The sequence below is a fragment of the Dunckerocampus dactyliophorus genome, chromosome 3 (genome assembly GCF_027744805.1).
Source record: "Dunckerocampus dactyliophorus isolate RoL2022-P2 chromosome 3, RoL_Ddac_1.1, whole genome shotgun sequence".
NCBI lineage: Eukaryota > Metazoa > Chordata > Actinopteri > Syngnathiformes > Syngnathidae > Dunckerocampus > Dunckerocampus dactyliophorus.
Window position 1 is genome coordinate 4,277,910 of NC_072821.1, and position 270,086 is coordinate 4,547,995.

General features: G+C 41.0%; 2 protein-coding genes and 4 long non-coding RNA genes across 9 annotated transcripts; 3 read left to right on the forward strand and 3 right to left on the reverse strand.

Annotated features, from left to right (window-relative positions):
• Positions 1-13,125: 13,125 nt before the first annotated feature.
• LOC129178821 (uncharacterized) lies at positions 13,126-15,097 on the reverse strand. Its single transcript, XR_008569853.1, has 3 exons — positions 15,018-15,097; positions 14,704-14,810; positions 13,126-13,850 (listed from the first exon to the last, which is right to left on the reverse strand). It is a non-coding gene; the product is annotated as an uncharacterized LOC129178821 (long non-coding RNA).
• A 16,529-nt stretch (positions 15,098-31,626) lies between these two features.
• On the reverse strand, positions 31,627-33,697 carry LOC129178820 (uncharacterized). Its single transcript, XR_008569852.1, has 2 exons — positions 32,490-33,697; positions 31,627-31,761 (listed from the first exon to the last, which is right to left on the reverse strand). It is a non-coding gene; the product is annotated as an uncharacterized LOC129178820 (long non-coding RNA).
• On the forward strand, positions 33,605-36,331 carry irx5a (iroquois homeobox 5a). The gene is made up of 3 exons (XM_054771408.1): positions 33,605-34,291; positions 34,751-35,171; positions 35,466-36,331. The coding sequence occupies exons 1-3, from the start codon at positions 33,968-33,970 to the stop codon at positions 36,152-36,154; spliced, it is 1,434 nt and encodes a 477-aa protein (XP_054627383.1). The 5' UTR covers positions 33,605-33,967; the 3' UTR covers positions 36,155-36,331.
• Positions 36,332-60,374: 24,043 nt separating this feature from the next.
• On the reverse strand, positions 60,375-177,431 carry LOC129178819 (uncharacterized). 2 transcript variants are annotated; one of them, XR_008569851.1, is made up of 6 exons: positions 177,291-177,431; positions 176,408-176,482; positions 176,037-176,135; positions 172,084-172,214; positions 108,697-108,757; positions 60,375-60,759 (listed from the first exon to the last, which is right to left on the reverse strand). It is a non-coding gene; the product is annotated as an uncharacterized LOC129178819 (long non-coding RNA). The 2 variants fall into 2 exon arrangements; XR_008569850.1 differs by having other exon boundaries at positions 176,408-176,527; positions 177,291-177,413.
• Positions 177,432-179,953: 2,522 nt separating this feature from the next.
• Positions 179,954-185,998, forward strand: LOC129178635 (uncharacterized). Its single transcript, XR_008569820.1, has 3 exons — positions 179,954-180,101; positions 181,126-181,290; positions 183,630-185,998. It is a non-coding gene; the product is annotated as an uncharacterized LOC129178635 (long non-coding RNA).
• A 5,755-nt stretch (positions 185,999-191,753) lies between these two features.
• On the forward strand, positions 191,754-198,402 carry irx6a (iroquois homeobox 6a). Of its 3 annotated transcripts, none has more exons than XM_054770907.1 (7): positions 191,754-191,958; positions 192,610-192,915; positions 193,466-193,575; positions 193,824-194,119; positions 196,242-196,889; positions 196,964-197,077; positions 197,868-198,402. In XM_054770907.1, exons 1-6 carry the CDS (start codon positions 191,893-191,895, stop codon positions 197,071-197,073), a joined length of 1,536 nt encoding a protein of 511 aa, XP_054626882.1. In that variant the 5' UTR covers positions 191,754-191,892; the 3' UTR covers positions 197,074-197,077; positions 197,868-198,402. The 3 variants fall into 3 exon arrangements, with proteins under 3 accessions (XP_054626882.1, XP_054626884.1, XP_054626883.1); XM_054770908.1 differs by having other exon boundaries at positions 191,878-191,958; positions 192,660-192,915; XM_054770909.1 differs by lacking the exon at positions 192,610-192,915 and having other exon boundaries at positions 191,757-191,958.
• The last annotated feature ends 71,684 nt before the right edge of the window (positions 198,403-270,086 follow it).

Genomic DNA, 270,086 nt, shown 5'->3' on the forward strand with positions numbered 1-270,086 from the left:
GCAGCTGTGTCTACAGATGTAGATTACCACCACCAGTGTGTGACCGAGGAGTGAATGAATAATGGGTTCACTTCATTTCCAAAAGCTAAGGCACTTTACAATGGGAGCATTAAACATTAGGAGCAAGTTTGAAGAGATGGGTTTTAGATTCGTCTTAAAGGTGGACAGGTCAGTGCAGTTCGACGCGGGTGCAGAGAGGGAGTTGCAGAGGGAGGGGGCAGCGAAACTAAAGGCTCTGTTGCCCCAGGTCATTGAGGGTGGGGACATATAAGCTATGCAACCATTTATCACACAATAATAGCGCTGAATAATTAAATATTTTTAGGTTTTACAATGTTTTTGCCACTCCTAAGTAGCTGTGCATGGGTGTAGAATCCCGCTGGCCACCCACCAGTTGTGCCTTGTGCTCTAATATGAATGAAGTCTTCCTAACTTGACGCTTTTAAGAAGGCTCTTTTCCACTGAACCTGACATCCATCATGACCTCGACTTCATCAAATAGCTTTGAGATGACCTCTCAGGTGCAACATGTCTGACCTCTCAAATGGAGAAGAAGTTCAACAGACTCCATCTTACAGAAAGTCTTCCTGAGGACCAACAATGTATTGATAGAGAGGATTCCCTGAGCTAATGGTCATAATGAACTGATCAGAGTGAGCATCCTTCCCAGCTGCAGACGATGTTTACAAAGGGATGTAGGGAAGAGATGCCATGTTTGCCTTGCAATCGCATCTAAGCTGGAATGTGGGTGAGGAGGGAGGCGGGTGGGCGGAAGGCCTCGCCGTGTGGGACGCTAGCTGGAAGCGCTGACGGGGTGCTACTGCTATTTCAAAGTGGCACTCGTGCAAAAACCCTTTCCGATAAATGTAACCCCAGCTGAGCACAGAGAGGGAGCCCCGAAATAACACCGAGCCAGAGCGGGTTATGTTAGATATTCATGCATTGATTCTGCAGGCAAAAATAGACAGTGTACATAGTTTGATGGCGTTCACACTCTCATGTGTTCTTATAGACACATGCACGCTAGCTGGCCTCCTGGTAAATACAAACAGCTTCTAAGCTAACATCCTGCAGACTTTAGACTTCTTTCATGCATGCGTGTCCAACTTGCAGCCCAGTACACTAATGTGCTTTGTCAGCTAGAAGACAAAGCTAAGACGTGGATGTTTTGTTCCGACAGCTTGGCATGTGTTTACCTTCATCCGATTGGTTTTAGCATCTTTAATGTACAAAATGTATCAAAATGGCGTCTCTCTCACTCCTTTTATGTACAGTGCATTTCTCCAAATGTTGATCTTTTTAAAGCAACCATACTGAGGTCACGAGCTTCAAAACGGTGCCATGGCAACCCTGGACCACTTAACTTAATTACTTATTAGCGACACACTGAAAATGGCTACGCAACCCACTTTTGGGTCACAACCCACCAGTTGAGAATCACAATGGTTTTAAGTCATTTTAACTGTCCTATTAGAATTAGGATGATTTTGATTTTGAGAGATATTCATGTTTTTGTTTTGCTTGTATTTTTAAGAGCACAGCTAATGACGATCCCGGCTCATTTGTGACTTTTCCCACCTGAAGTGTGGAAGAGCAATACCGCAATGTATTTTGTGACACTGAGGGGCTATCCACACCGAAAGGTTTTCGGGTCAAAACGGCAAAGTATTTTATCGTTTCAGCCTCTCATCCACACGGGAACGGCGTTCTGGGTGACCTGAAACTGTATTTTTTTGGAAACGGCTTCCAGAGTGGGAAAATCTGAAAACACTGGCTTGTCGTCGCCGTGTATGCAGCCAATACAAAAACGATGACGTCACCCACCCACCACCGCCTCGTCGCCGTCACGTGACCGGAAGTCAGCTTTGACAACACATCAACATGATATCTGAATATTTCGACGGACATGACTCACCGCAGTCCACATTCTCCATCATGACTCGCGGAAGTAATTCCACTTCTCGTAAGTCTTGAAAAAGGCAAGACGACGGACTTATGCGCATACGTTCTTTCTTCCTCTACGGTTTAGTTTGGTCATGTGTTTGAAGTTGGCGTAACAGACTTACCTGTTTTAAATGATCCATTTTGAAGGTCTTCATTTGATTAACTATTAGTGGTAAGCATCGGTCTTCTGTTACACACGTCATTTTCGGTTTAGTATGAAAATAGGCTATTTATAACCTAAACAAAGACATTCTTTTTAAAAGTGTATGCTCAGCAGCAGCCGAGGCCGCCTCCCATGTAGTCAGAATGGTACAATCTTCAGCACATGACATTTTTATGCTTCGACGGACGGAGAGATTGGGAGTCGAATCAGACCCCTCCGAGTCGAATTGTTCAATAGCTGACCATTCGAAAACACCCCCACTACATTCAGTTCTTATCGCTAGCTTGTCGTCACTTTAGCCAGCGTGTAGCGAGAAGCAGAATAGACGTGGTTATCGCTTTCATGAGTCACAGTGAGGTTTATCTCTGGCTCTTTGGTTATCATCACATGTCAAACGTCGAGATTTTTGGCATCATTAGCATGCATTTTTCCTTAAAACCGCTGGTGCTTTCAACTGTAGAGGTTCCACTACTGCTGTGCACTGCAAATGTTCCTGTTGACTGGATTTATCCTCGTATCACGTATGATGCTGCTTGGTTGTTTTTTTTGGTACATTCCGTGTTTCCGAAGGACGTTACAGAGCTCATTTAATCCTACGCTCTCTCCGTATCACAGAACCGTATCACCACAAATGCATCATGCTGAACTGTACCGACTGTTTGAAATGATTGTTTACTCTCTTCTCCAGCGGCAATGGAAGATCAGCTCCCATTTCTCACAATCGACATTCATCAAGAGGTTATGGACTTAGAGGTCCTGACAGTATGCGTCATGAAACAGAGCCTTCTAGTAATTGAGATCAGTATCGGGTTTAAACGCTTGTTAAATCCACCCCCCCAAAAAGTCAATCTGGTGACTGTCGGCTCCACGTGAATAAAGGAAATATAAGTCCTTTGTAGCTCACTCCTGCGCCGCATCAAGCCAATCAACGAGTCTGCTCCACGTGAAGATCAAACTAATATTGACTGCTAGGGAGAAAAACACCTGAAAGGTTTCAAAAAGACTCAATTTACAGGGGCAGGGATGTGTGACTTGTATATCAGCCTCCAAAGCTGCCACTTTAATCCTATTTGCATTCATATGAATAAAGTTGGATCCTGGGAGTTCTTTTTGCTTTAGATTTAGACTTTGTAGGACAGTGTGGAGGCTTCTTGAGCAGGTAATGGACTCTCATGCAAACACTGACAGAGAAGGAAGGAGAATTAAATAGTTCTCGTGGCTCCCCTGGTAGACAGAGAGACAGAGAGGGAGAGCCACGGGCTTTCGCTTCCACGCCGACTGATTTGTGAATCTCTTCTCCTTAAACAGCTCTGCGCCTCTGTGCACACGTTTTGGGAGGGAGAGGAGAGGCGCTTCCATCCATTTGCACATTAATAAACCTCCAGAAACATTTATTCAATGTTGGGGGAGAGAATCGACGGTATTTACACGATGAAGCGTCCCCAGGCAGGACGCGCCAGGGCCACAAGAGGGTGGAGGGCGTGATAATGACATCATCTCTGTCCAATTACTGCTACTGCCAATAACACTGGTGATGATGGACAGGAACACAACATTACCCCTGCTTGCATTATTCGCACAACCTAAGGCGCTTCAATTAGACCCTTGTTTGCGAGGATTACCTCAGTCAAAGCAGGTTGTTGTTTTTTTTAAGACTGGAGCTGTCCTATCGAGTCTTGAGCATGAACCGATGAAGTCTGCTCGGATGAGAGGCGAAACCCAAACAGTTCAATTGCAATCGATTCAGTGGCCCTGGATGAATGATAAGATTCATGTTTCGTATTTCCGCATACAGTACAGTAATATCACAAGAACGTAGAGCCAGGCCACTGGTCTACCGCCATTGTTTTAGGCACCGTGCTTTAAAGTTACTATGCAAAAGGCACTTTTTAATGCTTTCCCACAGCAGGGGTGTCCAAAGTGTGGCCACCCGTGGCACATTGTAGCAATAAAATTAAACCAAAAAATAACCCAGCAAAAAGGGGAAAAATAGAGGAAAATGTAAAGAGAAGAAGCTGAAATGTTGACACGAACAAAACTCTTGTCTTTAAACATATACTGTATAAAGATTTAGTTTAGCCTTTACACATAATTCTAAAAATACATAAACATATCAGAGTGCCCCCCCCCGCATCCTTTCATTTTCAGTACGCCGTTTCTGAGCACCAAACGTGAGAAAAATCGGTCATCACCCTCACTTGTTTGCTCCACTTTTGTGAGAAGAGGCACTTTTGGCGATGTCATGAAGGAAAAGCCTCCTTCCTCATGGACATGATACTGCTTTCTGAGCCTTCCCCAGCGAGCTGAGCCCACCCTGAGCACATGCCCACCACTCTGTAACAAAAAAAAGGTCTTGCTACACATACTAACAAAAATAAGTGTGCATCCGTCAGCTACAGATGAGCTGTAAGTTTGATCTTTTCTTCCTTCAGTGAATAGGCTAACCTCGCATGACGTTCCCGTTAAAATGTGAGTGTAATGTTAGCACTGCAGCTCAATATGCCAGTGTTGCTAAAGCTCGTGTCCTTAGGGTTACGTTGTTGTATCTGATAGTAATGACGTGTTAACTCACTTAAGTGACATGCATCTCCAACGTACGTCTTTGCATGACACCTTTTCTATAACAGTTACGACCAAAGTGTGGTTAATATCTTTTTTTAAATTTCTATGACGGCTAATGTTCAAATTCTGTTGATCATTTCACAAATGAAGTTGTGCAACATTGATCACCATTGCAATACGCCTTTTGTTGCTCCTAATAAAATAAAAACATGTTTAAAGAAATAAAGAGAGAAGGGGTACAGTATGGAACTAGGCAGGGGAAACAGTACGCTGAAAATGTACAATGTAAACATCAACTTAAAGACAACCGAGAAAGACGGAACACAAATGCGCCCCGAAATAAAAACATATCCTGCAGTAAGCTAGTTATGTTACGTTGTTTAGGCTGTAGTTATCTGAATACTTGTTAGTTACGTTAACATACCACCTATTCACATTACGTTAACAGACGCCTATTTAGCCTGTTCTACATTTTGTTGTTATTACAATAACTTGCCTTTCAAGACAAAAGGTCTGTTCTTGGTCTCCGATTTTATAAAAAAAAAAATTCCCCCAAAACATGCGACTTATATTCCAGTGCGACTTATATCCTGTATGTTGTTTTTCTTCTTCGTTGTGCATTTTTGGCTGGTGCGACTTATATTCCGGAAAATACGTTACATTTGTATTTCAGTATCTTTTGACTAATAATAGACCATGGTCTACCACGAATCAGCGCTCATTTATTAATTTCTGAAAAAACGTGATATAGCAATCATCGAAATGCGATATTGTGAGGGACGACTGTACAGACAACCTGCTGACTCAATACGAAATAGTAATGCCAAAACATTACAAAGGAAATGCCAAACGTTCACAAACAACGCTCATTTGATGAGCCGTTAAAACACGAATCGTTTTCATACCACAGACTATTTTTTTCGGTGACAATATTTAAATATGAGGACTCCCAGCACTAAAAAAACGGGTTTATGCTGTATGTCATTTCCCAGGACTGATCTTCATTCTCTGACGTGATACACACTATTTGCCTTTATCAATATTAATGTCAGGCTAAGAAGGAAGCCACGCTTGCGCAATCTGGAAATATAATGGCCCCAACCTTATCAATTCACAGCACAGGCCGGCTAAACTGTCAGAAAAATCTCAAGTCACACTTAACCGCGCCCAATACCTACTATTAAGATGGCTCGACATAACAGGACGCCTGCCAATAATTGTACATAAAGATATGGAGCAGCCACAGTCCCGCCCATGAATATTTCATGAATTCCGACACAAAGAGCATGCTAAAAGGATCAAAGAGGAGAAACGGGAAGCGCCGAGTCCATGCGAACGCCCCAAACAATGTGCGGTATAGGTCGCATGCAAAAGAGAGCGAGGTCACGGCAAAATTGTCCATCAGTCAGACAAGCAGAACTGATTTGGATGCTAAATAATGGTTTAGATATTCAAAAATTCCATATATATGCGAAAGGCTTCAGTGCACCGAGGAGCCGGCTCATCGTTGGAGCCACGCTCCCTCATGCGAGGGCCACGCGCACACACACACACACACACACACACACAGCACAAGTACATGTGGAAACACACTTTTACACTTGTGTTAATCACACCCTCAAATACAAGAGGCACCTATTAGTCAAAATATTAGGTACATATATCAGGGCAAACACTACGTGCTTTGGTTGACTTCTGAGTTGTTCTAATTTCAAAACAGTAACAAATAATTACAAAAGCTTCTTGAACCGTACAGGAAAAGTACTCCCGGTAGTTTAACTTTCTTCGCTGTCATGCAAGTATGAAGACAAGGTAACAGCTGCATCGTAAAACTCAAATTTGAAAAAACTTCTCTCCCTTCGATATCAAAATATTATTGCTGATAAAACATCCAAATCCTATCTAGGTTCTATTTATACTGTAGTTATCACACTTTACCTCTTTATCACTAGTATTATTAAAAAAAAAAAACACACAAAATCCATAAAGACGTCTGACTTTAGAGGTTCCAATGTAGACCTTGTTTTAGATGGCTACGATCTTAGTAACATTTCATCCAAAACACCAAAAGGCAGCTCGAGAAAAACAGGACGTGTGGCACCAAGTATCAGTTTGCATGTCCTCGTGTCACACAATAGCTACGGCTTAACGGAGCCATTAACTATTTACAAGACAGTATAATAATAATCATTTTAAACAAAGCGGCATAGAAAATATATATAGAAATGTGGTATAAAACCATTTTATCCATAGAGATAGCTCAAAACATATAAAATAGCTCATAAGAGTTCAATGTTTTGGCAGTGCAATGCTATAGCTATTATTCTAAGAACTTAAGTGTTTTGGTTATCCAGAAAACCATGGAAGTTGCTAGATATCAGCTCTTATATTAAACTCTTATGAGCTATATTTGTTATTATATTTGTCCAAACAAATGTACCTTTAGTTGTACCAGGCATTAAAATGGATCAATAAACTGAAGAAACAAGGCTGGTATATTATTTTCCATGAACATGTGAGTGTGTGTGCGTGCACACACACATATATTTTTTTCAAATCTTTCAAATTTTATTAGCCTACTGTTTTTTGAACGACATTGAAGCTTTGTGGGAAAAAAAATTCTAACTAATAAATGCTAGTTGTCTTAAAAATGTAAGACAACACTTCTTTTTTAGGCCCAAGCTGTAAAGGAGATGTGAAGTACTCTTACAGACTAAATTCAAACATGATGCAAATACACCTGTGACACACACACACACACACGCGCACACTATAACAGAGCAAAAGCACTGCATTTAGAGTTGATTTAACAACTGTTGTGGTTGTAGTTTGCAGTGGTGGCAAGTGAAATAGGCTCATACATGCTTGCCTGCACTCAAATTCACAAACTCAGCTACGCTATCATACTCCAGCATAAAACCTCTTTCATGTGCAATGTTTCTAACCAAAAAGCAAGGTTTAATATTACTATGCTTTGTATCATTCATGTTCCCCAACAACGCAATCATTGACTTTTTGTGAAAAAGGGGGAAAAAATGGTGGCATGCTTCTATTGTGACCCTGTTCATTCAAATAGTCATCTTGTCATGATAGTCATATGCCACCTGCCACTGACGCTAAATGTCAAACATCTCTTATTGAGGGAGCATCCTTTTTTCCCGTTTCCTAGACCACTCAGATGGAAATGGTGCATGTGACAAAACAGCAGTTATTAACATAATAAAGGAATTTGACGTACAAAAAAAAAAAGTGAACATCTGCTAGGTTGGAGAGAGAGTAATGGGAAGCATCTTTCTTTGAATCCAATTGATGGATCTGATGGCGCTTCACAAGACAGTCATTCACATGGTGGTGTCTCAGGAGAGGCCAATAATAGGAACGACACGGGATTCATTTCAACACTCCCGACTCCATCGACGAGGGATGCTCTGTGGGTTCAAAAAGACGTCCTTTTAAACAAATTTGTTTTTCTTCATTCAACCATGGAAGTTTGGAATATTCAAGTGAATATCACCTCCATCCTGAGGTGAGCCAAAGTAAAGACTGACCTCGACAAGTCTAGCTTAAAGATTATTCACTGTTTTTTTTTTTTTTACATTTCCTATCTAAAATAGTGAAGATGAACTTATTATAGGATCTGAATATGTGGGCTACCAATCCTGTTGCACAGCACAATAGAAAACATGCTACAATTCCACCCCTTTTCGCTGCAATGGGAGTACACCAAAAAAGGAAAGTGAAGAAGTGAGTATTTGATTGGAGCTGCAGACATTACACTACCTGTAAGGGTCCACCATCTTGATGGCGCACAAAGCAGCGCAAATTGACGACGTATTCCTGGTTGTATTGCATGAAATGCTTCACTTTTAAGTTATAGTGCGCCACAGTACACACCAGCGACACGGTGTGCTGGTAGTGTCGCATTGTCCTAAGGATTGGTCGAGTCAGTGAATGCCAGACGTGGGAGCAAGTCAGTGTTTTGCAAGTATCAAGTCTTTAATCCCAAATTTCAGAGAAAAGTCTCAAGAAAAGGCATTGCAAGTCCAAGGCAAGTCTCAAATCAATACAAGACAGGTCAGGTCAAGCCCAAAGTCATAGGCTTGACTTTTGATGATATGATACTGTCAAGTCCAGCCCAAAATCATCAAAATTATGACTCGAGTCCACACGTCTGGTGAGTGCGGTCCTTTTATGCTGCCAAAAGAGACACTAACATTTTGGAAACTTCAGCACCTCAAAAAACTTCGGTAACAGTACGTATGAAACCTACCTGCTTCAGCTAGCCCCATGTTCCGCCCTGAGCTCAAACCAAGGTCCACTGGATGAGCGTCGCAAGCACTAGCCATTGCGCTAAGATCTCAGACTGTCAACTCGACGTCCAGCGCGACTTTGAAGGTGTCAGGGAGTGAGGTTTACCATCACACCACCACACAGCCATTACATGCATTATACATTTGAAGCTGTATGTAGAATTCTTTGTAAATGAGATAAAACCAAAATCAATCAGATAAAAAACAACAACAACAAACAACTGGGTGCACAATCGTTGAAGATGTACAATGTATTATCATTCCATCCATCTGCTACCGCTTGTCCTGGTCAGCGAGCTGAAGCCCATCGCAGCCGACTTGGGACTACACCCCGGACTGCCCGAGTCAATCCTGTAAAAAGAATGGTTCAAATGCATCATGAAGAGCCCAAAAAATAACACAGTCAGTCCCCTGATGATTGTTTGTAACAACTGTATCTCTTTGGACACCTTGTTGATCAGTCTTGAATCATGTGATAAAAATCCAGTTGAATCCCCATCAGCAACTCAAGACAGAAACTCTTCTGAATCCTGTTCAAACATTTACCACTAATTCCCATATTTGTGTCTTTTTAAATCCGTCCTGCAAGTTCATTTCTCAGAAAGCCAGCAGGTCCGTGTGATGGCAAACCTTTGAGGACCAAAGCACAGATGTCGAGGGCCAACGTCCTCTGCTTGACGAGGACGACATCACTTGCGAATGTATAATTCCGCTCTGACCACTGTCATCTGTCTCTTTCAAGCACCACTCCCCCATGACTGGTCATGTTTAATTCGGGTCCCACTACACTTCTTTGCAATGCAGCACTTCACGCAGGCCTGATGGCTTATGACACGGGAGGCAAATCAAAGTGAATAACAGACGCGGCGGGAAAAACGCGGCGATGATCTGGACATCGTGTGATGGGCGGAGTCCTCGCGATCTGACCTCCAAGACAATGGTTTAATAATAAATAACGAGAGTGTCTGAATTAAAGACGGAGCTCTACATATTTAATGTAAATGTATTTTTGCATTCCATTAAAAATGAATGACTCCTCAGTGCGCTAAGACCGTCTGCCAGACCGGGCTTGGCGGAGGAGAGCCAGGAGACTTGAGAGTGCAACATGTCCAAAAACACTCTTAAGACAGGTGATTAAGTTGCAAAGAGGAGTTTTAAATCACTCCATCCAGTGCCGATGTGAGCAACTTTACTGATGGGAAATGCAATCGCTGACCTGAATGAGTGTGGGGCTAACGTAAGAGGCTATCACATTAACCTGACAGGGGGCTCCCCTTAATGGGGTCCATGGCTTAAAGCGATATATCAATTCCCCTTGGTGTGGACAACTTCAAAGATAGGGGCTCATTCCGTCCGCTTGTGTTGCCCACCCACTCATCAATCTCTGGCTGCTGTGGGCATCATCACCTCCATCCTGAGACAAGCTGGGATAAAGCTTGGCCGTGACTGACCTCCACCAGTCTGGGAAACTTACCTAAAGGACACCTAAAGGAGATCCTCCACCATTGTTTTGTTTTGTTTTGTTTGTTTTTACATATAACAAATACAATTTTGAAAACATACAGTACTTGTCCGAGAATCTGAAATCAAAGATGTGTGGGCATGTCAACCTGCTATACCCCAATACAGTAGAGACACGAATAATGGGCTACAATTCCACCTATTGCAGGTAAAATGGGAGTACACCAAGAACAAGGAAAGAAACAAAGGTGAAGAAGTTCAAATGTAAAAATTAGGTAGGTCAAAATGGTTGACGGCTTGTAAAATATATAAATAAAAATAACCTGTAGACTTACTGTGCTACCTGAACCATTTATATTCAAAACAAGATTATAGTAGTAATATTACTTTAAGTATTTAAAGTGTTTTTCTAAGGATTCAAAGAGGAGAAACCTTCTCTCTTGCAGAGCAGCTGCTATCTTGCTGCCACACAAAGTAGTGCAACCTGATGATGTATCCTGGTTGTGCTGCACTATTACATTACAAGAGATGCACTGCTAATTTGGTTATGTTGGGAAACAAATGTTTCACTGTTGTGTTATAGTGCACGCAGGAAAATGTCACTAATCCTCACATTTAAGCTGAAGGACTCTGAAAAAGAGGGAATAAACAAATGTGGAGTTGGTTCATATTCTCTTAAAGCACACAACGGATGTCTGGATGCACTGCTAGGTCGTTGAAAGTCTTGGCATTCAGTGAAAAACCGCCATGAATCAATCCTGGGGCCCATCCTATTTGTTCTGTACCTAATCCCACTTAGCACAATTTTTAGAAAGCATGGCATCTCCTATCACTTTTATGCAGATGACTGCCAGATCTATTTACCAATTACAAGAAATGACCATGCCCCCCTGACTCCCCTTCTTGAGTGCTTTAGTGACGTCAAGGTCTGGTTGGCTCAAAATTTTTTAAAGCTCAATGAGGGGAAGACAGAAGTTATCATTATTAATAATAATGACCCCCACTTGGACTTGGGTCCCATGAAAAACCATGTCAGTCCCACAGCCACCAGCCTTGGCGTCATCATTGATAGTGATTTTAAACTTAACAAACAAATCAATGCCGTTGTAAAATCTTGTTTTTATCATCTTCGGCTTTTATCCAAAGTCAAATCATTTTTATCATTACAACATTTCGAACAAGCCATGCACGCTTTTATCTCGTCACGTCTGGACTACTGTAACGCCCTTTACTCTGGAATAAGCCATAAATGACTCTCTCGCTTCCAGTTAGTCCAGAACTCTGCAGCACGGCTTTTAACAGCAACCAAAAAGAGGGAGCATATTACCCCAATTTTAGCTTCCCTGCACTGGTTGCCTGTGCGTTTTAGAATTGATTTTAAGATTTTATTGTTTGTTTTTAAGGCTTTGAATGGGCTGGCCCCTCAGTACATCTCGGACCTCATCCAAATTTACACTCCAGCGCGCACTTTGAGGTCCGAAGGCCAGCTCCAACGGGTGGTGCCTAAGACCAGACTTAAGACCAGGGGAGACCGGGCCTTTTCTGTTGTCGGCCCAAAGCTGTGGAACACTCTCCCCCTCATGTAAAAACGGCCCCCACAATTGAAAGCTTTAAGTCTCGTCTTAAAACCCACTTTTAATCTCTGGCTTTTAACTCGGCGTGAGTCGTGTGGTCCTCGGTGTCTTTTATTATTTTTTTAAGTTTTTATTGGTTCTATTTATTTTAGTTTTTTAAATTAAATTTACTTATTTATTTTTTACCTACTTCTTGGACTTTTGGCTTTTATTGCTTTGATTTCTTGTTTTAAATATTTTATTGTAGTACGTTTCTTTGTTTCTATTTGATCTTTTAGTTTTTATTGTCGTAATTTTTACTTATTATTTACATTTACATTCCTTTATTTACTTATTATTTATGGTTTTGCTAGTCTGTGCAGCACTTTGGAAACAGTGTTTATAAAATGTGCTATATAAATAAAGTGGATTGGATTGGATTGGATGAAAAATCTGTAAATTGGGTAACTGGACTAATTCTTACCTTGAATATTTGTAATAAAAAACAAAAACATGTAAAAATAAATAAATAAATGAACCTATCTTGTGACATGCTCTGATTATTTTCCTTTTTTTTTTTTTTAAACTTTTACAGACCAAGAGTCCAACATCTTGCCAGTCTGCAATGCATTAAGACTGTCACCTTGATGATGTACTACTTTTTGTAGGAAGTGGTGTGTCCCTTCAATGAGGAACGTCAAACAGGGCAGCGTGTGTGGGTGGGGTCAATGTTTGTTTTCATGACTATTATTAACTCATTAGGCTTTTGTGTTGTTGGGGTTTTTCACGTACTACACTGTTGTTAACCACAACAATGACAAGGATTCTATTTTGTTCCATTCTATTCTACAAAGGTTGATTCTTTGCTTTCATCTTTGTGAGTTTGCTAAATCAGATGGATTTGATACGGAGGGAGTACATGTTTTGATAAGATTGGTTTCTCCAATCAAACATTTCACTAGGTAAGATCGAAATGTTTCGGTAAATGCAAAGTGATAGCAATTGCAAGCCTGCTGCTGATAAGGTTCAAAAATCGACAAGTAACCCCATCAAATTGGTTTCAACATGTTAGGTCAATCAAACAAAAAATGTGGCTCACTTTTAGTATCACAGAAAGATTGCTATTCTAATCACGGCTGACAAACAAGTCCTTACCCGTGTTCCCTAATGTCAGCGTAATTACCTCTGTCACAGTAAAAGTGTAATTTAGCATCAGCCTTCGCAGCCTTTTACCTCAACTGACAGCCGCCGTGATAAAGATTGGGTAAAAGCGCGACGGCGGAGCACCTTCCGTTTCACCGCCACCTTTTGCAGATGGATTTTTTTTTTCTTCTTTCTCTCTCCAACAACAGAGACGCCAGTGAGTGCCTTTCTTTTCGCTAAACTCTTCAGTTCTCAGAAATCATATCAAAAAGAGCCTCTCGCAGAGTGCAAGCCCTCCAGGGTTCTGATGTCACATTCGCTGTAACACCTCGGCGATGACTGACATACGCTTCACAAAAAAAGCACATACCCTTTTCTGTTCTGACTTCTTTTTTTTTACGCTAACTTGTTTTGTCAAAAACAATTCCCGGAGAAATTAAACGACACATTACTCAAGTCAAAGCTGAAACCCAGATCTGCCACAACAAACCTAATACAGTTTGAGATGTTGCTGCGTTTGCAGTGTCCTCAGAGTCCATGCGCCGCTCTTGTGGTGCCCCGCTCTGGTTTTCGGGAAGTTTAAGGACGGGAGTCAGTAATGGAGATGTGAAGAAAAGAGTACAAGCGGTGTCTTTAACTGAGGCTTTGAAGGATGGATGCATAAACAGTGCAGGTGATGGCGACTTGACAACAAGGAGAGTGAGGTGTTTAACCCTAAAAAAAAAAAAAAAAAGTCCTTAAAAACATGCAACAAAATTTACAACAAACAGTTGCAATTGAGGTTGTCAGGCCAAAAACAGTTTCCCAAAAATATTCTATCTTTACTTTTTTCCACTTTCTTTTGTTTGTAACCCTTTAAAGAGCAGCATGTTTTCATAACTCCCCCAGTTTGAGTATTTCCTTTTGTTTGAAGTATTCCAGCCTGAACTATAGATATCGGGTTTTAATGATATCACATATATTTGTCCACATAAAACATTCCAAACATCAGAAGTAACACATAGGTCATTCATTTCAGTAGCAAGGCACCCTTGCAGAAAACGGTTAAAAAAGGTGACACATTTTGCTGCGTGCTTTGAATAGGAAACATGGCAGCGTCCAATGGACAAATACAAAAATATATATTTGAAACTCAGTAGTTCAACTTGAAATCTTAACATAAGATGATTGCACTTGTTTGTGTCGGTTTTTGTGTAGCGTTGCCATTTTAGGCTAATTGAAGGAAGAGAAATAACATAAAATAATTGAAAAACTATTTACAAATAAATCCATAGAGATATTCATTCAACAGCCAAGACAAGCTTGAAAACATAAATACTGACTGGCACGATTTCACCATGAGAGTTTACTGAATTAGACTAAACCGAAAGAAAGGTGTCCTCTCCACATAAGAGGCACAATTTAGATATTTTTTGTGGGCGAAGGAAAGACGAAAAAAGCCCCCCAAAAAGAGTCCGTCCTACGGCAAGGGCTTAGGTTTTCGCGGCAGCGGAAACAGGCGAGATGTGTGAATACAGATCAGGAGAGATGTGAGGGAATTTTACAGCAGGTATTGTCTGTCACTCACCCCGTCTGTGTCTGTGATCACTGACTCCTTGGCGGCTGTTTCATCTTATGCACACACACACTCATCCCCCCAGTTCCAAGAAGGTAGACCTGGCACTGGGGTGTGCCCTTGACAAAAAAAAAGTGACAGGTGCACCAATAGGAAATGTTAAACAAAAAAAAAAAAAAAATCAAAAGGTCGTCTGTGCTATTATCCATCATCTGCTTATGTCTGACTCCATGGAACTTCCCGCCATATAGCTTCCACTTCAAATGCAATTTAAGCCATGAAATAACACTTTTTTCATGACAAGGAGCTGAAGTGTTTTACCCTACATTGCTCTTTCTTTCCTGGATGCTTCTGTTCTGCATAGCCCGGAGCTTTAGAACGCACACCTCGACAACGATGACGCCTGCAGAGAACATAAACAGAATTTACAGCAAAAACGCAAAAAAAAATGTTGTCATCACACATGCAGAGGCTTGAATGGATTGTTCAGTCTTCATTTATTGCAACATGGGGATTCAATGGGAAATCACGTGAAAAATGTTGCCATGTTTCACATTTACAAAGTGACATCGCCCAACATGCAAATTACAGCATATTTATTCCTTTCTGCTCGTGATTTGTTGACAAAGTAGTCAACTATCAACTATCTACACAGCCTTTTACAAAACCATTGTTTGGTAACATTACTTTGAAATGGCAAGACCGTAAGACCAAACCTTGCTGTAAATTCTGAAGCCCTCTCGAGTAACAAAGTGAAAAAGATGAACCGCTAGCCCGTCACAGTCAATCTTCCCATCGTTTGCTTTTACATCTGGGTGTCAATGTTGATTCCTTGCATCGGGAAGGGAGAACACCCATAAACGCGACCCTCAATCAGCTAAGTGTAGCGGGCAGCTGTTGCTGGCGGATGTAGTGTGTCACTGATTCTGTAAATAGAGCTTCACTCATGTGCCTGGGACACATTGAGGCCATATGAGCTTGGACAACATCTGGCGTCAATGTTGTAAGAAGAATCTTATTTTGAAAAGATTGACAACCTTTCTGAATGTAAGGACATCAATTGAGACTAATAGCAGTCATTGTTAAAGTTCCAGGAAGGACTCTTCAAAACAATAGTTTAGTCTTTCAGGGTGGAGGAGATTTAACAACAACAGCAACAACATCATTCCTGTTTTTTTTTTTAAAGGCGATGAATAATCTTCTGACACCATATTTGCTGGACTGGTTGGCAACTATGGAGCAACACAGTCTGCGGTTGCCCGCAAAGACTTCTGGGAGGCAACAAGGCTGACGTGACAGGGCGGAAGCTTGACTTTTTTTTTTTTTGACAATTACACTTCAGAAAGGATGCCGTGATTTTATGAGTGTGTCTTCAAGAAGTGCCATTGTAAACTTTCTTCTACTTGAATACATCAAAAATGAATGAGCTAGTATAATAATGTGATAAATAGGAGAAAAAATAGTCAAGTTTCAAATTTAGTCCGATTTCTTGTCACCGTAACTACTTGATTTGACAATCCTAATAAATAAAATGAAATAGACATAACAAAGTTTGATAACGGGTGAGTAATGACGACAAACTCATAAAAAGGAAGAGTAAGTAATAAGTGTGGTAGTGATCAGACATGGCATTGACAAATGAAATAGAACAGAACACAGGTGGATAACGGGTGAGTACTGGCAATGTAAGAGTTATAAGTGACAAGAAGGAAGAGTTAGTGGTGTTTAGACATAGCATTGCATGTACAAAGTGTATCAAGACTCTTCTTCCTTGTACTTTGCAAACATCAACTGCTTGTATTGTTTCTTGAAATCGCTCATCTTAATGCATTGTTTGAGTTCCTTGCTCAATCCAGTCCATAATTTGATTCCACATCAAGAGATGCTGAATGTTTCACGTATAAATGTTTTAAGTTTGATAAAACTTACAGCTCCCATGTTTGTAACTGACTGACAGAGAGCAGGCAAAGCTCTGGGCTTTATTTTAAGATGTGTTGCGAAGCTTTGGGCGACTACTCTCAAAAGTGGAGCAAACAAGTGACAGAGATGATACTGTAGATTGAGGTCAAATTCGGTGCCCGTCAACCGACTCTAGGGAAACATATTACTGTTAGAACATCGCTGAAAAGTCTTTTTTGCATCATCGGGGACCTTTAATGCTCTGTGCAGGAAAGGGCAGAGCAGTCTGCACTTCCTCAGAAGGCTGGCGTCCTTCAACGTATGCAAGAAGCTGCTGCAGATCTTCTACCAGACTGTGGCAGCTAGTGTCCTCCTGTATGCAGTAGTGTGCTGGGAGAGCAGCCTCAAGAAGAAGGACGCCACACGCCTGGACAAAATGGTGAGGAAGACAGGCTCTGTCATTGGCACTGAGCTGGACAGCCTGACATCTGTGGCAGAGGAAAGGACGCCGAGGAGGCTCCTTTCCATTATGGACGACCAACAGCATCCAATGCACTGGACCTATTCATTTATTTATAATATACATAAATGCATTATTATTATTTATTATGTATTATTGAAATTGAAGTGATCTGTTACGTATTTATTTATTCTTATTCTATTTCCTTAACTTTCCTATTTTGCTTTCTTTGTTGTTTTTTTAAGCGATCACATTTCTCTTGGAGATAAAGTATCTATCTATCTATCTATCTATCTATCTATCTATCTATCTATCTATCTATCTATCTATCTATCTGTCTATCTATCTAATGACCGAACACATGCGTTAGTGTTGCTGGCTTCACACAATAGCCTCTGGTGTACTTCCTTATTAGAGTGACACAAAGACAACAATAAGTTCTGCAAGTCACACTTGCTCGCTGAAATGCGGTTACAAGCTATTATCACAACAATATGACGAGGTGTCTCAATCAAAAACACATCATCGCCATGCTTGACTGTTGGAAAGACAAATGATCTTTGTACTGACTTGAGTTGCCAGCTTTTTAGACAATAATGGCTTTGTTGTCATATTCAGCGGATACCAAATTTATACTGCTTTACACGGACTACACTTTGTTAGTATTGTTCCTTGAGAAGATATACGGTCATACATACGGCCATGCTTGCTGAAATGAGAGGGGTGTACTTTTAATTTTGTGAGATTATGTAGCTTCAATTGTTATCTTCACAATCCAGCAGGTTTGTCCTGCTCAAATAATCCATCAGATGACATACTAATCGCATACGCACAAGTCAGCTGTTCCATGTGTTGACTGCTTGTAGTTACAGTATATCGTCGTCATGCCGTTTGGAGTCAGACCTGATTGGTTTATTCTTCGCTTTCTCGTCACTGTCGAACAACACCAGGGATTATGATTATGTCTGCATCTGGGGTTCAACCTGAACCACAACATAGCCGAAACCAAGCCAGCACTCAACTAAAATAGATTGAACTACACCATACTGGAGGATTGGTCCAAATGTCTGCATTTTTGTCTTGCAGGGACAATTTACCGTCCCCTAATCCTTCCCCTTTCAGTGACCAATCCAAGGTATCCATTTCAGGTATGTTACCCTGCTGAAAAGTTCATTCAAGCTCCTGAAATCAGAGCTTTTAATGACTTCCAAGTTGGTTCGACACTCTTCACAGTGAATTTTAACACACATCCACTGCTGAAAAAAAAACAAAAAACACTGTGTCCAAATCCCTGCCCCTGCACAAAGATCAGGGTCTTACAAAGTTAGGACAACCCCATATTACATCTCATTAGTGGGTAACCTGACGCACGCTGACAAAGCTAGCAGCTGACCATGTCCAGTCTAGTGTGGATTACTCAAAATGGTGCTCTCAGATCGTTTTTACACTTGTGGTACTCTGGTCAAGACCAAAGATTAAAAAAAAAAAGATACATGATGCGTGCTTTGGTGCAGTTTGCTTATTTTTGTCAAGGGACCAAACGTTGTGCAGTAAAGAATATATGCACAAAGTAAGGACTTTGATATGTCACTTTCATGACCTATACATAACTCAAATATTCCAAACTAAAATCCTGTCTGCTGGGTTAAATATGTAGGTTATTTTTATATTTAGTGATGTTTACCAGCTTAGGGTTCTTATAAAATGTACTTTTAATGAGACCATTGAATGTCTCTCTCTCTCTCTCTCTCTCACACACACACACACACACACACACGCACACGCACACACACACACGCACACACACACACACACGCACACACACACACACACACACACAGGGAGGAAGCAGAGCAGAGAAACAAGCACTTTTACATTTGTCATTTCTGCATGCTTTTGTTGTCATTCAAATGTGACTCCAAAGGTGCTGTAATTTCTGGGAAAGGCGTGCCAGAACAAATGAGCTTCTAACAAAAAGCCTAAGTCTTGTTTTGTTGATTGAAAATGATTACTGGTATATATGCAGTCATTTCCAGACCAAGGAAGTCATTTAACTTCTGCGTGACAGAAAGACTAGTCCGTCGGGTGACAATCTCACCTCAATGACACCTATTTTTGTCTTATATAACGGTCATGTATACTTGCTTGTTGCTGTCATTTTATCACTGGTCCAAGTAGTTTTTACATTTGAGCTCAAATGAATCAAACCGCACCACAGTTCACTGGCAGGTGGGGTCCCATCTCTGATGAGGTCTCGGCCTGCTTGTTTGCCGCATCATGTTCATACTTGACCACAGACACCACATTAGCAGAGCAAACAAACCAGAGTTCTCTTCAAGGGTACCGAACATTGACAAGTGTGAACACCGAGCGATCGGTCTGCTTGGAAGTCGACTTTGGTGCGGTGGTGTCATAAAAGCTGCCCATCCAAGTCTTTACTTTATTATTCCGTCCAAGGAGAAAAATACCAGTGTAAACACAAGCGAACCTCACCAAAGTACACACCAAGTATGTTTTTTTCATCTCTTTGGTCCGGACCACGGTGCAGAACCATGACTGTTGCGCAACCCAAGCCATCAAATCGTTACGCAGCGTTAAGACTTTCATGGAGTCATCACAGGCAATTAAAGTTAGAATAAACAAAAGGTCCTTTTCCCCCTCCGGTCCTTTTCTGTTGGACGTCAACTGGCATACGCATTCCTCTCTAATTTTCACACTTGCCTTCTTTTTTTGTCTCGCACTTTTGCTTTCTCTTTACATCCCTTTGACACTTAAAGGGAGGAAATTCCCTTTTGGCTCCCGTGGCGGTGGCAGGCGTGGACGAAGGCCTTCAGCCTAATTAGAAAACTAAATACTCAGAGTAATGCCTGCCCCTATGGGGAATACAAATGCCATATCTCTTACACAAGTGTGTGTGTGTGTGTGTGTGTGTGTGTGTGTGTTTGAGACGTGGAAGGACCCCCAGATGCCGCTGGGGGTGTCTCGACGGTTCCTTGTCTTGCACAGCTGTCCACACACACATACACAGACTACTGCACTTTTAAGACAAGCTCATAGTTAAAACAGAAATTTGTGTCCTAAGTGTTGCAACACCGCTAATGCTAAATATTTAATTCCCGTGGGTGCTAATTATGGAGTACTGGCAACACAGATTCGCCCCCCCCGCCCCATTTTTTTTCTCCACTCCTCATAACAACTGTAAAAGCAATTTAAGCATTTTTTCAATTAATTAAACACACAGTCTTCCAGTAACCTCTTGTCATTTTGCCCTCAAGGACCGTAGCTAATTTGTGTCGAGTGGAAAGGAGTGTGCGTGGAAGCTGTTTTCATCTCTGCAAAACGCTCCAACAAAGGAATTAAAAAGGCAAGACACGTCATTTTCATAAGGGTTTAGACAGATCACACTCTGCCCCGTGGTATTGTATGTGTACTCTGTTTCACGCTATGAAGCCACATATCAGATGACTGGAACCACCAGCGAGATGCTCCCATTATGCTATCAAAGCTCTGCCAGATAGTCTGGCCGTGAGAGCTAATCCCTGATGTATTTTTAGTCACAACTGACTGATGAAGTGAAATTACTATATCAGTGATAATAATATAAAAATGGGGGTCTCTCTGAAAAGCCTTTACAAGATGGCGCGGCAAGCAAGCGAGCTCTTTAAGGCCGCCGCCAATCTAAATGAACTTGTACGACAGCGGCGACGAGTGCCACAATACGCCAGAGATGACTAGGGGTGAAACAGAGATAAGAATATATTATGCGTTTAGAATATAATATGCTGAAATGATCATTTTTTTTCTATAAATGTCCATTGTGCTGGGATATGAAAACAGGTCCTCCATTCATTTCTACATAAGTCAATCAGCTGGAGGAACAAGGAGGCAAATCTAATCGCAGTTTTAGTCATTATAAGTATGGGCACTTTCTCAAGGGCAAAAATGGACTTCCACTTGGAGATGTTCCACAGTCTAGCAGCGCCTGTTATCCTTTGTGTTTGGGTGCATTTTTGACTTCAAGACCTCCTTCAAATTCACTTACACATTTGACCTTAATAACAAAAAAAATGTCCCAAACAGTGCGAGTCAATTTTTCTAAACTACTTCAACCTGAATAAATAAAAAAATAAACACATAAATAAATATTAACTAAATTTTGGGGGGTTATACCCTCCACAGTTTATCGACCAAAAAAAAAAAAATCCCATAAAATACATTTGAAGAAATATTCAATATTCATACTTCTTCTTCTTCTTATTATTATTATTATCAATGATTGGCAGCGACAGAGATTTTCATCAATTGTCATTTTTTTCAACAGTGTGAGATTTAAAAACAAAAGAATCATACTAGAGGTCCTCAGGGCAAAGACAGAAAAAATGACATATACAGTATATTAGGGATGTCAAAGTTAATGCGTTAATAACGATGATAATGCATTAACAGAAATTTCCTTTAACGGCACTATTTTTTTAGTGCTAAATAACGTGCGCACGTCCTGTTTGACCCTCGGCCCACAACATAGTTTGATGAAACGCAGCGGTGTGGCAGTTGATGTGGAGCCACAAGCAGGAATGAATACTGAGTAGAAATGGACAAAGAAAAGGGTATTTTAATGGTAAGTTTAGCTTGAAAGCCCTGGCAGATGGCTCTCTCGACAAGATCAAAGTTATTTGTATTTAGTGTGGCCGTGAGTTGAGTTGTCACGGAGAACATCGACTCTCAAATGCCAGAGAGAAGTGAGAAGGTACTGGAGCGCTGCGGTTATTTTTTTATTGTCATTTATACAGCGATACCTTGCCATGCGAGTGTCCCAACTAACGAGTGTTTTGTAGATGCGAGCTGTCTCTCGGCTGATTTTTTTGCTTTGACCTGCGAGCTTGGGTTACAAGCTGCTAGTTACCGGCAGGCATAGCCAAGGACTGGGGGGCTTGTGTCAATGTGACAAAGGCGGAAGTGAGTGAGTGCACACACACCGCCCAATGAGATGGCAGTAAACGCTCACAGGGGAATTTACTAGCATTATTATTATTTATTAGTGACTTCTTAGCGTTTGTGCTTGAACTGCTGTTTGTCAAAGATGACAGAATAAAATGTTGAATGTCCTGTCACAATTATATTACGTGAGATTATTTTTCTTTGGAAGCCCAAATCTTAACTTAAAGGACTGCATTAGTTTATGTTATGCTGTAAGTGTGGAATCCAAAACAGCATTTTCAATGGCACATTTTTGGACACATGGAACAACTGTGTCACTTTTTGTGTAGCAATGCATTTTAGGTTAATGTAAGGGATGAAACAGAGATGACAATTTTAAAATGTCCTTTGGTGATTGTCACCGATATACGCTCAACGCTGCACAAAAAAGCCTGAATGGTACAAAATGTACCCAGGATTTGTAAAGGGTTAAGGAGGCACACCCATCCTTCTTAGGGATCCCTGTCATTGAGATCACAAGCAGGCTGTGAAATCCAACTAATAGTCATTACGGGAACGCTTGCGGTCCCGCAGCCTACCTGCCTGCCTGCCGGCTTGCCAAAGCGTATCCGCTCACATATTTGCATCGCGTCATCTTTAAGGGCAGACAGACGACGGATCACGCCACAGCCTGACAGCCGCATGGCTAATAAGAGTAAATAGGAGGGAGTATTGGGACTAGTGTGTCCTGCATTTGGCTAAAGATTAAAGAAGTTATTATACAACAACAGCATGACCCTGTGACACAAAAAGAGCGAGGAGAATATTATTGTTCCTCCTGATGTAAAATTAATGAGCACATGGTTTGTACTGTGTGTGTGTGTGTGTGTGTGTGTAAGCAGTCAATAAGGCTATTTCTGATCTCTGGATAGCTTGGGTTTCAAAGCGCCTTCAAAATGGACTCCCACAAAGCCGGAAGCACCACCAACCTCAGTCCACTTCCCCTCTCTTTTTCTTTCATTGTGCTCCTCCTCCACTCTCTAAGGGTCCAAATCAGCTCATGTTTGTCAACGCTGTTTTACACAGGAACAATTCCACGTGTATCGTTCAAAGTCTGGTGACATCCCTCACTTCTTCGGGTGCAAGGATGTAAACAAGGAAAAGGCAGGTTAATAGACAAAACATACACCCAAATGTACGACAAGGCTCAATATAAGACGACATCTCTTTTTTAAAACCCATTTAGGATTATGAATCAACCAAAACTGAATAAGGTCTCAAAGTGCACTTTTCAAATATTTGCATGTTTACGGTCCCCAAATGCTGTTCACATTGAAGTAGTTTATCACATTCTAGTTAAAAACTAGTGAAAGACCACTAAATACTGTCAGGGATCTCAGCTTGCCCACTTCCTAGAGGAGGGGAGGGCAATGGGTGACGGGAGGTGGGGGGTGGGGGTGATATCCTCCCCTTCCACATGTAGCGTGGTGAGGAAAGACGAGGAAGCGCGGGGTCAGGGCTCCCGGTGCTAAGCTGTGAAAAGGCAAAACGTTTGGCGGAGTAATTACACGCCGCACTGCTCTGGGAGTGATTAGTAATAGTTGTGTGTTCAGAGTGTTTGGAGCTCGCAGCCTTTATGGGGCCACGCTTGCCTTCCCTTCACATAATGTCTATTTGCATCGGGGGGGGGGGAGAGTTGCACGTGTCAACATAAATAGTGGAGTGCACTCACTTGTGTATCACTGATGTTTGACTGAAATTCCAACACCATATGTGTATCTCCAACTCACAAAACACGTCTCTGATCGTTCTCGAAACCACACTACCTCATTGTCACGAGACGGCCGCGAGATGCATCCATGGACACTCTGAAAATCCCAGTAATGTCTTACTTATGCAGGTACAGTATGTGTGGTCTCTGACACATACCTATCTATGTGTGGATATTCTTATCACTCACTAACATAACTCTGCGGAAGTACAATTTGATGCATTTCAGTATGCTCGGAAATTTCAAAAAAATACATCGACACTAAGAACGTGAATTCAACTTAAATTACTTGGTGTCTTTGAAAGCAACACTTCATGGCTCACGACGCGGTGAAAGTGTGATACAAATGCCGTGCTACTATTAAAGAGACTAGTGTTAGGCAAATAGATTTTAGCCTGAGTTCAAATTTTCAGTTCATTTGGAGCTGTTAATACATAAAAAGATATATGTAATTGTGTCCTGTCATTCATCTGTTCAATCATGTATCTTTTTGTTCATAAAATACAGTAAAAATGGGAATATTTCACACACAGTTGCAAATGGAGATTAATCATGATTAATTTGAAAACTGTAATTTGATTAAAATTTGTAATCATTGGACAGCCCTATAATAAATACATTTAATACAATTAATATTTCTCAAATATGTATTTTTTAAGAACTAACACCCCAATACAATTCAACTGCAATTCATTTTCTGCCCAGTGTCCAATGCATGGGGACCCCTGAGCTTAATTGACTAAAACGTTCTCTACACATCCTACGCCTGCACCGTCTGACTTTGTAAGCAAGCCTGTGTGCGGTCAGCTGACAACATGACTCGTTGATAGACACTAAGAAATGGTTTGATGTAATAGTTTCTCTGTCTTTGCATAGGTGCATACATGCTAAACGGCCAAACAGATGTCTATTTGATGATGCAAATTGACACAGACAGAACTTTTTTTCTTTCTTCAGCTCAGGCCCCTTTGAAGATGCTGCCAATACTTACATAGGCCAATGACTTCAAGGGGAGGTGATACAACGCCTTATCGTCTGGTATTATGTGGTGTTTTGGATATTTTGGTGGCAAAACGTACAGGCAGGGAAACACTATTTGGGCAGAGGTGTTACAAAGTGTGGCCTGCTGCATATTATATTTCCAGTCATGATGTCTGCCATATTTCCTGTTATTTGGACGACTGCAGCAGGTTTTTTCCACCAGGATACACATGCTCGCAAGAAGAAGGTTTCAAGTAGAAAGGCAAATTAATTGTCGGAATAATTAATAGTCAAGAATAATAATAAGACACAAACGTTCCATTTGTCAGCTACAACACAAACCTGAGATGTAGGCTTGTTTTTGTTCAAATGCACTCCACTGCTGAACATATCTTGATCCATGTTTAATTTAACACATTAAAATGTGGCCCCAAGCCCTTCCATTTGTTTGTATGCGGCCCTCAGTGGAAATGGTTTGAACGCCCCTTTCAACACACTGTACCGTGTCCACACTACTTTTAAGATACTCAACTACACTTGCACTTAGCCCAAGAGAAATACAATTGACACAATGCAATCTTTATAAATGAAAATGCAGCATTTGGAATGCGTCCCGGTGAGATTATCAGTTAACTACAAAGACAATTAAACCGGCTTGGTTTATTCCCCCTTGTGCAATGTTCTAAAAGTCGACTATAGAACACTCCCTACTCAATGCTAATAACAATCTATCATGGAGACAATTCCAAAATGGAACACCTGGCCTCCCTCTGCTATTTTGTGCACGCAAGCGCTTTGCATGCAAAATACAAAGCAGACGAGTACTTGCGAGAGAAAAAGTAAATGTTGGCATTGTTGTTGCCACAGATGATACATGACACATCCAATAGAAGACTGCTGATGTTTTAGAGTATTAGCGGCATGGGAAAGGAAACTCGATACGTCAGCAGCGGGAGGCCGAGGAGGATGAGAACGGGCACGTGCGGAATGCAAAAGGGGGGGTCATCTAAATTTCCAATGCTGCATGGGGATGTTTATGAAACATGGCTGCTGGGAGTGAAAAAAGGTAAGAGGATAGGCCATCAAAGTGTGTCCTGGCAAAAACAAAGATGACAACAATGCTGCAGTGGTATGCATCTTAGAACTACTACACCTACGCCTGCTTCTCATTGGATTACAGTGGAAAAAACAAACTACAGTGGCGTCGTTCCAATGGGAAATCAAGCATCATTGAAGGGAAAAATATGCCTCTAAACAAAGACCACAAGAGATGTGTTTTGCTTTGTCTTTTTTTTTTTTTTTTACAACTTTTATTCCCAAAAGAGCAGCTTCAATAAGGGATGTTAACCTTTTAAGCGCCAAAGTCTCAAAATTGCGACAAGCAACATTGCTGAATTTAACAAGCCATCTCAGCAAATACGGTGCCTCATGTAGTTAATACTTTACACCAGGAGATGGCGGACATCTGTAACGTTAATTTGAGCAACATATTTGTGGGCGTGGTTTTACGCAAAGAGTAGGAGTTCATAGACTTTCAACTACTGTGTACTTGTGGCAGCGAGTCCGCCCGTCACAGTCCACAAGCAGCATATGCTTTCGCCGATGCTCTGCTTGACCATGTTTGGGGTGGCAGGAGGGGACGTGGCGGGTTGTCAAAACACTGCTAATGGTGAGGGGGATAGCGGAAATGTAAAAAAACCCCAAAAAAACGTGGGAATAGCGCCATACCAGGTAGTATCCATGGGAGAGTCCTCGGCAAAAAATGCACTGCTTATAGATAGATGACACCTGAGAATACCTTGTACAATGACCCGGATAAATGATCATATTCACAGGCATAATAAATAGACACATACTTCATCTATGTAATAATTGCTGTATATAATAGCGATTGAGGCAGGAGTGGTGTTCAAGATATCGCTGTAAGTGACGATGATGATGGCTGGGTTTGGCTTGAGAGATGAGGAAGAGTATCACAAGTGGATCCGACATTTTGATGAGCTGGTATCCTGGAGACAAATATATTGACAAAAAAAACAAAACAACTCTGGCGCCTAAAGGGTTAAGAGAAAAAGAATGCACACAGTGAGTTCCCGTTCAGTGCAAAGTAAGCTTCAAAATAAGAGCATGGCAGTATTAACCCCGGAAAAAAGTCACAAGTAAGCCATTTTCGGTTTTGGTCATGTTGATAAGGCCGCAAGGTGGCCTAGTGGTGAGCATGCTTGCCTCACTGTCATGAGATTCTCGCCGGGTACTCCGGCTTCTTCCCACATTCTAAAAATATGCATGCTAGGTTAACTGGAAAGTCTTAATTGTCCATAGGTGTCAATGTGAGTGCGAAGAGCTACTATACCCCACCTTTCACCTGAAAACAGCGAGCATAGGCTGCGGCATACCTGCGACCCTCGTGAGCACAAGTGGTACACAAAATGGATGGATGGGTTATGTTAACAACCGCTTATGTCGACATCCGAGGGCCGTCAACGTAAACACATTCCACTGTATAAAATGCGGTACAGTACCTGCGCGTAAGGATCTCACAAATGCCAGGATCGGAGCATGTGAAGTTCAACACTCACTTCTCTTGTGTGTAAAGTAATTGTCACTGAATTATATATACTATTTTATACGACATCATATATCTAATTATCTGTATGCCCTGTGTTGCTGGGTTCTGTGTGAATGACACGTGCATATGAATACCTGCAGGATCTACTGTTGTGGCTCTAATGCGTCAATTTTGCGGGATTTCTCTGTGCAAGTTGCTAGTTTGTTTTCCCATTTACTTCTTTTTCCACTTGTGTGACGCTTGAGAATCTAATATTCACTCGTGTCAAGCTGAAGTTAATACAGAGCATTTGAAATTGACATTAACTTAGTTTTACGCTTACAAAGGGTGACATTGTGCCACAGGAACAAATAGTTTCTATTGACTTTGTTTCCTATGGAGAAAACTGCTTCAAAAGTCAAACAAACAGTCAGTTGGCAACCTGAAACAAATGTGTTCAACGTTAGAGGTTCCACTGTAAAACCTGTAGACCCAAGGTCCTAAATAGACGTACTCTGGACCATTTTTGCATTTTTATAGTGACATACTTTAGCATGTCTGGGTCTCCAGGGTTAAATTTTGGTATTAAACTGTTAAAACATAACTCCAGAGCATTGTAGTAACACATTTTCCCCAACTAGACCTCTTTATAACTTGTAATTGAGGACTCTTGCCCTTAATATCACTCCACACCGGTGTACGATTGGACTTGTGTTGCAAAAATGGCCACTAGGAAAGGAGTCAAGTCCAAAAAGGTCAAAAAACAGAAGAGAGGCACCACAGCTAAAGGGTGAAGGGTTTTGGTGACTTGAGCATGAGGTGTCGTGTCAGGCGGCTGTGATGTCAGCGTATCGTTTACAAGCAAGCCTCGCATGTCCGCCCTCTTCTTAAAGGCAACAAGAGATCAGTGTCTGCATTACAAGCCTATTAAAAGCTACTTTTAATTAGGTGCTCTTGTGGGATCGCTTCTTGCGTGAACTTCCTTCTCATGGCATGTGGCACAATCACGTTTTATTCCAATTAAAGGCCATGTTGACAGATTAAGGCTGCTTCGGGTTTGTGCTCCAATAACACATTTAGGGGAGGATGATGATGACGAACACAGTGAGGAAGAGTGAGAAGGAGCGGAGCCCTCCGTGAACCCTGAGGGATTAATGTGTTTACATTACCTGGGCTGTGATCTATCACCAACCTCGTCAACTCCTATTATGCGCCACATACATATGCATGCCAGCAACAGAGCCGGCAGGCCTTTCCGACACTCGCTCCTGTTATTCCATTTGGATTAAAAAAAAATAAAAAAAATCTGCGGGGCGGAGGTTTTTAGCATCCCCGGTAGTCGTTTTTGATTTGTACCTTGTATTGCTTTTACCTGCATGCTTCACAAATGTTCAGAGAGATTTAGATGACTACCACATGGACGGTGAGGTAGTCCAGGCCTGCAAGTGGTTAAGCAAGCAACGAATGACAACATGCTGCATAGAAGTCAAGGCAAAGCACAGTGCTAACCTTACTGAATTTCCCACAAGTTGCAGTTGGGGAAAAATATTCATCGAACGTCGCACAAAAACATCAGCAAGTCTTACGCTCACAGAGCACCCACGTGACAGGAAAAACATGTCACTTAGGTGATGATAACCATAGAACAGGAAATAGAAATACAACATCAGAGAGAACCAGTCCAGGGTGTACCCCGCCTGTCGGCCAAAGTCAGCTGGGATAGGCTCCAGCATGCCCCTGCGACCCTAATGAGGAAGAAGCGGTATAGAAAATGGATGGATGGATGGACATCAGAGAGTGATGTACACATCTGTCCGGCGGTTCAGTACAATATGGCAAAAGTCAACAATAATAGAACAGCAGCACATGGAGTGCAAATTCAGCTCTTGTTAGTGTCTATGTGATGAGGCACATTCACTTACCCTCCCTCATCGTCAAAGATAATAGGGCTGCTACTAAGGCTTATTTTAACGACAGATTAATCGGTCGATTAATCGATGAATAGGATTTTTTTTTAAAACACATTTTTAATTCCCACCTCTTTATTCAGAAATGAAAGATTTGAACTGATAGTGCAAATAAGTGCACAAACACCAGGTTGCCGCTTTCAGTTAAAATGTGAAATAAAAAACCTAAAGGTTAGCTTCAGTAAAACAATAAATGTAAACAAAAATACAAACACGTTCATTTTCTTTGGCGATTAATCTGAAGCTAGTCGTTTCAATTAATGGAGTAATCGGTCAGTGCATAGACGGACCAAATTAATATGCAGCAAACACCTACAGTTAGTGGCTAGGTCCGCAACATATCAGAAAAGTGGCAAAAATGCCAAACACGGTTTTCCAAAGCCAAAGCTGATATGTGTGTATATCTCGTTTTGGCTAAAACACAAAGATAAGTAGATCTGTTTTCATGGATGCCCAAGGAAATTTAAAAATATTCACTTTTAAGAGGTTGAAATCAGAGGATATTTACATATTTTAATTAAAAAACGATTAAACGAACACCAAAATAGTTGTTGATTAATTGGGTAATCGATTAGCTATCGATTAATTGTTAAAGCTCTAAAAGTTAAACATCATTGTACTTTTTTTTTTACACTTGTATGAGAGTTAAGAATGTTAACACATAGCATGAAGTCACAATCCACTCTCCGTACTTCAAGTGCACGCTACACTCCTGCAAAGGGTTAGCAAACAAACTGTTTATCAATTATTTTACTTATTTCTACACGCGCATGACAGTTAATGTTAAAATCCTCAAAGAAGGAAATTGATTTGCCTTCAACAATCCCCACATTCGCACTTTCCTATACACAATGCTTTCACCAACAGGTGACTAATTGTATTTTTTAGTTTTATTTAGTATTATTATACAGCGGTTAAGTTATTTTTAGACTTGTGTGACGGTTCAAAATGTTAAAAACAAAAACAGGAACTCAACTCGCCTTCAGCCAACCACTCCCCACCTTTGGCGTATGCTACGCTTTCGCCAAGTGTATTACAAATGGAGCTCCAATCAACATTGAATCTTAAAAAAAGCGGTTAACTCCCTTACACTTGTACGAGCGTTAAGAATGTTAAAAGTACCGCATTAAGTCTGCTCGCCTTCACCTCCCCTCACTTATTTGCACAGTATGTTACATGTCTGTCACACATCAAAGGGTGAGTACTACGTTATTTTAGTCCTATTATACGGAGGTTAACACTTGTATGAGTTCAAATGTGGGGGGGAGGATCGTTATCTCTCCTTGGCAAACCATTCTCCACATTTTTAGCATAAACTGTGCTTCTGCCAAGGTTATGTAACTGTAAATGCAGGTTTATTTAACATTAGACAGCGGTTAACTTCTATTTACACTTCCTTACATGGCCGTTGATGTTAAAAAGCAAAACGCACAAAGTGGACAATGTTCAACGCCTTCCCACGCACACCTTTGCCAACATTTTGAATTTGGTTTCATTCAGTTAGGTCAACTTGTTATTACACTTATGACTGTTGAAAACATAAAAAAAAAAATTTAAAAACATAAGCATGAAACCAAACTCACGTTTCCTCACGTGTCATCAAAGGTTGAGTTATCCTATTTAGTACTATTATACAGTGACTATTAGCTCATTTTTACACCTTTATGACAACCAAGTATGTCGGAGTAGTTAAAGGTTTTCTGATAGCAGCAGTTTGACTCTGGAACTGATTATTTGTAAAGGGAAAAATTGCGTTCTTCGACACTGGGATGAGCAGTGTGTGAGGCATCATGCATGGACGCTGACTGCAGCAGGGTTCCTGAGAGCTCATATCCACACTCTGGCGTCATTATAAGCAATCAATATTCATTTAGTCAGGCAGCCCATTGACTCCTCGCTGAAATAATATTACAGGTTATTTGTCATGTCATGAAGCAAGGAGAATTATCTCTTTTATCACTTGTTTGGAAAAAGTGGATATTGAGTAAGTCTGGGTAACTGTAAAGTATTATTTATTTTTTTTGTGAGGAAAAAAAAATCAATAGGTGCTTCCTGTGATCCATCTCAAGCAAATCAATCATGATTTGTGCAGCAGCGTGAGCAGGAGGATGGCGGTGGCAGCGAGGCGCTGAAACAGAGAGGCCGCAATCTTTAGCCGATACCCCTCATTTTTGGAAGCGCTTCTCATAATGGGGTCATCATTTCATCACTTAGTGCATCCAGCAGCCTGCCATTCAGCCTGGGACCATGATGAGGGGGCGGTACCAGCAGCTCAATGCACTAGGCTCTCCCGCCATACATCTTCATCATCATCATCATCATCATTTGGGTCAATAAAAGAAAAGGAGATTAGAAAATAACACTGCATCAAAAGTGAGACGTATACAGTGTATGAGAGGGGTATGCAGGCTTTATTGATTGAAGGCATTTTAAATCACATGAATTAGGACATTGGGATAGTCATACATATTTAATATTGTTAAATTGTGCTTATTAACGCGTGCAGGGTGATTTCCTCAGCTTGGATCTGAATGCAATAAAAAAAGAAAAGATTAATACAAAAATAAATAAAAAAAATACAAAAATTACAGCATTAATTTTAAAAAATACACTTTGCATTTTGGTATTTTTATTATTATTCACCTCCAGTATATTACACTGGAATTTAATCTAGCTCACATGCTTAATCAACTGACAACATGCATTTAAATTAGGAGGGGGGAAAACAAAATCAACTATAAAAAATAATTACAATAAGAATGCAAAGTCAAAAAATCTAAAATAAAGCATGCAAGGTCAAAAATAAATGGCATCCATTATTTCTGCAATATTGGATCCCCCTCCTTAAAGCATTTTTTTTTTTTTTTTTACGGGGGAGTGAAAACTGTTTTGAATTTCAATTGGCTTCCAAGTGGCAAAAGCCCTCAGCTAATACATCAAAGAAAAATTGGTGTCAACTAATCGGTTTAGGACACAGATTTAGAATGGTGTAAAAAAAAAAAAATCCCATGAATACTGGAAATATTTTTTTAGGCTTGAGAAAAGAGGGCTGGAGGGGAAGAAAAAAGAAAATGCCGTTGCAATTAACATGGCAATGATGTCATTATAGCCATAATAATAGTCATAATAATTCTGTATATCCAATTTAGATTACACCAAAGCTCCCTTTAGGCTTTTTAAAGCGACTTATATGAAATAAACAATACAGCTAAAAGCTGCTCAACTATTTATGATAATAAAAATATATATACTCACCTGTGTGCTTGTCAGAGATGGATGCGGTTGCCATAACGACGACACCATCAAGAACTCCCATCATTTAAGTGGTTCTGAATGCGTGTGATCTGGATGCAATTGTTTTTGCTTGGAAAATGAAAAGAAGAAGAAGTTCCAGGGATGAGCGGTCTAAGTGGACTGGGTCTCATCGGTATCATCATCACGATGGTACCGCTGTCATCTGGTTATTAGGAGGCGGTACCGTGGGCTCGCTTTGTTTATCCAGCCCTCCTCCTCCTCCTCCTATCTGCTTTTTTTTCTTTTTTTTTAAGGCTGCTCCCACTCTTCCAGCGTCATCAGTCTTTTTTTTCCCCCTCCTCTCTCTCTCGCTCAGTGGAGTTTTTTCCCCTTTCCAAAGCTTTAGCAGCGCCTACAGCGATCCCTTTCGGCTTAAGTGAGACTTGAACTCGACTGACTGCAGAGTCAAATGCACAGTGGAACCAGATACAAAATGTTAATGTTTTTAAAATAGAATATTTTGCACGAGTTTGGTGATGGAGGGGGGAGAAAATGTGAAATGTGAAATTTAACCAGGCTTTAAAAATAGGCTACACATATATAAATATTGTTAAACGTAAAGATGAGTCGTAGACTGTTACAAATACCGTGCATTTTTAAATGCAATGCACGATACTTGGAAAATTCACACCCAAAAAAACGCGCATTTTCATTTTACACATGCAAGCAAAGCAAATAAGATGTTACAAACACTGCATATGTTCAATGTCCAAATGACACGCACCAAATTCACACAAATACACACTCACAGACACACAAAAGAAATGTTACAGGAAAATAAATCCTTGCTATCCATATTGCAGGCAGACATCCATATCAAGTCACATTAAGTGTCAACTAATAATAACGATAGCAGAATAGGAAAAAAAGTTATTTGCGTGTAGATCCCGGTCCAAAATGAGGCTGACGACAGTTGTTACACAGGGACAATAGGAAGTGAAGATAATTAAATATATAAAAGAGAAAAGAAGAATGTTAGTTAACGCGAGACATGCGTGGAGGGGGGTGAGAAAGAGAGCGAGGGAGAGAGAGAGAGCTTTGAGTGAGTGCTCCTCCACTTTGCAGTGACTTCACCCCGAGAGGAGGAGGAGCATGCTGTGCAGCGGGGTAGGCTCCTCAATTTCCAACTTAGCATCTTGGCATTGAGGACATTTTCCCATGCAGGCAGAGCCCCCCCTCCCCTGTAGTCTGACTGCATGCTCACCAAAAAATAGTCATGAGAGTGGACGAGCAACTTTCATAGAAGGAAAGCAACAAAGTGGACTGATAAGAAGAAAGAGTTCTTTTTTGGCTGTTTTTTACCGTAAGGAGCAAGAAAAGGGAGGTGGGGGAAAGGGGCCAGAAGGTCCTCACACACACAGCTGTCTCTATGCGCCCCTGAGGTCCTAAAAAAGTAAGAAAAAGGAAAAGTGGAGGGGGCAAAGTGAGCTGCAGCAGCTATGGCGTATCCTCAGGGCTACTTGTACCAGCCGTCAGCCTCCCTGGCCCTCTACTCGTGTCCCGCAGCCTACGGCACCAGCGTCATATCGGGACCCAGGACCGAGGAGCTCGGCAGGTCCTCCTCCGGGTCCGCGTTCGCGCCCTATGCCGGATCCGCCACCACCGCCGCCGCCGCTAACACCGCCGCTGCTGCCGCGTCCGCAGCTGCAGCAGCAGCCGCCGCCGCCGCCTTCAGCGGAGGCTCGCCAGGGTACAACTCGCACCACTTACCGTACGGCGCGGACGCGGCGGCGGCTGCTGCGGCCACCTTCACCTCGTACGTGGTGAGTACACTACCAAACACTTTTACACTACAAAATCATCGGTCTGTTATTAGGGCCTAAAACGAAGCTGGGGGAAAGTTGTGTTAAGTTCGTTATTATTTATTATATATTTTTTTGCTATAATAATTGTCTTAAATAATTCCCTCTGCAGCTTCGCACTAAAATGATTATTCTATTCTATTTTTCGTTGCTTTTTCTTTCTATTTTTTTGCATTTGCAAAGCTTGGCATGCATGCGGGCCTGCTTATGCTTTACTACAAAGGCTGCATGATCCCTGCAGAATAGGCTGACACGCCGTGTTAGTTAGAGAAAGGCCCGCAGGGCATAATGCCAGCTGCATATTTCAACCTTTAAATTGAAAAAAATATATGAAAATGAAAAATAAGATGCATCAAACTAATTCCAAACGAATGCACCAATATTATCATGATTTTAACTCCAATGTCTTACGGCACACAGAGTTCCCCCTATGACCACACGACAGGCATGGCAGGCTCCATAGGCTACCACCCTTACGCAGCGCCCCTGGGCACCTACCCGTACGGTGACCCGGCCTACCGCAAGAACGCCACCCGGGACGCCACGGCCACCCTGAAGGCCTGGCTCAACGAGCACCGCAAGAACCCGTACCCCACCAAGGGCGAGAAGATCATGCTCGCCATCATCACGAAGATGACCCTCACCCAGGTGTCTACCTGGTTCGCCAACGCCCGCAGGAGACTCAAGAAGGAGAACAAGATGACGTGGACGCCCCGGAACCGCAGCGAGGACGAGGAGGAGGACGAGAACATCGACCTGGAGAAGAATGACGATGATGAGCCTCCTCATAGTAATAATAACAAACAAGACAAGACTCAAGATTCATCAGATACTGAAGCAGGTTGGTGGAGGAGGGTCATCAATTTTTCATCCCAGTCGTTTCCACTCAGGGTGCAAAATTGATTGCTGCTTAATGGTGGTGTATTATTTATCATGGGACAATCGCTTGAAATAATAATCACCTTCAACTTGCATGAAAATGCTGCTGGTGCAAAGTGTTTGGCACTCTATCTTCAATGGAGGGTGGAAAAGGCTGCAAAAAATAAAGACAAATTTTATTAATAAATCTGAATTATTTCAAGTAATAAAGTGCAATCGTTTCAATATTGCATCTGCTCTTTCTCCGTATGTCCAGATGCCAAAATGCTGCACCCGGTGGACTGTGACAGGTTCAAAGAGGACACCATACACGGCAAGGACGTGGACCCCCTCCTGAGCGACTCGGAGTCCAAAGACCAGGAGGAGCGGACTACCACATCCGAGTTGTTATTGGATTCTGCCGGTAAGGCCACCACGTCGTCCCCCTCGGCGGCGGGGGTCGTGGTAGTGGTGGGGAGCCGCGGACCCCAGGACAAGCCGTCGGACTTGAGCCTGCACGCCCCCACCTCCGTCATCCACTCGCCGCCTTCTGCGCCCAAACCCAAACTGTGGTCCTTAGCGGAGATCGCCACCTCCTCGGACCGGTGTAGAAGCAGCAGTGGCGAGGCACAGCGAGGAGGAGGCGGGGAGCAGCAGCAGCCTTGCTCCGCCGTCATGGGCCCCGCTGCGGTGTCTCCTCCGCGGTCCTCTCCGCAGTGCGGCGTCCTTTCCCGGCCTCTGTACTACACGTCGCCCTTCTATCCGGGCTACACGAACTATCACGGGGGCACTTTTGGACACCTCCACGGCAGCCCGGTCACCACAGGCTCCCCCAGCACGGCGCACTTCAATGGATTAAACCAGACTGTATTAAATAGAGCAGAGGCTTTGGTGAGGGACAAAGTGAGGGTAGATCTTTGTAAAGACTCCCCTTACGAACTGAAGAAAGGTATGTCAAACATTTAACAACTCCAACTGTGGACTATTTTAATTTATTTCTTTTTTTGGGAAGGTTGCAAAACATTACTGAACATTATCACACCCTAATGGAAATGTTGAGTTTCTCAAATGGTGTAACAAGGATGATGGTCTTATAATGGCTGCAGCCGCCGGAAGTGATTTGTATTAAAAGACTAACATGTATATTTAATGTAGCATTTTTGTATTTAAGAAAGAAAAATGGACGACACACTATCTTTGAAGTAAATTATGGAGAATATAATTATATTTGTGCAGCAGTTATTTTTTTGGTGGGGTGGGAGTGGGGGGAGAGCAGGAAAATTAGTAATTGTGCATGCATGGTGAGGATGGGGGGAAGAAATCCAACATTTACAGAGTGATGAAGGAAAAGTGCGCACGGGGGCACCCAAAAAATAGGACGTAATAATAATTCAAATAGCACCAGCAGCAAGGCGCAGCCATTTAAGCCAATTACCTGCCGTGTTTTACGCACAGCAATCAGATGAACTGCAGTAATGAGCTCCATTTTATGCCAAATTTAGACCTCATTACTATTTCTTCTTCTCCACGCAAGGAAGGCGTGGTAAAAGCTGTTAAAATAAGAGATTCGACCATGCATTCAGCAGCAGCCCCCACCCCATATTCATGGTGTCTGTTTTAATGGCGCGTTGGATGTATACACACACACACACACACACACACACACACAGACAGACACACACACGTGCACAAGGGAAGAGGGTGGTTGTCACGCCATGTGGTTGTCGTGCAAACTCTTCCAACTTCCGCAGGTAGGTGTCACACTTGCGCCTAATTTCACACAAAAAGTGTGTGGGGGGGGCGGGGGGTGGGGGAGAAAGTGGTTCTGGTGGTGCTGCAAAAAGAGAGGGGGGGGGGCACATGGAGAGTGATTATTACATTTATTAATATCAGATGAATAATGACAGCGCTTTGACTATACAGCATTACAACATAATACAACATCACACTCTGGTGAACAAGAAAAAAATCTCAAATGATGAACAGAAGTGTCTTCGTAATTTACAAAGACATTTGCTTTATACAAAAAAATAATAACATCTTTACTTTTGATTACAAATACTCTTAAAAATGTGCAGGCCACAAAGCCTTGACAACGAGGCCTTGAGAGTAAACGTAGTTGAAATGATAATATTCGTTCGTTTTATTGCCTTTGTGAGTTTTACTTTGCGTATTATTGTTATTATGATTATTAGTATGATTATTATGCACTTTATTTTTCCCTTTTGCTTTTTTATTATAATAATCCCCCCTCTGTTGTGGTCATGTGACTGCACAGACTGGCACATATCATTCGGCTAAATAGCATAATTATGTGTGTGTATGTGCGCGCGCGCGTGTGTGTGTGTGTGTTCTACTGCTGGTTCCCCTCGGGGTTGAACTGCTCCATGTGTCAAGTCCCCCATGAACGCCACCGTCTTTCTTTTTTGTTGTGCGTATTTATTATTATTATTATTACTTGAAACAAGAAAAGCTGCTGCTGTTGTTTTCCGACGACAAATAGTGATCCGCAGGGGGGGTTATCTTCTTTTCACGCCCTTTTCTGAGGTGCAAATCATCCATGAGAAGCAGAAGGAGGGAGGGAGGCATTTATATGTCAAATGGGGTTTTTCATGTATTGTGTTTACAGCCGAGTACATTCATCAGACAAACACAAGTGACATATTAAGAAGGGATTCTGATGCTACATTAATAATAAAAATAATAATTATAATTTCAATTATTATTATTTTTATTATTAGCAGTAATAGTATTATTAGTGAATAATGTGTATTCATTGTTAGCCTCGCGACAAAGTGAGAATACCAAGTAGGCGCTCTAAAGTCTTCCCCAGTGAGGGGGGGGGGTTAAAATAATCCCCGAAGCACGCAGAAGAAGTAAGAGGAATCGAGAGAGACAAGAAAAGGGGAGGCTGAAGATAGTATTCAAACGTTTGTTTTTGAATTAATGGTACTTTTTATTGATTCAAATATATTTCCAGTTTACCAACAAAAAATAACCATTCCTCGATGCAATTGCTTCAGTTAAAAGGGGAAAACAGTCCTTTGTGCAGCAAAATATGAATACAAAATCATTTAACAACTAAAAGTGGAACAATGAGCGCTCAGTGTGGCCCCATGTAACCTCATTATTTTATTCTTATTAGCTTTTAAAATACTTGTGTGCAGCTTTAAAAGAATATTGACTTAATCACAAAAATATGCGGTACTAAGCAGTAATAAGCATTTTTTAAAAATGAAATACATATTTAAAAATGACAAAACATGCCAATGTCATGTGATTATTAACTCTTTACAGTGCACTGTAGTACATAGACTTTATTTATACCTTTTGCAACTTTTTTTTTTTTTACATGTTGACTATTTATAGTAATGATGTGTCAGTATGATACAATTTTATTTCACTGTATTTGAATTCAAAAGTTCAATATTATGATGGTCTTTCTAAATGTGGAAATGACATGGTTCTACTGCTTTAGTGACGCTCCCGAGACCATTTTGCCTCATATTTATGTAACCAAAAAGGGTTCCTCGGCCTATAAAAAGGAGCTAAACTGGAGTGTTACGACAGTGACGGACAATCAGACAATTATAAGGTGATTTAGGTCAAAAACACCTGTGGACACTTGTGCTGTATGCGACATCAAGGTGGACGAGAACCTGTTGTTTGCTCACCCTCAGGTCCAAGTGTAACAAGATGAAGAGTCAAGTGAGAAAATGCATAAATACCACTTCAACAATTCAATGTTTCTTTCTTTAAGGTGGATTAAGGACAATATTTTAAGTGTGTGCTGTGTGTGGGTGTTCATTTAAAATAATCCCACTCTTAATATCAATAAATTACCCCTGTTAAACACACACACACATTTAGAAAGGAGAAGGGGTAGAAAAAAAACAAACATGTCAAGGTAGCACGCAGCCATGTTAAGTGGGGGTTATAAAAGGGTCTCCGACACACTGTAAAGCCACCTCAGATAAGGTGGCGGGGAGTGATTTAGCACTTTATTTTTTTCCTCGCGCACTTCACCGACTGTTTTTCTTATTTCTCCCGAGAGCTCCTCTGGGAGAGATTACACGTGTAATTTTCAGCAGTGAGATGTTTTAAGTGACCTCCCCCTACATAAATAAAACATTTCTATGAAGAAGAAGGGGGTGAAAAACATTAACGAAGAGTGATGAACTATGAGGAGGCCAACCAAGGGGGGTTGAGGTTGTGAAAACTGAGGGATTCAGTTGCAGTGGGCGGTAATAGAAGCTGCTGTTTAGCAATGTGAGGATTATTACCTTTTTCTGCAAACATTTTAAGAGTTTCAGCCTGCGTGTTGCTGCTCGTTGGCCGGTCTGTTCTGACAGCGGAGTGGGCCGAGGACCCCTGACCCGTGCACTGCTAACGGGACTGTGTTCAGTGGCCGTGTAAGGGGTTCACTGGCACCCACACTGGGGCGTCTCTGCCCTGCCCCGAAGGAGGAGTAGCGCGCACACTGCAATAGAGGACAATGCCAATACCCTGAGGTATCAATTTTGGAAGCCGAGAATATGTGCCTTCATTCAAGTAAGGATTAGCAGCTGCTATGCAAGTGTAAAAAGAAGTTAACACGTTAATAGCGCACTGCACCTTTAACTTTGATGCGAGTGCAGTGGCAAGTCTCATTATATACTGTAATGACTGGACTGAACACAAAAGAGGTCCCTAAAATCCACTTGTACATTTAACCCTATAATGATCAAAAATGTCAGCTTCACAAAAACTTCTAGAAAATATGAGTCCCCTCCCACTGAAGACGGCTTCTGCCTGAAATCAGTCCATCTTCTATGCCGCTTTCTCCTCAATAGGGTCGCGGTGGCTAGAACCTATCCCAGCTGACTTTGGGCGAGAGGCGGGGTACACTCTGTACTGGTTGCCAGCCAATCGCAGGGCACATATAGACAAACAACACCCACATTCAAACAAACTCACATTCATACCTATGGACAATTTAAAGTCGCCAGTGAATGTTTTTGGAATGTGGGAGGAAACCGGAGTACCCAGAGAAAACCCACGCACGAGGAGAACATGCAAACTCCACACAGAGACGCCCAAGCGGAGATTCGAACCCGGAGATTCAAACCCACATCTTCCCAATCTCCTGACTGTGAGGCCAACATGCTAACCACTCGGCCAGCGTGCGGCCTGCAATATCCATATTCATTATATTTTGGTGATTAGATTTGGTGATTTTAACCCAGTTTTTTTAAAAAAAGATCTATACTTTGGCTTTGTATTTTTTTTTTTTTCTGCACATGTGCCATTCCAAACATCAGTTGTGACAGACGTTTCAGTCCCAAAGCTCACATGCAATTTTGCAGCATGCTTTGAATGGGGAAAAATTAACGCCATCTGGTGGACAAATATAAAAATTCAAAATTGAAAGCCAGAAGTTCATATTGAAATGTTACTATAAAGGATTGCACTAGTTTACGTGAAGATAAATTTGGAATGAAAAACGTCATTTACGTTGGCTTTCAATGGGACATTTTCTGTCACAAGGAATGAAGATTGGTTTTTCAGTAGCTTTGTCATTTAAAGCTAATTTAAAGAATTTATAAATGTTTTAAAAATGAATGTCCTCTGGCAAATTTCACATAAATTCAATCAACACAGCCAAGATTTAGCTTTAAAAAAATGTATGGTACAAAATGTCCTGAAGATCTCTTAAAGATTCAAATACTTCTCCATGAATTATACGTTGTTGTACTGTTGTACTGAGCAGCCACACAATGGAGGTCACAATGGGGTTCATTTCCTGTTCTATGGTCGTCATCACATTTTTCCACTTCTTGCAATATCCGATACCCTTTTTCGAGTTTTTGCAGGATTCATCAAATCAAATGTAATTGATTGCGTAATTAAAATATAAGACCTACATCACAACATAAAAATGTACACAAGAATCTGAAATTGACTTGCAAAGTAAATCACATCAAACTGAAATCAAGTAGGTTATGTATATTTTCAACCATGGAAGGACTGGAACTCACAAACTGTTTTGCAGAATTTATATTCCCCCATTATTATTCTCCTGGAGTGACAAAAAGCACTCACTAATAAGGCCAAAGCAGATGGGCTGCACTGTAAGGGCCGATAGAAGTTACTTATTGGGCTCGTACTGTCATAAATTACATTTTCGCAGCAGGAGCCTTTTACGTTGCACGTGAATGAAAAACATTTAAATCCTGTTTATTTTCTATTTTAAATACAAAGCCAAAGAAAAAGAAAAAAAAAAAAACACTTGAGGATTTAACGCTTTACATGTTTGCAAGGCTGAAATCTCCCGAGATTGAATGTCCGCTCTTGTGACGTCTTGCACGACAATGACTCAGGATGTTCTTGCCACCTTAGAATGTGTATTTTTCTAGAGCTGCAACAACTAATGTGTTAATCATTTACCCAATTAATAAACAACTATTTTGGTAATCGATTTTTGATTTAAATATGTAAATATCCTCTGATTTAAGCCTCTTAAATGTGAATATTTTTTATTTTTTTTAGTCATCCATGAAAGCAGTCCTATCATCTGTGTGTTTTAGCCAAATCAAGATATTCACACATATCGGCTTTGACTTTGGAAAACAGTGGTGAGCATTTTTGTCTCTTTTCTGATATGTTGTGGACCAAACCACTCACTGTAGGTGTTTGCTTCATATTGATTTGGTCCATCTATGGCCTAACCGATTAGTGTTAGCATGTTGGCATAGTCAGGAGATCCGGGTTGGCATCTCTGTTGGAACACCTCTCTGTGTGAAGTTTGCATGTTCTCCCCGTGCGTACGTGGGTTTTCTGCAGGTATGCCTCCCACATTCCAATTGGAGACTCTAAATTGTCTATGGGTGTGAACCATCCCCCGGACAGGCCTCAGTTTACCCGTGTCCCTAACGACAACAAGCGGCATAGAAATGGATGGATGGATATCACAGCATGTAATAGCAATCAATTGATAGAATGCAAATACGCCTCCTAGAGGTTGTATAACAGTATAGTCATGTTACAAGCCCAATTGGTCTTTCTGCATCATGACTTAATTGCAGCATCAGTACTTATCAGTCTATTTTTTTTTTTAATTAAAACAGGGAAAAGTCAAAATATTCTGATTCAGATTTTCCCAATCCATTGTGAGATGATTATAAATAAACGTTTTTGATTTTTCCTGATTCACGCAATATATTCTGTGTGATTTTCTCGCAAACATTAATGGGGCCATACAAACGAGACCACTAAAATGACAATATTAAGGCTGGGTTGATGGAGATTGATGAACTGTTTTCTTTCAGCCACTTCAGAGGGGGTCCGGGGAGAGAAGAGGCGGGGCCGGCACACTGTTTATTTACATTTGCCCTTTTCAAACGATCCCCTTCTTCTCAACATCTGCTCCACATTAGCGCACAGATATCAGTCCTAATGACCACTGCAATAATGCTTGGGCTACACACACACACGCAAGGTGTAAGATTGTACCTCACCTGGGACGCTCTATATATCGCTCTCTTGCTACCTCGCACTAAAACATGGACCTTCTGTCTGCTTCTTTTCCTTAGTTTGGGGCAGTGTGAAGGATGCAAATGATCACTTACATAACTGGATCAGCTCCCCAGATGGAGATAAACGTCGTTTCTTGAAAACCTCAGGTTCTCCAAAGTTACTTTGAGCCCCACTCTTGACCAGGGTGTGTGTGAACGTTAATGAGGAGGGGCGAGGAGTCAGACCTCTAAGGAAAGTCAGGCCCCTCACTCCCACACAATGAGGGACGGAGGGAGGCCCCTTAAGTGTAATGATGTCCCAATAGCAATTTAGCAAAGTGCTTACTTACTTGCTTGTGATGTCACTCACATGCTGGTCAATCAAAAAGCACCACAACACCTTCTCTGGTTTGTGTTGTGTTGGAGCAGCTGTTGCCGTTCATTAGGGGAAATATATTTATAGTGGGACCTCAAAAGTCAACCCTTAACAGCCGTAAGGTCGTGGAAAATACGACTATGCATCCAAAAACTCTTACACTGAAGTATGTGATGAACTACACAAGAGTGTGTTTTTTTTTATTTATTTAGTGCGACACCCCCACAGAAGTGTACCAGCGATGGCAAAGAGAAAGAGTGTGATAATAAACCTGGAAACGTACTTAAAAAAAAAACAGCAAAACAAACACATGTTGAGACGCATCACGTAATGACAGAAGTGGCGTGATACGTCTCTGTCCTGGCTGCTCAGTACAACATAGCTCATGTTATTTGAAAGTTACACGGCTGCATGGAGTCAGCCATGGTATGTTTGACAGGATAGAGTGAAAACAAGTTTTCCCATTCCGTGTGAAAGTGGTAAGTTTTTGGCTTCTGACTTTGTCTTCCTTCCCCACTCTGTTTGAAAAAAGCTTTCTTAAGCTTAAGTAAATTGGAGAGGCTAACCAGTTAGCTCAGTAGCTTGCTATCCTAGCGCAGGCCGTTTCTTATGTCGCTGCAGTGATCATGTAGCCTGCGCATTGTGGTGTAAACAAAGAATAGAGTGTAAGGTGACTATAGGGGTGATATTTCATTTGTAGAGGGTTCTAATAATGTTTAAAACCGTATTTAGAATTTAATAAATAGGCTTTATGTGCTCTAACAATGAAAATATTCCATGTATGAACATTGAATCCTACTTCACAGAAACTCACTTATCAGGGTCGGGTCTGGAACCAATTAACAGCGATAAACGAGAGACGACTGTAATGGAAAAAAAGCAGAGCTTCTGTCATACCGTCCACATTCCACTTTCGCAGGTAGCATCAGAGGTGGGTGGGACGGCGCACTGTTGAAAGCAATAGTCGCTGTCTGACAAAATATGTCATGCATCAACCATACGCTGGCACTGACATCGCCGGACAACTAATTACCCAATTGCAGGGTTGCGCGACCCCTGACTGTGCACATACAGTCATGGAAAAAAATGATTAGACGACCCTTGTTTCTTCAGTTTCTTGTTCATTTCAATGCCTGATATAACTAAAGGTACCTTTGTTTGGACAAATATAACCATGACAAACAAAAAATGCTCATAAGAGTTACATTTTTTGGCAGTACAATGCTATTCCTGGAAGAACTTAAGTGATTTTGGTTATTTCCAAGAAAACCATGGAAGTTGCTAGATATCAGCTCATATATTTAACCCTTATGAGCTATATTTGTTAGCATCGTTGTATTTGTCCAAACAAATGTACCTTTAGTTGTACCAGGCATTAAAATGGATCAACAAACTGAATAAACAAGGATGGTCCAATCATTTTTTCCATGACTGTCATTGCACAAACAAACAACCCACTTGAATAGGTTCTGTCTAAAAGGCAAAGGTGGATAAATGACGGATTTATCTGACTTCTGTGGGATCTCTGTGTAAAAGAAGCTTGTGGAGGTCGACCAGCGTCCCTAAACGGATTGTACCGGTTCCACTGTGAATAACGGCCAAATCTAAATGAGCTGCATTTAAGTTTCCCTCAGATGAATTACTAAAGAAAATATAAGTGTGGTCGCTCCACACGCTGTACGCAACCTTCAAAAAAATATTTAAAAAAAATCAAGCAATGGCTGCAAGCCAGTGGGACTGTGTTGGCTGCTGCACCCTGATTAACGGTGTGGTTTACAGCCAACTCCAATAGGTAATCTCATCAGAGAGAGGCTTTAAACAGATAAAGACCACCCCTAACTGCCGCCCCCCCACCACCGAGCGCATCCCTTTCCCGGATGAGTCCTCCGGTCCAACACGCACGAGGAGCCCAGAGCAGGCTTACGGCATGGGCCGCACCGCAAAAGGAGGCCTCAAATCATCTCTTGACCTCATTTTCAATAAAAGGAGTGGTTTCTGGTCTGATGGATCATTTGTTGGTCTAGCATGGAATGGCCATCTGGATGGAAGGATATGATCACTGTAGTAGGTATGCATCACCTGCCAGCTAAGGTCCTCTGGAGGCTGCTATGCATCTCACATAAGCTGATATTGTTCAAAGCGTATGAGCTCTAGAAAGAAATGAAAAACTATATTTGCTCCTCATTAACAGTAAAAGCGCCAAAACCGAACACCTTCCAGCCCACGATGCCGGCTGACTTCTGAGTGTTCTAATTCAAAAATCGCTTTTCCCACAGGATTTATGCAAGGATAGTTATTAGCTGTCATTTGAGTATTATAAGTCAAGTTAAACAGTGTAGAATACAACAAAAATAAAGTACAACTAATCACCCTTTCAAGATGCTTGACAAACAATTAATAGCCTTGTGGTGTTTTATACTGCAGCTGATATCATTCCTATGGTGCAGTTCTATGGTAATCACTACACTTTTACTCTTTGCCATCAATGGTACCCTCTTGTGGTGAGTTTTGTTTGACTTTTGAAACTTTTTTTGGGGTCTTTGACTTTGGAGTTTTACTATTGTAAAGGAGTTTATTTACTTACTTAACTGTGGAGAGCCCCAGGCATCTATTAGGGGTAAGGCGTCCAATAGCAGGAGGTCCTCGTTGCACGTAAGCATTTCATAATCATTTAAAAAAAAATCATTTTTCACAAAATAGATACTGAGCTTTAATTAAAACACAGATAGCGTAAGAGAACCTTGACAGTCAGGACAGAAGCAGAGTGGGCGCAAAAATCTGGAGGCATGGAGCTCCCCGAAACATAAATATGCAGATAGAATCTAAAAACACCTGCTAATCAGCGGAAAAGATCTCCAATATGTAAGGCAACATCATTTTTAATATCACACAGACAATGTGTTTCCAACATCTGAGTTGCAGACGCCACGTTCATTCATCAACGCCAGGGGTGTCCAAACTATTTCCACTAACGGCTGCATACGAAAAAATCAAAAGATGCGGGGGCCGCTTTTACATTTTTTTGGCTGTTTTTTGTTTTACAAATACTAACGTTCTACTTTTATTTTTGTCCTCATACTAATATGACTTATTCTCATAACATTTTGACTTTATTATCATGACATTATAGCATTTACCCAACCAAATTTTCCTAAAATTTCTAATTAATTCTTTTTTTTTCTTATATTATAACTTATATTACAACTTTTTTTTTAAATTACTGCTTTTTTCCCCAGTTTTGGTGTTGTTTTTTAGATTTTATTGTTTAATCGTATTTTTAGAATGTGCCGAGGGCCAATAAAAAAGCAGTCGCGGGCCATAAATGGCCCCGGGCCGCACTTTGGACACCCCTGATCTACGCGGCTAGTTTATGTGGTTCGGTACGTGCTGCTGTTTTGGTTAGCGACATTTTGGTATTGCTAATGGTAAATTTAATTACCTGTCTATTCGTTTCAAGTGTCAAAGTGTTTTAAGTGGATTATGTGAGGCCTGGTGTCTGTTCACAACTTTAAGACAATATCCCCTCGCATAGGAGGACATAACAGAAGCTCATGGCGTTTTCGAAAGCTTTATAACTCAGGCCTCTTTGTTGCGGGAGCAGGAAGAATCCTAAACAAATCTATGAAAAAGTAAAAAAAAAAAAGAGAAAAAAAGGCCTTGTCCTCTTTTCTTTTTGTTTAGGTGGCTCATATTGTGTTCACAGTAGCTGCACTTTACGTATAGAAAGATGTGATTTATTAGCTTGTCAAGGGAAGCATTGTTGAAGGCAGCAATCAAAAAGCACTTACCTAGCTCCTTCTAAAGTGACTGCTTTTTCACCGGCTAATTTGTGTAACTCCCATGGAGAGGCTGGCAAAGAGTTTGATGAGGCATATAATGATGATTAATGAATTTATTGCCTTGCTGCTCATCAAACAGTTGTAGTATATACTATTTCTTTTTTTGGCGTTGTTAATGCCGGGCAATAGAGGGGCAGACATGAGATAATGTTGCTCCTTCTTGCTTCCTCCCCCTGCGGCTGTTAACCTGACTGACCTGATGGGCATGAGAAAGCGGTGGTGCGGCTCTTTGGGCAAAGTGGGAGCATAAAGGACAGTTTAATAGAAGGTTAAGACTGGAAATGTGAGTAAAGCGGCTGCGAGGGACGCACGCTCTCAACTTTCAAATCACTTTTTTGTGGAGTGGAAAAGCCAGGGAGGGGGTAACGAGATCCCTGCACACCGTGCCGCCCACCCAACAACTCTCAACATGTACATGGACACAGACACTTCATTACAAATGCATCTCATGAAAACGCATTAAGTACTGTTTTGGCAATCAGAAGCCTATAAAAAGCAACTGAGTCACTGTTTATAATTACGTGTATATACGCTAGACGCCCAGTGGCACCTACAAATTGAAACGCCCCGGCTAGTAGGCGTAGGTAATACGTGGTCCAGACAGTTTTTAGTTATCCGAGCGGGGGCGGTGCCGCAGAATTTAATGGCGCCATTGATTGACGATGAAAAACTGTCGTCTTAACTGTTTGTTTATACGCTGACAGCATTTTAAGAGGCTAAATGTGAAACATTGGAAAACAAGTCTCAATGTAGCAAGTTACCGTTTCCATCAAAAAGAAAAACACTTGTAACAAGAATGTCTATCGACAACTACTGCCTGTACGTGCGTATTACAGTGATTTCAGTCATGTTTTTGTTTGTTTGAACATTGTTTTTAACTATGCCCACTTTGTACGTAAAACTTTTTTAACAACTTAAAAAAAAGTTTCACATTTTTAATTAGTTTGTTATAAAATGGACCTATTTTTTTGACACAAAATAACCCTACATGGGGGCATTAAAAACCTGAGAAAAACAAGCAAGCCAAATAAAGGTCCCTTTTTGAGAAATGAAAGTAAATATTGACCAAACTGTACCCCAGTGTTTAACTTCGGAGGGTCGGTTATAGTAGGTGAGGGGTTTATATACTCAGCTACATAGAGTAGATATACAGTATACTATATATACAGTCAAACCGCAATGTAGCGAGGGACTACAGTATTAGCGCAACTGTGCCCGCTTTCACACAGCGGCACGGCATTCCACAAAGTCAGCACCAGTGTGACTTTTAAAATACTTGTTGGACAACTGCTTTCAACACAAAAGGCCATTGTCCATCCTCTGTTGTGGCTGGTATTCTGCCTCCTGAGGGGGAAAATTGTCAGGTCGACTTTGTCTCCTGCGTACAGTGTCAGTGATAATTAATATATATAACAGTAAAATGCAAAAACAGTAAGAAACTAGTGGGTTTTACAGGTTGTGTGAAAGGGGCTTGGGATTTCTTGGCTGTAAAGCACTGTTTGTGTGTCCATGTGCATAAAAGGCCAAAAAGTGCGACAAAATTCTAAAGGGTTTAATGAGTCAACAAAAACCCCCCAAAAAGTGTGGGGAAACAAAACATGCTCAGTTATATTTCTATCCTACCCTCATCACAAATGTTGATTAACGAGCGCCACGGCGGGTGTGTATGTGGGCTTGTGAGGCGGTCACTATAAGGCCAAAAGCGCTTTTGCATATTTGCTAAACAAGCCCCGCCTTTCCTCTCACTCATTTTATGCAGCTTGCTCCCATAACTCATGGGTCATGCATGCCTCCGCTCCACATTATATAGGAAGGCTGTTTACACTTGATTGCATCCCGTGCTTCTCTCTCTCGCCTGCTCTGTGCTGAAATGTGCTTGATTAAGTCCTCGCTTGTTCACCAGAGCAGCTAAACTAAAGAACGCATTGTTGCAACTACACCCCCCACCCACCCAATCCACCAGCTCCCTTACCCATCACTAGCACATACACACCCTCCCCAACCCCCAACATCGCACGGCACCCCCTTTGAGATCAACTCCCTTTCTTCATTCACTGATTCATTAGGATGCTCCCTTAAATACATCAAAGAGCTGCGGCGCTCACACAATAAACCAATAAAAGCAATTATAAGCCCATATCTTCCAGGCACTGTTGATCTCTGGGGTGTTAACATTAGATAATGAAAGAGTTTGATGACGTGTTTTTTTTCCTTCTGAAAAAGCAGCCTGGTTCTTTTGCAGATGCCAGAACAGCACAGTTTGAAAATAACATGGCCATATATCTTAAGCCACGAGTCAAAATTAGAAGCTATAGGAAGTACTGTACAGAGGAGGGGCACATGGCGTGGTGCTTTAAATGCTGCCCGTTAAACGTTCTTTAAATATTCATCGGCCTCTAAAGGGTTCTGTTTGATGGAGAGGATGCAAGGGGTTTAGGTAGCAGCCATGTTGGCTCAAAATGCACTATTAAAAAGGAAATAAAAAGATACTCACTCAGCGCTGTCATTCTTTTCCCTCAAAATTGAGCGTCGGCAACTCAATCGCGGGATTCAGCATATGCAGATGAGGCCGATCAATGTTTCATGCTTCATCCTAAAAGAGACAAAAGATGAAATGTGAACAAAATCAACTTTCTAAGTGGGTGTTTTGTCTGCAAAACAAGCTCCATGGAAACAGCAAAAAGCCTCCCATTAAGGAATGTGCCTGTACATCAGCCATGTCATCTCGGTGTCGTCAACTTTTCTGCTCTTATTGGAAACACATTGAACCCGGAGGTCGGTCAGCAGGTTCACTTGCATATATCACCAAATAAGTTATAATCACACTGTCGCCAGCGGGAGGCCTGGAATTTTAACGACTGGTGACGGATGGATTGAATACGTATAGGGCAGACCTTGTTTGGAAGCATTTGCAAAGCTGTGTCATTAGTTTGTTTTTGTTTTTTTATATATATATCGACAGGGTTGAAAGGATGCTTAAAGTGCTTTTTTTTCTCGCTCTCGCTGTTTCTCGCTGTTTTTTAAAGTGTAATTTTGCACCTTTTTCATTTTTTTTTCATTTTTTTACAACGTATGAACGCGCATTGTGTTCTGTGTCTTTGTGGTGTATTAGAGCGATTTATCGGTGCTCGTTCTGCACCCAAAAGGCTGAGGAATCCAACCATCGCACAAAAAGTCGGACTTCTGGACACGCTAAGAGAAGGTAGAAGTTGCGGCTGTGGGCCGCCATTACAGAATACTGTAAATACATTTTCGGTTCAAGAAGGACGAGTGGGAGGAGGATAATAGGACAATAGGAGCAATATGTTTTAACAAGAATACAAAAACGCTATAGCCGAACAGTGCCAGTACGAAGAAGCAAGGTCAGAGAAGTGAAATACACGTGAGTCATGTTAATGTTTGTCTGAGGAAAGTGTTAAAAATGTAAAGTGCAAATAAATAAATAAATAAACAATAAAACTAAAATTGGAATGTGAGGGGTTTTACAGCCTAAAACATATATAATAATTGTAAAAAATTAAGTTGGCTATTTTGCTAATTTCACTTATTGCAGGCTATTTTGTGAACCTAAACTGTATTTTTTTTATATAATGCCCACTCATTGCATGGAAGTCGTTTGCTTGAACATTCGAGCAGTTGGAGTAAGCCTGTTCAGATTTCCAAAAGACGAGTCAGATTCTTTGTTTTTGTGTTCGGCACATTTCGAGGACAGTTGTTTTAATACAGTGCCCTAGGATAAAGGAAAGTTTGGTACTGAATGTGTATTGCTGGAGGGTGCGTCTACTATCAGCTGTCTCAACTACCTTTCCTCAACCCAGACCGGGGGAAACACAAGCAAAGAAAAAGTCCAAAACCCAGAAGATGTTTGACCATGGAAAAGTGTGACAAAGTGTCAGGAAGTAAAAAAATTTTTTTCCGACAACATATATTCTACAAATCTTAGAATAATATGGGTTTCCTTGCCAAATTTCAAGGCTAGCACAACAGGGACCGCTGCTCACTCGTCTTGTGTCTTGCAGTCTCTACATAGATCCGTCAAGTGTCAATCACTGCCAGTCAAACAGCATACCTGTTGTGGCCGATTTGTTAATGTGTGTTCAATCAGATGCTCAATGAGCGGCAAGTAGACACACTTCTGGCTTCCGAAAATGAAACCGAAGCGCCAGCCAAAGGTACATGATTAAAAACTAATGTATACATGTAGCCTATGTAGTAACAATATACAATGTATTCATAACTACTCGTCACAACGCATTATCAGTGAATGTTGTTATTGTTTCTTGGCTTTGCTGTGCGTCCACGGTTGTATTTTGATGGGTCTGACTGCCGGAAAGTGTCCTCGGCATGACGTCACAGCCAAGATGGCGGCGGTTCAGAAAAGTCGCTGGCAGGGGGCATTTGATAAGCACGACTTATTTTCACTTGTATTTTATAGTTGTTTATTGGCGCATGACAGCAGTTTGACAAATTATTAAGTGACTACTTTCATTTTGTTATTGCTCTTTTCAAACATGTTTTGGCGTCAAGAGCTCTTTAAGGTTTTTATCACAATGACAATTACTTTTTTATTAATTGCTATTTATACTAAAAACAAACAACATAGCCTCTACTATTTAAAAAACCATGAGCGTACTTGACATAGTTCCTCAAATACTGGCTTACTCGACAGCAGGAAGTACCTGGTGTAAAGTCAACAGTAAGCCATTTACCATATTTTCTGGACTATAAATCGCACCAGCCAAAAATGCACAATGAAAAGGAAAAAAAAACATATACTGTATAAGTCAGACTGGACTATAAGTCACATTTGTGGGGGGAAATTCATTTCAGAAAATCAGAGACTAAGAACAGACATTTCATCTTGAAAGGCAAGTTATAGTAATAAGAATAAAATGGAGAACAGGCTAAACAGGCGTCCGTTAACGTAACGTGAATAGGGGGCATGTTAACAGTTATTCAGATAACTAGATACCTACTTTACTTGCAGCTTGTAATCTGCAGAATATGATTTTGTTTTTGTTGGCGTTTGTGTTCCGTCTTTCTCAATTGTCTTTATAAGTTGATGTTTACATTGTAAAATTGTCAGTGGTACAGGAGTGATAGTAGAAGCAGAAACTGTCACACAAGCCTAGAGCGCCTCCTCGTGGTTGTCTGTGAAAAAAACGTAAGTTGCAGGACCAGTCAAACCATGAAAAAAATGCAACATAATCTGGAAAATACGGTATTTTGCATAGGCCCCTACTGTATACAGTATGTGTAAATGCTTGCGTTTGGGTGGCCATTAATGGAGGGCCGTTATTTCAGTATTACAACGAGAAGAGAATGTCTCATCTCACTGCCTCATTAACTGTGTTTGTTCTCTTACGTCTTCGTTCCAGAAACTAATTGTTCCCCTGTTAAATTTCCACGTCTTAGACAGACGAAACCCTGCCTCGACGGTAGCGAACATTTAGCCGATATAACCTCCAAACTGCTCAAAAGTCCTCATTTGTATCGTCAGACTAGAAAAAGGAGTCCTTGACCTGTTCGACTGACTCTCTCAAATGTGCCGACTTCATTAGCGGGTCACCACTCGGCGCTTGCACTGTCATTAGTAAATACATGAGTATTGACACACACATATATATTAAAAAAAAAAAAACGTATGCACATTATGTCATCGACTGAAGCTCTTATCTACAAGAGTACATGGACCGTCAGTTGATGTGGGGTCACACCACCAATTACAACTGTTTCACCCCAAGCAGTCAATACCAAGTAAAACACGGATTCATGATCAAAACTGCATGGGTTAAAAAAAAAGGCAAAAAAAGATATATGGATTGGCGCAATATGCGTAGTTAGACAGTCCCAGTTTGTGTGCATAATTGCTTTAATGTGAGCTATTAAGCCTAAGTGGGTATGATTTTACTGTCTGCCCTACATTCAGTAACATCCCCCGCCATGATCAATACTTATGATTTGTAAGTCACCACTCATCGATAGCACGGCGTGATGGTTTAAGCGTTTGACCTTGGCGGGGAAGACATTCTTGAGAATATTAAAAGGGCACACCGAGGATGGAGGACAAAGAGGAAAGTGTGCAAAAATAGATGCTCCTGTGGGGTTTGTCCCACTGGAATATAAAAGGCTTCAACCACTGACAACATAGTGCCTCACCTTGTACAAAAGTGACATTCACACATGCTACAAATTAGACACTAAGCCTGACTGACACAAACAAGATACCTTTGGTTGGCAACACGAGGTTAAGCGAAGCAATCTGGGCCTGTAATCGTGGAAAAGTTTGAGGGACTTTTGTGTTTTGGCAACAGACGAGCACGACATACGATCTCAGCCGCGGAAAGAAAGAATGGATGAATGAGCAACAGTGTATTAAGGAGAGAGAGAGAGAGAGAGAGGACAGATCTGTTTTTGAGTGGTGTCGTGTCATGTTTTTACCCAGGCAGATTAATTAATGGGCTCACCGCCAAATACAGTACAACTCAAGTAAAACATAAAACGAAAATGGAGGATGATACATGACACAAAAAATGTGTTTTATAACCATGCTAGTACATGTTTTGTCCACTATCACTGTAAATGTAGGCTAATGTGCTCTCATCTGTGGACATGAACTTATTAAGATGCACTATGAAGAGGTAAATTGCATCATTACGGTACAGAATCATTCATATAGCATCATTACGGTACAGAATCATTCATATACTGTACAAACAGCTTGATTGTGTGGAATTATTGGTTGGTTTTTTTTATTATCTAACATTTATACTGGCAAGTGGCAGTATGTTTCAGCTGAGACAAAGTTTACGTTCGACAAGTTTGCTGCCTAAATGGGCAGACGACAGACGACAAGGTAAAAGTTGGACCATTTCAAATTAAATAAAACATTTCAGGTTGGCATCGCAATACCTTAACAGGTATTTTTTCTGCAGATAATGATATTGATATTGATAACATGCACCACACATCACTAAGCTCGCCAGCTCAGTATGACCGTGGTGTGGAATCATTTCCACGTTTTACCTTTGGATTGTAAATATGCAATTTGCAATGAAAGAGCTGGTTATGCGAGGGTGGGCAAGGCTTCCATGAATAGTCCTAATCTATTAGGTTTCCTTCATGCTGCGTTCATGAGTGATGTGCTGAATGAGCCCAGTTTATACGTTACTCATTGTATTTTTGTATTACTTACTTCGTCTGTGTAGGCTCTCAGTCGTACAGGAGTTGTCCATCGAGGAAAAGGCTTCTTGAGACGTCATCTGTACTTCTGTGTAGAAGGTGTCGGACGTTTCGCTCCTCATCCGAAGAGCTTCGTCAGCAAATGTATTACTCTTTTGAAGTGCGGGGTAAGTCACTGGAGATGCACTACACTGCTGATGGGGATGTCATACAACTTCAAGACAAAAAATCCCAACTACCCCTTTAAAGTCCGAAAACGACATGCAAAACTTGTCATGCAAAAGTTTTCACAAAAAACGTTGAGGATTTTCTCAAGAGCACGGATCCTTCAAACATCCACCACGGTTTGACACATTTCCAAAGCGTGAGAAACCTTTTCTAACTTTCTACACCACTAAACAAGTAATAAAAGTATGTATGATTCGTGCAGGTATCAGATCAATACCGACATTGGACAATTTTCAGGGCTGCAATATCGGTATTGTATCGGAAGTGAAAGAGTTCAATCGGGACACCCCTAATAAATGTGGCACTTTTTCTATAACTTACATTGCATACTGCAGCAGGAGGGAAAAAACAAAAATGATGTACAAAGAAAAACCGACCAATCAAAGCCCTGCGGTCTGCGTCGCTGTTGATGGAAGGTTCGAACTTTTTGGAAGTGCACGTCAAGCTCTGCTGCAGTGTTTGCAGGGGGAGGAGCGTAACAGTGTACAACAGTGCCGTGACGGTGGAGAAGAATTCAAACTTTACTAGGATCCACAGTTTTATGCAACCGATTTGCCTCCCGTAGCGTACTTTAGAAATAAATTGTTCCCAACATATTGGGTGAGCTCCAAAATTATACAAACTCAGATGTGTTTGTCACTTTATTTCAAATCCTGGCTAGGTGCACTTGTGTCCACAGACTATTTAGTCTCATTGTGTTTCCACTCTTTAACTGCCTCGACATGAACATGTTATCACCACAAACGCTGACACTTTGTTTGCTCTTTTTAATTGTGACTGGATGTACGGCCTCACCTGCAAACGGGGAAATGAGTATTTCTCTGGCACGCTATCACGGCTGCTTCAACCACAAGGCACAACACAAGAAACACTCACGTTAGCTTCCTTCACGGTCACGTTCGGGCTGCTGCATGTGTTATGTGCCAGACTGTAATTCTATGATGGCTTGTTTGGTAATTAGAGTAAATATGAGTAATTAGGACTATGACTAATCTGTTTTTTAGCATGCTAGTTCTGTACATCGCATTTTGATTTTTCCCGTTTTTCCTGCCACTGATCCAACACCAAGCACACAAAGAAAAACCTCCTGCTCTTCAGGCCTTTTTCAGCACACTGTGAACAAAGCAGTGGTGTGCCAAGGATTACACTGTAAAATATGCATGTCCCAATGAAATATGCATATAGCCGTGTGTCATCAATGACACGCTTTCTACAAAGGCAAGACCGCATACACAGGAACGCGTGTTTCTGTTTCTAGTCCCTTGACTTTAATGGCTGTAGACATACCAAACGACTCATCGGGGGAGAATAATTAAGCCTGGCACGGGCGTGTTTGGTTTGTATGGTAACACACTGAAGCATTTGTTTGCTTTATTTTAAACGGCGAATAACAGAGCATGCCGCAAAAGGGGCTCAGCACGCCAAGTGCCATTGTTTTAGTATTAAACGCCCCAAATATCTTCAGGAAATAAGACTGTTTTGTTGTGGATATGGGGGCCCTAATCTACTCAGTCATGGTGGTTTGAAGAGGGAATGTTTTCAAGTTTTAACAGGGTTGGTTCCAGCGTTAGCGCTGCCACCCGAGATCGAACTGTTGGGAGAGGGGTTTCGCTTTTCCTCTTATGTGGGTGTATTGGCATAACGTCCAACATCACTGCGGCATAACCTGGAATTCGCCCCACATTTCTGGCAAAATAAATATGTTACTGTGACCAGTCAACATTATGTCCCATACTTAATTAACCAGAGTCTCTCATAGCATGGTGCACGGTCTACAAAAGCAACATAACCGTAGGGGTCTCTGGCATTTAAAGTTGTGGCAAATAAATTTGGACCGCCACAAACAGATTTGGCACAAACTGTTGGCGCTGGCTCATAAACACATTATAATGGGACCGTCCGTATATGTAGCTTGTTGTTACAACTCTTACAGTAGATGGGGTGTGCATCGTAACTCTGCTTCTTAACACACCTCATCCACACCTGAGTTGCCAGAGGCGTAGCAGGATGGATCGGTGCTGCCAACTTAGAGACTTTGTCGCTATATTTTGCAAGAAATCAGAACCCTCTAGATACTCTTTTGAAAAGCAACTAGAATTTTTTTTCTGGTTGTATTGTCTTATCTGACATGAAAGCATGCATTGGTCTTACTAAAAGCACTCACTGGCGGCTCCGGCTTGTTTGTGTCATTTAAAAAAAAAAAGACAAAAAGAAGCGACAGAAGAAAGTTCATTTATATTTCTAAACGTACTTGTGCTTTTCATGTTTTGTTTTGTTTTTTTACACACATTATCCTTCTCTCCTACAGCGGTCATTACAATGACATGCGCATGCATCAGGGCCAATTATGCAAATTATACGATGGTGTCATCAAATCCCCACCTCCTACCACCAAAAATAGATAGCGGTCCTGTGGGAAACACTGTTGTGTAAACCTACCCTAAGAAGAGTATTGTATCATGTCTGTGCAAACACTGTCCTGTACGCAAAGATTTATCCCCCCCCCAAACTTATTTCAGCCTAAGGCAACAGCGCCAGTAGAGCATCTCCCCGTGACTCCCACAATCAGCACAAAGGCATAACAGTTTGACAAAAGTGAAGTACAAGACGGTTCAAGCAGATGGAAGCTGTGTGCTGGTTCCTTCTCGCCGCCTCAGCTTCAGGTCTCAGGTGTCAGCTTCTCGACAGGTATGAGTTACCATAATGGGGGGCAGTTAAGAGGGGCCCTTGTCCGGGGCCTCCTGTCTGGGCAGACCGACTCGGCAGTCAAGAGAGGTGCCTGGACGATTTAGTGTCGTCTCGTTAGGCTGCACAATGGAAAGAGCCGCAAGGCCTGCTGCTGGTAATTGAACTTGGATCTTTTCTGCTCCACCATTTTCAGACCTGTTTGGGTTTTGTTTGTAAAAGGCGGCAAACATACCAAAACTGTTAGCTTTACAGCACAGACAGCAGTGCACTTCATAGGCTATTTCCCACCACAAGTGGCTGTGTGTCCTGTACAGATGTCCCCAAACCGCGATCAAACCCCATACCACTTATCCCACCCCAGTTTTGTCCTGTTATAAATACAGCACCCTGCTGCTGAATGGATTTTTCCCCTTCAAAGTTGTCATTAAAAATATGGACCTTTTTTTTTTTTTTTTTTTGAAGAGCCAAGTAAAAAAACAGAGCAACCACAGCATTTATACAGAGTGACCACAACACAGAGGCCAATGGTGGCTAGTGCTCACACTTACAACATCTTGCTATTAAGGCAGCAAACACACACACAGACACGATACACCCACGCTGCACGGTCATACAAGCGTATAAACATTTAAGCACATCCACATGTACTCATGAGGAGTAACAAATGGAGAAAACAACAGACCACAGACAGACATAATCCATTACTCTTGTTTATTGACTGTGCCTGTTTTAAAGGACAGTCCGTATATCTTATCCGTCCCCCCCTGCCACAGACAGACAATGATGACATGTCCCTTTAAACAGCCCCTTCAACTGCATGGACATCCAGTATGACTCAATGATAATTACAGTATTGAGCGTTTTAAAGAGAGCCATAATTAGGATAATCTAAGCCTTCATTCTCGGGGAGTTTATGTCCTCCTCCACCTTTCTTTGGTTCTCTCCATCTTTCTTCCTTACTGACAGCTGCGTTTCCCGGGAAGCACTTTTTTCCCCACCCCTCCCTTCAGACTATAATCTATTGCCGTCCTCCCGGTGCTTACATGTAGCTACATGGTGAGTCAGTGCTGTAATTCCATCATTAACTGGATGATGTGAGCACTGTCTCTAAAGTGCCAGCTTTGGCGTGACCCCGGGGCGAGCTCGTGGCTGTGACTGATGCCAGCCTACCCACCACGCGTCATCCCGGCAAATAATGTAATGAGCTTTGGTCCGGCTCGCTTAGACCTCCGTTGGCTTAGGGGGTCCTGCGGCCATTACGTGTACAGAAACACATTTTACAGCTTTGGGAAAAAAAGGAGTTGTGGTCTGAAGTTTCCACAGCTTCAAATTAGCAATTATGTTGGCAAATTTATAAAGCAAGGCAGATCAAGTTGATCCAAATGATGCCTAACAAGATTACAGTGGAAACTAAAGGTTGAACCCGAGGTTGAATGTGTTTCGGGATGCTAGGTTTGATTGTATTTTCAAATAAATGTTTCCCATAGAAAATAAGGGATAATTATCAGCATAAAGCCATACATACGGTATAAGAGTAAAAATAAGTGAAACGCTACTGTATACAGTCGCCCCTCGCTACATCACGGTTCCAACAAAGCTCCCTCGCGCTATCGGCGTTATTAAAAAATGGATTAACTAAATGATCACTGTTTCATGGTTGACTATGGCCTGCTATTACTTGAAAAAATATTGGAATGTACAGTAAGTCACATGTAGTATTCTGGTCATTACTAGGCGTCAGTAATGTTACACTGACGAGACATTACCTGCATTAAGTCAGCCATGGATGAAGAGTCCAACATGACGTAGTGGAAAAAAAGTTCTCTCATTCCATGTGGAAGGCTTTTTTTCCCCTGGAAATACTGGTCCAAATCCAAATTGTACAACTTTTGAGACATTAACTGTACCTGAAAATAAATATATAAATTGTACGTGCTTGCTCACACACAGTTGTGACAAAAGGTTTTGACACCATTCACATTCTCCATTACAGCGAGAACGCAGTCACCGCACCGGCTGCCAGACAGACGCCTCTAAATCAAACGTGAAATTACAGTAAAACACGGCTTGCGAGACAGCCAACCTCATTCAACCTCCAAAAATTTGATAAAACAACTCTCGGGTGAGTCCTCACCTGTACTTTTCTCGAAACACAAAGCCACACAATTACGTTACAACATAAATCTTCCTTTTAAAAAGATCCTGCGGGCATTCAGACATTTTCTTGTTTATTGGAGGTGTCTGACTATGTTTTGGTTTTCAACTTCTTATAACTGAAAACGACTTGGTGAGTGTATTTAAACATAGTGGTGCATGTTTTGACGCATACGGTGCTGTAACAGCCCCATTTATACACTATAATAGAGAATATAGTATAGTGTGCTAATTGTAGTATAGAAGACTTCAGGGAAGGCGCGGCAGCTTGAGAAATATGAAGAAAAATGTGCTTCAAAGCTGCAAATCTATCTAATCTATCAGTTCCTCCGGTAAGTGAGTAAACATAGTAAACAGTCTGGGCTGAATCAGTTTTTTTCGGGGGGGGGGGCCCAGTACTATATTACTATGTTACTATAGTACAATATGTTGTCTCATTCACAGACGACACTTTGACTTAACAGAATACATACAATGTCAGAGTGGATTACTAGCCAGCTAGAATATTTGTCCTTAGAGAAAAAAAAAACACAACCGCTTTCTTCACATAGCAATGGAGCACACGCACAGTCCTTCCTGCTCTCTCAAGAGCAAAACACAAGAAAACATGTTTTAAAAGGCCGTAAACAAGCCTCACTTTTTTTCATGTAATAAGTGTAAAAATTGTCTGTTGTTAAAACGCTCTATGTTGGCCAAGTTCTTTTCCCAAAATGACACTTTTAAGTGACCTGAAACTACAATTTGAGATAGAACAAAAGAGAGAAAAACATGTGTTTACAAGTATCCCAAGCGTATGAGGACATGACACCACAAAGCATTTGGGACGGGATGTGGTTTAAATGACTCTATTTGACTTGTTTTGCGCTCGTTTAGTCTGATTTACGGCGGACGTATTTGTGGCTGTTGTCAACGTCGAGTTGTGTTTGGGTTGGAAATGCGGTGGGGAGACATCCCAGTGGGAGTGCAACACAGGTAATAATTATTAGGTAGTTCCATTTACTTAAATGTCTATAAAACAAACATCGCTGTGTGACCCACTGCACAAGGTCATGTTGATAGTAAAACAATACAGAGAACAAAAAAAAAATCCACAACACGTGAGATGGCACGTGGTGAGGCTTTGGATAAAGGTAAAAATACAGGATTTTATTTTCACCGTTTCTGTCCACAAAAAGCTTGGTAACTATCAACCGATAACACTGTACTCTAGCGGCATTCTAGTAATAGATGGTCGTTGCAGCGTTGCTTAAACATGCTCACTTGATTCAGTTCACAAGTGGGCTTCAAGCAGCCCGTGACAAATCTCCACCTGTGTGAAGCCTCGGTGGTGTTGTACAAGTGGGAGCTCGCCCTGATCATCCCACAGCCTTCTATCACCGTCACACACCACCCGAGGCCCTCCCCTCAACCAGCAACTGACTGACTGACTGATAGGAGAAGCTCACTGACGTTAAAGAATCAGTGATTGATCACTGAGGCTCACCTGAGCACCTAAGGCCATCCCCGATGTGGGTGAATGTTCTCCTGGCGAGTCCACCTGAGTCCCTGGGGCGGATTCTCCATCGCTAGGTACCTGTGCAGTTGGTCACCTGTGCTGTAACAATCCATCACCTAAAACATACAGTGAACCCCGGGTTCATTTAGTGATAAATAATTCAGACTTTAACACGATCATAAAAACCAGGAGAGTGAGGAAAAAAGTGGGAGCTGTTATTGTAGCATGAGAAGTAAAATCAAGATCAAGCTAAATAAAAAGCAAAACACATTGCTTTGATTGAAAAGAATTGTCTTTTAGACTATGACACGAGTCGACCATTACTCAATCATGCAAATAGCAGGGGTTTAACCGTAGATGTATTCCGAATCTTATTTAGTGGAACCTCTATTCCCGTATGCCCCGGTTCTCGGTTTCTGTTTCGGACTAAATTTTTAGCCTCCCCCCAAAAATAGTCTCAGTTTTCGTACATGTACACTGTCTCGGTTATCATACGGCCAAACTGTGTGGCGAGTATCATTCCACGGAATAAAGTGCCCAAACAAAGCATCCCCACACAGAATGGATAGTATATACCTGTAGTCCCAACTCCTTTAGAGATTCCGGACAGGGAATCCTTTATTGTGTGTGTGTGAGGGGGTGGTCTATTTGTTGATTGAACGATTAACAACACCATATGTCTCCTTTCTTCCTCCTAATAAGCACTGTGCAACCCCGACTGATGATGTGCTCAAACGCACCGCGTATTTCTGAGCGTTACAGTCTGTGTGTTTTCTTTTATTGAGTATGGCTGCAAAATAACCCTCCATGACGCCAAAGACATTTGGAGGTGCCAGAAGTTTGATGGTGAGAAACACTATTGAAATCGCCGTGTTCACCAAGTCTTCAATGAAGTAAAAGCGATTACATTTTTCGTGTAGATGTACTTTTCCTCGCTTTCTGCATGTAAAAATACAATTATTCTCTATAAAATATGTTTTTTTGTTTGTATTTCCGGGCGTCTAGAATGGCATTAATTGCAAGTACACTATTTCCAAAGGAAAAAAAAAATTGCTTCAGTTTTCGTCAGACCTTTTGGACGGAATTAATGATGAAAACCAGGGTTCCACTGCATTTTTATTTGGGAATTGTATTTATTGGAAAATTACCTGTTGTCAGTTTCCAGTGATTATGTTTCATTTTAAAAGTCGTTGCAGCTGTTTACACAAAAGCTAAGCAGTTTTATGTTTTGCATTTTGTTCCTCCACTGTGCACAAAATTAACCGACCTTAAAACTGAAGTACGTATCGATCCTTCATTGTGGTGTACCATTACACCCAAAGAACAACATATTGTAAAAACAGATGCAACAGGTCCGGGGAGGGGGGGTCAGTGTCATGGAAGCATGACAGGTAAGATGATTACATATAAATCTTGTCAAGAAAAGAACAATTAGTGGGGAATTAATCATTCCTCTGGTTGTGCTGTTGCTTTATTTTAGCAGCATAATGAACACCGTTGGAGGAACACGCACATAAAGCTGTAGATTCTTGGAAGAAGAAGACAGACAAACCCCCATCTGGCTCATAGCTATGTCTGGATTGCCTTCTGCGCCGAGATAGGAGTCAACATGTTTAGCGACATCAAAAGAAAAAACCTGATACCTTAAGTATAAGAAGATTAACACTTGCAGTGATCTCAAGCTTAAGGCTTCCACACCAGGACTTTCAAACAGACGCTGCCAGAAGGGACAATTACTGATGAATTGGCACTAGCGTCTCATAGTTATTTAACAAAATATGGCACACTGTATAAGCTCTCGTCCTTAAGACTTCCTTTTAAGTCTGGCCCCGGTATCACAGGGCTAACAGATTGGGCGGTGTGGGGGCGGGGAATCGTGAGGAGCGCGACAGCAGGGAAATCTGCGGGAACGCTGGAAGAGAGAGGTGGAAGAAGGAAAAAAAGAAAGCAAACAAGGAGGAAAGAAAAACAAAAGGAGAGACAAATACAGAAAGCCAATGCTATCACTGAGTGGAGATGTTTCACAACTTGGGGCCTGCGTGTCATATCTCAGGGTGGATATTTGTGGTGTGTCTAAGCTCGCTGGTATGCCTGTGGGTTTTTTTCTTCCCTTTCTGTTTTTTGCACCGTCTACCTCTGTGGACTCCATGTGACAACTTCAGGAATGTGATATTGTGCAAAACTCTTGAAAAATGCCTGACAAGCTGACAGCTGCTTCCAAGAATATGCACACGCCCACAAAAACAGAAAAAAAGACAAAAAAACAGTTTTAATGGCAGAATTTAAAAGGCATATTACCGCTATTTAGAGTTACTTTGGTGTCAGGTAGAGTGATACGCACCTGTAACAGATGTCGCTCGGTTAATTCTTGGCGCGCTCGCCACGGGACTTCTCCGGGGTTTAGGCGGCGCTGGAGTCTTTACACATATATCACTCCCTATTAATCCAAAGTACATGCCGCATGCTTGTACCTACAACAGTTTTGTACAGCCAACCTAATCTGCCTGTCAGCGCCAAAGCTGGAGAGGAGAAGCCGCATGGGGGACTCATGGACAAAGATGTCTCCCATCCCTCCTGGAAACTCTGCTGACAAAAATCCATGCTTCCTAAACTCCACAATCTGAGTGCAACCCGGGTGAGAGCCTTTCATAAACCCAAAATGAACTTTTACTTTCAAGTTTTCAGTCAAACAAACCCACACTCGTCATAGTAACATGTAATTGTATTGGAGAAATAACCCATTTTAATCCCATCCATCCATCTTCTATGTCGCTTATCCTCACTAGGGTCGCGGGTATGCTGGAGCCTATCCCAGCTGACTTCGGGCGAGACACCCTCGACTGGTCGCCAGTCAATCGCAGGGCACATATAGACAATCAACCATTCACTCAAACATTCATACCTATGGACAATTTAGAGTTGCCAATTAACCTAACATGTTTTTAACCTAGCATGTTTTGGGAATGTGGGAGGAAACCGGAGTACCCGGAGAAAATGTTACTGAAACCATCGCCTGCAGATGTTAAACGATAGTGACTTTTACTCAGGTACAGATTAAAAATGGCCTAAACACTTCATGGGAACAGTTTAGAAATCCAAACAAATTGTAGAGAAATGGATTGTGTTCAACATTAGGCGGGTTGGGGTTGAGGCTGAGGTTGAGGTTAGGGTTAGGGCAGGTACAAACAGATCAGTTGACTTCTAATAAATTTGACCAAAACACAAAAGTCAAAGAATTTCTGAAAGGAAGGTACGTTGAACACAAACACGTACTTAGAACATACAGTATGTAGAACAAGTCGAAGTCTTAATTGCGGTTGGTCATTGAGTTTCGAGTATTCCAATTCTCCCAGGATCGCTCAATTTTTTTCATTTTGATTCCTAGTTTTGATGCTTAATCCACCGACCGGACGGAATAGCCGCAAACACCAACGAAAGAAGATCCAGCTAAAAAAGTTTAGCTTTAAAAAAAAATTCAAAGAAGCATTGTCTGCCCTACAACATTTGCAACACAATGATATCATGCAAAAGATGCACAAAACAAGATGATTAAACACCTCCAGATTCATGGTGTAGAAATAACGGAGTGCTCTGTCTTTGACAAGGTACATCGGACTTCCTCTAAGCACTCAAAAAATGAATGACGTCTGTCCCGTGTCAATGTAACCGAGGGTTTCAGGATGCCCGCTGATGTCGTGGAAGTTCGGTGTACATTGAGGATGGGAACTATGGATACAGATTGCGTCTCTTTTAGCAAAAGTCAAGAGACCTTCTCAGCCCACACATCACACTTTGCACGACATCTTGTTTACTTGTGCTAAGAAAATAAGGGTGTCATAAAAATAATTTACACCAACATTGAGGCAGCAAAGTATACTCCAGTCATCCCTCGCTACATTGCGGTTCGAACATCGCTCCCTCACTATCAAAAACCTCTGGTCAGCACCCTCATTTAAACCACGCAAACTTGTATGACCCATCTCTTAAAAGCACCTCAAGCGACAACTATTAGGAACTGGAATCAAAACGAGGAATCAGATCAGAACTGCGATCGTTCAAAATCAAACAATGCCCAACCCTATTCATAATTAATTTTTTTTACAGTTTTAATACGTTTTGATAGCCTGCGTTAGGTTTACATTTCAGCTGTTAGTGGTTAAAAATATCTATAGAGTAGGGGTGTCACCAGATCTCGCAAGATCAAAACGTCGCAATATTTCTTGTTTAAAACTGTGAATGATAATACACAAAATATGGAAGTGTCAGTGCGCCAGGCAGGATTGGAAACGCAAGTGCTTTACACGTCTCGTCTCGTGAGTGTATCGTGACACACCTTATACGACCCTTGTATTTCAGCAAGCTTTTTTCAACGAGCAGTATATCATCAGGGAACAATCCTACAGAAATGAAAGTTAAATATACTTTAGCGTAGTCAGTGTACAGCTTGTATAGCAAGTTTGATTTCTATAGTGTTGTCCCTTTGAAGATATTCTGTAATAAAATGGTTGCTGAAATGCTGTACCTGTAGCTAAATAAAATAGTGTTAGGATGGTCTATAGAATGATCATTCCAAGGGAAATCAGACTTCAGTCTGTCGAAGGTCATCAGCTGTAATAGACATGAACAAAAGTCAAAGCCTACTCGTGTCATACTCCCACGCCGTATTTTAAAGAAAGCTGTGAGTGATCAGATGCAGAACTCAGAGACACGGCAAAGATAACAGGTGACAAGACAAGCGGCGCCACTTCCTCGTTGGATCAAGAGGCCGCCATGGGATACTGTGACAGACGTCGGCTTTTGACATCTCCGGGGGTAGATTGGAGGGGAGGCGTTGTGAAAACCGAATGATTTGGCGTTGTTTGGGAGAAATTCCCTCCAGTCGCCTCGCTCTCTCTCTCATTCACTAACCCTCACCGGAGAGGCTTTGACGGATAGACGGCGAAGACGTGACCTGAAAGGCGCCGCCGTTTGATCATCTTTGTACCGCTTTCATTCTGTCACAGTGATCTATGCAAAAATCACTTAATATTAGAGAAGATTTCAGCATTATTAGAGTGAAAATAAGATGGCGGTTGTCGATGCATTATACATCAATAACGGTGACAAAATCTATTTTGTAAGTAAACTGACGGGCCCCGAGAAGAAAGGGAAATTGTGATGAGTTTCAAAAGGGGCCCGACAAAGATTTTGGCACGCGTGTTACATAGAGAGGGAATTCTTAAGTTGATCCTCAATTGTCAGGGAAAAGAAAGAATTGTCTTCCAATGGTGTCCATACCCTCCAAGACTAAAACTTGATGAAATACATAGAATTGGTGGACTTTTCACAGGACCTGAAAGGTGCATCAAGTTATCCACACACCTCATAAAGTCAGAAAGTAGTGAGGCCCATACAAATTGAAAACAAACAGAGGGTTTGGTTATGGCAGACTGCTACATGCACTACACTGGTAATAGTGACAGCTTGTACAACTCACCTCATCTGTCTACCTTCTACACCTAGACCCCCCTTGACTCCTCCCCTCACACTTTCAGATGCCACTCGACCGTGTTTACACAAATTAATGCTATCCAACCCATCATCAATAACAAATGCAACCTTACAAGCAAATGACACACAAGGCGTAGGTGAGTCAGGTTTGTTTTTTTTCTTTGTCTCTCAAGCAGTTAGCCACGGTTAGCCCTAAAAAGGTCCTTAAAATGCACATTTGACACCAAGGACTTTCCATTGTTTGTATCAGTTTTTATTTTACTTTGAGTCAATTACTTCAGCCTGAAAAATGTAAACATAGAATAAATACAGTGTTTATTTGAAAAAGAACAAAAACAATTTAAACTCATCTAGACCTGTCACAATAATCAATAAATCGATTAATCGAACATTATAAAAAAACCTGTGCATATACGTATGCCTGTTCCATTTCCTCGTCTAGGTGTACCACAAGACCGGATGTGAAGAGGATTCACTCTGCATGTGTCCGTGCGCACTGATTCTATAGTGGAATAAACGGCGAGAGTGAGCACTCCTCTCATTCAGCATCTTTGTGGAGGCGGGGTTACTAGTGAGTGGACGCAGAGTGCTAGCACCAAATTAGCCTCGTGAGAAAGCATATGCTAACATGATTGAAGGCACCGAAGCGATGATTTCTAAGGCGAATGCAACAGCCCCAGTATGGGAATATTTCGGTTTTAAAAAAGCTGAGTGCAATATGTCGCATTTGTTCAAAAGTAGTGACGAAGAAGGAGAACTCAACCAACTTGTATACACACACACACAACACAACCATCCTTTTCAGTTTTCACAACCGGAAAATAAACAGAAAACTACAGCTGGAGGCGCAGCAGAGCCTTCGTCCCAACAGCCAACGCTTACTGAGCCGTTTTGTCAGCAAAGCTAATACAAACAAAACAGTGCAAAATGGTGTGCGCTCACAGACATTATCACTCGCTACGTTGCAAAAGAAATGCAATTTTTCAATATGGTTGAAAAGCCAACATTTCGGAAAATGTCACAAATGTTTGACAGACAGTACGAATTGTCACATACGTGTTTTTTGTTTAATGTATTGTATTTAAAACCTCTTTACATTCCAATTATAATGTTAAATAGTCTTGAGAAAGTTTATTGCATTTGATACAATGTACTCGCATTATCACATATAAATAATGAAAAAAATGGTCTAAAAAATGTCAGTAACATCGATTGACAATCATTTGTAGGACAATTATCTACCAGCAAAATTTGTTATCGTGACAGCCATTTTATGCCATATATTTATATTTTTTTAAATGCACTCTGCCCCTGTGCCAAGCTAATGTGGCTAACAGAAGGTACACTACACCATTTAGTGGATCAAATGTGAATTACACCTGTCATGACAATTATGAATGAAAAAATTGTGTCAAAAATGTGTTGAATATTGATTGACGATAAATTGTAGCACAATTATCGACGAGCAAAATGTGTTATTGTGAGCCTAAACGCACACGTTGTTTCTTTTTAACGTACACACAACTTGTAGTCTGTAATCACACACTGATTTCCGTATCAAGGCACTCTTGCAAAAAACAAAAGATGAGACATTTCGCTGCATGCTTTGAATGGGAAAAAAGTAGTGCCATCTGATGAACACATAAAAATAAAAAAATGAAAGCCAGCACTCCAAATTGACATTTTCAATGGTTTTCATTTCTTTAAAAACATTCTAATGTAATTTGTCATTACATTGAATTAAATAATTGTAAAAAGTATACTAAAAATAAATACAATTTCCGCTAGTATGTCCACTAAATTCTCAAACAGCATGCCATGGTTACAATGTCTGGTTTTCTGTCACCCACGCACCCACAAACAAATGTGTAGACTGTGAGACGAGTCGACCACGACTCAAACACTGAAATATTTCCACATACAGCAACACATGCCACCAGTACATACGCTTCTACTACTACTACTACTACCACTACTACTACTACTACTCCACTGGCTGTATACTCTGCTTCGGCAGACTTAGCTGGGATTTACGCAGCCCAGTCACAGCGTCTCCATTAATTGCTGAACGTGACACCGTGCATGGTTATTACACGATTACAACATGACAGCTCTCGTTTCTCACCGTTAAGATGCAGGCGAGCTGGTGTGCTCAGCTGCAGCAAAGTGTTAGCTTGAGGAAAGTGACAGTGGAAATGCTATACTGTACATGATGAATGCTCTGCTGACATTGGGGGTGTCCAAACTTTTTCCACTGAGCATGCCAAAAAATGTAAGGATTTTTTGTTTTGTTTGTCAACCACATTGAAACCAATCAAGCAAAGTGGTTAAATTATATATATACAGTATATAAATGTATAATAAAATGGAGGCCAATAAATAAATGTGTTTTTATTTAGTTAACATTGAGAATTCCAATATTTCAATCTAAAATTGTAATTTTAGGCTTAAAAAACAATCCTCGCTATTTTAATATTTTTATTATCAGAATTTTCTGTTTTAAAATGCATATACCAAATACTACATTTTCTATTTATATTATTTAATTGTTCCTGACTATCCAAATGCTATACAAATACAATATAGGCCAATACACTTGACAGTTAGGTCAAATATAACTATAACTTAATTACTATATGCAAATATTATATTATATAATATATATTACTATAATGACATACTTTTTAAAGTTGTTGACTTTGGTTTTGTTTTGGTTTTTTATTGCAATTAAATTACTCCTGAATATCCCAATAATGTCATTTACAACTGTCAACTACTTCGCAATGTCTTATGCATTTATTAATTTTACTTTAATTGTAAAGGTTTAAATGTTACTTTATTTTTATTTTTAATTTTGAGTGTGGCCCCAGTTTTCCTCCATGATCTGGTGCATGCCATGCCATGCCACAAAGAGCGTGGGGCCGCAAATGGCCATGGACACCACTGGTTTACGTTACATTCGCACAACGGCAATAAAAAGTAGCATCTTGGCAAAATGCTCATCCATGACTATGTAAACCATAGCAAAGGGTATCAGTATTAGCTGTAACCATAGCAGACATTTATGACAAACTGCGGTAGCGTTTTATGCGTTGGCAAACCACTAACACATACTGAATAACGTCTATACAGTAACTATTGTATTTAACTACACCACAGGGAGGTACAGTCTGACTCACCATAATAGCAAACCACCTGCATTTATGATGTCCTAACTAACAGTATGCATCCTGACATGTAAGTACATCATTATGTCCTTGCATTAAAGTACAAGAGACAAAATATCCGGCTAGCGCTTCTGTTAATTGCCCACTTGAAGCAAAGATGTCAAGGCTGTATGGATTTCCTGCCTGGCGAGTCGTGTGCGGCTGTTCCTCCAGTGATGCGAGAGGGTTAGGTTGTGGGGGGCGGGAGAAAGATGTGAATAATGCATTACAAGGTATGAGCGCTGGTAAGGAGTCGGGGCTCTGGGAATTTAAAAGCATTTGTGTTTGTCACACAAATCAGGAAGTCTCGCCGCACTCGGAGGCAAATCCGAACCGACGGCTCCGAGCTGGAGGACGGCCACGCCTGCACCCGCAGAATCCCGGCCTGAGAAGGCAGCGGTTCGTGGAAAAATGAGTGTGTGAGAATCCAATGCGTTAGAATTGTAAATGGAATGGGAGCTAAAAAAATATACTGTATTTTCTCAGACAGTTGCCTCCGCCTTAATGGACGTAATGCCTCAATTAATCGCCAGGTCAGTCGTCTAAATGAACAAATACAGTAAGTGGCCCATCACAGATAGATAAACATCCAACCATCCGTTTACTGTGCCGCTCATGCTTACTAAGGTCGCGGGTATGCTGGAGCCTATCCCAGCTGTCTTTCTGCGTGAGAGGCGGGCTACACCCTGAACAACTATTCACACTTCCACCGATGGACAATTTAGAGTCTCCAATTAACCTAGCATGCATATTTTTGGAATGCAAAAGGAAGCCGGAGTTAGATAAAAATGAAGATTAAAAAAGCCAAAACAACAGGTAGTGCCACTAGATGGCTGTAATTGCCCACTAACTATGACTATGACTTGTGTTATAAACAATGTTCATGGCAGCCTTTAGAGCAAACGTGGCATTTGTCATGGACTTGAAAGTAAAAGCGGTGCGAAAAGCTACATATCTAAAAACTGACCCAAAAAGAATTAGGAACTTCAAAAAGGAGAAAGAAATGTATGTAGAAAATCACTAATTACTTGACATTACATCAGTATACACTGTATTGTATATTGTCATTAAGCATCATTTTTATTTGGGGAAAAAACATGATGAACATGATCTTTTGTATATTATTACAAAAATATTTGTTCCTTCTCACAATAAAAGCCTTGCCTCTAATAGATGCCTGATTGGAAAACATCAACATCAAACCCTAAAACAGGGGTCGGGAACCTACGGTTGGCGAGCCATATAATCCTCTTTTGATGTCTGCCTCTGGCTCTCACACATTTAACACTATATTTTTTTTCTTTTTTGTTTTTGCTGACATTTTAAAGTAAAACGTTAGCAAAATGAATAAAACGTTGAAAATATAAAACATTATAATGTACTTTAACCCGTCTATCCATGTTCTACCACAATGCGGATGCCAACTGTCCTTCTGATAGTTTCCGAGTCGGAAGCCAAACCACCATTATAATTGGATAACGCGGTAGTCTACAGGGTCATTGAGTGGTCATTCAGTAAATGTCCCGCCAAGCCAAATCTGCAGCTAGCGCAAACGCTTTTGACGAGAAGATGGCGAAAAGAAAGAAAGATGAGGAGTACCGTACATTTCAGCAGGAATGGATGCAGAGATTCACCTTCATGGAGACAGCAGGTTTGGCGGTGGTGGTTTTGCACAGTTAATAGTGTCATCGATGAAACGGTCAAATTTAAAGCTGCATTTCGACACATTCGGGTGGTCAACTTTATCGTTGCCTGAGCAACATCCCCGAATGAAGATTTGGAAGGACTTGCACGACAGAAAGCAGTAGCTGGCGAGCAAATAAGTGGACCAAAATGATAAGACTTCAACCACCAGACCAGCTGATTGCCAAAACTTGGAATGCACTTCCTGTCACACAACACACGCTGCGGCGTTTGGATAGTGCCGTATTGACCATGTTTGGCTCTATGTATGCTTGTGAGCAGTCCTCCTCACATCTAAAATACATCAAGAGCAACCTACCATCACGCTTAACGCATGGAAGCCTCAACGCCTGCATGAAGCTTAACCTCACCACGTATCAACCAGACTATAAAGCCATCAGCAAAACAATGCAGCACCAGAAGTCGCATTAATGGTTAAAAGTATTTTATTTATTGATTAGCTTCTGTAAAACAATATTATTAAAAAGAATAAATGCAGAGACTTAAGATAGTCTAAAATTGTTGGTCTGGCTAAAAGTGCACGCATTTAGTTGGATTCAATGGTAAAAAATATGATATGGCTCTCACGGAAATACATTTTAAAAAATGTGGCTTTCATGGCTCTCTTAGCCAAAAAAGGTTCCCAACACCTAACCCTGAACACAGGACGACAAAGCAGTATGATGAGCCACATATTTGAGAAGTTAGGCAAAACAAATGTGATGTATTAACGCTATCAATATTGACTTAGTACAACTAAAGCTCTTGGAATTTATGTTATCCAGAGAAACAGTCTTTCGCTAAATTCCAAGACACTTCGACATGGGTACAAGGTTGACCCGGTAGCTTTTCTATCAAACCTATGAAGCATTTAGTGGTTGTATGACATCATAAATCTGGTGTTTACAGCATAGAAACAGTTAAACATGAATGGACATGAATGGGTGGGAGACTATCAAGTGGAGTGAACACACACACACACACACGCACACACACATATGTGCGGTTCAGACATGTTAAAGATAAGACCATTGACCCTTGCTGATGGGGAAGACTTCGCTTGCCTGGCTGGCTTTGCAGCTCTGTAACCTGTCAAGAGGGCCAATGTGTCAGCGCACATGGGCTTGCATATGATCATTTGTGCGTGTCTTTCTGGGTGGCAGGAGGCAAGCGGGGGGCTTCTTTAATGAACCAATAAGGCGTGTCCGAGACAGTCTGTTGGCCGACGCCGGTTCTTGGAGATTTTCACCTGGCCTGCTTTTGGATGAGGATGGAATGACAGAGCTAAGGAAATGGACAACTGGGTGGGGTGTTTCTGTGCCAGTGATCTGGGGGTGAGCAGTGGGGGTGAGGGTGGTGGTAGCAGCAGTGGTGGCGGTATTGGGAGGTGGGGGGGGTTAGAAAGGTGCAGACAGACAGGAAGCAGATAACACTCTCTGAGAGACAGAGCCAAAACAGTCTTAGCCCTTTTAACCCTCTCTATGAGCATAGGGTTACCAGTGTACCAATGCATGGATTTGGGTCACACTCAAAACATTTGTGGTTGTAATATTATGAGTTTTTTGTTTTGTTTTTTTACTAGAATGAAGTCACAAAACTATCAGAATAACATCACATTTTAGACAAGACATTTAAAAAGAATACATTAAAATTCTTAAAAATGCGTGGTTTTACAAATGTTTGTGCATTTGCGTGACAATTTCAAAATTCACTTGATCAACTTTACTGCCATATTCATTTTTTTTTCTCCCCAAAAGACCAGATTTATTTAATTTTTTAGTATAGCATTACAACTTATTTGGGAATTTTCCAAGAGTAGCCGTAGTAGGGCTACAAGAAGGGCCAGAGTCGCCTCCACCTGCTGAGGAGACTGAGGTCCTTTGGTGTGTGCAGGACTCTTTTACGGACCTTTTATGACTCTGTGGTGGCCTCAGCCATCTTCTATGCTGTGGGCTGCTGGAGAGGGACAGGAGCAGGATCAATAGGCTGATCAGGAGAGCGAGCTCTGTCCTGGACGGTCCTCTGGACTCCGTGGAGGAAGTGGGGGAGAGAAGGATGTTGGCTAAGCTGACATCCATCATGGACAACACCTCTCACCCGCTACATGACACTGTGGGTTCCCTTAGCAGCTCCTTCAGCAGCAGACTGTTACACCCACGGTGTAAGAAGGAGAGGTTCCGCAGGTCCTTCATACCAACCGCTGTCAGGCTCTACAACACTTGCACCACTTGAACCATGTTGTAGTCAATATGTATTCTTTACACTGTATTCTTTACTTGCATATCTTGCTTGCTGCTGTAACAAGTGAATTTCCCCGCTGTGGGATAAATAAAGTACAAATACAAATACAATAATACCACATGAATGAAGTCGCATAAATGAAGCCGTAACCAAAGAAAAGTTGTAATATTCAGCATCAACTTGACAAAAGTTGACATTTTTAAGAGTGTGTGTGTGTATTTATGCGGGAATTTTGAAATATTAAAACAGTAACTTCATTGTTGTGATATGATCTTCTCAAAAATGACTTTTTTTTCCAATGTTACATTACAACTTTCTTCATTTTTAAATAATAGTTGTAGAACCTCAAGCATAAAGTGGTCATATTAAAAGGGTAACGCCTGAAATGTAAAAAAAAGGCATTTGGCATTTTGACATTTGTGAAAATTAGACCAATTGTATGGATTTGTCAAAAAAAATGTTAATAACATTACAACATCACAACTTTTTGAGTTTTTTCGCCCTGGCCTCTGCTTACAGATATTTTTTTAAGTGTGGCATTAGTACAAAAAAAAGGGGAAATGCATCAAGGCCAGAAATATTTATTTGCATTTCCTATTATTGTATAGTATATTTCTAGTATATTCTTTGCTAATGTTCCCAAAGGCAGACACAAAAAAACTGCTTTCAATTAAAGGAAAACTCCAGTCCAGCAATGTGAAGTGGTCCCCTTTACCCCCCTCTTGGCAGACAGGGGTTTGTGTGTTACTTAAGGTAATGGCACAAAGCCTTGGCTGCCAGTCGCAAGCTGGCAGACACATACCAGACCTTCACTTAAAAGGCCGCGTCAAGGGGTTAAGTGGTCATGGAAATGGGAGGCCGAAAAGCCACAACCCAAGTTATGAGCGGGCAAAGTCTCCGTCGTCAGCAGGTGGGAGGTGAGATGTGCTTGTGAGGAGCAGGTGCTGCTTGGGGTGTGAGCTGGGCTGTTGGGGGGTCGTACTGAAGTGCAGATGCAGTGATAAGCTCAATGCCACTAAAATTACACCACTGCACTGCTTTGACCCTGCAGGGTTTGTGTGCATGCGTGAGACGAAAAATGAGAGTTGAGTGTAAGAGTGTGAGAAACTCTACCTCACACATGTGAGGGCATGCTTTTTTTTTTTTTTTTTTTAAAAGGTTGAACGTCCAGTGTATAAACATAGATGAGTAAAGTACAATTACTATTACAATTAGTATTGATATTAATTAAACTCAACATTGTCATGCTGCTCTACCTTAACCAGGTGATTGTCAACGTAACGGACTTTATCTACTTCTGAGACATGAGATGTTTTCTGAATCACTTTAAAAAGGTGCCACCGTTTGTCGGACACCTAAAATAAAAATCCTGTTCAAGGTTATGTTGCACTAAAACAGTCTCAATATTTTTGCACCATTGCTGGTGGTATTCTGGTTAGTATATCCTGAAAGATATCCATTCATGTTTTTCCTCATTAGGGTCACAGCTAATCTGGCGCCTATTTTTTCCCCAAGAGAATATCACTTCCCGACTAGAAAAGAAAGAAAACCAGCTTCTTGTGAAAAGATACATTTCAACCATAACTTTCACTTTGACACAAATAATTGTTGCTTTTGTGACAGCTCAAATATCTAAACTACTATACCAACAGAAACAACACAAAAAAGGGGTTGTTTTACATCAAAATAATTTATTTACAAATATAACACCATGAACTATTTACAATTTTCAGATTTGGAACTAAAGTATGTGTGCGCATGTGTTAAAATGTCCCTACAGTGCGTAACCTTCTGCACGCTACACTCCTCCACGCTCTCTCACATCCTCCTTCCTGTCATGTGTGATTCTTCCATTGAAATGATCCCTGCCGAGCGCTTACACACTTAGCTCAAATGCACTTCTGCCACCTGGTGGCCGTTTTTATGGCTTAAAAGTGCTCTGCAATGTTAATTAATACATTAGTGGAGAGTTCACCACCTCTTTTTGCCTCTCGCGCAAAAAAACTTAAGACGTATTAGTACGTTGTATTACATTTATGCTAGCATGTCTGAAAAAGCCTTTTGACCACAACCCATTGTGGCAGCCCAAAATCCCTAACTGAAATTCAAAATTATGTTTCAAGGAAAATGGTCCACAATTCGGCTTAGAATCTCCAAAAATGTAACAACCATGATATGGTAAGAATTGCCATGCATTTTTATGTTTTACGGTTTGTGTTATCAGCAGTGAATTGAACAAATCTGAGTTAAGTGCTCAGTCGAGTTTGCTGAAACTAAGGTTACGCTAGGCCTATTATTTTGAAGGCCAAAGTCAACTGTGTGGTCTCAATCAGCCCAAAGGCCAATGAATACCAACTGTTACCTTACACTAATAAGTATAGAATCACACAGCAAACAGCGCTGTCAGGGAGCAGAAGCATTTCTGCTCTCCAACGCAAAGCATTCTATTGTATTACAACCTCTAATACTGTTCAAATCTTGAATCAAATGGGAATACAGTTACTGCAGAGAGGATGTGGCGAACTAAACAACAAACCAAACTCTTTCACAGAGTAGGAGCGCTTCCTGCACTCCAACACAAAACCCCAAAATACAAACACAAGCACTATTAAAAACTTGAAGATAGCCACAAGAATAAATAAGAATTTATTAATAATATAAATAATAAAACAGATTCAAAAAGCAGTGGAGAACCACGCAGCAAAACGAGCTATACCAGGGAGAAGCCCTTCCTGCTCTCCAACTAGAAACCCTCAATTATAAACGTCAGTATTGCTCAAAACTTAAAACTCAAGCACTTTCTACAATTTCAATCACCCGTGGGAATTCTGGATATCATACTCGAGCCCTGGGGTGTAGTCTTTCAACGGGATGATAGCGCAAACTAACATTTCAATGCCCTTTTTAAAAAGAAAATGCAAGTTAAAGGTTGAAAGTGTCAAAGTAAGTCAGGATAGCGAGGGCAGACACATTTATTTGATGATTACCTTTTTGTTACCGACAGCCTCTGGAGACTCCCAACACCAGGAGCACTACGAGCAAACAAAAATCAGAGACAAACAAAAAAACAGGTGGAAAAGCAAGGAGAATGGGAGTGCAGGGAGCTTTGAGGATGAGACGAGGTGATGTATCGATCACCCATTGACAAACACAATAGAAATTTTAGATGCGAGATGTGAGAGGCTCCCATCCATAATTTAGTGGCGGGCCAAATGTGAGTGACGTGGGGTGTGGATAGAGGGGAGTATTGATTAGTAGGGAGGAGGTGGATAGGAGAGTGTAGCGCAAAGAAGGTTCCGGAGAGACATGAAGGCGGGAGGGGGGGGGGATGGAGGTGGAGGGCTAAGATGGAGCACAAGAAAGCCATTAAGGATGGCAGTGTTACCAGACACTGGAAGAGTGCAAAAAGAGAGGAGCGCAAAGATTGGAGAAGCAGAATGATAAAGAGGTCAACAAGCACCCCACAACCACCACCACCGCCCCCTTTCCCAACCTCCATCTCCCCACCAGTCCCAATCAATATGACCATGTCAAAACATAAAATGCATGCTTTTGCTCTTAAGTAAAAGGTGTCTTAAGATTTTTAAAAGCATTGATTCAGGGACAGGTCGATGGAAATCAAGGCATATATATATATATACACACACATATATATATATATATATATATATATATATATATATATATATATATATATATATATATATATATATATATATATATATATATATAATTTTTTTTTTTTTTTTTTGCAAAGAGGGTTAATAACACTGGGCTGCTAACAGAGGAGACTCGGTAGTGTCAGTGTGGAGTCAAACCTGCACAGATTACTGTACGCCATGCCGCCAGGAGAGTGGGTCAAGGGTCGGAACACTGCCTATACAAGCAGCCTCTGAGATTTGTCTATGAGGAAAGCAATGATGGCAAGAGATATTTACTGGAGCATCTGCCTTAAACATTTTTTAAACATGAAAGCGAAGCATACCAAGACAAGAAGTTCTCACAGTTTTGAGTCCTGTGAGGCTAGGGTTCATTAAACACACACGAGGAGAACAAATACTGTCAGTTTTGCAATAGCGACGCCATGGAAAACAACGCCAGTGTTGTTTCAACCAAAGAATCCTCCAACCTTGACGTGACAACGCTCCACCATCCTTGGAATTTCAAGCTCACTTCATTGATTACTATTTGTCTGCGAGGATTCTTGTGTGTCCTGAATGAAAGCATACAAGATCTCCATAAAAAAGGCACAAGTAAAGAAACAAGAAACAACTAACAATACTTACTTGTCCCGTATGACGCTAAAGTGACTTTTTAATCATGTTCTAACAATAATAATATGTATCCCTAGAGCTTGTTTATGAAAACCAAACCTGAGAAAAATCGTTCTTCTTCTTGGAGACAAGCATCGATAAACACAGCTCATTAGCATTAAAGCTACAGACACGCAAGACAGTGTGTTCCCAGCAGGGCTTACTAAAAGTACTTTTAAACCGTCTAAATCTCAGCATCAATGCTACACTTTGAATACACAATTTTTTTTAATTCTTTTTTAAATTCTTGGTGAAAAATTGTATCATATGAGACCTTTAAGGCAGACATGACAAGAAAGTCACCCAGAAAAACAGGAGAAATTGTTTCCCTTTACTACCAAACTGGTCGCGATGCAAACTACACCATTGTTTGACTCCCAGTCGTGAAAAATGAAAGAACGCATGGAGAACCAGGAAAAGATAGCGTAAAACCAAAACCTTGCTGGACCAGTTACATCGGTTTGTAAGGGTGGCGTGACCAAGACACTTGGAGGTCCCACGAGGGTGCATAAGAGTGAGAAAAATGCTTGAAAAGCAAAATTGGGTCATTGCAGCTACAATGACAAACTTGAAACTTGAAGACAGTCTCAGAGGACAGGCTTGAGACGTGTTGTTGAACTCGTAGCCAAGGAACTAGTTGGTCACTAATCCCGATTGGACGTGATCCGTGTTCACTGCCAAAACAGGAGAATGTGGGAAATGGAAACCAGCTGGGAGGTAATCTGGTCACCTGACAGCGGCTTGCTGGATGAAGTGAGAGCTATGCTGTGCCACCGTGTGTCGTCCAGGACCCAAGGACCTCGGCATCATCAAGAGATTGTCCAAAAACAAAACAGGTAAGTCTGTGTATCATTTGTTTTGACAAGATATTTTATAAAATCATCATTTTATAAAAACAACAAAACTAATGAGCCAAAATGGAGTGCACTACTTGGCTACACCCAGCAGAGGCGCTATTGATTCAGTCTTAACTAGTTTGCTGTCTCAAGGACAACACATCCGCTATGGTAACACTGGGCATCAATAGAGGAGTTCAGAACATTCAAAAAGAGTTTCCCCCCATTTCTTAACAATTTGTTATTGCAAATTTTCATCATAAAATCAATTCAGGATTTTTTTTGTCAAATGCCCATCCATCAGCTCTAACTGAAATCTAAGAAATCCATTTTCAATGCACTTCTATTGACATTTTGTGTAAAAATCACCAGAACACGCACTACTGGTACGCACTCAGAGGAGCCAGATGAGGTAGGTCGGGCATCTGGTCAGGAGGCCTCCCAGATGCCTCCCTGAGGAGGTGTTCAGGGCACGTCCGACCGGGTAGGGGCCCTCGGGAAGACCCAGGACATGTTGGAGAGACTATGTCTCTCAACTGGCCTAGGAACACCTCGAGATCCACCTGGAGGAGCTGGACTAAGTGGCCGGGGAGAGGAAAGTCTAGGCTTCCCTGCTAAGACTGTTGTCCTCGCAACACAACCTCGGATAAGCGATAGAAGATGGATGGATGGACGCAACACGGGGTAATTCAGCCACCTGTTTTTGATTTGTGTGCATCAGTTGGGCTTGGTTCAGCAAAATTAGACCACAACTATCGATGTCCAAATAAAATCTACTTTCATTTTCCAGGGTGGTCTTCTGTTGCTACAGTAAAAGTAAGGACAAGTGGTTCCTACAGTAACAATGTCACTGGTCTTCGGTAGTCTGAAATACAAAACAAATGCGGGAGCTTCACTCTGCTGTGGAAGTACAGTACATGGTTTGACGGGCACGTCATTTATATACCATACAGATACATATAAAGTATGTGTTATTGTTCCTATAAATTTACATTGTTATACAGCAACAATATGATCTCTACTGGTACATCTGAGAAATGGTACCATGCAAAATGTGAATATACTTCAGATTCAAACACTGTGAATTGGATTAGGGATCAGGGCCATCTGATACCAGTCTGTCATTACCACACAAACACATCCACATTACCATCTTGTATTACTACAGTGGCACAAGATAATTAGCCCAAAAGTGATAAAAGGGCGAGGCAACATTGCTTACACCCTCATAAATACAGATGTTCTGCTGATGCACAAGAGCTGTGTTCCAGATCAAAAAAACGAGAAAAAAAAAGAACAGCATTCAAGGAAGCGGGTATGAAAAGCGTGTTAAGAAAATTCAATTGCGTACATTAGACAGCATTCTGTTAGCGAGGCCGGAACATATCAACAAATGGCGTCCTGATTGAAATGCACTTAAAAAGGATCATGCTGACAAATGTGATTGTATCAGGGCGCTAATGTGGACAACCCTCCTCTCCGTTAGCCACTTGAAATCCAATGAAATTCAAATATCCTGGGTTGCTTCCCGATACAATCAGTTGGCCAGTCAGCAAGCCAGGAAGCAGGCAAAAAGGATGGGGAAAAAAATAGGAAACAGGTAATCAATTTAGGTCCTAGCATCACTCTCAGTGGCCTAACCATGTTCATACACAGGGTTGACTGGAGATAACGAGATATTTCAAGCCTTTTTTTGATGATAGGAAAATATTTGATCTTTAAACTCAATTATCCGAGAAGTTAGACGCTCGGGACATTAAAGCACGAGATATTAATTTCAAGTTTTGCACTCGGCTTGCTATTGTTAACACGTTAGCACATGCGGCTGCTGTGATCACGTGGGCTATATGCCGGTGCTGCTTGATAGAAGTGCTGGGGTGGTGTCTGCAATGTAATGCTTGTTTCAGAGTGTCAACGTCAAACATTTTAGATGCATGCCAATATAAATCAGATATTGGGCCGATATCTGACATCAATGTCGGATTGGGACACCCTTGTTTGTGATTTGTATGTGCCATCGGACATATGAATTTCTGTTTTTGGGAATAATAAAGTATCTATCTATATAGTTCGTGGGATTAACACAAATCTGTTAAATGAAAATGCACCCAATAACAAATGAAAAAGCATCATTTTCACGGACGTCCCCACAGACTCTCCTAATCGAGCGTGCACACACACAGCGTCAGATTTTACCGCCGCTTACTTCCGGGAATTGTAACATTCCTACTGGTGAGGATAAGCGGCACAGAAATGGATGGATGGAAGAAGCGAGCTAGCTTGCCACTAGCCATCCACGGCTGTTTACATGCTTGAGAGGCGGTTTGATGAGGTCGTCATTTGCGCCGGAAAATACAGGAGCCTATAGGCCTACATACAGCATTATGTTCATTATCGGCTTTAATAATAGGGAAAAATCCCGGTACCAATATTACATTTTTATGCCAATATCCAGTCGATAATACAGTATCTGTGGACCGATATTATCAGACATCCCTAGTTTTAATGTATTAAATATGTTTTAAAGGAAGAACAAAATGCACACCAGAAAGTCAGCTGTTTTCAGGTTTAATGACGTGACTCACCTTCCAAGCACAAGCAGTAATCTTCCTCTGCACCTCAATATTTTGTTTTTTAATGTTACTTTAAACTTTGTATTTTTATATTTATTATATTTTCCTACTCACAATTTGGAGGTGTACCAGCATCTTACATGATAATCTGGATTGTGTCATTGTACCTAATAAAGTGGCTGGTGAGTGTAAGTAGTGTAATGTTTACAAGCACAGTGCAAAGATATCTGATGTCATCTAATTTTAATCTCTTTACATAACTGTGTTTTTTTTATTGCAAATGTAGCATTTGACACTTACTGCAACCTCTCTTTCACAGTACGCAAAAAGACACTAGCGTGAACTGTAGTGGGAAAAAGAGAAGCATGAAAATCACTGTTCAGTTAAAATTTGTGTATACATACAGGATGTCTCCCTTAACGCGTGTACTTTATTTAGTAGTGCATGATGAGAACATTGTACTTGAATTGTCAACACTAAATAGCAACACAGTATTTGTGCTTACTGCAAACAAAGCTCTAAAATATATATACACACACACGTGTAAGCATACAAAAATAGACTGCTGATATGAAAACACAAAAAGCGTGCTATTTTTTGTGCCATTAGTGCATGTTTGCTGCTGTGCTGAGCAGTGCTCTCTAAGGTAATTCTCAGGAGAGGCCACTAGGGGAGCTTGTAGCCCCCCGATCACACAATGTGGGCAAACACAGCAACACTGAGGATTGCGGTTGACACAAAAAAAGGGAAACAAAGAAAGAAAACGCGGGCTTACAAGTTTTTAGCATTACTGGAAGCGTCATCTTTTTAGTACCAAGTCGTAAGCATTAACTTCTCACTGCCGATGAACGAGCCACACATGTTGTATGGTAACAGGAACACATTGCAAACACCAAAAGACCTCCCTTTATGTCTTACACATTAAGATATTTAAGCTCTTTGTGAGGGTTAAGACTTGGAGCTGTGCCGTGTCATTCTGTGGGGGATGATAGGGAGCTTTAGTCATGTCTGTATTAGCGGGATGACTTCCAAAGCCTCCGGGATGGTGTGTTACAAGTGCTAGCTCCACTCAGTCCCCGTGTTGATACCCAATTCTGTCTGGGCCTAAGCGCCAGATGAGAGCCCCAAATAGGCCTTAGCATTCAAAAGGGTGGGTGGTGGGATAAGCCTTACCACAGGGACAGGCTACTCAGTCACTCACTCACAAATCAAATCAGTGGAGGGTTACTGTGATTTGAAAATAGCATATTTCCTCAAATAGTGGTCTCTGCTCTAACAGACACTGTGCCTCAAATAATTGCGGTGTTGGTTCACTTAATTAAATACCTCACCTCAAATAAATGTCTTCGAAGAAGTGGGGCCACAAGCTGTAATTGCGTCTGCAATACCCGCGTTGCCACCAAGTAGTACAGTTCGGTTACGGCTCGTTAGCGTTTCTGCAGCAGGGGTGGAGACGTGACGTCAATAGCTATGTGACATCCTAGAAGCAGGACGACTTACACAGTCCATCGCTGAGTAATTCAAGAGTTAAAACAACAAAAAAGTGGACACTATATAATTTAAGGCTGTTAAAAATAACGTTAAAGGCAGCAACTAATTTCTTTAATTACAGGAACATTTTTTGTGTAACTAACGCATGCGCACCAGAACAAGCACGCCTCTCTGTTATGGCGGCAGATGGAATGACGCTCTTCTATAACTTCATTCTGACCTGAACACATCAACAACACACCTCCGACACCACATACTGTATGTGTCTCTAGTCCCTTCATCCTGGGAATGACACTTCCTCATTGTCATTACAAGAACGCGAGATGCATTCAGGGACACTCCAAACATCACAAAAATGGCTTTATAATGTGCGTGTGTGTGTGTAAATAAATGGGAAGAAAAACAAAGTGGATATTTTTATCACTCCGTAACTCTTAATTCGGATGTACAATTTGCAACATTTAAGTATCCTGGAAAATACACCGAAAACAAGTAAATTTACCTTAAATTACATGATGTCTTTGGACGTAACCCCTCATTGCTGATAACACGGTTTGAAGTGTGATTCCAATGTTCTGCTACTATTAAAGAGACTAGTGTTAGGCAAATAGATTTTTTTTGTCTTGTGTGGTATCTTTTAGCTTGATTGACATATTCAGCTCATTTGGAGTGGTTAAAACTGTACATACCCATATACATAGTCCTGTCCTGTCACTTATCTTTCTGTTTATCAAACACAGTCAAAATGGGCATATTTCAGACATAGTTGCTAATGGTGATTAATCATGATTAATTAATTTGCAAACTGTGACTAATTGATTAAAATTTTTAGTCATTTGACAGCCGTAATATATATACCAAACACCTCTTCATACATGTCCACATTTGTGCTCAAAAAGATGTCAAATTTCCCAGAAAAATAAGGGAACATAACCCCCATAAGTCTGCCACCCCATGTCCCCCTACGTCTGCGTATCCTGAGAAGCAACAGCTCCTCCCGCAGCAGGAACTCTGGCACGTCAGCCAGATAAGAGGGACAAGGTTTGTTTGGTCCCCCGTACGGCAACAGTGTCCTGGATTTGAAGTAATTCCTGATGATCATAGATCAGCAGAGAGTCTTTTATTTTGAAGGCCTGACTTTTTACCTGCTGCAGCATGTGTGCTGCGCAGTCTAGTAAACAGAGGAAATACAGTCAAAACAGTCCGCTTAAGGATTAGTCAGAGCGGCGAAAGTCAGGTTTCGGTTCCGCAAACACAAGATCATTGACTTTTACAACAACGTATAAACAATCATGGGGTGGAGAGCAGGGCTCGAGACCTGCGAACATCAACAGACGTCTTCACAACTGGGAACGGCAAGTGTTTCACCCCCATCCTTCTCTTTTTCTGAGCATGAGAACACGATTCTTGTTCTGAGATAAATACCGCCCCATCTGTCTGGTGCTGTAACGCTGCAAGTGCCAGCAGCAGAGCCCTTCACGAGACACTTAACGTCTGTGTGTATATTTCCACAGTCTGATTGAAGTAAAAGACAGCTTTTTAAATGTATCATTTCAAGTCAGCGCCATGCCCCAAATGAAAACCGCTAAAAAGCCCACTTAATTGAAGTCTACAGGTTTTCACATTGAAGATTTTTTTGGTTTCGTGTTCCAATGGGAGACTTTTTTTTTTTCCCCCTCCTCCAAATCAATATTCTCAACTTGTTTTCCAACAAATTAAAGCTGCCATTCTAAGACTGCTCTCACTAGGGACCAACACTGAGAGACAGGTGGGGATATAGACTGCCATTTTATATTTCAAGCAAAAAAAAAAAAAAAAAAAAAAAAAGGGAACTTAAGCCTGCATAATCTCACGACAGAGTGAGATAGATGGGGAAATACATCCGCGAAAAGGGAGCAGGAATGCTATTCCTGTTTTTGCGGCAGAATGGGGCAGAATATTCAAAAAGTTGAGGTGTAAAATATCACCACCTGATCACAATTTCAAATGTTCCTCTTACATTTGTTTTTACAATATAATGTAATAAGTGTGTCACAATGACATCCAGTTGACATACTTTTCATCACATAAGACGACACCCCTCACTGTCTACTCTGTATTTCACTATAAAAACAAGACACCCATCTAAGGGAAGCTTTGCGGGTACCTTAAAACCTCAATTATGTTCATCAATATTTGATGGAATGGCTGCATGGTCCCCTTCCATCCCCCCTCCAGAGCCTCTGCGCGGGCGTGACGTCTTTAATTGTTGGCCCAAAGCGCTGGAGACAGACACAACTTGCTCCGTAATGGAAGGCTGTGGTCCCTAACACAACATTGAGTTTGGCTGTTGTCTGCGAGCACGGCGGATGAAGAAAGAGGGCGGAGGGACAAAGGTGGACGAAAGTCAAAGGGTGAAAAATGATGTGTTAAACATGGGAGTGTTGAGGTGGAGGTGTCCAAACTTTTTCATCAGGAAAATTAAAGGATGAGGGGGGACACTTTGATGTGTTGTGTGTTCATAAAACTCACTAAAGCCAATTCAGTCTAAGTCAAGATAAGTTAAATATAGTTGATGACATACAATAAATACGCTTTTGTCCATTATTGTGATATACAATTTTAATGAATGAATTTGCTTCCATCCCAACACTATATACGTAAATACTGTATCATAGAGGCCAATTATTTTTTCACAGTTTTTTATTTATTTATTTATAGATTTTTTTTCTTTTTTTTATTTTCTAATCTACATTTTAAAATGTTCCAATGTTCCAAATAATTAAAAAAAAAGTTATTTGAACATAGTGTATATAAGATTTTTGTCATCTTTATGGTAACACGATGAGTGAAATGTACATTTATGCATGCAAATATTTCTTGCAAGAATCTATATTGATCACATTATATATCACATTATCGTGTTGTATTACTGTCGGCAAAATATGATTTCTTTTCATATTATTCAGCAATGTCAACAACTAGTTAAACACACAGTAGTTGCCTTTTTCCTCAAGCAGCCAAGTGCTTCCTACACAGGCCTTGTGGTTACTGGTGCTAGTCCTAGTTGAGCAATGCGTGTGATCTCTGTGGACCAAAACACTGATTCCTCCCATCAGACAGAAAGCGTCTAGCTTTACATGACCATCTCCGCCTCCCTTTCACCTTCTTGGCATCAAGCAGTGGCCTCCTCCTCCTCTTCTATCACCCTCTTAGGACCTCTGAGCTGTCCTGAGAGGTGCCTTCACTGGAGGGATTTCTCTTCATTGACTTCTGGGCTAAATTGATTTAATAGCCAACACTCGGGGCCCTTTTCTCACAGTCTCCTCTTTCAAACAGTGGCAGGCTCCGTCACGCCCTGCCATATTTTCTCCACTCAGGATGTCTGGGCTATTTTCCAGGGCTATTGGAATAAGAACTGACGAATCCCTTCCAAGGTCCCAAGGAGATAATCTCCTGTCATTTCTGATTTGCATAATATTATTTAAAATTTAATGTAATGGCATTAAGCTATGGAGGACCCTCCCTTTCCTGTGAGCCCACATCTGTTTGTGGTGTGTGTGTGTGTGTGTGTGTGTGTGTGTGTGTGTGTGTGTGTGTCCAGGGACAATACCGGGGCAGTTTGTCTGTGCTAGAGTAAAAGGAATCCCCCGTTTCTTCCTATCATCCATGAGCGACCCCCACCTTCCAATCAGTGCCAGCTAACACAGACTAAGGCCGCAATGTGCCGAGATAATCAACAGATAGCTCAAAGCAGATGAAAGAGGCATCAGATCTCTCCTCACACAGAGACACAGTGAAGAGCTATAACAAAGCAGTGTGTATGGGGGGTACAGGGCCAAGGCATAGCCCAGAGGACAAGAGGGCCGGATAGCATTCCATTTGTCAGATGTGTACATGTCCTACTTAGACCGCTGCGATGGGACTCAATTAGACTTGAACCAAGACCAGCTGATAAATGAATTTATTAATGAAGACAATGGGAGGGAGAAGGAAGGGATGGGCTAGCTTGTTTGTATTGGGGTTGGCCGGGCCAAACAGCATGACTGCAAAACAATGCTTTGGTTGGGTAAGGAGATTACGTAACGAAGAATTCAATAGCTTTGTTTGAAAACAGACTTTTGAAAACACTAAATGGCATATTTCCTCATAGAGTGATAGAGTGGCCAACTATTAGGGCAGGGGGTTCTCAACTAATCTCACCTTGGCGTTAAAAAAACAAAACATACATGGACAAATTTATGTGTGCAAAGTAAATTTCAGAGTGCATTATTAAGAAAATGTGGCTCCACATCCACCACTGCTTTTGCTCAAGCTACAGTGTGGGCCGAGAGTCAAACAGGATGTGTTGTTCTTACTTGTCTGAGGGTAGAGCTTTGCTGCCAACATATACCATTACGTTTTTTGTTTGGTTATTTTCTCTACAAATCCAGAATTTGGTGGTCATTTTTAAAAAGGTTTTGTTCTTGAATGCGCCTTGCTGCAGAGGGCATTACTTTGTATTAGCTTTACAGATGCCACATCTGCTGAAGGTTGTGGTCAATACGTCAAGCGTGACAATCTTTGGTAAAGGTAATTACAGCCATCTACAGACACAACCTTTTTTTTGCCATTTTTTTTCCCTGGGTGGTGGTGTCTTTGAGGTGTGGCACATATTTGTTTGAGTGAAAACTGCATTTAATGGGGACATGGTGTCTATTTACGTGGAGACCACTATTTAAGGGTACACCGTACCATAGTCATAATGTGTTACACTGCTTAATTTTGCAGCGATTATGTGTTAATGTGTGTTAATATGTATGTATATAATATACATTTATCTGGCTGATATACAGGTTAATATTCATATTAACTGAAAAAGTAAGTGCCCACAACATCACTGTTAAAAAGCAACCATATAAACACACCAAAACTTATTTGTGCGCACACACACACACACACACAGAGCATCTCTATTCTCCATGGTAGAATATTTTACAGACATTAGAAAATAAATTCATTCAGAGTTAATTTGGTGAATGTTTGCCAACGCAGGGCAGGAATACAATACATGTGAGCTCTGGGAATTGCAGATTGCTTTCCCCTCTCCCGAAGGCATTCCCTTTGTCTATCTATTTGGTGTGATTAAAAATACAATGATGAATGCATATTTCTTCCAGATGAATAACTTGAAGCAGTTGGCAGCAGATGAATCGGGGAGCAGACTGTTGGAAGTAGGGGGCGAGGGTGGGGGGAGGGGGGTTAGCCAGGTCAAAGAGATTCACAACCAGATCCTCTGCAGGATGGACTTCCTCAGTGTGGTCACCTGGACAACAGTCCTCCCCCTCCAAGGGTTGGATTTGCTTAGATTCGCATTAGAATTTTATATTAAAAACATCCAACTGTGTGAAGAACAGTGCTGCTTTCTTTCTGCATCATGTCAATTAGTTCCGAATGAACATAATTGTATTTGCGCCCTTTATTTAGTAGAGATGAAACAATCGCGGTGTTATCTTACTGCTTAACCTCGACTGCTGCTGCTGCTGCTAAAACACAGAGTCAACTGTCCAGGCACCAAAACATGGGAAACGTAAGCTTTCCCCAATGCCTGGGGAGGGTTTGGTGCTTGAAGGAGAGCGGTTGAGGCTCATATCCCCCGTAGAGATCACTCCTGGCTGGGCTCGCGAGTAGAGGGCCCTCCTCCCCTTACATGTCAACTTCAGAGAGCATGCCTTTCGCTGCCTCAAAGCTTTGATACCAAAATAGTTCAGGAAGCCTCTGTCTTAAAAAAAAATGCCCCAACAGGCCATGAGTGCGGGGATGGAAGGGAAAAGTGAGATGATTGATACAAAGAAAACAGAAGGAAGGAAAAATGTGGAGAAACTACATGGGTTTGTTGAAAAATTGCTGGTAAAAATGCCACATTAAACTTTTGGACTTCAACACAATGCTATGTATGATGTCCGTGTACATCACAGGAGCTCATGTCAGTGAGGATTCAAGTATCAACTATGCCAGTCTTTTGCTTTTTATGGTGCCCATTCCAAAGGAATACCCTGGCTCATTGAGTTATCGTAATCCCTCGTTTATCGCAGTTAACTGGTACCAGACTTCTTCTGAATTTTCCACGAAGTACGATTCATTCTTAATAAATAAAATGTTTTTGTAGTTATGGCAAACAAAACCTGTTTACATTCGTATTAGACAATGTATCAGAGAAAATTAGCCTTTAAAGACAGTTGACCTTGTAGGGGAGCAGCAAGAGACATCAGGTGTTGAGAGTTGAGTTTTTGCTTATTATTATGACTGTTATTGTGTTACTATTATTGTGCCAGTTGTGAGATCATTTAAACCTGCAATAAAAGCCGGTTGTTCATGCCTGGTGCTTGGTGGTGCTTGGTGGTGGTGGTCTCACCGGACGACACCTAGTGACCAATGTGGAATACTACATGGCTTATACTATATATGCATGCATATTTTAGTTAATTTAGCCATGCCTGCAACCAGCGGACGTGCTATAGATTCAGAGACTCGCAGGCAATTGCATATCGGCGTTAATTGGAGCATTATGGTAGTTTGCTGTCTAAAGAACAACAGAATGGATGCTGACCTGCCACTCCAATATGCCACAATTCTACTCCATACTACACTGGTATAGAAACAGGAGCTCAGAACGTTGAACTGATCAATAGATTGTGAATCAGATCAGAAAAATGGAGTCCCACCACTTCTAAAAAGTTTTGTGAGAAGGGTTAAAGGCTCCTGCAAACAAGCTGCAGAAAGCATAACCTTTGTGTCTGAGGTAACTAAACTCCAGCATTGCTTGCTCTGATAGAAGAGGACACTTACTCTAAAGCCGCACAAGAGAATGTTAGTAAATCAAAACGCTTCATACAAAAAAACAGAGCCGATTCATTATTTATCATCTGCAGTAAGTCTGTGTAGCTTTCCAGCAGCACATTGTGTGCTTCTCCGTGTGATTGTGGGGCAAAGAGGGATTTGTTACGGCCTTTGAGGAAAAAGGAAAACGGTGTCAAAAAGGGGGTTTTGTAAACAACACGGCGCTTTATACTGTAGTCTCTGCAAGTTAGCGCGTATGCTTGCTCTTTAGCGTATTTTCCCCGTCTTCCATCATGCTGTCCGGGCATTGTGATGAGGCAGCTCATCTCATATGCACTTATCCCGCTAACGACCAGCCTCGGCCGTGCTTTTTCTACTGGCCTTTGATCACAACAGAGGGAAATTAAAATCGTGAAGCTGAATTATGAATCCAATGACAAGATGCACTGTGAAGGTTCTTTCGAAGCACTGCAATCTCTCCTGACTGGCTCGCTCGCATTTCTTTTTTTTTTAGTTCTTTCTTTTATTCAACACCACCTTCCATCTCTTTTAGTTGCTCTCATATTCTTTAGGAGAAAAAGTTTCAAACGCTGATAACACACAGTTTGATAAAACTGACAAGGGACTCAATTAAGGGCCACCCCCCTCCCCGTCAAAGCCCAACTGATATTTTATTAAGTGGCAGCGCGCCATACGACGAATACATCAAGTGACAACATCTGTAGACGAGAAGACGGCAGCAGTCGGGTAAGAGGGACACATGTTGCCACTTTCAGGAAACATCAGTCAAAACTCACTTCATCACTCAACATCTCAGAGGCCTCCATATTTGGATGCCCACTGAATGTTCTCATAAAGTAGTCGTGTCTTTGAGGAGAGCATATCGTCCTCGTTTCCTCAGCTTTATTTTCAACATGCTCAAACACAAAAGGCCACTGGTGTTGGGCTTTTGTTACAGAATCAAAAGAACAAGCGTGATGAAGACTCTGGCAACTCTTGAAAAAAGGAAAACAAGCTAAGGCTGCCTTCAGCTTTTGGAAAACACATTTTTTAGGTCAACAAAAGTTTCAGACAATTGTGAGTCAAATATACCACAAGCCTGTAAGAAAATTAAGGATATGACAACCGCTTACACATATACACTGGCGGTCAAACGTGTTAGAACAATCCCAATTTCTCTGGAGGAAAAAAGTGTTAAGATGGGCTGTCGCTCTTCCACTGTTAATTCCCTTTTTTCTTGCCATTTTTGTAGCAACAAATTACTTTCTCCTGTACAATGCTGTTCAACTGATGTTCACAAGGGTGTAGTAGCACAGTGTGAACACTGTTTTTATGCAGATGCCAGAACTTGGAACACCTGGTTCAGACCAAAACTTTGATGAGTCACGACCAAGATTGAGACAATAGGAGACAGTCAAGAACTGGGGTGCCCATTATGTCATCGCAAGCTGCCGGTAGATCGCCAAGGTAGTTTGGGTCGATCGCGTAAACGTCATTTTGTAGATGTCATTTGACAGCAGTCACTTGACATTTAAGCTTCCCTCCTTATTCGCTCTTGCTCCCTGCGGCGTTTCAAGCTACACACAAAGATGCAATTTTCATCTTTATTATTTTGATTACAGATAAGCTAACTCAGCGGTAAGATGCGGAAAGTTATTTGTTCACTTGTAGTTCACCTCTACTGTAGTTATGTAGGAAAAAAAGTGAATTGTTTGATGGCTTTGCTGCGCGTCATGAACTCCACTACAGAAATGAGTGTTTTCTACACGTCCGCTTCTTAAACTACTATTTCATGATGAAATGGAAAACGTGACCATTGCTGAAACCTTTTCAATATGTTGCTTGACTTCGGCTGCATTGTCTTTTGCATAATCATTTTCAATTCTTGTATATCGGTCATGTTTGATAGGAAATGCCAACAGGATGCAATATATAAACTGTTTCTCCTAATGAACGTTACGTTGATATTTTGACTGACATAACGAGTACACAGGTTATGTACACAACTGTTGAGGAATTGTGTGTAATTATCTTTAATTCCATATTGAATATAATTACAGTATGATAAACTACTTTACCTGTAAACCTTGAAAATGGAAATGTGAAATACTAATCCTTTATATTTACAATAGTATTTCAAAGTTTACCGGTTAGATTTTATGTATTTTTAAAAGTTTAATAGAAAGAGGTACATCATTTTGACTTGGAACTTGCATGCAGAAAAAGTGTGTGCACCCCTGATATGCCTGTGTAACATACATAAATACGTACTCATATATTTTTTGCGAATATAGTATATGTATATATATATATATATATATATATATATATATATATATATATATATATATATATATATATATATTTACTATATTTATAATAGGAGGTAGATCTTTGGGACCTGCTAATTTTAAAAGTTTGCAGGCTGAAAAAGTGTGAACACCCCTGGTCAAGAAGACGACCAAATCAGGTCAAGACCCAGTCAACATTAAGACTGTGAGGAATCGACAGAATCGAGTAAAAATCAAGCTCATGGCAAGTCTAGACAGATTCAAGAACAAGATTCAAGACAGGTCAAGAAATCAAGACCAAGTCAAGACCAAAACACTGTGGAGTCAATACCAAATTAAGGCCGAGACTGGGACAATGTGAGTCTCGGTCCCGCTCTGTGACCTGATAATAAATCCAGAGCCCCCTTTTCATTGCTGCACTACGCTATGTTGCAATTCAAGTTCAGTTTTCGTTGTACAGTTAACATCACATATTGTCTGTTTGCCAAGACAGACTGGTACTCTTCTGTGGCTCCATCACCAAAAAAGCCAAAGACAAAGTAAAACACAGTTAAAATGATAGCTATCTTATAAGTAAAAGTCTCAACATAGGGTGACAGCTTGTGAGCTTTTTGCTAAAATCTCCAGCAAAATGCTAAATAATGGAGGACTTTATGCATGATGACAAGGAGCAGGCCCAGGAGCAGGTCATCCAGAAACCGTAGGTTTGGTGGTTCAGACGCACACTGGTGTACAAAGTCAATGAATGTTTGGTGGTGGTTGGACAGTCCACGTTTCCGTCAGCCTACCCCAGGCAGCTTTGGCTACAGATGCAGCTTAACAGTGTGTGACCGTGAAGTGAATGAATAATGGCTTCGACGTCTTCCCCACGCATTTTGGTCTATTTCTGAAGAAGACTTTGAATTTTGAGGTTCCAATGTAGATGTTAACGTACACTCTAATTTGTTTTGTGCTTTGAGGACTATCACGGCTATCTAGGTGCTGAGGTTGTTTTCCTACTGGTTGCATAGAGCGTACAAATTAAAAGTCAGTCTACCGTTGTATACTCATTTTACGTTGCTTTGGTTGAAAGCCTCTGTAAAATACAACCAAATGTAAAAGTGCATGTAGCTCTCTGAAAAACAGTACACGCAGGTCTAGGCAGAGTACTAGTATATTCAGAAAGTTCCTCCCTACTCGAAATTCTCTCTCAATAAAAGTAAATCCTTGTGAGAGAGCAAACATTGTGGTGGTGTTAAAAAGAAAACAGTGTTGCTCTGATGCGCGGGGAAGACGCCACTGTGTTGCAGTAAGATGAAACTTTAATGTCGTTGTCTTTCTTGTAATTGAGATTGATCTTGCAGGATGCTGCGTTCTCGTAAACAACACACTCCATAATAAAAATATATATGTGTGTCGACTTGTCAGTTGATCCGCAAGATGTTTGTGTGCCACTGCCTTCCTCTTCAAAATGCGCCCGACGCGAGTCCTTGGTGGAACTGACACTTGCTTATACAGGATCTCGGAGCTGACCATACATAGTCTGTTTGATCTAGAACAAAAGCTCCGTCGGAGGACACAAAAGGCCACGTTCAAAAGCACTGCAGGCGTTAGGGGTTGCCCGGGCCTGGAAACATGAAACAATCAGTGTAAAAGTGTCCACAGCTAAGAGGGTGATGAAGCACCTGCAACCATGCAGGAATCTGTCAATACACAATCATATAACATCAAACACTGTTGTGTTGCTACTACTGATTAATATGTTGCGACCTACATGATTTATGCATGATGTGTACAATCAAAGTATTCCCTTTGTGTGGTTGGTATAGATATATGTGGAACTTGGGGGGCAGAGGACACCCTCGTATGACTGTATTTCCGCACAGAGGCGTCTGCTCTAATAGATGCCATACTAACTCATTCAATCCCAGCCATTTGTCAAAAGACAACCCATCAGTACCAGCCATTTTTGAAGATTTTGACTGATCTTTCAAGGCACACAGAATACTGTGTTCCATTAACATGGTACCTACCAAAAGAAAAACTTGACTCCCATGTTTCATCAGAAAAAAAAAAAGTTAGGTTTCAGGAAAATATCAGTTCCCGACTAGAAAAGGGAGAAAAACAGATTTTTGTGAAAAGACAACAAGCATAACTTTCACTTTGACACAAATATTTTTTGCTTGTGACAGATCAAATATCTAAACAACTATACCAACATAATACAAAAAAATGTATTTACAAATATGCAGTAGCACCATAACATACTGCATAACATTACTGTCTAAATATAACAATCATTAACAATTTCTTTACAAATATAACACCATGAACTATTTACAATTGTCACATTTGGAACAGAACTACGTGTGTGTAAGCACGCGCGCATGATGGTGTGCATGCATTACAATTTCCAGAAAATGCGCAACCTGCACCCTACACTCCTCAACGCTCTCTCACTTCCACCTTCATGGCATGTGATTCTTCCATTCAAATGATCCCTGCCCAGCTCATATCAAACGCACCTTTGCCACCTTGTGGCTGTTTTAATGGCTTAAAATTGCTCTGAAGTGAAATGCACAATTGGCGAGTTACGTCATCACCTCTTTTTGCCTCTTGCGCAAAAAAACGTAAAAGACGCATAAATACGTAGCTGGGGTCATGCTTATAAAAACGTACAACTACGTCTTTGGTATTGAATGAGTTAATCACCAGCGTTAACACCATGTGTCACAGCAGACGTCATTACCACAATAGTGTGCAGCTTTGAAATGACATCTGCAAAGCTGATATCAGAGCTTACAGATGTCGTTTTATGCAGCAATATCAGATTCCTATTGTAAACAATAGTTTTGGGTTGTTGTTTTTTTTTTTTTAACAATAAATTCAATAATAATTTAAAAAGCAAGTTAGCAATGACTTTCACAGAAAGTGTTTAGTCTGGATTTATTATGAGACTAACAACCAAGTAGTATTTGTCTCCGTCAAAATCATTTGGTAACCCCTGATGAAAAACTGGTACTCTCAGAAGAGTCAGTAAAGAAATACAGGATGTACTATCTTTCCATGTTAAGCATGAGCATATTTGTATTGACTTGATTCCATTTCTTCAAGCAAGGCTGGCATTAATTGATAACACCACCACCACGGCACAAGTGGTTCAGGCCCTACTAGTTTACTGCCTAAAACGGACTACAGAAAGAATGAAAAACCAAGTGCATATTCAGTACTGGTTTAATAACATATGAACTATGAGTGTCCAAAAGTACACTTATTATTTTCTGCCACCTCAAATGAATGTAAAATAATATGTAACTTTAAATTCTAAATGATTAATGGTATTAATGGTAATGATGAAATGAAGGTTGTGTTGCTGATCTATCTAATCCATACACCACTTTTCAACGGTTCCTTGCAATAATCAGCTCAGGCACTGACTGGCAGTGGTGCTATTTTAATAAAAATCCAAATCCTATCATAAAACAATAAACTAGCCACCCCTCCCATGCCCTCATTCCTTCATCAGTTCCTTCCGCCGTCACTCCGGCGTTATTTACAATTGATGAATCTGTCTGCACTGGTGCTGGACAAATAAAACTTGCCGCTTGTGCCATCATCAGCGTTTGAAGTGTACCGACACAGCCCTTGATGAGCTAATACTCGGCAACATGACATTTACATTCAGCCAGCCCGAGCCAGTAAGTGTGTTTATTTTATCGGCTGCAAGCAGGAACCCGATAGGGTATTACAACGTCTGTCATATGACTAACCCTAATATAAAATTAATTTTGGCATTGAATTCTTCCAATATGATTCATGGTGGCAACACAGCGGTATCGAGTAGCTACATGCAAGAGCTTCACCTCTAAGCCGATGCCTAAGAGGGGCTTGTGGAATAACTGGTGTATCAGCTCAACCAACAGCATTCTATAAAGGAAGTCTGACAAATGGATGCAATCGTGATATCACCAAACCAGGGCATGATTAACATTTTCTTATCTTAAACGGCCATGCCAGCATTTTTATGGAAGCATATTGAGCTGCTGCTTTAAAGTCAGTAGGTGAAAAATGGTAAAAGGCGGGGTACACCCTGGACTGGTCACCAGTCAATCGCAGGACACATACTGTATAGACCAGGGGTTATCAACATGGTGCCCACGGGCACCAGGTAGCTCCCCACGACCACATGAGGAGCCCGCAAGCCTGCTTTTCATTCAGGTTTTCAGTTAATAATGAAAGAACAGTAGAAGGAAATGCATTCTAAAATACAAAATGTGAGTTGTGGACACCAGCATTTTGTTAATGTTCTGGTAAAACAAGCATAAGCGCTTTGTTTGGGTTTAAAATAAGCTCTGAAAATAAATGTTACAAAAATGAGTAGCTCTTGGCCATTTTCATTTTGTAAAAGTAGCTCTCACAAGGAAAAACGTTGGTGACCCCTGGTATAGACAAACAAGTATTCACACTCATATTCATACCTATGCACAATTTAGAGGGACCAGTTAACCTAACGTGAATACTTTTGGAATGTGAGATGGAGCCCAGAGAAAACCGGCGCACGTACGGGGAGGACATGCAAACTTCCCAAAGAGATGCCCAACCAAGGTTCAAATTATTAATATTTGTTGATTGAACCATATTACTTATTTTTAAATGATTCCAATGGTTTTTACTACTAAGTAAAGATTGCTGATATTCCTGATCAAAGGTCTGATACTGAGCAGAAAGCTGAGAACCTCTCCTCTCGGCTTAAACGTGCGAGCTGAGCCTACCGTCTGAGTGCACTTTCAGACAGTGCGCTGGATAGCGGATGGCACATGTTTGTTTGCGTTTGTCAGCATGTCGCCTGTTTGTTTGCAGAGTAATTTATTACATGCCATGACTTTCTACAGCCCATGTAATGCATTTAATGTGACATCACTCTTTTTGATCATCGAACAATAAAATACAGAGAAATGTCACACACAGAGGCGCTTACAGTACTCGCTTCATACTGAAAAGGTGGGGACATGGGTGAGCTGGAAGGTGCTTGTCGCTGCCGCCCTTCCATAGAGAAGAAAAGCTAGATTTAGCAAGAAGTCAAACGCACTACAGATAATTGTATGCTCTACTGAATGAATGAATGAATTTCACTGCCAAAATGGAGGCTTATACATCCAAGCTCAACAGAAGGTGATTAGATTCAAGATGCAAGAGTTTTATTGTCATATGCATAGTAAAACAGGCAGTTATACCATGCAATGAAATTCTTATTCTGTTCATTCTCCCAAGAAAAGAAAGAAAACACAAGAAAAAGAATAAGAACATAAAAAACACATGTACCAAGAAATTAAGCAACAACAACAGAAGAGACATTGATACAGATAAATAATACAAATAAATAAATAAAGTGCTATGAGTGTGTGTGTGTGTTGCGTGTGGCGTGTGTGAGTGCTTCGTTGAGAAGCCTGATGGCCTCTGGGATTAGAACAAAGAATCACAGCTTTTCCTGGAGAAGTATAGGGTTCATGTACTTTATACAAATAAAAAGGTAAGACCACAAATGCTAGTTTGTAAAAAAATAAATAAAATAAAATAAAATAATACAAAAAATTGAAAAAAAAATGGGACGAAGAAGTATTTGAAAACAAAGTTTTTGAACAAAAATGAATTATCTTCATTTTCCTTGTTATCCTCTTAATGAGCAAATCACTAGTCTGACATTTTTGAAAATGAATGACTACCGGCGTATTTTTGTATTAAGGCTACATTAGCGAAAAATAATGTCAGTGCGAGTGTGTGATGGTTGAAAGAGTGTTAGGTTCTTTGGTCTAACCTGCAGGCTGCTGTGTTCTAACAAGGTACCAGGTGTGTTGTCAGCCCAGCGGCACTGTGTCTATGTCGGCCAAGCTTTGGTCCCTTCACTGTTTTTTGGGGATTTTTTTTCCCCCACAAGCAGCAGACTTTCACAACTTTCCAGCCGCTGTGTTATGCATGTCGAGTTGTGCCTGGCTTTACTTTGTTCTGTTTCTCATGCGATATCCAGCAATGTCACCCTGATGTTGACCATGTGTTCGCTTTGATTCCAATGATAAAACTTGTACATGTGAGAGGGAGGCTGGTTTGAACAGCAACGCTTAGTAATTGCTCTTGTTGCAACTACAGTACATGAAAATATGCAGAGGAACACAATAAGAACAAAACAAATCATTAATAGCTTCAGCCCAGCGGCTCTAATTGGATACAAGCAAACTTGTGCGGGAGAACTTAGCCGGCCTTTAAATGTTGCATTAATCAAACAACGCTTAATGTGAGCTGACACGAAGCTGGGCAATCTGGCAGCCATCTGGAAGACGGAGCTGTCAGTCACAGCGAGGTGAGAAAGAAGGATGGCTGAACTTTGGGTTAACCCCGGAACGAGGGAGAAGGAAGAAGGTGAACCAATAAGACAAGAAAATACATAAATAGATGTTGCTGGATAGAAAAGCTCAAAGTTGTAGGAATAAAAAAGTGGGGTGCACACAGACTGCACCTAGAAGGTCTGCTTTTGTCACGCACAAGCTAAAATCCACATTCCGATGTTAAAAAAGAATCCCAGCTGAACATACTTAACAGGAAGGTTGTGGTGTGACTGACTGCAGCCAGTGCCTCAGGAATCTTGTTTGCATGCAGCTATTCTGTTGTCCTGAATAACATTGTTGCTTGCAGATGGCATTGAGGACGCCGCAAAAGGCACTTGTCAGAAAGTTATTTGACCAGAACTGCAGGGATAAATATGCTTATAATGATGGACATCCATCTGTCATAGACTACACAGTCAAAGCAGAAAGAAATACTTTGGTCCACAGAACGTTTCAGTGCAAATGACTGCCAGTCATGTGGATGACTGAGCAAAAGTATTGGCTCTTGTAAATCTGTAGTGTTGTTACTGGTTTTATTTTGGTAAGTACTTCTTCCTGTTTGTTTGCTTGACAGTACTCTGTCGGTATTGGAGCAGATTTTCCCGTACAAAAAACTTGAATTTGAATCAAATGTGATAGGTGTGGTTTGAGTCCTATTTCTACTTGAAGAAGAAGCTAGTCCAGCTGTAGCAGACTGTTCTATGCAAGTGTTATGTTTTGACGATTGACACAAAATGAGTAGTTGATTTCATTTTATAATCTAACTTCTTATTTAAAACCCTCGAGGCAACTTTGAGAAACCAAAAACAAGCCCATTCTGCTCTGTACATATTTTGATTTATTAAGTATTGGGGGGAAAGAAGGGAATATTTCATTCCAATATTTCATTTGTTTCTACATGTGTATTAGACATTTATGGGGGAGACCCTTTTGGGGACCATGGGAAAAATGCTTTTTGAATCAACTAATTAGCTGTCAAAAAAACAATACATAAAAAATTTGATCATTATTGATCTATTCAAGGCTGTGTAAACCTGTAATAACCTCATCCCAAATATTCTCTTTTTAGAATATATTGCTAATTTTCCCTTTTTTGCTATTTCTTACATCCATTATACAGTAATCTCTAGTTTATCGTGGTTAGTTAGTTAGTTCCAGATCTGACCGTGAAAAGTCAATTTCCACTAAGTAGGATCCCTTATTTAGAAACAGAATATTTTTGGAGAGTATAGAACATCCTGTTTACGAACTAAATACGTTTTTTTTTTTTTTTTTTTTTTAACATTACAACCCTCTAGACATGAAATAACACCCGTACAGTCAACTTTACACTCATATTACCCAATATACAGTAGCACGACTAATTAGATAAAATAAGCCATCTAAGACAAACGGTGAATAAAACTCATGTTTGTGTGTGTTGCAATAAATGTGGTCCGGACGTGTGGACAGGAAATTACTTTGTAGTTCAGAGTTTAATTTTAGCTCGATTACAGCTGCAACAGTACCCTGTGTTATTATTAAGATTATGAGTATTATTGATTATCATGTTGCTGTTATTGTACCTTTTGTGAGATAATTCAAACCTGCAATAAAAGCCTGTTGTTCCTGCCGTCAAGTTGTATGTGTATGTTTCACCTACTGACACCTAGTGAGTGTAGGATACTGCTTATCACAATCTAAATGAGTCGTCTTAATGCCTTATATTTGTATTTTTAGTGATTTTTATGCTTAAATAATTTATTGAAGCAAAATATACGTACAAATTGCTTAAATATATACACATATATGTGTGTGTGTGTGTGTATATATATATATATATACACATATATGTGTGTGTGTGTGTGTGTGTGTTATAAATATGTTATAGATGTTACATGTTTTATATGTTTTTTTTGTTTGTTTTTTTTTACCAACAGGCCATAGCAAACAGCATGATTTATTAATCAATATATTTTTCAATAACAGGATTAATCGTGATAGAGTGAAACCGTAAAATTCAAAACCACCTTGTGGCAAGGGACGGGTTTTTTTAAGAGATGGTTAAGTTTAAAGTTGAGAAGTGAAAAAAAAAAAACAAGAAAATTTGTATTATGAAAATCAACTATACCAATTACTGACCTTGTTTTTCCACATTGAAAAACAGGTAAATCAGAGGTTCTTATGACAAAATAACATTAAAATACATGAAATACAAAAAAAATATACATCTATGGCTAGGTCTGAGGAAGAGGTGAAAAAATATACTACCTTTATATTAAACTTTTATGAAACTGGCCATTTGGGACCATTTAGAGTTTAGTGTTTTATTGTATCGAATGCATTGATCTGTAAATTTCGTTTTGAAAGTAGACTAAGTTGGAGGTCAACCAGCTACAAAGAACCTTAAATTGGAAATTTTAGTTTCCACTGCACACAGGTTCCATTGCTAGCAGGCTAAACTGCAGACGGGGGACACAAGCAGTAAGGAAGGAACAAGAAGCAAAGTGACAAGACTGTGATACAAGCAACTTAGGATTCTTTCTAGTCGCTTGTGCTGCACTTTGATTCACTCCCTCCAGTGGTTAGAGCAATTTAGATTTTGCCCGCCTGTAGTGTACTTTTCTCTTTTTGAAATCCTCAAGTTTGATTTTGCATTGTTCTCCAACTTAAGTTATGTATGACAAACGCCTGAGGCCGAATCACCATCAAAGGAGCTCATCGCAGGAATACGGAGCTTCCGAGCTTCTGAAAGTGATGACAGATGTCACTTGAGAAGCGAGTGAGGGGATGAAAGTGACGGGGCGGCATGAGGACAGCGAGTCCGCCGTGACCCGCCTTCGTCAGTGGTGCTGAGGTGTAATGGGGAAAGACCCGTCTGTCGGCCAGGTCTTAAATGTCACAGCCACCTAGATTACATGCAAGCAACCTGGCAGCCCACCAGCCAGACACGCGGGCCCGGCCAGCCTTCATCACGCTGCCACCGGATGGGGATGGAAGTGTCTCCCTTGGTTACACTGGCTGCTCTGGCATTGGATTCGTCAGGGGTATAGAGAGAATAGTTAATCTGAGGGAAGTAGCAGGCGGGAATCAAAAGGGCCACCGGCTTCTCTATTCCTTGTGTAGCAGCGCTCACCTGGGTACTATCCCCGGTGTGACAGAGCGAGCGGCAGGAGGACTCGACAAACAAGGAAGAGCAGTGCAACTTTGAAACAAACAGGCAGCAGAGTGCAGGCAAACCAAAACAAACTTAAGTGAAGAAATTCACAGAATGCTCCCCTCCACTGCTTTCTCCCTGCGTCTTTATTGTGGGCTTGATATGACACCACTGTCTATATCTTTTACTTACTCAGGACTTCAAGTGGCTGTCTGTATTTTGCTGCACCATAAATTATTCAGCGCCATGTGTCTCCTTAGTATCTGCGCCTTTCCGCTGGGTTGCTATCTTGAAACAGAGGGGGGGGGGGGGGGGGGGGGGGGGGGGGGGGAGCAGCGGGAGGGCTGGCGCTTTGAGAGAGAGTTTGCAAAAGGTAACACAGGAACTTCAGCATCGACAACCACTTTCTTAGTCGGAGCTCTTGTCAAGTACATATATTTGTTCCAGCACAATGGAAATATGTAAGAGGAAAAAAGTTGTACCTGAATACGACACGGAAACCAACAAGCTCCACTACTGCTACTACAACAACTTGGACCAAAAGCGGAGCTAAAAATAATGACAGTATTCCACAGAGTGTGTCGCCTTTCCCTCGTGCACATGTGAGCCCACTGTATGTAAATAGCCATATGAGACTGCATAACATTACTGTCCAGACACTGAGAGGTGACCTGATCCCAATTAATCACACAATCCCGGGGAGAAGTGTCACATCCCATCTCCATCAGCTCTACCACCCTGTTCTGTCAGCCCCCCTGCTCCTCCATCTCTTTTGCGCTGCTTTTACTCTTTTTCTTCCACATACACACATTGCATGTATAACCTACCTAGGCCAAACCCTCCCCCGCCTTCCCATCCCTCCTCTTATTTAAAACACAGAACAGTCTGAAGCTGACAGGTCAGCTGGCAATGGCCAGTCGGTCCCCACCTGTCCCCCGGCCTCTACCCCCAGAAGGCAGAGCGCCAGAAGAGCTGCCAAAACAGGATGAAGCCTTAGGCTTTGTATCCCCTGAAGAGGTGCAGTGTTTGCTCTGCACAACCAGCAGTCAGGGAAGATGTTTACCTGAACACACTCCACAACAACAACACATAGAAACGTACATGTGAAAAGTACAAGATGATTAAATCATGTTACATATGGTACCTACAGTATCTGTGATGCAAACACATGACAACACATCAACAGATCATACTTCCAATGGGTTCCGGTAGGCTATATGGGCTACATCTGGGGGTTTTACACGCAGAAAACAATGCTAAAAAATTATAAATGGAAAAATGAATGGAACTTATTGTTGATGTAGACTTCCTGTACATCCCGGTGTAACAACATGTAAGGTGCTTTGTTTGGGCCCTCACTTTCATGGAACAATACAGTATACAATACAGTATTGACTAGTTTCTTACATGCAATATTGTACAAAAAAACAGAGGCAAAATGTTGCCTGTGCATATTCTCATTCATCCAGGTCATTGTATTCTTAGGGCATTGAATCAATCACAACTGGACTGCTCAGGATGTTTTAGAAGATGTTTCGCCTCTCATCCGAGCAGGCTTCAGTTTATGTTCAAAGACTAGCTGGGACACACACCAGTCAGACTACATAGGACAGCTCTCGTCTAGCCAAAATGTTGACAAAAATTTGATGAAAACCAAATCATAGTGAGAAGCACTGTCATGCGGAAGAAACTGAATAGAACCGCTACGCCTCCGTATTTAAAGGAGCCAGATGAGGTGGCTCGGGCATCTGGTCAGGATGCCTCCCGGACACCTCCTTGGGGAGGTGTTCAGGGTACGTCCGACCGGTAGGAAGCCTCGGGGAAGATCCAGGACACGTTGGAGAGACTATGTTTCTCGACTGGTCTGGGAACGCCTCGGGATCCGCCAGGAGGAGCTGGACGAAGTGGCCGGGGAGAGGGAAGTCTTGGCTTCCCTGCTTAGTCTGCCACCCCCGTGACACGACAGACAATGGGAGGGAGGGATGGAGGGATGGAAGGAAGGAAGGATGGATGGATATCATATGAAAACTGGGTCGTACAAAAATCGAGGTTTGACTTTCTCACTCGGGCTGCAGAAGAAAAACAAATCCCCAAACCAATGAGGATAACAGGCAGACAAGAAAGCAAAAGTTCTACCAAAATTAATATAGCAACTTAAAATATGGTCTCCTAACTTCCAGGCGTGCTAATGCACCAAACCACTTGTGCGTCCCATTGTGCATGGTTAGAAGCTAATTATTAGATTTTTTTTTTTTCTGAAAGTTGGAAAGAACTATCCATAGAAAACAATTCTGAGGCTGGCAATGACGGTGAGTCAGTATTTAGTTCATGCCTGGAACCAATAAACCACGATAAACGGGGGACTACATTTGACTTTTCTTATAAAAGCATCCTGCTACATGATACTGCCTTTTCTGAAGTTGTCTGTGTCATATTTCATGCGAATGCAAGTTAATTTATATGTACATTAATATTCACCAAAAAAAAAAAATCAATGCTCTGTAACTCAAAGGATTGCTTTAATAAGGGTTGTCACTCGAATCTATTCGTAAGATTAAACATACGATTGTTGTTTTATTCTATTTTTCTTACAAAAGTTGTGAGCACAGATCAAAACGTGTGGCAACGATGTAGCGTACTGGAGACAGGAGTCATGTCGTAGCTTTGTCTTGATTTATCCTGATGTACCCAGTCCCAGTATTCTCTTTGAAAAATGAAGAACTTGCATCTGGTGAGAATCAGACACACAAAGTTGGGCGAGAGTGTGTATTACACGTCATTGGCATGATACTCTTGCTGTTCATACACTTCTTCCATATCAGCTAAGGGGTTGGGTTTTCTGTCCTCATTCAGTCCATAAGTAAAGGTTGATGGTTTTAGAAAGTTGTTGCATCTCGGAACATAAATTTTGTTACTGTTATGTGAAAAATATATCACAACTTGACAACTTTCAGCTTAAGACTTGGTTTACTGTAAAACACTCACCTATACCTGATTCAATGAGGATTTGATCTCCCTCTCTGTTACTTCCAAGTCCTCATTGCTGAAGAAAGTGAGTGGGAGCTCAGGGAAAGTGATCTCGGAAGTAAGCATCCAGGGGGGGCAATGTAAGACCTACATAGGGACCTGTGGAGGAGGGGAAAGCCCACATACGAGGGAACCAACCTTTGGGGAGGAGGAGGAGGAGTAAAGCAGGTTTGCATTCCCCAAACACCCAAGACTCCCCCTCCTTTCACAATATGCCATGGAAAAGTGGGAAAATAGTAAAAATGGAACAGTGGGATGTGTATTTACTATGCTAATGAAGCCCCCAGTGTTTTGCACAGGTGTAAATCTTGCTAATCATCTGCAGGTGAGTGAGAGCTGTTCTAAAAGGAATCCACAAAGGACCTCCAGCCAGAGGTGGTGTGCATATCCACCTAATATACACTTTTTGATAACACTGCAGACAGTATACAAGTATGGTGTAAACATTTACCAGAGGGAAACCCCCGGCCTTTAATTTTGAAGGCTAGCAGATACCTGATCTTCCGGTCAAATTTGGTAACTGTCGGCTCATTCAAAGCCACTTGCTCCAATTAGCGCATGTACTATCCGGGTAAAGAACAACTTTCATGTAAGACAATCATGCTTGTTTTTGAAGACACCAGTGTGGCCCTCTAGGTTAACAGCTTTGGGGGACGGGTAGTGGTGGAATGACTATAATACGATACATGGTCACCGCCACTCGATCTAAAAAAAAAAAAAAAAAAAAAAAAAAAAAAAAACAATCCATAAAGTCAAATAACATGGTACGCTTGCTCAAATAAAGTTCCCAGGCCGGTTATTTGCTTTTGTAGGCCATGCACCTGGCAACTAAAGGAGCCTGTGTTTCAGTACGCTGAGGCATTAATTGGAACATTTACGGTATTAAAAATTAATCTGCCAGGTGTGACCTTGCAAAGGTGATGATTGTTTTCATCTCTGTTAACGACTTTGTCGCTTCAACAGAATGGCGCATAAACTACAGCACTGACTTCCATTCAACTTTGTGAGTCAATGCCACACATGACTAGCAAGGACCAATCATATTTCGGTGGTAGAAAAATGCTGATACATGAAGTATCGCCGAATTTGGGCAAAATAGAGTGCATTACTTGGCCTCAACCAGCTAAGGCACTTTTGCAATTAGTTTGTGGCCCATCCATCCATCCACCCACCCATCTATCCGACTTTGAGTGAGAGGCAGGGTACACCCTAGGCTGGTGGCCAGCCAATCACACAGGACACACATAGACAACCATTCACACCTACAGACAATTTAGTGTGTCTAGTTGGCCTAACTTTGATATTTTTTAAATGTGGGATGAAGTCGGAGTAGGCCCTACCCAGAGAAAACCCACACACGCATGGGGAGAATATGCAAACCCCGCACAGGGATGCCCAAATGGAGAGTTGGACCGTTGATCTACTGACTGTGCAGTCAACATGCGAACCACTAGGTAGTTTGTGGCCTTGAGAAGGCATAGGTTAGCTCCTGCCTAAACCTCTAGGCAACAAGTGCATGCTCACCACAATTAGCTGACCAATTGTTAATTTCCTCCATGTTCAACAAAAAAAAATTAGTCAAATGCTCATTCCGAGACTGAAGTTTCACTTCCTAGTATACTGGCTGTGCAGTCCATGGTCCAGCTGCTTTGACATATCTACTGTAGACCCAGGCTGGGTAATTATGAGCTACAAAGCTCAGTGACCTTGTCAAGATCCCCTTGCCCTTTCCCGGCAAGAGCAGTGTTTGGCAGGGAAGGGGGTGGTGGCTGGTGGGGGTGGAACATTTTGTGGCTGTCTAGTCCACCACAACACACGCACACACACACACACACACACACACACACACACACACACACACGCACGCACGCACGCACGCACGCACGCACACACCTGGAACATAGCAGTTTACCCGCCAGGTTAAAAGGGGCTGAAGTAGGTGACAGGAGGAGGCTTTAACAAGAATGGAAGGAGGTCAGAATATGCAGGTAGAACCAAGGAGAGGGACAGTGCAAAGAAGAAGAAAAAAAAGTGTGGGGGTGAATGGGGGTCAGAAAGTAATGCAGGGGTTAAATGCCACAAATGCCATGTCTCAAAGCCTCATAAAGACAAGCTCTGCAGTGCTCACAAGGTCAGAGTGTGCACCTGTGCAGTGCTAGTGGCGGTTCTAGCATGGGCAAGTTGCTTCCACTGTGAGTCTATTAGCACACACCGTGTGGTAACACAAAAATAAACCCTGCATTACACTAAAGCAGATTTAAAGACAGATTGATGCTTTGTCTGCAGTTAGTGACAAAGCAAAAGGTGGGACACTGGGAAGCAAGAGTTGAAGAATAGAGGAATTAGAGGAATTATGCCACACAATGCAATGACCATTTGATCCAATTTTATTGATTGACTGTGGGGGGAAATAGCATTTTTAATTGCCATAGACCTGAAAATTTGTATTTTTTCCCAAGATTTATTCTGAAAAGGACGAGTTATGTACTGGAAGTCAACATGTGGCACCAAACAACTTCTCCCTACCTCTTATATTCTATGTAGTTTTATATACACGTTTCAATGCCAGTGTTGTATTGAGCATTAGATGTCGCTCAGCTTCCCCTAGCTGACAAAACCACCTACTAACTACATGTTCAGTATACAGTGGTCCTCAGAACTGTGGTTTGGCAGCCAAAAACCTGGGAAATCGACATCAAATTCCAAGAAAATCATGGCTCAAAAGTAGAAGAAAAGTCTAGAATCAAAAATACTACCGGTGGACCACACATTGCGAAACACTACCACAGCTTACTTAAGACTGAATCAACAGTGCCTCTGCTGGTTACAGCCAAGTAGTGTACTCCATTCTGTATCAGTTGCTTCAAGATTAATTCATCAATTCCACACAATGGACCATTCCTAGTAGACAACCAGCATGTACCAAAGCCCCACAAGCGGTCCAGCTTCAAACCCAAACAAAACACGACTCTGCATGACAGCCCAAGTTAGAAAGCTGTCATGATCGTGACAGCGATTAAAAGATCTAGACTTATCCTGATAGATACCGTTAGAGCTTATAGAAGGAAAGAGCTCCATGTGTGCTATCTTCAGGCGAGCCCAAATTAGAGAACGGACACGTTATTTAGTAAACATGCACACACAATGAACACACTCCAGCCCGACAGGCCCCAAAAACGGCACCCGAAACCAGACAATGAATGTGAGTCTGATCCGTTGATTGGGTCCAATATGCGGTAAAACGTTGCCACCTAAACCATTATTGTCTCATGGACTTAACAGGCGCAGGCAGCCTTCAGCCAATTACAGGGTGGCATTTGTGTCAAGCAGGAGTGTGTTATTTGAGACAACCAATTAAAATCACTTATGGGCAGGGTAATATCCAGTGGAAAAAAAAAAACGGCTTTGTGGGGGGGGTGGATTATCCTCAGTGTAACCTGATCTCATTCTCCTCCACTCATTCGGGAGCTACAGGCTTGTCACACACACATTGCAACACACAGCAGACATGACGAGGCAGCCTTGGCGTGCGTTGGTGCACATGCCTTTGTCATTCCCAGACTGGCGATGATGCGGCTCATTCAAATCTAGACTGTAGTCATTAACGACACATATTTGATTAGATTCGCTAACCACTCGGCTTTCTAGACATTCTAAGCCACAGACAGAATTAGCGCAGAAGTGGCTTCAAAAGGCATTTTGATGACTCGTTGCCAATGTATTCTTGGTGTCTCATACAAGTGTAAAAAGAAGTTAACCCAGTGTACCTGGGAGGTGTAGTCCCTTCACATTAACACTAACCAGTTTGCTTTGCAGTGAAAATTCCATTATTAGTAGCCAGATTGTACTGAGCATAGCGCTTTCATCGCAGTCATTTCCGAGTCTGATTTCTATGGTCATCATCACTCTTTGCCATCACTAGTTTCATTATGTCGGGATTGCTTTGCAAAAAACAAAGAACAAGCACAACAAACTGGAGTTGAAGTCTTGCAAGATAAGCAACCTTTTTTGCACCACAGGGAGTTTTTTTTGTTTGTTTTTTTCCCCAAAGGCTTTTTGGCAAAATTGGAGGCCTATTTTTCACGAAAAATTTGTCTCAAATTCAAAATTGTACAACCTTGCCACGTTATAGTTTCAAATGTACTAAAGATATCCACCAACTGGTTGCAATTAAAACATCTTTATCTTAACACTAAATTTGGGGGAAAATAAAAACCAGACGACATACCTCCGCCAAGGCAGAACAGTAATGCCAAACAGCGGCAGATTCTTCCATGCTATGATACCATTACACTGCGGTCTGTAATGTTAAACCACATTACGAAGTAGTTGACTGCCAAACAACCCCCTGTACAGACGTGGTTTATTTTTAACAATAAAAAATGATGAAATAAATAACACGGATAAGATACAAACATGACCTTCCGACTCACACTTTCCTCTTGGCAGTGGAAGTAAGCTTTTAAGCACAGTGTTCCCATGCTCCCAGCAAATAACTGTCACCTCCCTACTAGTTATACATTATATACACAGGCCTTAACCCGGCATGCAGCCTAGTGTACTGAGAATGACACCAGCAGTGTGTGGGTTGTGTTTTTCTTTCACCTACTTGCGGCTTCACTGTTCCGCCAAAGCTGCCATTAATTCTCCCCATGGGTCCTTTCAGGCATCTAGAGGAAAAACCATTGAAATACATCAGAAAAACCTCAAATGGACATGTCCGTGCATGTGGCCAAGTTTAAGCTGCCAAAAGCAGAGTGTAGTGACATCGACGTGCACAGAAGACAAGTTAAGAGATGTGCTCGTACTGTTGACTGGAAGGAAGGACAGCATTGTGGGGGTGTTATGGTGGGTGGTGTGGCATGACTGGTCCTTGCTGTCCCACCACTACAAATGCATTTACATCAAATAAAAAGAACTATTAGGGGCTAAAGGCACAATTAGTGCTGCATCATCAGTATGTAAATGTGCTAGCAGTGTCAAAGCACTTTGAGTGCCTTGGAGGTGGAAAAGCGCTACACAAGTGAAAGAGCATTTACCATGTACTTGTAGAACTGTTCTACAAATAAAAACAATACTTATAAATATGTATTATAATTATAGTGTATTATATTTTGATTATGTATTTCAGCAATGCCCCAACTGGTGCGACCCTCAAATGCAATAAATGCCTTCTCTCATAGACTCCTCCTTTTTATTTTTACATCATGTAATTATTGGTCCTTACAGTTAACGTTTGAGCACATTTGAGGTCTTTTGCTAGCCAAAACAGCAGCACATAAACAGTCACTCGGTCAGGTCTTATGTTTTGTGCTACACCTGCATACAGTAGTATTAAAGACGACACCGTCTTTTCCAGCAACTAGCTTGCCACTGTGATGGCATCGCTCCACCATGTTGCGTCCATTCATGTTTATGTTCAGAGTAACTGGGCAACATGGTTTTTCCTGCCTCGTATGACTGTGTTCTTGCCGTTTTCTGCAATTGTCCATAATTGTTATTTTGTCTAAAACTTATCATACATTGTCATATAATGGTAATATTGTTTATTATTATTCTGACCTTGGACCTAATGCATTCCATAATAAACATACAGTAATTAAACCACCTTTGCAGGGATCACAAACTCGCCAACTGCAGTCCAAGTCCAGACCCAGAAAAACACGGACCTGGACGTGTAGTCAAATTATTTTTCAAGTTTTGGCAAGGATCTTCCATTTTGACAGGCGCATCAGTTTTAGACTTTACAGTACTGGTTGATCCACTGACCAATCGCATGCGTGTCAAGCCATCCCATGTGATACTACTCAGTCAATCAAATCTGTGCATTGGTGCTAAACACTGCGACTGCAGTACTAAATACAGCAGAGACAGATGAAAGAGGAGAGACGTGGAGTGAGTGACATCGAACAAAGAGGGAGACATAAAGAGAAAGAAAATAGAAACGAGTGATAGATACAGATAAACAGGACGGCGAGACGAGTGAAAGTTACAGGCAAAGAAGAGATATACCCTCCCCGACTCGCTTCCACTCCTGCTCTCCCTAGCCATGAGTATTTTGGAGGGGGAAGTGATCATAGCTGGAGGAAATTTCTGTATCTGGGCGTATGTGAATGTTAGTTGAATACCCCTGACCTATTGGAACCACCACCTATTTTGTTTACCATCTATTTGAGGTACGGCATCTATCAGCGCAGAGGCCACTATTGGGGGAAATATGTGAAATGATAAACTATGTTTATAAATTCAAAGAGTCGAGGGATATTTGTCTCACACAAATGGAATGGACCATAACAATGCAGAGACACAGTTGCACTAGTCATAATAAAAACAGCTGACTCTCGCAAATCCATTTAATCTTTCTCATTTCAATTCATCAGTCTAAAACAAAATCACAGTCTGCCAAAAATGTATGACACGGAGACTCCATGACAACATAAATCCCGCAATTTGAAACCTTTCGCTCACAAACGACCGTACAAAGCACCAACATGGGGATCAAAGCAAAACTGACCTTTCAAATGATTAAGCTGAAACATTATCATCATGTTCTCATATATTTGATTTTATTCCCTCCAACCGGATCACAACAACTGGTCTGCCCAGTTTAGTGCTGGCATGGACAAAAGCGTCATCTATGATTTCAATGCAGAGCTCACTCGGGCTGCCGGGGCCGCCAAGCTGGCCGGTGCCCATCTGGAGCGGGCCAAATGTCTGGCTCGCTCGGGCTCAATGCACAGTGGTGATTACTGCCAGGGTCAGCGGCAGTCTTGCTAGCGTGGTTATAAATATAAGCCCCCGGTCTGATCGCTGTTGTTCATAAACAGAGGTTCCGAGCTGCTGTGGGGAAGCGAGCACAAAGGCTGGTTGGCCTCCGAGGGCAGCAGGCTCCACTGCCAAGACACCAGCTCAGGTTTGTCTGGCCAGCTGTTGGCTTTCTCACCAGAGGAGGATCATTTGGGCAACAGAACAGCACAAGCATAGAGGAAGTGCTGGCATTGACAAAGATTGATGGAGGAAGTGATCTAAGGCTTGGAATGGAAACAAGCCACAGGGCACTGAATCCAGGATGCTTTGACAAAAGACAGAGTGTAAAGATGTTCCCATGAATCTACAATCACATTTTTTTTTTTTTTTTACATTTGCTGGTGACTACTTAGCTGGAACCCGCTTGATCTAATTAGAGGGGCAGCGGTTAAAGCAGCGACACTCTCCGGTCAAACTCTTGCCATGCTGCCCACTAATCCGTCCTGGATCATCTCGGCACGGGCGGCCCTCATCCGCTTTCTCATCCCCCGATGGCTCATACTGTCTGCTCAATGCCCAATCCTATATTAGCTTTAGCATTGAGGCTTAAACTGCTAATGCTGCCAGCTGTGCTCGGCTGCCCCCTAAAAAAAAAAAAAAATATGCCCAAGAAATAAAACATGGATCAGCATCAGGGCAGTTTGGGCGGGGTGACAAGGGTGGCGTCTCCTGTGGGGAGGGGGTGGGGGGGTTAAGCGGGGCTCTGGTGCCCTCTTGTGCCAATACATATTTTTTTTAGTACAGTGGCAATAGCAAATAAACAATACACAGTACTATGTACAGTGTATGTAATACTCTAAGTATGTACTCATTGTGAAATGTCAACAGTATACAGTATACTTGCCAGTATACTCGGCAGCGCATATAAAATGTTTAAAATAAGACTCGCCTGGAATGTCCATTTCCGAAAAAAGGACGTTTGTGTTTAATAATGGCTTCTTGTAATTCAAAACATGTTTCCACAAACCTCACCATCTGATCAAAGCACTGCATTGATATTTTATCTTCAAATCAGCCTACATTGTCATTTCAAGACTATTTTAGCCACCTGATTTTGACCTGGCTCGGTTTATTATAACAAAAATGAATAGGATCTTGTCATCAACATCTTGGCTGAGGTGCGGCCTAAAGCGGAGGTACACAGTTTGAGGGACCAAGCACAGACGTCCGCCACGCGCCACAGTTCCCCCCCATATTGCAATTTACACCATAAATATTAGCCCTACATTTAATTTATCTTCATATTTAGATTCCTTGACCATGAAAACATAGCATTGGATTCATAAGGACATTAAAAAAAATGTTCCTTAATGTCATTTTTTTTTCTGGATCTAGCTCCATAGCTTTTGTAGATGCAACAAATCCATTGGAACAGTCTAGACTCCACAGTGTCTTGGCTATATATAAAATGGTGCTTCTTGCATGTTTATACTGTAGTTTTATTTGTTGTCTTCTTATGATGAAAATTCCAAAGGTCTCCTATTTTGTTCATATTCTGAATCATAGTATCCGGAATTATTCCATTACCTGGATCACTCTTATTTTATTTTGTAGAACCTGTTGGAAACTTTTCCAGTATTTTGTTTTCCAGGTGCTCTGATCATTGTTTGTGGAGTTATATGCACAAATGCCAAAAATGGTGCTCTCTCGCAATGTTAAAAAATCCTTTAAAAAAATTCCTGGATACAGATGGTGATCTGGATCATCCCCAAAATTGAATCCGTTCTTCATATCCCATTTCTGACAATTCCTGAAAATTTCATCCAAATCCAATCCAAACTTTGTTGTTTTGAACACAAACAAACAAACGCCGGCAAAAACATAACGTCCTTGGCAGAGGTAATAAAAATATTCATTTGATACTTTTTTTTTTTTTTAAATACTGTATATAAAATCTAGCTTGGCTTGTGCACTGGTATTCTAAAGACATGCCAAGGCAGTAATGAAAAAGGCAGGGCTGAGCTGGCGATGCTGTTTTTTCAGTTAAGTTGATAATTGCCCTTACTGATGTATAAAAGATATCCCACAGAGTCTTGTGAAATACTATTAGCAGGCAGAGCTGAATTGTTCATGAGCTGCCTCCAGATGAGGAAGAAGGGCTAAAAAAAAAAAAAGGAGAAAAAAAAGACTTCCCTTTGCGATTATAAAGACATGTATGCATGTGTGTGTTCATAGATACATTTTGAGCCTTTTTTAGCCATGCCTCTGAAGAGTTTCTATTACTAAAATTGATTTTTCTAGAAGGCTAATCAATTCAAAAGCTCTAAAATTAAGGCAAATTATGTAATGTGTTTTAGCAGACACGTAAAAGGGTGATGGTCATTATCATTCCTCATTCTCGCCAGCCTAAAATGCCCCCAAGAGCTCAAAAAAAAAAAAAAATCAGACACGTAGCAAATGGTCGCTAGTGAAGCAAATTGTGAGGTCAAATCTTCCGTGGAGATGAGATTTTTATCGGCGCGCGACATGAAAGTAAGTGGCCTTAATAAGGGTGATCTTCGCTTGCGTCGGTTCCTGGTGCCCTTTAGAGGGCGCAAGTCGGTGAACAAAGGAAGGAAAAAAAAGAACAATTATCACATCAGAGTCAAATTAAGTGAAACTTCCGGAACAAAAACTTATAGTAAGCATGTTGGGTCATGTCATTTGACTTTTCAGTGACGATAAACCCGTATTGCGTGTCCCTGTAGAGTTTATTAGCACTATGACAAATCTATCTCCATCCATTGTTTGCTTCACTTTTGAGAGAAGAAGCGTTCAAACGGTCAATTTTGAAGTTGCGTGATTTCATGTCCTCTGATTTGCCCACCACCTCAGAGGACATATTTGTAAATAAATAAATAAATACAAATAAAAAATGTTACAGGCTTTGCTACACATCTAAAAATAAAACCTGAAACCTAGGCCAAACAAGCATAACGTTTGTTAAAATGTGACTGCTGCTAGACTGTAGCTCACATAGCTAAGCTAGTGTCGCTAATGCTTGCGTCTTCCTGTCCTTAATGTTCTATTGTTGTACAGTATGAGATACTAGGCATCTGCTGAGTTCCAGTGTATATGTAAAAAGTGGACATACCAGACATACACTCTGTCTGAGAGAATTGGATAAAAAATGAATTAGCATTAAAGCTACAGATTCATTTTGTTAGTTAACTACAGTATGTTGCAACTGTAAAAGGGATGGGAAAATCTCCTTGAATGTCCAAAACCTCTGTTTCGATGCTAAGGTTGTGTCATTATTTGCTCAAAAGAGATAGCTGAGCTAAACATCCAGTAGTTAATGCCATGTTGTTCAATGATTCCTGTCATACATTATGGGCAAATTTCATAATTAGCCATTTTTTAGTATTATTTTAACGGGATATGATCGTTTTATTGAGCAGGATAATTCCATTCAGGGAAGTTGCCAGGGTCTGCAGGAATCAAGCAAAACTGCCCCAACCTGACACCGTCATGTTCTTTTTCCATCATCTACTGTATATCTTCTTTTACTACACTGCTGTCATTATATAGGATAACATCAAAAGTAGATAACGCTCAACTTTCTCTCTGTATATATTTTTGAATGTGTTCAAATCCCAACCTGATTACTATGAAAAACTCTGGCTGGGTTATCAATGGCAAGTGCCATCGTCTTGTCCTGGAAGTTAGGAATTCTCTTTGTGTTAGCATGACTCTTCGATCCAGTTAATCTGCCACCTTTTCTTGATCTACTTCAAAGTTATTTGACATGCACGGTGAGAATGCATGCAGCAGCGTGAACACGGAAAGAATATGGCTTTATAGTGTTGCGATCAATTCTAATGAGGGCAATTGTAGCCCTCAGTGGAGTAAACATCCACTTAGACATCAGGTGGAGTTATTGCTTTGTTATGGAAACCTTATTGCTTTGTACTTGTGCACATGTAGTCAATAGAAAGTCTATAAATGAGGCACCTATGACAGTCCGGCTATGCTCGTATCTACGCCCAGAGGAAATGCATGTAATCCCATCATCACACCCCCACCTCCCTGGCATGAAGCAGAATGAGGAGGTGAAGGGTCAGGTCAGGAGGCTGACATGCCCTCTCCTTTTTCCTGTAGCAAAGTGTCATCTTTTGGGCAGGGCAAACAAACACGCCTGCCTCCTCGGGGCAAAGTAGGTCTCGGCGGGTGGCACTGCCAGGTCATGTTGCAGGCTGGGACATGAGAACAGGGTTGGCAGGCCTTTGATAGATGCTGCTCATTATTTTTAACCTCGCCAAACTGGGACAATTACAGAGAGGCCATGGCAACCGCGGTACCGGTTCATGGGAAGGTGTCTTGTCACTGCTGCTACGTTGCTATACAAATAGTAATGGCATGGCTGTTAAAAAAACGCTCTATAAATTCACTTTATTGTGATTTTACATTTTGAACATAATCTTACATAATCTCTACCATAATAATTGTACATTTACTGGAGAGCTAAATAACTAAGAAAAAGAACAATTCAAAACATGGCGAATATTTACATGGAGTAGCAAATGATTGTATACAGTAATAAAACATGAGTGACGTTACTGTGAAACTAAATAGTTATACGTAATTACCTACATTTTCATGTTTCTTTCGGTCTCTGCGGTTCCGTCATCTCAGCGGGTGTCGTAGCTCCGCCTTCCCGTTCGTTTCAAATGTGGTAGCCTATCGCACTCATTTTCAAGGGGTATATACCCCTTAGCACTTAGCACTTACCCCTCAGTGTAAGGATATTGGGACACCACTTGATTCTCGTGAATGCGCAAAACCTAAGCAAACCCAGCTAACTTTTATTCACGCTCCGTAAGAGAGGCGTTTCCAAGGTTTTTCCTCAAACCTTTGCTGGTGTTTTAGGCCACCGTAGCAACATGTTTAGTTCGGGAGGAGGTGGGCTGTTTGTGATGAGATTCCCTCACGATTGAGCGGTCCACCGGAGAAATACTTCCCCTCACGACAACATAATGTCATTCACGTCATGTCACTTTCCGCGAGATTCCGCGTTTAACAGGACATTCCGTTTTTATTGGCCAATTACGCAATTCCGACCATGATTCCGATAATACGGAAATCATAGGGCCCTATGAATTGAACTTACAGACCCCTGTTGAAATATCATTCTTTTGTTTGGGTTTGATCTCAAACTGTGGTTGCATTATGCTGTTGAATGGAACCAGGTTGGAATTTATCACAAAATGTACAAGACTTTATTCCTTACTGGTGAACCTTTATAAGACCTGCCCATTTAGTGAAGTTGTTTTGTTTAAAAAAAAATAAATAAATAAATAAATAACTGCGAGAACGAGAGGCAATGAGGGGCGAGTGTCACGTTGTCTCTCTGAACTACCTATATTTACCAGTGAAAGTGAATTCTTGATGAGTACCGAGAAATCAAAGACTGGTCCGATCAAAGGGGATTTAATAAGCTACCCACTGTTTGACGAAAGAACTGAACTTTAATGTTATGCGTTTTTTTCCCCTCTGCTTTCACTGGGTTTTTGGGCTGGGGCCCAAAAAAAAAAAAAACCCCAACACTGGTGAGGTGCCGCTCTTTAATTTGTTAGTAAGTAAACTGCATAGCACAGCAGTGGCTTCCAACTCATGATTTATGTAGAGTGTCATTTGATGTGCTTACTATACAGTTTGTACATGATAGGCTTGTAATGCAAACAATTGGATGTGAAATACAATCAAATCTGAACTTTCCGATGTTAGCAAATATGCAAGCACACCGAACAGCGCGTCCTCACAATTTTTTCATTTTTATCTTTTAAAGAAATCATCTTAAACCAAGCATAGCCTGACGCTGGATGATATACCCAAACTCTAATCTTATGAGTCCCATGTGGAAGGACCTCAGGAGGTCTGTGGTGTTATGTATTCAGTCCCTTGCTCCCTGAGGACTTACTATAGCTCGCTGTGCATGTCAGCTTGTGTCTTAGAGTACTGACACATTTGGCTACTGTAGTACAGTGCGTATTGCCGACTATGTTACCCACCAGTAACTTGTGAATACATTGTGTCTTACTCCACTAAACATGATGTACAGTATCAAGAACACATTCCAAGTGTCATCACTTTGATAAACCTACGAGTGCCGGGTAAACAGTGCATAGTAGAGGCAAAATTAACTTGTGATATGATAGCTTGACAATACTTTGCTAACAATAACATTACATTAGGGGTTTAACGATTCATTTTAATAACGATTCGATTCAAATCATGATTCACAGTATGCCGATACTATTCAGGGTCAATGTTGGTTCATTTAGAACGATACGATCCAAAACGCATCAGTAGCTTTAAAGCGATTCAGTAACTTTTTAGCCAGAAAGTCAACCAGTGTGACTGTGAAATAAATACCTGAATACTGGACAGTGCAGGTAAAGTTTCCTAGATTCCCGTTGCTTTAATTAAGGGAATTGGGTATAAATTAATTATGGATATAAACAAACAATTAAACAACAATTAATGGCAAATGCATTCACATTTTATTTGAATAAGCTGCAACCAACACTTCAGGTTGAATTAACAGGAGGTTAACCTTTTCTGCTCTCATTTTCAATATTCAATAAAACCAACCAACCAACATTTCAACAGTAAGTTTACCTGCTACTTCTGCTTTTGGTTTTCAACATAAAAATAATACAATATTAATATCAAAATAAAGTACAACCCACATCTCTTCAGGTTGAATTAACAGCAGGTTTACCTGCTACTTGCTCCTGCAAGAGGTGCGTAAGGTCAGCGTTGTGTGAAAACACATGGTGCCTTAGTATGGTAGGTGGTTGGGGAGATTTGTCGTGTTGCTGTGGTATTTTACTTGACCTTTACATATCCCACAAATAGCGAGCGACTTATTTAGAACATCTCTGTCTTTGCAAAAGCCAAAGAGTTTCCACACACGTGGCCGCAATGGTGGCTTAAGCATTTCTCACTCGCCGGTTCGTCCTCTGCCATCCCTATGTTTTGTCTGCTGGCGCGTGGCGATGACGTCACGGACAGGCAGACTGAATCCACTAACGTTTAACGTCTTTATCATTAAAAGTGCTAAAAATAAAAAAAATGTTTTTAAATACATCCATATAAAGTCTGTGGTGCGTAAAAAATGCTTTATTTCCTTGTATCGATGCAATCGATTGATATTATTGTGATAATAGTAGTAGTGTTATAACTTAGCATGTTGTTTAGATACAGTGTGACATTTTCATCATTAAATGGTAAACACCATTGGACATCAGTCAGCAACAGTATCAGTCAGAGGTTGGCCTATCGATACTGTATGGTGAGTGATGACTATCAAAGATTGTAAAATAAATGATCTAGTCCATAGGTTGGTTTTCCCGAAACACTACCCAGTAGCTAAATTGATTAAAAATGTAATTCACTTAAAACGGTTGCTGTCAAATAAGTTAATGGAAAACTGGAATAGTATAGTTTAGCTAATAAGAAAAGCTGATTAACTATGTGAAAGGAGGCTTATGCCGGGGTTAAGTGACAATAATAGTGATAACATTAGCACAATTGCCATCAAATATAATCAGTGAATACATTAAAATTTGTTTATTAAATCAACACAAAGAGAAATATCTGTGTCAACTGCTGAAACGGTTATTCCTTTCAAGGCTGATGGGTCAGGGTGGTCATCTATTACGCTGTGTTTACCGAGACAACCAAACAACATCATCCATCATTCTTAAAGACTTGCGCTCAGATGGGAGAGAATTAGAATGCATTACACACGTCATGCATCATCAGGCTAAACATGTCATTTCTATCTCGCTGTGAGCTTTTGTCTGCTGCATGTCTGGCTCTTTGCATCTCACACATTTGTGTTTTTCTTTTTTTTGTAAGTACGTTTACGCCTAAGTGCTCTGGTGGCCGTCCTCCCTGGGGCGAGGTATCCATCACCGTCCAAGCGGTCTGTGACCGGCCATGTCTTAGGCCCTGGAGCCTACTCTGAGTCCCATGAATATCTCCCTGGGGTCCCCGCTACCCGACGTCAAGGGATGCCACCTGCCCCAAACACACACACATACACACTCACACAAATCACTGTGACCCTCACACTCTCTTAATGCCCTCATTAGGTGATTAGTCCCACAGGCGGGCCCATTCCCAAATAGAACTAGCTTTGCCCATGGGGTTAATGCTGGAGTCAGGTGCAGATACAATACACAAACACAAAACAAAAAAAGAAGACTGACACTTGGATGTTCATCTTATGGAGCGGGCCAACGCAGCAAGAAGGTATCTGATTAATTATTTCCTTCTAATGAAATACTTCTCACAGTGAACGTGTAATACCAATAATAATAATAATAATAATAATAGCTATTATTAAGAATAATACCAATAATAATAATAATTATAGTGATAGAGTGTTTTTTTGAAGCTGTGGTAGTGGGCTGCATGGGAGGGCGGACTGCCAATATAACCTGCCTGATAACCAATATTGTTAAACGATATTGTCCAACTCTCAATGTTGTATTCCGATATCAACAGATACTGATATGTGTAACATCACATATCTGCTGTCGTGGAATTAGCACATCGTGGTGACCCACAATAAAGTTTTAAACATTTCTCTTGGAGATTAATCTAGTATCTATCTATCTATTCCGGGTCATGAGGTTGTTGTGGCCACTTAGCTATTGCTGAAGAATTGTTGCTTGTCAAGTTGAGTGGAGAGTAGACTGGTGCCACCTACCTAGACTCCTGCCTCGTTGTGAATCGCATCTCCACATTTGGTGACCCTTGACGTGGGTAAAAATGTCAACCGACTGCAGAGACAACGAGACCGTGCCGCCGCTGCTACAAGCTAAGGACTTAGCTAACACTGGTGACATCTGCGGGACGCCCACGCCCGTGGTTATATCAAGCCCAGCTCAGACGGCGAGGAATAACACAGGATGTGACAAAGTATTTCCATGTACTCGCGCCACTGGTTGCCTCGATGACGGCAAGTACGGGAGTCCATAGGCCTACACTGTATATAGCAGTTTATCGTTTTTAATTTTAAGGAAAATCAACTGATATTACATGATGCATCACAGATGAATCCTCAAATATCTTGCTTTAAAATATCCCTACAGCCACCAAAGTGTAAAAAAACCCCCCAGCAAAACACTCTAGGTTTACTTGAACAACTCCCGCTTTGAATGTGAAACTACTCCAGGTGACTTCCCACTCCACTGCATAATTCATGTCATTTATAAGTGCACATGAACATGTTCAATATTGTTTTCAGAGCAACAGGTGTCTTCATTAATACACACAGTATTAGACTTTCCCAATAACAACAATCACCAACCAAGAACGGCCTCAAGTCGCCTCTGCAGAAATAATAACGAGCCAGTGACTTTGCTGTCATAATTAAGTATGAAATATTGATGCCCACATTGCACACAGTGGTCACTGAGAGGGATGTCTTATAAGCACGCCGGGTAAAGAAGAAAAAAACGTATGTCTATAAGCTATAGCCTCAGATGAATAATTGACAGCAACATAATTAGCTCTGTGCTCTATTGTTTTGAAACATCCTGGAGACATGCTCTACGAAGTGCAAAACACAAACACTGAGGTTGTTACAAGTGAAATGTATGCTATTTTGACCTCTTGCTGCGTGTTCACTTAAACACAACCACGGGCTATAATGAGGTTGAAATGAAAGAAAGTTATTTGTCCTGTAGGGTGAATTCATTTGCTTTAAAAAGCGTGACTCAAAGTGTATTTCTTAAGCATCCATTTGCATGTGCTGATGTCAGATGCCTAGAACAGGCCATAAAAACTACTAATTTTTCCCAAGCAAACACCTATATCATATGAAAACAAAAATCAATTTTTTTTTAAAATGCTCAAATGACGGAAAATGATCTCCTTTTTGTCTGGCAAAAGTCACATGTAAATGTGCAAGGAGGGTGGAATCAAAATTATGTTTAAAAAAAAAACAAAAAAACGTAGCAGCCTAGCGGTAGCTGCATAGTAAGTATTTGATTGACATTTGTTGACTAGCTGTGTGCAAGCCACTTTGGGGTCCCGACCCACCACTTGAGAATCCCTGTGTCAATTGGTGTTTAGAGGTGTTACCAGTTTTATTTTGATACATTTTTACTTCCCGTTTATGGTGTCATTCATCCTGGCTTTACAGGACTTTCAGCTTTTTGTGAACAGGGGACTCTTGTTTAGGGTTGGGTATCATTTCAATTTGAACGATTCCGGATCAGATTCCTCGTTTCAATTCCGGTTCTTAACGATTCTCGATTCCGATGCTTTTTTAAATTTTATTTTACTTATTTATTTATTTTAAGGAGGTAAGGTTCATAAAAGTCTGCATGGTTTAAATGAGGGCGCTAACCAGAGTTATTTTTTGATGGAATGTGTAAACTTCTCCGTGAATTGTTTGATATGAACTTTTTGTTGTATCAACTTTACTACGAATTTCTTACAGGGCTATTTTCAACCAGCACATAAATATGGAACCGTTCAACTTGAATATAAATATGATGGTTACTTTTTACAGGAGTACACTTTCACAAAAGATGTTTACTTTTGAAAAAGTAGAATACTTTCTTTGTTGCCTCAGTGTTGGTGTAAGCTATTTTTTATGAAACCCTCATTTTGTGAACACAGGTAAACAGGATATAGCCAAAAACTCTCTTATTTGAAGGCGGGAAGTGTGTTGTGTGAGAAGGTCCCTTGACTGTTGCTAACAGGAGACGTCCTGTGCACATGAATGAACTTGCCTAGCGGTAGCCGTAGCTCCAGTCCTTTATTTACATCAAACTTCCACATCAGGTAGCGTTCCGAAACCCTGGCCTACACTGGCATGAGACAGAAGTCATTTATTGTTTGACTTCCCAGATACTGACTGCTTATAGGACGTCCAACATAGCGCATCACAGACGAGGTATTGCGTTACTTCTACACCATGAATGTGTTGATCATGTTGATGGTGTACCCTCCTTTGCATATCATTGTGTTGCAAATGTTGCACTGAGCCAAATGTTGTTTTTTATGAAGCTAAGCCAAACTTTTTAGTTGCTTCTTTTTTGCTGGTGCTTCTTTGTTGGTGTTCTTGGCTATTTGGTTGGTGAAGTGAGCATCAAATGTAGGAATTAAAAAAAAATAATAATTTGAACGATCCCGGGAGAATCAGAATGTTAGTCCCGGTTCCCGTCGATGCACCACCCTACTACTGTTTTCGGTATATTTTAGATTACGACCCTTGTAAGAATGTTAACTCCTACTCTGCTACTACAACTCCTCCAGTCATGACACTTAGACTAGCCTCCCAATGTTAAGAGACATCACAAGCGAATGAGCGGAAGCACAGAAATCCACATTTGTCTCTGCCATGGAATAAAATAATCCCTCTCATCTGCTCGGACTTGTTAACAAAGCTGTCAGCTTGCCGCTATCATCACGACCAAACAGGCCTCTGTTAGACGCTCTTGACAGTGTAGGGGCGGTGGACTCCATGTGATACTCTTTCAATGGCAACACATGCAAACACAACCCCTCCCTTGTCGATTGAATGTCAGCGCTCCTGACATACAGCCTTGTTTGGAGCCAATGATTACCTCATAGCTAATTAAGCCGGATTCAATCAATGCGAACCGTTCCGATACGGTGCTGTGTTGACAGAGTAATCAGAGGGGAGGACCGCTATGGGACAAGATGATGGATGGCACTCGGTGAGAGAGGCCTCAAACCTTCTAATCAGCAGGACCTTTTTCTCTGTTGTAGTGTACGTGACTGCAGAGAGGATGGGAAAGATGATTGACAGTGCAGGAGTGTGTGTGTTTTTGTGTTTATGAGGGATCACTTGTGGGGAAAAAAAATATGTGAGGGGAGATGAGAAGGGATATGCTAATTAAGAAGTCACTATTTAACGTCAAAGAACCAATGCTCTCACACATGTACACATTCTTACATCTATAAACACTCACTTTGCAAACCAGTACGTTTGTAATGATGCTCATCAAAAAAAAGAAACACGTTAAAGACAAACGCCTGGAAAAATTAAACTTCCAACCAAATTTCCATCTAAACTGTGTGTGTGACAAAAGGCGACAATAAGCGGTAGCAACACAATGACGAACACTGTCCAGCCAATCCCGTTGGTACGTATTTACTTACGCAGCCAATCAATTCATTAACAGCTCGTTACGTGGTAAATGTTTTGCAGGTTAGCGTACAGCTACTGGTGCAGGGGAGCTAAAGGAGCTAAATGCTGCTTGCCAACCCCGTATTATGGCAAAACGAACGGGCAGTGCCACATCCACTCACCGAGTATGTGGGAACAGAAAAGCAATAGTTGAGTATGGGTGATATTTTTTTCTTTCCTCGAATGAGAAAAGGCTGCTCTGAGCCAGTCTTTTGAGTGAAAACAGGCTGGCTGAGTGAAAAGTGTGGCTTAAAAAAGTGGCTTACCTGTGCATGTGATACAGGGACTTCTATTTTGATGGCCGGACTTGCCAAATACCGGAATTGTTACGCCCAGTCTGCCCGAGTGAAATGTGGCATATCTTGCAAGTACATTTCCAGAACTAAATAGTGCCAGAGCAGGCTGCTGCAAAACAAAAAGGAAATACTGTAAAAGTATACATAATGAACAAAATAAATGGTAAAGAAGAAAAGAAATGGAAAATGAAGTGATAAAGTACAGGTAGGTGTTTCCTATAAGGTTCAGACCATTCACTGGATGGCTTGTTTGGTCTGAGGTGGACAAAAAAGAAAGCCACACTGTGAAATACGCCTTGCTGACTTTTTGAACCCAGTCACATACGAAATACCACAGAATGGAAGTTGGACTACCTCAAGTTCAGGTGTGTTACTACAAGTGTGCACGTGTGATGGCGCTCACGTCGTTTGTGTGCCTGCTCAGACACTTGCTTCCAACCAGCTCACGTGGAACCGTGACTATCTTACAAATCTCAGTGAGCATCTAAAAAATGGGTTTTGCTTTTTCTTTGGCTTGTGTGTGTGTGTGTGTTCTTGTAACGGATACCAAATGGTACCAGTGAAGGGAAACCTGAAAAAATGTGACAAAGGAAAGCAATAAACACAATGTATTGTTTTTAGCTGTCACTAATTAACTGCTTTTGACACTTGTGTGACAGCTGAGAATGTTAAAATGTCACGAAGAAAACAAAAACTATTGAAAGACAAGTTCTACGTAGTATTCTGGTCACTACACGTCAGTGATGTTGCATTGATGAGACAGGACATTATGTTTGTTACATTACCATCACACTGCATGGAGTCAGCCATGGTATGTCCGACATTATCGAGTGGAAAAAAGGTTCTCTCATTTTGTGTGGAAGTGGTACGTTTTTTGCTTCTTTCTTTGCCCTTCTTCCCCTTCTACTCCGATTGAATCACTTTCTTAACTTTAGAATAAGTAAATTGGACAGGCTAACTAGTCAGCTTGGTAGCTTGCTATGCTGGTTGCAGCCACCTCTTGTGTCCCTGCAGTGATCCTGTGCAATGTGGTGTAAACAAAAAATAATAGGAGTGTAAAGGTGATTATAGGGGTCTTATTTCATGTCTACAGGGCTCTAATAATGGTAAAAAAAAAAATAAAAAAAAACATTTAAAAAGTCAGAAAATGTGGGTTTTCTATGCTCTAACTACAAAAATATTCCTTTTGTTAATATTGAATCCTACTTGGCAGAAATCCACTTATCACGGTCGGGTCTGGAACCAATTAACTGTGTTCAACAAGGGACGACTGTATTCTGAAACGTCCGAGTTTGTTTGACCCAAGAAGCGATCAGGCAGACACACTTTACTGTCTTATCAATCTTTTAGTGATAAAATTATCTGGAAGATGTCAGGGTTGTCCAAATGTTACCCACAAGGGAGCATACACAAAAATGAAAGGATGCAGGGCCATCCAATGTAGGTCAACAAACAACATGCTACACCATAGCAACATCTTAGCTTTGTGTTATAGATGACAAGGCAAATTAGTGGAATACCTAATAATTAGGGGTGCTGTGATAGATTGGCCAACAATCAGTATCGGCCGATTTCCGTGAAAAAAAGCACAGTATCGGCATATGCCAGTACTTGCTTTAAAACGCCGATCCCCTTCGCCCATCAGCTCCACCCCCATTGCTGCAGCCAGCCTATGGTGAGCATGTCCCGCCCACTTTCCCTTCACAAAGCCAAAAGAAGCAGGTCTGCCATGTGGGACTCCTGTCGTTGTGAGAGTGATATCAGTTTTGCACCCTGCAAAACCCGCCTTAAATACCTCTAGTTTGGTGCGGCATTTGGGGTCGGGCAATTGGCAGGGTCGTGATGTGATCGTCGGCCGGCCGGCGGCTAATTAGCCAACACTAGAAAGAAATGTATTCTGAAATAAAAAATGTGAGTTTTGCATTTTGCATTTTGTTAATGTTCTGGTAAAAGAAAACACATTCGCTTTGCTTGGGTTGAAATAAGATATGAAAATAAATGTTTTTTATTTAAAAATTTACACTTTTTTTGATCGGTATCGGACGATTTCACTCGGTGATCGGTATCTCTATCAGCAGCATAAAAACCCGACTGGAGCATCCCTGCTAATAATATATCACATTAATAATGAATTCATTTTATTTTTACAATATGCAGAGGGCCAATAAAAAAAACACTTACGTTTAACACCAGAAACTCAATTTTTTTTGCCGTGCTGTGACAATTGTGGCTGTCAGACAACTACTTTACACATTGCATCAGGCGGTGATATCGTTTACTGCAACATCCCAGCTTGCTGGGTTCTGTGTAAAAGCACGGATGGATAAATGCGTTGCATCTGTGTGTCAAAGAAGCTTTGTATAGCCGTGTTGTAGTTAGCAGTCAAACATGATTCGGGCCTTTGTTAAGATGCTAATCCTACAATGAGCGCATGTGTCATATACTTTGTGTTACTTTGGCATTCATTTGAGGAAAAAAAAAAAAAAAGATGCATTTCTTTTTATCGTCTCCCCTCAAACAGCACAAACCCACAAGAGGTCTTGCGCATACATCTTCTATCAAACAGCCAAGGCTCGGAGAATTAAAAGATGTTTGTCGTCGTGCGTCTTCTATTCATTAGCAGCGCTGGAAGAATTGTCCCCCGATAGCCTCTCTTGGGCTGTTTTGCTGGACTGACTTTAGAGAACTTCTTTCAATGGCCTGTTTAAAAGAGCATGTGTAGATGTTCAACACAAACAAGCTCATTTAAAATGTCCAGGCCATGGTTTGTTTGTTTGGTGGGGTTTGTTTGCATTTGAGTAAACATGGATGTCACAAACATTTTTATAAATATATGAGCGCTTTAATTTATCTGGGGATTCTTTTGAAAAATAATCTTGAGTAATTAGTTCGTGGGCATCAATAAGTGAAGGGAAAAGCCTTTTTTCACTGACACTAATAAAGGAGGGAGTGATAAAAGCTAGCCAGAAAAGCAAACCAAAGCCATGAAAAGGAGCTTATATGCTTTTCATTTCGCTTCATGAACAATACAGACGGAATCGTGGAATTCACCGATAAAAACAGAATCCACTGTGAAAACATGGAACAGTTTGCTCCCCTCTTGCGGAACGTGAATGAAAGCTAGCGGGGTTAGCCTAAGTTAGCAGAGCATGCTAGTGTGTCTGTATGAGTGTGTTTACGCTAGGGCTGCAGCTAGCAAATATTTTAGTAATAGAGTATCTATTAATCTATTAATCGAGTAATCATAATAAACATTTATTGCTCGGCTAAAGTGCAATTATAAATACACAAGAGAAAAAACATTTCACTAAATGAATGACCAATTGGTTTCATTTTTTAGATACTCAACTGTTTTGTCTTACATTGACATTGTATGTATATATATATATATATATATATATATATATATATATATATAAAATTTTAGAAATTATACTGGAAAAAATGTAATTTGGGCAAAACTAAAACACTTCATAGGGCCCTACAGATTGTCAGCAAACGCTGACAGTGCACTTTCATGTAAGTTTGTTGCAATCCTTTAGAATATTGTGTGTAAAAGTGTCACAAACTGTGTTGACTGAACTCAGGTGAGGCATCATTAGGGCGAGCGTGGCATCAAAAGGCGGCGACACGACGCTGCCAACGCACATCAGACTACTGCAATCATTACAATCCTACGCTAAAGTGTTTCAAGGCCATTCTACTCCCTCTGGAACAGGAGCTGGAGGAGGCTGATTACAGACAGGCTTCCTGCAATTCAAAATGGCACACACCGACGACATGCCGTCAATACACACACAAAAAAAAAAAGCAACGCCCACGTGGTTCAATTTGCACATAGCGCACGGGCTACAGGTGGCGCTTGGTATGAGGACCGACTCCACATCAAAGGAACACCTCTGACACCTGCGATTGCTTGCAAATGATGACGCGCGGGAATGTTTTGCCACTACAAAGGCAGAACAAAAGAAGCGACATGAAAGGGAAGTCAATAAACATAAGGCGTTTGATAAAACATTTAGTTTTAGCTGCTGAATTCTGGCGCAAAGGTTGGCACGGTTCTCCTGTCAAACTGCACGACATAAAAGTCCTGAGTCACCTGACAACAATCAGACGTGGTCCAGTTATTGGAAACGTGAGGGAAAGAGAAGGATGTATTTTATAGTCAGTACAGAGTAAGTAAATTACAGAAATGTGTGTTAAAAAAATGTCATTAACCATTTTGGAGTCGTCCTGCACGGTATCGTCAGTCCCAAGTTTGGCATTAAAAAGCTTGCGGTGTGACTGACAAAACGTTTTCACGTCTCTCAGCTGTGAAGGACAGGAAGAAAAGCTCTGACTCTCTTGGGGAGCCATTCTTTGGCGCTACCTGCTGTTTTGCACGGATAACAACACTGTATACCTCTACACCCCAAATAAAAGACAGCGTTTGAGGGGGAACAAACGTAGTCTTACATTTGGGTCAGTATATAGTTGATATGAAAACAACACATACAGTGTAATTATGACAATGTATATACTCTTCGTCTTTTTCATGCAAAAATGACACTGCTTTCGGTAGAGAGCTGGCACTTGTCAACTAAAATTCTGTTGTGCGCTCACAGAAGAACAATTAAAAAGAAACAAGTTTTAACAGTGCATGAATTTTTTTAATTTTTAGATTATTGTTGGGCGTGCTTGATGGCAGTGCTTCCAGGAGGCTACAGGGGGTTCCCCTTGGATTTTTCGAAGCTGTGGCGGTGGGCTGCATGGGAGGGTGGACTCCCGCCACTGTGTCATTCCGCTGCTGCCTCTGCATTTTTTTTATGTATGTATGTATGTATTTGTACTTTATTTATCCCACAGCGGGGAAATTCACTTGTTACAGCAGCAAGCAAGATACGCAAGTAAAGAATACAGTGTAAAGAATACTAAATAATAATAGTAAAAAGAAGAAGAATTATTATGATAGTTTTTATGACTTGTTTATTTATTAACTATTTATTTTTACTTTTTTCAACATCCAGCAGAACATGAACTAAGAACATTGCAAATCTGTTAATTTAATGGCAAAGTGAGAGTCTAAAATGTCAAGCCTCCTTTTGTTAACTGACCTATCTAGTCAAATAGTACCTATGTACTAGTATGTGACTTGTACTATTTGACACAAACCTAAATATAGTTGGATGCCTGTTTTAGAGCAATACAAATACATGGGAAATCAATTGTTCAATAACATACTTTTTTTTGTTAAAAAAGAATTTAAAAAAAAATGCAATTTCAATAATTAGTTATAGAAATCTGCCCAGTATAAATTCAGAGTCCAGGGTTAGATAGCACAGGTGTGTCCAACTTGCAGCACTATTTAAGCTACTTTGACAAAAAAGGAGAGGTGAGCTATTTGTGTTTTATGTGACTGCCAACATTTAAATTGCGCTTTATTTACAAAGCACATCTCCACTCAGTGTGCTCATTTGTCATTAAATACAGGCGTCATGTTTGAATAGAACACTCAAATATAAAAAGAGGCGAAGCAAATATTATTTGGTGAACTACGCAACATCAGCTGGTGAACTAGTGCTAGCTTACGAGCTACCTGTTGGAGACCCCCCTGTATAGCGTCACTATCTTAAAGTTAGACACACAAGGTGTTTATGTTAAACAAATTAGACAACTCGTGTTCTGAAGACAAGCCATAAGTATTATAATGATAAGAGAGCAAGATTGACACTTTAAAAAAAGTAAGTTAGCATGTAGTTGTGGCTCGCCCATGGGCCAAAAACGAGCCAGCTATCTGCTGCCAGAGAGACAGTGAGAGCCAGGCAAAATGTGTAAACAAAGACGGCAGAAAGTCGAATGAGATTGAAACGAGAGCGATCACACACGCTGGGACAGATACTGTTGTCTTAGCCCATGACAAGCTGTCATCAATTGACTCCATGATTTACGGACCATTTTTCATTCTCACGATAAGGAACAAAGTGAACGTCAAAGACGGGTTGCGTACTTTTATCTGGTCACTTGCCATCCATCCTCAAATGTTCTCAATTATATTTAGATCAGGGGGACACGTGGATGGTCCAAAAGAGTGAGGTTATTCCTCTGGAAAAAGTCCTTTGTCAGGCGGGCATTGTGAACTGCAGCATTGTCCTGTTGAAAAAGCCGGAAAAAAAAACACACAGATGAGGGCCTTCAGTCATGAGGGATGCCCTCTGCAACATCTCCACATGGCCATCTGCCGTTTGACGCCCCTGCACAACCTGAAGCGCCATTGTTCCATTGAAGGAAAAACCAGTCCTTTGCTTATGCAGCTCAACAATTTGACGGCATTCAAAGAGAGAAAGCTTTTTTACCTTTGCCATCCAGGCACCACGCAGTGTCAATATCTGACAGAAAAAGACACTGAATCCACATTAAAAGTCAATGTCTTGGCTTTAATGGCTGTCTTTAGGCCACGGCAATCATTAAATCAATTAACCAGATGATAAATAAAAACAAACTCCCGCCCTCATATTGTGCAAGCGTGTTTGTTTTCCTTCGCTCTCTCTACCAAACAGGCTGAATGACAAGAGAGTCACCTCTGTGCATCTGTCTCAACACCTGGGCGCGTTGGCTCTAGAGTGGAAAGAAGGGAGTGAGTGAACCCGCCTGTCAGTCATTCAGTATCTTTGTCCCAGTGGGGAGAGGCGGGGCGCTAGCGAGTGTGCACTGTGTGTCTTGTGTGCTACATGATCGAATACTTTCATCGCAGCTGTTGTGCCTAACACACGTCGTGTATCAAATCTGATGTTCAATTTTGCCAGCTCGTCATTTTGTGACATTAAAATGTTTGTGACAAAGACAAATAAATTATACAAAACAGTGGAACTTATGTTTCAGCTGCCGTGATTCCCGAAGTATAAAGCCTCATTGTGCGCCAAACGCTGCATCCAAAACATGCACTTTGACCAAACTACGACAAAACGTTACACCTGATTAAACATAAACAGCGGATTACACACACAATTGGATATGCAGATGAGCTGATGTCTGCATTGACACGCAATGTGAACTTCAGAGTATTGCCAGGTTATTCATCTGTTTGTCAAAATTCTGATCATAGAAATAAAAATCACCCATATGATGTTTTTGTTTTCTAGTCATCTATTTTTTTCGAATCAATACACTTTGAGGAACTATTGTTTTACATCAGGTTTCCATGCATTTATTTTATTTAAAAGTTCGTGATATTCCAATTACAATGTTAAATACGCTTGAGAAATTAACGTTTTTTTGCGTTTGATACGGTGTACTCACATTATTATGCCATACATTATTGTTACATTAATGAAACAACGGAAAAAACAATGTCAAAATATTGTTGACAATAATATCATTTATCTGCGATAATTTGTATAACAATTATCGTCCAGCAAAATTTATCGTGACAGTCCTAGCAGTCTTAAACTTTTGATCAGCTGATGAGCAGCCTATTTCAGTTCAATGGTTGTCTGCAATAAATTGCTTACTCACACTTACTCCCGTTTCTTCTTTTTGCATTTTGAAGCTCGACTGAGAACCTCCTTCAGTGCAAAATGTAAGAACCACATGTATTAATTGAATTTTCCCTTGGGGATAATAAAGAGCTACTATTCATTTATTATAATAAGAGTATCTTTGAATGTGGTTTACCTACCATATTCCGCAAAACAAATAATATTTCATACATATTCTTTTCGGTGTAGTCATGTGCGCTCACAAAGTTGCGTCATGCATCATTTACTCTGACAGTCACTAAGATATTCATAACAAGAAGAAAGTTTCACACACACACACACACACACACACACACACACCCAAACAAACACAAAGTAACACACAACTCTCCAAAGCAAACATGACCAATGTAAAATATGCCATTGAACCGCTGAAGCTATGCACCAAAAGCACAAGCAGAGCAGCAGCTGCGCTCGTGCCCAGTGCAGGGGCAGCTGCTGCCTTACAGATGTTCACTGTCCCACAGCAGTTGTTGGATTTATGGCGGAACGTCTGCCCAGGAGGACCAAGAGCACAGAAACAGAATGGAACATGAGGTCACACTCAAAGCTTCAAAGCCCACAGCACCTCAAACTGCCAACAGTCTGTGAGCAGCAACATGGAGTGAACACGAGTCACATGATGACTAATCTGGATGTCTTCACTTTCAAGTATTATTTTTATGGACAATCATCCTTGACTACAGTTTAAAGTCATGGTGAAATGTCGTTCGTATGGAAAACAAAGGCATGTATTTGTCTAGAGAGTCATTCAGCCACACACTTTTATTTATTACTAAAAAGCAAAGACAAAGCAAGACAAATCGCCGGTTAGCACACAACTTCTACAAAATAAGTAAAGAATTTGGTACGTATGTTAGAATGTACTGAGGATGATCATGCCTTAAGACAATGTATGGTTTGCATAAAAACAGCAGGCTTTGAAAAACATCTTAAAGCCTGGAGCTCTGCCAACTGTCGTCTACAGAAGTGGAAGCTGTAAGTTTGATCATTTTGGTTTTTCTTCAGCAAATGGGCTAACGTAGCATGATGCTACTGTTAAAATGTGACTCTACTGTTAGCACTGTTGCTCACATAGCCATGCTAGTGTTGCTAACACTATGCTAGTATATTAAGTGTTGTTTGTGTCTTCCTGTTCCACTCCTTAATGTTACGTTGCTGTATGCGATACAGCATATATGGCATCCATTGCATCGGACAAGTGCAGAGTTACACTGCATGCGTAAAAATGGCTAATCTCCAAAACAGAGCTTCCTGGAAGCAGCACAGCTCATTAGCATTAACGCTACAAACACACAAAATGGTGTTCCAATTCGGGCTTACTAAAAGCACATTTAATCGGTCTAAATTCCATCATCAAGTCTACATTTTGGCCAACAATCTTCCTCTGAGCTGTGAGGCGAATTTAAAAATGTTGAAAAATAATATAAAGTCGTCCCTCGTAATATTGCTCCCTCACTATAATGCGTTTTTTCAGAAATTAATCAATTAATAAATGGCTGCTGTTTCATGGTAGACTACGGTCTATTATTAGTCAAAACACATTGAAATACAAGTGATATGTGGTATTCTGGTCTGGCAATAATGACAAAATATTGAGACATTACCTTACATTATATTACCTGAACACTGCATGAAGTCAAAGGTTCTCCTCCCACTGTGAGTGGATGTGGTAAGTTTTTGTTATCTTAAGCTTCGAAATAAATTCTAACTGGATAGCTCACTTGCTTGCTGGCTTTGCTCTCTAGCTCGCTAGCTAGCCGCTGTCTCAAGTCTCTGCAGCATAAAGAATTGCACAATGTGATGTAAACAATGAATAACAGTTTAAAGGTGACTATAGGCTTGTTCTTTCATGTCTAAAGGGCTCTAATGTTAAAAAACGTATTTAGAAAGTCAAACAGGTTTTCTATGCTCTAAGAAAATATTCCATTAACTAACATTGAATCCTGTATCGCAGAAATTCATTTATCGTGGTTGGGTCTGGAAGCCGTTAACAGCTATAAACGAGGGACGACTGTAATATGGGACTTTTAGTAACATTTGTGGATGCTTGTCATCCAGTTTGTGCAAGCGGGTGGGGAGGACGACAAAATTCCTCCCGCCAGAAAACTTGACATTGTACAAAATGACTTAAAAGTGAGGCAGCCAATTGGGAATGAAGCTCGATACAGACTTAATGCTTTACAGGGACGCTAATAATGCATCAAGGATATCCTAAGCATTAACACTTCTCCCCTATCTTACTAATTGTCTCTAACTATTGCTTTCTAAAACAGGGTGAAAATGACGTCGGCCACAATGACGAGGTGAAAACGTCAATGGTCACAGGTCAAGCACCAAACCTTCACTATAATTAACTGAGAGCTTTTAAACAGCTCTTAAAGCATTTCATTTGGAAAACCGCCCATTACATAACCATGTCCAAGCATAATGACCCTACCCGTTGTACTTAATTACTCTAGTTTACATAGATGATGCAACCGGATTCAAAAGATTTACTTAATTTACAACTAAGCCTACTCCTGTTACTCATTACTCCAGGTTGTATGTTTAAGTGTTCCAGTATCGCATGCGTGTTTTAGCTGATGGACAACACACACACATACACACTCAAGGTGGTGTAACATGAATATTTCTGCTTTGCTGTGGTCTCCCTCGGCGTGGGGAGCCCGGTAGCTGGAGGTGGGGGTGGTCGGGACGTGAGGGTACACACTCTAATGGGCTACCACGGGACCTGACGCCATTCTCCTGAGGCACATGGGCTGCATACGTAGCACAGCCCTGCAAGCCTTTGTCGAAATGCACACTTCCTCAAATATTCCTTTTCAGTTCTATTAACTCCAAACACAGATCCACGTTTAATTAGGCAAAGCAGGCACACTTCATAGGAGGGATTTCATACAACATACAGGGACAGATAGCCTTGGAAAAGAGTGCGATAGGCATGTTAATCGGTAGTGTGGAGTGGATTGTTGATTAATCATGTCTTGAAGCAACTGAGGCCAAATGCAGTGCACTACTTGGTTGCAGTCAGCAGAGGCACTATTCATTCAGTCTCAACAAGTATGCTGTGCAAATAACTTCATTAAAACAGCTATTTCTAAAAAGAGAGTATGTTTACCATCTAAAATGTAATTTTAATGTATTAGAAATAAATTGTAATGTTGTATTTTGTGATTGTCCTCGAAGAAAAACAATCGAATTGTTCATAACTGGTGTCTAAATTGGCATTTTTGTATTATATTTTTTATGCTGAATTGTTTAAATAATTTTGAAAAATATGTATATCATGCTTACAATATTTATGTGGACAATCAAACAGTATTGTTGATCTAGATGCCTTTAAATGCTAAACAGCTTTGCTCTGCCAAGGGAAAACGTTCTCCTGTTACATAGGTTTTACTTGACTTTATTTGATGTTTATTGTTATGCAAATTTGGAGCAGCTGGACCGGAGCAGGAGGGGATAGAGAAGAAGAGAGAAGAAGACAGAGGGGGGGTGTGCGGGGACAAGAGGGGGGGAACAACACAGAGAGAGACAACAGCAACCACAACAATTGCAACAACAACTAAGGCAACAATTAGAAAGAGAAACTAAACAGCCACAGTGATAATAGTGTTTTGAGAAAGTTATACTTAGTAGTGATAACAGCGTAATGTGCGTAATGAAAATATTAACCATAATATGATTGACAATAACTGTTAGTAATAAAAACTTATGGCCAACATCACTATCACTCTGATAAAAAACACACATAACCCCCCCCACCAGAACGAGCATACCCCCGCCGATCCCGGCCAGCGCCACACCACCACCCCCAAACATTTGAGTTTATTGAACATGGGGAAGTGTTGTGCACGTCCTAATTCATGACATCCATAATACATTTGTGACCACGCTATGAAATAAAGCCATTCATGCTGCTCTATGTGTTATACGTGCATGTTCACTGTATGGCTCAGTCAAGTACTGTCACACACATTTTGCGTGCCTTTCTGCAAATGTGTGCGTTCTTCACCTGCACGCTGCCTCCTGCCCCTTTAATCAGAGTAGCACAATAGTGAGGCTAAATCCGCCTTATCTGGACACAATCAGATTAGAGAGGATTGCTGCTCTGCTAAGCACCAGAAAAACTCAAGTGGGGCGCCCCCTGCTTACGGATCAAGATGATTTGATTAATAATTTGGGATAGTATTATCCTTTAAGAAGCATAAATTGTTTCATTCTTATTCATTTATTTTCCATTTGTGTGTGTGTGTTTTTTTTTCCTCCTGCAGAGTTCCTAAGGCTAACGGAGATTGAAAGATTATAGTCCCCACCTGGCAAAATGCTCCCTCCCACAGGATCTCTCTCACTTTATTTCATTGCTGTCAGTACCGAGAATGACCAGATGGGGGAGCTAGGGCTGCTGCTGCACACAATGGAATGGGGAGGCGGGATGTGCCTCGTCCTCGCCTAATCTCATCAAAATAAACATGCCAGCAGTTGTCAGCTTCCTCGGCAGCGAGCAGGCGAGGAGGGAGGGTGCTATAGAAACAGGTCAGGCTAATCATGCATATAATTGCATTTTGACATTTTGGGCTACTGGGACCAGACCTTTGGATATCAGCTTCTCCTCCAAGCACTTAAGTGATTAACAAATGAAAATGCAGCTCTGAAACTTAATTAGATATTATGTCTTATCCTTGCCTACAGGGTGGGGTTGTAAGGTAGATGTTGTCGGTGGGTAAGGGTAGGGGGAAGTTTGTACTTTACATTTACAAAAACATCACAAGGTGAGAAATGCAAAGGGCACATCACCATGGAAAGGCATTTTCAGCTTTAGTGTTTTCATTTTGTGGAGTATAAACAGCTTGTTAGTGGAACAAATTACAAAACACAGTGGAAGCTAAACGGCCGAATATAATACATCATGGCAAGTTAGTCCTATGACATACGCATTTTGAAATATTGGCCATTGTAAATAATGGCAATGGTTTAATTCATCCTGAACATGCATACGAGTCACACCGGAGCACATCACATAGAACCAAAAAGGAGTAGGAAGAAGCAAAACTTATTTAATCCTACCCCTCATCAGTTTCACATCAGTTGCAATACATTTATAAATGCAATAAATGAATTTCCGCAATACAAAATTCCATGTTAATAAACGGAATATTGTCATAGTTAGAGCATAGAAAACCTGTTTGTGACATTCTAAATCAAATTTTTTAACATTAGAGCCCTGTAGACATGAAATAACACGCCTATCATCACTATTACACTCATATTATTCATTGTTTAAATCACATTGTGCAATTCTTAAGTTGCAGGGACTCAAGACGGTCGCTAGCTAGCGAGCTAACAAGCTAACCAGTTAGCCTCAAATTTATTTCCTCTAAACTTAAGCAGCCAAGAATTTACCACTTCCCCATGGAATGGGAGGGAAGAAAAAATTCACTCTGTCATGTCGGACATCCTACGGCTGACTTCATGCCGTTATAAGGTGATGTGAGGTAATGTCTCATCAATGTTTTGTGTCATTACTGCCACCTAGCAATCAGAATACCACATATCACTTGTATTTCAATATGTTTTAATTAATAATTAACTAAAGTCTACCACGAAACAACGGCATGACAAGTGTAACGCACATTAGTTACACACCAACATCTGAGAAGCACATGTAGAGGTAAATAAAGTTGCTGGATTCTGACACTTAAAATGCAGCTTCTGTCATCTTGTCGAATTAATTTAAAAAAATATACATACATTAGGAGGTTGTCTACAGCCACAGCCCATCCCTAATAAGAGACCGTGTAGAGACTACATGACACTGCGCAGTTAATGGAATTAATTAATTGGAGCTGATGGCTAGCGATGTACGCTGCAGTTTGGAGTTTTGGTCTGAATTTTCACCTAACGTTTAGGTTGTACAACATTTTGGGTCACTTGAAAGAGGTTTGTCCTTGCTATATAGACCAGGGGTGTCCAAAGTGCGGCCTGCGGCTGTGATTTTATCGTCCTGCAGCACAGTCTAAAAATGTAATTTACCAAGGAAACTTAAAAAAAAAAAAAAAAAACAGCAGCAAAAATGGGGAAATGAATCAAAAGTCAAAGTATTAAGAGAAGAGTTGTAATCTAGCAAGGAAAAAAAGCCATAATTTCACAAGAATTAAGTAATAGCATGAGGAAAAATGTCATTTTTAGTAACATGAAGTTGAAATATTAAAGAAAAAAGTTTGATTTTGTTTTATTTTTAAAGCCAAAAACAATGACTAAAGTTGTAATTTTTGGAAACTTAGGTTGGGGGAAATTGTATAACATGGGAATAAAGTCAAAATATTAGAAAGAAAGTTGAAATATCTGGAAAATGAAGCAGAAAAAATCCACAGCAGAAATGTGACGAGAATAAAGTCAAAATATTAAGAGGAGAAAAAAAAACTCTGAGAAAAAAGTTGCAATTTTATGAGAATAAACTTGTAAAATGAGGAAAAATATCATTTTGGTAACACTGTTGAAATAAAGAAAACATACATTATTGTTGAAATGAAAAAAACAGCTGTAATTTTATGACAATAAAGTCAAAATATTAAGAAAAGTCCTAAACGAATGAAAACCAAAAGACGCAATTTTACAAGAATAAACTTGTATTACGTCATTTTTAGTAGCATTTCACCTATATTACAAAAGTGAAATGCTACATATAGCTTCTTAGCATATCTCCATGTGTTGGTTTACTACATATCAAAGTGGTCCTTGCATCCTTTCATTTTTCAGTATGTGGCCCTCGCTGGAAAAAGTTTGGACACCCCTGGTATAGACTATTTTATTTAGCATTTCAAAATGGCTGCTGTGAACCACAAACTGGAAACTCGTGCATCGTATTGTATGAAGTTAGTGCTTCATACAGCTGGAATATGAAGCAAGCAGCACTGACTTCCCTTCAGAGCTCATCATGATGAAAAAAAAAAAAAAAGAGTGACGATCACACGGTAACTGTTTCACGACAAAGCAGTCAGTCAGAGAGGAGAGGGATGAGAGGGAGGCTGGAGGTCGAGGATGTGGGAGGATGGACCTGCAGGGAGCACTGGGTCTCAGCTGTCAACTCTGTGACATCACATATGGTTCAGTGTCCTGGTGGCACGGTGCTAAATGACAACAAGCCCTCCCCTTCCATAGACGGGTTTGTACATCTGTGTAGAGCTGCACACACAAAGTTACTGTACAGGTACGCACACAGACCCCGCATATGTGCGACACACCATCCCAAACACATACACAAACACACTGGGATACACTCAGCGCCGGTCTTCTCATCTCCTGCATTTTGCATAGGTGACACTTTTCATTATTCAAAGCTTCTTTCTCAGGAACGCAGGGTGCACATTGGAAGGCAACATGCACACTCTCTCTCTTTCACTCTCCAAACAATGCACTCCTTCATTATGCATGCACAGACTACAGGCAATGCATTTGGGTGTGTGTGTGTGTGTGCGTGCGACTCTAGGAGAGCATGTCGTAGCCCAGTGCCTAATTGTGAATGTTTGTCAATGTCCGATAATTACGTGTGAGACAAGATAGACAGCATCTAGATTTGTCGGAGGCATTTTAGTGTTTATAAAGTCCTCAGGAGAGGAGAGGAGAGGAGAGGAGAGGAGAGGAGAGGGGTAGCTAGGTTGCCTTGCCACTGACTACCCTGTATAACCACAAGTTTAGACGTCATAATCTAGTTTATTTCAAACACGCTTGATGAAATTTACATAACAGGATTACACATTAAAACAATGCAACATGCCCAAAACTTATCCGAATGAGGTTGTTAAACTCAATCGCTCTATTTAAATACTAACTCAAACACTAATCAACCAGTGATTTGTTCGGACTTACGAATCATTCCCCCCCCCCCACAGGAATGACTGACATACAAATGATCCGTTCCAGAGTGAAGCTGCTGCCTTCCAAAAAGCATTACAAATACAGTCATTTGTTGATCGCGGTTCACTGTTTCCCCACCAGACGTAATAAGTGAATTTCCACAAAGTGGGATTCACAGGGTTTCCGCTACATGCAATTAATCGTGGCACACCGCCTTAAAAATGATTTTTTTTTTTACTTGCAAACAATGTTAATATATTGTATGAATGGATATACTGTATATGCTACATGGATACATATATAGATTATTAGTTACGCACATATTTTTAACAATTTAATATATCATAAAAATGTTTCACTCTGCTTTATTTGGATGAACATGCACCTGGCTGCCCTTTTGGCACTTGCGTATGTGCGACAAGATAGAAGTATTTGACTCGTCTTGTGTTGAAGTTCACTTTGTTCCTTATTATCATATAAATAGTCTGTAAAATGTGAAGTCGATTGACGACAGCTTGTCGCAGGCTAAGCTTGTCTATCCCCACGTGCGTGATCGCTCATGTTTCAATCTCATTCAACTGTATGGCATCTTTGTTTACACTGTTTTTACAGGATATATTTCTATAACAAAAATATTGAAATTGTAATTTTATTTTGTTAATTGCGCTATTTTGAACAAAAAAAATATTATTGAACAATTCATTTCCCATGTATTCGTATTACTGTAAAACAGGCATCAAATGAAATTTAGGTTTGTGTCAAATAGGACAAAATTGTGTACTTTTGTACTAGTCACATAGTACTATTGGACTAAATAGGACAGGTAACAAAAGGAGGCTCGACATTTTAGACTCACTTTAAGTGCTCTCAGCAACTATGCCATTAAATTAATATTTTTCAATGTTCTTGGTTCATGTTCTGCTGGTTGCCGAAAAAGTTAAATAAGTTAATAAATGAATATATCACATAACTTGTTATTTGTTATAATAAATAAAAAAAATTGCAGACTCAGAAGCGGCACAACACTGCGGCAGCATTCTGCGCTCTCATGCAGCCCACCACCACAGCTTCAAAAAAATCCTAGGAAAAACCCTGATTCAGTATTAATAAATGGAATATTTTCGTAGTTAGAGCATCGAAAACCTGTTTGACTTTCTAAATACAATTTTTACCATTATTAGAGCCCTGTAGACATGAAATAACACCCCTATAGTCACCTTTACACTCTCCCATTATTCTCTGTTTACAGCACATTGCTCAACTGTAATGCACAGGCTACGGGATCACTGCAGGTACACGAGAGACGGTCGCCACTTTAAACATGGCAAGCTACCAAGCTCGCTAGTTAGCCTCCAATTTCTTTATTCTCAACTTAAGAAAGGGTTTCAAACGAGTGGGGGACAAAGTGAGATGCCATAAACTTACCATTTCCACACGGAATTTTCACTCTACTGATGCCTAGTGACCAGAATACTACATATAAACTGTCTTTCAATATTTCGGACTAATAATAGACCATAGTCAACCAACGGCGGTCATTTATGAATTTATTAATTTTTGAAAAGCTGCCATAGAGTGAGGGACTGATGTTCGAACCGTGATGCAGCAAGAGACGACTGCATATACAGTTGGCCGATGGTTGTGATGCTTTCATGGTTATGCAAGTGTAAAAAGGTTAGCCACTGCAAAAGTACGTCAAAACACTTAACCATGATGACAAATGAGGATGGTGTCTTGTTTAACCACAACAAAGCCAACCGTTCAACGACGAACACGCAAGTTCGCGACTACTGTGAGCAGTCAACTCCACTGTTCTACCTTCATGCATGATGGCAGCTCTTGTGGTCTTGCAGTGTTGTGGTGTGCGACTTCCAAGGTATGTTTCATTCAAAAACATTGTTGACTTTCAAGCTTTCATTTAGGCAATGGCACCAGATTCAAAGTTCCATGAGGAAGGTGAAGGGAGTTGCACGTGCCTTTGGAAGAGGTCCTCGTCTTTTGAGTGTGGACACCACGGTGCATTAGAACACAGAGCATCACATAAACCAGCAGCAACCGGCAGCTCAAAGGTGCAGCAAGATGGGGATTTTCGGCTTGATTGGGTTTTGGTTTAGGAGTAAAGGGATGAATTATTTATTTTCAGTCTTGAATTTGTGTGTGTGTGTGTGTGTGTGTGTGTGTAGAGCAGACAAAAGTGTGCACAGGACGACAAAAAAAAGCCAGGGTGAGGTAAATACTTTAAAACATTCTACCTTTCACTTGATGCAGAAAAACAACAAGCTGGAGGGTCAGAGTGCAACGTTCCCAAAAGTGAAATTCCAGCAATTATTCACAGGAGATCCACAGCAGGCGCTCAGGGCAACATGCCCGCACCCTTGAGTGGGCAGAGGAGACTGACAGTCCCATTATAAAACGGCCTGTGTGACAGATAAATATTTCAGACACAAATAAATAAAGGATGCTTGGCGTTTTCCCTCTGAATGACTTTTCACAGCTGAATGCCCACGGCCGCTTGCCCCGGGATCTCCTGACGGCACCCTTCACCCCTCCCTCCCTCCCTCTCATCCCACCACCACAACACCCCGAAACAGGCCACCAGCTCCTCCTCTTCGGCACATATCCCCTGGGCTGAGCGCCCCTGGCAGCAACATGCAGGTAAAGATGCTGCTCCTCCATTTGGGGGTACAAAGAAGCAATTAAAGTACGTGGTTGAGACATGCCGTCTTCCTTTTGTGTCTGCGGATCTCTCGCTCGGTCCGGCTAACTTTGAGAGACAGAGCCCATTGTTGCCCCTGTAATTACTTTAATGTGCAGAATCAGTGTTCAAATGTAATGACTTTTTATTTGGAGGGGGCTAGAATGATACCTATAGGATGATTACAAATGGAGCCTCTCATGAGGTGTGTTAGGAAGAAAGTGGATTCCATTTAATCGTAGATTAAGTGTGGTAAATGTCTCTGGCTGTAATAGGCATGGCTAAGCGTCTCCTTTTGCCCTTCCTAATAGTTTATGGATTACTTTGCTGCCTTTATTAGGGCTGGAGTGGCAGCCCAGGGGAGCACGGTGTGATAATTCAATTAAAAGTGTGGTTAAGAAACTAAGTTCTATATTCTTTCTACTAAGGTAACATTTGGAAAAGACAGTCGTGCTTTAGGACGGAAACGTACAACAGATATAGCTCTCAGTTCTTATTCAGCAACGATTTTGAGCACTCTTCATTTTCAAGGGTCATTTTCAAGGGGTTTTTTTTAATTTTTTTTATTTAATAAAATTTTATTTTTTATTTATTTATTTTTATAATATTAGAAAAAGCTTTGTTCTTATTTATTTATTTATTTATTTAGTATTGTCATCATTATTATCATTATTATGAATGTTCTTTCTTTTTTTGGGGGGAGGGCTATCTCACCATTATCTATTATGTGTTATCCTGACTATCACTGAAAACATGACATGGAATCCAGGAAGTGAACTACATGTACTGTACTAGATGTAGAATGGATGGGGGGTAGGATTAAATAAGCTTTGCTTCTTCCTACTCCTTTTGGACATGTGGAACTGTCAAAGAATGATTCACGAGATGTATTCCATTGTAACCTTCATGTTCAAATAAACTAAACCAAACCAAACCAAACCAATATTATAGAAGGTAAACTTAGATATACATACGCCTATGTCGCAGTGATATGGTCTGGGGCTGCACGAGTGCGGCTGGTATTGGAGAGCTGCGGTTAATTGAGGGGAAATATGAATACAAACATGTATTGTGACAATGTGAAAAGCAAGATCCGCTCCCTTGGGAAACTGGGCCGCATGACAGTTTTCCAGCATGGTAGAGTGACTTACCGAAGAAGCTGAGGGTGATGGAGTAGCCAAGTATGCCTCTGCCTAACCTGAAACCAATTGCACACCTGTGGGGCCTCCTTGAGCAGAGGGAAGGTGGAAGAGCGCAAGATATCAAACATCCACCAACTTTACCTGCAATGTCTTTATGAAAGAGGGAAAGTTGATTTCAGAAACAACTCGTGCAGCTCTGGTGAATTTTATGCCCAAGAGGATTAAGGCAATGCTAGGTAACAACTGTGCTCACACAAAATATTGACTACTTCTGTACTCACTCTGCCAAGTTGACTTAAATATTAAAGGACACATAAAACACAGTGATGGCTGATTTGCGTTGTGGTCGTGGTTTTTATGAAATACTCTGATTTCTTTGCTTCTTTGACATACAGTTTGCCAATATTGTCGTTTTATACTGTAGCTGACAGATTTACTTTGGTATTTGGAATGCAAGTCTTCTGCCAATAGAAGGCTACAAGACAATTCCGCTAAACAGGTTTAAAAATCCCAAGAACACTATGACTTTCTCTCATCAGTTCCCCCCACTCTTTCGCAATTCCTCCTCTTTCAATGTCGGCCTGGCAAAAAAAATAATATAAAATGCGTTGAGCAGTGTTAGCATTGAGATAAAAAGAACGCTAAAATATTAATGCTGGCATGCTTTATTCTGGTGAGCGAGGAGACGTAGTAATTCTGCAGGCTGCTAAAAACCAGGTCTGATTCATTAGCTGAGGTGTCTGCGAAGGAGTCCGCAGAGGACTGCCACATCCTCTGAGATTGTAGGCCAACCTACCCCCACCTTTACAAATCAAACACCCCACCTTTTCCCTTTATTCATCCATCATTATCCACCACTTCCATTATTCTCTGTGTTGTGCTTTAACCCCCCAAATTCTCTCAAAACCTTCTTCAATGGTTAGAAGGTTCTGTTTATGTTCCTTCAACCCAAAAATCCCAGAGTACACACGTTATACCTGGTGTTGGTCCATATGGATGTGGAAAATGAATCTACTCGACATTGGAAGATCAGGTAAACAAGCCACAGACCTAAAAGCTGTAGATGTGGAACTACTCTTTACCCCGGGTGACTGCCTTTGAGAGGTAGAAAAGCTCGGTATTCGCACACGTTTGAATTGTACCGGTGAAGATTGTACCACGGGGAAGAGTCCAAGCGCTTTCAAACATCTTTTATCTTACCTCGCTTTCCCTTTGAGACACAGATGATCAAACCGTACAGAGTGGACACAGTCCCACCGCAAACTCAAGAGGGGAAAACCAAGAGAAAGGCAAAGAAAGAGATGGAAATTAGATGCTCCCTCCCAAAAAACCCTCCCCAATGATGTGGGTGCAGCTTATACTATACCTTTTTTACACTCAAAAAGTAAAAAAAAAAAAACACACACACACACAATAGATCAACAAGCGGATACAAAGAAGTCAAGATTTGATACATTTATTGTTTTTTTTCCCCCTTTGTGAGAAAACATGCGCAAGCATAGCGGATTATTAACGTTGGAATTCATAACAGACGCACGCAAGCTGCCATGTCTGTTTGTGGTTTAATGTGCATCTATTGTGCTTTGTTGGCAACCACCGCTATTATTCTTGTTCAAATGGCTCGCTGTGGTCCGGTGGGAAGCCAGGGAAATGCGGGGGACACGTGTTTGACTTGTCTGCTGTGTAAACAAGACTTGACAACCTCACCTGCTGGATGAGAGGAACAATGCGCCGCGACGACCCAAAAAAAAACAAAAAAAATCTGAAAGCCTTTATCGTAACACATAAATAGTTATGAGATGAGACTTGCAAATGAGGTTTGTCGCTTTTGCTACATCACGCTACCGGTATATATCAAGCACCTGTTACCTCCCAACTGTGTTCTCTGTAGGGAGTCGGGAAACATAACTAGGTTTCGAATGCTACAATGTATGTTATCGTATTTCCCTTGTTCGTTTAATCTCACATAATATTACTTCTCTGAATATACCACCCAACTCACGAGATGAGACGATGCACGAGATTGGCTCCATAAGACAACACGAGAGTTTAACATTAATTTTAAGAAAAGAATCATGAAAAAATATGACTGGACAAACTTCTTTTAATTTAAGCGAGGCACAAAACAGTACATTTTCAGGTTGATAACCATTAAATTATGTCACAATTTTCAATATTTTTTCAGAGGTCCCACAAAAGTGTATTGGAAGCGTGTTTTCCAAAATCTTAACCTCGATGCTGGAATTCAAGACCGTTTAAAAGTGCTTTTAGTAAAGCCCCATTGGGAACACACTGTTCATGCTAGGTTGGCATGTTCTCTCTAACTGTTCAACCGCACAGCTCCCATGTGTGTAGGAGAGAGACAGATAGTTGGCATTTTAAGTGGTGCAACAATGACGGCTTTTTTGAAGTGGTGGGTGTATACACAGGGAGGGCTTATGCAGCTAGGAGCAGGTCAGAGGTGGTATCACGTCCATGAGGAAGGAGGTTTTTCCTTCATCGTAAAAACCTGCAGCCTCAAAAGCCAGTGTGCCAGAGTGCCCCTTCTGACAAAAGTGGAGCAAAGCAGTGACTTTCGTGCTAACGTCTGGTACTACTGGATCTCTCAGGACACATACTACTGTCGGAGCTAAGGATGTCCCGATCCAATCTTCAGGTTTGGGATCGGCTGCCGATCCGGTTGCCGTATCACGTTCATAACTCTGGGCCACACTCCAACATGGTAGGTGTGGTACTGCACCTCAAAGCTGGTTGCCACTCACAAGACAAACAAAAAGCAACACCACCATGCAGACATGTCCACTTTGGACATTAGGCTCCGTAGCTACAGCGATAGGTCCTCCTCGCTGTGCCCGATTGGTGTGTCATTGTGCGGGGAGTTTGCAATGGAAGTACCGCTGTAACCGCTGGTTGTTTAAACTAGGGAGTAGGGTTGGCCGATAATTTTTATATACCGGTATACAGGTATAAATTCTTCCAATGATAAGAAAATGACTAATATCGGTATAAATGATAGTTGACGTGTATTTCCTGCGTATTTGAGCATGGCTGAAGGCAAGGCTGAGGGCGCAGAAGTGAAGTCATGGCCTTCCTTATCGACAGGGAAAGTAAACAACGGCATGAACTGTGTCATTATTTAGCCGTGATGCCTTTATACTCTGTTGTAAAGGACAATATTTAGCCGTATTATTGTTTTGCAATTTGCAGTTGCTACTAACTGTATACTTGCATTTGCTGTATTCCACAGTTTCTTCCCAATAAATCAATAAATGTGCTTTACAATTTGAGACAAATATACCTAATTATATGGGTAACGGTTTGTTGCTTCTTATAAAAGACTCTGCTGAATTTTATTATATCGTCATATCGAGATACATCCTAAAAATAGTGATACATGCCAAGGTCCATATCGCCCAACCCTTCTAGGGACAGTCAATAAATTACTATTATGTTGGAGAGTTAAAAAAAATAAAAAAGTCATATATTCTACATCACACCAGAAATTGACCTGTAACCATGTCACATGATTAGTCCTACCCTGAAAGTATTTTACACGCGCATTTTTTTCCAGATTTTATCTTTTATTGGATGGACTTTTATTAGATCTTTTATTGGATTAAGGACCTGACTCAGATGTTTGTCACAAAAGCCTAACAATATTGTTGGTCATGCTGTGTCATAAAAAAAAGTCAATTGAGCAGTATTTTATTTGCATTATTTTTAATGCTTTGAAGAGCTATTGTCATAACCATATTTCAATTCCACAAAAAGATCCTTATCGGATCGGATCTGCAAGACTTATAAAAAAAATATTTATTTTTTATTTTTTTTTTTAAATTGGATTAGAAGCCAAAAAATGTGGATCGGGACATGACCAGTTGGAGATTCATTAAAACCTCAATTTTGATTAATAATGGAAATTAATATTGTGCCGAGCTTGACAGAGTTGCAACTTTTAATAAATGTGACAAATCCAAATTATCTCATCTAGTGCAAAAATGCAGACAAATTCCCCACACATGGGATCCATAAAGCATAAAACCATACAGAAATGCTTTTTATTCAAATTATTTTGAATTTGACAGTCGTGTATCACATCAGCTCAGGATACTATTTATTTCGTTAGATATTTGGTTTATTACATGTTACACGGCGGGAGGTGGGGGGGGGGGGTCTCCATCATGTCAGTGCACATAAACTGCTCCCTCACACAAGCAAACAGATGAGGCACTACAAGCCCAAAATCCCTTTATTAGCTCTCTTTGTGGAGAGGATACAGAAGTGGCCCGCCAAGTGCCTCGCTCGCCATACAAAAACCCCTTAAAGCCTTGTCCCGCGCCTAATGAAAGGCAAGTGCAATCTGTACGTAACCCTGTTCCCATATGGGCCAGCCTGTCCTGGGCCTTGTCTGCCTTTGTCCTGCAGATCTCTGAGGTCGGAGACCCGCGCAGGCCCAGCCTAGCTCCAGGCGTTTATTAAATATGCACCTTCCAGTTGCTGAGAAGAAAAAGATCCCAGACCGGGCTAATCTCATCACAGGCTGGGGGGGACACTCCACATATGTAAATCTACATCTGTTCCCCTTCAAAGAAAGAGATTGGCTCGGATTATCCTGCACACAGGCCCAGCTACGAACACACAAGGAAATAGAAGACAACACGCAAGCAAACACACTTAAGTGTCTCTCATAAGGTCACTAACAATCAAAATATTGTCGAGATGCTACGATCCCAAGACCCCAAACGTGCTTCCCATATTTCAAGTAGCTTCAGATGAGCCAAAAAAGGTCTTTGTGTCACAGCTTTGTGTGGTGTGTGGTGACAAGGAGGAGTCTTTAGAGACCTGCCCCTTGCCTAAAGGCTGCAACTGGCATTATGGCGCTGGGGCCGCCACACGGGCCCATAAAGAGTAATGCCAGAGGCTCAGGAAGCTGGCGCCATACTGAGAAAAACATCCTATGGCGCCCTGGGATATCATTATACATCCATGCAACAACGGGATTAACTTGCTCTCTGGCCTGGACCTGCCAGGAGGAAATCAGTAAAGCAAAGCAAAGACAGCTTCATCAGGCAGCCACTGACTGGCAGACGGACGAGGGTAGTAACAGATCCAAGATGTCAAAATGTACAGCAGTTAGCAAAACAATGCATATTCCTTATCAACCACTGGTGCAAATGGAATGAATGGAAGCATGAAGTGTATGAATAACAACACTTCCAATCAAGTCAACTACCATAAACCGTACATCTGATATGTTGGCAATGACAGCGTGTTGGAGCAAGTGTGCAATTGCACATGTTCCTCTTGTGCAGACTACATGTATTATATGCAGGATTACATATTCCTTATTGAGCCACAGTTTGCCTGGGGGGCTGCGGACAATAGGAGGAAGAGGTTTTCCCTAATTCATCATTACCTGCAGTCTCTCACACACACACACACTGTCAAAAAGCATCAGTCCATCTCCAGTACTAGTCAAACCCTGTGTGCATGAAATACTCCTCACAATGTACTGTATATAGACAGCAGCTATGGCGAGCGTAGCACTTGTGTAAGGGTTTTTTTTTTTCAAATATGTTACAACATAAGACAGAATGTAACAGAACAGCTAACAAAAGTGGGAAATGCTTTCGTCTTCAAGGAATGGGATTAAAACATTGGTTCTGTTGCTTGACATGAATATCACGGCTTTATTGAGTGGCTCTGATGTTAACTGTAATTGCATCCTGTAAAATGATTTGCAGTGGAAGTCATTATTGACTTTGCAAAATACACACCCATCACTGATGCTACACAGATAATATTCACGCAGTGCAGGGACTTCAAATCCAGTAACAATTGTTACCGCCGGTGTCCGCCGCCATCACGCTCATTAATTTGCCTGGGAAAGACCTGGAAGGTCTTCTGTTTTGCTTCTAACACACGTCAGCTGCAAAGCAGGAAGCTAGGCTATAGTTAGGGGCCATATTACTCCACGTGAATAAAACTGTATTCATTAATTATGTATTGATATCTTAAATTCATGTGGTGTCCAAATAATCATGATTGTTATCATTGATATATATTCCGGTGAGCGCAAAGGTTTGGTTTACCACAATATTTTCATGAATTTAACATTGTACAGTTATCTTTTTAATAGGGCTGTCAAATGATTTTAAAAATTAATTGGATTAATCAGTTTTTTAATTAATGCTGATTAATCATCATTAGCAAATATGTCTGAAATATGCCCATTTTTACTGTGTCATGAAAAGAAAAATAAATGACAGGACAGGATAATATACAGTATATTTGTATGTATTAACAGCTCCAAATGAACTGAATATGTCAATCAAGCTAAAAGATACCACACCAATCAAAAAATCTATTTGTCCACCGCTAGTCTCTTCTTCCTGTTTATTTACATACACACACACACACACACACACACACACACACATTATAAAGCAGTTTGTGATGTTCGGCGTGTCCCTGAATGCATCGTACGTTCTTGGAATGACAATGAAGAAGTGTCGATCCCAGGATGAAGGGACTACAGGCGTGTGTGGGTGTGGGAGATACATACAGTATGTGGTGTTGGAATTGTACTGCTGTTGGTGTGTTCAGGTCAGAATTAAGTCATAGAAGAGCGTCAGACTCTGTGCGACTGTGTGGGGATGCTCAACTGTGATTCCGTCTGCCGACATAACCGAAGGGCATGCTTGCTCTGGTGCGTATGCGTTAATTACCCATAAAAATTTTTAATAATTAATTAAATCAATTTGTTACGGCCGTTTTGACAAGCCTACTTTTTACATTTTTTTTTTTTTATTTTTTATGATGCTGCGGTGATTGAATACTGCAAAAAATCAGCAACTTTTGAGTGCACGTCAACTTTAAAATTTCGACTTCCTTTTCAGGTTTTAGGGTCAGCAGGTTTGGAGAACGTGTCATTTGATTGCAGCATTCTCGGTACTTGGTGATCGTTCAGAGTTTATCAAATACGTGTAGTCAAATCCCCAACCCTATTTAACTGCAATACAAGTGTAAACACGATTTAACCACTGTTTGTATGAACTTAAATGAGCAGGGTTACTTCAAATTTTGAGGTTATCCTGTACATGCTACTGTGTCTAGCTAGAGCATCAAAAAGTAATGGAAGTATTTCTGCTGAACCTTGGATTAAGAGCTTAATATAGTGTTAGACATTTGGTTTGAGGGACAACAGATATTTTACAATGTTGATGTGTACCACCAAAACGATACATGCTGCTTCACGGAACTCAATCACGTAACGCTTAATTTAATTCACCTTACGACGCGCCTGTATTTTCATAAAAGCTGGCATTACTTAATTAGATTTAAAAAGGAAGGCGCCGACACAAAGAAGGACCATCTGACATGATATAACAGTGTAGTGGAGCACGGCTAAGACGTGTTCGATAGATCCGATTTGCATGTTTAATTAAGCTATCAGCGCAGTACAACAGAGACGTGGAACCTAAAGCCGCAGAGTCAACAGTCCCTGTAATAAGACCTCCCTCCGGTCAGAAGTGGAGGGAGGAGAAGAGGAAGGCGGATAGAAAGAAGGCGATGAGGGTGTGAGGGGGCGCAGTCAGTCACAAATTTTCGAAAAAGAAATGCGCAAAGCTTTTCATTAGCATCCTGTGAAAGGTACATTCACACTCCAGCCCACTAATTAAGTCAGGCCTCAATCACTTGGGAGTAGGGAAAAATGAAGAGATATGGAAAAATGAAAGGCAAAAAAAAAAAGTGTAATGCGGTGACGGAAACATGAGTCACGAGAGGAGGTAGACAGATAACGGCTTTGCCTCTAATCAGGTTGATTTTTTTTTTCCCCCCCTCGCTAAGTTGCAAGTCCACTGCAGGCCTCATTAGCTTGCCTCTGGCTGGCATCATTGTTCGGGCCACGTTTGAAATCCACCAAAGAAATGGAGATTTGCTTTAATCCAGGCCCATCAAAGGTAACACCGATTCTGCAGTTGACGCCACGCCTCTGGATTAGGCCAGCCCAGCTTGAGGGGACGGAATTAGCGAGCTAGAGCGAGCGAGAGAAAGATCCCCGAAATTTCAAATTTTAAAAAAATAAATAAATAAATAAATAAATAAAAGGTGACAGGTCTCAAAAGGAAGCGCTGGCACTGCAGATGACACTTTCAGGCAGGCATTTGAATAATCTGGACGGTCTACTGTAGGTTACATAATGATGCCATGACAATTTGGGCACATATGTCAGCGTGCACACTGGCAGCCAGTGTAGGGGAGCTTACGGGAACGAGGATAAGCGCCACACTGTCCCTGCATTTTACTCTCCTCCGCCGTGTGCTGCTGCGAGCCGCTGATTTGGGAATATTTGCAATTCAAAATAACTTTTTGAAAGGAATATTGCCCCTTCTCATGAATACAGGATTGTAGGGAGGGAGGATGATGGGGTTTAAATTGCTCATAGCAACAACAGGAGACCATTTGGCAGTGGCTGTACTTTACGTCATGTCCTGTGACTGAGATGACGTTTTAGCACGATCCAAAAAAACAGTCCACCAATAATAGCGCAGGATTCATTATTTGCGAATCTGCGATCGCTAGCGTAAGTGGGGTCAAGCAAAAAAGCAGTTGAAGCAACATGCAGTGCATAGCGCACCATGCTAATTGACGTGTTTCATGCGACGTAATGTCCGGTTGTTAGTCTCACCTCAAAGAAATTTTGGGGAGAAGTGGGGTAAAGCGTATTTGTAGCTAGAAGTCATGTAAAATCCGAGTAAAAATACAGTATAAATGCACTGTTCTCGTATGTGGAAATCATTCAACCAAAAAACGCAGAGACGCCACCTTTTTCCGCGTTTGCTTGGCTCGTCGAAAGGAGCCAAGTAAACACGCTCCAGTTTTATAGTGAGAAACGACCACAACAATTTATACTCAAATCAAAGTAAAAACATTGTTGGAACTCAAATGTGAAATGCACAAAATGAAAAGAGTGGCTTCTAGTAGCCTGGAAATAGTGTGGAAACCTGGTTGAAAATTGGCTATGGAGCTCACACATTACCAAACTGCAGTGAAACGATGAAGGACATATTCATGAAATAATTCACGCACACTGATTTGGTGTAAGAATGCAAATTGACATGTTAGAATCATTACTGTCTTTATGTCTGACGCTGAGGTAAGCGTTCACTGCTTTTCGATCATCTTGTTTTTCAACTATTTCATGTCTTCATGGCGTGCACCGTTCCCTTTTCACTTTCACATCACTTTAATCTCTAAAATATTGCACAAACATAGTGAGTGTGTATGTGGAATTTATACAACATTTTATTTATTGCATTTATTGTTTTGTGTGCTATTTATTGGAGTGAAAGAGGCAGTTTTTTTCTTCACAGAAACAGGGTCTATTTTTTATTGTTTTTGGTTATGACGATCATTGGGGTTTTTTTTGTTTAATTTATTATGTTGTTCAAGTTATTTTATGTAAAAGCTCTTGACATTCCAATTACAATGTTAAAAATACTTTTGAGAAATGAAAGTTTAATGCTTTTGATATGATGTACTCGCGTTGCTATGCCATATACAGTAAATAATAAAAAAAATTGGTCTCAAAAAATGTCAATAATATCAATTATCGACTATAATTTGTAAGAATTATTGTTCAGCAAAGTTAGTTATCATGACAGGCCTATCATGGAAAACATCATTCCTAGAAGAGAAACCTGGTTTCACTAAAAGGGAGAGCATTGCTCTCATAGATAAGATTAAGTTGATTAAAACCTAAAGTGACACCTCATTTTTATTGATAAACTGTATTTTCCAAGAAGGCACTAAAAAGGAGTCCATACCATTAATCCATTTTTGTAAAAGAGTCAACTACACTGGAATGGACGATGTACTTTTTTTTTTTATGCGTACGGTAGGAAGGGCATAATCATTCTTTTCTGGATTAACTAATCGTTAATTTCATCCATCATGCTGAAATGAATGTTCATTACAGGTATGTCTTGACACATATGAGGCCAAACGGAGTGCAGTGCTTGGCTGCAACCAGCAGAGGCACCGCATTATTTTCAAATGGGGAAAAATGAAGTGGAAAATAAAATCGAAGGTCCAACAACCACATCCTGTCGTAACTTCCCCTGAGCTCACTTGTAAACAATCATGGCGTCCATCATGTGGGACCGCTCACCGTTTCAGAGGAAGACATTTTGCCAAATGCTCTACACACATTCCACAATGAGGACAAAAAAAAAACAAATACTGAGCTTCAACGCATCAAACCTTACCAGCCACTTCAACAACCCGGGTCTTGTTCGTATTGCAGCGGTGTTTGAAAAGTGCAAAAACGTTTGGCGGAGACAATCCGAGGTCTAAAGCTATCTGTGATTTGGACAGACGACTGGCAACTGGATGACCAGCCCTTTACAATCGCTGAGGATATCGGCTTTTGTCGGCTAGTAAACCCCCAGAGCCCTCAGAGGGTTTGTACTTCGCCGCCGCCGCCGCTATTTTTTTTCCATGATTTGTTAATAGTAATAAGGTTGTGATATTTGGTAAGGACAAATTTACAGGTACAGTTTGTCAAATCAAAGCAGGATGTTGTCGATAACAGTATTACCTTGAAAAAAATAAAAATTCTTCATACCGAGTATGAAGGTACTTTTTTGGAGTGGAGAAAATTTCACAAGTTCATCCGTGATGGTAACCCACAAACAAAGGCTAAATACCATGATGTAACTAAAAAACGCACTCCGTAAAAGTATGGTTCACTACATTTGATGTTTTTTAACCATCAGTGACTTGCTTAATGTATTAAACTTAGATGACCATAATATTACAAATTAGCATTATTTAAACGCTTTATGACAGCAAAAGTTAAACCTCCGGAGCTGATCAGTTCTACTCGGATTCCTGATAGGGAAAATGAAAAGTGGAAAGTCAAACAGCTTCCTGAATAAATTTTCAAAGGACATCCAGTGTTTGTACGCTGTGTAGGGCAGTGGTTCTTGCTGACTCATAACATGCTTACGCCATGTTGGACATGAGCTTCGGGCATCACCAAGCATGCTCCACAATGCTTTGCCACAGTCAAACACCAAGCGATGCTCAGGATTCACAGGCAACTTAAGGGGGGATGAGGCAGCGAGCTGGAGATAAGCAGTGGTGGTGCACAGGCCAAAGACAGCGTGGGTATCGGGGCGTGAGGATCACGGAGGGGAGCCAGGTTAAGCCAGTTAAGGGCATTAGACCTCCAAAGCTGATGAAAAGGGGCCCTGGCAGATAAAATTGAAGTAAATCTAGCCTAAATCCAGCCAACAAAGGGAGTTTAGAGTTTGCCATTGTTGAAGGCCAGGGTAAACAGGGGGTCCTCGGGTAAGCCTTCTTTCATGGGCTACAATGGCAGGGGTTGACGAACTGATCTTAGCCCAGTAGGCCAATGTTAGCACACAGATCACAGGGTTAGACACACTGAAACCTATCAGCTGCGACACAGACCTGGATGGTCACGACGTTAAGCGTAAAAGACGCTATAAATTCTCCAGTCCTTACACTACGCTATATTTCCACAACTGCCTCAAGACAGAAGTGAAAGTCGCCAAGATGACATCTCTCTCAAAAGGGTGCTTTCCTCACCCACTAAACCGTTTCCACACATCCTGACATTCTGCTTTCATAGGCTAAATGGATTGAGATTGCATTGTGGTTCTACGACAGCTGACGAATCGAGCCTCCCGTCATCCTTTTCTTCAAAGCATGAGACCACTTTTCCCCAGATGGCCACTGGGTGCTTAGAGAACAGTATCCCAAGAAAGAAAAAGAGAAGGAAAAAAAAAATCTTCCTTGTTGACTCCGCAAATGCAAGTGCAATCATCTTGTTAATGGTTCTAATTGAGGCCTCATCATAGCCGTCACACTCCAGCTGAACCTAGCACCAATAAATGTGTGTTCAATTAACAGCCGTCAAGTGCTGCTGGAAAAACAAAGACATCCCCCTCCACAAATCCCCTACTCCCAGGCCCATGGGCCTTGTTTAATTCACCTGGCAATCATATTAAGACGCTCTCATTTCTGACCTGCTTCAAATTATCTCTGGGAGAACAAAACTGCACTCGGAGCCAAGATGATTGTTCTTCTTCTTCTGCGTAGCCAAAAACTTTGGCAGATTATTGCATATTTGCGCTTTAGAGGTGCTAAGTAGGTGTCAGGAACTATTACAGTCAAGGTCCAACAACACACATGCACAGGTTAGAGGCCCAAGAGGCATTTGTGTCAGGCTTAAAGAAAACATTGCTTTAGTAATTATCAGCTGAAGAAAGCATAATAGTGTTCACACAACAGAAGAATGTGAAAACAAAAGAGCTGTTCACCCAAGGCGCTTTCATCGTGACGGCCATCATGTCGGCTGACAGCAGCCGCAGGATGGAATGAAAGATAACCACCGCGGGCTACCAGGTGCTTCTTTCAAGAGTCTGTTGACTGTTCTCTATGCACACGAATGTGTTGAGCAATTTCAGCTGGAAAGGTAAAAAGGTGATTAATGGATGTGGCTACCCATAGATTTCACTTTTAAACGCGCATATGGTGTTTCTGTATTCTATGATATTTCTGGTAAACTGTGTGAGGTCAGTCATGCTAATACAGTATGCAGCTAACTAGCATCACCGTGTAAGGCTAAAACTAGCCCATGTCATTTTACGAGCACTTTTGGAGGTACGGTTGTCCCTCGCTACATCGCAGTTCAAACATCGCAATCTCAATCGATCACATTTTTTTGAAAATTAACAAATCACAGCTGTTTCGTGGACTACTAGTTAAAAAATATTGAAAGACAAGTCATCCTGAGCATTATGGAACAAAAAAGTCAAGTGGTAGACCCAAAAAACAAAACAAAAAATAACACCTGTGCTGAGCCACAGGATCCGATTGGCTGTCCATCAAGCCACCGGGCGGTCTTTGACGCAAATTAAGGCTCTTAGTGGTGCCGACTGCAGCACAATAACCATCAGACGGCATCTGCGGGAAAAAAAAAAACAAAAACAAAAACCGAATTCAAAGATCTCGTCTCCTTTAACGCCACAAAATTGCCCGTTTAGACTTTACCAGGGAGCATCACACATGGGACATTGAAAGGTGGAAAAAAGTTTTATTCTCTGATGAGAAAAAATGTAACCTTGACGGTCCAGATGGCTTCCAACGTTACCGGCATGACAAGGAGATCCCACCTGAGATGTTTTCTACCCGGCACAGTGGAGGGGGTCCATCATGATCTGGGGTGCTTTTTCATTCAGTGGAACACTGGCGCATCAGGTGGTGCAGGGTCGGCAAACGGCGCATGCTTACGTGCAGATGTTACAGCGGGCATCCCTCATGACTGAGGGCCCTCGTCTTAAGATTTTGATCAGGTCTGTATATAATATGAATATCTAAATATAAAACTTTTTGTGCATTTTTCTTATTTTAACTCATTAAAAATTATGATAGTGTGAACACAATTTTTTAAAATTACAAAAATTATTAAGCATAACGTAAAAAAAGGCCTTTTTTCCTAATAAATGCCTGTAAATCTCTGCAGCTGAGCAAATAATTGCCCCTGGGCCCGTATGAGGAAATATGGTAGAATCTTCTTGAAAGCAATTGAGAAATTGGTTTGTTATGCTTCAACGCTATGCTTTACAACAGCAACAACAACAAAAAACACACAACCTACTACATTTGTATTTGAGACCAAGTCAATTGCATGCTCAGTCAACGAGATTGTAAGGAAGAAACATGTTTTTATTAGTAGCACAATAAAATGTAGTATTTCTGCCAAACAGGCTTTCTCTTTCGGTCACAAAATACTGGAAAGAGAACAAGTAGATGTTTGCTGACATTTGCATATCAGTGGAATAACTCAGTAAACAAGCTGAGGGGGAATAACTGCAAGCTTTTGGGTTTTCTGACAAAAGCTGTGTGTCGGTGCAGGCTTGGCTCCAAATGAGCAGGAGCACAGTAGAGTGCCCGTGTTACAAGCCAGACTATAGGAGATGATAAATAATCCAGCTATAGTCAGTCATAAGGAGAGTACGCCTGTCAGTCCTCCTGCTCCAGAAGAGCCTGGGGTTATCACGATGTACTGGCACATTTGGCCCGAGTGTTTGACTGCTTCACCTCCTAATCGCACCTCCTCTGGGCAGCATTCTCCTGGGAGAACTACCATCGTTTTCCTCTTCCCGCTTGCCGCTCTTCCAGCACACTGCTGTTACACTAAACAAACATGCAAGAGTGTATCGGGGTGTTTGCTTAGCATGAAGTTTGTGTTAAAAATAAATTGTTGCATAGAAAAAAATACTGTATTTCCTATGTAGTGACTAGGGGTGTTTACTCAACTGCAGGGACGACCAATCTGTGAGATACTACTACATGCAGGATAATATTTGTTATCATACTTAGTTATCAAACTTGATTATGCTGTTATGGAGTGGAACTGGTGTTTGGACAAAAACACCAAAACAAATGGACTATTACTGAGAAAATGCTTTGGTTTATTGTTTTGCATTTCTGAACATTTTGTTTTTTCTAAAAATACATATTTGTCTTTCTCTCCATAGTGTAAAGAACAAAGCCTGAAAAATTTAGAGACAAAGTAAGATCTACAGCAGTGATTCTCAACTCGTAGGTGACGACCGAAAAAGAGGGTCGTAGAAAATATTGTACCGACCCGATGTCCGTGAAGGGTTGACAATTTGCCTCGCAAACCGGTTGAGAACCATCGCTCTACAGTACAGTATATATACACAGCATTTATATGGAAAGACAAGGAGGTGATTGTTGAAGTTACAGGAGTTTGACGGGACATGCTCCGTTTAAATGTTTAACACAAAAGGACAAATAAAATAAAAATATTTAACATGGGAAAACAAGATTACACACAGTTTACCCCACATTGTGGAGTCCTTTTTGTTTGTAAAAATTATGGCTAGAAATTTCATTTTCCAAAATTATGACTGATTTTAAGTATTTAAACACATTTAATGATAATCTCAGCTTATGTACATTATGAAGGAGCCTGAAAACACTGTAGGTCTAACTGCCCAACTCCAATTTGGAGACTCCAGTCCTCCCACGTCGTGCTCCAAATTTTGTGGCTTCAATCTCCAAGTTTTTCAAGAATATATTAATAAATCACCACTGCTTTGGGCCGAGTGGTTAGCATGTTGGCCACACAGTCAGGAGATGTGGAAGATCGGGGTTCGAAACTCTCTTGGACATGTCTGGAGTTTGCCTGTTCTCCCCGTGCATGGGTTTCTGCGGATACTCCGGTTTCCTCCCACATTCCAAAAACATGCATGTTAGGTTAATTGGCGACTGTAAATTGCCCATAGGTATGAATGTGAGTGCGAATGGTTGTTTGTCTACATGTGCCCTGCGATTGGCTGGCAACCAGTCCAGGGTGTACCCCGCCTCTCACCTAAGTCAGCTAGGATATGCTCCAACATACCCCGCGACTCTAATGAGGATAAACGACAGAAGATGGATGGATCACTGTTTTGTGGTTGACTATGGCCTATTAGTCAAAAATATGCATATATAAACATATTTTATGGATTTTGGGCCTAAATCAATCATTGTCAAGCTTAAAAACTAAAGTACAATTATAAGGCATTCAGAAAACACATTCAAAAGGGTCTTTTTTCTTAAAGACATGCGATATGATTATTCTACACTGGTCACCAGGTTTTAGTAATGTTACATTATATTACATTGATGAGACCATAGCCATCACAGGAAGAACTGTCCAGAAACCAAAAGTAAAAAAGAAATAAAAACAACACTAACACGCGTGAATCTATATTATGTCTTATTACTATGTCTACGATATTGGGTATGGGTGTAAAGGTGACTATATGAGTGTTATTTCATGTCTAAAAGGGCTGTAATGATGTTAAAAAAAAATTATTTAGAAGGTTGTAAACTGATTTTGTATGCTTTAACTACAATAATATTCCATTTATAAATACAGAACCCTACTTCGCGGAAATTTTGTTATCACGGTGGTTTCTGGAACCGATCAAACGCGAAAAACGAGGGATTAAATAAATATCAATTTCTCAATGTTTTGTTTATTTACGTGTATTTTCCAGCGACTCAACTGTGTTTATACTTGTATTAACTAAACACCGAAAACTGTCATAGCACAGGTAAACCATCTGTTTTCGCTTTCCCTGGAGGAACTTAATATCAGTTCATTTTGCCCATTGGCACAACTCAACATAGCAGGTTATTTTTTTCAAGATGTTGTTCGTCCCAGTTTTCTGTGCTGGACAGGTTTCATTGCATAGAATGTAAAACTGTTTCGTTTAGATTGGAGCCTAGCAGAAGAATTAACACTGACATCAGAAAGTTACAGTTGACAGCCAGGTGGACGTTCAAAAAAAGGAAAAAAGACAGACAAGTCAAACTGCTGTATCGCACACCTCTATGTGTTGTCAAAGGAAGGCCCCGTCTGCTTTTTGAAGTTGATCTGAGGTTAGTTCCGCTTAGATTTGTGCATGCCGATGAAAAGAAAAGACACTCTTGTCCACCTACAAACTTTCCTCTTAAGGTAAAAATAAATAAATAAAATTGTCAGCGCTACTCGGGAAAGCATCAGACCAACAGTACGAGTGAGCCTGCGACTAGAACTCAGAGACTTAAATCATGCAAGAGGGTGGGCAGCTACTCAGGAGGATGAATCAGAATTTCTCAGTGCATGGGTATACACTCTAAATATGAATTATTAAGGGGCTATCATACCCTCATAGTATGAAAATAAATCCTGGGCTGGATGGAATGAGAAGGGCTGAAGTTGTGGACCGGAATACTGATGTGGGAAAAGAGATCCCTGAGGAGGTGAAGGTACTAAAAGGCCAGTCGGATGCCTCGCTTAGATCTGTTGCGCCATGTGCTTGATTGTGCCTTTTAACCTCGCCTATGGAAGATCACAACACCAGACGGGACAGCTCGGTATCAGGATGGACACTTAATAATAATAATAATAATAATGAACTTTGAAAATCAAATAATTAAACTGATACAAAAGACTCAAAGTCTATTACACCGGTGATAACCAAAAGCTGAAAATAAATATGTAAAAAAATCCTGACTAGTGCCTCCTTTTAGACATTTTAAATGGACCATGTGTGAAAACAACCTCAAACTACATGCATTGAGCATTGACCATAGAAAACAAGTATAGGAAAAGAGACATACAGTAGCCGTATTTGTCACCGGCCACCTATATTTCAACCAAGATGTATTGGATGGGATTTTACGGTTGCTGCTTTGATTTCCACATAAAAGGGTCTCGTATAAGCCTGTTAAGAGAATATCCAAGAGTATCTTGCAAGCTTGGTCCCAAAGCATTCAAGATACACAGCCTGTACTGGTAGCACCTCTCTGACCGCTGACTGTTTTTTTTTCCCCTCCTTTCTGCGTCTCTACTTTCCAGCCTCTTTCACATCAAACAACACCAGGAGCAATTCAAGAGGGAGATTTTTTTTAGATTTCATTTTTTAGATAAAAAAAAAAACTGTATGAAGTAGAAGGCGTAGAGGACGACAGCAATAAAGAACTTTATACCTCAAGTGAAGCTAAAGAATAATTTGCCCTACAATGACATCAAAAGTGGAAAAATGTAGTAATAAACTGTTTTGCAACAAATGACTGGAATCAGGCTAATTGGACTGGACTTTTGTGTGTGTAATAAACCAGAAAAAAATATGACCTAATGTTTCTATACTTAGGGTGGATTTATACAACATGGTCAGCCAATTCAGAATTTTTCTCACAGTTCGGATATGTCTCATGGCATTGTAAAGAGAAAAAAGAATGAACAGACTGTTATCCTCAGATCCAAATCAGCACACTTTCAAATGTTCATAAAAATTAGATATGGATAATATCTGCGACGACTGTATAAGCAGACAGATCACTGTCAATGTGAGCTTGATGCCATGAAAATATGGTGATTGGTACTGTTTTGGTACTGTATGCCATGTCCACCCAAACAACACCCGATCACAATGACGCTAAAATCAAACTAAACAGAGGCGTAGTCAGCTCCGTCGCCTGTGATGTCAGAGGTTGACTCTGTAGTTCTTTGCTAATTGACAGTTACACCACAAGTCTCCAAAATGTTAAGACAAAATACTTTTTTTATAGTTTTACATTGTAGTTTTACATGCATAAAATAATTCTATATGCATGTAAATGACGAAAGAAGAGAGCTAAATGAACATTTACAATTTGACAGTGTTTCTGGGCTTCTTTATCAAAAAGCTGGCACTTGCAACTTTCTTTGGCTCCATTTTGGGTTATTTTGCAGCCGTGATCAAAAGAAAAGCAGAGCCTTAAGGTGACAAAAATTAGTGAATTCAAGAAATTACTCCAAAAAACCCCAAAAGGTGGTGCCCGTGTTGATCTCGCTGCCACATCGTGTCTTCTGCCAACAATCACGTCTTCGGTGGAGGTAAAAGTAACCTTAAAAAGGTTCATTTATCCTTTTCATTCATCATTTATATGTATTTATAAGCATTTTGATTGCATATAAAACTATAATTAAAAAACTATAGAAACCTCTTTTGTGTCAACATGTTTGACTTTCTGAAAAACAGATGAATTGGATTTACATTATTGATGGGAAAAACTGATATGGTTGGAGTCAAAGCTTCTGGAATGGATTAATGATGCTCACCAAGGTTCCATTGTATACTTGATTTGAGAGATCCTCAAAAAAAAAATATGAGCACCTTTCTTCAGAAAAGCTCCAAATTGAGATGAGTCTCCCTGATACTGTATGAGCCCTTAATCAGCTGCCTGACAGACCATCTCTGTGATGACTGGCTAAAGGCTCTTCATTGGAGAAGAGTTTAACATCATTGCGTGTGATTGACTGGGATCTGGAACATTTTGTGTTAAGGGGGCTCCTGGGGTTAGCCTGGTCAGACAGAACAAGTGCGAGTGAGAGACAGAAGGAGAGGAAGAGGAACAGTAAATAGGTGGTCCGGAGAGAATATGGCCAGCGGTCTAATGGAGGCCTCATCACAGCCTGTCTGTCAGTCTGGTGAAACGAGAACTAACAAGGTCCTAATGAAGTCTGCTTTCCGCCAAGTTGTCTTGAAAGTGCAGCGCTAGCATGCAGAGAGACTTATCCTGTATCCGTCTTTTAGTTTGATTTAGTTCAGCAAGAGTCACTAAAAAGTGTATGGAATACTTAAAAGCTACGATACTAGCAAGAGAGTTTGCTTATGACAGATGGGCCAAACCTGTACTGCATTGTTTTAAGTAGAACGGGCAGCCGGGATTGGAAGAATTGGAACTAGGAACCAGAAGTTTGTCATCAAAAAAATAGTAACAATTGTTTCCTAAAGACAGTGCTTACAAAGTGGACAATGGAAAGCAGGTGATATGACAATGAAAACAAAAGGGCCATTGAAGCTATTTACACCCATTCCCTTGGTACTACAGCATACATGCTGAAGCACCATTATATGGGCATCCCCGAAAAATTTGGAAATGCTTTTAGGTTGATTTAGGAACAGAAGATAAATCTCAAGAGTCAATCATCCGTGCTGTCCATCCCAGCCCAGTAGCAATGCCTCGGGACACAGCCTGTGGGTGGGCCCTAACCGGAACTTGGCCTGCCATCTCCACGGGTAAGTGCTTTGTCACAAGTCTGCCAGGGGCTCCAGCATATGCCACCAAATCCCTGGCGTAAACACGGGACCTGCTAATGGAGGCGATGTTCTCTGAGTGTAGTCTGACTGTCTAGCCCACCTACTCCTCTTCTCCACAAAAGGGCTTCATGCTTGAACGATGCAAAACTATTAGACTAGCTATGTGCACAAAAATAAAAGACATAGAGGACAAGAGGAATATATTTCATTGCTCCTCAAGCCGGAAAAATACAAGCATGTACCAGTGATCAAATACACAGTCAGTCTGTGATTATGCAGACAGCTACAATATTTCTATAAACAATTGCATACAATTGTACTTGTCCGGCACAGTACCATCTCGACTTTACGACTACTCTACTCGTTTTGGTTTGGGATGGTCAGTTTTCCACTTCAATATAGGATTGCCTCAGCAGTCCAAGTAAAGCAAAAATTTATGTTAAAGAAAAACAACAGTGCACAATGAAAAAGTCCTGTATCTACTCAACACGTGGAGGACACTGTCAGCGGCAAAATTAAGCTCTGCAGCAAAGTGGAGATTGTGGCTGCCACTCAAAGACATTTCATGACTACTTTCTGCCCATTTTTATAATAAACTTGACTGCTTAACTTGAGTCTAACATTAGAAGTAACTCCAGCCGTAGTATCTGTGCACAATTAATATAACATTCAGTGTTTCCCATACATTCATTCATAGACTGCCAGTGCAGTCTATGAATGAATGTATGGGAAACATACATAGCATTATAATGGGACTGTCTGTAAATGAAGCTTGTTGTTACAACTCCATACAGCAGGTGGCGTTACGCACCATTTACATTTTTATGCTTCTTACTGACGTTATTCCTCTCTCCTACAGTGTCCATTACAACCGCATGTAAACGTGTCTTGACCTATTATGCAAATTAGACCATGGCGTCATTATGTCAGCCCCTTATCCCACCCACACCACCGCCACAAATAAATTACAGTCCTGTGGGAAACACTGACAATGCTTTGCTTTGTTTATATAGAAGAAGCTTGCAAAAATATACATCAGCAATGGCCACAATCCTATCTGTTCTATGCATGTCTATAATTCGTTTTGCAGCTGCATACAGTCTGTTTCATGAAAGAATTAAAACTTACTGATAGCTCTTTCAAACTGCAGCTGCCACAGATAAGAGGAGAGCTACAGGGAGGGCCTTCATAATTTGTCTCAATATCATGCAAGTAGGGAAAAGATGAGCCTTTGGCTTCGGTCTTCAAATTAAAGTTTTCCCAAGCACTCGTAGGGCTTTAAACTGCAATGTTAAAGATCGGCGATTAGCTCTTACAGCAAGTGCGCAGCTCAGTCCCATCAACTGGCAAATGACCCCATAATATAAAGTCACTCTGCTGTTTATACAAAAGACGTACATAAAGATTCTGGTGTAAGATTGTAAATGTTGCAAGTCAGTCCACTTATGTCTTCCCCATTCTAATCTCAAGTGCCACAGTTAATCATGAACATACAGAGAAGAGGAAGTCCTAGAGTGGATACAAGCAGTTCAACTGGAAGCCCTACACTTCCCAGAGACTATTCATAATTGATGGCTTCAGAAATCGATTATACAGCATATAAGGTGTCATAAAATATTGAAATCACTGCTTGATTTGTTAAACCAATAGCACATATTGTATGATTTTGAATTTCCCAAATAAATCTCTCGCATTGCATGATTAAAAGGTTCGAATGGCCTTGTTTAAGAATGCAATTTAATGGACAATACAAAAAAAGAATGAAAAAGAAGATATTGAGTGAAAAAAAACGATACCAGCCCAAGAATGTACTGTAATATCATGAGAGAGCTTAGTACCTTGGGTTTCTGAAAGAACAGTCTGATTTCTTCAAATTTCTCCTGTGTTCCTTTGAAAGACAACTTGAAAGCTCTTCTGAGGTGAGGAGTGTGTGATGGAGCAAGAAGACTAAAGGCGAAGCGATCCATAGCGCCAACCAAACATCTCTGAGGAGCCCTCAGAAAGTGGTGGACATGCGAATCGGGCGGCTGCGGGAGAACCGAGAATGAAGTCCAACAACAAAACAAAAACTGAAGGCTCCAAAATATATAACTACTTTTTCCTTTTCTATGGTCGTTCACATATTTTCGTCATTGCAATTAGTGATCCCCAACTTTTTGAGCCCATGAAACAGCTTCCCATAAACCTTTGAGGGAATGCGTGGGGACATGACTGCATCTTTATGCATTTACACACAACATCGGCATTTAGGAACAAGGACGAGGTGAAAGAAGAACGGGAAAAATATAAAGAGAAGAACGTTATACGTGAACTTCACTTTGTCTCATAGCACACAACTACGGTGCTTTCAAGGACCACTGAAAAAAGTGCAAAGTGCGACGTCTGAATGCTCAGCGAAACACAATTAAACAAAATGACAAACATGCAAAAAACTGTGGGCTTTGTCACAGTATCTTATTTTTTCGAATGGAATAAGCGGCTTTATTACCAAAATTAATATGCATTTACATAAAATTTGACAGTTATTTATGAAACTTTTTTCAGTGTCTTCTATTTTTATCATTGCTTCTGAAAGTTTTCTGTTTCTAACGGTTGGGAAGCTCTGCTTTAGGTGATGTGATGTGATGTGAGGTCTTGCACAACAGTCAAACAGCAGATTTTTGTACAGGCCTCATACATTAATAATGTTTAAGTTACTGTGAATTACGATATATTACTATTAAAAATGCACTGAGATCCATTCTCATAGTTTTCCTGTTTCTCCATTAGTGGATAAAAAAACAGCGGTCCGCCTTTGAATCCTCTGTGGACATCTACGAATAACTTAAAACTGTATCAATTATAGAAAGAGCAGAGTCAATTCTCCATCAATGAAGTTCTCTCAGCCAAGAGATTAGAGAGAGGAGCTAAATCCGCCACTTGGTAGAAGACCTGAGTAGCTTTCGGTGATCAAAGTAGAAGTATTTTTGAGGAGGAAAAAAAAGGTAGTGAATAGCACAGTTACCAATTTTTCAAGCCTTGAAAGCCCAACTGCCTTACAATGACTTGGATTAGATTACATGCATTTTAATGTTTACTATTTACTGTATATAGCATTGCGTATCAGACATGTAGTTAGTTTGTGAAGGCAGCCATGCAGTCCTTCATGGCACGGATTTGAGTTCAACTACACTCACTGGTCACAACGTTAGTCTAATCCAGTGATTTTCACACACTGAGGTACGCACCCCGAAGTGTCCGGCGGTTGCGGGGGTACGTTTATTTCAATTTATTCAAGGTTGGCAGAAAAAAATTCTGTCCCCTGGGGGCGCATGACAGAAAATCAGATCCAATGCAGGAGAGGTATCAACACTTCTGCCTTTAGAAAGACAAAGCTTAGTTGTGATTGACACTGTCGCAGAAGTCAAAAGATTTTTTCTTCATCAGGACAAGCAAAAAAAAAAGACACATCAGCATGGTCTTACAGCTGTGCAGCAAGGACAAATTTGAATACAACGGCCCACTCCCAAAGAAATATCGTACTTGGGATTTTAACAGATAAATAATCCAGACACTCTGCAGTTTGCTGAAATATGGTCATTAGGACAGCCAAGCTTTCTGGATGATGCAGTGCAGTTCTAATACACAGTCAATGGCTAAATGAATCCTTCTGACGTCATTTAAAACAGAACACAATCATGGTAAAGACTTCTTGTGTGGATCCTCTTAGAGTCGTGCAAGCGTGCAGTGACTAATGTTCACAAATAAACACATTTTAAATTACAGTGCACGGCCACACCTCTTTCAGAGTATAGATCTATTGACAAAGCCAGGCCATATCAGTGACACCTTCCGCTCCCTGAGAGCGTCTGTTACGACACAATCACTACAAATTGATTGCAAAATAGCTAACAATCATGATTAAATCATTAAATTCTTGTCTGTGCTTCAGAGAATGGGGAGAAAATTAACTTCCCGCTAACCTCTTTTTTTCCCAAAACAGGAAATAATGATTTTCTGCCAGTCTAATTACAAAGCCAACATCTGATCATGGCCGCATCCAGAGGGGATTATCACATGCGCCGGTATTAGACCTCATTACCAGCCTGAGTGCAGAATTATTACATCTTGTAATTGGATGGCGAGATTTATATACAGATCAGGCCTGTTTCTGTAAGATTGTAATTACAGGCTTCGTTGGTTAGCTACTTATCACTCAGCAGTGAAGTGCTGAAAATGGGCGCGTGGAGGAGCGTTTGATTAACCTCTCACCCTGTCGGCTGGGGGAATTGCTCGTAGCTTCCATGTCTGTTTTAGTGACAACAACATAGTTCGCACATCAAATAATTTATCGCCATCTCCCTTGCCCCTGCAGCTTGATTAGATCTCACAGCCTGTGTTCTACCATGAATCACAATCGTGCGGAAACGATCGGGTAATTCGCCAATTACTCGGGTTAACCTTAAAAAGGCTGTTGAGGTGAAGCACCGTGGTTCAATTAAGCGGCAGATTTTCATTGGCTAACAGGTAATCACAATGGGGTGGCGTATGCATGTCAACGCATTGAAGGGTCCAGTCATTTAGCTTCACCCACAGTTCTCTCATTACTCGTCTGTTCTTCGTATAGTTGTCCCACTTGTTGCCTGCAGCTTGTTCAAATAGCCACTGATACGGTAACAAACCATATTTTGTTAAGAGACACAAGCGTCACTATATAAGGAATGGTAATGATAATGCTATAATATAGGTAGATCCCCACTATTCGTGGGGGTTATCATTCCAAAGCAACCAGCGAATAGCAAATAAACGTGAGTAATTGAGACGACCATAAAAATGTCTATTTTTGACAATAATCCCCAATAGCTTTGTTTGGGCTATGATGCTGCATCGAGTTGCCACTCTAAACTATGCCGCCTTGCTCCTCCCCCTACAAATTCTCCCGCTTGCTTGACATTGACACTCCCCTCCGATTTCATATCAATTTGCAATTAAAGTAAAAGTTGTAATTATTAGATTAGATACAGCTCTAAAATAATATTCACAGGCATACAGCTCTAAAACCTCCCCCGTCTCTCTTTGCCATTGCTGGCTCGTGACAAAAGGAAGCCAACAAGCTAAATGCATCGAAGCACAATCCATGTTTTAGCCCTAAATATGCCTCACACGCTTATTAAATGCATTTGAAATTATAAAATGTATCGGTACGCCACACTAATGAATGAGAATGAAAGATGATCGATAGAACGGATAAAATCAGAGGCACAGTCTAGCCTTCAGCCTGTCGTAAAAGTCTCAGTGAACAGCTACAGTATTTGATTTACTCGCCGAGTGTGTGTTTAGTTTTTGTGGCTTTTTGTGACATCACAACACCAGATAAGAGTACCAGTGATAACGAAGATGAAAAGTATAATAATGACCGTAGAAAGAGAAAGAGCGTATTACGAGGGGCGTTGCGGTACACGCATCCTTTCCAGGCTGCCGAGTACAACACGGCTTAAGCCACATGAATAATACAAGACAAACAGAATGTACATTACCAGTGTACGTCTTAATGTGAAGAGACTCAGAAGCTGAATAAAATGCAGAGTAGGCATGGGCCAGTATGAGATTGACGGTATGATAGCCTTGGGCAAAAATAACATCACAGTTTCACGGTATTATACAGTAACTATAGCTCTAAAATGTGCTATTTTCAAATATCTTTACTGAAAAGAGAAAAAAAGGCAAGTCAAAACAGTAATTTTTAAACTAAATAGAAGACGACGGAAGTGTTATATCCATCCATCCATCCATCTTCTATACCGCTTCTCCTCATTAGGGTTGCGGGGGTATGCTGGAGCCTATCTCAGCTGACTTCGGGCGAGAAGCGGGGTACACCCTGGACTGGTCGCCAGCCAATCGCAGGTGTTACATATGTATGTATTTAAAATAAGCAGCAAAAAAATAACTGAATTCTTTCTAAATAAATGCAGTCTGCAACTCAAGTCACAACACAAATACTCGTAGTAAAAATAAATAAATAAAGCAAAATGCAAATAAACGCAATCAAATGGCTCAAGGAGGTCACAACAAAAATATATATATTTTTTTATTTCTAATGTTACTATATTAATGTGCAGGTGACACTTTTCCACAAACTTCTGTTAAGTGGTTGTTTCTTGTTGTTCAGTGGAGAGAAAACTGTTCATACCACTTATCCTCAAATCCTGTGTCATTCTGAATCACGTCTCCACATTTGGTGATGCTCGACGTGAGTAATATGTCCACCGACAACAGCACGGCCATATCAGCGCCGCTCAAGGCTAACGAGGCAGCTAACACCGGTGCTATCTATGCTCGATTGTTGGTAGCACAGCCCACGCCTGTTGTTTCAACACACTGAAGCCCAGTTCCGACTGCAAGGAATAACACGGGACGTGACCAAGTATTTCCACGTAGTGGCCGCGCTGGACCCCCACTTTCTCTCATGTCATAGGAACGGTATGACGTACAATTGTAGTGGTTTTGAAACCGTGACTTTCTCATACCGTGGTATACCTCGAAACCGGTAACCGGCCCATGCCTAATGCAGGGTACATATTTTCAATACACAGTAAATTTGACACTTGTTTTAGTTTTAATATACAGCACTTAAATTTATATTTGACTTGTGTGACAGTTAATGTTAACACTAACATTGTACAATGAAAAAGGCTTCATGACAACGACAGTTTGACCCTGAAAGCAAACACTTTAATGAAAAATCTAAATTTGAACAATTCAGATGCTGACCATAACCCGGTAACAGATTGTGTCACTCCAGAAAGGCCTCCTCTATTTGTGGGATATTGTTTAAAAAAAAATGAAAAAAACAAGACAAGGACAGGCAAATGAAATGGAAAAAGTGACAAAACAAGACTTGTGTCTTGTAACGTTAGGTTGATGGACAACACATCTCATTTAGGGGTGCGGCATCCCGCAACTCAGCAGGAAATGTCTCGATCCAACATGTCAGGATGACACCACGGTGGTGAGGAGGGTGAGGAAAAAAAGGACGCATCAGCACCTCCTCGCAGTTCAACACGACTCACTTTCTCTCCCCCCTCCCTTTTTACAATCAATGCAGGCCTCCATTTTATGAGACAAGGAGTTAACTTGTTCAATTATGCCGCAGACAGCTCTATTCTTTTGTAACAAGTAATCTGGATAGTGAAATCAATAGTGACAGGCTCATGGCACACCAGCTAATTACATATTAGCTGCAGCCAATGGCGGGGCGGCTCGTAATGGAGATGTAGTTCCACTTCATTATGGGTTGGACTGGGGACGAGGCGCGGGATCAATACCTGCGCAGACTGTCACATAAGGCCATGTAAAACACACGTGTGTAAAAAAAAGGGGGGGGATAGGTCTGCTTTTTCTATAAACAAACTAGAAAGGAGGCCAACTTCCGCCCCATGGGACCACACAGAGCTGTCTGATGGCAGGCAGATGGGGCGGGGGCATTTGAGGGTCTGGGGTCATAACCCTCCCACCTTCCATGAAATAAATTACGCGTCCAGTCGTCGGCAAACAGACGTGTCCGCACACAAATGCGCAGCGCTCTTCTCCAAAACTGTCAAGCAATCAGGAGGGTAAATATAACCCGTTCTTTTGCCACAAACACACACCAATACACACAATTAACACCTCACAACAAGGTCGTGATCTAAATGAGAGGTTGATTACTGAGGGGGGAAAGAGGAAGGAGGGGGTAAAAAATAAATAACAGAATAACCTTCAGAAGGCAAGTGGAGCCTTTGACCTCTGCAGCTAATTGCAAATTAAAGCGGATATCTTCTTTCGTCGACGCAAAATCTTTCCATTGTTTTGCCCCATTATTGTTATCACTGTGTAGGATTATCCGGGGACTAAGAAGCTGATGTTGTCTAAGCCGATGTCAACTGTACAATTACGCTACTCATCCATGCCTTCGCCAAGAAAAACAAAGATGGCGATAAGCCGTCTTTGATAGAAAGAATGGCCAAGCAAAGCCTTTGAGGCACAGGGTGATGCTTAAACCAAGTACACAAAATTTAAAATACACTTCTATATATATGTTATTTTGATGGATTGGGCTCATTAAGAAGAAGCATCGTTTAGCACTAGCAGTGAAAACAATAGGCGACACGAGAAGAACACAGCTCAACTGCATTAGGCCAGAGCCCAATTAAATGCTTCTTAATCTAAATATCCTTCAATATGCTTTATTGTTCGCCTCTAATTTCCTTGCCGCTATTCCATATGGAGCTCCGCTTATCAAAGCGGCAGGCTTTATGACTTGTGAAACACTGCGGCCCATCAGTCCTCGGCCATTAACGCTCCGGCGATGAATGGCTCGGCGACATGGGGCACAGGCCCGGAACAAATGCCTACGTTTTTTTTTTTTGTTCGTTGGGAATGTATTTAAGACAGAACTATTAGCTGGAGGTATGCAAGCATCATTAGCATCGAGGGGTAAACAGGATTAAAAACGTGCACATAAGCATGCCCTTCATCTGCAATGACGCATTACCCGTAAGTTCAGAATGTAAAGACGGAACTTTGGGAGCCTTAAATTTCTCTCCTACCGCCCCCTATAGTCTCCAGCAGCATGGGCTACGAAAGCAAATAACCGCCTGAATCAGCAGGGAGAGGGCGAGGTATAATACTTAGTATGTTCGAAAGTCAGCACCCTCTAGGCAGCCGCGGAGCCGTTGCAAACAGTGTCTCTAGGTGCCTTTTTGGGTGGAATCGCAGAATTGGCCAATAAAAATGGAATCCACTGTTAAACTCTGAATCTTTTGGAAATTGACATAATATGAATGAAATGCTGTCACTGTGAGGAGAAGAAATGTAGGTGTGTGGAAGTATTTCCCTGGCGGACCGCTAAATTGTGGTGGAATCTCATCACAAACACTTGTTTTAGCAGAGCATGCTAGTGTGGCTGTGTGTGTGTGTGTGTGTGTGTGTAACTCAGGCTCAATGAATTGTGTTTGACCGTTTAATGTAAGCCAATGTTTTACTGTGCCCACTGACGTCGTTTAGGTTCGCGGTAGCGCATCTCCGCCGTCAATAGACATTCTGAACACACTTCCAGCCTTCAAAATAAGAGCATGGTTTGCCACATACCGTCCAATTGTGAACAACATAAGGGTGCCATAAAAAATGCATTCTATTAATGGACAATTTATTCACTAACCCAAAAAGCACACACTTTATGCTGGTAAAATAAGTGTAAATGGTTTAAAAAAAATAATTCAAAAAAATGTAAACGGAAAAAACTGAATTTTGAAAAAAAATGTAACTGAATTTGGGAAAAAATAAAAGATTTCATAGGTCCGTATAGACCTTCCCATCCATAAATACCACATACGAAGTTACCAGGGGAACAATAAATTCCCATAGTAGAAACGCAATCAGGTGTTATTCTGTCATACCTCAATTTATAACGTTCTTGAGCTACAAACGCCATTCAATTATCTCTTCACTACTTTCCAGGATGTTCTCCATGGACTCTGATTGACAAGGGCGAAGGGGACAAAGCTAAATGAGAGACAATCGACAGAAAAATGAAGCCAAATAACTTGCAACTCCAAAATGGAGTGATTTTCACCGACTTGACTTTTCTTCTCCAATTACAGTAGTAATTGAGACAGCCTTAAAAATGTTTGACACATTAAAAATTTACATTTTTGACACATGGCTCACACCAACTTTCCAATGATTTTGGATCAACATTTGCAATAATACTGACAGGTGTAACTAATAGATTAGATTCAGCTCCAGAACCCTCCCCCATCCCTTTTTAATATAACCTACCTATTTAACACATTTTCAATTGTAAAATGTATAGATACTCACCACTCATGAATGACAATGTAAGATGATCGATGAACAGATGGAATCTGAGTCACGCTGTAGAGGTTTCACTTTTGCTTCTCACAGCAAATATGGTGTGTTCAAGGGCTGCCGAACAAGGTCCGGAATCATCTCTAGACAAAAAAAAAGTGTAAGTTACGCACAAAGACATAAACATGTAAAAATGGTGGGCCTTTTTAAAAAGTAGTACAAGTATGCTCTACATTTTAATTGTATTATCACGTATTATCATGTATATATTTGACTACAAAACTGTGAATTGGCAGGACCATGAATGATGAATCGCAAATGTGTGGTGATCCACCGTATTAGATTAGAGGTATTATTTTATTCCACATAAAATGCCCTGGGTGAGGATAGTACGGATGGTCAGCCCAGGTGGGGGCTTGGTGGTGAGAGGGCCAAACCATTTGTGGCAGAGGGGTGGCTGGCGGAACCATAAATCAGGAGCAGCGGGAGTGAAGAGCAAGAGGGATTTATAAAGATGTTGCGCTCAGCCAGCCCACTTGTGGACATCGTGATGAATTCACATAGCACATTGCCCAGGCAAACTACTTCATTATACCATGGCCCAGTGGTCATTAATCTCCCTGGGAGGCCGGCATCCTGAGGGATCGCCAGACCAGAGAATTTATTCAGGCCTGGAGGTACCCATTTCATTAACCATTCAATCTGTTTCGTCTCCCCCTTCTCACTCTCGGACTTCATCCCTCACTCGGCCTGTGTTTGCCATCACCTACCGTTTAAATAATCGAGTGGAAAGTCAAATCCTGTCTTTATCTATCTCGGTGGATATCTTTATTTATATCACATGTATGCTCCCAATTTCAATTGCTCCCACTGAGTAGTAGGCCAACAGGTTTGTATGTGGATGCCTTTGACATGTACTGAATTTGGAAGATATGTCAACATATCAGAAATACTTGGACAGCACGGCTGAGCAAGTCACCGTGCGGCAAGATGTGCTCACGTGTCAACATTCTGAGACTATTTTAGTCGTGCAGACAATCTTGGTGATGGCTTAGCGGCGGTCCAACACAAATAGCACAATTCTTGAGCACGTACTACATCTTCAGCATTCATGACTGTTGACTAATTGCATGCACTACTTGGCTGCAACCAGAAGAGGCGCTGCTGAATCAGTCTCTACTAGCGTGTTGTCTAAGGAAGTACATATCAGCTACAGGAAGTTGAGCCACAACCAAGCAGACATCCTGTACGGAATCACTATACGTCTGAACACGTTTATGGAAACGGGAGTTCAGAACATTCAAAGAGGTTAGATTGCAAACCTACAGTTCTTATTTATATTTTGTAGGCCTGTCACAATAACAAATTTTGCTGGACAATAATTGTCCTATAAATTATTGTCAATAATTTATATTATTGACATATTTTGAGACTATGTCGTATTAAAAGCAATAAACTTTAATTTCTCAGGCATATTTAACATTGTAGTTGGAATGTCAATATATTTTAAATAAATTAAACAAACAACATAAATTACACACACAAAAAGACCAGGAAAAAAAGCGAATAAAATTTTTTCGAGTTTTCGATTTATCGAGGCCGGCATGATTATCAACTTTGAGTTTTTTTAATCGTTCGATTAATCGATATTTACATTCTCATATTTCACTACAAGCCAGAAGACTTCACATTTTTTTAGTGTGTACATTTAGACTGTAGTGTACTATCTCAGTGTCAGATTCTTGGATGTTCACCAATGCCGGTGGTGGAGCTGTTAAGAAGAGAAGTTAATCACAAGCTCCTTTGTCTTACTGGTATTCAAGTAATAGTAAATAGTTACATGCACGCCAGTCGACAAAGCCCGAGATGACTCCCCTGTATTCCTGCTTGTTCCCCTTTGGATCAGTAATTGTGTTATTACGTGCTATGGGAGGGCCAACATGCACAGTTGCACTCATTAATGACCTTTTCCTCAACATGCACATGATGTAGCATCATCACAAAACATCCATTTCAACAGTGACCAAACAGAAGGATGTGACAAAAACTTGGCTGCCTGTGCAGAAAAACACCAATGCTGAAAAGTGAATGGGGGTCAGCTCTGACTTCATGAATTCTGTGTCGATATTCGTTTTCAGTCAAGTAGCGGAGGGGGCCTGCGTGAAGCCGCTAACATGCCAACACTGTCATGTGTGCCTAATATTCTTGTCAGATGCAAGGAATTCGTGCCCTGTTGTGGGGTGTGTAACACCATATTAATATTAAGTGACCTTGCATTTCCAAATGGAGAAAGAGAAAGTCTTCATCCTTCTCTGTTCCCTTGCTCATCTCCCTAAAGGATTTAACCATATATATATATATATATATATATATATATATATATATATGTGTGGAATAATTTCATCAACCACGCCGCGTCCCAGTGGACCCTTTCCACTTTAAACACTTAACGGGTTAAATAAATAATGACGGCACGCGTGGCGCTGCGTGCGCAAACGTTAACGGCACCAGCCACTAGCCCCCAGGTCCCACAGCAGCAGGAGTCCTTAAAGTGAATCATTTGCTTTACGCTAAGGACACAGCAGCCGTTCGGTGAGCAGATTATGGGCCTTTAAGTAGCAGCCATCCCTGAAATGTGACTCTAGGGCTCACGGGCTGTCTGGGAGGACTACTGAGCAATGAGACTGACGGACAGAGGGAGACGGATAGGAGTAGTAAGGACAGACCATAAATCTATAGCCAATGAGAGAAGAAATGGTAGTAAAGGGTGAGCAGTGCAAAGGAAAAAAAACAACCACAATGTATCCCACTGGGCATCTTCTGGATTTTGCAAATACTAAAAAAAATGTTAGTTTATTACTATTCCCCCCCCCCCCCCCCCTTTCAAACCTGGCACACAAAAAACATGAATTCATCCAAAATGAATGATTGAGATGCTTCTATTTGGCCCACATTAACATTTCAACTGTACCAACTGAGGTAAAGGGAAAAGTGTGACAAGTATTTCTATCCGAACACAAGACTGACACTCAGACCTCTGCCAAGGCTTTTCCAAAAAAACGGACAACGAACACCCCATTTTGGCACATATTGAGATCGTCGGTATGGATTGAAACACAAAATGTGAACGTTATAAAATGTATCTGGTAAAACAAATCACGACATAAACTGACTGGGTCAAAGTTAGTGGGACAGATATCCACGACAACAACAGCAGCAGCATTTCACGACACATTTCAGAAAAAGATCATCATACCAACAGTAAAATATGGTGGTGGTAGTGTGACGGTCTGGGGCTGTTTTGCTCCTTCAGGACCTGGAAGACTTGCTGTGATAAATGTAACCATGAATTCTGCTGTCTACTAAAAAATCCAGAATGAGAATGTCCGGCCATCTGTTGGTGACCTCAAGCTGAAACCAACTTGGGTTCTGCAGCAGGACAATGATCCAAAACACACCAGTAAGTCCACCTCTGAATGGCTGAAGAAAAACAAAATGAAGACTTTGGAGCGGCCTAGTCAAAGTCCTGACCTGAATCCTATTGAGATGCTGTGGCATGACCTGAAAAAGGGGCTTCATACTGCAAAACCCTCCAATGTGGCTGAATGACAACAATTCTGCAAAGATGAGTGGCCAAAATTCCTCCACAGCGCTGTAAGAGACTCATTGCAAGTTATCGCAAACACTCGATTGCAGTTGTTGCTGCTAAGGGTGGCCCAACCCGTTATTAGGTTTAGGGGGCAATCACTTTTTTCACACAGGGCCAAGTAGCTTGGGATTTTTTTCTCTCTTAATCATAAAAAGTTTCAGTAACATGACATTAGGGCACACACACACACACACACACACACACACACAATAGGCATTACGATTAATAGTGATACGTGATCGTGTGGAAGATAGTGTTCATCACAGCTCAAATGCACTTCAGTATGACAACAGAACGGAGGAAAATAGCAACTTACCTTGCGATGAGGGATGTCCAAGAGTTGAATCCATGAAGACTGACGTGTTTATTACTGTTAAAGAGGTTTCTTTGTCGGGGTCATCGTTCGATGAAAAACCTATAAAAACAAAAATACATTAAAATTAATTAACAAAGTATGTTCTCACTGGGCCTGTCACAAAATTAGCGATTGGCATATTTAGTTTTTTCTTTGGCTTTTCATGGCCTTCTGTGAAACACGTGTCAAAAGAAGGAACAACCTCAACAAGGGGTGTTCAGAGAAGCCACCAATACCGTAAATTCCAGACGATAGAGCACAACATGAATATAGGCCGCATCCACCAAATTTAAAGACAAAAAATGTTTTACATATAAACCTTGCAATCTTACCTGCACTCGTTAGCTGCCATGAGTGAGATGCATTTGTTCAATGGAGTTCAACAGCTGCCGCAGTCCAAACAGAAGCTGTTGCAATTGTACACAACTCTTCTTTTTAACCTCTTTTTAAAGCTTTAGAACACATAGAAAAGTGAAAGAATGCATGTTCATGTCTCAAAAAAGGATTGAGGATGATGGGAAAAATTCCAACAACAAAAAAAGTGCAGTTTTCCTATAATGTGTGATAAGGTCTATTTAGCGCCTTTATCCTGGGTTTAGAGCTGATAACGGGATTACAATGCCACAATTTAATTCAAAAAACGCTCTCCTAGCCAGAAAAAAACAAGTCTTAATGGTTTTGTTCAACACACTCTTAAATGTATGTCTTTAATTTTGTGCACTTTGCTCTAATAAAAAAAACCCAGATGCAATCAGATGACCCCCAGTGCCATGTCATTGCAGGGAGGCGGGCGATACATAAAAAAAAAAAAAAAAAACACAGGAACGTCAAAGCATGAGTAAAAGCTGTATTGATTCCCAGCCGGATTAAAGACACAGCGGGGAGCAATTAAAACAGTCCAGATGAACATGTTAGCATGTTTAAAATTGCATGTAGGATAGTGCATTAGATTGTTTTTATAATGGATATGACAACTAATGCCATATAGTATGTAGGGAAAATGCATTTCTAGCATTTTCAGAAAAGGAAAATGTGAGGACTAATTCTATAAAATGTACTTTGTAAGGTGTACAAGCACAAGTGTCCCTCTACTGAGTAGGCCAGAGGCTACTTCAATACCACAAGCTAGCTAGCTAGCTGATCCAACAGAAATGACAACAATATTGAAACATAGCAACGATTATCCATGTTTAAATGTGTTTGTTGCCGTCTTACCTGAACTTACTCTCTGCAACAGTTAGAAGCGTGGCACAAATGGATAAAAGGCTAAAACATCCAGTTCGAAGGTAGCATTAGCGCTCAGCAGCCAGCCAGGCACAGCAATGCAGCTAAAGATCAAAGCCCCGCGCCGATTACTCACCCACTTATATAAACTAACCTGTCGAATTCCCGCCCGAGCTTCTTCTTCTTCTTCAATATAGATGCCATTAGGCTCTTTACCGCCCCCTGTCGCACGGTGGAACACAGCACACTTACAAATGATAAGTTCACCATGCACGAAATATTTAGTAAATAAATATTTTAAAAATGTAATAAATACCAATACAATTATAATTAATAAATTGATTTATTAATGAACAATTTAATAAAGTAAATCTCAAAGATAATAAAATAAAATAGATAACAATACCTACATTAGTCATATTTGTACATGTTGTTTATTTAATTAATTTAAAAAATAACTTAAACGAAAGCATAGAAAATGAGTTCAATACAAATACTACATAAAATATGATGGGTCCGGTTGAACAATAATCCATCACAAATTATGCACATAATATTTTAAATAAATAGCAACAAAGTAAAAATAAATAAATACATTCAATACAATTATAATTAATAAATTCATTTATTAATGAAAAATGTAACAATGTAACTCTCAAATATAATAAAATAAAATAAATAATAATACTTAAATTAGTCATATTTGTATTTGTTGTTTATTTAATTAATTTTGAAAACAACTTAAACAAAGGCGTTGAAAATGAGTTAAATACAGATACTATATAAAATCTGATGATTGTCCTCAGTGGGGTCACGGGTGAGCTGACAACCATTCACACTCACATTTACGCTGATGGACAATAAGATGAACCTAAAATACATACCCACGCAAGCACTGGAAGAACATGCAAGCTACTGGAGCACCACGCAACCATGCTCAGTGATAATGAATGTAAAAATATTGCACACACAAAAACATCTGCACAAACCCGTCATGCATGCCAAAAAAAATCATGAATGGCGTATGTAGTACATCCACCTGGTACTTCATTAGGTATACTGCACATACATCTGATGACATTTAATGCAACATTCATCAAAAAGTCGAGAGCTCATTAGACTGCGCGTGTGTACCTAATGTTGAGGGTGTGAGTGCATGAATTTGATAGACAGTATATGTTATTATACTTGTCCTATAAATAATGACAAATAACATATTACACAACACTCACAGATGTGCACTTGCACCCACAGATGCGCAGTTCAACACACACACACACATTTACCTCGTGCAGAACTTCCTTCCTCGCAGCTGCGCGGCAGTGCTGCGCTCATGTATCCTTATGGCACTGATGATGCGTCACGCAGCCATCGGACCTCTGAAGGTCAACTCCAATGACCCCCGTGCTCTCCTGGCTCGGGACTGCTTTGATAAATAGACAGGCCTGCAAATGGAGACTGTACTGAGCAGCCAAATGGAGTGCCACCTGTTTCCTACTCATTCTTTTTACAGTTTTCAGAGCATCGTGTTGGCGCATAATGACCATATTCAGACACTTTCATGAAAGTGCAGTGGAGACATCACGATGCCACCTTGTAGTCTTGTGATGTTATTATGTAATGTAGCTGTATGTGTGGATGTTATGCCAGTATTGGATATATGTTTTGTAATAAAAAATGTGGAAAAAAATGTGGTACAGTAAACATTTGTTTTTGCAGGTCAGAAAAGTGAGCCCTGCGTGTTCGGTGAAATCCAATCAAATGGAGTTTTGCTGGTTAGCCGATTTTGTTGGACCACGCCCTCAAGATGTTGGAAGATGCTTGCGTGCTTTTTAGCCGAAGAGAGTAGAAGTGTTCATTTAGAAAGTCAACAAAATAACAGAGAACACGTTTTTTGTTTATTGTTGAAACTCCTATTGAGTTATGCTAACAGAATGGAAATTAGCATGAAAAAGTGTGAAAGAAAGACTATCCTATGTAGTGAATACCTTTGTTAGGGATAAGTCTGTCAAATAAACTCATTTATAGTTTTCTTTTAATGCGTTTTCTAGATAGTAGCAATGTTACAACATTTTGAAACATGAAAAATCAAGTCTGTGATTAATTCCGCTAAAGCATGACTTGAACTTGAATTTGATACCTCATTCACATCTCGACCCCAAATATTAAAGAAGTGAGAGCAGATTTTATTCTGGAAAATAGGGCCTTTGTTCCCCATTACTTTAACATTGAGTCAAGGCAAAAGCTAGGATCGACCCACGGACCCTGGCAAGTACAACCATACTATAAGATATATAATAACTTAGGCTTTGAAAATCTGCTTTAAAAGTCAACAGAGTAGCCATTTACATTTTTCTTTGGTAATCAAAAAGTCCAGGGAAAAAAATCAAGTGTCATATTCATCATTTAGAAGTTTCATCTTTCACTGAATTTTTTTAGTGCTTCTTTTTTGAAAAATGTATTTATTTTTATGACCGCTGTTAGCCTGGCTCTTTAAGAAGAATTGCATTGTGGGAAGTTGAGTGTCTCTCTCTCTCTCTCTCTCTCTCTCTCTCTCTCTCTCTCTCGCTCTCTTCCCTCCCACGCCTGTCTGTACAGCTCATTGATTTCTGCGTCCTGATTGGCTGTAGACCATTGTCAATCAATCTCCTTCGTGTCAACCTGCGTGTCTCCGCCTGTGTCATCGTTAGCTTGTTGCTTGCTAGCTTGTAAACAAATGTTCAGTTCAAACGACTGCAGCAATATGTTTTAAAAAGGAAAAAAAAGCCGCGCAAAGGCAAGGTCACAGGAGAAAAAATGGGCGTGAGTGACTTAATAATTTCTTGTCTCCTACCTGTAGGTTGATCATTAAAATTCAAACGAAGGTTTAACTTCTTTGAGAGTGCTTAAACAGGAGAGAAATGTGATGTGCCTGTCTGAGAAAAGTATATAAAGTGTATAAAGAGGGGTTATACAATCTTAAAACATGTATAATCAAAAAATGAAAGTGGCTACTTAGCGGATTTCACTTATTGCGGGATATTTTGGGAACCTATCCCCACGATAAACGAGGGAACATTGTATATGCCTCACACTGCAGTGCAGCAGCACGCTGTGTATTCGTTTTCACCCCACACTAACCACAAGAAATATCTAGATGTTATTGACAGGGATGTATAAAGTCCACCAACCACTCCATATTTGACAAAATCAATGTTTTTTTTTGCATGATTTTGTTCCAATGATAAGTGTATTTTATTTGTTTTTATATTTACAATCAAGACATCCATATTGAAAATAGGACAATGCAAACACGACGTAGTAATTTCAGGTTTAAAAAAAAACTATTCTGTACCATCCGATTTGAATGAAATTTAATCTGCAGATAGATTAAACTGAATTGACATCCTATATACCTTTTATGTGGTCTCGAAGCTCTGATTCATGAGTTTGAAAGGCTTAAAGTTGGACTTAAAATTCAAAGCACTCGTTTGGGTTGATGTGGTCCAACACGCAGTACAAATCCGATACAAAAATGAAGAGGAAGAAGTAATCTACCTGACAAACGTGTACAGGAATGAAAAACACTTGATATATTATGAAAAAATAGCATTTTTAAGGACGTCCTCACAGACTGTCCAAATCGAGCGCGCACGCACAGTGTCAGATTTTTGCATGGTTGTGTAGTTACGCTTTTTAGGTAGTAGCTGGTTTAGCGAGCATCAGTCTCGCTTTGGGAACTAGAAGCGTCACCTAGTAAATTGTATTACATTTAGCTCAGCCTATAAGCTTAATGCTCTTTAATTAGCTTCAACGAAATGACTTTTCCTTTCCGTCTTAATTGTAGTGTTTTGAAGATTTGGAGAACTCCTATTAGGGTCTTTGGAGATCATAAAGTCGTCAGGAAGGAGAACAGACCCGTCAGCAGAACCTTTACAGTACAGGATGGCAAGTCCTGTCCAAATGTTGGCAAGAATGCAAGCTGAGCATCTCCACAACTACAACAAGTGCGGTAGGGTTGAATGATTGTTATCCACTTCTCGTATAATCCTTGCAAGGCTACATATACATAGTGGTCACAAAAGGCAGTTTGCAGGCAGTAAATAAAGAGAGAAGAATCAATAGCAGTCAGTGATAAGGGGATAAAGCCGCTAAATATGAAATACAGCCTAACAAAATGGTATGGATTTCCAATGAGGCCACGTCACACCGCCTGCTTTGAAATGCAAATACTAACTTCATGCACGTTGTCCTTCTCCAGCCTTGCCACCTATTGATCGGCTAAAACAAATTCCATTGATCAGTGAATATTTAATAGGGATAATTAAATCTTTCATGGACGTACTTAGAACCCATTTCCACTTTTCAGCATCTTACCCCCCCCCCCCCCGCCCCTGACAGCCCCCGACACCTGCCGTCGACTCACTTAAGATTCAAGGCGGCTCAATTAGGAATAACAGCTAATTGGGATAAAAATAGAAGATGGAGTCTGTTTACGGTTAAACGGCTTTTCACAGGCTAGCCAGACTTATGTAAAATATATTATACAGTATATAGTGTGATATCATAATAATAATCATAATAATAATAATCATAATAATATTTCACTACTTGTTTTGCCATAATTGCTTACATTGTGGCCGGTAAGGTTCATTTACTCAAGTGCGGAGAGTACAAGGCATCCATTAGGGGTAATGTGTTTGATTTATTTATATATTTTTTTATTTTTTTCATAATAGCGAAATATATTTTATCAACCTTTGGAAGGAAATAAAGTTATGTTTTCCACAAATATACTTATATTTACACATCTATTTGTAAAGTTTGTTTAATACCACTGTAAACTCCAGCTTTACAGGTGCCACGTCTGCCCTACAGGTATTGTGTGTGTAGTAGTGGCATCTACCGGGACACATGGTGGTGATGTGTACAGCAAAGCTTGTGCAGGTTATTCTCTAGAAATGTGTTGTGTATTATCATTACTTTGTGTAGTGATGCTCTTTGTTGAGGAAAAACATGTAAGTTAAACAAGGAACCGCAAATTCTCTCAAGAGCCTTGTGTGAATGTGAAGGGAAAAAAAATCGAGCGACATGATTTATGACATCAGAAGACGGGCAAACAGGAAAAGGTTGCTGTCAGGATAGTATTAGAGGGCAGCTCTTACTTGCATGGAGCGCTGTTATACAAAGTACCAATCAATAGCCCTTTTATTAGTGACTGCAATCAATGTACCTGTGACTGAGTGGGCCAATTAACGCTATCGACCGACAGGCCGGAGGAGATGAGAGGGGTCTGAAGGGGAAAGACATGGAATATTACGGGAGACGACAGAAGAGGATGAGCCGCGTCTCCAGTGGGGCGGAAGAGGGGGCATTCCCACCGAGTCTGCCATTGAGGACAAACTGACAGAAAGCAGAGGCCGCCTATCTCCCAAGAGGAAGTGACTGTGTATTGGCGAGGGTTGGGGGTGTCAGCAGTCTCCAAACAACGCGCCTTCCCACCACTTGGGTCATGTACGGACACTGGGAGGAACTGGACTGGGAATGCGACGCCGCTGCTCTTCTCACCGCTGGTTCTGAATAGTAATGGGGTCATAAGGTCACTACTGTGCACACGCCACCGGAGGCCTCCCTCCCCAAGAGAATGAGCAGAGTGACACCTTGACTTGAGATTGTGTATTACATATTACCTTTGACATCATACAAACCTGCACACCACTAGAAAAGTTGCTGTTTGTGTAAATGTACAAAAACATACATAACTTGCAGAGATGCAACATTGGGTTTTCAATGTTAAATGCACTTACAGACACCCTCTGAGGGCAACCGTAAGTGCGATAATGATGCCCCTGCTCTAGCATGACCATATGCATCATCACTTCTAGGCAAAGTTAATTTAGTGTTGTTTTTTTTTTTTTGAGTGGTTATCTTCTTCTTACACTTGTGTGACTTAAGCATGTTAAATAAGTGTGCCACTTGAGAGTTGCTGTGTTTTCGTCTTAATGTTAAGTTTAGCTTATTTTTACAAGTTAACCCAGGAATGGATTTTTGTCCTTTTTCATTATTTCCTATGGGAAATGTTGTTGGCCTTATCAGTACCTTGAGAATGTTACATTAAAGTCCAAAAGTTCGATAAGCAATCCTTAAAGCTGATGGTGTTTGGAGCATGAGGTCATGACAAAGGTGCTCCTCTTGACATGCTCCTCTTTCAGTTTTTGCACCTGGGTGTTCTGTTCCCAAAAAGACAGGGGCCAAAGGGGACTGCCTGGTGTCATTTGACAGTGTAGCACTCTCCTATCAGCCTCCCGCTATCAGCGTTTCACTCACAACACTGACCTCTCCTTCCTGTAGGAAAGTCTCGGGACCAGTGTGACGACAGCTGGAGGATCTGCCTCGGAGAGCGGGAGGAAGGCGGAAGGAAGAGTTTGTGACCAACGACGAATACGGAAAAAGACTGTAGGAAATGACAATGTGTGTGAAGTGATAAGCCTGCGGCAAAGACTCCCACACCCTGAGGGAGAACTGGGGGCTACAAGACTTTAGCCTCAGTGCTCGGCCCTATACCGCAGTCCCAGATGACCCCCCTGGCCAGTCATCTCATTGCCAAGTATGTATAGACCAGACACACTTACACTATCTTGGTTGTTGTGTTTATTGGCGCATGTTCTTGCTGAGAAAGCTTTTTCAGATCAGACTTCCTTTGTGATGCCAACAAAGCCAAAGTATGTGATTCTACACGCATGCACAAAATGACTTCCTGCACATGTAATGTCTCTTTTGTCCGTGATCGTTTAATGTATTAAGAGAATGATTTGAAATTCCTTGCTCTTTTTATTTGCAGAATGGTAGTGTGCTTTCAAAACAAAAAAAATCACATGCCTAGAGCACATTTTACTGATTTATTGTGTCAAACATTATCGAGGTCACAACACATTTGCTTACTCGTACTTTTACTATCGCCTTAACTAACGACATAGGACAAACATGAAGCTTCTGAACTTTCCAAGGATCTTTGAACATGTGTTAAATGTTACATTGATGATATTGAAATGGACGCCACAATGAAAGAAGAAAGGCACTCACAAAAAACAAGCACATAGCCCAAATTCCCTGCAACACCCGCTTGGGGCCGAGAGCAAAAAAAAAATCCAAAACAATCCTTTCTGTAGGAAAAACATCTCACTGTCAACTCGGTGAGGATTATTCCTCCACGGTTACCCCCTCCTTTTACTTCCCCTCCGTAATCCAGCCCCAAAAACTTTTAGTGAAGCCTTTCAAAACAATTTATGCAAGCAAACATCAAGCAGGGTTATTTGTATTGGCACCACTCTCCAGTAAACACGACTGAACCAAGACCAGATGGGACTCGGCCTTTTCCGCCCTTGTGTGCTGCATCCCAAGTCCACAGCAGAAGCTCGTTTTTTGGGTTTTTTTTTACTCACCTTTCATCATGTTCACCACTTCTGGATGAACGGATGCATGTGAGAATTGAATTATAATGGGACTTCTAGATTCAGATGGCCCTGACCCTGGAATTTGACCAACATTTTATAGATAGTTATACAGTAGATTTAAAGATATAGATTTATATAGCACCTTTTTTAAGATACCCATAGCGCTGCACAGTGAAACCCATTATTCAGTCACTCCACAGTCACTCACTGGTGGTGGTAAGCTACATCTGTATCCACAGCTGCCCTGGGGTAGAGTCACATAGAAACACGTGGCTGCCAGTTTGCGCCTACGGCCTTTCCGACCACCACCAAACATTCATTCACATTTATACACCAGTGTGGGCGGCACTGGAGGCAAGCTGGGTGAAATGTCTTGCCCAAGGACACAACTCAAGGGGTGGAGGAAGCGGTGGGCAATCCACCAACCTTTTCTGGACGACCTGCTCTATCTACCTCCTGAGCCACTGCCGCCCACATTATAGGATTAACTGAAGAGCAAGTGTTGTGCTTTTTGGTGCTTTTGGCAGAACAGGCCTCGCATTCAAAACGGGGAAAACTCTAGCATCACCACATGTGAATTTAGTTATGAAAGTAGTGTTTTATAGAATTGGACCCTTTCTATTAACAGTGGTTAACTTCTGTTTACACTTTCGCCATAGTCAAGAGGCATATTTACTGGGACTCACCTTAGTCATTTTGTTGTATTGTTTTTAGGTTTTACAATTAACTGTGGTTAACTCATTCAATACCAAAGACGTATTTATACATTTTTATAATCCCGAACGCCCGATCCCAACAACGTATTTATATGTCTTTAGTATTTTTTGGCGAGAGAGGCAAAAAGAGGTGATGACGCAACTCCCCACTTCAGAGCAATTTTAAGCCATAAAATGGGCCACAAGGTGGCAGAAGTGTATTTGATAAGAGCTCAACAGAGATCATGTGAACAGAAAAAAAATCACACATGGCAGGAAGAAGGAAGTGAGAGAGCGCGGAGGAGTGTAGCGCAAAGAAGGTTACGCATTGTAGGGAAATTTTAACGCATGCACACACAGGCGTACACGCATGCACACACATAGTTCAGCTTCAAATGTGAAAATTGTAAATAGCTCATGGTGTTATATGTGCAAATAAATTGTTATTTTGATGTAAAGCAACCCTTTTTGTGTTGTTTATGTTGGCGTAGTTGTTTAGATATTTGAGCTGTCACAAAAGCTAAAAATATTTGTGTCAAAGTGAAAGTTATGCTTGAAATGTATCTTTTCACAAAAAGCTGGTTTTCTCCCTTTTCTGTTCCTGAAACTTACCTATGTTCTACTGCTGATTACTAAAGAATGGAAAAGGCAGAAACCAACTTTTTTCTTTCTGGTGAAAGACAGGAGTCCAATCGTTCTTTTGGTAGGTTCCATGTTTATATAGCCATAGAACACAATATTCTATGTGCCTTGAAAGATCAGCAGAAATCGTCTAAAATGGCCGGTTGTCTTTTGAAAAATGGCTGGGATTGAATGAGTTAATCTATTGGATAAATATTGTTTGGTGCTTATTATTATTTTGTGCGGGGACAAGATCTATGATTTGCAACATATTTTTGTGTTATTCTTTTTTGCAGTTACATGCCTGTTGAACTCGCTGCACATTCTTGCTGCAGGCGCCATCCTTTCCGTTTGTCAGTGTAGACCTCACATGCACAAAGAATGCACAAAGTGACAAGAAGGTATTCTGGATACCATTCCTCCAAACACACTTGATCGTATTCATGTCCACGGTGTTATTGTGCAGGCAGTGACACATACAGTACGTATACTGTATGCAAGGCCACCACAGCACCAAAATAGATACAAGTCACAACTAGACAAAGGACCCTAAGGTCCTGTGATAAAAGTCAGCAAGTGATCACCTCCCAAGTCCACATAGACACTCTGGGGAGAAAATAGACACTATTTCATCCTTTTCATACTCCATCTCCCTTACACTCTCACTGAGCAGTTATTTCCCAGAGTCACTGAATGTGTGTGTGTGTGTGTGTGCGTGTGCGTGTGTGCCTATCTAAGAGAGAGACAAGCTACAAATCCCTGACACCACCACTGATGATAGCTTTTCCAGTAGAGCCTGAAGGGGGACTCTGCCACACAAACAACCCATACTGGTGCCTCTGCCCCCCAACCCCCTTCCTGTGTGTTTGTCTCTTCTCTCACCTTCTCCCAGGAGCCCCCGGGGGCCTCTGGGATGCACGGCTCCCAACACAAAGTGCCTAGGGTTTGTTTGAGTTAAACATGAGACTACAAGCCATCACAATGACAGGACTACAAATGAAACACGAATTATGCCTTTTCACTCGTGCGCTGATTTGTTTAAAAAGAAAGTCCAAATGAATAGATTTCCTTTCATTACAGCATCCCATCAAAGCAACTAACTTGTAGACACAGTCATTCTCTTTCTCTCTCTGCTCCAGATTTATTGATTAAAACGGTCATAATGATGTCACACTCAGCCCGGCCCTCTTTCTTCATTTCGATGAGTCCCTCTGTGTGTGATGTAATTATTCACAGGTGTGGATTGTTTGTTTTAGCATTAACAAGCCACTATTGTGACCAGTATTACTCATTAGAATATTTATTACTTTAATTTGTGCTTTGGCTAATTTAGACCTAATCTTCACCAGTCATCTCAGTGTGTGCGTGCTTGCGTGTGTGTGTGTGTGTGTGTGTGTGTGTGTGTGTGTGTGTGTGCATGCAGGGTGTCTAATAATTCCACAGGACGAAAGCCTTTTTGGATTTATTGGCACATAGCAATTTAGGCTGTAATGAGATCACACACCTCCAGGTATAGGTGCTGCTCGCCTCACACCTTCCCCTTCCGCTTTCTCCTTCCTTCTCGGTGTGTGCTTATTACCATTTCATACGTGCCTCCCCTTCTATTTGATGAAAAAGCCCAAAAAGGCTTGGTGTGGTTCATTAAGTCAGCATAAGAAATGTATTAAATAGATGAAGGGTGTACCGGGCGCTATTGAGTGTTGACTTAACCTTTCCAGTATTTCCTTTTCCTCACTGGGTTGCTTTTAATGAAAGATGTGAGCATCACTCAGCCTCATTAGTCAGCACAAGATCAGATTGAACAGTATCCTGTATCTCTCGAACAAGACTGATAGTGTAAGTCAGTGGTGTCAAACTCCTTTTCATTGAGGGCCACATCACAGTTGTGGCTACCCTCAGAGGGCCGCTTACAGCGAATACACTGTATATGAATATAAATGTGTCATTGCCACATGATATTATACAATTGCCCGTGCATTTGATTGTTATTGTTATATTGATATATTTTTAAAGAAATTGATAGATAACTTGTGTTTATTTCATATGTCAACATGGCGAGCAGATATTCAAATCTTTATTCATGATTGTTTCGAAGATATGCAACTGCATGCGGTACAATTTAGCTTTCAAAATTGAAAGAGCAAATACGTTTAGCAAGAAAGGTGAAGCGATTTACTGACGCACATTTTTTTCCAGGCTTTCGTGGACCACGTGAAATGACGTGGCGGGGCAGACGTGTTACTTGTTGATGCACTCTGACAAATAACATAACAAAATCCGGTGAAGCTTTGCAACACTTCTGCTAACATGCGTCACGCATCTCGTTTTTTAACATGCTTAATTGTTGTACAAGTGTAAAAAGAATCATTAAAAACGGCAAAACCTGTAATGGGAAAACCTCTTGTCGTAAAAACACTTGTTGACACTGCTCCTTTCGAAATGTTTTCAATTTTAAAAAAGCCAAAGAAAAGAAGTGTGCTTTGACACTCGCTGAACCGGTCTAAAGTCACACATTTTGGCCGTACAATGTCCAGTTGTACAAAGTCCATTTTGTTTGTTTTCTACCCTTTAAGGCCTAGGTTCCCAAAGTGGGGCATGTGAATAAAAATGAAAAACAATTAGCGCTTAACACTCACAAGTACGAGTGTGCCTGAACGCCTCAGGGAAAGGAGACAAAGCATGAAGTTGCTCATTGCTCTGTGTGCATTATATGAGCAAATAAGTCACTTTGATGATTATTTTGTTCATTAAGAGTGTTGGAGATTCCATTTATGTTGGTGTTCCAATCCCTGCACGGCGCAGCGGTGAAAACCTGTCAATGTGAGTGGGGATTCTCCCGAAAATTATGCTTTATCGTTGGTTGTATGTACTTTTGTACTTCGGATAATGCTTTATTGTGACTGTTAGAATTTCCCCTTCAATTTGGTATTAGATGAATATGCAGACTTAAACCATAGCCATTGTCAGCGGACAAGAAAAGTGAAGCTCAAATTCAACCCATTCAAACGGAAGGATGCCAACATCAGACTGGAATAAAAGATTTGTAGGATGATGACTTATCTATTTATCAGTGCTCATGTGAAACTTTATCAAAATGCACATTTTGACCCAGAATTACTATAAAAATAATGAAACAGTTAATTATGTTCACTATTTCAAGTTAATTGAGATAAAAAGGTTCATGTTTTGAAGTGTGCACGAGTAGGGAGAACATGGCTTCAGGTCAAATGTCTGAAGGGGCACGCGACTGTAAAAAGTTGACGTAAAACTGGCGTAAACTACCCGAAATACAACATCAGTTTGGAGACACAACATAACCCAAACACCTGCTCCCTGAAATGACGAGGCAGCGTGCTCTATTGTGATGATTAAGTTATCGAGACGAAACACAGTGGTAAAAAGGAGTTGTGTCGTTGTGAGGATGCGACGCTGTGTGTCGAGGGAAGGGCACAGTGGTCAGTCTCCCATTACAATTAAGTGTTCATTTGGGCCAGATTCAGGGAGATGACTGCTGGACATGCATTATGCATGAGTCTGTCCATATGCACTTGGGCCATCGTGTATGCCCTTGTAGAATTGCATCGACCACCAGCGAGCAATTACATTTTGGTTGCTCCAACCTTCTCTCGCCGCGTAATCGCCTATGTAATACTGCACGCCGAAAGACAGAAAGGACGTTTCTTTCATATTGGGATTATTACTGGGTGTCATGTGATTTGTTTTGCTCTTCCTTGACTGTTTATATATACAGTATATATAACTAAATCATCAGCTTGTTAACCCACTAAAGTGCTGCTTACCTTTTTGATGAAGGTTTTTACATGCTGTGTTCCCTTGCAATGTTCAGGTCAAACTTGCTGTAACATCAGATTGTACTGTAAATTTAGGTCAGGCTTCCCCGTTCACGTGCCCACCTGATGATAAACATTCAATGAAATAGCTCAGCGAAATGTACCACTGCTATAGGAGCACATTTGCTTGTCCTTTACTTGTACACTATTGGCTGTGGAAAACTTGCGAAAAAATAACATTTCAAGAGCAATTATTAGTCCTCAGAGTGAATTACGTTTAAATTAGTGTATTAGATTTTACAGAAATTTTGCAGAAATGGGCTCCTAGTATTCAATATTCACTGTTTAATACTACATATTATTTAATGTTTGCTAAGTTTAGGGTGTTAGCAGAATCACACAATAATATCAGGCCCATTTTTACGCCATACATCTCGGATCGGAGGTGTCACTGGTCAGAAAATCTATATTCCCATGATTCCTAACCCCATTTGTCCTTTTTGAGTTCGAATATGTGTCCTGAAATGCTAAATCAGGCCTATTATACCCACTCAGATGCACATCCAATGAGATCCAACAAAATTATAAAAAGTTTACCTTAAGTAGCCACATACAAAGTGCAAAAATAATACAAAGCTCTCAGTGTGATGCATTGCAGTTGTACACCACTGCAAACTACATTCACAATAATAAACGTTTTATTTAATCAGCACCCCTCTGACACTGTCAATCAAAAATAAGCATTGTCATCATTACCATGTCGATCTAGCAGAGCCCCTTGATTGTTCGGGTGTACCTAATGATGTGTCCCATGTTCTTATCTCACTGGAGATGTCCTTTTTTTTTCCTTCCCTCTAAGTCGCGACTCTTCAGCGCCCCCCGAAGAGAGAGCCTGCAACTACAGGTGCATCTCCAGGGAGGAGGGGGTTGCGCCACGTGAGTCTTGACCTGGCACTGAAGAATCAGTCAAGTCTACGGGGCACATTTTTGACAAATCTCTCTCAAAAGCGGCGGGTCACAGGATCACAGTGAACGATTAAAGACCATATAAAGGAAAAATGGAAGGGGCGGCAATTTGTTTACTGGTGATGCTCAGGTTGCCGATTTAATAAAGCTTTATTATTTCTCCTTTCACGCAGCCGTCATTCCAACTGAGCATCATTCAATTAAAATGCAATTCTCACCTCCCCACTCATCCGCACTAATATTTAATTAGCGTCTTTTTTTTCCAGGCTTCACCTCGAAGGCGTATTTTCACTCTGTTGGTTAAACATGGGGCGTGGAGCCATTTGTTAATTGATACAATTACGTACACAGGAGCGTAATGGTCAAGTAGGTCTCCAGGGATGCATCAATCACTGCTCTATATTGACCTGCCAAAAAATACTAAGCATTCCTGCTGGAGTGGAGGCTGCCCTTTTCTCTAAATGCATGTATTGAGGCGCAAAAAAGTGTGAAAATCTGTACGTAAGGGTTTTTATACTAAGAATATTTGTAGTTGTTATTAATTAAATGTATCAAATAATACATTGTACCCTCCAGCCACACTATGTGCACCTTAAATGGAAGGAAAACACAGCCTTGTATTGAACGTGATTGGCAAAAAGACTTTATCCCATCTCTGGTAGCACGGTGCCATTCCGGGATTACAGTGACGTCACGCAGCTCCCCTTGCATGGATGAATGCTAAAGAACTATAGAGGCACAAATAATAGCACAAGCGCAGTCCATATCTTGCAAGTCTTACGTTATCCTTTAAGCCTCCCTCCACAACAACATTTTTGTTTTTTTTCTATTTTTAATGACGCTTAATTTCAGCTCCTCAGAAGGGGGGATTATTCATTCATATAAAACAATCTGCAGCTGATGCCAGTCTTAAAGTCTTCCCTCCTATATGGGGCGAAAGTCATGTATTATTAAGAGAGGGGGGGGGGGGTGAAAAAAGAAAGGCCGTGCGTGTGGAAATGCGTGTATGCCCGTGGATTTGAAGTGGAATATTTTTTTTGGGGGGGAAGCAATCGATCTATCCAAGGCTTGAGGAGGAATATTGCTGATGGTTACAAAAGAAGGCGAGATGTCTTTCTCCCAATTTGGATACCCTTACAATGCAGCCTCACAGGTAAGATACTTTTTAAATTCATTTTTCTAACTTTCTTTGACTTCAGTCGATACTTGTCATCTTATTAGATTTTTTTTGTATTGACTGTTCCTCCCTCTTTGCGTGATGCTTTTGTTGTCGTGCCAAATATTGACATACACGCACCCCATGTCCAACAACACTGAATTATGAATGAACGCTCCTGTTTTTTTTCTTGGTGACAAAAGTGATGAATGTCACCTAGTGCGCACCGTGCGTAATTACGCACCATCAATTTTACTTTAAATTACATGTTTTGATAAGGTGAACGTATCGGAGAAAGTTGCCACCAGACTTTGAGCTCTTTATTTAATGTTAAATACGCTTTTAAACTCAAAAAGTGCATTTTTTCCCCGAATGCAACATAAAAAGTAAGTGACGATGGGCATTTATGCTAAATATACTACAATTGATTGATTGAAAAGGCAATCATTTCGTCCACAAACAAGGGGAAAGTGTATTTACTTACAAAGTAAACTTTGTCACATTTCAGGAATTGTTACAAAAGTGGCTTACCTCGTTTAAAAAGAATTAAAAGAGTTTTTTTAAAGCTCCGAACTAACTTGCATCCAATTTCTGCTCTAAGATTTCAAGTTGCATTTAAAATGTCCACCATTCATTCTCTCTGTGCAGTTTTTCGTGTCGGCAAACCCCAGTACGACTTGCTGCGATTCGATTTCCAGGTCGGTACCGGATGGGTCCTCCACGGGATCACAGAACACGAGTGCCGCTGCAGCGGCAGCAGCGGCCGCTGCCGCCGCTGCCTCTTTTTGCTGCCCGCCCTACGAGAACCGGCTCTTGGCGGGGAGTCGCTCGGAGCTCAACGCGGCTCTGGGCGTGTACGGTTCCCCCTACGCGGCGGCGGCTGCAGCCAGCCAGAACTACGCCAACTACTTCCCCTACGGAACTGACCCGTCAGCCGCTATCTACTCCTCTCTGGTGGGCTCACTTCTGCCTCGGTGCATGCACTCAAAGGGGGGAGGGAGGAAGGGAGGGAGTGGATGGATCAATTGGTTAATCAATTTATTTTTTGGCACAGTGCAAACTTAAAATGCAGTATACAATCCATTGCTTCTATTAAGAAAGTGCGGAAAACATGCACACAAAAAATGTATATTTGAGGGGGTTATCAAACATATTTACTCCTCAATTCCCCCAATTCATTGATAAATAAAAGTAATTACTAAAAATAACAATTCACAGCACATAGGGCTGTAGCATGGTAACAGTGACCGATGTATTTTTGTTTTGCTATATTTACTTGAAAGGTTAGTAAGTCATGTACAAGCTGCACTCTTTGTTTTTATTCTGAATTTGAATTATTTTTTAAATGTAATGTTGCAGAGACAGTAACTGTATAAAAAAGTGAAGTGCATGTGTTAGTGAACCAGAACCCTACATGCACCATATTGTACAAGTTTTTTCTATTATATTTATGTTTAAAAAGTTGCAGACAAATTAAGTTGTTTTTTTTTTAATCCCCTGGCAGAATCCGCAGTACGACATGAAGGAGAGCACGGGCACTTTACACTCGGGCATCACTCAAACCGCAGCATACTATCCCTATGATCCGTCCCTGGGCCAGTATCAATATGACAGGTGAGATCTATGCTCCTCTTTTTTGTCCACTCTGTGTAATTTAAGCTCAGGCGAGCTTTGCTTGCCAAAAAAGAATCTTTTCCACTTTTCATTAGTGTGCCGCATTCATGTCAAAGGTCACGGTGTTTAGACTCTGATACCTGGCTGCGTTTTAGGTGTATATCGATTTCAAACATTAGCGGTAAAGCAGGGTGAGACAGGGTGTTCTGTGATGTTCCACATCCTAATGTCACCCCTCCTCGTTTCAGATACGGGACGGTGGACTTCAACAGCACGGCCAGACGAAAGAACGCCACCCGAGAAACCACCAGCACTTTGAAAACGTGGCTGTACGAGCACCGCAAGAACCCGTACCCCACCAAGGGAGAGAAGATCATGCTGGCCATCATCACCAAGATGACCCTCACCCAGGTGTCCACCTGGTTCGCCAACGCCCGCCGGAGACTCAAGAAGGAGAACAAGATGACGTGGTCGCCAAAGAACAAGGCCAACGACGACAGGAAGGACGACATCAGCAAGAGCGACCAGGACTGTCTCACCAAAGGTTAGTCCCATTCACATTTAACAGTCCTACACAACGTAGATGGAAACATACACACTTTATTCATCTACAAGAGAAATTCACCTTCCGAGCAGCTCTCCAAAAATCCTAATAAAGTCATAATAAGCAATCAAGATGCGACAGGCAAGATAAGAAAAGTAAAATAAGAAAATAGAATAAGAATAAATACATAAATAAATAATACTGAACGGTTCACTTCCAATTTGTAGTGTAATAATAATAATGCATAATAATCATAATAATGAATAATAGTTGTTCATGATAAGTTAATAAGTCCAGTCCTGTGTGTATTTTTATCGGCCCCCTCTGTTGTCTTGAATGGCATGGGGGAGGAATGATCTGCTCAGTCTTTCAGTTGAGAAGGACAGTGATAGTAATCTGCCACTGAAGCTGCTCTTCTGTTGGGAGATGATGCTGTGCAATGGATGATGCTGGTTGTCCATGATGGAAAGGCGCCTCCTCAGTGTCCTTTGCCCTGCCACAGATATCAGGCTTGTCCAGCTCAGTGCCAATGACAAAGCCTGTCTTCCTCACCAGCTTGTCCAGGCGTGTGGCGTTCTCCTTCTTGAGGCTACTCCCCCAGCACACTACTGCATACAGGAGGGCACTAGCTACCACAGTCTGGTAGAAGTTCTGTAGGAGCTTCTTGCATACGTCGAAGGACGGCAGCCTTCTGAGATTTTGCTTTCTGAGATTTTTCTTGAAAGAGCAACAGAAGAGGCCATTCAATTTTGGTGCAGATGTGGATTTCTCTTTCTGCATCAGTGGAGCAATGCTCCTCACGGTACATTTTTTCGATTTGTACGTCAACCCCCGTCAACCAAGAAGTCTCTTGCAAACACAAATGTAGCGCTGTATAATTTTTTTCATTTGCCTCTTGTTGCATGCGAGTATGCTGGCTGAAAATGTAAACGCGCTTTTGCACAGATCGTAGAATTTATTGTCCCTTTCCGCCATTAGATTCAACGTGGCTTCCATAGTGCACTCACAGTACAAATGGTGCGTTCACACCAGGAAGTAGCCAGATTATGAAACATTTGTTTTTGTTTTTGGTTTGATTAGTTTGTTGTGTTTGCTAGCCTAACATAATGAAACCTTGTAGTGGGGTGGTGTAGGAGCCTCAGAATAAAAATGGTGCTGTCTGTTGAGTTGCACGTCACCCCTTATGAACTACAAGTACGCTGGCTAAACAAGACTCACTTTTCATTGGCTATTTTTCTTCTTCTCTTTGCCATTTCAGTGATATGGAACTGTACCCCCTTGCCTCAGAATTACACAAATTAATGTAATTAATGTTATCCTTCATGAATCAGGAAGTAGGCTGCAATCTAACAAAGCACAAATGAAAATGCGGCACTCCACACCTTTTAGACTTGTTTGTGTTTCATGGAAACTGTTTCGTACCCCAGACAGTGGCGGAGCAATGAGGTGGCCAGGGGTGGCCGTAGCCACCCTTGGTCACTCTCCAGCCACCCCACTGGCCACCCCCACGGCAGAGGAGAGCTGCCTCTTTTGTGAAGGAGCTGTCAATAAAACCGAGTCTTGCATGAACCGCAAGCAGTAGGTAAGCTTTCCATGGTGACTTTGTTCGGTCCCGGTCAGGTTTTCTCACTATGTTGACTTTGAATTAAATTCTGAAGCGTGATTCAGCACATAAATCTGTTAATACTGGAAGCTCTCTGTAGCAGCATGAGTGGGCATGTAAACCCTGGAGCCTAGAGTTAAAACGGAAGTGCCGATCGCCATCCACTTCCGTATTATGCCCTGCGCGGGTTTGGCCACCATGATGGTGAGCAGAATCCAGAAACTATGCATTGAAAACATGTCCTCGGCACACTGCTCAGCTATTAATTGCTCTAATAGACTGTGTAAAACTTTTGGATGAGGTAGGCAGTGGCCGTCTTGACAATTCAGGCATCGACTTATTGCCGCCCCTATGTGACAGTCATGGTCTCACCTTGGCCACACCAATGAAACATTTCTGGCTCCGCCTCTAACGCCAGAATTTAAAAATCTTCCATCTAATAGCAACATTTTGCATCATCCGCCATGAGCCAGGAGGTAGACTTCCTTCTGAGCTCACGACTGCCTTCATGTCTTGTAGATTCTAGCGACTGCAAGGACGAAAAGGACTTGCACCTGAGCGATTTGGATGACATGGACGAAGACGATTGTGACAAGCTGGATAGTGAATGTGAAAAGGTGGTCTCGGATGAGCAAGACCTCCATAGAGTGGGGGCGCTACCTGGCTCGCCCCCAAAGAGAGACTGCTCCTCTGAGCTTCACCTGAATGTGTCCAACAGCTTCCACCACACGTTCCCGTGCACCATCAAAACCAGCCTCCCTCCTCTTCCGTCCGACTTCCTGGATCCACCCAAGACTACAGGAAACTTGACCCTGTCTCACTTTGAGGTGTCGGACAAGCCGCGGATTTGGTCTCTGGCACGAACGGCGGCTTCTAGCGTCATCCTGAGCCCCCAGCACGCAGCCGAGTTGAGGACAGGCAATTCCAGCGGGGACTGCCAGCTTCAGAGGTTGTCTGGCGCTCCGAATGCTCCTAGCGGACAATGTGGGCTCATGAGAGGCCTCCAGGATGCTAGCAGCGTCCCAAATGCTGCGAGTCCCTTTCCTGAGGGCCCCTCTTTGCACTCCAAAGTCTACGGCCTGAGCAGCTACAATCACAAGGGCCTCCAACTGCACTGTCCGTCCTATGCTGCACTCCCTGACACATGCCAGTACGCCACTACTGAAGGTACGTCTACTAGTCTACAGGACATAAAGAGTTTTGGACATTCTCAGATTGTGTTTGTGTTTTGGGGTGTGTAGGATTCTCTAACGGCAAAGCAGAGACATCACAAACATCAGACCTCAGTGACGCCTGTGCAACCCTGCAGGATGACAAGGTCACTGCGTTCAGGCCTGTGATGAAGAGGTGAACAGGTGAATGTGAAACACACACACACACTCACACACACACACACATGACAGAAGCCTCACACGAGGCATGCATCAGACTTTAGTGTACTTAAAGTGACCTCACCAGTACACATCAGCAACCTAGCGTCCTAATGTCCAGGACAGAAATAAAGTAAATACAGTTTTAGTGGGCACAGCGCAACCTCTGAGATTGTACAATGTGGAATTCATCCTGAATTTTTTTCAACCCAATGCGCCGTTAATACCGCCTAAAACTTCAGAGTTTCAACTGTCGTGATGCAGGACCCTCCGGGCTCATGCTTTGCTTTGTATTTGGCTTTTTTGGGGCCTGCTATTTCAAAAAGAAGCTGCTGCCACAGCAGGAGAAGTAAAGTAGAAGTAAGCAGACCATACACGTTGTCACTTTCAGTCGAAGTTAGACTGGTATATATACATATATACTGTATATATATACTTCTTACTATCAACAGGAGTTAACTTCTCTTTCACACTTGTTTTGGCAGTTAAGAATGTTGAAAGATTGCAGCTTTGTCAGTAAGTTAAGGCAGACTGTTACAACACCGTAAATCATTCAGTAGTTGACTTCTTTTTACACTACTTTTTAATATTGACAGTGGTTACATTCTTTTTCCAGCTGTATGGCTGTTAAGAACGACACAACGTTGCCGATTATTAAGGCAGTCATATGTTCCACACGTGAACACACCCAATAAAACTACATGATCAAACACTTTGAAGAAGTTATGTTTTTTTTGGGTCAATTGATCAACACATGTCATTTGTCTCTTTTTAGGTGACTGGATGCTGTACTACAATAACAAAGCGAAATGTTAATTATGCACTAATGGACACACTGGTCTCAGTGGGACACGGGTGCTGTCAAACTGTGGAATATTTTGCACAACCTTTTGTTGTTTGTTTTTTTTAATATATGGTGTTTAAAGACTTTATGCAAAAATCATACATGAGAAATGTGTATGTGGCAATCGCGTGTTGTTTATTTATTCATTTATTTATTGTGCAAATGTTGAAGTGTGTTTACTTTGTGTCTCCTTTAAGTGTTCTGTTGAATAATGTGTATTGTTGTGGATTTGTGTCATTTGTCTTATAAAAGAAACGGAAAACGGTCGGTTGTTAAGTTAAATGATATTTGCAGATTGTTATTGTATTGAAATGTGAACAGATGTGTTTTTTTTCTTCTTTTTCTAAAAATACATGTTTTTTTCCAAGACTTTTCTGTGTCATGGCTATTTAAAGACCTGAGGGGGCGTGCATTCAAACACTGGAGGGTGTTGACTTGATCAAAGTTGATCGTCACGACTTTGACGCGCGTGAGCCAAATCCACAAGTTGCAGAAGAAAGGAGTCGTGGTCTCTGCGCTGACAATGTCTAATCGCTGGCGGCGTTGAGCGCTTTGTAGCCGGGACGCCGGAACACATGCTTGAATGATGGCGCGTCCCCCGTGTGCTGCACTAACTTGGCATTGTGTTCATTAAAAGGTCATTTGTTGCATCAAACCATTCACACGGTCCATCAAAGTTGCTTTGATTCGCCTCGTTTGCCTACAGCCCATCTCGTTACGACTAACTATGCGCACCAAGTTGATTACTAAAAGGATGACGACAATCTGAAAACTTTTTCATCCTCGTACAGCGGAAGATTGGACACAATTCAATCCCGCAGGCTGGTTGACCTCCGTTTGTTGGGATTTCTGATGAAAATAGTAATAATCTGTGCCAGTGTCAAGCTGTTGCGATCATAAAACCTTTAAAGCTAATTTTGAAATAACATTTGAACATTCTAATCTAGACTTTCTAAATGTATAATCTTTGATAACAAGTGACTTATTGGCCTCTAACGGCTCCTAATGTGAGTCTGCTTACTTACACACGACGCAGCACACATGTCAAAAAAACACCCATCAATTCCCGCCGCAAGGCATGCCGGGTAGCTTGGGGTACTATTTCTCCCATCGTTTTGCAATGTTTGTTTTGCATTTTTGCGAGACTGCGAAATATGTTGAGGAGGTCGTCAGAGAAGTAAACAAGGAGTTAACATACTCTCGATATCCATGTTTCATTCTTCATAGTTCATATTGTTGCTGCAGCTGGACTATCCAGCAGGCCTTGCGGGCATTTGGAAATGATGTTTAGCGGTTAGTTGTCGATTTATGTGATGCAATGGGTTGTGTGTTCGTTTCGTTGCACCGTAAGCATTGTGTCTTTATGTTTGGAAAAACTGTTGAAACGGTTAGCATACTTTAATGCTATAACCCCCAAAACAATGGGAATAGTTATTAGTATTACATATATTTAGGATTGTATTTTGAAAGATGATCAGTGATGTTCAATATCCTAACATATTCCACCTCCTACATTCAGACAGGAGGAAAATCCCCGCCTAAATGTCATTCCAGGTCCTCGTTGTGAGGATTAGCCTTGCATTAAATCCAGTCAATTTAAAGGTGCCGTGGTCATCCTCGGTGTCCTTGGTGGAATCTGCTAAATCCTGGGGCAAACAGATGAGAATGAGGCAGGGGGCTTTTATATTTATATTGTGGGCTTACTTGGGATGATTCCACTCTATTTTCCCCCACCTGTGTTTTTATCTCGGACCGAATAACCAGCCGATGAGGGCGAGACAAATACATGAAGAAATGCTGACTCACATGCAAGAATCCAGGCTAATACTGCCATGCCTTTACAGGAAGTCACGCTGTGCATGTTTTAATGCTGTGTAACTAGATGGTAGTTATGTTGTCGCGCCATGCTGCTTAGTCATAATGAGGAATTTGAATGCTACAACACGTGGTGGCATAAACGGACACATTTTTACTGGACACGACCCCTTTGGCTCTCAAATTTAATGTCTGCAAAAGTGGTCGACCATATACACTCCTGATGAAACATTTTAAAACCAGTTGAAAAATTGTAAGAAGTTTAAGACCATGGCTAAAAAAACCCCCAAAAAACTGCAAAAATAGAAATAAAATGTTGAAAAAAGGAGTAATTGATGAGTAGCCACGCCTTTCGTGTTAACCATCTGAAAAATTGGTTTGGGCATGCTTGATGCCGGTGTTTCTCGCAGGCTAGTGGGAATGTTCTCCAGGTGGTGAAGATGGCTTCACGGAGGGCATCCACTGTCTGGAACTGATGTCCATTTTTGTAAACTTCCCTTGCCATCCATCCCCAAATGTTCTCAATTGGGTTTAGATCAGGGGAACACGCAGGATGGTCCAAAATAGTGAGGTTACTCTTCTGGAAGAAGTCCTTGTCAGGCGGGCATTGTGAACTGCAGCGTTGTCCTGTAGAAAAAGCCAGTCATTACCACACAGACGAGGGCCTTCAGTCATGAGGGACGCCCCCAGCAACATCTCCACGTAGCCAGCTGCCATTTGACGCCCCTGCACAACCTGAAGCTCCATTATTCCGTTGATTGAAAAGCACCCGAGATCATGATGACGCCCCCTCAACTGTGCCGTGTGGAAAACATCTCAGGTGGGCTCTCCTTGTCATGCCAGTAATGTTGGAAGCCATCTGGACCGTCAAGGTTCCATTTCTTTCTCATTAGAAAATGAAACTTGCTCTCACCCTTCAATGTCCCATGTTTGGTGCTCTTGTGCAAATTCCAAATGTGCAATTGTTAGGCATTGACTGGGCCTTTGAAGACAGACAAAACCCTTCTATCACAGGTGCCATCTGATGGTTACTGGATAGCACTCGGCACCAGTAACAACCTTCATTTGGGCCGAGGATGGTGTCGTGTGTTGTCACTTTCATGCTTGTTTGCGATAAAATACATTTAAAAAATACAATTTTAATGTTTGCATTTTGAGGCTCTACTTAGCACCTCCTTAAGCTCTGACGGTGCAAAATGTAAATTCTTGCAATTTTTCAGCTGGTCTTAACATTTTGATCTGGCGTGTACGTCGACGCCGACTTGAGCAAGCGCTTTTTAGTGATAATAAGAACACAATAGTCCAGGACTTGATACAAAACGCGACATGAGCGGGACCGAAGCGGTTTTCCACCGTATTAAATGATGACAGTACAAGACCATTTCATTAGCCTACGCTAGAAAGACACCTCACGGCTGTAAAAGTCAGCGATGAACTTCACCACAGGCTTCACTACACATCTCAAACTAAAGCCTGGAGTCCAAAACATACTTGAGAGCGTTTTCCGTCAGCGAACGGGCTAACGTAGCATGATGCTGCTGTTAAAAGGAGAGTGTAATGTTTGCACTGTGGCGCACATAGCTATGCTAGTGTTGCTAACGTTTTTGCCCTCCTGTCCCACTCCTTAACGTTACGTTGTTGTATGTGATGCATGCCGTGTGTTACATTGGACAAGTGCAGGGTTACAGTTTATGTGTAAAAAGTACTCCTTTGTGGTGTTTGTTTTTTTTAAGGATAGAAAATGTCACGGTCTGACGAAAACAGCCAGGCTACAATTGTCCCCTGAGACAGACACGGGACCTCTGCTAAAGATTCAAATGAATCTTTTAAGGCAGAAATTGAAGCGATCTTAAACAGAATATTGAGATGAGGGGGGAATGGGGGGAAGGGTGGGTGGTCCACTTTGTTTGTACGACATGTCTAATCTGAGGTCAGACATGAAATCTGTGGTAAACGTCCATGTTTGCCAATAATAATAATAATAATAATAATAATAATATAAGTTCCTTTACGTAGCCTCCGCCAAATCTCCCTAATACACTTCATCTGACTAAATTACATTTTTCACTGGGGAGGGGGGAGAGAAGAAGAATGATGGCTGTCAGTAAGACGGCCCCACCTCCTGCCCCTCCCACCAGCATAATCCAAAACAGATTTGCGATAATCTGAGAATGAGGCACAAATATGCAAACAAAAAAAACAAAGCACAAGCGAGGATAAACATGAATATTTAAATAGACGGAATTAAAATCCGTGATGAAGTGCGATGGTGGCCTCCCGTCACGCTGAGGTCACGCTCGTTGATCTTCCGTGTGCTCTTTTCCAGTGCGGGGGGGGGGCCCTCTGCCTGCCACTAATCACACTCATTCTCTTAGATGAGTCAGGTTTTAAACACTCGGTACTCGTTTACTGCAGGGAATATTTCACTCCTTCACCTTCTCACCTCCGTCGCATCTGCTTGACTTTTGTACCTTTGCAGTCAACTTATGGGCGCCGCACACGAGAGGTGACAAACCACTTCGGCTGGCGGAACTCATCGCCAACGCTTAGCAAACTATTTGATTAGGTTGATTGGCTGTCAGATGTGGACAGAATTTGGGGGTGTCAAAGTAGTTCAGAGGAGGAAAAGCGACCCGTATTGATTGAGTAGTCTTGCTAGTACCGGATCTGGCTAGTATTGAAGATAAACTTACATAAATGTCCGTGTAAATGATTGTAAACGTTTGCTCTTCTGACTCTTCAACACGACCAAGTAAGGTCGGAAAGGCGTCGGACTTCAGCAACAGTTTGACGGATAGTCCAGCTTCGTATTGGCCCATGTTCACCAAACAGTTCACCAACCGTTGACAGATTTTTCTCTTGCTCGCCGGGACACCAACCACTTCTGCCTGATGCTTGCTTCTTTAGGCACACCCAAACAAGCATTTCCTGGGAGACATACATGCTAACAATGAACAGAGCAGGGGGAGGGCAGGCCTGCAGCGTGTGCCTGGGCATGCCCATATAAGGAAGTCCGGGTTGCGTTGACGTCAGTGGAACTCGGTGTAAAAAAAAAAGTCTGTAAAACACAGCATGCAGAGCCGTCCGAAACTGCTTTCATGGCTCACTTCCAAATGCTCAAACCTCATTATCTGACGCGTTGGCATTGTTTATCATGAGAATACAACATTGTAACAACATTTATAGGTCAGAAAAGAGGAAAGGCATGATAGGTCCCCTTTAAAAAAAACTAATTATGCACCAAAACACAAGTGGCATGTGGGGTGATCTTTTTGAATGGATTCATAACTTATATCATGTTTTAAATGGTATTTAAACACGCTAACATACTCATACTCATACATTTTCATTTTGCTTTAATTTATTGCATTTTATTTTGCACATCATTTAAGCGTGAATTTATTTGTAATATGGTGTAAAAATGACATCTTTTATGGCTACTTAATAGAAAAAATACATACAAATATTTCCTTTTTTCATGTAATTTAATTTAAATTAATTTTTTATATATTTTTATTTATTTCATTTGACAACATGACATCCAAACACACCCTCAGCTAATGTGCTGCTGGATAGACTGAAAATAAAATGTATATGTTTTAGGGGGCCCAAATAACAAAACAACTAACTTGAACATTCATTTAAAAATTTGTCAAAAATGTAAACGATTATTTTTAGACATATTATTAATGGTAGTGAGTATATGATTTTTTTGTCAATGTTCAGTTCCAAATGTAATTAATGTTATTATAATTGCAGTATATACAACTGTTTTTTGTAACATTTTTGTAAATAATTGCTGGAGGATAAACCCAATTTGCTTTATTTAGGGACGCGCTCAGCTTCAGGTCGAGATGTGAAACGCGTCCACGGAGTCGGAGCGTAATGTGGGAACACGAGCAAACTATCAAAGCTCCTCATTTGCGTTCCTCGTCTGAGCAGCAGGGTCACGAAGGGGTCGGAGAAGTTTGACAAAGAGCGTTTCCACTGTGCGGTCCTTCATCATTCATGCCCATGACGGGTTAACTTCTGACAAAGTGCTGTCGACAGCATCCATCAGCGCTGATTGAGGCTTAATGAGCTGGTGGCTGCCTTGTAAAAGAATCTGAGTCATTGTGACACGACAGCGGCCGGCCTCTCGGTCTAAATGGGAAGCATGGTAACAACAACAACAACAAGAACAAGAACACAAACAATCATTTGGCCTGGAGGCAGACAAAGGAGGCAGCATGGAGGTGCCATTTGATGTGTCCCACGCTGGCCGGCTCAGGGTTCAGAGCAGGGGGACAATAAACACACTTCATTACATTTTGTCAATGCACTGACCACGCCATATTGTTTGGGTGCATGTTTCCCTCCATGGAATTCCTGATTGGCGATGTCGCTACAAGGTCCCTGCTAATGAGTTTTGTCAAAGACAATTAAGAGCTCGCCGGAACGTCCACCGGAAGGAATGAAAAGATGGCTTTATGTGGCGTCCGCAGCCCTGTGCCTCCTTCTCTAGCCCGTCTCTGACCTGCTCTTCGTGTCCCAAAACATGCAGGCCTCTGTTCCCAAATCAGCGCCGTGCTCTGATCCGCTCCAACGTGATGCTAATTGAGCGTGGCGCAAATGAACGCTGGTGTGCCGCCGTTTCCCAGGGCCTTGTTTCGCGTTTCGGGCTCGGTCCTCGTATGCCCTGTGGGGTGCCCCTCTCCTTTGGCCCTGCCGTCTGACCCCCACCGCCAGTTCGGATCGCAGACAAACTGGTGGGACGCAAGTGTTAAAGCCTCCTATTGCCGTGCCATAGCAGCAGTTTTATCACAACATTTATTTATCTTTAGTTTTACAGCTGTATTTTTAGTTTTATTCACTTTATGTATTAAATAGTATTATATTTTATTTTCGGCATTTTTATATATGTGATTAATTTCATACATGATATATTATATGCATTATTATACCAAAATCCTCTGAAACTTGCATGGAGCCTTACATCATTTTAGGGATTCCAAATAACAAAATAGAAAATAATTTTAATAATAATAATCATAACAACTAAATGACTGCAGTGTCTGAAGACATTGTGTGTTAATGCCCAAGTCTAATGAGGTGTGGGAAAAACAAAAAAAGCAAAAGCAAGGAGTAATAAAATGAAAAAAAGCAATACAAATTGTGTTTGTGATGTAAAAGACCATTCATGAAAGAGAAAATATATTTCATGTATGTTAAATGTTCTAGGTAGCCTTAATGTCTGGATTTGGGCTGAACGATTTAATGTTGGAATTGTTAGAATTGGTTGACAAATATTGAAGTACTTGAGTAATTAAGATCAAAGGAATATCCTGAAGTTAATTGGTTTTCTGGAAAAATGGGAAATTTGAACATTTTAAATGTGAAAACGACATATCTGCACATTGTGCTGAACGATTTGATGTTGGAATTGGTTGGAAAAATGTTGAAGTAGTGGAGTAATTCATATATAATTCTAATACCTTCTTCCTTCTTCCTTCTTCCTCTAACACCTTCTTCACAGAAGTACAGAAGACGTCTCAAGAAGTCTTTCCCTTGATGGACAACTCCTGTACGACTGAGAGCCTACACAGACGAATAATTATATATATTCATATATAATATCAAAGGAAATGACAGTAATTAAGATCAAAGGAATGGGAATGTTGGGAAAAGTTTGAATTTTTGGGATGTTAATTTGACGCCCTGGGTGTGGGGAAGGTTTTCATGGTCGAATGGTTTGAATCGGTTGAGAAATGCGCGAATGGTGGAAGTTTGAAAAATGGCCCATTCATTTTCAATGGGAAAAATTCTGTGGAATCTTTGGAAAATCTGGGAATTTTCTGAAAAAAATGAAATGGCCGCATATGAGGCCTTGAGGGCACGCACACAATAATAATAACACAATTACAATTTTAAAATATTAATTTTGAAATTTAATTTGGCCATTTTGTTGTGTTTATTTTTATCTTTTCTTTATGTATGCAATTTCACAAACTGTCAAATATTTTACTTGAACCTATTTTACTATAGCAACGTACTCCAAAACTCAAGTGGGGACAGGGTAAAAAAAAAGAATGTGTTCCAAATAACAAAATAAAAAACGGTAGTAGCAACAATACTACTACTACTAATAATACATTAAAAATAAAAGGTTCATCATGTAAGCCTCAAATTGTTTGGAACTTGGTAACAATTACATATTTTAGGCATTCAAAATCACCAAAAAAATGAAGATTCAAGTCTAAATAGTGAAGCCAATCAGCATAATAGCAGCTTTATCGGAACACTGACTACTTGTTAAGCCAATGCTCCTGTTTGTGGTTAAAATATTCATTCAGTGATGTAATTGTTCCTCCGGGTGACACAGTCCTCTACCATCTCACGCCCTGACCTTTTCCAAACAGCTTCTGTGTTATTGTATACAGAGCTGGCTTATTCTCCAAATTGTCAGCGAAATGCAGTGAGAGGTCATTTTCCGTGCTTGGTCTCTAACTGTGTAAGTAACTGGAAGGACTGCAAATGGTCCTCTGGGGACGCTGCAAGTTTGGATTGCCGTGTTTTCTCAGAAAACACACGCGGGCGGCTCGGAGACGCGCGGCGACTTCTGCTGGAGTCAACACAGCTCAGATCATTTCAAGTTTATGAAAATACGGTTTGTTCCCCCCGCAGCTTCTAACAGGATTCATAGTCAAGACTTCACTTTAAGAAATATAGACGCCTGATTTAGTTTTTTTTTTTTTTAAAGAACTGTATGTAACATTTCCTGAGGACCTCATGAAGTGGTCAAAAGGTGCTTTACAAACCAATGCAAATGCCCCCAAATATGCCTTTCCACCACCCTACACTGTACGACACAATTATTCGAATACTGCACCGTCAAAGATCCTTTATAAACAGGAGCTCTTTGCTGTTTTTCAAGGCCTACTCCAAAAACACTAGTCAAAGATCCTTAAAATTACAGGAGTATTCTACTGTTTTTAAGAACCTGCTGCATAATGCACACGGCCCAACTGCAACAAAGTACAAAGGTGAGAGGCGCTGTCATGTGGGACTCCTCCTTGAGCCAGATGAGGTGGCTTGGGCATCTGGTCAGGATGCCTCCCGGACGCCTCCCTGGGGAGGTGTTCAGGTAGGTGGGCGGCCTCGAGGAAGAGCCAGGATACGTCGGAGAAACTATGTCTCTCAACTGGCCTGGGAACGCCTCGGGATCCGCCGGGAGGAGCTGGATGAAGTGGCCGGGTAGAGGGAAGTCTGGGCTTCCCCGCTTAGGCCGCTGCCCCCGCAACCCCACTTCGGATAAGCGGTAGAAGTTGGATGAATGGATGCAAAAAAGCAAGTCAAAGATCTTGTAAATGACAAGAGTGCTCTGCTCTTGTTAAGGACCTGCTGCAAAAATGCTAGTCAGGGATCGTCTATATGATAGAAGTGCTCTGCTGTTTTTGAGGGCCTACTGCAAAAAAAACCCCAAAACACAAGCCAAAGATCCTCTAAAAGACATGGTTATTATGCTGTTTTTAAGGACCTACTACAAAAATGCTAGTCAAAGGTGCTCTACATGATAAAAGTGCTTTGCAGTCTCTCAGGACTTAGTACCCCCCCTGCCCCCCAAAAAACACTAGCCATAGATCCTTCTCTATGACAGGAGCACACTGCTGTTTAAAGGACCTACCGCAAAAAGCCACATCAAAGATCCTGTATATGACAGGAGTATTGTACTGTTTTTGAGGACCTACTGCCCAAAAAACTGGTCAAAGATCCTTTATGAAAGTACACGGTGCTGTTTTAAGCTGCTTTTAACTGCAAAAAGGCAAGTCAAAGATCTTCTATATGACAGGAGCTCTCTGCTGTTTTTAAGGACTTACTGCAAAACAACTAGTCAAAGACCCTGACAGGAGGGCTGTGCTGTTTTTAAGGACCTGCTGCTAAAATGCTAGTCAAAGATCATTTATATGGAAGGAGTTCTCTGGTGTTTTTAAAGACTTACTGCAAAGGCAGGTCAAAGATCCTCAAATAACAGGAGTGTTCTGCTGTTTTGAAGAACGTACTGCATCACGGAAGACAAAGATCCCCTGTATGATGGGAGCTCACTGCTCTTTTAAGGACCTACTGCAAAAATGGCAAGTCAAAGATCCTCTATTTGACGGAAGCTCTAGGCGGTTTTTAAGGACTTACTGCAAAAACACCAGTCAAAGATCCTCTATACGACAGGAGATCCCTGCAAGTTTGAGGAACCTACTGCAAAAAAGGCGAGGCAAGGAGCCTTCATATAACAGCTGAGCTGCTTTTTGACTAAACAAATAGCCCTTCTGTAAGTGCTAACGTGACAGTTGTTGTACAAACTCTAACTCCTTGGTGGAGGTAACCAAACGGGTAAAGACGGCCTCTCTCACACAGTCAAACCCAAAAGCAAACATAAACAGTATACAGCTACAGTATAGGTGCCGCTATTTGTAGCACTGCAGTCTTGCGGCTGTTATCTTGTTTGTTCTCTTATGTTTGTCCTTTTTTCTGCTTGCTGACCTCTGAGGATGGCGTCAGCGGCATCAACATAATCTTCTGTGTCATTTTAATGCCTTGTGATAATCCCCCCCGTACCCCAGCCCACCACCCCCATCTCATTTTTAATCTCGCGCGCTCCTTCTGTTTTTCTTGCCCGTTCTGCCGCGGCATCTGCTGACCTTTTTGGAAGCCGTTAGCATTCGCACACCCGAAGTATTGTTTTCAGTCCGTGTAATTATGATTGAAAGGTTCAGCTTTAAAGTCGTACTTTTCAGACAACTTTTCAGAACCGCTAACACGAATAAATGACAATAAACAATTCATGCGCGTCGAATGAATAGCTGCTCTGGATTAAATACAAAAGACATTACTTTTACGGGGTGTCACAAGATCTCGTGAGATTAAAACGGGACAAGATTTGTCATTCAGAAAAAAATGTCTCGTGGGCACCAGGCCTGAGACAATAAATGAATGAATTAGTCACACAATAAATAAAAGCACCTTGGCGCTTTTGTTCCATAGAACAGTGGCATGAACGGAGCGAGCCCTTTTGTCTGTCATGCAGTCGCTTTGTCTCAGTGGGTGGAGGCGGGGCCGCTAGCATACACACAGAGTGCGGAAGAGTGTAACGTGGTAGAAATTAAATTAGAAGATTGCAATATATTGTCACATTTTTTGATATTTTTTTTCTCATTGTACTTTTCTTAAAAGCGATGTTAAGATCTCGTGTCGTCTCGTTCTCAGACACACAATCTTGTGTATCGTCTCATCTAGTGACACCCTTGTTTTTCAGGCCCTAACGCCCATCAGGCCCAGGGCATTTTAAGATTTCACCTCTAATTTGGTAGCATCAGCAATGGCAAAACAACAGCACACTTTCAAAGCAGGTAGTAACTGTAATGACCTCACTTAACTGGTGCTGACCAAAACAGCAGTACCTACCAAGTAGGGTTGGCTACTGTTTACAGTACATGTTATCCAATACCGGTGCCAAATCGGTACTTTTGAAACGGTGCGAGTGCTTAAGCATTCCCCATACAAGTACTTAGGGAAAGAAAAACATACAGTTTTTGCCCAAAAATAAATCCCTTTTTGTTTTTACGGAATTTTGTGACGTGCAAATTGAACAAAGTAGTCATTAAAATACTAATTATGAGTCCAAAACTAATTAAAAGACTAAACGTAAACAAATTGTCATAATTATCACTGCAAAAAAATGTGCAAGATGTTACTGTACTTTGAATGCATACATGTCACTGTTGCTAGGCAGAATTTCTAGTGTATAATCTTAAAAAAAAAACATGTATGCCCCTAAGAAAAAGAAGACACGACCACTGTCCTATGCTGCCCCACACAGCAGAGAAAGGACGGGGAGATTGTAAGAAACAATATGTTCAAAAATACTCCAAAAACAGCATGATAAGGATTACAATGGGACACATTTATTCATGCAGATCAGCTGAATCCCTACTCTGTGTTAACACCCCTTGGTGTACTCTTCTACTCTTGAACCGCTGCACACAAACAGGTGAAAATGTGTCAAAACATGCGTCCCTACTGTGTTGCACCACACCACCACCACATGGTGGCGCTGGGACTAAAACCCATCAGGGACCGGAAATTTCTCACACAGCTCAATGCGCTCTAAAAAAAACCCCTGGAGTAACTTTCGGGTGTTTGGCCGAATCGCCACGAAATTTGGCACGCACCTTCAGGGGAGTGACTAGCACATGTGTGTGAAATCTGAGCAAGATTAGTTGAAAAACACGGCCACCATCAAGCAAAACGTCCTTGCAGGGACGTGGGAAACTAATTGACTGAAAGTCATTGAGCATTTCTAATGATCAGCACAACCCATACGGGCCTCCATGAATGTGATATGCTAGGTGCCCCTAATTTGTCCAAAAATTGTCAGTGAATAAAAGGTATTATGAGTGACACTTTCAAATGAAGTGCAGAATAAACAGTCACAACGCCTTTATTGTTGTCACGGCCATGATAGGTGAGAACCTGCTGACTCGTCCATTTGGCCCACAGACGGCAAAAGTGCCGCAATTGTCTCCAATTTATGTCTCCAATTTCCCGAGCGTGTGCCAACAGGGGTGCAACATTTGACGGATGCAGAGATATTTTTTTCCCCCCCTCCTGTTGCAAAATGAATCGCAGTGGCACTCGTAATGAAGTGCATGCACTCCGCCACCTGGACACCCGCTACTCCCGCTGCATTAGTTTCACTGGCCGGCGTCGTCACCGCAGGCAGGAGAAAACGCTCACAGCAGGCTAAGGGTGGAACAGTGTGGTGTCGACAACACTTTTCTGCACCGTTTTGGGCCTCCTTAGTCAAACAGTGGCTGACTTTAATGGAGTCTCCACACCTGGTTCATCTTTGCTTACTGTTACTGTGGAAGAGGAAGCATGTGGAAGCGGGACAGCCAGGATTTTGGAATGCAGTACAATACATCAGCGGTGAACAAACATGATTCACAGAAAAATGAAAGGGCCACTTTGATACATTTTGCGCGTTGAGGATGCTAAACTCAATCCATTGTAGGTCACAGTATGCTAAGCTATCTCAACAAAACATCCACACCTTAGCTTGGCTAGGAAGATACAGTAGCCCCTTATAGTGGTGACTAAATGGAATATTTATCGAGTTAGAGCATAGAAAAGCCATTTATGACTGTCTGAATACGTTTCTTTAAACATTATTAGAGCCCTGTAGACATGAAATAACACACCTATAGTTACATTTACACTCCTATTATTCTTTGTTTACAACATAGCGAAATTCTTATGCTGCAGGGACTCGAGACGACTGCGAGCTAGCATGCTAGCGAGCTAGCCAGTTAGCTTAGAATTTATTTCTTCTGAAGCCTGAAACATTTTTGACCTTTTTTTCCACTCCATCATGTTGGACATGCCATGGCTGACTTCATGACTTCATGTAGCGTTAAAGGAATAGTTCTGATTTTTTTTTTCAAAAGTGACTTATCCCAAACATTTGGTCCCGCAGTCCAGTTCTGGTCGGATTTCCGTGACGAGGAACGTAGTTCTGCTTAGTTGCTGGGTCATTTAAGTAAAGAGTTTGGCTCCTCAAAACAATATGCGTTCATAAAAATCATCATAAAAGTGCCTCCTCAAAAAAATCAGACCTCACAAATCGCTCTGTGTTATATTTGTCTCCCGCCGCGTCCCCGCGCACTGTCGCCTCTCCTTTCATGTGATGTGATGAAGACGCTTGCGCGACAGAGCGCCAAACTCTAGAATGATATGAGAAGATTACCATGTTGTTTTTAAGGGCCGACTCCAAAAAAGCTAGTCAAAGATCTTCCACATGAGAGAGACTGCCGTTTTTAAGGGCCAACCGCAACAATACCTGTCATAGTCAAAGATACTATCTGACCGAGAGCCTTGCTGGTTTTTAGGGACCTACTGAAAAAATCAGTCAGTCAAAGATCCCCTAGATCAGTGATCCCCAAACCCCGGGCCGTGGGTCATTTGGTACTGGGCCGAACAGAAAGAAAAATAATTTCCATGATGTTTTATTTTGAAACGTGGCCGGATTCTCTCTGTTACATCCGTCTCACTTGACGCATGTCCATTGTGCGTGTGCTAACTTTATCTCATGCCGCACAGATAGACTACTACTGTATTTTTACCATTTTTCTTTCACCTCATATTTGGTGTCAAATGCTGATACTATGTGGGAATGCATAAAGGTAAGTTTTGATGACTTATTGAGTGCTAATGTACACATTTGTCTCAAGTTAATTCATGCTAGCACACTGCCTTGTACCACACACGTCAAACAGCATGTAATCATCTCTCTGGAAAAACTTGGCTGGAACTTGAACTGGGGGATGGTGGTTCGGCTTTCATTTTGTGCTTTTAATTTGATGTTATTCATGTATCAGTTTTACACAATACATAATAAATAATATAAATTAGATCTCTATAATGTACGAAACCCCCCCACCCAAACCCTTGGTCTGTGGGAAATTTGTGGGAATACAAGCCGGTCCGTGGGGCAAAAAAGGTTGGGGACCACTGCTCTAGATGACAGGAGAACTCTGCTGTTTTTGAGGACCTACTGCAAAAAGACTAGTCAAAGATCCTGAACGCATTCAACCCCATTCAATTTGGTCAAAAGACAACCCCTTCAATTGTCATTTTTGACAATTTTGACTGATCTTTCAAGGCACACAGAATATTGTGATCTATGGTTATTTAAACATGGAACCTACCAAAGGAAAGATCAGACTCCCGCCTTTCATCACCCACGTTCTCTAGTAATCAGCAGTAGAACAAAAGTAAGTTTTAGGAAAATATCAGTTCCCAACTAGAAAAGGGAGAAAAACTGCTTTTTGTGAAAAGATACACTTCAAGCATAACTTTCACTTTGACACAAATATTTTTTTGCTTTTAAAACAACTATGCCAACATAAACTACACAAAAAGGGGTTGTTTTACATCAAAATAGCAGTTTATTTACAAATATAACACCATGAACTGCGTGTGTGTGCATGCGGTAAAATTTCCTTACAATGCGTAATCTTCTGCACGCTCCACTCCGCCGCGTTCTCTCATTTTCTCCTTCCTGTCATGTATGATTTTTCAGTCCGCATGATCTCTGCCGAGCTCTCTTCAAATGCACTTCTGCCACCTCGTGGCCGTTTTTATGGTTTAAATTTGCCTCTCGCGGGAAAAAAATCATCGAAGACGTATAAATGCGCTCCTGGGATCGGGTGTTCGGGTTTATAAAAATGTATAAACACGTCTTTGGTAGTGAATGAGCACTCTGTCGTTTTTAGAATCTACTTGCAAAAATGCTAGTCAAAGATCACACATTCTCGCTTGTTAGCAAGGTTAAGCTAGACTGTTGTGTTGTTTTTACTATTAAAAACGGTTAACTTCTTTTTACAGTTAACGTGATCAAAATCAAAAAGGTATTAGGGGTCACTTTATTAGGGCTTACGACTGATCGTTTTGTTATTGTTACATTTAACAGCTTATTTTTACACACTAAAAACAAACAGCTGGTAAAGGTTTTTAGGATCACAGGAAGCCGGAGCCTACCCCAGTTCACCACCCCCCGTGGAATGGATTGTGTTCGACTTTCGAGTAGTGGAGCAACTCGACGCACCGAGTGATGACCTCACGATGGCTACAATAACAGAAGTGTGCTGAACGCATCCAAAAACAACATTTACGACGTGCGGCAAAGCCTGTAAATCAAGTTGGGTTCTTGAAATGTGATGCACGCTCGCTGTCACACGTGAAAAATGTTGCAAACACAATAAATGGTGCGTCAGAGGAGGGTGGTACCGTAGAAAAGCTAAAAAGGTTAGTACAGCACGGGGCGGTCCTGGGGTGCACCACATTGTAGAGCAGCGAGGTAAACGGTGAAGGACCACACAGTTGAAACGCTCATAAAAACGCAAGTCCCTGTTATTTGTCTTTGTGTCAAATGATGTTATAGTTACGCCCCTTTTTATTGGCCCTCTTGCTCCAGCTACGCACCCCTCTAAGCCCGCTGGGACAAGAAAGACACTGACACGTCCCGTATTCACGGCCCCGGAGTGAAGTCACTTTTAACCAGAGCTTCCCCCCGCCTCCTCCCACGGTGACCTGTTCCTGCAGGAATCTGGCCCCGTATCTCCTCCTGGTAACAAATGATCTTTCAAAAAATCCCACCGTGCTTGCATCTAAATATAATAACTGACACTTTATTCACTCATCATGGAAACACACAAGGCAAAAAATAGTAGCGTGTAAATCAATGACCTCCCTCTGCTGGTCAGAGGCTAAACTACATTACCAAGCCATTAAAAAAACAACTTTTGGTCATTTTTGCACGCAACCTGTGTGTTAAAAAAAATGGATTAAAATAAAAATAAAAAATTGTAAATATACATATGATAATAGTGAATGTAAAGCAGTCAATGCATAATACTGCGGTCACATCCACTGTACACCTCTTTCATGCTAGTAAAGACAAATCCTATAAATATTCTTTTTAAAACCTTTTGAATGCTTTATGTTTCGCTGCTGACATGAAATGAAATTGTTTAATCCCAACAGGGCACTCACTTAACTTTGAAATGAGCTATTTTACCCTCAGAAAAACACTATTGTACTGTACATGGCATAAACGTTTTAAAAAGTGCAATTATCATACATAAAATTAATAATAAATCATATTTTATATTTTGTCATATCACCATTGATCCCTACTTGATGTAATGGCAATAGAGGATGATAAGACTAGTTCATCAAATAAAATATAAAGTTGTAACATCTAAAATGAATAAAACAACTTAACTAAAACTACATTCAAATGTTCAAAGAACGTTTCTGTCAAGTCTCAAATAAATAAGCCGTACTGGTGAAGTCTAAGGTGAACATACTGTATAAATACATTATTCATAACAGTGCATTATAACTTCATCTTCCTCTGTGTTGCTGGTTGAACTCTACGTTGTATTTTGTGTTATAGTTTTGTTTGAAATGCTGCCTGTATGCTCTTTTGTGCTTTGACAGCCTTTCAATGCATTACGGGAAAGCTCACTTATTGTGGAAACAGAGACTTTCTCTCCTTATAAGGCATTTTAGGAGGAAGAACATACTTTATTTGCCGCCATGTTTTCACCGATAACATACAGCAGTCTATTAACACGTTAGCCTCACGGTGGTCAACATTATCTGCACCGGTGACCCATCTTCTTTTCAAAATCCTTTTCTATATGGGGAAACCCCTCCACGATAAACTGGGTACTTTGTGCAGCGGATGCCAACGCAGCACACATTCAATCTGTTGCTAATTTGGATCTTTGCAAAGCTGACACAGAGACCACCAGCACTACACAAACTTTTATTTAAAAACAGAATAATTTAACAACTGAGCATAACAAAATTTAAATAGAAAGTCATGTTTCCCTGACAATAACACCTCGAGAAGGTTTTGTTTTTGTATTTTGTGTGCTTTGACTTTTTGTTTAACCTTTGCGGTGTAAAGAAACAACACTGTCCTCATGATAGACTTGGACACATTTCATTTAACACCTCGTGCATCCGCAGAGACTTGCAGCGTGTTCGCGAGCAGTGTGAAATCACTGCCATTAGCATCCAACACAGATTCATGGGGATTTTAAGCTGCAGCCTGTGAGCTGCGTTTGTCTCCGTGTAGCTGTGATGCCCGACCATCAGGTGATGCTTTGGCAGGAAGCGTGGCTCCCCCTGTCACCCATGGAACTGCAGTGACCTCTACAGACAGCTCTCCTCACATACAGTCAGGTGTGCAGGCATGCTGAGGTGTCGTGGCACTAATCAGACCAAGTGCGTGTGTGTGAGATGCTGGGCAAGTTGAGGCTGTGCATTCTTGTATCCTGCAGTGGCATCTTTATGGGACAAAATATGTTAAAACGTTGGTTAAGTTGAGACTTCTTCTGTCAATTTCAGTGATTAAAACCACGACGTGTTGAATGAACGAATGTATCAGGACACCAACAAAACCAATTGAGCACAACAACGGTTTCCTGGATTTAGATCCACTTGATCCGAGAGGAGACTAAGGCCCTGTCCACACTGGAACATTCTTGGGATTTTCTTCTTTTTTTGCGGGTTGAATTAGTAAATAGTTGCATCCAGACTGGACGGATAACTGAGTGAAAATGATGTAATACACAAGGCACACCTACGTGTGGCGCTGTGAACAGCTACGTGGCACACCAAACCATAGAGCAAGAAAGAACGGATGCGCCAAAGTCCGTAGTGGAATTACATGTGCGTCATTTTGGGAGTATAAGAATGTGGACCGAGGTGAGTCATGACACTCGAAATATTCAGATATCAAAGATCACTTCTGGTCACGTGATGTCGACGAGGCGGAGACGTTATCGTTTTTAAATTGTAGCGAATTTGCACGTTGGTGTCTTTGTCACTACTACCGGGAACTACGTGACTTCCTTCTCTAGAGAAATTTTACGACAGCCCTTCTGCGACGTCCCGTGCTGTGCTAATTTCTTATCTTTTGAAATGCATGCATAGAAATGGTCAGTAACCATACTTCACATATGTAATATATTGGGAGGGTATTTTATTAATGACTCTTATTAAAAGAGTTTGTAAGCATGTGGATGTTTCTATCGTGTATGACAACCACCAGGACTGAGCTACGTAAAAAGTTACGCAATGCACGTAGTGCCGATGTATACGTCATATCCGGTTCCGTATAAATACATAAATAAATAGAATAAAACACATAAAATGCAATTCTATATTACTGTAAATAACCATAAGCAGAGTGAAATGATGGATTAATCCAAAGGATTCAGCTCGATTTTTATTTTTTTTTCTAAATGGAGAAATATCATCCATCCAAACGTATCTTCCAAACAAATGCTTTTGTGTGTAATTTTTCAGTGGGGAAAAAACTTCTAATAATTTATGGAACCAAGAAAAGAGGCCTTATAAATTATCCACTTGCGCCATGGACGTGGTATAAGAACAAAAAAATTGATTACGGTATGTTGTAATTTCTCAAATCTTAAATGTAGTGACAGTTGGAAACGGCGAGCCGGCGTTGTCAGATGTTCCTGTCACGACGCGATGCGTACCGGAAACGCATTTGGTTCTACGCAAGTCTTTTAATAAGATTCACTAATAAAATAACCCCCTAATATATTACATATATGAAGTATGGTTATTGACCATTTATGTTCATACATTTAAGAAATAACAGCGCATGACGTCGCAGAAGCGCTGTCATAAAAATTTCTAAAAGGAAGTGGCCGATTGCGTTTCCTGGACGGATTGCGTAGTGACATTTCCCACTCAGGGAGCCGTTTTCAAAAAATACCGCTTCAAGTCACCCAGGACGCCGTTCCCGTGTGGATGAGAGGCTGAAACGATAAAATACTTACCGTTTTGACCTGAAAACGTTTCCGTGTGGATAGCCCCTAAGGGCAGCAAGAAAGCTAAAGCAAAGTGGAGACTGTGGAGGAGGCACAGTAACAGTGCACACTAACATAGCAAATACAACACTTCTGTATTATTATTATTATTATTATTATTATTATTATTATACACAATTTAATTACTGCTACTATATTGAAAATAAAAACCAGAAAAACATACTGCCACGAAAGCACCATCTGTGTGAAATATTGGGGCACTAACCGTTTTGCCCCTAACGTGAAATATCCATCTACCAATCATTGATCCCACAATCATGTTTCTAAATATTAACATAACTTCAACTGCATGTTTAAGTTTTCCAGACAAAAGTGCAGCAGGTATGTTGATACACAGATTAAATAGTAAAAGGTACTTTCAAAACAAAACCGTCTGTCTAGACAAGTTCAACTCTTCCCGCTCTTTCAGTCCGACTAATAACATTTTACGCTCCGTCTGACTAGGAAATGCTTTGATATGGCCGCAGATGTAACATTCTCCTATTTCTTAGTCCATCTTACCTCCGTTTGCACTTTGAAAGAAGCTTCAAAAAATGATTATACGGCATCTTCAAACACACTAAATGATTTGCCATGGAGCCTCTTTACAAACATTCCCAAGGCGGAAGATGATCTTGAAGGAAATGTTCCAAAAGCATCGATGTGAATCAATATCTGATGCAGACGGAGTTTCACTCGCTTGCATAATAACGACTTAGCAATGCATACTTCATCGCAGGACTAAACATCATATCTGTCCAAAAAAAAAAAATCATACATCCCCCATTGCTTTTTTTTTGTGAAACAGGAAAAAAAAAAGTTGAAAACAGTACATTTTAAAATTAGCCTTAGCCACGTCACTTTTTGTGGAATTAGTTGACAGTTAACGAGAAAAGTTGATTACTTCTGTCAATTTTTGTTTGATCTTTTCTCATATTACGACACTAAAAAAATAATTAGTTGACAAGCTGACACTTTACAAGTTTCTGTAGCTTGGCTGTCTCTACTCCGGAAATGCCAGCCTGATTGGGAATTACCAGACTGTACCCTGATCAGGGTTTACCAAATCTTACCTTGGTCAAGTGAAAAAAGTTGGACCGATTGTGGGAAATCCGTTGGAATTTTTTTGTCACCCCTTTTTTTACGTGTGATTTAAAAAAAAATGTATTTATTTGTATTATTATTTATTATTTTTTAAAATTAAATTAGTTGACACTTAACAAGTTTCCTGAGCTTAGCGATCTCCAGCCAGGAAGAGCAAGCCTGAACTGTAAACCGCTTAGTGGAAAAGGGCTGGTCGTGGATGCTTACTTACAGATACTACATCTGAAACCGTCTTGCGGGGGTAGCAAGTTAAAAAGCTTGACTACAGCATTTGAAGAACAAACAACTGACGGAGTATGGTGAGTTTTCAAGGCTCACGATGCGATCCTCATTCAGACGGCTGCGCTAACACTCGTGCGTATCGGTGTGTGTGACAGTCAGAAGGCTAAGCTAATAAATAACCCGAAAAAATAATTGAATTCATCGGACGAGATGACCAGCCTTACTCAGCAGTGGAAGACACAGCGTTCGCCGAGTGCCAACTTTCACCATGCAGTGATACATGCTCTCTTCAAAAAATAAGACGAATATGTTTCTGCCTAATAGCTGGTTAAGTTACGAGTAGATAACGAATCGGGATTTACGGATTTACTGATCACAGCAAACCGAAAAAAGTTGGGGAAATTCTTTGGGATTTTTTTTGTTCCCCATTTTTCACTGAAGTAGTTGGCGCGTCACGGTTCTACGTAGCCGCCACGGCTATTACTAGCTATACCGTGAAAGGTACCTTCATTTCTGGGGACAATAAAGGTGAACCTGCCAAAAAGCTGCCCAAATGTCCCCAGTGGTATTTCCTGCTGTGTGTTTACAGTACGCGGTGTGGCGCTTCCCCCATTAGCGGCGTACAGTAGCGGGGGTCGATGCACAGATGCCCTGAGCGCTGCCATACGGCTGATGGCTCATTAGAGGCGCGATGGAAGACATGAATCAAAGCGCGAGAGAGGAGAGGAAACAATCAATCTGCCTAATGGGAATCCCCTGTGAAGGAGCGGCGGGCCAGCCGTCCCGGTGGTACAGCTGCTTTCATACGTGACCTCCCAGCTTCTAGGACGTGCCGCAAAAAGACAGCAAAGACGCTATTAGCGAGTCTCACGCGCATGTGTCGTCCATATCCTTCTAACAGGATGGTTAGCATATGTGTGTGTTTACAGCGTGTGTTCCAGGTCAAGGTCAGGGCATCATTGTAATGCTGCTCCGATGAGGTGAAGGTTGGCTTTGGGAACTGTTAATCCGAGGACTACTTATCCACTCAACGTGCTGCCTTTTTAAAAATTGAGTTATGCTAAACAGAAGCTGTTTTTTTTGTTTTTTTTAACCAGAGCTTGACCTTTGATCGGGGCTTAGAAGGATAATGTCCCAGGCAAGGAGAGTAAAGTCTTGTTAGCGTCCATGAATCACGCTGACGTTATTTCAAAATTGCTTAGTTGCATGGAACTCCCTTTAGTGCTGCGCCGACTTTCATAAAATTGATTTTGTGAGTACAGCCTTTTAGCAGCTATAAGCTTGAAATATGAAGCCTTCATTGCTCAGAGCATTTCGTTATTTTATTTTTTTATCCTGGCCCCCATGACTAATGATCCAGGGAAAGGGAGCGTGTTTGAAATTCTCCTCGGCAAGCCATTTCCATAATTAAACACTGCTAATTATAGAGTCTTTGCCTGACTTTAAACAAACAGTTGCTTTAATTCGGAGAGTTATGCAAATGGTCCAACGACTGCGGGATGTGCTCCTCGAGATGCGACACTGTGGCGGGAAATAGTGTGCATGTGCCTGATGACGCCCTGCCTGTACGCATTCATCCAGTACTGTGCTACGGTGGAACCTCCAAAGCCATGCGATCCAAAAGTGGTACAATCTGGGGTTCAACCCAACTCAGTTCAAGTCAAGAGTTGAAATTGGAGTTGGTCAGGCGAGACGTCTCGTGAAACTTCCACTCACTGGACTTTTCTTTGGCTTTTTATGCTAAGGACACCCAGGAGCGGACTTACCATTAAGCAAACACCCCAAGATTTCCAAGGGCCCCAAACGTCCCATAAAAAACGATTAATGATGTTTCACTTCGGTTTCAAGTACATATTACTGTTTTAGTCTTAATTCACGTGCTTAAAACGACATCAAAATGAGTAATCTATCTCCGTTCTCATGCGATGGACTATTCCATGTTAATGCGCATGTGCAGATTGATTCCGAAAGACACGAGTGAAACAAACTTGTTGCCAAAAACTGATAAAGAGTTACCCCAGTGGTGTGAGCAAGAGTAGAAGACGAGGGAAACAGTGTTTTTTTTTTTTTATAATCAAAACTACCGAAGGTAGGACAGCCAGAGGCTCTTGACAGCAGCACAGCCGGGAAGAATGCAGTAGTTTCAGGGATGAGGCTGATAGTGACGCTTTTCATCACAAAGATGTGAGTATTCAAGCGGTAAACTGTATTAAATGTTGCTGAATGCTCTTGTCAATTACACTAAAAGAGTTGAGATTCACTAGTTTGGTAAGAATAATCTCCCAGGAGGATTTGAAGGACTTTATCCAGCTGAGGAAATCGGAGAATTTTCTCATCTTCACACAGATGACTGTAACGGATATGAAAAGCAGGAAAAGGTGGCCTCAATGAAATACTCACCTTTTGTACAAACTGAAATGAAAATAAATGAAAAAACTTTTGTCAGTGCAGTACAAGGATGTGGAGGGCCCCAATGGCTGGATTTGCCTTTGGCCCCCAAATGATAAATAGGCCCCTGAGGATACCAGTGGTGGCGGATGTACATGTGCATTTAACCATTCCCACACTAGAACCTCCAAAGCCAGACGATAGCGGTACTATTTGGTGCTCAACCCAACTCAAGTCAGTGTTTCCAGAAGAACATGCCCTCAAAAGTCAAACAAAATTGGAGTTGGTCAGGCAAGACCTCTGCAAATCTCATGAGACTTCTACCCACTGGTGGGTTTTTGTTGGCTTTTTATCCCAAGGATGCTAATGGTGGCAATGAGGAAAAGCGTGATGATAACCATAGAACCGGAAATAACCTGCCTGTATGCATTTGTTAATAACGACAGTGGGAACTCCAAATCTGAGCAACCCATTTGTAGTACAATGTGGAATTCAACCAAAACTATACCTCAAAAGTCAAACAGAAATGACAATTGAAACGGTTCTGGCTGCCCAGTAGAATATCCAGCAGTACTATTAAAAGGCCAATAATGAGCAGTTTTGCTTTTACTTTTACTTTACTTTACTTTTAGTTTTACTGTAAAGTCATTAAATTAGTTAGTTACAGCAGTTAAGGTTAAAATGATTATAAAACCTTGATAGTACATTTAATAAAGATTTTATGACGATGGATTATTTCCTGTTATAATGATGATTTTTTTTTTGGCTGTAAAAAAATGCATTTTTCCACCTTTTTCATTGCTAGTCTGTATAAATGGTACCAGAACACAGAATAATTAATGTTTCCAGGCAATTTTTCATCTCAGAGCTGTAACAGAGGCCTGCGTGTAATATTTAACATCCGACCGTCACCTCTCCTGCCGCTCAAAGCAATTGTTACCATCCAGTGTTTTATAGCTATCGTATCTTCCAGACTATAAGATGTACTTTTTTCATAGTTTGGCTGGTTCTGCAACTTCTAGGCATGTGTGGCTTACAGTATGTGGTCTGGTGTGGTTGTTCTTTTCCCGACACCTGGTGGCCACAATATTTCATTGAGTTGCCCAAACAAATTGAATGATACGGAGCATACCGGATGCTTTTTGTTATGGAATACTTTCTAATAACCTTCTGCCTAAGCCCCTGAGACTGTTGTGTCTGTAAGTAATGTGCAACTGTAATTATATGATACCTGTGTGGATTGAGAAATGTATTTCAGACAGACGTTTTGTTGAATTAGGACACTAATTATGTCTAGCTTGGAGATGGTCGCTGCTGCATAAGCCACTGACTAAATACACATGTTTGATGTTCAGTCTATTTTAATTCATACGTTTTGGTGTTAAAATATGGCTGTTTGATATTTTTCTACACACCGGGATGCATCCACATGTCGTGTCACGTAGTAAAAGTCTTCTTTGAGAACATTCTGACATTCAATAAACAGGTAAGTTTTTATTCGATACCAGGACCACAAGACTGGCGAACAGCTTTTACCCACAGGCCATCAGACTGCTCAACGAAGCACTCGCACACGCCGCACGCAACACACGCAACACACGCACACACTCATAGCACTTTATTTATTTATTTATTTGTATTATTTATCTGTATTAATGTGTCTTCTGTTGTTGTTGCTTAATTTCTTGGTACATATGTTTCTTATGTTCTTATTCTTTTTCTTGTGTTTTCTTTCTTTTCTTGGGAGAATGAACAGAATAAGAATTTCATTGCATGGTATGACTGCCTGTTTTACTATGCATATGACAATAAAACTCTTGCATCTTGAATACTTCTGTGGCTTTATTTGGCTCTGGCTTTGTCTTCTTCTCTTGTGAATTTAATGTTGTTAGGAGCGGCGCCATGACCTTCCTTTCACCAGTCATAAATACAGCTAAATGCGACTTATATATGTTATTTTTTCCTCTTCATGACGCATTTTTTCATTGATATGCCATGATATGCGACTCCAGAAAATTACTGTGTGAAAGCACACACTTGTGGCAATACGGCGGTTTCAGTGGTGTGAAAAAGTATCCTGATTTCTTATTTTTTTGCATGTTTGTCACACTTAAATGTTTCAGATCATCAAACAAATTTAAATATTAGTCACTGACAATGCAACTGAAGACAAAATGCTTGTTTTTATCATCATCAAAAGAAACCAGGAAGGGGGCAAAGACTTTTTCATACCACGGTAAATGCTGGATTTACTGTTCCGGTTCTCAATTTTGCAGAATATCTGTGTGAAAGGCTACAGTACGCATCCATCCATCAACATATTTGCTTTGTTGTGTGTGGTTTGATGGGACATACCATTTGCGTGACGTTTCTCGCAATAATACAAGAATACAAAATGATTGAATGCATTTTGTACATGTTTATTGATGATATGCATCCATTCATCAGTACGAGAAGGACAAAAAAAAAAAAAACGCCGGCGTTGTCGATGATAGCGCCTGTCAATTTATCAGCCTTTGACAGCATGCCACTAGAAGCCATTATAGCGGACAAATAAAAAATTATATATGAAGATTAACATGGAGTCATTTGTTAGAAGGGGTTGCTGCCTCGCAGTAATTCACACATCAACCGCGTTTAAATTATTTAAAAGATTGGAAATCATAATTGCCCATATATTTTTTATTTTTTCTCCCGCTCATTCTCCTGCACACAAATGGCTGTCCCGGCGTACTTGACATTCACCAGCGGTTTGTAATGTAAATGACATTATTCCCCCCCCTCCTCTCTATCTTAACAGCAGAAAGTGATTGACTACTGAATGCAAGCCAGCTACAGGTGGGGGTTAATTATCATTTTGAATAATCGAGTGTGAGCCGAGTGTGACACATTTTTATCTCTATGCATTTCAATGAAGTCAGTGCTGGTACATAAAAGGTTATCACCTAGGAAACATATTTGCCCGGGTGCAAGTTAAACAGGCGGATGAGATCGGCATAGATATTCAATTTAAGCAGTCAACCCTGACCTATAAATATTTCAACAAAACCCCTCCTCTTCTTCTTTGATTCCAAGCAGCAAGGAGGGACTCATGGGGAGAAAATCAAACATATTGTCGCTTATCTGTCACCCGAGGGGGTGGTGGCGTATGGGAGGGGGCAGCGGTCGGCTGAGAAACCGATTAAGAGTACGTGCACACTTATCATGTTTGGTTCGGTTAAAAGGTGCTCTTCGTTCGGCTCGTTCAGACCCCACCCAAACAAGTGGACCGACATCACTTCACAGATGGGTATCGGACCAAGTGGCGTTTTTGTCATGTGACCAAAGGCTGCACTGTGAAGAACTTGATTGGACAGCTTTCGTAACATATTACATGACGTAACGCAAATATTCCGAACCAAAATGCCATCTTCGAGGTTGGATATACAGTTGATCGTGGTTAATTGGTTCCCAACCCAACCGTAATAAGTGAATTTCTGCACTGTAGGTTAAGGTAATGTAATATAACGTAATGTCTCATCAGTGTTTTGTGTCATTACTGACGCCTGGTAACCAGAATACTACATATGAGTATTCAGTACTTTTGGACTATAGTATATTTTAGCAGCTTTTCATGAAATTTAAGCTGGTAAATCAAGCACTAAAATAATATACAAATTTAACCCAGCAGCGGGCATTTTGTTTTGGAATATTTGAGTTTGGTCATATAATATGTCAACAAAAGCTGCCCAATCAAGCCCTTACTTTATGCATAGAGGGGAACCTTGGTTTTTGTTGTTATAAAAACCGAAACGTACAAAAACCGAAGCAATTTTTCCCATCAGAAATAATCCAGTACAATGAATCCAGTCCAGACACCCAAAATATTAAGGAAAAATACATTTTATAAAGCATAATTATAGTCTTACATGCAGAAAACAATGCAAAAATAATTAGAAATGACAAATGGATGGAAGTTATTGCCGATGCCGACTACCCCTGCTGGGATCGGCCCTTATATAATGCTGAGAGTCTCAAGTAAGGTTTACAATTTACTTTTAAAAGGAGCAGATCAAATCAATTGCATTGTCAGCGCTGGAGAGAATTTGGTCAGCCCACCAACCAAGACTTTGCGAGGTCCAAGTGTTCTCCAAAGTGAAACTGAGCTCTTCTTTCTCATAAGCCTGCTGTGGAGGCGGTCCCAGTGATCAGGAAACTTCCCGTTAGCCGTTTGTGCATTGGTCTGATTTGGCTTGAACCAATCCTTGGTTAGAGGGCTGAGCACCTCAGCCAGAAGCCAGAAAGGTTGACTCATCATAAAACTCTGTGTTTGTGAGACAAATTCAAAAGAACAGGGTGCCTTTCGTTCCTAGTGAAAGGCCTTGTAATTGTTTTATCTCTTTGTTGTAGATAAGAATATCCAGAACCCAGTGGGAATATATTCCATTCCTAACACGTACATGCTGATGAGGTCGAATTCAATAGTGTTTCTCACCTTCTTTGTTAAAGTGCTGGCACTTGCGACTGTCTTTGGCCACATGGCGGGTTATTTAGTCACCCTCGATTAAAAAATGCATGGACAATGAGTCGATTTTGCGGAACGATACAGTACAGGTCACACAGACAAGTTTGTAAAGCGTAATATTGTACAAAAACCGAGGCAGTGTACGAAAACCGATATGTTCTTTACTGCGCATGACAAAAAAAATTTGCGGTGTGAATGCTAAAGAACTGCACCAAAAATTGTAGGTACTGCCTTACACTACGGAGAGCCTCCACAGTTGAGCTCGACTAATCTATAAGTTGTGAGCTGACATGACGCTGCGTTTGGCGAGCTGGGCATTAATCACAGCGTGCGCTCTGCCGAGAGCTTGGGCACACTGGGGACGTCTCAAAGTGAGCTGGAGGTTATGCAGGCGAGGGGGATTAATCAATACAGACCCATCTTAGCAGCAGTGCAAGGAACCAGCACTTAAAGCCCCAGTGGTACCCAGGCGCACTCACACTCCACCACTCGCACCGTGCTGGACATGATTCCCCCTCCATTTCCTGTCCCTCTCATCCTACAACTTGCTTGTCCCATCATTTCTATTTTGCTAGATTACTGCAATTTTGCTGACTTTGTGGCTTATTTCCAGTCTTGTTTTGTTGTGAAACGTGGTGGCTGTCTTTAATTTCTCACAAGAGGAGCGATCGCATGAATGAAATGACACGTTTTTTATGACTGAACGAGCGCGCCGTGGCTTTGACTTTTGGATTAGTTTGAGTCTTTGTTGTTAATTTCTGTTATGAAATGTGTCTGTTGTTATTTAGAACTAGCGAGGAGTGATCGCATTTCAGTCATTCCATGGCTCGTGTCCTGGCCCACCTCTTCCGGATCGTGCCAGAGGAGGGGAAGCGTACCGTACTCGGCCGCGGATCAGTGCTCTCACACGGTAAATTCCATAGCATCTCCCTGAGGTTCGCATGGATGGTAATCTGGTTTAGCAGCAGTTTTATCAGAACGGGATGACATGTTTTTATGCAAAGAAGACCACTGAGACTACTTAATTGGCTCCTGATGGATCATGTGGCACACTTCATCCAATCACCTTCCAGTTTTGTATTTTGAAAGCACCTGCCTTTTCCCAAACAGTTTCTGGCGCTTCATAACTCCGCTCGTGTGCCCCCAAACCAAGCTGATTGTTGCAGTGACAAAGGCTAATGCCACCCACCCCTCCTTTGGCGGTTCAAGGCCGCCCACCCTTCTTACCCCCCAACCCTGACAGCAGATCTGTCAGCCCCCACCTTCGCCCACTTCACTTTCTGCAGTCGACGAGGGAAGCAGACAGTGTAGCAGGAGGTGAAAACTCCAGCTATTTGTCAACGTGGCGCCCATGTCAAGATGTCAGGCCCAGGGACATCCACCATCCAACCGCCTCCCCCCCCCTCACCCCCCAGCACTCTTCCCAGTGCAGCTGGCCTGTTAGCGGAGGAGACAGGCCGTATGGTCGCAGCATCATCACGCTGTCAGCCAGCAGTCAAAGCTTCCAGAGTCGGCCAATCACCGAACACTTTTTCTCTCTCACTGCCGTCGTGGTTCTTCCCCTATCCAACCATCATGACTCTTATCCACTTTCTGGCCGTCTACCGCAATCTCTTTGCTCATGCACAATTTTTCTTTCAGTCTTGCTCGTTGTAGTGTAAGTCCTCCGCTGATCAATCTGCTCTTCTTTATCTGTTTGGAATGGAAATTTAAATTGTTTTGCACTTCAAGTCTTCATTGCACTTGCCTCTCCGTGGTGTCGCTGTAGCATCTTTTTTGGGGGGGGTCTTCTTGGCCATTTCAGTGCAATAAAATAGAAAAAGGGAATGTGGAATGAGCAACTTTGCATAGTAGGATCAGAATGAAAACAGACAGACATAAAAATATCTATTTTGACATTTCTATTTGTCATTTTAAAGTGCAGTGTGGTGGTAATGTTGAACGGATGATATTTTATTAAATGTTTATTTCATTATGTTCATTATTATTTATTTACAAATATTTTCAATTTTATTTAATGTTATTCTATTTAAACTGAGTTGTATTTATTTATTAGGAATAACACATTTTCCCCATAATCAGATGATAAATGATTATCAATTTTATTTTTATCTTATTGAAATGAATTAGAGAATTTATTTATTAAAATACAACAACACATTTGTGAATATTTAACCCTTTTTCTACATAATCAAATTATAAAATGTTTTGCAATTCCAGGAGTCTCATTTAGTTTTTGTTGTTGTCGTAAAAACTGAAACATGAACATCAGCCACTTCCTAATACGCGTGACTGCCCTCTAGAGGACTGGGGCGGAACGTGGAAGAGGTTGTGACCCCCATTAGTTGCTTGCTTGGTTTGTTTGTTAGCGGGATGTTGCAAAACGCACGTGACCGATTTTTGTGTAGTTGTGGCAGATTTGCTGAGGAATAACCAACTGAATTTTGGTGCAAATCTGAATAAAAACGTGAACGCAGTAATCCCTCGCCACTCTGCGCTTTGAATTTTGCGATTTGCGGTCTATTCCAGTTTTTCCAAAAATATCTTAAAATCTGGGTGGAATATGGTCTATTATTAATTTATAAAATAAGTATATTTAAGCAAATTGTACATTTTTTTTAATTTTTCATGCAGAAAAATGGCTAAATGAACTAAAATACAACTCTCAGGCATTCAGAAGACACGTTCAAAGACGTGATATGTAGTACTCTAAACTAGTCACTAGGTGTCAGTAATATCTTATTTATTTCTTAAATGGCTTATTTGCTGTTATTATGTCTGCTGTATTGGGCCATGCGAGTGTAAATGTGACTATAGGGGTGTTACTTCATGTCGAGAGGGCTCTAATCATGTAAAAACCCCCATTTACAAGGTCGTAAACAGGTTTTCTATGCTCTAACTACGAAAATATTCAATTTTTAAATAAGGAATCCTACACTGCGGAAATTCACTCATCACAGTTGTGACTGGAAGCAACAAACTGCGATAAACGAGGGATTACTGTATCTCAATTATTTGTCTTTTTTAAAAGAATATGTTTGAATTGTTGTTACAGTCCTGTCTTTTGCTTCTACTGTCCAATGCAACTCTCCATTAACTAGAAAATACCCTGCGAAGCAGCATTCAAAAAATAAACACAGCCCAGAAATGAGGCATAGGAGAGCACTACAGGACTGTAGGAAGTCCTCATGTTAAATTGCGTTATTTTTGTCTGACCGATCAACGGTCAAAAACATGTTCATGTTGTGGTAAACATCTCAAAGTCAGCTTCTGGTGACGTCCGAGTCTGATGGTCCTTTCCAATCCGACGTGAAATAACAATAACAGGAAAGCAAATCAAGCAACATATGAGACGCCAACAAACAACATTAACTGGATTCATTCGCGGCTCTATCTTTTTCTTAAGCTTCCTTTTCTGACTTTTACGGCAAGAGGATTTGCTGCAAAACGACGTATTTATGGGTCAAACTCAGCCTGGACTAGCTTTACGCCAGATTATGCCCCTTTTTTATGCCGGAGGAGCACACAAATGCAGTTTCGTAGTGGTTTGATAACATTTTACAGGCTTTAGCGCTAAATCTTATTAGGTTGTACAGGATTGGCTGCTCTTTCGTGACAACTTTGACAGCTCGGTAATTGTTTGTCTATCTGTCCCTGCTCTGTCCATTTTTTTTGTTTCCGTCTTGTACCTCGACACCCCAGCCCGTGTCCATCTGCTACTTTCGCTCCCCCTCAAAAAGAAAAAAACGTGGGCCGGTGGAATTCCCCGGCCTAATTAATGAGCGGACCCTCACAGACGGCCGAGGTCTCTGGTGTCTGTCTCTCTGTGTGCACCGCCTTACCTCTGGAGGCCCTTTTATTGAAAAGGGAAATAAATGGACACAATGTGCCAGACAACAGCAGGAAATATCACACACTCTGTCAATGATACAGAACGACTGCTAGCTATTTTGTGCTACACTCGCCAGACGTAATATTAAATATACCAGCACTACCCATTGATCCAATACAAAAAAGGTTTGCCTCTGTGGATCCAAAGATCGGAAGTGATGGTTTCGTTTTCACAAATTTGGGGTTGTTTTCTTACTTAAACTATGGGGGAAAAAAAGTACAAAGTAGAAAGCATGAATTACTTGGACTTCAATGCCTTTAAAGACAGTGCATGATATGCTGCTTGACGAACTCAAGAAGAAGGAACAAAAAAAGAGACATTTGACCCAAAACCAAAGTTGAGGACATGAGGACAGTGCATGATGTGCTGCTTGTTAACATGCTTGCTCAACTCAGGTAGACAGGAAAAATGTACCCCAAATCTGAGGATAAATAGAGACAAGGCTGCTAGCTGGTCTTTGAACTATGGAAAGGGTATATAAAAGTGTTGAGTAGTTCACTTTATGTATGAAAGACAATGCATGATATGCTGCTTGGTGCTATGCTTGCTGACTTCTGGAAGAAGAATAAAATACAAACCACACTTCCAGAGAAAGGACAAAGAAATTGCTGAACTCAGGAAGAATGGAAGAAAATAAGATGTGCATGATATGCTGCTGGATGCTTTAAACGGCCAAACCTGGGAGGAGGAAAAAATAAGACACACATTTTACACAAAATGAGCCCAAATCTTTAGACAAATACATGTACAAGTACCGTAGTAACTGTCACTGTGTAGCTGGTCATACATGGTCTTAAAGAAGGTGCATGTTATGCTGCTTTCAATTGCTGAACTCAGGAAGAATGGAAAAATAAGACATTTGTTTCAAAATGTGCACAAATCTTTGGGCAAATACAAGCGTCATGCTGGTATCAGCTTGGAGACATTTGCCCATGATTGTCTTTTATTAAAGATGGTGCATGATATGCTGCAGGCTGCTTTAAAGAGCTCAACACAGGAAAAAAGATAAAAATAAGACATTTTATCCAAAATGGGCACAAATCTGTGGACAAATGCAAGCGCCAAGGTGGCATACAGTATAATATGTACCAGAGAGTGTATGATATGCCGCTTGCTGCTATGCTTGCTGAACTCCGGAAGAAAAAGGAAGAGATTTCACAGCGCCTGCCTCATTCCCACTCCCTACGTTGCTCTGCTGACACACTTTTCCTGTTAATGTTGCCTCCCGTGTCATCGGGGGGCCGCGGGGGGCTGAGTGAGTCCAGGGCGGGTTGTTGGTGCTGGGCATGTGTGACTGGCACCGGCATAAGAGCGCTTTTCATTTCCCCAGACACACACACACACACGCACACACACACACACACACACACACACACACACACACACACACACACACACACACACACACACACGCACACACACACGCGCACGGAGCGGCAATGGGCAGCCATACAAGCAGAGGAATCAACACATTTCTGTGTGATCTCAGCGACTTCATGCTCCTGTGACACTTGGACGGCAACACGGAAGTTGTAGACGAGTCAACACAATTCCTTAGAGAGCCCCTCCCCCCCTGCAAAACGTTGTACGACTAGAAAACTGACAATCATTTTTTTTAAATACAAAAACGAGACACTGACCGTTTTTTGTCTTTGTATTCAAAAAAACAAAATTATATTTTCTATTAAAATGAAGATGAGAACAATTAGACTTTTCGTTGGATGGCAGTTAAAGCATCAAATGAAATGCGTGAATTATTATTTGAAGTAGACTAAAATTGAATTGTTTTATATTTTGGAAATATTTTCATTTTGTTTAAAAAAAAAAAAAAAAAAAAAGCCTGAACAATGAATAAAAAAGGCAACAGGTAGTCCGTAAACTGAGCTCTTGTCATATAGAAGATCTCTGACTAGTGTTTTTAAAGTAGGCCCCTAAATACAGCAGAGCGCTCCTGTTATATAGAGGATCTTTGACTAGCTTTTTTGCAGTAGGTGCATTTTTTCTGGCAGTAGTCTTTAAAAACAGTGTGGAGTTTTTTCCTATAATATAGAGGATCTTTGACAGATGTTTTTGCAGCAGATCCTTTAATAAGCAAAGCGTTCTTGTCATAAGGGACCCTTGTTTTTATTTTAGCAGTAGGGCCTTAAAAACAGCAAAGAATCTTTGACTGGTGTTTTTGCAGTTTGTGCTTTTTTTTCCAGTTATTTCTTTAAAACAATAGAGCTTTCCTTGTCTTTATAGAGGATCTTTGACTGACGTTTTTGCATTAAGTCCTTCAAAACAGCAGTGCTTTCCTGTAATATAAAGGATCTTTGACTGATGTTTTTGCAATAGGTGCTTAAAAAAAGCATGGTGTTCCTGCAATATAGATGATCTTTGATGTTTTTGCAGCAGGCCCTTCAAAACGGCAGCGCGCTCCTGTCACGTTGAGGATCTTTGACTAGCTTTTTTGCATTAGGTCCTTAAAAACAGCAAACGGCGGAGCTCTCCTGTCTTTATAGAGCATCTCAGACGTGCATTTTTGCAGTAGGTCTTCAAGATTCAAGAGTTTTATTGTCATATGCACAGTAAAACAGGTACTTCTGCTGTGCAATGAAATTCTTGTTCTGTTCATTCTCCCAAAAAAAGAAGAAAGAAAAACACAAGAAAATGAATAAGAACACCAGAAACATAAATACCGACAAATTAAGCAACAACAACAGAAGAGACATTAATGCAAATAAATAAATAAATAAATAAATAAATAAATAAATAAATAATCTTTTCATATAGACGAGAGGATCTTGGACTTAAAAAAAGCAGAGCGCTCCTGTCATACAGAGGAACTTTGGCATTGTTTTGTACCATGTTCTAAAAAAAAGCACAGTGTTTATGTCATACAGAGGATCTTTGACTGGTGTGTTTTGCAGCATGGTGCTCCTGCCGGATAGAGGATCTTTGACTAGCGTTTTTGCAGTAGGGCCTTAAAAAAGCACAGCACTCCTGTCATATAGAGGATCTTTGTCTAGTGTTTTTGCAGCAAGTCCTAAAAAACAGCAGAGTGCGTATAGAGGATTTTTGATCTTTCAACGTATGACTTCATCATCCGTATGACTTCATCATCCTGAAGGTCCCTGGTTTTCTAATTGTGTCCCCCACAACAATGCAGTCCTATAGCCCCCGCCTTGGAGGGTCCACTGTACTTGGACTGTTTGGTGGGAATATACGCGTCGATAACGAGTAGCGTGGCCTTCAAATCATCTCGTCTTACTTGTTCACACGAGTTGGAGCGCTCTTACTTTTTAAACGTGATCCAATCCCTCTCGGGTTTTCTGAGCTCCATCCGTCCATCCATCAGCGACATACTTCGAGTCTTTTATTGCTTAACCATGTTGACAACCGACCCTTTGTGCACCACTTTGCAAGCTAAGTCGTCATCTGAGCTGCTCCCCATTCAGGCTGCTGATCAGTTGCCTGCAAGCCCACCCATGACGGGCCTGAAGAAGGAGCTTATTTCGAATTACCACTCATTAAGGAGAGGTCCCTTAAAAGCCCTTTATTAATGAACTTTATTGGCACCGTCCAGTAGCGTTGAGACCAAAAAGCCTTCTTTGGTTCTGTGTTAATATGATTTGTCTTTGCAATGCCAAATTTCTCATCCATGTTTTCACTTTGAGGAAAGGTTAGACGCGATAATTCAGCTGTTATTTGTAATTATGAAGGATTATTTGCTGCTGTCCAATACGCAGGTGGTTGGTGTAGTTGCTCTACCGAGGGGGGAACTGCTTCATTGCCGTCCCATCAGCCCACTGGCAGACAGCTCTTGCTTCAGTTGGCTTCTTTTACATTATACTGTGAAATAAAATAAAATTAAGTAAAATGAAATGTAACTATATTTAAATGTGAAAAATGCAAAATAAAAAAGTAAAAACACAAATATATACATTAACACAATTTTTAGATTAAGTAAATAAATGTTTTCATTACAAGTACATTTTGTAAAACAAAAATACAATTTTTTTAAATTTAACACTGCAAATAAAAAATAAAATCTAATTTTTAATTAAATACCTACAAAATCAAACTAATACAAATAGATACATTTTTGAATGCAAAAATAAATACAATACAAAATAAATGCAGTTTTTACTTTACAAATAACGAAGTAAAGCATTAAAATTCAGGAAACTGTACCAGCATCAATAAATAAAAAACACAAATTAAAAATAAAAACAAAAAGTAAAAATACAATTCATATTTAATAATACATATAATAAATATATAATAAAAAATACAATTACAATCAAGGTACATTTGTCAAGTTACAGACTGAAAAATAAAAACACCCAAATGCATATGTGAATACAGTTTTAAGTAGATTACATAAATAAATACAATTTTACTTAAAAAGTACTTTTGTAAAGCAAAATAAGCATTTTAGACATTTCATTTTAAGAGCAGAAATTTAAATAAGCATACAATTTCAAGTACAAAATAAGATGAATGAAAATAAACACAGTTTACATTAAGGAAATAAATCAATAAAAACAAAAAATAAATAAAACATTTACATTTCCTGAATTTATTTTCACTGAATAAATACAAAATTACAAATTCAAAAATACAAATATCCACTTTAAATAATGAAATCAGTCAATCAATCAATCACACAAAGAAGAAATTAAAAGAAAATTAATTTGACAATTTAGGAGCTTTTTAACACAAAAAATAAAAAAATCTAAATTAAATAATAAAGAAATAAATACCAAATAAAGCATAAAATAAAATACAATATTTAAAAACAATTTAATGTGTTCCACACCCCCCTGCAGGAGGGGGCATAATCTTTGACCCCGCATGTCATCGCCTGCTTAGCTCGCTTTACTTTCAAAGCCGTCTCTTTCGCGATCGTGCTAACACGAGGATGACCAAAAAACAATTAAAACGTCTGCGCCCTCCATCCCGTCCGTGTGGGGTTACCTCCACCCCGTACCTGCTGAGGGGGAGGGTGGGTGCTTGTTTGGGTCTGACCCTTGACGGCGTGAAGGCTCCTCCAGGCCTGAGTGCTCGCTCTCACTGCCCGACTTAAGAGGCGGCACAGAGCTCGCTTTCTTTCCACCCGACGAGGCGGCTTGGCGTCCTCGTGAGGAGAGCATTTGATCCCCTTGAATTTTGAAAATCGTACCCCCCCTTTCCGCCCCCGACCTCCTTTGATTCTGTCTTAACCGAGCCTGCGTGGCTTTGCTTTGTTCTGAATGGAGGATGACATTTCAGCTCTGACGGTGTGCATTAACGCAGGACTTGTATCACAGTCTACGAACTTGTGCAGGTTAAAAGTAATCCCTTTAATTGGCGTTTATTCCCTCTTGTGTGTGTTCTATTCTTACAAGTCTTCATTGATTGTGTGAATGTCTTGTAGACAGTACAGTAAATCATCTTGTACAGGCAGGTGAGCTATTGCAGAGCTGGATGGCGCCTGGAATGAATGAAGTCCTGCTTGAAATGAGTCTTTTCACAAAAAGCTCTTTTTCTCTCTTTTTTTAGTCGGGAGCTGATATTTTCCTGAAACGTACCTACGTCCTACTGATGATTACTAAAGAACGGAAAAAGGTAGAAACAAACTTTTTTCTGATGAAAGACGGGAGTCTAATCGTTCTTTTGATAGGCTCCATGTTTATATAGACGTAGAACACAATAATCTGTGTGCCTTGAAAGATCAGTCAAAATCGTCTAAAATGGCCGCTGCTGAAAAATGGCTGGGATTAAATGAGTTAAGAGCGCTTAACTTATTTTTGCACTTGTATGACATAATGTTATAATATTAACATTGTTTTTTTGTTGTTTTGTTTTTTACATTCTACTGACATTGGCTCGCTTCTTTTTACACTCTGCTAAAAGTGTGTTTTGTTTGACAGTTAAGAATTTCAAAATATTGAAGTACTGTTCTGCTATGAAGAGTGCTTAACTTCTTTTTACACTTGCATGACATAATACTCACATATTTTGTTTGTATGTTCTTCTAACAGTGGCTAACTTCTTTTTACACTTGCTTGACACTTAAGAATGTTGAAATATTCAAGTATTGTTCCGCTACTAAAAGTGCTTCACTTCTTTCTGCGCCGGTATAAAAGTTAAGAACGTTGAAGTATTGTTGTGCTATCAGCAGTGGTTAACAAACCAGTTAGGTTTAAATGCTAGACTGTATTGTTTTGCATCCTGCTTTTAACAGTGGCTAACTTCCTTTTACAGCTTTGTGAGATTTGTGAGAACGCCTTTGCATTGCATCCTTAGACTGTTGATATGTTTTAATATTACTTCTTGGATGACCCGTCTTTGAAACTCAAAGGCAAACTTTTGTGCAAATCCGTCAAGTAAACAAAGACGGAGAACATTCCACCTTGGCAGAGGTCGCAAACGGCCATCAAATGAATGCCGCGTTCCCATCAGTGCCATGTGAGACTGACAGTGACAGGAAGTTGATCCCTAACCTGACAACTTCCCCTCATTGAAGCCAAAGCGTGAGAATTTAAAGGCGGTGTCGATGCTCTTGAGGGGCGCGGTGCTGCGCGTCTAAACGAACGTTTGTTTGAACAAACGCAGCAGATGTTATTCCCGTGTCACTGAGGCTGCTTCTCACAAAAAAAAAGAAAAAAAAAAACGCTTCCTCGCTACGGGGGAGAATGACAGGAAGTTGAGAAGATGGCTGACGATGCTCAGTGATGCGACAGCTTCCACCTGTGATACCTGTTTAGACGCAGCCTCCTCGTAACAACGCGTGGATTTGTTTGACTTCCTCCAGCCTCTCTTGTTGACGCTATAAGCCGCCATGTTTACACACGGCCCCTCTGGGCTGTTTTCACTTTCCAGCAACAAAAATAGCAGTCATACCCCTCCTCCTCCTCCTTTCCCTCCAAAAACAACATCTTCTTGTGCCTTGATGAGGATGAGAGGACGACAAGACAAGCTTTGGGGGATTAGAGGCCCTAAACTCCTCTCCACCGTCTGTCTTGAGGAGGTATGACGAGAATGAGTGTAGAGTGATGCTCAGCAAGGATTAGGAGGCCTGTGCCGCCCCGCACCCCCCTTTTCGCTTTGACCTTCCAAGCAGGTCAGATGACAACAGGATAAGCAGCTTCAGCACATTGGAGGTTAATGCTGCTCTGTTGACGGGGACCCCAAAAGTGTCTGAAATATGTCAATCATTTGTCCAACATGGGACAAATCTATCAAAATCTGTTGTTTACTTGTACACTCGCGTGTAGTTCCGTCTTTTAGGCATACGAGTCTCGCTCTTTTGTTGGTTCATCCCGGCCTTTTCAAGCCAAAACCACATGTTTAACCTCATAATGGTCATGTGACCACATTCACTGCTTGTGTTTGATGCACCCAAAACTCTTTATGACCATAAAAAATAACTACCGTGGGCTTTTTTTTTGTGAAGACCTAAACAAAGATCCTCCATATGGCAGGAGGGCTTTGCTGTCTAGAAGGATGTACCGCAAAAGGGGGTAAACGACAGGAGTGCTCTGCTGTTGAAGTATCTTTCACAAAAATGCCAGTCAAAGATCCTCTGCCGTCGTGACAGGAGAGCTCTGCTATTTCTAGGAACCTGCTTCAAAAACGCTACTCAGAGATCCTCTACTAGACAGGGACCCACTGCTGTTTTTAACTCATTTTTCAAAAGACATCCCCCCGGTCCCGGCCATTTTAGACGATTTTTACTGATCTTTCAAGGCACACGGATTATTGTGTTCTATGGCTTTATAAACATGGAACCTACCAAAAGAAAGATTAGACTCGCGTCTTTCCTCAGTAAATAAAGTTTGTTTCTACCTTTTTCCGTTCTTCAGTACTCAGCAGTAGAACGTAGGTACGTTTCAGGAAAATATCAGTTCCCAACTAAAAAAGAGAGAAAAACAGCTTTTTGTGAAAAGATACATTTCAAGCATAACTCTGACATATTTTATTTGCTTTGGTGACAGATCAAATATCTAAACAACAACACCAACATAACACAAAAAAGGGTTGCTTTACATCAACATAACGATTTATTTACAAACATAACATCATGAACTATTGACAATTTTCACACTTGGAACTCAACTCCGTGCATGCACGTGCGCGTACATGATGTGTGTGTGCGTTTGTGTGCACGCGCGCGTGTTGCGTGCGCACGCGTTAAAATTTCCCTCCAATGGTAACTTCCGGCACGCTACACTCCTCCATGCTCTCCACCTTCCTCCTTCCTGTCTTCTGTGTTTCCTGCGTCATCATGAGCGCTGCCGAGCTCTTGTCACATGCACTTCTGCCTCCGAGTGGCCATTTTTATGGCTTAAAATTGCTCCAAAGTGGTGCTGAGTTGCATCGTCACCTCTTTTTGCCTCTCGCGCAAGGATCAGGCATTCGGGTTTTAAAAAAAACGTATAAATATGCCTTTGGTATTGAATGAGTTAAAGACCTACTGCAGAAATGCTTGTGAAAGATGGTTTTCTATGGCAGGGGTGCACTGCTGTTTTTAAGGATGTAATGCAAAGATATTTATAAAAGATCCTCTATATGTGACAGGAGTGCACTGCTGCTTTTAGGAACCTGCTTCAAAAACACTATTCAAAGATCCTCTACACTACACGAATGCACTGCTGTTAAGGGCCCACTGCAAAAACTTAGGGCCTAGTGCAAAGATCCGTTATTACTTAAAAATATTTATCAAAGGTCTTCCATATGACAGGAGCAGCCTACTACCTACTTTTAAGGAACTGTGGCAAAGACACTAGTCAAAGATCCTCTATATGTGACTGGACCTCTGCTGTTAAGGATCTGCTGTACTGCAAAAACTCTCGTCAAAGATCCTTTATATGACAGGCGTGTTCTGCTGTTTTTAAGGACCTGCTTCAAAAACTATACCCAAAGATCCTCTACTTCACAGGAGCACTCTGCTATTTTTAGGAACCTGCTTCAAAAACACCACTCAAAGATCCTCTACTTGACAGGAGCGCACTGCTGTTTTTTAGCACCGACTGCAAAAAGCTAGCCAAAGATCCTCTATATATAACAGGAGCAAACTGCTGCTTTTAGGAATTTGCTTCAAAAACATAACCTAAACCTAACCTGCTCCTAGTCAAAGATCCTTTATATGACAGGAGCGGCCTACTAGGACCTACGGCAAAACCCTAGTCAAAGATCCTTAATATGACAGATGTGTTTTTAAAGACCTGTGGCAAAAATGCTTGTCAAAGATCCTCTACATGACTGGAGCACTCTGCTGTTTTTAAGAACAGGAGCGCTCTGCTTTATTGAAGGACCTACTGCAAAAACGCTTGTCAAAGATCCTCTATATGACAGCAGTCCATTACATAGGAGCATGTACAGAGGTGAGAGAGCACCAGACGAGAAACGCTGAAAGCCCTTCAGAAGTCCATCTTCTCGTCCCTCTTCCTCCTCTGCACCCTTCACCACTTCCTCAACAAAGAAAGGAAATTTCAATGAGGAAGGATTAGCTGAGGACACTGCCGAACCACTTAGAGCCCCCCTTCCTTCCTCCTTCCATGTCGGCGAACGACAAACCGTATGAGAAGTGGTCTTTGACGCCATGACAGACAATTAACCTCCCCCAGGTTCCGTCCTTACAGACTGCCTGGCATGTGACACATTTTACGGAAGGGTGGGTGTGCGAATGGGCGGGCGCCTCGCTTGTTTTTTGTTTGTTGACTTTATTCATTGTTTATTTCTTTAATGAAGCCATGCCTGGCAGATTGGAGACAACCCATTTCTGTCAGAGGGAGGAAGTAAAGTAGGCTAAACCTCAGGAGGAAGCTCCTCGCTGTAGCTTAAAGCTTGCACGCCGTTATGTGATGAACAAAAGGATGTTTATGACAAGTATTAAACAATGATGTCTCCGAGTGTTTTTGGACATTCATTATAATTTACAGGCAAGCCAAAGCTGTTGTGTTAAAGTACATTCTGTTTGTTTTTTTTTTTTTGCTGGAAATGACACAATAAAATGGCAAAAGGATGGAAAGAAAAACTGAGGAAATGACCATATTTCCTCAAATAGTTGTACCATGTACCATAACTATAGAACAGGAAAATGTATATCCTATATATATATATATATATATATTTTATGTAATAAAAAAAGAATACATCCAATAAGTTCCATTTTCCTGTTCTATGGTTATCGTCACATTTTGCTAATTTTACAATATTATTAAATATTATGTTTCATTTTTGATTCATTATTTAAAAAAAATGTTGTTACTACTTTTCATACATCACCTAGTAAGGGTGATGACACAACTGAATCACTGCTCTGTATTAAATGTAAAACACACCCCCACACAGGTAAAGACTTGCACATGCAGCACCCCCTCTTGGCTTTAATGACCCAGCATCACTGTTCATTTTAATGAGTTGCCATGACTTCTCTACTCGTTTCTTCTCTGACTAAATGCATCTATGTTCCCAAAAACGTCTCATCACGCACTTTCTTCAAGCTGGGGGGAACCCAGCACCACATCGCCTCAGGACACAAGCTCCTCCCCGCCCACCCGAGCACTCGTCTAAATATGGAGGACAAGCTCTCCTTGCAGTGATGCTGCCCTCCCCAGGTAGCGAGGTGGCAGCTGTTCTCCGCTTCAAAGACAAATCAAATCAAAAATGAAAAATAGATGGAGATAAATCATTGAGCTTTTGTTCCGCTATGCCACAGAGCTGCGATCACAAATCGCTTTTTTCCACTGCCTTTGTTTCCCCGAGTGACGGAGTGTGGATGTGTGACTTCCTCTGCAGGTTGTTTGTGCATCTCCGTCACTCGGAGGCCTCAAATAGGGAACGACACCGCTGTCATGCTCCCTTTTAGGGAAGTTTAGCGCCAACATTGTGCAAAGATTGCCCATTGAAGTCTACTGTACTGTAGTGTATCTTAAAAAGTCATATTTCAAAAGATAGATGCTCTTTGCATTTGAGACAATCTCTTTCAGCGTAATCTTGCCATGAATTTATGGCGACACGATGGATCTGTTTGTTCTTCTTGAGCTTTTGGCAAATGTTCAGTCATGTGTGCTTCAGTCAAGTTTACAATATCAAATATCATTATAAGAGATTTGGCATCGATGCATTAGATGCCAACACAAACCTGATCACCTTTGTTGTGCTTTCGAGGTGTCTCTTGGCAACACTTGAGGCATAAAAAAAAAAGTCCAAAGCTACTTGGCCCTGTGTGAAAAAGTGATTTCCCCCTAAACCTAATAACTGGTTGGGCCCCCCTTAGCAGCAACAACTGCAATCAAGCGTTTGTGATAACTTGCAATGAGTCTCTTACACACTGTGGAGGAATTTTGGCCCACTCATCTTTGCAGAATTGTTGTAATTAAGCCACATTGGAGGGTTTTCCAGCATGAAGCGCCTTTTTAAGGTCATGCCACAGCATCTCAATAGGATTCAGGTCAGGACTTTGACTAGGCCACTCCAAAGTCTTCATTTTGTTTTTCTTCAGCCATTCAGAGGTGGACTTGCTGGTGTGTTTTGGATCATTGTCCTGCTGCAGAACCCAAGTTGGTTTCAGCTTGAGGTCACCAACAGATGGCCGGACATTCTCCTTCAGTATTTTTTGGTAGACAGCAGAATTCATGGTTTCATTTATCACAGCAAGTCTTCCAGGTCCGGAAGCAGCAAAACATCCCCAGACCATCACACTACCACCACCATATTTTACTGTTGGTATGATGTTCTTTTTCTGAAATGCGGTGTTACTTTTGTAATGGGACACACACCTTCCAAAAGGTTCAACTTTTGTCTTGTAAGACCACAGAGTATTTTCTCAAAGGTCTTGGGGATCATCAAGATGTTTTCTGTCAAAATTGAGACAAGCCTTTTTGTTCACCAGTTGTTTTCGTTTTGGAACTCTGCCGTGCAGGCCATTTTCGCCCAGTGTCTTTCTTAAGGTGGAATCGTGAACACTTAACCTTAACTGAGGCAAGTGAGGCCTGCAGTTCTTTGGATGTTGTTGTGGGGTCTTTTGTGACCTCTTGGATGAGTCGTCGCTGCGTTCTTGGGGTCATTTTGGTTGGTCGGCCACTCCTGGGAAGGTTCACCACTGTTCCATGTTTTTGCAACTTGTGGATTTGTGTTGTCAGTGACAATATATTGACATGACATGACATATTTCAATTTGTTTAAACATGTCAGTGTGACAAACAGAAGACAAACAGAAAAATTAACACTTTTTCACACCACTGTGTTTCCCATAAAATGACACTATTATTCCCATAGTATTATGAATTTATACACATAATACTGCAAAATGTTTGTCTCATAAAATTAATTTCTGAATTTACTGTGAATTTGTGAAATTCTGACTTTTTTTCTCTCTGAAGAATATGACTCCTAAACTTGACACATTTATTCAATTGTGTGTTTTTCACTTATTTCTGATTTGTATCTTATATCTGATTTGATTTGTATTCTGCAATATTTTCAATGTATTATTTTTATTTGTTTAATTTCCCTGTATGGTTAACATGCAAGAGAGCGTGTTAGCCGAGGGATGATGAACTCAGAATGATTAACTGTAAAAACCACCACAGTGACGGCCGTCATTGTTATTTCACAGCTGAGCTGAGCTCCTGTAGTGGGAAATTAATTTGAGCGTGTTCATTCTACTTCTTTTCTCAGCTTCTTATACGTCTTTTTGCGCTCCGGAGCTCTCCGGCTCGAGGTCCTTTAAAGTGACACAATGCAAATAGACAAACAATAAAAGGGACTTTATGGAATTGGATATTGCGGTAATGCATAAGCTGACGTGAAAGCCTCCAGTGGAGATTCTTTGTTTAGCAGGAGAGAGCGAAGGCAGGGTGATAATTGAAAAGCCAATAATTCAATGATTCCAGCTGGCATGAAGAATCTTTATTATTTTGTCTTCATTTCCAGAATAACAATAGCGCGGCGTATAAAAGATCAAAGCCGGCGTGCTAATAATGTGAGGAGAGGAGAAGTGGGGCGGGGGTCTTTTGCAGCACGTCAGTCAAACACTTTCAAATGGTGTCTAATTCCACTCGCTCTGTTTTCCACTTCAATGGCGCCTGGCTGGCCCGCCAGCGCACAAAACTGTCTTTAATCTATTCGTCAGCGTTCAGAGCTTAAAGTTCATGTTCAGCCGTGTCCGTTTCATGATTACATCCACGACCACTTTTAACCGCCTCGTCTTACATTCTCGCTACATCGACGAATTTGTAAAGATGACTCGCTTTAAGCGCTTTTGTCTGCCGATACGCGCGTTTATTTCTCTTCTGGATTGGCATCCAGGTCATGCAGGTGACTTTGAAGGACGTCTGATTGGTTGGAAATGTGTCCATGCATCGTAGTCATATACCTCTATGACACCTGTGCCACAGTCATCTCGTGAAAGCGTAGTGATGTGCATGCCAGGCCAGTAGTTGGCGACATGACGAGAATGGTCATATGTTTACAAGAAAAAAACTCTCAATATTACCAAAATGATGTCAGAGTTGTAGGAGAACACTGTACTACAATAAACTTGCTTTTACGAGCAACAAAACTTGCAATATTACAGAAAGAAAGTTTTTTTTTATGACGTGGAAACAGAATGGCAGTGTAATAATAATAATAATAATAATGGATTCGATTTTATAGCACTTTTCAAGGCACCCAAAGCGCTTCACAATAAAGTGAAGCCATTATTCATTCTCTCCTCGGACACACACTGGTGGTGGTATACTACATCTGTAGTCACAGCTGCCCTGTGGTAGTCAGACGGGAAACGCGGCTGCCAATTCACGCCGACGGCCTCTCCGACCACCACCAAACAATCATTGCCGTTCATACACCAGTGCGGGCGCACTGGAGGCAAGGTGGGTGAAGTGTCTTGCCCAGGGACACAACGACAGTGACTGGGTGGAGGGAGCCAGGATCGAGCCACCGACATTCCGGTTTCTGGACGACCTGAGCCACGGCCGCCAGTATGACCAAAACGATGACGAATTTTTATGAGTGGCAATTTGATTACTTTTTCAAAGCAAAGTCATATTTTTACAAGAAAAAAACTCTCAATATTGTCAAAATAAAGTCAGATTTTACTATAATTATCGCGAGAATAAAATTGCAGTTTTTCCTAGAAAAAAATACATATTTTTATAAGAAAAATAATTGAAAGTGAAAAATATTATGCAAACAAAAAAAAAGTTGTGATAATACAAAAACTGTTTACTGTCTTCAAAGCAACAATAACTTGTAATTTTATAAGAATACACTTGCAATATGATGAGAATTAAAGTCCTAATTTTATGAAAAAAAACTTGTATTATTACCAAATTAATGTCATCATTTTATGAGAAAAAGAACTTCGAATTTTACACAAATACGCCTGTAATTTTATGAGAAAAAGGTAGTATTTTTACAAGGAAACTTGCAATACTTCTAAATGAAAGTCTGATATTTACAATAAAAAAATCCTCGATGTTTAAAAAATAAACTGTAGCAATATTTCGACAATAAAGCCTGAATTTCACAATAAATTGCATTGTCATGAATTAAAATGTTCAATATTACCCAAATAAAAAAAATGACTTGCCACTTTATGAGTATATACTTATACCAAATATTACCAAAATAAAGTCATATATTTACGACCGCAAAATTCACATAGTACTGTGAGAATAAACGTACAACCAAAATACTCCAAATAATAATTCATAAATAAATAATAAACTAACTAATACGATAACTGAATAAATTCTCAATATTGTGAGAATAAAGTCATATTTCATCTGGGGGGAAAAAACGAATATTAAAAGAATAAACTTGTAGTGATAACGAAAATAAGATATTCCAACTGGGATACATGGTAGTCACCCACAATCATCCATTTTTGGTTTGATACTGAATAAAATGTAGGGATACTTGTGGAAAGTGCTTAGTACCGTGGAACTCATTTGTGTCGCCGCCCCTCAGACTGGCTGACGGATGTCGGCGTAAGCGGTTGTTGACATAACCAAAACTGCATTTACTTAAAGTTTATGTCGACAAAAACGGTCTAGCATGTGTGCACTTTTTACTTTTTCACTTGACGAGTTAGCCCACGTAGACGAGTAGTTGACTTAAACAGGTTCCACTGCGGTGCGTGACTCCTGAGACCAGCGTGACTCTGCTTCCTGCTGAGAGAACATCCATCTCCCTCCTCAAGGCTGACACTGCATTTATTCCCACATTCATTTGTCATGTCCGCAATCAGCGGCGTGAATAGAGGAGCCATCAGCGTGATGGACGACGCCTCTAATTAAGATGAAAACAAAAGCTCCAATCAAGCAGAGCCGCTTGCTGCTTATGTGACGATCGTCACTCTTCCTACTGTCAGTCCGCCGCAGAACAGACGCTGGGATGTTGTTTTTTGTCAGGGCCAGCCGAAGCAAGTCAGGATGCTTTTGTTTGTTTGTTAAAAACAAGAAGAGTGCATGGCAGTGAGAATTCCATGTGAGGGAAGTTCCCGTAGAGAGGAATTATTCAAAGGCATGCAAATGACATCGCCAGCCACGTGCTGCTGGTGTTCGTTTTGGATCTGCTTAATTGCTTCATTTCTAAAATAACTCGCCGCTTGTTTACTGCTGCAAAGAACAGGAACACACAAGATGAACTGCATCTTTTTTTTTATTTTATTTTTTGCGCTATAGCTGCATTATTCCACACGCTGCTATACAGCAAGTTAGCTAAAGTGCATGGAAAACTGCACATTCTGGGGGGAATTGTGCTCATCGTCCACAATCCTTATGTGAGACATGAACACATACGCCTTTCTCTTTTCTGTGTGTTCTAAAGATATAAAAACAGATAAGAAGAGGCAGCTAAGAATGCATGTAATGGGACGCACCTACAGTATAACAACGCTCAATCCCAGCCAGACAACCCCTTCAGTACCGGCCATTTTCGACGACTTTGACCAATCTTTCAAGGCAACACAGAATATTGTGTTCTATGGCTATATAAACATGGAACCTATCAAAAGAAAGATCAGACTCTCGTCTTTCATCAGAAAAAAAAAGTTTGCTTCTACCTTTTTCCGTTCTTATGTACTCAGCAGTAGAACATACAGTAGCTAAGTTTCAGGAAAATATCAGTTCCCAACTAGAAAAAGGAGAAAACCAGCTTTTTGTGAGAAGACACATTTCAAGCATAGCTTTGACTTTGACACAAATATGTTTTGCTTTTGTGACAGCGCAAATATCTAAACAACTAAACCACAACATAAACAACACCAACAAAGTTTGTTTTTTTTACATCAATATAACAAGTTATTTACAAATATAACATCATGAACTATTTACAGTTTTCACATTTAGAACTGAACTATGTGAGTTGGAACTGAACTATGTGTGTGCGCGTGCGTGAAAATGTCCTTACAATGCGTAATTTTTGTTGTTGTGTGGTACGCAATGTAACAACTGCTGTTCATGCAAGGGCTTCATCTTCCTGTCATGTGTGTTTCTCCTTCCTCTCATGATCTCTGCCGAGCTCTTATCAAATGCACTTTTTTATGGCATTAAAATTGCTCTCAAAGCCTAATCCATTGGTGAGGAGTTGCATCATCACCTCCTTTAGCCTCTCGTGCAAAACCCCCCAAAAAAGACGTATAAATGCGTTGGGGTTTATTAAAACGTATAACAAAGTTTTTGGTATTGAATGAGTTAACCAAGCTTCAGCGACATTGTCATGGTTATTGTTGTTAGCGTCGTTACGCGGAATAACTACATTACTTGTGTAGTGACACCACACTCGCTACACCACACTAGTTACTAGCTTCACCACACATTCGCACTCGTGCCGCACTCACAACGGGCCTCAGGCCACTACCAAAAGGTGGCGCTGCACATTGGAGCTGCCGCCACTGCTGCTGTGTTTTTGCTTTTGAGTTTGGAGAAGTTAATGCTAGGTGTAGGCGTTCGTTTCTATGTTGCTATGTGAAATCAATGCGCCCAGGAAGGAAGTTCCGGTAATGCTGAAAATACGGCAAAATACTGTAAGTACTCCATGTTATCATGAATGTACCTGTTACTACTTGGATGTACTGTAAAACCACAAAACCTTGTTGGAGGTTTTTGGAGGTGTTTTAATTTTTTTAATTACGTGCAGTCATCACTTGTCTCTTTTGAAAGGTTTTTATATCTTCAGAACGCACAAAAAAGAGAAAGGCATGTGTGTTTATGTCTCACCTAAGGATTGTGGATGGCAAAAAGGGGAAAAAGGAACGCTTACGAGAATAAACACAGAATAAACCATTTTTATGAGGGAAAGACACAAATCTCATAAAGTTACAACATTAACACATAACATTGTTATTTTTATGTAAACAAAAAAAAAGACGTTACAAGAATAAACCTGCGATTATATCAAAATAATGCCCACTAATATGAGAATATTGGGGGGGGGGACAAAAATTATCATACAAAAATAGTACTGGAATTTAAAATATTAATATTAGGATATAAAATATGAATATTACTAGAGAAAACATGCAACATCACAAACATGATGTCATATTTCTATGAGAAAAACTCTCAACATCATGCTGATATGATGAGAATTAGGCTGTATTTTCACATGAATCATTTTTACAAGAGTAATGTTTAATAATTCATAATAATAAAAAAAATACTAAAAAAAAAACATGCTGCAACATCACCAGAATAAAGCTGTAACAGTATTACAACTTCGTTACACAACTGCAACATAACGACAATTTGTCTCAAAATCAACACATTTTTACAGACTTCATTCACTGAAATATGACCACTATTTGGTCATAATATGGTAAACTTTATTCTCATAAAATAATCCATTTGTTCTTGAAATATTATGATTTTACGCTGCTAAAATTCTGACTAGTTACATGACTTAACTTTTGCAATGTACGTCAGACTATTTCAACTCTTTTGAGGTAAAATCATGACTTCGTTCTTGTGTTGTTGCTCCACCTTTATTCTCATGAGGGTATTTATTTATCTTACTGTTATCGTACCAGTATTGTTTGTTCCAGTGTGACACAGACGCAAACACGGGCTGGATTTCCGCATGCAGGATAATAAGTAGATGTAAAAGTCTACCATTAATGCAAACCCTCCACAAAGCTAAGTCAGGTGAGAAATGAGAGCGTGTGTCTGTGCAGAATGTGAGAAGGTGTTGACATGAGGTTTGGAGATGGAGATGAAGCAAACGTAGCGGGGGGGGGGGGGGGGGGGCCCACTGGTGGAAGTTAATCACCTGGGTTGGATGCAGAAAAGCTGTATTGCATTACTAAAAAATAAGTTTCAAAAAAGCAGTAGCAGCATATCAGCGGAGGTGAGCCATGCGTGACCACGCCTGTCGTCCCTTTTAAACGTGCAGCAAAGCCAGCAAGGAGCCTTCAGCGTTTTTTTTAAATCATTGAAAAGAATCAATTATTGTCCATGCAACAGTGGGCAGCCGAGCGTGTAACGCATGACATATCTACGCACTTTCACTTTGCGGAGTCTAAAGCGTGCATTTGCTCTATCTTTTGTCAGAGGGAGCGGCCAGAGTAAACATAATTCAATGCTAATACACAGCAGGTACATTACGAGAAGCGTCTTTGTCATATTTCATCACAGGAGATTGATATTTTTTTTTTAGCTTTGCTTTCAATCACAGCTCCTGGACCAGCGGTTGGAATATTGCCTTAAGTTTCCATTTTTCCACAGGATTTCTGTGCTGTAAACATATTCTCATCCATCCCATTGATGCAAAACAATTCACATACGGGGTGTCCCCAAAATTGACATTATTTCGTAGTCTAATGACGTCTCTCTCAAATGATCTGAAATGTTAACGAGATGTGCGATCATTAGGGACGCGCGAGATTGGGTCCACGAGAAAGAGACGAGACAAACATTAACTTAAAGAAAAGTACTATGACAAAATATGACTGGAGGTTTTTATTTAACAATGCAGGTGCTTTTTTTTTTTGTCCCACAAATATATTAATGTCAACATTTTTTGAGACCAAATATACCACTGTTTTGATCATATACTGTATAATAATAATAGTAAATAATAACAATAATAAATTGTCAAGACGGATCTCTTCTATGTATGAGGTGTGTTATGAAACGGAACCGGTGATCACCGGTGCCTGAGCCAAATGCAATGAGCGTCCATAGACCTGCTCGGTGCTTAAGGGTGCAGACAAATCCGAACATCGACGCGGGTTTATCTGACAAATCTTGAAGTAAAGTTGATCAAATGTAGAATTCCGACAGCTTCTGCTTGGACATCAACAATTTGCAAGCGGCCGTTGAACTCCGATGGAACAAACAGGGGTTGTGTTTTGAAAAATGGCTGGGATTGAATGAGTGAAAATGCACCTGAAAACAGTGAGAGGGACATTATGGGTATTTTTAAGGCTGCAAATAGCGGGGATCTACTGTAGTTCATAATGTCACGCTCAACAAAACTTTACAGTCTCATTTAAGCATGAAAAATATTCTGTATTTTACGAAAATAAAGTTGCAATATCGCAAGATTATTGGTTTGTTTTCAAGAAAATGTGCAGGGTATTTGAATACATTTGCAATTTTTTGTACATTTTTTTTCCGGTTACAACTTAATACTCCAAAAACGTTCACATGAAATCATGACTTTATTCTCATGTGGCTGATTGTTTTGTCATAATATTACAACTTGACTGTCATACACAAATATTATTAATATTATGACTTTATGCTACTAAAATTCTGACTTTATTCTCATAATAAAATGATTCAGAATATTATTATCACTGTTTTCGGACAGTTTTTTTTTTATTGTATTTTGATGCAAATACAATACAATACTACATTTTTCAGCATCCTAGAATGCATATTTGAGTATTTTTTGTGTACTGTATGTGACAGTGGTGAAAGAATCAGGTTCGTAAATTATGGTCTTGTCGTGGGCTGGTGTGGGTTAAACGTACTTTTCGGTCCCTGTCTGTCCCTGCGCTACCCAAATGCACGAAGACAGAGGATGTGAAAATAATTTGACAGGAGAAAAGTACAGCTGACCACTCAAAAATTCACATCCAAAAGAATCCAACAGAAAGTCAACAGTCCAGATGTGACTGTGTCGAAACTATTTTCCCGTCTTAATCTAAGCCTTTCAAAATAACCCCAATATTGCCTAAATATTCTCATTATGTACATCACATAACCTGCTTTGCTTCCAATCATCCCACAAGCCCCTCACCGGGGCTTCATATCAGCGGCGACATGCGTAATCCCCGTGTTCCACTGAATAACACGTCATGAAAAGAACACAAAAATAAAACAACATCATCTCAAGTCCCTCAGTCGCAAATCTCTTTTTTCGTGTTCTCTGTGAGTGGACAAGCCGTGTTATTTATTTAGGAACAAGGGCCCCGGACACGGATCAGAGCTCCTGCTAAGGACTTCCTAAGGACAGAATCGCTGTTTTCTCATCGTATTTGGTGTATACATGCTGTAAACCAGCGTCGCTTGGGCCTGAGGCCTTTGTTAACACTTGTTTATTGGGCCTTCTCTCCATCAGACACACTCGTATAATATTGATCGCTACACATTTCCTGACATTGCTGCGACAACAACCTTGGAAAAAAATGAAGGGGGTATTAAAAGAGGAAGATGGCTAGTTGTCTGCTAGCTATATTATTGCACACTGCTACACCGTTTTTACGTCCTGACTGTGAAAACAAAAATATCCTCTATATGCTGTTGTTGACTCATTGACTGCCAGCCATGGTCAGAGCTTCAGAGTTTTGGGGCATTTTTGCTGAACTTTCAAGACCCACAGAATATTGAGTTTTAGGACTACATAAGCATCAAAACTATCTGAAGAAACTTTAAATTCTCTTCTTTCATCAGAAAAAAAAATGTTTGTTTCTAGCCTTTTTGGCGGTAGAACATAGGGTAGTTCCAGCAAAAACACCTGATGTTGACCAAAAAAACAGAGAAAACGAGCTTTTTCTGCAGAGAAGCAAATTCAAGCAGGGTGACGGTGGGGTCTGATGGTTATTTACATATATAACACCACTAACTATTTACAATTTTCACATTTGGAACTGAACTGTGTGCATGCATTAAAGTTTCCCTTCCCTTTTTCCCTGCGTAACCTTCTGCAGGCTACACTCCTCCACGCTCTCTCACTTCCTCCTTCCTGCCATGTGTGATTTTCCGTTCAGTTGATCTCTGCCAAGCTTTTATCAAATGCACAACTGCCACCTTGCGACCGTTTTTATGGCTTAAAATTGCTCTGAAGTGAAATCCATTATTGGGGAGTTGTGTCATCACCTCTTTTTGCCTCTCGCGCAAAAAAACATAAACGACGTATAAATACGATGTTGGGATCGGGCGTTCAGCTTTTTAAAAACGTATAAATACGTCTTTGGTATTGAATGAGTTAATAACTTATTGTAAAAATGCTAGTCAACGATACTCTTGATGACTTTAGGAACTACTGCAGTGCTTCTTCATGCTTCTTCATGTTTGAACCGTGCTGGTGCCAGCAACTCATATAACTCAAACTGACTAAATAACTATAACAACCCATCCATCCATCCATCCATTTTCTATGCCGCTTATCCTCATTAGGGTCGCGGGGGTATGCTGGAGCCTATCCCAGCTGGCAGGATTAACTATAACTAAAGAACTCAAATAAATAAATAAACACGACAGGTTCTCAACAGTATTCAAATCAGGTGGGGCGTGAAAAAAATTCTGTCCCCTAAGGGGGACATGACAGAAAATAATTGCGAAAAACTGGCCTACGGTAAAAAGATCCTCTATATAACATAAGAGTTATGCTGTTTTTATGCTGTTTTTAAGGATGTAATGCAAAAAAGCGAGTCAAAGGCGACCCAGGAACAGCTCATGGTGGCTAACGTACCGATGCACAATGATCCGCGTCAGGGATTCTTCCATCTTTCTTTGTTTAACTTGCTGAAATCCGTAATGTAGTAATACCGTACATTTTCAGTCCACTCTCTTGTAAAAAAAAACAAACCCAAAGAACATAAAGCTTGGTTTCAAGAGAGCGACTTTCCATTACTCGTTCCTGTTCCTGTTGGGTCTTTACACGCAGTGCTGCCTTTATAATGGAAAGTGCATCTCCACAACATCAAAATGATCGCAACATTCATTTTTACCTAAGACCTCACGTCACACTCCGCCTCCTCCCTCCTCAGGCGTTATTTACAGGTATCCATCACCCCGCTCTCAAACCTTTCACACACCACCACACCACACACACTCCTGATGGCATTGTGCCGCATCCAGTTCCACGCCCACTCATGACATCTGCAGCGACATGCAGGCAGAATAATACGGATGACTATCAACATGCAAAACCCAGAGAGTCGCTTCTCTTTGGCATTAGAAAGTGATTTATGGTAAATGAAGTGGGGTTCCCCATGCTGACAAAAGGCTTTAGTTGCCTTTCAGTTGCTTTGTTTGCTAGCACGCTTTAAAGGTTTTTGTGTTCGTTATTCCATGTAATTTTGCTAATGTTAGTTAAAATCATGCACTAAAATACATATGTATTTTTGCTAAAATACACCATAATGCCACACTGGCTTGCTGAAAAAGAAAATAATAAAAATTAAAAAAAAAATAAATTTGATCATTTTGCCGGCTTCAATATATCGCCATGAGCATGCTTGTCGGTTTTCCTCGTTTCCCGCCTCCAACAGGCAGGAAGAGAGTTCATTCTGTGCATTGGTGTCAGCACCTCGCCGCGTTTGTTCCATAGAACAACGGCATGAAAAGAGTGAGCCCTTTTGTCAGTCATACAGTCTCTTTGTCTCGGTGGGTGGAGGCGGGGCCACAAACATACACACAGCGTGCAAAAGAGTGTAACGTACTGGAAACTAAATTAGTAGACTGAAAAAACTTTTTTATATTGTTTCATTGTACTTTTCTTACAATCTCGTCTCGTCTCATAGACCCAATCTTGTGTATCGTCTCGGCTCGTGAACTGAGTGTCTTGTGACACCCTCCGTTAATGCTAGTATGATCTTTTGTATACCATGCTCCCGGCGACTATAGGAAAAAGTGTGGTTAATTAAAGGGTTGAATAGGAGCATTTACGATCATCAACATGAAAATAATGTCTAAATAGCACACATTCGCTCAATTCGCCAGACGCGTCGTACTTCTTTTTCCTTTGCAATGAAAGTAATTGCAGTCATTAGCTTTGCATTTTTAACAGCAATAAATTCCCCGAGGTTTAGCATGATAATAGCGTTGCTGCCTTCCTGCTAGAGGCTGTGCTTAACAGACGCTACAATACTAAATTCCAGGTATGAATAGCAAAAAGGGTTCAAATCCACATCCTCATTCATTCCTCTTCCTGTGGTTTTTAGAAGTGGTGGCATGCTGCCGCGCCTTTGATCAGTCCGACGGAGACAATTGGGCTCCCCCCTTCTACCTGCTGCTAAGTCAGGTATCACAGCCGGGGACCTTAAAGAGGCTTTAACCCTCCTCTGCATCAGGCTGACATGATTCACGAAGGCCGCCCTGTGGATTTGAGTCGCGGCGGGCGCCTTTCATGTCAGGCTGTTTATGAGAATATGGAGATGGGTTCTCGCGTGCCGCATGACGCTCTATACGACCTCGGGCTCGGGGCCTTGCTGATCCACCCCCTCCCAGACCCGACCTCTCGATGAATCTCTTGTAGCGCACTTAATACCCGTAAGAACATGGCGCACGAGGCTCCTCATCTTGGTAACAGAAAGGAATTTGAGAGCAGATTAATATTATGAACAGTAATATTCCCCCTGTGGCATCTGCATGTGCCACGGATTACAGGGCTCCGGGGCGATTACCGGCTGGGAGGGGGGGAAGAAGAAGAAGGGTTACAAGTCCAAAAAAACTTTTCATCTTCACCCTTGGCACAAGAGCGCGCACACACACACACACACACACACGGAAAGACACATAAAAGCATTAAAATAGCATCTGTGTGCCGCCTGCTGGCTTTATTACAGCAGGACGTATTTTTAGACAGGGATGGTTGTTTTCACCTTTTGTCGTGTTCTTTATACCGCCATGAAAGCCAATATCCAACAATCATGCCTGACGACAGACATATTAGTTCTCATATGACGACATGCATAAAAGATAACTCAACGTAACTTTTATTTATTTATGGCGCCCTTATGAGTTGTGCTTTGGGAGACATGCTAGCACACATGTAATACAGATATCCTCAAAGTTTTATATTCATTACACACATTGTCAACTGCTTGTGGACAATTAGTTGCTAAGTCCCACCCGTGCCTTTCAAAACGTTTTTGCTTGACGGCGGCCGTATTTTTCAACCAATCATGCTCAGATTTGACAGTCCAGTGGTTGCCGGCCCCCTAAGGATGTGTACCAAATTTTGTGTGGATTCATCCAAACAACCCATAGCTACAAGGGGTGTTTTGGAGGGCTGTGTGACAAATTTCAAACCCATCGGACTTACAGGGTCAGATTTGGACGGTTTAATAACAGCAACACCATGTGGTGCTTTTGTCCGGAAAATAATAAGGCAACACAGAACGGGTGCATGTTTTGACACTTTTGTGTCCAGCGGTCCAATATAGACGAGTTTATGGTCAGCTCTTATGAAACTGTTAGCTCGTCTAGAATGACAACAAATCTATATGACAGGGAAATACTCAGCTATTATAATGTGTAATAATTAAACCTTTGCCAACACCAACTTCATTAGAATTGAAGAACAAGAGCCCCTGTTCGGACCTCAATTACTGCCAACACGGCAAATTTGACCAGGATCCGAATAACACACAAAAAACCTCTCTGCAAAGACAATTATAAAAACAAAATTGAAAAAAAAAAGTGCAGATGTACAGTACCTGCTTATGGAAGTGTCAGATCATGAAGTGATTCATCAATTTCAGTTATCAATCCCATAAAAGTTAAGTCAACACTAATATATTGTCTGGCAAAAACCTTGGAAGTCAACTGTGCAGCGGTTTTTATAACAGACAATTCTCGGTGTTCTTAATTTTAGTCCAGAAGCTTGCAGGTTACAGCGCGCAGTTACCTCGGAAGGATGCGCTATGTGCACTTCAATTGCTCGACTGTCGCGAACATCATTAAGGATAAAGATCGGATTGTAACGTCTGCCTGGACTACTGTCGGCCGCAGCCGCGCCAAAACAACATCAGCAAACTCGACCGTCCTCTCTGCACACACCGTCACAACACATGTCACGTTCACAGAGGGTCGGGAATCACAGAACTGTTTAACCCTGGAGTGCATATCCAGTAACTGCCAGGTTGCTGATCCTGAGGAAGTAACAGTAATAACTAGGCAGTGTAGCAGTCTTGTTATTGACATGGAACGATTGCTTTTATTGTTTATTACGGTTTCATTTAATACTAAGGTACACTGAGTTCTGTGTACAGTGTGAGTGACTTTGGAGTTAATTTAGGTTAAATTGAGGCATAAGAGCCGACTCACACCAAAACGTGACTTACAGTCTAGGAACGGAACTTGTACGTAACCCAGAGACCACCAGTTCTTTTAAAAGTGTTGAGCTAAAAACAAAATACATTCTGTTTTACGCTGTAATTTGTGGATGAAGGTCATTTGTATTTAATTTTGTTGCTAGAAAAGACAAATATAGCACATAACAAATAGCATGACTTCAAATGTGTCACATGTCAGCTTCAAAAAGATATATTTCAAACCTGACCACTGTATGGAAAAGACTTGATCTTAGGTGTGTGTGCTCTCCCTCATGTGTGCATATTATTAGCCTATCATAGAAAGGAAGCATACACAGTTTAATCTCCCATAGGACTGCATTTGAGATCCCTCAGGGCTCAATGTCCGGCCCACTCTAAGATATTAGTTTTCAGTGAGCCACGCGGACCTGCCAGGCTTTTAGGCCAGGCTCGCTTTAAGCCTCATTATACCTCCCGCCACCGGACCGACGCCAAGCCACGCGTGCAAAGCGAGTCGAGGAAATCCCCTCGGGAGTTGTCTTTTGACAGAAGGCTCGGCAATTTCCTCGGCACCTTCTCGCGTGAGGATAACACTCGGACCACTATGGCCATGTGCAAGCAATAAGTTGGCCTAATGAATGGCAGGCGGTAAGGGGGCCTAAGAACGGGCCTCTCATGTCTGAAATTATCCGCAGGAAAACACCCTGACACGCTGTTCTGCTGCGTCAAAGCAAAGAAACAACACTGTTTCCATTTAGAGTTAAGTTGGAATCACACGGCGCCAGAGATTGCACACATTTGTGACAGATAAGCGGCGGGGTATTTCCCGTCTTTAGGTAACCGCTGTTGACTTTGTAGATTCCTGCTCGGTCTGCAGGATCGAGCAGAGGAAGGAAGGCTGTGTGCCACCACGCAGAGTCTGACGCTGCTCTTTGAACTGGAGGCTTAGGAGCTTCTGACAATCTGATAGAAAAAACTGCCTTGGCTGTGGTTTCCTCCCATGTGGCTGCCAGCAGACAGCTTCTGTCGGACTGCGCCCAGTAGGCATCAATTAGAACGCTGAAGGGTGCCATCCACTCACCGACACATGCTGAGTTTGGATGGAGGGTAGAAAGACTGCGAAAAACAGCGATCTGGCATGGTGGGGGCATGTTCACTTCATATATTTATCTTTAATTTTACTGTCATTTTTGTATTATTTGTAAAAAGTCAACATGAACTTCGTAATGCCTTCGTAGGCATGTCTAGCATGAGTAGAAATACACGATATTCTCAAGAAGACTGTCCAAAAATTCACAGGAAATTGGCCGTTTTGGTTTGGGGTGGCCATTTCAAGATCATTTTCATCATTTGTAGTTGTTATATTTTATATTATGCGTTTACCCCAGCGAATGGTTGTTTGTCTTGATGTGCCCTGCGATTGACTGGCGACCAGTCCAGGGTGTACCCCGCCTCTCCCCCGTTGTCAGCTGGGATAGGCTCCAGCATACCTGCAACCCTAGTTAGGACAAGCGGCATAGAAGATGGATGGTGTTTACTCCAGTCAGTTAACGGAATATAATGAAACTAAATGTTATCCAGCTGTTGATGCTTCAATAAGTTCATTATTTTTACTGTTCGACATTATTATTGTTCCTCCTTAAATTCTTAGTTCAGTGCATTTTCAGTCTAATACAGTAGCTTCTCACAGAAGGCCTTCATGTCACACACACACACACACACACACACACACACACACACAGCACAATCAGAGTTGCGCAACAGTTACATACATTATGTCTGATGGAAAAATACTGGAAGAGGCAGACACACAATAGATGCATTGTTCACCCTCACACAAGCTTAACTCTCACTTCTACACAAGCTTAACTTTCACATGCTGCTATGAAATACCATAATTACATTTTTGTGCTAATGAGAGAAAAAAAAACAGAAATACGACAGATTGTTATTGGACAGCGACAATTCAGCTTCAGTTGGTATCATAATAGGTTGCGTCTGCTGCCCCCAAGTGGTCAACTATAGACATCACGTGCAAGTTTCCTTAACAGAATTCCAGTTTGGAATATGTAAAAGTACTGCACAAAAAATAAAAGATTGCTAGCATGAGATGTAAATCCAAATTTACTGTTTGAGATTATTACTGACTGACGGGTAGTTGGAGGACATCCAGGCTTTATTTTAAAGGAAAACTGCACATTTTTTGGAAATCATCCACAATCCTTATGTGAGACATGAACACATCATTCTATTTTCTCTGCGTTTTAAAGATTTAAAATGAGATTACAAAAAAGAGCCAGCTCATGACTGCACGTATGGGACATATTTATTCCTCATATAAACTTCTCTAAAAACTGTCCAAAAAGCGCCAACAACGCCCCATATAAATATAATTTACATATTAACCAAGCCACAGCGACATTCTTCTTCTTATTATTAACATCGTTACGCTGATTGAGCTACGTTACCGGCACGTTGACACTTAGCTAGAATACACCAGCTAGCTACTAGCCGGCTAGCGACTAGCTTTACCACCTCAGCGTCGTGCTCACAACGCTTCAGACCACTACAAAAAAGGTACAAGCAGGCTACTGACACCACTGCTGCTGTGTTTTTATTTCTGAGTTTGGAAAAGTTAACGGTAGGTGTGGGCGTTGGTTTCTACGACGTTGCCATGTGAAATCAATGTGCCGAGCAAGGAAGCTTGGGTAATGCTTAGAATGGCCGAAATTCACAAAATACTTTCATATTACGTTATCATGAATGTACCTGTTACCACGTGGTCACAGCATGGATATAAAACTATAAAACATTTTGGAGGTGTCTTAATAGCGGTCTTTGCATTGGCGTATCCCATTACGTGCACTACTGAGCTGTCGCTTTTTTTTAATCTGTTTTTATATCTTTAAAAGCGCACAGAAAAGAGAAAGACATATTTGTTCATGTCTCGCATAAGGATTGTGGATGATGGGCAAAATTCCGAAAAAAGTTACGTTTTCCTTTAAAATGTGTAGCGAAGCCTTTTTTTTTTAATGGAGTTACTTAATATTTTAGGTCAGCTGGATCCACACAATAATACTGTTAATGAAGAACACAAATATTGTTTGTATGAAATGCAGTACGATTGCATGTTGTGTTATGTTAGATTTTCAGTCCTCAGCAGCGGCTTATCAGAAATTCCACAAAAATAACAAGACCACCACAGGAAAAAAAAACTTTGCTTTAAATGATGTTTTGAAGGACATCCTGTTAATATTCCATGAAGCCATGAGACTGATCCGGTGTCATCCTCCCCCCCCCACACCACTAGCCCGTGATATGATGCATCAATCACAGCTGCTTTTGGGGTTGACAGGATTAGCATTTAGGGCACATGATAGAAAAACCATCTGTTACAGCTCTAAACCCTCTAAAACCCCCTGATCTGCCATTGACAAGTTTTATATCCGCAATGAGACATATACAGAGTACTCTATTTAAATAACTTACTGTGATTGATAGGAAGAAAAGCCTTCATTAGGAAGAAAGCGGAAAAGACCAGACTATTAATAACAACAATTCCAGCAGCGAGAACGAGGATGCTGCAGAAATCAATACGCTGTTTCATTTGCATCGCTTTGATGGCGAAAGAGAAGAGCCGCAGATTAAAATCACGCCTGACAGATTGATCGTTAGCGCTCGTTTGCAAGCCGTCTGCGCGCTCCCGCTCAGCCTGTCTAACGCCTTAGGAAAGACAAGTGTTCTACAACGGCAAATTTAGGAGGGCGCGTGTAAGATCGGGTTTGAAACAACGTGCAAGGTGAAGGTCTGTCTGAGTTAACGGCAGCGTCGCTTCAATCACACGAGCTGGTTGGAAACCAGACAAGCGGGGTGGGAAATGTCAGATTTGTGTAAAAGGATTGATGGAATTTGGGCTAGCACGTTTGACCTTTGTAAGCATGTCACAGAAGCTCCCCCAAAGGTCATCCTGCTTAAATGGTTTCATACATTGACCCCCAGGATACATAGCCTTATAGTACAATGTTGTTGTTCAGTGTTTTACATATGGCCTCTCTACTGACCCTTAGCATGACCTCTAACCTGCATTACATTTCCATTTTGTCATATGTGGAAGCCTCACGTTAGTCATAACCAGTACTGACCAAACCCTACCATGACCGGGCAAGAACCTCACCCTGTAGCCTTTTATAGGGAACATATTTGGTAACTTGACTCACAATAAGCGCTTTTCATGAGCCGCAGTGAAAGAAAGCTATATCATGCCGATATATCCTTATTATAACTACAATGACAATGAGTAACAAGTAGAAAAAAAGAGTAGGATAATTTTCTGGGTGTAAAATTTAGCATTTCAATGTATTTCAATGAGTGGTACATCAAAATGGTTCCATTTAATTGCGCTTATTTTGTGCTAAAAACAGTTGCTGTTATTTTATGAGGCAAAGTATCATTTTTTTATGTGTGCATATACTTATATATGCATATACTGTATTTGTTTCAACTAGGAGTAAAATTATATACCAGGCATGTCCAAAGTGCGGCCTGGAGGCCATTTGAGGCCCGCAGCTTGTTTTTTATTGGCCCACGGCACATTGTAGAAATGACAAAAAAAAAAAGAAAAAAAATCTCAGCAACAATGGAAAAAAAGAGCAAAATGTAACGTAACAATTAATAATAATACGCTTTGTCACCAATGACACAAAGTTTTGTCTTAAAATACATTGTCGTTTGCCTTTTTACAAAAATAAAATATCAAAATGCATCCTTTGACTTTTCTATACGTGGCCCTTGCAGAAAAAGGTTTGGGCACCCTTGTTACATACAGTATATATTATTATAATATATTACAATATAATATAATATAATATACAGTACATAATAATATAATTTTATAATGTAATGTATTATATATAGCGATACTCCGATCGGTCAGCCACCAATCAGTATCTTTCCGTTTAAAAAATCGTGTGATCGGCATATGCCAATAAAACGCTAGCCTGTGCAGTCTAACGTCTTTGGCAGTGTCGTCCTCCCACTTCCTTCAAAACAAAACAATCATGTCTGCCGTGTGGATCCTAACTGCTAGCACATGCCACGAAACATACCTGGCGGGGGGGTAGCACGTTCAAAGTGTTTGAAGAACAGCACTTGACGGAGTCCGGTGAGTTTTGGAGGCCCCACGGTCACGGCAGCTAACGCAGCCATATGGCTAACGCTCGCCCGTATGTGTGTGGCAGTCAGACGGCTAAGCTAATAACCCGATAATTGAATTTATCAGACGAGATGAGCAGCCTTTCTCAGAAACGGGGTTTGACAAAGTCTCTTTAAAGAAGGCGTGTCATCCTCTGCAAATTTCAGAGTGATATACTGTATGTTGACTTCTAAAAGTAAGTAAAATATATATTTTTAGCAGCATCTCTTTTATGTGTTAAGGTAGCGCATATGATAATCTCTCATAATATGCCATTCGTGGTCCCCCAGGGTTCAATGCCATGCACACTAGATGTTAGTATTTGCAGTAGTTCATTTTTAGTTAGCTGTTCTTATATAATTACTACAGCTATTGTTACAGCTTTAGGTAGTACTACTTCAACATCTGTCCTCTCATCAAAGGTTAGCGGTGGAACGTCTCTTCTTTTTTACTCTGCCAATGTTGCACCAGGTCCTTGCTCATTTGGGTTTTTAGCTCATATTCCACTACTGTATTTTTAAACAATTTAAAATAAATTTAGACAGTTTAAAAGTGCTTTTAGTAAGCCCTACTGGGAACACATTATTTTGTGTGCCTATAGCTTTAATGCAAATGAGCTGTGTTTGTCCACGCCTCCAAGTGTGTGCCTCCAAAAATTCAATTTGTTCACTTTATCCACTTAATACTCTGTAAGTTTACACTTGGCCAACCTAATAGATGCCATATAAAACGTACAACAACGTAACATTAAGGAGTGGGACAGGAGGACGCAAACGTTAGCAACACTAGCATAGCTACAGTATGTGCACTGCAGTGCTAACATTACAGTCACATTTTAGCAGCAACATCGTGGTAGGTTAACCCATTTGCTGAAGAAAAACAAAATGATCAAACCTACAGCTCCCTGCTTTGAAGCTGACGGACGGACCGATGGCAGAGCTCAGGGCTGTATTTTAAGATATGTAGCGAAGCCTTGGAGCAAACAAGTGAGGGGGATGTTAGATTTTGGATCAATACAACCAAAATATTCGAAAGTTACAAATTGTCCCCACTTTATGTCTTGCTACGAAGTATGTCCCCATGAGTATGCAAAGACAGAAACACACACACACACACACATACTGAAATCAGGTCTCGTTGTGGCCCAGATACTGACAAATATCTCAAATATAACAATATGGCTGGATTATGACTCCATATCAGCTCTTATGTGCGCAAATGAAAAAACACCTGCCCTTTATAGCAACAGGATCAGTGGATTAATCACAGTAGCACACACAGATGGTCAGACAGGGAAAATTAGACAAATATTCAATATGAATACATTTGTCCAGCGTAATATGGAGTGCGATTCATCCATCACGGGGATATAATGGTTTGATGCATGGGTGCGCTTAGCAGAGAGACAAAGTTAATTTCTTTATAGGCCAAACATTCAAAGCAATATCGCACGTGCAGTGCAAACCATCCTTGTGGGAATATTACATAAATGAAATGCAAGCCATCTATCTGCTGTGCACACGCTGCCTTGCATTAATTCACGTTAGCGCCATGTAATATATTGTTTCACATGGTAATTCACGCATTTTCAGTGGTGCAAATACAATACTCTACAATACTCTCTTGTACTGTCCAATGCTGCTCAAACATGTTCTTCTATGTGCCAAAGCTCCTAGAAAACAATTTGAAAACACTTGTGGACCTCCAAGTTGTTTGGATTGCACACGATAAAAATGGAAATAATCAGTTGTAGGGTTAAACTGATGCCATGGCAACATTTTAACACTCCTAACAGTCCTGCTACAAATAAAGAAATAACCTAACCACTGTTATGAAATTCACTCATTCACCTCTCTAAATGCAATTCAATTGCACAAGCGGAAAAACAAGCTAACCGCTGTTAATAATGGAATCTAAATCCAATAAAACAACATTGTTATGTTATTCTATGAATGTGAGAGTGAATGGTTGTTTGTCTGTGTGCCCCGCGACTGGCTGGCGACCAGTCCAGGGTGTACCTCTCCAGCTGGGATAGGCTCCAGCATACCCGCGACCCAAGTGAGAATAAGCGGCATGGAAGATGGCTGGATGGATGGATTATTACGTTATTTTTAAACATTCTTAACAGTCAAGCAAGTGTAAAAAGAAGTCGACCACTGTCAGTTGTGAAAATGTCAAAGCAATAAAAGGCTGACTCCTAACCTCGACGGGAAAGACGGCGTCACGTAAAGTTGAGTCACAGAGCTTATTTTTTTTTTTACGTACAAGTGTTAAAAGGAGCTGTCTGGTGTTGCAATTTTTAAAAATGTTCCTAAAATGTCCATGATGATTCATAAGATGTATTCCACTGTAACCTTCATGCATGTTCAAGTCCAAACCAATTATGTGAATATTAAAAGAAGTTTATCACTGTTAATGTCAGAACGTAAAAACAACCCAAAAAAACCTCAACCTTGACTTAAACGCGTATGCGAATGCCTTCTCTGAATCTGAGTTTGCTATCTTCGTGTACGTAACTTCCGCAGGACATTCCTCTTCTCTCCTGTCAACATTCAAATGTAAACCCAACAAAAAAATCCTCTGCTTTGTCCTTGATGCCTATGCTAGCACTAACCACTTTGAATGTGCTTGCTAGGTTCACGTGATCGTCAAAAAAATTCCAAAATATGTTGAAATCCTTAAGTTTTGTCCAACTTTCGTGACGTTTTTCCTGATAATGTCAAATTTCACAACCAAATCATGTGACATTAGAGTAGCTGCTTCATATGCTGTACGTATGCAGTTGTCCCTTGCCGCTTCATGGTTCGAATTTCACGGCTTCACTCTGTCACGGTTTTTAAACGACATATTAATCACGAATCATGCTCTGTCGTGGTTGAATGCTGCTTGTTATTCGTCAAAAAATGTCAAATTTGAAGTATTTTTTGCCTAAATTGAGCTCTTTCAAGCATAAAAATGGCTAAAACAAATACAAGGCATTCAAAAGATGCAGGGAATGATATGTAGTGTTCTTCACTGGTCACTAGGTGTCAGTAATGTTACTGACACACAAACAACAGGCTTTTATTGCAGGTTTGAATTAGGCAGGTGCAACATTCCCAAATAAAAACACGGGCAGCTGTTGCGGTCATGACCCATGCCAAGCTAAAACTCAACCCTAACGCCAATTCCTGTGCGCCCGTGACTCAGCTCCCCCAGGGAACACATTCATAGCGACACACGAGCACTGAGACATGAGTCTTACTTTTGTTTGAAATGGCTTATTTACTGCTATTATGTATAACGTATTAATTAAGTAATACCAGTGTAAAGGTGACTACTGGGGTGTTATTTCTTATTATGTCTTGTTTTGTGTCTCGTCAACAGCTTCCTATGCTTTAACTCTGAAAATATTTGATTTATCAATAAGGAATCCTACTTTTGTGGAAATTCATTTATCACACTCGGGTCTGGAAGCAATCACAATAAAAGAGGGATCACTGTGTTTTTCTTTTGTATGATTACTGTACTGTACTGTATATTCCCTGCTTCCCTACTGTGCCCTCTGGTGGCTATGTTGGGGAACTGCACCCCTTGCCCCAAATGTAGGCTCATCAGTCATCCATCCATCAGAGTGGACTATGTGAGAAAACTGATATGCTAATCTATGCTGCTATCAATGCTCCCCAATGGCCAGTGGGCCCCAGTTTCCTGCAAGAGGTCTTTTTCAATATCCTGCAAACATGGCAGGGCATGGCGTGCCATCCGGCAACTTCTTAACCACCAACAACAGATGACAGCAATAGGGGGCGGCATGGGAGGGAGTCGTGGTGGTGGGGGGGGTAGCACAGTAGCTCATAGACTGCTGGTCGCTTTCACACGAGAGCCTTGACAGCAGCTTTAGTTTCAACAAGCGACTACTATGACCAAGACCAGGAGCCGGAAAAGGCCGGTAAAGGATATCATGTGTTTTTTCACTTGGAAGGTTTTCATCACTTTCATCAACACGTTCATGAAGTTCCTGCAACTCTTTCTTGCGGATGGCTAAGATGAGGTCACCTCATCACCGCTCTACTGCATATTAGCTCAAATATAAGAAATGACTTTATGAAGTGATTTTAGCCTTTGAATTACGTACCTTGTGTATGAATTGTGCCTTATTCAATATTTGAATGTTGTGGGACGGTCTTGGTTGGTGACCGGACGGGTTCCAACTACAGGGCGATCACGCTCCTTAGCATCCCTGAAAAGTCCCTTCTGGAGTGCTGGAGAGAAAGGTACGGCCGTTTCAGGAGCACTGGACGCTGGAGGGTGCACGGGAGTTTGCCCAACCAGTCCACAAGTGCTATGTGAAGATGTAATAGGATTTCAGCTGTGCCCCGTGTGCTGTCCTGTGGGGAGTATGGGGCTGCAGGCATGCTACTACGTGCCATTTGGTCCTACAACCAGAGCAGGAGCCTGGCTCACATTGCCAGCAGTAAGTCGAGCATGTTCCTGGTGAACGTTGGCTGGCCTGTGCCACCGATTCTGGGATCTTGTGGATCTAGTGGTCCCAAGATACAGTGATGTGGTCGCACCTGAGCCGGAAGGCAAAGCTCTCAAGTTACCAGTCAGTCTATGTTCGCGTCCTCACTTATGGTCATGAGCTTTGGGTGGTGACCGAGGAAGAAAGATTGCGGATACAAGCGGCTGAAATGAGTTTCCTCTGTAGGGCGGCTGGACTCACCCTAAGAGATGGGGTGAGGAGCTCGGTCACCCGGGGAGAGTTCAGTTTCAAAAAATTTTATCTTGAGAAAATACAGGACACTTTCTCGATAAAGTATGACGCTTTTCTCTCAAAAATATGCAAATTTTCCCCCGAAAAATTATAACATTTTTTCACTGAAAAAGTATGACTTTTTTCTCAAAAACAGACGACTTCATTCTCATATTACACCTTATCTCCAAAAATGATTGTTTTTTTTTTTAAGTGACTTTACCGTAATAAATGTACAACTTTACATCAAGAAGCTTTGCCTACACTCTTTTTTTACACCCCCTAAAATGTCCCCATTAAAAAAAGAGCATACCGTAATTCTAAAAGCATCACGCCGCCTTCCATTTTCATCGCAGGTCGTGATGTTCCACATCCAATCAGTCCAGATCACAACGCGCGGCGAGAAAAGGGAAGAAGCCAGGGACACACTGTGAATATTTCACAATGGCTAAAAGCAATCCCAGGTAGCCATTTATATTTCATCGTCATAATCCAGGCTAATTTGTCTGTGACGTGAGCCATGCATCAATATTTTAATTTCTTTAAAGATCGCACAGGACAATAATGTCTCCCTCGGGGAAAGGGAGGCGTTTACAAACAGCACGTTGGGTTGTCATCAGCGCAGACTACAGGAATTTAACACGAACACGGGCAGAAGAATCATTCTGTGCTTGGCAAACAGCAGTCACGCTTTTCAAACATCTTTGACACATACTACAAGTCCCACGATGCACTGCGGTCCCCAGGCTCCTATGGCGCAGTTTGTTTTGATCAAGGTCAAAGCGAAAGTTTGTTAAACAAAACATGGGGAGCATTTAGCTTTTAGCTCTTATAGTGACTGCGCTAGAAGCAAATAGTATGGTTTTTGGTCATCAAAATATGTGTTTTTCTGTTAGCTTTTTGTCAGCTAGTCCTTTTTGTTAGCATACTGTGAACAAAAACCTTTTATACCCCGTAGTTCTTTGTCAGCTTGGCCCTTAATTCAGCTAGGTGGTTAGCATATCATAAACAACAGATTTTCATCAAGAAGCTAGTTAGCATTTTGTGGACAAATAGCTTTTACCTTTTAGCCTACTAGCTAGTTAGCATATTGTGAGCAAATAGCTTTTACCGCTTTGCTGTTTGTCAGCTAACTAGTTAGCATATAGGCAACAAGGACCTATTACCCCATAACTTTTTGTCAACAACTAGTTAGCATAAAGGCAACGCATCGCTTTTACCTCTTAGCTTTTTGTCAGCTAACTACTTATAGATAACAAATCGCTTTTATCTCTTAATCGTTTGTCAACAAACTAGTTAGCATTCAAGCAACACATATTTTTTTACCTCTTAGCTGTTTGTTTGCTAGATAGTCTGTGTAGGAAACAAGTAGCTTTTGTCTCTTAGCTGTTTGTCAGCTAACTAGTTAGCATGTTGGCAACACATAGCTTTTATTTCTTAGCTGTTTGTCAGCTAACTAGTTAGCACATTGTCCGCAAGCAGCTTTTGCGTGTTAGCGCTTCAGAATTGTGCTAAAGCGGAGCTGTTCCTGGCAGCGATGGCGGGCCAGCCCCGTGTCCTACAAACACACACAAATCATTTACACGCTGTCCTCATCAAAGGCAGCTTCCCTCATCCCCGCCGAGCTCCGACGCCAACGCTCGCTTCCAAGTCGGCGTCCCCCGAGCGCTCCGACGAAGGGCCTCGGCGACTGCCAAGGATGCGATAAATGTTTTAAAGACAGCTGTTGACCTATTATTGCGACGCCACCAGAGAGGCGCATTAGAGGCATGAGTGTTTACAAGGAGGAACACGCCGTTAAATAAAGCAATGGTGCTAATGTCGCTGAGGGCCTGGCGCGCACAAACAAATTGTCAGTCAAACAGCGCGCGATTCTTTGATTGCAACAATAATTAGCCCGCAGTGTTAAAGTCCTCTGGCGTCATAAATAAAATATGGCAGAGATAATGGATTGACGCTCAATAATTCATATCATGCAGTGATGTAGTGGGAGCGTAACACGCCGCTTATACAAATATCATCAAACACGTTTATTGACAGCCGGCGTTCTTTCACTAATCACTGTCCCCCAAACGCCGTACGGGTTGATCAGCATCACACGGTCTGGCCTGGGCCTGTAGGTCTGTTCAGCTGGACGGGGGTCAAACAGGCGGGCCACGTAAGGATCCAGAGCCAGCTGGAGAGCCGTGACTGCACGTAGAAAAGGCCAGAAGACGCGGAGGAGGCGGGTGGCGTTCCTGGAAGAAGCCATCATGAATGACGTGCGTTTGGAAACATCCTGCCGTGTCTACACCTCAAATTGCAAACATTATTTGATCTACCTTCTGTATTATGTATTTTTTATTTATTTACTGACTGCAACGATCACACGTTTAGGTTCATTTAAAGCAATTCTCCAACTATTTGTTATTATTATTAAAATGATGTATTTAATAATTATAAAATAATTACTACTGTAATTCGGGTAGCAAGTGTCCGGATTCTGTGATAAAGAAAAAAATATAGAGAATTTCAATAAAATATATACAGGTATTCACGTTATTATTTATTATTCATAAATGTATTCATTAATTTATTAATGATTATTAATGTATGTATTCATATTTATTTACATTATAGTGTGAAATCCAATTTCTATTTCTATTCATATTAGTATATATTTATATGGTACATGTATGATTTTTGCATTTTTATTTTACATAACTATGGCTGTATAGAAATAGATTTTTTAAAAAATTTTTATGTAGATTTTATTTTTTTTTACAATTTATTATAGTCTTCTCGATTCATTTGTTTAATATTTTTTGTTATTGTCCATTTTTCTTATATACCCAACTATTTATTTACTTATCTATTCACAAATTAGCCTGCATTTCATAATTTTTAATCAATTTTTCTTTTTGCATCCGCACTTTTATCCCGATTCTCACAAAGGTTTAATGGTTTCTTCGTGCACCACGATGCCCCCACAGCGTTTTGCAGAACTTGGGCCTACGATAACAAATTGCCGTTGATAATCGATATCATCGACAACATTTTTTGAGGCCATTTTTTAATGAATTATTGTAATGAGAGGTGTGATTCACATTTAAACAAGTGTACCTGTGTGAACCACGTTAGCTTGACACAGAAGATTCCTGTATGAATGTTGTTTAAAATTGATGCCATAATGAATGGTTGCATTTCTTTTGCAATGTAGTGAGCGGCACTGTCTGTGAGCACGCACCATTTTGCATTGTTTTGATTATATTTACGTTGACCAAACGCCTCAGTAAGCGTCGCCTGTCAGGACAAAGGCTCCGCTGCCCTAAGCACCTCCATCAGTCGTTTTTTTTCCCAGTTGAAGAAAACTGTCCGTATCGGTCGTCACCTTGTTCGTTCTGTTTTAAAAAACGAAATTTTCCCACACCGGGGGTGTCGGCTTTGGCATTGGCCTCAGAAACCATCGCTTCTGTGCCTTCCTTAGTGTGAGGCTATGCTGTCTGAGGCTAACTGCTAACTAGTAGCCCCGCCTCCACAAAGAGGCTGAATGACAGGAGGACTCACTCTGTACATTTGTTCCACTATAGAACCCATGCGCACAGACAGATGCAGAGTGAACCCTGCGTCATCCAGCCTGTGTGGCAGCAGAGAGACGAGCAGATGAAACACACGCACGCATACATGCACATGTCAATTTATCGATGATTTATCATCATTATCGACCTGTCTTCTCTTCTTGTCCAGCATTGGATTCATCGATTTATCGACCATCGTGACAGGCCTAGCGGGAGTAAATTGTGTTTGGACCTACCATTTACCGTTGTACCATGCGAAAATGACTAACCAGAGAAAGAGTCCACACCCGGGTTGACGTGTATTGTTTGTAACTATTAAGTACAAATCAGCTCAATTCGAGGCAATCGCAGCACGAAACAACGTTTCAGGAGGAGAGGCGACCTTCCTACAGAAAACAATTTGCATGCAAATCAAACCTTATCTTTACCTCCCTTTGCCGCTGTCAGTGTGCACAGTTGCATTGCTTGCCGTTCGATTACTTCAGCATTTTCTATAGGACGCGGCCCGCGCGTATTCTAGAAGCCGACAGTCGCCGTGTTGTCGCGTATTCACAGGAGCCCGCTTTCTATAACCCTACATGAAATAAAGTGACCAATGGGCGCAAAATTCATTGCGCGGCGATGAAGAATGAACCGTAACCTTGTCTCAAAGCGGGAGTGGGAATTGCTTTTTGTGAGTTCAGTCAGGCTGTTTCTGGCGCGTTGCCGTTTGTCCGCCATGAGAGTGGAAAAAAGTGAGTAAAAAAAAAAAGAAAAAGAGAGAGAGAGATGGAGTTACTCCTAAATTCATGCCAGGGATCTTTAAACTACAGTGGAGGAGAGACACGCTCCTGGGGCCCGGACATGGATAAAGGTGCAATGTACACTTACGGCCAGCAGAGGGAGACGTTGCCTCTGTTTTTGAATTGCTCCATGTTTTATTATTATTTTTTAAAAAATGTAATCACTAATGGAAAGGCTATTTATTTATTTATTAGATCTAATACTGTCATTTCCAATTAGTATCATAATTTAATAAATATATTTAATGTATTTCATGCATTATTAAGAAATCTCATATCACAGTGAACTGTGGCACTGATACAGAAGCAATTATAAAGAAATAAAAAATACATAAACAATAATAAAAAAAATAAATACATGAATTTCAGTCATCATATTTTCCCAAAACTATTTTGGTCAAGGGTTATAAACTTATTACTTGAAATCTTTATTAAAACTCGAACTTTGTAATCATTGTTATTTAAAATGAATCTATATTATTTTAAACTGTGAAGGAAAATCCATCTTTTAAACATTTATTTATTTATTTATGTATTTATTTATTTATTTATTTATTTATTTATTTATTTATTCATAATTAAATGGCATTTAATTTTTTTAAATATATGAATGATTTAATTATATTATTTAATATAATAAAAACGAATTATTTAATATAGTAACCTGTGACACTGACAAAGAAATAATTGTAAAGTAATAATTGTAACGAAGTCATAAAACAATCGTAAATATATCAATTATGATGACGAATACAGTGTTTGCAATTATTAATGGCGGCAGATTATTGTGATTATTTTGTTTATTAATATATTGACCTTGCTGTAGTTTGTCCCTGTAATGGAGTTCCAATGAGGTAACTGCAACATTGATATTAAATACATTATTTAACAAACACCTCCTTTGACGGTGTTGACAATCAAAAGTGCATTACCATCTTTCAGGGGCCCAAATTGTTGTCTACATTTGCGTCCCAAGTGATTTGGCCACCAGATGTGACTGTTGGGAAATTTGAAAGTAGTTGCACGTCTGCGCCACTAGATGTCACTGTTG

Bases quoted from the DNA above. Each gene is read 5' to 3' on its own strand.
- irx5a (XM_054771408.1), top strand. From the start codon at position 33,968: ATGGCGTATCCTCAGGGCTACTTGTACCAGCCGTCAGCCTCCCTGGCC. The intron at 34,292-34,750 runs GTGAGTACACTA...TACGGCACACAG, and splicing joins CCACCTTCACCTCGTACGTG to AGTTCCCCCTATGACCACAC. The intron at 35,172-35,465 runs GTTGGTGGAGGA...CCGTATGTCCAG, and splicing joins TTCATCAGATACTGAAGCAG to ATGCCAAAATGCTGCACCCG.
- irx6a (XM_054770907.1), top strand. From the start codon at position 191,893: ATGGTTACAAAAGAAGGCGAGATGTCTTTCTCCCAATTTGGATACCCT. The intron at 193,576-193,823 runs GTGAGATCTATG...TCCTCGTTTCAG, and splicing joins GGCCAGTATCAATATGACAG to ATACGGGACGGTGGACTTCA. The intron at 196,890-196,963 runs GTACGTCTACTA...TGGGGTGTGTAG, and splicing joins CCAGTACGCCACTACTGAAG to GATTCTCTAACGGCAAAGCA.